At 43.3% G+C, this 245608-nt stretch overlaps 4 protein-coding genes and 1 pseudogene across 7 annotated transcripts; 2 read left to right on the plus strand and 3 right to left on the minus strand.

Annotated features, from left to right (window-relative positions):
• Positions 1-3677: 3677 nt before the first annotated feature.
• On the minus strand, positions 3678-98667 carry SMURF1 (SMAD specific E3 ubiquitin protein ligase 1; the record flags this gene model as incomplete). 3 transcript variants are annotated; one of them, XM_084249753.1, is made up of 19 exons in its annotated part: positions 3678-3777; positions 5267-5351; positions 8508-8709; positions 9633-9753; positions 10819-10956; positions 11945-12123; positions 13154-13268; positions 18377-18480; positions 20207-20405; positions 21418-21564; positions 22459-22536; positions 23118-23202; positions 23895-24136; positions 25497-25572; positions 26783-26848; positions 26995-27128; positions 28444-28552; positions 29731-29769; positions 98613-98667. In XM_084249753.1, 19 exons carry the CDS (start codon positions 98665-98667, stop codon positions 3678-3680), a joined length of 2274 nt encoding a protein of 757 aa, XP_084105879.1. The 3 variants fall into 3 exon arrangements, with proteins under 3 accessions (XP_084105879.1, XP_084105881.1, XP_084105880.1); XM_084249755.1 differs by lacking the exon at positions 22459-22536 and having other exon boundaries at positions 5267-5342; XM_084249754.1 differs by lacking the exon at positions 22459-22536.
• A 22959-nt stretch (positions 98668-121626) lies between these two features.
• On the minus strand, positions 121627-139546 carry KPNA7 (karyopherin subunit alpha 7; the record flags this gene model as incomplete). Its single annotated transcript, XM_084250182.1, has 10 exons — positions 121627-121743; positions 123916-124062; positions 127096-127278; positions 128680-128913; positions 130682-130945; positions 132846-132928; positions 134244-134512; positions 134944-135026; positions 136830-136958; positions 139481-139546. The coding sequence occupies 10 exons, from the start codon at positions 139544-139546 to the stop codon at positions 121627-121629; spliced, it is 1575 nt and encodes a 524-aa protein (XP_084106308.1).
• A 20248-nt stretch (positions 139547-159794) lies between these two features.
• On the plus strand, positions 159795-187372 carry MYH16 (myosin heavy chain 16; the record flags this gene model as incomplete). The annotated part of the gene is given in 28 exon segments (XM_084250183.1): positions 159795-159905; positions 163876-163944; positions 163948-163975; positions 163978-164000; positions 166869-167052; positions 168631-168650; positions 168654-168750; positions 170664-170707; positions 170711-170769; positions 171908-172007; positions 172011-172016; positions 172020-172028; positions 175379-175515; positions 177136-177178; positions 177182-177217; positions 177451-177612; positions 177618-177620; positions 179453-179535; positions 179537-179669; positions 180742-180786; positions 180790-180879; positions 182334-182420; positions 183443-183487; positions 183491-183538; positions 183542-183688; positions 184605-184688; positions 184982-185015; positions 187320-187372. Coding segments are annotated over 28 exon segments (1980 nt in total).
• Positions 187373-203681: 16309 nt separating this feature from the next.
• On the minus strand, positions 203682-204427 carry LOC311181748 (large ribosomal subunit protein eL8-like; annotated as a pseudogene). The gene has a single exon. The product of its transcript is annotated as a large ribosomal subunit protein eL8-like (transcript).
• A 4728-nt stretch (positions 204428-209155) lies between these two features.
• ARPC1A (actin related protein 2/3 complex subunit 1A) lies at positions 209156-236052 on the plus strand (the record flags this gene model as incomplete). The annotated part of the gene is made up of 9 exons (XM_084250893.1): positions 209156-209179; positions 217805-217907; positions 222201-222423; positions 225743-225850; positions 228272-228484; positions 230751-230826; positions 231046-231239; positions 234173-234263; positions 236014-236052. 9 exons carry the CDS (start codon positions 209156-209158, stop codon positions 236050-236052), a joined length of 1071 nt encoding a protein of 356 aa, XP_084107019.1.
• Positions 236053-245608: the final 9556 nt, after the last annotated feature.

Genomic DNA, 245608 nt, shown 5'->3' on the forward strand with positions numbered 1-245608 from the left:
ATCAGCAGTGTTTCCGCACACTAACAATAATCCAAAAAGAAAGTTAAAGCAATTCCATAAAATTAATATTAAAAAGAGCATAATGCTTAGGAACTTTAGCAGGGCGGCAATAAAACCCACTGAGACTAAGCGTGACGCTGCAGGAAGGCACAGCGTTAGCCGGCTGTCGTCCTGTCAAGTCAGCAATCACACCAAGTGTCCACCGGTGGTTTTGCTGTGGGGGTGGTCATGCAACATCGTGACCATATAATCTCAATGAACTGAACATTTAGCAGTGGTTAACTGATAAAATAGTATACTCTGTAAAAGATATAAAAACCAGCAAATTTGCCCAGTGTGAAGAATAGATTTGAGCTTTCTCGACTCCACAGCCTGTGTTTGCTAGAGACTCTGCCTGCCATGTTCCCATTTGTTTCTTCAATTCTCTCCCAAGCCTGTCTGCTCTCCTTCAAAGGCCTTGCCGGTAATTCTGACCACTGACTTCCTGTCTTGTGGGAAGGTAAAGAAACTGGAATCTCATTTCTACACCAAAATAACAGACACCAAAAATGTAAAGTTGTGAGTTTATTGCATATGTAACAAAATGAACCTGACCTCCCGGGTCCAGCCTGCTGTACAATCACTGTGTTTTGTGTTTCCAGCTGGTTCCATAACCACATTAAATAGAACTAGTATTTCTTTAAATACTTCTGATTTTGACATAAAACAGAACATTAGTGTACAACTTTCACAAAATAAATCAGCAATAAAAACAGTGGGAAGATAACAAGGATAGCAGCAACACTTAAAAACAAGACATTACAAAATAAATTAAAAAATACATTATAAAGTGGTTGAGAAACAAAAATAAACAAATCTTAAAAATTCATACTATGTTTCGGGAAGGCTGCCACATGGCACACGCCTGGCTGCAGATGGGGGAGGGGAGCATTTTCTCTGCAGAAGGCCACTCCTGACAGCTCAGATTTGAGGACCACCTAACCTGAATCGGGCCATGCAGCAGAGCAAGCTTCAGGGCCACAATTCCATCTAGCAAAGAGATTCTCTTTTCAGAAATCACAAGAGCTCGATTTAGTCACCCCGAGCTGCAGATTGGCAGAGCGGCGGCTTGCTGCATCCCTGAGGGTCGGCTGATGACCACTGAGTGAGGCTAGCCTGAACACCGGGCCCCTGAAGCATCTGGGCCGAGAGGTGAGGAGGGATGGGGGGGTGTTCTGGGATGGCTGCACAGGGCAATGGTTAGAACATGTGGACGAGGCGCACACAGACCCAAAGTGGAGCAATTGGAAGCTTTACCATTTGCTTTCCACACTCTGTTCTTTAGGGTGGCTTGTAAGGCCCAGCCACTGCTGATGTTAAGGTTCTAGAAGTGCAGTGCTTCTAGAAAGGGCTGTTTGATCACAGTAAACTGGAGCTCTGGAAAACTCTGCTTTCAGATGCCATGATAACACTCAACTAGTGAGGGGGCCCATGCGCCAGCACAAGTGGTAAAGCAGAGACCCAGGCCTGGAGGATCCGGGACACCACCACCTAGATCTTGCTGAGGTGACACCTGACACTCGAGAGCAGCAAGGGCTGGCAGCTGCCATTCCTAAGGCTCGTTCCCCCGACTCTTGACAGCAAAAAGGTAGTTTTAAAGGAACCAAATACATTTCTGCTTCAAAGTCTTTTAAACCCTTGTTTCTTTCCTAGTAACTGCAGGTTTGGGACAGCAGTACAGAAGTCAGGTGGTCCTTCTTATCTCCCTCTTGAGGTCCTTTCAGTTACCTGACCGATGTTTCCTCCTCCTAACACTGAGGTTCACGGTAGAGAGGAGAGGTAACCGGGGAGAGGTGGGTATTTTTCATTTCTTCACTCTACCAGGGAAGCCTGGAAGCAGTCATTCAGGAGCCAGTTTCTAGAATACCTTCAGAAAGCATCCTGGCAAGTGAGACACAGGATGAACCCAACTGGGGCAAGGCAGAATTTTCCAAAGACTAAGCCCACAACTTAGCCTAGACTTAAATCCATTCATAATTTTTCCTTCTGTAACAAATCCCCTTGACATCCCTTCTACGCTATAACCTGCTAAGTAGCCCAGAAACACGGCTCTTGAAGCTTTTGGAACCACAGTCAGCAATTCGGGGCCCAAACTGAGCAAACCTCTTGTCCAGGTGTTTTGTATCCGCTAAGAGGTCTGCGCACTACCCAACTGAAACCCAAAGTGATTCTGGGACAAGCAAAACAGGGGTGAGCGGCAGAAGGTAAGTATGTCTCCAAGCCCACCACAGCCAAAAGGTACTCGTAACAAAGAGAACAGTGAAACAACCAAAGCGTCTTCCAAACCCATCTCACCCCGTGGCCAGATCCCAACACTTAACTCGGAACTTGACCACCGGTGAAATGCCTTGCTAACATAGCACCCCCAAAACAACAACAAAGAAATCTTATGTTGCTGCTGCAGTTTGTCACTGAAATTTAGCCATCTGAAATCATGCCACTTTGTTAAAATACTGTTTGAACCTCTGTGCAAATTGGAAAATGGCATTAGAAATTTAGGGTCCAGTCTTGCTTTGGCCTCGCTCATCATACAAAGACATCTGGGCAGGTGAACAGAGTAGCAGCTGTTAGTGTCACCATCTGACGTGGCGACAAGCTGAATGAGCAGGGCTAGAACTGTCCCTCTGCTGTCACAGGGTTACAGCCACACTCTGCTTTCTGGAAAACAGTAACTGGGGCGGATTAGGTCACCGAGGTAATCCAGTCCCCTTCGCAGTCTCCCTTTTAAGCTAGTCTGCACCAAGCCAGCAGCCGTAGTCGGATTCTGTTTTGTTAGTTTAGCTCTTAGCAATCTCCACGCAATAGCTGGTTAGTATTCAAGTGGCCCACGTGACGCTCTCGTATGTCCGGTGCCAGAGCTTGCAAGCGCTGCTTGGATCCAAGGCTGGCTTTGGTCTGTTCTTTTGTAAGCTCCGTTACGTGGTGATTTCACTGGAAAAATATTTTGAACTGGATAGATAATGAGGCAAAGGGGATTCTTAAAAGGAAAGATTTTTCTCTATGCGAAACAAATTTTTCAGGACACCCTGAAAAGAAATACCCTGGGCTTCCAATGAAAGCTGCCCCCATTCCTTTACCTTTCCAAAACGGAAGCATGGTCTTTGACACCAGCCTCCAATAAGCATATCTTATACAGTTATTTCTTTCAGTTGGAAATTAATCTGCTACCCAGAGCAGGCTGCCAAAATAAGAAATTTAGAATTTGAGCTGCTGAACTCAAAAAAGGGGCCTTTGAGCTAGAATAGCTAGTGTAGCTACCAGTCACGGGCCCTCATCAAGCCACGCTCAGTTCCGTAACCGCGGCCGGTACCCCGGGGCAGCAGGCCTCTCACAATGTGTGGCACAACCGTAGTCATTTCCGGTGTGACCGAAGCCAAATGCTAAACCTGGCTGCATTTTATTGGATGGGTGATGGCAGGGGGTGGGGGCACTGTTATAAAAGAGGAAGATAAGGGTGGGAGCCACCAACCGAAGTCCCCCCACCCCCCTCGCTCCCCCAAGGAAAAGGAGGGGAGATAACCGCTTCTCTCGGGTTATCTAGGATTCCCACGCCTCAGCCAGTCTCGCGGGAGGCGCAGAAAGCTGTATGCTTTGGGTCTGGTGGTCATGAGCTAGACTCTGTTGCCTTTGGTTGCTCTTCACTCCACAGCAAACCCACAGGTCTCTTCCACCGCTGTCAGCAGCTTCTCGTAGAGCTTCTCGTACGACTCATAGGGTGGAATGTCAATCCTGTTAAAGCTGGGTCGGGACAGAAGAGTGACAGCATCAATGCAGGCGTTCTGGCCCTTGGACCTGCCAGGACAGGGAGGTGCAGATCACGGCCCCACAGCTGGCAGCAGCTGTGTCTACCAGGTGGGGACGGGAGCATCTCATCACTAAGCTTGGGGGGCTGGGGAGGAGAAGAGGTTCGATACTCCCTCTGATGCTTTTCTGCTTCTACTGCAAAGATTTTCCAGTCCACATAGCAAAACTGGATCTTTAAAACAAAATTATTATTTACTGGTTATATTAGGACAAAGCTCTTAACTTTTTTGTTCTTGTCTTTGGGAGAAATTACTTCTCCGTAGTAGGAATATCACCTTTGCGACCACCATAACCCAGGCTGGCTGGCCAGCAGTAACAATCTGTCGATGGCTGTTTGTTCCTCAGTGACTTGATCTAAGACCAAACTGGAGCTGTCTTGAAAACAGTTTGTTTTTGGAGGAAATTTTCCAAACTAGTGTCAAATCCCTGATAAATGAAATGAATACTAAATTTCTGACTCAACAGTTCCATGGGGAAGTTAATTTCCATTGTTTATGCAAAGAAAGACACCTTTAAGAAGCGATTATCTCAACAAATAAACACAAAATTGTGACCCAGAGGACACAGAGTAGTATGCTGACTGAGTTGGCTTTGAGCAATTAAGGTTGATTTTTGTAAAGAAAGAGTCAGACTAAATGGAGCAGCAGCCTATTTGGGGGGCTTTAGCATCACAAACCATTTTCTGTACCCATTTCACTGACAGCACTAAACTCTTCTAGGACAGTCTCATGAGAGGATATAGCTGCCAGGTGTCCACATGGCACCCTCCTGAATGGTTATGTGGGGGGCTCGGTGCCTCCCCACTGTCCTGTGAACAGCTTATTAGCCCATTTTAGAGATGTGGAAAACCCAGTCAGCATATCAGTTAACACTCCTGAAGTCACATAGGGAGGAGATCAGAGCCAGTTCCAACCCGGAACTTTTCCTTCACTGGGATGCATCTCAGCCACATTTAGAGCTGGTTCTGATCTGGAGGAGGCTGCTCTTCACAACAGACAGTTCCAGAACAAAGTGTACAGACATCTGATTTTCAAATCACAAAGGAAACAATACACTACATATATTTAAGTTAAAATGTTAGAGGATATATTTTTCTGCCGTAGGTAAGATTCTGAGGGAAAGCGGGGCACTGAGAATGTCAAAGCACAGATCAGCTCCACAGTAAATGCTCCAATCTGCTGGACTGATCAGTGCAGGTGTGCGCACCGTCCAGCAAGAGGCAGGCAGCCCCGGTTGCTGCTGAAATGCCAGCTCTAACCACATCTCGGTTTCACACAAGAGACTCTGACCACCTTACAGGTGACACTGCCAGTCACTATCTGGGTCTCTGTGTAGGGAGCTGCAGGGAATGTGCGCTACCGTAAGAAAATGAACTCAGAAAAGTCAAACCAGTGCCTGCACGCTGCACGGCACTTGTGCTTACCAGGTGTGGGCCTTGGGAAGGTTGTCTGTGTTTGCATCGATCAGGTGGATGGTGAACAGCCGGGGCCCTGCAGCGCCTGTAGAGCCTTACAGACAACATTCTAGTTAACGCACTTCAAAGGCAGAGCCTGGCCCCACTGCCAACCACACCCTCAGCCCAGTGTCCAGTGAGCTGCTCTGACAGAGAGCCATGCAGTTCACACGGCAGCACAACCCTCCCCGCACCCTTGGTGTGCTGCCTGCAGTGGCCACCAAGGACTAATACCAGATTATACAAAGTCACAGGAGCAGATGGAAGGGGCATCTCATGCTGCACCCTGACCAGTGCGGGGATTTCAAGGGTGAAAATCTGTTAAGTCACCAGTGGTGTGTTTTTGAACAGCAATGTTGAGCAGCTGGGCCCACTGCGGGCAGAGCACCGCAGTGTGGTAAGAAAGGCAGGAGATAGGAGCCTCCCCTGGTGGCACAGCGGTTGAGTGCTGGGCTGCAAAGCTGCCCACAGCATCTGTAGCGCCGGTTCGATCCCCGGCCGCCGGCAAGGGTCCCACATGACACACAGACCTCTCCTGCCGCACCTGCTGCTCCCCTCAGCAGTGTATTTCGTCAATCTGCCTGTTCTGTTCCCCATTCTGTCTCTGGTGAATTCTCTCACCCTCCTGTGCTTCTGAATGTACCCAGTGCTTATATAAATAAATAAATAAATCTTAAAAAAAAAAAAAAAGGGCAGGAGACAGGATGCTGACCCCTCTCCAGGCAGAGGCAGTGGGAAGGCACCTAGGCCAGCACCACAGCCCATGGAATGGAGTAGCTCCTCTCCCTCCAAGGGGTCCTTAAAACAAGGAATCATCTACAGGGAATGTCCTATACTGAAAATGTATCTGCCACCTATTAATGTGCAAAATTCAATTTATAAATAATCTTCGCCTTAACTCTTTTCAGGTACCATTGCTACCAACAAAAATCCAAAATTTTATAAATCATAGGGCCAGGAAGAAACCTATAAGGGCTTTCCAGTGGGCCGTGACTGACCATGAGCCCACCTCCATCTCTTCATGAGACCCAAAAGCTCCAGTGTCTACAGCTTTCTAGCTCCCCGCTCCAGCCCAACTCCAGACCTAAGTGAGCCAGGAACCAGCCAGAGCTGGCAGGGACGAGAGACAGAGAGAGGGACAAAGGGCCCAGGAGGGCCCTGAAGCTAGTGACCCACATGACAGCAGCAGACGGGCCTTCTGATACTAGAGCAGGCTCCTCTCGCCTCAGAGCCTTGGGACGACACTGAGAACTGTGTAGAAGATTAAGAAATGAATCCATGGTAACACTTTCAAAACCAACTCGTTCTGCTCTTTGAACTGCCACTTTGTCAACCAATTCTGAAGGGGAAGGTAGGGGAAGGCAGGGTCGGGTTGCACTGAAGCCTTCCTTGCTCAGGTCTTTCTAGACTTAGCCAGGGAGGGCACCAGGCTGGCCAGCACCTCCTCTGCTGCTGCGAAAGGCTCAGCCGACCCAGGTGACACCCTGCTGCCAAGACCCACCACTGACAGTTAATGGGAAAGGCGGATCTGAGAAATATTCTCTCCTACAGATTTACAGATACGTTCTTTCAACATGGGCAAAGGACGAGTAGCCAGTACCAGTTGACTGTGTACCCAGTTGGCTGTGGCCCTTGCTGGCCCCTGGGCAAGGAAATGGCTGCTCCTTTGACTGCTGCCTTCCACCTTCTAGATCCATCTCCAGGAAATCAAGGCTTCCCGAGTGCTGCTGAGGAGCATTCTTGCCGGGGGATGGGCCCTCAGAGCCCAGTGTGTCCCTGCCTGCCAGTGCTCGCGCTCCTCACCCACATCGCTGGTGCTTCCTGCACTGGGATAGCCTGTTTGGCATGTCCTGTTCACACTTTGCATGGGCTGACTCGCCTTCTGGATACTACAGTCACTGAACTAAAATTTATCTGATTATGGGGAATATTGGCTGATAAAATCCTTCTGACAGGTTTTTGTTGGTTCTCCCCGCACCCCCCCAAAAAAAAAAACCAGGAAAGTTTAGCAAGTGGGCCCAGCAAAGTGTTTCCCTGGCGGATGGGGCTTGGAAGCCCACAGTCAGGAGCCTCTTCCCTCCCAGGCCTGCAGGAATACACTCACTCACGCCCTGTGAGCCTTTGCTCCAGCTGAAAGAAACCCTGTGTAAATAATACATAGGAGAGAATATCAAAAGCAAGATGGGGAAATCACAAAATCTGAATTCTTGCTCCGCTTACTACTTAGCGATTCCTGTTTTTTTCCCCGGGGGATACATCAATCCCACGGCCTTCGGGAGTCCTGCTTTCTCCATCTGTGTCACGGGGATACGAATTCCCAGTCAGGCACTCGGATGGTCAGGAGGGCTGAAGTGCCCAGGAGCTATGGCACAGCTGTCGTGGCAATTCTACCGGCAGGTGACCTGGCCATGCATGAGGGCCCTCAGAACCCAAGCCAGGGAAATGGGATGAACCTTCACTCTCAGAGGCTCCCACAGGTTAATGTGGATATTGAGTCACAACATGTGATGTCTAGGCGCAGTGAGTTAAGTGCACTGTCTATGTGCAGTGAGTTAAGTAACAGTAACATCAGCAGCCTTCACCTTATCCCAGGTGTCAGCCACACTCTCCCCGAGCCCTAAGGGTAGGAGGTGACATAACAGGCTGCCTTGCCCACAGGCAATTTGGGGCCATTCCCTTGGAACTTTCCCCAGGAACACAAGGCATTTTCCAGGGGAAAGAATAAGGCCACAGGGCAGGTGAGTCTTCCCAACAGCAACAGTTCCAAGTAAAGCTGGAGTGTGAGCATGACCGCTGTCCTCAGAGCAGGCCCTCTGAGCCGCCAGTTGTGGGGCCAGAGACCAGGAGTAGCTCCCCACAACTGTCCAGCTGGTTTTGGGTAAGCCAGCCCCACGGAGATAGAAAAGGGTGAATGGGCCTGACCAGACAAACCCTCAGCTTTCTGAAAGCAGTGAAGGTGCCAGGATTCATGTGCCCTACAGAACACCATGACCTTGTGCTGTGCAGGGAACCTACACATGCTCCCCAGCAGCATCTGCCAGGTGAGCGCCTCTGCAGTGCCGAGCATCTGTGAGAAAAGATATGGGTCACATCATTTCCTACTGGCAATTTCAGGATAACATCCCCATCACACCGTCCTTCACACGGCCTTGTAGAGCGCACAACCCAGGTGGACGCATAGAGACACTAGCCTCGCCTCCACATCAGTCACCTTGCAAAGCCTTGAAGCCTTGGAGAGGGACTCGAGTGGATCCGGTCACGAACTGCAGGAGCCTGGCCCTCCGCTCTTCATCGAAGGTCTCCACTGCTTGCCAGAACCACCTGACGATGTTGCTGTCAGCCACACAGTGTTTCAGCCGAGTGTTGGACTTCCAGTCGTTCAAGTCTATCTTATCCAGACCGCCTATTATCAACTGTGAGGGTGTGGAAAGGCCAGTTATTTTAAAAATGTATAAACCAATGTCAAGACATGCCTCATAGGTTCCGAATATACAAAAGGAGCTAAAAACTGGGATCACAAAGCAAAGCAGTTATGCCTAAGTAGACTAGACACATATTTAGGTAAGATTAAAAAATCCTGCCACGACCGTGGTGCCCAGCCACTGTGTTAGGGGTTTGCTCTTCTGGTTGACAGGAGAACTGATTGACTTGCAAGATTGAACAGAGCGGACCATACCGAGGCCACATCACAGTGATTGCCAGGGATGCTTGGTTTTAAAGTCTGAAGAGAAGAGAACGCAGGAAGAGGCCTGTGCGCTTCTACAGCCCGCCTACAGATTCCCTCGGAGCTACTGCTCGCCCAAGGAGGCCCCTCTCAGCTCACATACTCCAGGAATCTCACTGTGGCGGAAGGACTGAACAGCTTTAAAGGCTTTGGCTATCTGATACCAAACAAGAGATGGTAAGGAATGAATCACTATGTTCAAGTCCATGGAGCATGACCAGAGAAGACAGACACTCTGTTCTGAATTTAAAAATAGCCAGAATAAAAACAAAAAGTTGATACTGTGGGAGAGTTTGGTTGTATATGAGATTTTCTCCATCCTGAAGTTGACTGCACAGGAGAAGGGTCAGGAACTCCAAGAAAAAATAGGGAAAGCCACAAAACACCTTGACCAACTTCCCGAGACGTATCTAGATTCAGTGCCACCAATGCCATAAATTCACCTTATCATGAACTGGCTCAAACACCCAACTCCCTGCTCACTCAGCACTCGCCGTGCTCTCGGAACCCAGCATCCTCCCAGGCGCAGCGCACGCCTCACTGTGCAGCAGGGAGCAGGACAGAACGCCTGTCGCGTCCGCCCCTCCCTGGCACAGCAGAGAAGGCACATACCTCCAGTTCCTTCTGGTCGAAGGGCTTCAATAAGTGTTGAGGGATGAGTTCGTTAAACCCTTTCTGAAGAGCTAAGAACTGGGCTTCTATTCCTCTCATAAACCTCCAATTTACATATAACCTGAAAGAAAAATTCACAGGTTGGAAGCAATACCAAGTGGTCTGTGGAAAAAAATGCTCTCAGCAGGTTTTGACATCTGCTGAGCCAAACGCATACCCTCCAGGCCTCCCCGCTAGAGGGCACAGCCCCACGAGGCGGCAGGGCCTAGCTTAAGGATCAAGTTCATAATAAATTCTGCTGCTTTGCTAGTAGTAACAGGATTTAACCTGACCTGTTATAGCAACTGCCATAGTTTAAAAGTATCTTTGAAAATACTGTACAGGCCAGTGTGAGAACTGCACTGCCTGACAATTTGCACACCCATGTGCCCATATGTTTTGAGTTTCCATGTAAGTAACTAATCATTTGCCTTGATTAAGAGGCAAGAACAGGGCCTCCCCGGTGGCGCAGCAGTTGAGCGCTGGGTTGCGAAGCTGCCTGCAGCCTCTGCGGCGCCAGTTCAATGCCCGGCTGCTCCCCGGCCACCGGAGGAGGGTCCCACATGGCGTGCAGACCTCTCCTGCCGCCCGCTGCTCCCCTCAGCAGTGTACCTTGGTCCTTCTGCCTGCTCTGCTCCCCGCTCTGACTCTGGTGAATTCTCTCACCCTCCCGCACTTCTGACTGTACCCAGTGCATATATGAACAAAAAAACAAACGAACAAACAAACAAATAAATAAAACATGCCTCTAAAAAAAAAAAAAAAAAAAGAGGCAAGAACACCGACTACAGTGGAGTAGACTTGAGATTAATCTCAAAGAAGCTTCTAGGCCTCCTCTCCTGTTCTCCTTTCATACCCAGAATCAAATGGTACCTTGAAAATCCTTCCCTTACTGGGCTCTGAAATCATTATTCTCCCTTCCACAGTCAGCCCTGGTTACATCTGGCTCCTCCAAGCATGGCTGCCACTGCTGAACCCAACAGTTTCTGGAAGTCCCTTCTGTTAACGTGAATTTGGTCACAAATGCTGGCAGGGACAGGTAAACATCACACAGCAGAGGAACCTCAGCAATCTAAACTTGATCTCAGCAGTGCCCAGCACTGTCCCAGAACGGCGCCGCCCCCTTGGTGACCACCACCACTATTACCGGACATATTCTTTCTTGTTCTCCTCTGTGACAGGAACATTTCTGCCATTGGGTTTCAATTCATGCTGAAGAATCCGCCCGAAAGCATTGTGTTCCACACAGAAGGTATGGTCCAACACGGGGGTGATATCGTTCTCTCTGTGAAGTTACAACAGAAGAGGGGGGTCAGAGCTTTGCCGCCACACAGCAGTGAACAGGAGAGAGAGGAAGACACTGAAAGGAAAGGAGAACCCTCAATAGCACAGAACTCAGGTCGGGGCAGGAGAGCGTGGCCCCATTTCCATGTATCCCTGCTCTTGGCTTTCTCATTCACACGAGGGTGACAGCAGCTCCCCCATTCTGTGATTTTATGAGAAACAGCAACCTGTTTGTGAACTAAGTCTACGGGCAGAAAGGCAGGACACACGCAGAGGTAACAGCCAAATGCAGTCAGCCCACAGGGAGTCACACCAAATGTATCAGTTCAAACAATAAAGGTAGTTGAAAGTTAACCCTTGGCTCCTTAATCGGCCATATTTCTGGAAAGAGAGTGGAAGACTTTCTATAGGCAGAATGCCCTCACCCCTGCAAAAGGCCACTTCAAGTTGGGACATGTGAAATGAGGGCCCACCAGAAGGCAGGACAGTCACAGCCTGAGCCTGGACAGTCAGCCAGCTTGTCCCGCCTTTGCTACAGCCTGGATCTCTCCTTTCTGTGGAACTGGCTCATTCACAGGGACCCACGACAGTTAGGGTTTACCATGGAATTGTGCCTGTGGCATTTAATATTTCTAGGACAATTCCAAACAAAGGTGACCAAACATTCACTGGAGATACACCAGAGTATCAAAAACTAACCAACTCCAGACCTGGGGGCCAACATTTGTGATCAGACACTAATAATTCAAGGGAACAACAGAAGAAACTGGCCAGACATCACGAGGAAAGTAAGCCGGTTAAGTACTTTTTAAAAATCTACTTTTAGGTTTCTGGTTGTAAGACATCTTTGTTCTTCAATTTCACATCTAGTCCCAAAATATATCCACATGCATCAGTACCCAGACACACCCCAAATGTATTTAGCAGACATACACTAAGACGCCGTATGTATGAATTTTCCACCAACCGAATGGTGAACTAATACTTACAGTATCCACACTAAGCTCTTATGTAGTTCTGGGTCCACGGACTCCAAATCCGAGAGCTGGATGGGTTTCCCCAGGAGCTGCTTATAGAAGGGAACCGTGAAGCCCCCGTTGATGTAGTGTCCGTGGAACACAGCCAGGCCCATGATCCGCCCCACGAAATGGAAATAGGACAGATGGTCCTGTAGGGGGCACCAGAGAACATGAATTCGTTAGGAAAATGACCCTCAGGGTGACAATCTCCAGCAGCCCAACAGGGACTCAGTGACTCACTCGTGACTACGTGAAAGGCGGCTGCTCAGTCGAGTTTTAGAGCATGTCTTCTGGATAGATCACCTGAATGACATTTTATAGGCTCTTAGTTCAAATACCTTCTCAGAATTGCTCTGTGATTTGCTGGGCTTAGTGCAAAATGAAAATGTAGAACCCTTCTACAAAAATTATTATTGGTGACAGCAGAGAAAACAAGTCTGGACCTGCACGGGTCACACATCTAGGAAGCTGCCTTCCCTTTGCTCTCAAAGGAAATAAAGAGCAATAGGCAAAAAGCGCCTTCCTAGTCTGCCCTCTCTCCCCTGAGCCCTCAAGAAAGGAGAGAAATCTAAAGAAGGAAAAAGCAAACACAGAGTAAAGTAAATGGTTTTTATTTGGATTGTTCATATTTAAAACCAGAGCCATTCTGGCTTTGAGCTATGGAACCTCACCTTTATGCTTTCAGGTCAGATTTATCATCAGAGGATTTCCAGATTGGTAAAAGACTGTAAAAGAGCTTGGCCCTGCCTCACCTCAAGGGCCATGTGCAAGGTACGAACCACAGGACATGGGCGCCTAGAAAGTCCCCCACTCACCTACTGCCCAATTTTGGGTGAGTCATTCAAAAACTGCTGCTTATTCCTCATTTCTACAGCAAGGAGCTAAGGAAGTACTGGGCCAATTATAGAATATTCCAATGTATTGGACAGAAGATGGGCTTTGTACCCTGCTTCTCAGAATAACATCAATAAATACAGTCATCATACACACATCCCCTCAAATTAGGTGCTTTGGGCATATAAGTAGCTCAATTTCACCCTTGTTCCCCCTGAAAGCAACACACCCAGCGATCCCAATCACTGAAAATACAGGATTGAAATCAACCATCTCAATCCAGTTCTCTGCCTTTCAGTAAGTCTACAAACTAACTTTCCTACCTCTTTTTTCATTAATACTTACAGGGTTGATTGAAGAGTCTGGGTTGATTTGCAACATGTAAATATTGTCCGTAGAATATTGGAAGAGTCCATAGTATGGATTCAACATTTCATGGCACAACAAATAAAGCCACTCCCTGGAAATAACAAAAAAAGCATTTTATATCTGTTAAAATATCTAGTTGTAGGTCTTAACAAAAGGATGAATTCACTATGCCCTAGAAGGGCAAAATAACAAAGTGAAATGAGCAACTGGTAAGGATACCTGGTTCTGAGAAACAGTGATTTTTCAGACTGGACAAATAAGCCTAATGAAGTAAAACTCACTTCCAGTGGGATCAGAAATGACTTCTCTGGCCAAAATGCCAACAACAACTCAAGTTGAGAAAGACTTTGTTTAACTAGAACTCCTGCCACCCCAGCAACTCGTTAGTCTTCTTACCTCTCAGCTAATATTCTCTACCACTTCACAAAGATCAAACTCTCAGGTGCTATTAGTGATGTGGAAATAACAGACAAAAGTGCCATAAAAAAACAGTAAGATCCCACTGGAATTAAAAAGTGTGTACACAGATACACAAATACATACTTACAGCACAGAAAAGATGGGAAGGATTTACACTAATAAGGTGACAGGAGTTAACTCCAGAATGATGAGCCATTTTTAGTTTTTTCTTTTGCTGATTCTAGTTTCTACTGTAACTTGTTATTAACATTTATAAAACAGGAGAAAGCATTTCACAGCGTAGGGAGGTCCCTGCTGGAGAATTTCCTATCCAGTTGAACTGGATAATAACAATAATAATAGATTATTCATCCTACTCAAAATTCCTTTCAAATGGATACATCTTAAGATAGCAACCACAATTTTTATTCTGGAATTTCTTTTTCAAATAGAAAATATACAATATTGAGAAAGGATAGGAAAAAGGACAAGCACAGATGCAAACAATCTGTCCACGAAAATTGTGAGAATATGCAAAACATAATCAGACCAAAACAAAGTGATGGAATCAAACTCAAAAGAACAGAAAGGAGCTGCCAAAGATGAGACTCCAGGTCTTAGAAAGCCTCTTTACTAGAGAGGCAACTCCCCGATTATAATCCTTTGATTCAACCCCAAGTTTTGGGGTTGGGATTTAAGAAGAATTGTTTTCATAAAAGTCAAGACCTGCAAATGTCTAGACAGGGTGTGATTAAAATACAAGCAAACACTCCGAGCTGTGGACAAGGTATATGACGTATGTTCTAGAAGCAGTAAGAGAAGAGCCAACTATACAGGCACAAGAGAGAAGTGGCTCAGCGTCAAACTCGGAAAATCGTGCAAATGGAGCGCCAGCAAGCAGACAAGGAGCCCGTACGCACGTGCACGAGCCTGAGTCTCTACCCCTCTCCCAGACAGTGAGACAGAGGAAGAATCTGAGCACCAAGAAACAATAAGAGCCCAGGCGAGATGGGAGAGCAGGATCTGCAGCTCCCACTACTGCATCCTGTTCAGCCAGGAGCACACGGACTATTTACATCCATCCATTCTTGTGCCTGTATAGTTGGCTCTTCTCTTACTGCTTCTAGAACATACGTCATATACCTTGTCCACAGCTCGGAGTGTTTGCTTGTATTTTAATCACACCCTGTCTAGACATTTGCAGGTCTTGACTTTTATGAAAACAATTCTTCTTAAATCCCAACCCCAAAACTTGGGGTTGAATCAAAGGATTATAATCGGGGAGTTGCCTCTCTAGTAAAGAGGCTTTCTAAGACCTGGAGTCTCATCTTTGGCAGCTCCTTTCTGTTCTTTTGAGTTTGATTCCATCACTTTGTTTTGGTCTGAAATTTATATGAACTAAAATCAATGTACTGTTTTTACAAGAATAAAGGCACTGCATCTGTGAAGAATCAGAACAAATGCAGTATTTTCTCAGTGAGATTTCAGTGCAGGAAACAAAACAGCCTAGGCACAAGGGGACTGAATTCAGGGAACTGAGCCTTACGGAATCGCTGCAAGGGCGGAGGAGTAAAGGTCAGAGCCCAGACTGGACTGCAGGTGTTGGGGGCCACCGGGGAGCAGGAGGCCGGCACTGGGTACCTCTGCCACCATCACGGGGGTCTCCCGCTGGCAAGTACTTGCAAGAAGGGCTTACCACGTGGAAGCTTGGCCTCCTTGGAAAATGCAGAAGGAGCAGAACTCCCACCAAGCCAACCCGCTGTGTGCCTGGGAACATACACACGACCCAGACATGCAGAGGAAAACGGGTCACTGAACAGTTTGAGAGATGAACACTTGAGAAAGCCCGAGATTACAAAGGAAAAGGCATGGAAGAGAAAATGGAAGCAGTTCAATGTGAACCATTAGGACAAATGAATGACTAAGTAGGAAGATCCTCATGGGAGAAGGGGACAGAAAACCTAGACCTCTTGCCAGGAAATGGAATTAGTGTTATGAAGGGCAAACGGAAGCTACACTGCCAAGAGAAAGATCATTTCTAGACTCAAGATCAAAAAGATCAAGAAAGAAACGTAAAAGGAAAATATTTCTTGTGGAGAAGCAGTTCCAAGGTGAGCGCCCTGTTAAGGAAAAGCACCTCCGCGCCCTCCCTAACCCAGATGTACCCAAGAGTGAGGGGGTGGGAGGAGACAAAGGAAAGGATGTGAATGGGAAGTTTGAAAAATGCTGCAGTTCTAAGGTCAAAGGGCAAGGGAGAGAGCACCACACACTGCTGGGGTGGGGCTACCCCCCCCCCCCCAGGGAGCCTGTGGGGACTGGCTCTGGAGGGAGACGACTTCACCGTCTGGGCCAGGGGAGCTGAGGGGCCATCTAGAGAGGAGGGAAGGGCTAGGGGAGCTAGGCCAGGGTGATCAAACAGTCAGGACTGGCTGGGCTAAGGAGCTTTAAAAATAAAGACGAGATGAGTGGCAGGTGGGTAAGCAAGTCTGGAGCGGAGGGCACAGGGGAAGGCAGAGGTATGCGGTTGAGAGTCAAGAGTCTCAGCACGGAGACAGCACTTCAGGCCACAGAGCTTGGAGAGTGGCCCGGGGAGCGCACATGGGAGGCACCAGGGTGCGCTCCAGGGCCCTCCTCCAGGGCCCTCCGATGTCCAGAGAAAGACGAGAAGGAAGCAGCGGCAGAGGGGCCTGGAGGTGAGGAAGCCGGGAGAGAGGGGTGTCCTTGGAACCAAGGGAGTGAGCAAGAACATCTGACAGACCCGGCGAGACAGACGGGAGCCTGCACTGGCTTTGGTGAGGTGAAGGCCACCGGAGGCCTGGTCACAGGGCAGAAAGATGGGCTGGAAATGGGCTCGAGAGCAAACGAGGCACATGGAAGGCAGCAGGACAAGGGACACACACACTCGCGCGGGGTTCTGCCATGAGGGAGAGGACAGGAGAAGCAGGATGACCAAGAACTAAGTACTCTTGAACAAATTTTTGTTTTCCCTGGAATTTCTTTTTTTCTTTTTCTTTTTTTTAATTTATACAAGCACTGGGCAGTCAGAAGTGCGGGAGGGTGAGAGAATTCACCAGAGCCAGAGCGGGGAGCAGAACAGACAGTCCGACGAAGTACACTGCTGAGGGGAGCAGCGGGCGGCAGGAGAGGTCTGTTGCGCCATGTGGGACCCTCGCTGGTGGCCGGGGATCGAACCGGCGCTGCAGAGGCTGCAGGCAGCTTTGCAGCCCAGCGCTCAACCGCTGCGCCACCAGGGGAGGCCTCCCTGGAATTTCTAATTGTTTTTCTTTGCTTGCCTTTACTGCCTCTGCAAAGCTTAGGCAGGAAGGGGATGTAGTGCAGGGAAGGCTGCGGGGGAGGAACGTTACTTTGCGAAGGGACTTGTTACAGCACATTTGGCCATGAGGTAACAGCAGAAGCAAAGGGGCTCTCCTACAGGAACAAGCGTGGACTCGGGGTCGCTGCAGGGAAGGCTGACCCTGGGGTCTGGCCAGGCAAGTACAGCAAACGGGAAGAGAAGGGAGCAAGCGCACGGCGGGTTGGGCTGAGGAGGATACGAGGGCCGCAGGGGTGCAGGACTGAAAAGAGGTGGCAGAATCTGTGGGCGGGTGGAGGTCCTAGAGGGGACAAAACTTCGGTGAAGAAGTGACTAAAATCAGGCTGTCGTCAGGTCACTCTGGCAGGTGTTACAGGTGACACCGGCCTTAAGAATTTTGAATTTAACAGGGCAATAAGGACAAAACCTGGTTTTTAACAAAGGAAAAACTCTGGGATAAACTAGAATGTATCCAAAGGGATAATTGTAGAATAGCAATTAGCCCTTTCGTGAACATTTACATCATCATCATATAAACTATGTAGGTACTGACTCTTATAGGCAACAGGTAGACAAGAAATGACTTATTTATTAGTAAATTCTGGTTCCAGACGAGACTATAAGTCTTCAACCTTGAAAACAATGTGAAAGTAACATTACAGATAGAATGTGAGAGGTTAAACATGAAAGGGATCAGAAGGGAAAGTCAGGAACATTAATATCCTTTTCTTATGAAAAAGAGGGGTTGAGAGAAAACTTCTCTGGTGGATAAACCAAAAAGTTGTGAAAACACATTCCATACAGTTATAAAGAAAATAACAGAATTAAAATTATTGATCCTACTTAACTGGGAAGGTAGAGTGTGAAATTACATTCCCCTCATCACCATTATCCAGTCCATCTGTGTCTATGACCACAAATCATGACATCAATCGTTAATACCTGAACCTGACAGATCCAGTAATATAAAGATATCTATTAGAAGAAAGAGCTGAAAGAGCAGATGAGCAGTTGTCTCAAAGATGCAAAGAGTAACTTTCCATTATTCTACTCTTAAAATCATTTCATAATGTTGGCCAAAATTTCATTTTCACAAAATTCCTTTGACACAAACGCAATTGACATACTTTTCTCTCACCCGTGGGATTCCTGTAGTGAGGAAAGCAAAGCTGCCTTCCATTTTAACTTCAGGAGCAGTTCATGGTTCGGGTTCATACAAGATAAGAAAGGGTTAAGTTTAGAAGTTTAATTCCAGCTTTACAAGAAGTAAATTAATGGTGAAGATCATGTGCGTCCTGATCAGCTACAATGCTAGCGAGCAGGTGCACGGCATTCTTAGTCTAAGAAACTCGCCAGAGGCCACTTCTGCAGTCCTGACTGCTCCGAGATCAACGCCAGCAAGGGGCCAACAGCATCTCTCTCAAGGTATTTTTTACGGTTTTGATGACCCCCACACCACAGCCCCAGGGAGTCAGCCAGCACCTCACCTTGCCACTCCGCCATAATCCAGACCTTCTTCTCCTCGAAATTTCACCATCAGCCGTTTCTTCAAGTCTTTGGGTCGCATCTTCATTATCTGGCGATAAGACTCCTACACAGCAATGTGACCATTTCAGAGAGAAGAACTGTACTTATTCTTAAAGTTATAAAAATGATAAAGAGTTATGCTATTTTAAAGAGTTACACAAAGGGGAGCCTCCCTGGTGGCACAGGGGTTAGAGACACAGTGCTACCAAGCTATCGCCGTGAGTTCAATCCCCGGCCAGGGAGCTGACCCACATGGCGCAGCAGACCTCTCCTGTCTCACCCGCTGCTCCCCTCAGCAGTGGATTTCAGTAGATCCACCTGTTCTGCTCCCCACTCTGTCTCTCACCCCCACACCTCTAGCCTATACCCCAGTTCTTGTATGCATAAATAAATCAATCTTAAAAAAAATAAAAGGTTACAAAAAGATGACAGCCCAGCTGATCAAGGAGCCTGGGCGAAAATTAGCTTTCCTTCAGAACTGAGGTTTCTCCTGTTCCTACTCAGTGTTTACTTGGCATCTAGTATATATATTGTTGCTTCCCCCATTTTCCCCCATTGTTTCTCCCTCAGAAACAGCAACAAAACCAACACAACACCAGGTAATATTGTCCCTAAAGGACAATATTACTAGAGCTGACCTCTCTACACGCGTGAATTTGATGTATCCTATAAACAATTCATATATTTTCACAAAAGGACACATCACTAGAGAATGGAGAATAAAAATTCTAAGCCTATTCTCATATCTGAAGTAAAAAATCATGATTCCTGCTGAGTCAAAAAGCAAAAAAGGTCAAAGACAGAAAGGAGTTCACAGAAAACATACAGTCAGTCTAACATGGCTTCAGAGTGAGCATTTTAAGTGGATGTAGCTAAATGTCTGCAGATATTTTCAGTGATAAGGCACTTAAGAATCTTTCCATGCTTTAAATTTAATGTAACTCAAGCTCTACTATCCCGAGAGGAAACGAGGACATTGACGGGAAATGATCTGCGGCAAAATGTCAATAATTCAGTTCTCCACCCTTGGCAACAATTTAAGATGCTCCATGGACACAATGGGACACTTGAGCTGACCCACACTTGCAGGGCCAGCTGCGTAGGCGCCAAGCACAATGCTGGCTGGTCTTCAGGGCAGCACTCTGTGGAGACGCGCCGGGCTCCCTCCCTGCAGCAGGGTCTCTTGCCCTCCACGCTGTAACTCCTAAGGACCTGGGTTCAGTCCTCAGGCAGTCACATTTGATCATTTCTGCCCCTGATTCCACAAAGGCAGGTAGGCCGTGGCCCCAACCTCATGATCATCTCTCCTGAGGAAAGGGTCCTATCCCTGCTTGTTCAGGACCCTGATCCCCCAGGGCAGCTGCATCAGGGAAAGAACCCCTCCCAGGAGCACTTGATCTTCCTATTTCCATAAGAGACAAGAAGGGTGGCCGCTTGGTCACTCAGCTTCTCTGAGCTGATGCCCCTGGATGAAAGCCTTTGGGAAGCAGCACTGGTTCTGAGGCCCCATGCAAGTGACAGAATAATCTGCGGAGTGCAGGTAAAGGGGTCTACCATACGGTTTAGCACTAGTTTCTATACAAATCTCTAGGTTTTCACCTCAGACGCTATCTAGCTTTTAAACTTTGACCATAGGAGGAAATCAATGCCCTCTCGGGGCCTCTGGTCCTAAGAAGCCCTTTCACCGAGTGATAAAGTCAATACCTGAAATACCAAACCGAAAGACCATACTTTTTATCCTCAGGGATGAACATTCTACACCTGACTGCTAGTTGCGCTAAATTCTATACCTCAAATATTTCTTCTCTGGACACTTCGATGCGGCAATGACCAGCTTGTGGTTGCTGAAGTGAAAGTTCATGTCTGAGGACCTTCAGCTTCTGGACTAAATCTCTTTCGTATCTCTGGGCAGGAAGCTCCTCGTCCTCCACAGAGCCCTCACTGGGCAGTGGCAGCGGCTGGCTGGGCTCCTTTAGTTGGCACTGGTGACTTGGAAACAGAAGCATCAACGTCATTCCAGGGGCAGCAAGTGGTCAAGAGGCTGCAGGCAATGCCCCCCACACCAAAGGAACTGAGAAGAGAGTTCATTACACACAACTTCAAGTAGAAACGGTTTCCCGTGACAGACAGAACGAGGTACAGAGATATTTAAAAACTGCTGGTGGCCACTATTAGTTTGAAGATAGGAGATACCCCAATTCTAAGCAATGACTTATCTCATACATAATCACTGCTAAAAATAAAAAGATATTGCAAATATTTATCGTATATCTATTAAGTTTCTATGACTAGATCAAGACACTATTAGATGTTTCCTGGTGGTCAGAATTAACTGGAGTTGATGTGAAAAACCTTCAGAGGGGAAGGTAGTGGAGGGGCAGCATGCTCCAGGGCAAACAACTCAAATGAAGTCTAATGTCACCAGTTCTCATTTTCAAAACCATGGGATTTCTAAGCCTGCTCTTTATGAGCAAAAAATCCAATAAAATCAAAGGACCAGGAGTAGTACAGGGACGAAGTAGCATTTATCCTGTTCAAGTTTTGCCACTACTGTCAACAATTAAAGGAGCTACTTGGGCTCTTATGTTCTGAGAACAGACTTGGAACACTGACTGCGGGGCCCAGGGTAATTCCAGTTCTAATTAACCAGGAACAATGGGACAGGAACCGGGCCAGACGGTGCAGCCTTGAGGGCACTGAGGAAAAGCTCATGTCCCTGCTTCTCACTGGAAGGGCCACCACTCCATCTGAGTGCCATTCGTGACGCTGCCCAACACGCCACCTCAGTGTCTACTTAGGCTGCAAGCAAGAAACTAGCAACATCACATGGCTTTGCTACTGCTCACAGTTAAGAATTTAAAACATGCAACTGTCCACCAAATAGGAATCACATTTTGCTTATGCTTATTCTCTACTAATAACGCAGTAGAAAAACTGAAAATTAGTGAAAACATTAAATTATAAACAGAAAAGGTCAACAAAGAGTTTGTAAAAGTCTTACTTCATGATGTGGTGTAACCTTGGGTCTGTAAACTGGGTTGTTCGGTTATTATGATCTACAAAATATATCCTCCCAGAAACTGTACTTCTGACTTCCCAACCTGGTGGCAGTGGTCCAAGTTCATCACAATTCACACTGTTAAGGTCTCTACCAAAACGGAAGATACAGAGAGGTTTTCCATCTGAGTAAGGAGGCATAAGACCAAAACTTCGTCGGAGAAGAACCACAGGGGTCCCTTATCAAGGCAGCCATGTCCCAGTTCGGCTAAGAGGGACAGTCATGGTGCTACTTACGCCAAACCCCCATTGAGTCCAGGCTTCTGGGCTACAATTGGCAGCAAAATCTAACAGATAAAACCAGAACTTTCAGAGCCTATAACCACAGTATGGAACATGGTCTGCCGGGGAAATAGTTTCTCATATGCAAGAGGGCCAGAATAGTAGGAAGTACTGAGTGCTGTTGGAGAACAGTCTGAATTCACAAACTCAATGTTCAAGGTGAGAAAGGTTTCCTCATTGAAAAGTTCCCAGATGCATAAGTTTTTCTTAAAGCTAAAGGGGATGTATTCACATGCATTTGAAATCTCACAACTCTGAACAGCTGCACTGGGAACAGGACTCCTCATGGTTGAGTTGGCTTCTCGTTAAGCAAGTGTTTCTAATTCTAACCTCTTAATAGGTATTTCAATACAACCACAGCCCTGTGGGAGCATAGCATTACTGACCAAGATGCTCTTCTGGTTAACACAAAAGTCTGGTATTTCTAAAAGTGGGTAAGAGACACCTCATTCATTTGCAGGTAATTCCATTCTAATTATAGATACTGAATTGTAAATTGAACATAGACTTGGAAAATCAAAGACAGGAAGCTTATTCTCAGATGAAACAAATCATGAACAAAAAGGAAATGAGCATTACTAAAAATGTTATTAGGTAGTAATGCTATCTAAAACAAACAAACAAAATTTTAAAGGAAAGCAAAGCAAAGCAAAAAAAAGAAACTTAACTCCATTATGGGGTGGGGGCGGGGGGTCTCTCTGACCTGGGCTCAGATGTATGGCCTTGCAGAAGGAATTCGTATAGAAAAGCTTCATCTCCCCCAGGAATGGTCCCCAAGGGACTGAGGCAATAGGGACAGTAAAGTAGAAGAGAAAAAGGGTAATAGCGTCTTTATATTTCTTTTTAACTTTTTTATTATGGAAAATTTTAAGCATATAAAAAAGTAGAGAGACCATAATGAATACCCAACTTAAACATTCTCATCATCAACCTGATTCAAATATTCCCCTACTCACTGCCCCCACCCCAATTATCTGAAGCAAATCCCAGCCAAGGTATCATTTCATCCCTCCACGTTTTTAGTTTAAAATGAGAGCAGCACATCTCAAAGGGCTTACTGGCTTTCCAAATAAGAGCACACTTGATGATCTAGGGGCTGGGATAGTCTTTCTTCATCATATGATCTGATTTCAAGATATAGGAAGAGTTTCTAAAGGCCCACTTAGTTCCAGCAGCTGCCACGGGACAGTCGAGCAGGGCCTCCCACCCAGCTCCAGAGCTGTGGCCCCGGTGATGACCTCGCTGTGCTGCCATCCTCCAAGTTTACACGGTCAAAGCTAAGGGGCGCTATATCCACAATCGGACGTGCAGGCAAGTGCTGGAGAAGCCTGCTGTGCCTCTGAAGGTTTTCAGAAAACCTACCTCGGTATCCTGGGGTCGTGCCACGTGCTAACTCCAGTCTGGGTGTGCAAAAAGTAAACCTGCCCCTGCACCGTTGTTCTCTGTTCTGCACAAGAAATTGGGGGACACAATTAGTGAGTTCAGTTCCAAGGAGAGTTTTCAACCAGCCCTCTAAGCACGGGGTCTAAGCGTCTTATGACATTCTTTACAATCACTGAGAAAAGGACGTGAAAGGGCAAAGGCGGGTTCCCGATCCGGGTCTGACTTTCTCCAGTTCTGCCCTGGGAGGCAGCCCCGCCTCCTGTGGCCACACCCCTGGGTGAGATGCTCCAAGTGTATCCGCCACCTCAGCATGAGTCTACGCTGACCTCTGTCATCTCCATATGCTCTTACTTCCGGAATGATCTGCGACATCTAATTCCACTCCTTCATTTCAGCTCCCTCCCTGCGATGATGATGATGATCCCTTCATTCTTACCCCCGCTGTCCTTTCCACATTCCAGCCACAGAGCACACAAAATCCCTCACAGAGCCCACGCATCATCTTGGTTGTCTTTGGTGTTAATTTGCCTAAAATTTTCACACAAGTGCTAAACTGGGAGATAGAGCGATTGCTGACAACTTCATGATGAGCAAGATTTAGCACCGTCTTTTTCTGGCTACTTGCCTTTCCACTGACATTACCACGGCACACAGCGGCTCTGCACTGCAGCTAAGGTCCGAGCTACTAAGAAAGGCCCACGAAGTGACAGCTCCTGCCCACTGCAGATGACAGCGGAGCAGCCGCTGAGTTCTCACCGTAGCCTTCGGGCAGTTCTGGTGACTGGTGGCCGTGGGGTCGGTTCTGAGGCGTCTGCAGTGACCCTCGAACCTCAGGGTTTCGCAGTCGCTGTGTCTGAAGTCTTTGATCTTGACTTGGGGACTCCACAAACCTGCAGTTCCCTCCACCAGCAGCAGCACCGGTACTGTCTGTGTAAGGGGCCGGCTCCTCCATGAAGCAGCTGAGGGGCCTCCCAGGCCCGGAGTCTTCATACACGGTTCTGCAGGAGGGAAACGCACACACGGGAACAAGGCTGAGCACACGTGCCTTACGTTTCAACTTGACAATGTCACATCCATTTATCTTGCTTTTCATGAAGAAGTCAGTGTCCCAAGTGCTTAGTTTTTAAAATTTGCCCTGTCCTAGTTAAATAGGCTCTTTCAGAGGAACACGCAGACAAAAGGAGCCACATCCACAGGCTATCAAGGCCGGCCATGGGAACTCATCCTCAGGGAAGAGCTGGATAACTGGGGGCGCCCAACAGTGCACTAAGGAGCTTGTGAAAGGAGATTTCACTGACTTCATTTTAAATAAAATCCATTTTTCTTGTTATTTTATTCGACCAAAGAACTCCTGGTAATACAAAAACCACAAGACTAAATATTTTTTAACATGAAATCTTTGCCCCTGAACAATTTTCTAGAAATTTACCTTAATGGGCTATTTTCCCTTATAAGCAAATGCATTTTACATTGAAAATTTTCAAATATACACAATTTAAGAGACTAATACAATCAGCCCTTCCTCCCCCAGACCCATCATCCAGCTACAACCACCACCACCGCGTGGCTACTCCTTCCCTCTACTGGCTTATTCTAAAACCATTTTGTCATTTCGTCCTTAAATATTTCAACATCTATCTCTGGAAGATAGAGACTTTCCCTATTATTATAACTTAAAAATGTACATTAATTTTTTAATATCATCAAATGCCAGTATTCAAATTTCTCCAGACAATTAACTCATTAATTAGGATCCAAATGAGGGCCACACATTGGATTTAGTAGGTATGGCTCTTAAGCCTCTCTTATTACTAACTTGTGGGTTCTCTTCATTGTTTTAAATTTTTCTTGCTATGTATTTATTGAAGACACTCTACAGAGCGGCCCCGTTCTGGGCTTACTGCACAGCCCTGGGGCTGTGCTGGATTTCTGAGAGGTACGTTAATCTCATCCTCTCTCCCGTGGCATGTGAGCAGCTACTAATGATTCCCCGGGTCCATCCATTCTCTGGGTGGGTCACAAAATTGTGACAGTGACCAAAGAAAGGTTTTGAGGTTTTTTGGGTATGTGTTTTGCTCCCTAGGTGTCATTATAAACTATGAATTGTTAACATATTTGTTGATGTGTTTCAATCCATTATAGTTATAATTCTTTGTGATGTTCGACCCCTCCCATGTTAGGCAGGTGGGCACCTCTTTAAGTTGGATCCTAAGTCTTTCGGGCACAACCCAGTAGTCTTTACAGCTTCCTTTACCAACAAGGAAACTGACCACAGTGGAGAAGGGATGAAGGATGCTTTCAAATAGGGTGAGAGCCTAAGGCAGCAGAGAGCTCAGCCCGCACGCCAGTCATACATACCCTTCATTTTCTAACAGTCCTCTGCAGTCTACCACAGACCCTCCAGTGCCTATTCTGTCTCGTGTCTGTAAACTGACTAAAACAGAAAAAAATGTCTTGCATTAAAATCCAGTGGTATTTTATACAATTGTAATACAGTGAACCATTGTGAATTTTTAATTTATGTACAACATTGTTTTTAAAAAGCAAAGCATATGTATATACACACAAATACACATTCTTATGCTCTTAAGCACAAAGCAGTTACTCCAGTAGCTGCATACCACTGCACACTGCTTGGAACATTCCTTGTAAATGTGGAGCAGAAAAAGAGACTGTGTTTTTCAAGCTCTCCATAAGAAGACAATAATCCTTTCTCTAAGTTACCTTTAAAGATGATTTTCACTTATATTTAATAAGTGCACAGAGAGTACTCTGAGCACCTGCAAGGTCTAGATGAGTCTCAGTATGTATTCTCTAGCCTTACTATGAACAAAGACATTTGTAAAGTTATTTCCAGTTATTCATTTTTCCTGGCACAACCCTCCAAAGAAAAGAAATCACAAACAGAAAAGCAGTAAATGAGAACTTTCTCATTATGATACTTTTCAGGATTTACACCCACTGTTTATTTATCTTGGGTCAAGAGTCAAATCCACAGAAAACAACACCTAAGAGGTATGGCGTCCTAAGCCACTCCAGGGTGCTGCTGAAACACTGTTTTCTTTCATTCCTTGCAAAGCAGTCAAATTGTGATTTACCAGAAAATGGGGTGGATGACAGGATGAGCTGCTTAACAGATAAATCACTTCCCATGGAACATCTCCATCTCCAGTCAACACTTAGCAACATTAGCACATTTTTAAAATTCTAAATAATTCAATCCTGAGTCTATAAAACCCTATTAGATGGATGCTGCCATGTTCATGTACGTGCCTTCTCAAAGAAACTATTTCTCAATGTTTGCATCTGTGGCCACCATCCCTGTCATCTGCACTGGAAGACAATGACAAATTAATGGCCCATTAATGCAATGATTAAAATTACATTTTAAATTATAACCCTCTACTTTTTTGTACTTAGTCACTATAATTCCCTTTGAATAACAAGATGAAGGGAACTAGATAAAATAATAAAACCGCACAGGATGAAACTTTTTAGTACAGAAGAGATGGCCCCTGTGTGTCACTTGTGCTTCCAAGTGCGTCACCACTGTCAGTGCCCGTGTGTTTCCTCCGTGCTGAAGAGCTGAATGTTTTGTTCTGTAAAAGCATCTCTTTATACAGATGAGATGAGAAAGTTCTTACCCACTATTTGGCCACGAACTGCATCAGTATCTGAGGGATTTAGTTTGCATAGATCCAAACGCTGGTCTGCAAACAAACAATTCAAAACTTAACCCAGGGAAATGTTAACTAGGGAGGAAGGCAGGAATTCTGTATTCAGTATTCAAAAAAAAAAGATGCCCCATAAGCCTTCTTCAGTTGCATTAAGAGGCAGAAAAGCTTCCGGTTCTTACATCCAGTATCTTTCAGTCTGCTGATGGCATTGGAGAGCAGCCGCACACAGCCCAGGAAGCCAGCTCCCTGCTTCTTGTGGATTTTCTTGTGGTTCCAGACGCTGATGGTGATAGAATCTGTTTTCCCAACATATCTGAAAACAACATGCAAACTTACTTTTAACTTTATTTCTGAATTATGAGAGTCCACTGAGATCTTACCTGATTGACTTATTAGTACAGAAGAATCCCATTTAAAATAATATTGTAACAAGCACTCGATAAATACAAGTCAATTAACCTCAATGTGTTGGGAAAAGAACTACACAATGGCTTATGTAAGAAGCAAATATAGACAGCCATACAATGACTGTAACCTCCTAACAGAGATTCCATAGGACAATGAAATGATTCATAAATTCCCATCAATTAGACTTAATCTGGAATACTAGTTTGTAACAAGGGACTGCTAGCAAACCTACAGATCCATTCACAGTAAACTAAAGACATTCAGTCTCCCCTTCTCAGTGCAAGTCAAACACACAGGGGAGCTTTCAGGACAACCACTTTCCAAGCCCCTTACTTTCCAAGCCTCAGTGTAATTGAAACAAAGCCTTAGAATTCAACTTCCAAAAATCCCACCCAAACATAGTATAATTTGTGTTAATAAGAAAACACTCAGTATTACTTTGATGAAAATTTCTTGTCTGCGACCTGAAAACATAGGTGCATATAAAGTAGTGGTTTCCAAACTGCAATCCGTTTTATGAATGAATTTAAGAAACTGCCTGATGGTACAGACAGAATGAATGTAGACAGAAGGAAGGAATGTATGGAATGAATGTACAGTCCATCATTCTCAACTATACTTTCTCCTACAGAAAATATATTTGCACTAAAAAGCAGAATTTTAAAAAATCAATAAATATATATATAACATATTTACATAATAAATATTATAATAATGCAAGGTGAAGGTAAAAATTCTCAACGCTACAAGGTTTTGGGTTTCACTGAAAAGGTAGCATATAGAGGACATGATCTATGGCCCTTTTTTCTGTTAGAATGGACAAGAGATTTAAAGTTTAAGGATCGGGCCTCCCTTGGTGGCGCAGCGGTTGAGCGCTGGGCTGTGAGGCTGCCCGCAGCCTCTGTAGCACCGGTTTGTTCCCCGGCCGCTGGCGAGGGTCCCACAAAAAAAAAAATTTAATTAAAAAAAAAAAAAGTTTAAGGATCACTATTACAGAAGCAAGCCAGAAAAAAACCTATGAAAATGTCAAATGCAAAGTCTTCCAAGAATATAAACTCTAAAATTAGGTAGTATGCATTCATTCAGCCATCCACTTTTGTTACCAAGAAGGTGACAATCTTTTTTCTTTTTTTTTTTTTTTTTAATTAAATGCTTCTCTTAATAGCTAGGTTCCTACTCTCCCACCTCTCCCAGAATGGCTTAGAGAAAGTTCAACTCACAGATCGTAGTGCTGGTTCCACTTTGGGTCCAACGTGTTTTTCACAGTGTCCGTTGAGTGGCACTGCCCAGATCCGTCCACAACAATCTTTGCAAAAGGATCAGGGAGCCCTAAGGGGGAGGGAGAGCCACTGCTGAGCGAGACTACACACCCGTCTGCACACCCCAGAACACAGTCCTGCAGGCCAAGGGCGCTTCAAGATCCCTTTGTAAAGAAAAGCACCCTTGTATTTGTCCTCTAATTTAGGGTTAGTTTCAATCAGTAACAGAAATAGTTATTTCTACTTAGCTTTCTAAGAAAATAATCCAGTATGGTGTTACCCTCAGGATGTTAGAGGCTAAAAAACGATAAAGTATGCTCAAATTCAAATTTCCTTTTCTGATGATCACTAAGTGGAACTAATTTAATGGAGAAAACTTGTCTATACTTAATTGTATTTATGCTTCTAAAAAATAGTAATGCCCAGATACTTTGTCCACTGACTTGGTCTATTCTGTCTACGGCAGTCAGTATCCAGCAGAAAGTAACATGAAAAGTCCCTAAATGCACAAGTATGACTCAGACAGGCTTATAAGATCAAGAGGGGAGAAGGTAAAGGCTGCAGAGACGGGCATGGGGTCACCACTCTGGAGCTTCCCAGCTGCTTGAACAGAGCCTGGGAGTCTAGTTCCTTCAGCTTCGAAGTGTCAACAGCGCCACTGCAGAGGTGAGCAGCGGTCTCATGAGGACCAGCAAGTATGTATGAAGAATTTCACACTGCATGCACCTACCTTATGGTAGGTGAAATTAAAGAATGATTCCTTCCTTTAGAAAAGGATCCTTTATGTTTTATATTTTCTTTAATTACAAGGCTTTAGAAATGTGATTTGATTTATAAAACCTAACAATTTTACCAAATCCAGCTATTTCCAGAAAAACATCTCATATGTATTTAAGCTCACAACATTTCACCTAGCACAAAGTAGTATATTAATGGGTGAGAAGACAAAATTTGGCGTGGCCAGAAAAGGGAATAAGAGTTTTTCTTTAATAACTTATAAACCGTGCCTTTGGGCTAAGGAGCCTTTTTGTTGTAGTCAACTCGGAATGAAGTGGGTCAAACCACAGATTTTTAAACTTTGGCGGGGTGGGGGAGGCCGCATTATCAGGTACCTGTAAAACCACGGATTTCTATTCAGTAAATTGCTGCACTTTTAGAAGAATATACACAGTATTGTTGCTTTTAAGTTTAAAATTTCAGAAACAAGTGAATAATAATATATGAGAGCAGAAATGGGTATTTACTTACTGAAGAAGTCTTTCTTTGCGAGGTTCTTGGCACACAATACTAAAAACAAACAAACAATGAAGGATTAACATTTTGCACAAGAACTAAATTATGGGTCCCCCCACCCCATATGTAGAAGTTCACACTCCCAGTGCGACTGCTTCGAGAATGGGGCCTTTGTGGGAGAGGTTAGGTTTAGATGAAGTCATGAGGGTGCGGTGCTGATGGGATCAGGGCCTCGGAAGGAGACCTCGGAGCTGGCTGGCTCCTGCTCTGCACAGCGCCCTCTGCAAGCCAAGGAGAGGCCCTCACCAAGAACTGAATCTACCACCCCTTGTTCCTAAGACTTTGCAGCCTCTCAAACTGAGAAATAAATATTTGTTGCTTAAGCCACCCAGTCCATGGTATTTTATTATAATCCAAACTGCCTGAGGCACTAGTCTGTAACTGCAATGGAAAAAAAAGAGCCTGAAAATTATCTTCTGATTATTTGTCTTTCAAATTTTGTTCCACATTAAATAAAAAACAAGTAATTAACAAGTCTTTTTTCTCCTCAAATTGGAAATCCACTATAACAAATGCAAACATTTTAGCTTAAACTTAAAATCTTAAACACAAACAAATGGACTAAGACCTGAAGCATTTGCCTTTATAGCTACTGTTAACAAAACATCAAAAGGAGCTGGGTGTTTTTGATATTCTGATAAATAATACAATTTTGTAAATGTAAACTGGTACACTGGAAACTAAAAGGAAAGGGAATGTGGCAGAAAATAGGGGGCCATCATCATGGTTTTATGAAAAACAAATGACAAAAATGCATGTTATTAATGTTGACATAAAGAAAGAGTGCAATAAGTGCTATTGCTGTTAATACCATGCATTAATGAGGTAGTATTAATTAATGTAAGGAATTTTGTCACCAGATCTATAACACGATTAAAACCACTCTATCAGAGGAAAATATAGCAACGCCTCTTTTCCAATGCTTCACAGTTTCACTAACTTCTAAGAATATATGTTTTCTAATACACTTATATATTTTACAAAAGCATATTCATGTAAGATAAACTGTTCTGTAAACTTTTTACTTAGTATATTTTATGTAACAGCTTTATTAAGATATAATTTAATTACCAGACAATTCATTCACCTAAAGTATATTATTCAATGGCTTTTAATATACTCAGGACAATACACCTATCACCACAATCCATTTCAGAACATTTTCATCACCCCCAAAAGAAATCACAGACCATGAGCAGTCCCTCTTCAACCTCAAACCTTGCCAGATTCCTATGTAACCGTTAATTCTACTTCATGTCTCTGTGGATCTAACTATTCTGCATTTTTATTATTGAGTTGTGAGAATTTTTTGTATATTCTAAATACCCACATCTATAGATACCTATATTTATATAGCTATATAAGATATCCTTATGACATACTGATATGCAAAGAGCTCCCATTTGTATGGGTTGTCCTTTCACTTTTTTGATGCTGCTCTTTGAAACACCAAAGCTTTTCATTTTAATGAAATCCAATTTATCTATTTTCTTTGGTTGCTTGTGCTTTGGGTATCATGTCTAAGTAAGGCTTTGCCTAACAAAGGTCTTAAAGATTTATTCCTGTATTTTCTTCTTGCGAGTTTTACAGTGTGTATTCTTTTTTAATACATTCAGCAGTTAAACAGAACTTCAAGTCTAGCACACAATTTGAGTTCAGTTTGGGTGGTGTGAAGAGGGTACAGCTTCAGGATTTAGCAGGCAGATATCCGGTTGACCAGCACCATTTGTTGAGAGGACTACTTCCTCCCCACTCACTGTCTTGACCATCTTGTTGAAAATCAACGCACTACACGCTGAGAACGCACTCAGGTCGCGAACTGTTAGTCTGCTCAAGCTGCTATCACCAAATACCCCAGACTGTGTAGCTTATAAACAACAACCAATTATTTTTCAGTTACAAAGGCTGAAGTCTGAGATCAGGGTGTCATGGTGGTCAGGTAGGGGTTCCCTTCCACGTGACAGCATGGAACACTCTGGAGTATCCCATCTATGAGGGTTCTACCTTCAAGACTTAAATACCTCCCAAAGGCTCTACCTACTACAGACGTCCTTGAATTACAATGGGGTTACTGCCTGACAAATCTATTAGTTGAAAACATCCTCAGTTGAAAATGCCTTTAATGCCCTAACCTACACATCATAGCCTTGCCTAGCCAACCTTAAACATGCTCAGAACACTTACATTACCTGCAGATAGGCAACATCATCTAATACAAAACCTTTTGTAATGAAGTGCTGATTATCTCACATAATTTATTAAATGCTGTAGTGAAAGTGAAAAACAGAATTTACTAATTCAAAGTATGGTTTCTACAGAGTGCCTATCACTTTCACATCATTGTAAAGTTGAAAAAAATCAGCCAAAGTATTATAAATTGGAGACCAGGGGCCTCCCTAGCGGCGCAAGGGGTTAAGCACAGCACTATGAAGCTATCCACAGCCACTGCAGCATAAATTCTATCCCTGGTCAGGGATGTGACCCACATGGCGGGGCAGACCTCTCCTGTCTCGCCCGCTGCTCCCCTCAGCAGTGGATTTCAGTCAATCTGCCTGTTCTGCTCCCCACTCTGTCTCTGGTGAATTCTCTCACCCTCCCGTGCCTCTGGCCTGTACCCCAGTGCTTGTATAAATAAATCTTAAAAAAAAAACTTATTCATAATATTTTTTATGTTATTGAAAATGGAATTATTTTAATTTCCCTCTCAGATTGTTCATTGCTAGTGTATAGAAAACCAGTTTCTTTATATAGAAAACTGGTTTTTGTATATTTAACTAGTATCTTACAACTTCATTAAATTTATTAGTTCACATTTTTGTGTCCTTTTGAATTTCCTATACTTAAAATCCCATCATCTGCAAGTAGAAACAGTTTTAGTTCTTCCTTTCTAATCTTGATGCCTTGTACTTCTTTTTCTTGCCTAACTACCCACTACCTCCAACACAATAATGAACAGAAAGGGCGGGCATCCTTTTCTTGTTCCTGACCTTAGAAGGCAGGCATTCACTCCTCCAGCCTCTGAATACGATAATAACTGTAGGCTTTTGTAGACGCCCTTTATTTACTTGACGTTTCCTCCTGCTTCCAGTTTCATGAGTGTTTTATCATGAAGGGGTGTTAGATTTTGTCAAATGCTTTTTTCTGCAACTATTAAGATGATCATTTAGTGTGTATCCTCTGTCTACTTATATGTGGTGCATTAACTGATTTTCAGATAGTAAAGCAAACTTGCACTCTAAAATAAAGTCCATTTAGTTACGGTGTAAATTCTCTTTTTATGCTGCAAATATACTGCTGAGAAATTTGTGCCTACATTTGTAAGGGATACTGGCTTTAGTTCTCATTTTCTGTATTGTCTTTGTCTAATTTTTGTATCAGGGTGATATTGACCCCATAAATGAGTTGTGAAGTGTCCCCTTCTGTTTTTTTTTTGGGGGGAGGGGAGAATTTGTAAAGAATTATTATTCATTTTTCTTTAATGTTTAAAAGAATTCACCAGTGAAGCCATCTAGGACCTGGGCTTTTCTCTGTAGGAAGTGTTTTTAATTACTAATGCAATCTCTAACTTTTTGTAGGTCTATTCAGTTTTTCCATTTCTTTTTTCATCAGTTTTGGTAGTTTGTGTCTTTCTAGAAATTTGTCGATTTCACATAAGTTGTTCATTTGCTGGCATACAGTTATTCACAGTATTCTTTCATAATCCTTTTTATTTCTTTATAGTCAGCAGTAATAGCTCCTCTCCAGTGCAATCTTTATTCCCTTCCCTCCCAATGGAACACACACACACACACACACACACACACACAGAGTCAGTCAGTCAGTCAGTCAGTCTCTTTTGTAGATAAATCATCATTTGATAGTTCCTGCTGGTATTTTTTTTATTTTGTTTCTCTAATTATGAAAGTAATACATACTTTAAAAAAGTAAAAAGTAAAAATAGAAAATGCACGCCTCTTAAGTCTCATCATCAAATCTAGCATTTTCCTAGCTAATCTCTCATACTTATTTTTCTGAGTGAACTCAGAATCATGTTGAGCAAGTTTTTTTAAAAAATTGCTTCATAAATAAATGTGAAAAGAATTTACCTCTTTGCAATCATTGAGTATTCACTTTTGTGAATGTAGCATATATATTCATTTATTAAATTCTTTACCATTCTGAAGCGAGGTTTGAAAGTTTTATAAAATTTTAATTTCTAATCAGGTTTAAAATAAGTGTGTCCTTTCTGTTGTTGTTGTCACTAATGTGCATGAGGATGTTCCTTTCATTGCATTTTCTAATTGTTATTTGGATATATGAAAGCAATTAATTTTAAATCAACCATCTTTTCGAACCTGCCTCAAACGGGCCCATGATGCCCTGCTCCTTCAACTTCCCATTTCTTTTCCACAACTCTGAATGCCTCAAAAGCTCTCACATCAAACACAAAAGCATCCAAAATGGAAGTTAAAAAATTCTCTCTCTGCCGAAACACCCAAAATCAGAAAATCCTTCCCCAAGATCTATGCTTTAGTGACCGCCAGCAGCACAGCTAAAATCAGCAACCTCCATGTGTCCATTTACCTCTCAAGCTCTCAAATGTGTCGATTTCACCTCTAACAGCGGTGAAGCTCCCATATCAACTATCACAAGTGATCTTTGCAAAATGTATCTATCTCCTAATGCCTTTCCTTAAAAAAAACTGCACAGTGATTCCTCCGCAGGAAAGAGACTGGTACAAGATTAAACACCTCTTGCTAAGAGAAACAGAAAGTGGGCATATCTGTGACAAACAAGATATAGTCTAGTTTTGTTTGGCTAGGAGATGGTCCATTTCAAAACAAATTATGATTTGTTAAGTGTTTTGGCCTAGGGTGGAAAAATAGGGTATTTGAGTAAAAAAACAAAAAATTCCACCGTGGCTTCCCAGAACAGCACTCCAGGGTTTTCACGCTGTGGCACCCACCCCCCTCACCTCTCCTGTCACAAGTATTAGCAGCAGCTCTGGGCCCTGCTCTTTCTGCGGAGCCGGATCATTTCTGACTGGAAGAATTCTGGTCACATCTCAAAAAGATTAATCTTTGTTCATATTTACAAGACTAGCAATGTTTTCATTTAAGGCTCATTCCAGTGGAATTTGGTTACATCATAGAGTGGAGAAGGTCTCAATATGTCAGCACAAAAAGAATTTTGTCTCAATTTTGTGCAAAGATCATTTAGGGTCATGCTGAATCTAGCTTAGTTAATGGCATATTATTTCTCCTACTAAAATAATTTTGTGACCTTGAGGTAGAATTCTCTTTGTCCACTCTAAGACATGTCATGAGAAAAGGTAATTTGTTACACAGCACAAATGACCACTCCATTTAGCACTCATTTTGAAATAAGTGCTGTCCACACTAATGATGAGAGAGGTTCTGAGTACAACAATGGACAAGTGAGTATTTTCTCTTCAAGAAAACATGGCTAATTTTTTCAGCATAGACGGTGCATCGTTGCTTCAGCTCCAGCTCTGAAGTGTCCCTCCATTGTGTCTCTTACATCCCATAATTTCCTAATCACATACCATGATTTCCTAATGCTGGAGACAAAGTGAGAGCAAATGACAATGTTCACTTAGCATCTAAAAATACACGGAGGGCAGCGCTTTGCCAACATGAGGTGCATTCAATTAGTGAGAAAAGCTCCTTACCGGGCCTGACAGAAGCACAGGGTCCCGAAGTACTATGGGCGGCTTCCCCTGATCCCAGGATGAGCTACAACCTAAAGTAGGTACCTGTTCAACTCAAGAAGTTTACTCATGTGTGTCACTACTTCCACCAGTTTTCTGTTCTCCAGGGTTAGAAACTTTCGTTGTACCTTTCATTCCTCCCTCCTCTCATATGTGTCACCAAGTCCAATCTCTTCTTTCCTCTAAATGTCTCTTGAATGTGTTATTTCCCTTACTTTTGTACCCACTCTCCTATTCTTAGCTTCACCTACTCACAGCCGAGTCTCAGAGGAACAGCACCCTCCCTAACTCAACCTCTCCAATTCACATTACATTTAGTCACCAGTTCCAGCTTTTAAACATCTTCATGTTGGACTCAAAAAAAAAAAAAAAAAAAAAACAAAAACAAACAAACAAACCAAAAACCCCTAATGGCTCCATATTATATTTTACTGCAATCTAAATCCTCCCCATTCTCTAGCATCATTTTTCTTTTATTTCCAAGCACAGCGCAGTTCATTACCCGGCCCTGCTCACCCAACCATTTACTACATCTGGATCTTACTCTTGCCACTCAATCCTCTTAACAACCCCTGTTTTTTGCTAGGCTCTATCTTCAAAGTCCAGGCAAGGCCCACGTTCTCAGAAGTTCTTTCAGGTCTGCATTTCCCAAAGGTAATTCTGTGACAACACTTGCAAGAGTGCCCAAATGAGAAAAAAATAAGGACAACAGTGTGGGGTTTTCCTAAAACCCCACCAATACATTTCAAGATGCCTGTCCTTTGTTCTGCATTATAACTTTTCTTTTTCTCGTGTTCAAATATCCTTTCTTTAATGGAATGAAGTAACAAAAAATGGTGATCCTTTAACAATGCTGCTGCAAAATAAAAAGTTGGCCATTTTTATTTCTATTGAATCCCCATTTACTTAAGTGACTGGACTGATCTGGGAGCCACTGCCCCAGCCATCAGTGATCTAGTCCCTCTCCATAACCTTATCTGCTCGATGAGCATTACACAGGGCACTCAACCACTTTTCATCAGACACAGACACAGACTATGGACAAGGAGCAAAAGGCAAGCCCGAGAGAACAGCAGTGATACCAAAACGGAAAATTAAGGTATTATTTCAACAATTAAAGACATCTACTAAGTAACATATTTTATTAGAACATTATGATTTACCACCTAGGGTGCTGCATATTGCAACATAATGTATCTCTTTTAAGTATAAAACTCATTTTTTTAAATCAACTTGTGGAAAAAAAATTCTTTACACTACACAAAGGAGTGAAAGCAGATGCCTTGCTGAAGGAGAGCGTGGTCAGCCGCCTCGCAGGCCGCTGTTCTCCAGGCCACGCCAACGCCCCCCCCCACAAAGTTAGGAGATGCTCAGTTGTGCTTTAAGGCCCGGGGTGGAGGGGGTGTGGGGAATCACATTTCAGTTAAGCCAAGACTTAAAGCACCAAAATCTTTAAAATCACACCAAAATGAACTCTATTCCATTTTTTGCTTAATGAAATAAACATTTCCCAACCCTTCTCAGTAAGTTTAAACATACACATATGTCCACTATTCGGACACCATCAGGTGATAAAATGATTTTTTCTTTGCAGGGGAAATTGTCCAAGTTTATAAGATACATTTCAGCAGTGACAGCTGTCCCTGCTGGCTTTGGAGACGGGGGTGACTCTGGCAAACCAACACTGTGTAGACGGGTTTCCAAATACCTCTTTGCTTAAAATATGAGTGTTAGAGCTTCATTTTCTATAAATGTATTCCATTCAAAAATAAATGAAAAAATCATGTGAATGATGTGATCTCAGAAGTTTGACAGTTAGCTCACACCCCCAAACCCAGAAGGGCCAGGTGGGGCCGCTCAGTCTGCCTCCCGCCTCCCTGCAGAGCTCAGCTCCAAGGAGAAGGGGTCACCCCCCAGGCCCCTGCAGCAGCAAATAGTGACACCAACCTTGTGACTTCAGAGTCTCAGGCTCTTTACACACAGTTCTCTACGGATTCTTACAGGATGAGGAGGGGGCACGAGGCAGACGTCCTATTTTCTACTTCCTTGGTGAAACTATTAAGATTCTGAAAGACTCGGTAGCCCTTCCTGCCCAGTCCCACGATCTCAGCAGCATCACAGCTGTTATCAGTCTGAACTTAAATCCTCTATGTGTGTGCTACTTCATGTCTGCCTCTCCCCCTACAAAAACTGCCTACTGGCATGAGGGTTGTGTCCTTTGTATTGGCCACTGTGTCCCAGAGCATGGGATGGTGCCCAGCACAGAGGTCAATTCTAAGATGTTTGCTGAAGAAATGAATTAGGTAATAGTCTTTTTTTCCTTTTTAGACTGCCTACTCCTCATTAGAACATAAGCACCACACAGGCAGAGACCATGCTTGCTTCTACATTCCATTCCTCACAGAGAACACAGGCCTGGCAGACATCAGAGTTCGACAAATGTTTGTTGAAGAAAATGAATAAGTGCTTGAATGAATGAATGGATGAATGAATAAGATAGTTTGACAAGTGCTCCTATTGTGGTATGTGTGACTGCAATCCCACACCTGCCAAGAGCCTGAGGCCTACAGATTTGCACACACTCTGCTACCTGACAGATCCTGTTCTCCAAGCAAGTTTATTCTAATTCTTAAAGTATCATTAGTGACATTTGGTTGGCACTAAGAAAAAAAGGTTCCCTTGCAGTTTCAGAGGTAATATTCCAATGACAGAGAAATAAAGTACCTGTCAAAAAACAAGTAATAAAGTTCAGAGGCATTTGGAACGTTTTATTTCAACAAAGGCTTTATTAATGAACAAAATCACTTTTATATGTTGAGGAGTACTTTCCAAGGATCAGTTAGGTCATTACATGTCAAGAAAACCTAGAATAAGGTTTCTTTCTATTAGTTCTTTCTATAGTGAGGAATGAAGACAGCCCTCACAGCAATTTCCAAAGCTACTTTTGCTTGATTTCTTCCCAAGTATTATAAATTAGACCGTTGCTTTGAAGATAAGAAAAGTAGCTCATTTAAAGTATCTCTCATGAGAACAACTTCTGTCTCCAAAGTATGTTTCTATCTTAAATAAACCAAATGGAATGTTTTTCAACCATATTAGAGTAAAACAAAGATATCAAGAGAAGGGCTGATTTTATAGGTGAAGCCATAATTCCCTGCCTGGAATAAATGAAAACCTGACTTTCCATATGAAAAGTTTTGTCTGAATGTTGAAGTTATATTCCAAAAGTGATCAGCTCCTAGACCAGTAAACAATCAACACCTTGTCCCTAAACATGTCTGTTTTTCCTTCTGAACGTCCTTATTCAAATGCCACAGGCAATGACAATGTTTATTAACTCCAGTACCTCAGTCCCCGATATCCATTCTTGTCCCCTGAGAAGGGCATGGTGATTTTACAACCAGGAACCAAGGCAGAGTTTGCACTTGAGTTTCTCAAATCATTCTGAAAAGCAGACCACCTCCCAGGCAACCAACTGATCTAATCATCTGCCAAAAACATTCAATAAAATCTATCAATGGAATCATAGTGGAGCGTCTAGAAGGCTGCAAAACATTAAAAATACTATCTAATTCCCTCCCACATATATAACAACACCAACTAAGATGCTTACAAGGTGGTTAGGCACGGTACTGGATACATGACATGCAAGATCGCTTTTACTCAACATCACAACTTCATGAGACTGTTACTATCTTATGAAAGTTATATTCATTTTTCTGATGAGAAAGTTAGCTTCAAAAGATCACATAACTTGACCAAAGTCACAGTCACAGCTGCTGCCTGAGTAGAGAATCCATGAATTCATTTGACAAACATCTGCTAATCACCTACTACACACCAAGTCCAGTTCTAAGCTCCATGAATCCCATGGAGAACAACACAAATGGGATTTGTCCAGCGATGCATTCCTCATTGGAGGGTTTGATTTTTTTTCAAGGAAATAAACCAAAATCATCTTTTTAAAAAAAATGCTTAAAAGTGGCTTCTAAAGCTAGCACTATCTTCCCAAGGTCATACAGCATAAAACAGACCTAAACTTTGTCAGGAAAAATTAATATTAATTTAAAAAGCTTGTTATTAAATAAACTGGACTTGTCACTTTATAAGGAAACTGAATTAACTCCATTAAGAGGAAATAATCCAGAGGCAGTAGGGAGGAGAATCTCACTTAATCCAAACATCCATACCTACTCAATTCCTAAGGATCTATTAATATAAAGTTGCCTTCTTCTTATGAAGCCATTTTAAACAAGATGATAACTGCTGAGGGGGAAGGGGAAATTGAGAGTGTCTGTGGGAAAAAGGCTAGAATTAAGCATCTAGTCTACAAAATGATAGATGAGAACAGTAGACAAAGGGGGAAAGTAGTGATAAATAATAGCAAAAGAAAGTTCTGTCAGCATTTTCTCTTTTAGTTACTAGAGATGACACAGGAGGCATTCGGTGCATATAGAGGTCTGCAGAGAACCCAAAGGCAAGAGCAACGCTTAGACAGGTGACACACTGCGAAAGTGCCCACCCACGGCTACAAGAAGCCCATGATATGCAACCTCCTATTCAGAACAAAGTCCCTTATAACTTCCTGCCTATATATCCTTTTATAGTGCTAGGTTCCATATACCTGAAGCACTTAAGTATTCGTTTGCATGGACTTATCATAAAATCTTTTATAATTATTTGGCTAATCATTATTCACATCAGGATATAAATCAAAGTAAATCATTATGCTCACTTTAGTGGAGAAAAAGGAGGTCACAGAGATTGAATGACTTGCTCAAGGTGACCCTGCAAAGTGAGCGCTGGTGGTGAGAACTTGACCCACCCATGAATGGAAACCATGTAGTTCAACAAACGACACTCCTTTACTAAGACAACTGATTAGGAATAAAACAATCTGTCACAACATTAAAATTTTCAAAGCAATATGGCCAATGTCATATTCATAAGATCACTTTTTTTTTTATTTTAAATCAATCACGACCCAGCAATTCCATCCCTAGGTGTATACAACAGAAACGCACACACGCACACGTTCCTGTGTGACAGATGAAAGAAGACGTCCAATGGCTAATATGCACAAGGACCCATGCTCAATGCCACTAATCACCAGTGAACTGCAAATGAAAACCACAAAATAAAACCACTCTCACACACCTGCTGAGAGTTCAAGTGAAAACCGCTGGGAAAACTGTGCAGGGGTATGTATGTGTGGGGGGGTGACATGGGGAGTCTCTTGACTATGTTCATGACTTGGTAAATCTAAAACTTTCCTGAAAAATAAGTCCATGACTAAAAAGAACTAAAATAAAAAACAAGACATAAAATAAGCAGCATGGACAGAATGACCCCGTTTTGGTAAAATCGTGTGTGTGTGTGTGTGTGTGTGTGTGTGAATGAGAACTGTACTTTTTCAATCTTTCTGTAAAGAATGACAGCATGGATAACATTTGTAAGGAAAAATAAAACCTTACATTTTAAATTAAAAACTAGTAACTGAAAAAGACAGCAAGGACTCTGCCCACTCCTCAGCACAGCATCAATACCATCCATTTTCTGTTCTTCTTTGGGTTATTAACGTGCCATTTGTACTTTGTACCATCAGGCAACTCAAAGCACCAAAGGATTTTTTCCAGGGTGGCACATCAATGTGTTAGAGGAGCAAATACAAAGAGGATATCATCGCTAAAGGCCTTAAGAGCACTAAAATATCAAACTCTGAAAACTGTCCTAAGGCTAAAATTTCCCAAAACTATTTAGTAAACAGAACAGTTTTCATAGAGTCCTCAAAGTGTTCATCCCAATACTCTGAGTCATTGCTTTCCTCTCTGAAATCATGGGGCTTTTCTATTTCTTTACTTTAAAAAATGGCAGGGCCACACTGCTCACACGGCCAGCATGAGTGAAAGGGGTAGGTTACTAGGTTTCTAGACTGACTGAAGGAATGCAAGCTGCTGCCCACCCTCCTCACAAAACCAATCAGAATGACAAAATAGATATTTAAGAGACAGCCACACAGCTCTGCTCACAGATGAGAGGACTCCGGGAGAAGATGGAGGCACACTAGAAGGGGCGTGGCACAGCCACATACAGGCATCTGCAACTACAAAAGCTGGCACCAGTGATGGTGGCCTCCAGTTGTACCAGGAAGCTGTCATCCAAGAGAGGTTAACTAGAGAGATGAGTCGGGCTGTTGAGCTGCCAATCTGTTCCTGTCACTTAGGCAGGCCCAGGGCCCCAGCACCAGGCTCTGCATCCACTTCAAGGTGAGTGCAGAGGTTGGCCCTGGACACAAGACCATGTTCCGGGCAAGGACCAGTGACAAAAGTACAAAAAGCCCCTTCCTGAGAAACTCCTTCCTCCTCCACATCCCTCCTGCCCCTGGGCTGAGACCTGGGAAATCCCAGGTGCAATAAAATGAGCAAATAATTAAGAATTACCAAGGTTTACAATCTACCCACAAAAACAAGTCACATCACAACAGAGAAGATAAATGCAGTAAGATGGCTTTCTTCCTAAAACAGAGAATGCAGTCTTTTCAAACACATGTGGATATGTACTAAGCTATAAAGAAAACTTAATTTTCCAAATTGATAAACAATCCACACTCATTCACCAAATGTAATTTAAAATAAAATCCACATCAAATACATGTCCTAAATAAATCCATGTGTTGAAACCTTAAAGTCTAATGTTAAATAACTTAGATTAATGAGAAAGTCAAAGTGGTGCTGAGGAATTATTCAAGAATAAAATGAAAGCAAAAAAAAAATCCTATATGTTAAAATGCACAGGCTCAATTTTATGGGGGGGGGGAAAAAACCCAAAAGACAGAAAATGCATGAACTAAGTTGCCAACTTAGTAAAGACAAAATAAATGCAGAAACTGGAAAAAAAATTAATAATGATAATAGCATACATTCATGAAAAAGAAGAGATAGTTGCCAATAAAATCAGAAGCCAGTTCTTTTGATTAGTTGGGTTTTTTTTTTTTGATTAGTTGTTTTTAAATGAGTAAGTCTTTGTAAGCAGGTTCAAAAGAAAATAGAAAAACCCACTTGAAGACAAAAGGAAAAGATTAAACCACAGGTATAAATTTTATAAATCCTAAGAGTGTACCACAGGCACAATTTATAACAATGGCTAAAATGAAAAATGTTCTAGAACACATAAATTACCAGAATTGACCTCCAAAAGTAGGAAAACCCTGACTAATCCCCACAGAAGTTGAAATAATCATTGACAATCTACCCACAAAAACAAGGCATCAAGCCCAGGAATTTTTACAAGAGAATTCTCTCAAGGTTCAAGGTACAGAATGAGTCTCACCTTAGAAAAAACAATAATAAGAGAAACCACTCCAATTGAGTTTAGGAAGTTGACATCAAAACTAGAAACTACAGGAAAAGAAAAGAAAGCCCTAGGCTGTGGTAGCTGGAAATCCCTGGTGCTCCCACAGCTAGTTCTCTTCTGGCAAAAGGGAGACACACTTCCCAGCTCCCTCGGGTTAGCGGGGACCACGTGACTGCAGTTCTTCTGGAAGAAGTGGTTTATGTCCCTTGTGGGTCAAAGTACTGGAGAACAGGTAAGAGAGCTCCGTGCTCTGGAAGCCTGGAGCCGCCACTTGAGGTGGTGGCGTGGCTGGGTCCCTATCAGCTCCGATAGCTGCGTGAGTGCAGAACAGCCGCACTGACGCACAAGGAACATGTGCAAGAATCAGATAAAGGTGACCTGGGGTGGGAGAGAGCAGCCGAAGGGGGATGCAAGGAGGAGACCAGACTTGGAACTGTGGACAAGGGCACTTAGCCTAACATTTCTGTTTTCCCTAAGGAGAATGTGTTTATTTATATATTTCTTCTCAATTAAAAAATAAATCTCATAGGTCCAAGAAAAAAGAAAAGTAAAAGAGAATGGACAGAGGAGAGGGAAGAAGGAAAACTTGAGAGAGTAAAGAAAGCTCAGGCAAGAAGGAGGGAAGAAAGTCTTTTAAAATGACTTTCCCATGCTATTTATAGAATCATGGATTGGAAGAGCCCTTGAAATCAGGGAAAATACACTTAATGGAATACTACTCAGCTATTAAAAAAAGATGAAATAGTACATTTCAGGACAAAATGAATCTTGAGGTGATGATGCTAAGGGAAATAAGTAAGTGAAAAATAGTTACTAAATGGTCTCAGTCACATGCAGAATATAAATAACCAAAGAAAACAAACTGGCAAAACAAGACTAATACTTAGATTCTATGAAAAATATACTGTTTACCAAAGGGAGTTGGGGGAAGGAGTATCAGGAGGGGTGGGAGAGGAGATGACAGGGTTGTGACACTGCAGCTCTGGCAGAGGGTGAGTGAGGCACATCCACATGTTGGAAAGTTGTAATCCAAAATTATATAGTTGTGTAAACTAGTGACAAATCAATAAATGCTTTAAAAAATTAAAAATGTAAAAAGAAGAGAAATTGCTATAGAAATGGAGAAAAGATAAAATTTAACATCTGGAGAAGAATATCAGTTTTTGTAGAATCACAGATTGGAAGAGTTCTTAAGACACCCTTACAACAAACTAAACTATTGGTGCATTTTTGCCTATTTGCCTTCTTTTTAAACCTGGGGGAGAATAATGCAGGGTGAGATTTATTTTGTGAAAAAGTGTCCAGCTCTGATTTTGCAGGAAGTAATGTCTCCATATGGACAGATATAGCTAGAGGTAAATTTAATAATTATTAACTGAAACTAACAATTGCTAATATTTACTGAGCTTATTCTGTGCCAGACACTACTAATAGCACTTCACAGATAATGTCTTACCTAGTACAACAGAAAAGGAAATCAAGGTTATGTGAGATTAAGATACTGGTCCAGGGCTTCCCTGGTGGCGCAGGGGTTAAAGTCAGCCCTCTCAAGCTATCCAGCAACCACTGCAGTATGAATTCGATCTGCAGCAGACCTCTCCTGTCTTACCTGCTGCTCCTCTCAGCAGTGTATTTCAGTAGATCTGCCTTTTCTGCTCCCCACTCTGTCTCTGGTGAATCCTCTCATCCTCCGCACCTCTGGCCTACATCCCAGTTCTTGTATGCATAAATAAAAATAAATCTATTTAAAAAAAAAAAGATACAGTCCAACACCACACAGCTGCAGAAGAAAACCTGAGACTGTCTGACTCCAGAATTGAGTTCTATGTTTTACGCTGCACACACACTGACACGGTGTTCTTTGAAAAGGTTTATTAAGGTGACAAATGGCAAACAACATAAGGGAGCCAGAATATTCCTCTTATGAAACAAGTATTTTTTAAAAGCCAAAATATGACATAAAAAATAAAAAGGTAATTCTGCTAGATCTTGCTTCTAATTAGAGAACACAAAAAGAATCACAGAGCAGTGGTAAGTCATTAAGTATACATTTTAATATACAACAACTTGCTAAGTTAAAACTCTCAAGCCATAACCATACACTTTTTTAAAGTATAAATACAATTCAGTGGTTTTGGATATATTCACAGCTGCGCAACCATCACCACCATTTTACCTCACATTTCCAACACTATCACTGACGACATCTCCAGGGTCTCCTCTGGCAACAAACTGCTTTCTCTGGAGTTCAAAGCACAAAATACAATTTCTCTTGATTACCAACTTTATTGCCCAAATACGGATAACTTAACAGTTCCTAGATCTCAACATAACACTTCTTCCCTCTGGGCGTTTCTCTGACACCTAGCCATATTTCTTAAGCAAAAACAGGGGTTCAACAAATAGCACATGGTGCATACTAGGCACTCGATTCACATTTGTTGAAGAGTTCTACTCCTTTTATGCTAGCCTCTGTGTCTGTCCCAAGCATTTCACCTAAATCATCCCCTGAAATTCTTCCACAAGCCCCATGAAGACTACAGGTGTGAGAGCTTACTTGCCGAAGGTCACACACACTGCCCTAAAAATCCTCTGCACTTGGTCTATTCATCATTTATTCCCCCCAACTTCTGGAAACCAGATTTTCCCCCCACTATCTATAGTTTCTTTTTCAGAATACCGTATGGTTGGAGTCACACAACATACAGCATCTTGAAAATGACTTCTTTGACTTAGTAACATGCATTTAAAATGCCTTCATGTCTTTTCATGACTTGATAGCTCATTTCTCTTTAGTGTTGAATAACATTCCATTGCCTGGATGTACCATGTTGCTTCCAAAGTTCTGACAATGATGAATAAAAACTGCTATAAACATTCATGTGCAGATTTCTATGTGGACAGAAGTTTTCAATTTGTTTGGTTAAACAACAAGGAACACAACTGCTATGTGATATGAGTATTTAGTGTTACAAGAATCTGCCAAACTATCTTCCAAAGTAGCTGTACCATTTTGCATTCCTACTCTCAATGAATGAGAGTTCCTACTGCTCCACATCTTTGCCAGCATTTGGTGGTGTCAGAGTTTTAGTTTTGTCACTCATAAGTATGTATTATTGTTTTAACTTGCATTTCCCTGTGACACACAAGTTTCTATTCATATGTTAATTTGCCATATGTACATCTTCTTTGGTGAGAGGTTTGTTCAGGTTTTTAATCCACTTTTTAAAATCACACAATTTTCTTGAATTTTAAGTTATTTCTGTGTTTTAAAAAACAGCCCTTTATCATATATACCCTCTGCAAATAGTTTACACCTAATTTTTTCCACATTTTTATGTCTGACAAAATTGGGCTCCAATATATTAAAGTCATATTGAGTGGCCATACTGCTTTCCTTGGGAAGTAACACCGCCTAATGGTCAAAGAAAATTTAATGAAAATTCTTATCATCCACATAAGACAATGGGTGACTTTTCTACTTAGTAGCCACCAACCATTAAGACAGATGGGTAACCCACAGAGCTGTGGGGGAGGAGGCTCATGTGCCGCACACCAGCTTCCAGACAGGTCCCCAGTCTCTCTAACCCTAGCTTATCCAATAAGCATGCAGCCTGGAGAAGAGGTTATGCCACTTATCAGATTTATGTCTGCTGTGGTGAGTGTAAGTGCCCTGTTCCTAAGGGGGCCAACCATTTGCAGTTTACATGGGGTCTGAACTGGACCCCACTGAGCCCTAAGAGTTCCCAACTCTCATACTGGGAGAAGATATTTATAAATAAGTATTTGAAAATTCTGGTAAAGGACTTGTATCCAAAATATATAAAGAATTCTTATAGGGCCTCCCTGGTGGCACAAGGGGTTAAGTCTCAGCACTACGAAGCAATCGCCAGCCACTGCGGGGGCCCGAGTTCAATGCCAGGCCAGGGAGTTAAGCCACATATGGCGCAGCAGACCTCTCCTGTTTCACCTGCTGCTCCCCTCACCAGTGTATTTCAGTAAATTCTCATGGTCTGCTCCCCACTCCGTCTTTGGTGAATCCTCTCACCCTCACACCTCTGCCTTACACTCCAGTTCTTGTATGCATAAGTAAATAAAAATAAATCTTTAAAAAAAAAGAATTCTTATAAACCAACAATAAAAAGACAAATAACTCAATTAAAGTAAGGGCTACAAATCTGAACAGACATTTCTCCAAAAATGTACAAATAACCACTTGAAGATATTTATCATTAACTATCAGGGAGATACATATAAAAACTACAAACAAATCTACTTCATACCTACTAGAATGGCTAAAATAAAAAGATGAACAAATGCAAGTGTTGATGAGGATGTGGCAAAATTAAAACAATCATAAATTGTTAGTGGAACCACAAAACATTGTAGCCACTTTGAAAATGGTTTGACACTTCCTCAAAATGTTAATTAAGCATGGAGTTGCCATATGAACTAGCAATTCCACTCCTAATTATAATCAAGGAAATTGAAAAGTCAACCAAATCTTGTACACAATTGTTTGTAACAGCATTATTCATAAAGTCCAAAAAGTAGAAACAACCAAATATTCATCAACTGATGAATGGAAAAATAAAATGTGGTGTATCCATACAATGAAATACTCAATTGTAAAGAGGAATGGAGTATTGATATGCTAGGAACTACAGCTTTGGATTCACCCTGCACATATTATGTTACGTGAAAGAAGGCAGACACAAAAGACAGCATTCTACATTTCCCTTTACACAAAATGTTCAGAATAGGCAAATCTACTGCTATAGAGTATGTGTTTGTGTTCCCTCATGTATCATATATTAAATCCCTAACACCCAACATAATGGTATTCGGAGGGAAAACCTTTGGAAAGTGATTGGTTAGGCCAGTGGTGGAGCCCTTATGATGGAATGAATTCCCTTATTAAAGGGACCTCTTGCTCCTTCAGCCGTGTCAGCACACAGCAAAATTACCATTGGTCCTCGCTAGGCAGTGAGGCATGATAAATTTAAAAAATGCAATAGTGATTTGAAGACAAATATAAGTGGTGTTGGTTTCTCATAACACAAACCCTTCAGTCTTAGCTTTGTCCTTTAGGCAATTGCAGGTCATTGTTCAAAAAGCCATGCTCTGTGGAACAAAAGTTGTTAAATAAATTCTTCAAACAGAAATAAAGAGACAATGAGCACCAGCTACAAAGGAGTATAAAATGCAATGTCTGTCCCCTAAGAGTTTACAGTTTGGCTCAACAGACAAAATGCATCAACAAGAAAATCAAACAATAGTGCAAAGCAGATCATTTTCACTAACCACATTCAATTACTCACCACGTCCTATCAATAAATCTTTTGTAGTATCTATTAAATCTATTCTTTCTAGTGCCACTACTATCAATCCAGGGAACTCTTGTCTTACATCTGGATTCTTATAATAGGCTCTGGTATCTCTAGTCTCTAATTCATTTTAACCATAAAATAATTACTTGTTGGATAAGTGAATAAAAGTCTTCATTATATAATTTCCCTACACATAAACTTCTGCGCTCAGCACCACTTGTGAAATGAAATAATTCTTTGCCCCTTCCGGGGGGGAGGGAGAGAGAGAGAGAGAGAGAGAGAGAGAGAGAGAGAGAGAGAGAGAGAGAGAGAGAGAGACTCCTAATAGCTAGTACTTAAACGTACCATAAATGTGTCCCACTCACTTTACTTTCTGGTCTTATCACCCACCATCCTTTCCTAGGGTCACACTCTGCACAGTCTCCTAGACCTCCCTCAAGCATTTTCCAGATACTCCTTTGCAGACCATTCCCAACACCTGCCTCCTTTCTACCCATACAGATCTCTGCGCTTCCAGGCCAAGCTCAAGTCTGCTTTCTCCATCACCTGTCCCCTATCTTTCACTACCCTATAAAGTTACTCACAACTTTTATTAGTTACTTATATAACTCTTACTCAAAGTAGGATCCACGACAGAGGTAAATCTAAAACTAACATCTCATTCAACAAGCACCGTCATATGGGATCAAAGTTCCAAATGAGCTGTACAGACAGATTACTCATGAATTCATTAAGACTGGCAACTACAGAAAAATATATTTTCATGAACATGAATCTGTAAAAGCCAGTTTGGAAAGGAAAGGTGGGGTGCAGTAGGTAACTGTTTATGCGTCTCAAATGTGCCTCGTTTTTCCCAACAGAAGCTTCACACAAACACTGAGACTCCCTGAGCCTGGAGCAGGTGGCATGAAGTTCTGGGTGTAATTTGAAGGGTTTTGAGAAGGGGCATTAAAACAAAGTCCTTTAGAAACAATCTTTCACTAACTGATCATGATTAAACAATCCAAAAAGCTGCTTATGGGTTGAGAGTTGTAAACTTGCCCTCCCCTTTTCCCACAGCTCACAGCTATCTCAGGGCCAGGGTGGGGCCATCTGGCTGACAGGACCCCCTTTTCTCTCCTGCCACATAAATCCATATCCCCTGACCATCAACTTGAACCCAATACATGGGGAAGAGAGAGACAGGGAAGGAAGGAAAGGGAGTGAAGGGAAGAGAGGAAATGCTGTCTTTACATTTTCTGTCCTGAAATATTAAGTATCCCCAAATTTATTATTAAATGCCCAAATTATTATTAAATAATAAATTTAATATTATTAAATTTATTTGCTTGCTCACTCAAAAACCAGTGAGCAAGCTAGCAGAGTTCCTGGCATTTGATTTCAACTTTCCTTTCCTACTGATAACAACAACAAAAAATGCTCAACGAACTTAATACCTTAGAATTATATTCTTTTTCTTAAACTGAAATTCCTCACAGATGACAAGTTTTCTAAATAAATTACATTCACTGCCCAAGGCTGTAATATGCAAACTTTAAAATGCTGCACACACAAAATTCTGCTAGGTTTTAATCCTACTGAGACAGGTTGTAAAAGTAACAGCTATATACTCAAGGTCAGAGGTTGGCAAATATGGCCTTGGGCCAAATTTTGTAAATAAGCCTACTACCTATTTTTGTAAATAAAGTTTTATTGGAACACATCCACGCTCATGTGTTTACCCAGTGTTTGTTGCTATAACAGCAGAACTGAGTAGTTACAACAGAGACCATATGGCCTAAAAAGTATAAAATATTTATTACCTGGGCCTTTCAGAAGAAAGTTGCCAGCCCCTGCTCCAAATGAGTAGTACTCACTGTATACACATAACTTCAGTAGATGAATTTTTTAGGGAATCATGAAGTAACAAAAACAAATCCTAATACTACTACCTTGGCTTCTGACTATTTATTTGACTATTCATTCGTGTATTTATATGGATGTTGAATACAAACACAATTTGGTGAAAATCATGTGATGCATATCCACCAAACTTGAACCAGATGTAAAAATAATCACTCCACAAAACACCATGAAGCATTTCTCTCAAAGTGCTCTGCTGCAATCTCCTGAAAAACATTTGCAAACTAACAAGTGGAAAATGATAGCAAATGTCCATGTGTCTCACTGAGGGCTGGGCATTCAAAGCCCTCTGCTCAGCCTGAGCTCAGAGAAATCTCTATGCCTTTGGAAGGAGGGTGGTGGGGTAGTGCCTTTGGGGGTCCTTTATTTACCAAAGGCTCCTCCCAAACCGGATGGTTCTCAATTCATTCCACCTACAAAAACTAGCTGTGTGACTACTCAAAGATCTTCTCCAAGCCATGAAAGAAAGGCTCCATCTCTGGAATAAGACTTTGAGGAAAATGACACTTGCAAATGACTCATTCGGAATACTTGAGAAACAGAGAGCTTTCACAAAATGCTAACCTTCCTACAGACAGAAGTGGGTAGAAACAGAAATACATAGAGGAAAAGAATTAAAAGTGGTATTCTTTTTTTTTAAGATTTATTTTTTATTTATACAATAGCTGGGATACAGGCCAGAGGCATGGGAGGGTGAGAGAATTCACCAGAGACAGAGTGGGGAGCAGAACAGGCAGATGGACTGAAAGCACTGCTGAGGGGAGCAGTGTGTGAGACAGGAGAGGTCTGCCGTGCCATGTGGGAATCTCCCTGGCCAGCCAGGAATCGAACCCACGCTGCAGAGGCTGCAGACAGCTTCACAACACAGCGCTCAACCCGCTGCACCACCGGGGAGGCCCAAAAGTGGTATTCTTTATAGTATAATTTTAGACAGGTAGGAAGAGGACAATAGAAGAATCTGATACCATTCCATATTCTGGCACCATAGCAGCAGCAATTCCTCACCTCCTTCAAATACAAAAATGTGCATTGCTCAGGTCCTCTTTCCAGCTGAAAGCTCTTTAAGGCCTCTACTCTGTCTTTGCACCCCAAAACTTGCTGCTTGGATCACACTGGGATCCACTTGTGCCCTATATTCTCTCATTTGAGGTAACAAGTATTACCTCCCTCCCTCTTCCTTAAGCACCTTCTTTCTGTCCTCACCTGGATATGCAGGTCCCAATAAGATCAAGAGGACCGAGAGCCATTTCTTCACTATCCCAGGCCAAAACATGCATGGATTTTGAAGTTCTCGAGTCCGGGTTCAAGTTGCAGCTCAGCTATTTACAGGTGGCTAATATGGAACAAGCTTCTCAAACTCTCTGGGCCATCTTTTATTTTCTCATTTGCACTATAGAGATAATGCTACTTTTCAGAGTCATCGTAAGCATCAAAATAAGTTAATAAGGTAGTTGCTGTTATTAACACTACCTTAATAGTAACTACCACCACCACCCATAGCAGGGACTTAACTTTAAGTACAGCAAACTAGTAGTAACTTCACTCATTTTAATTCATAAACTTCTGCTGTGTGAAATATTTATCCCTACTTTATAAACATGGAAATGGGTATAAAGAGGTTAAGTAATTTGCTTAAGATCTATTAATTGCTGGGGTTAGGACTCTAATCCTTGTCTTCCATGTACAATTGATTCTTATTTTTTGTGCATTCTGTACTTGAGAATTTGCCTACATGTTAAAATGTTCTTGTAACCCCAAATCAACACTCACAGCACTTTCCTGATGATTCACAGGCAAAAAAGTTCAGTGACCCATGGACACATTCCCAGTTGTGTCTGGATCTGATGACTTTCTGTCTTCTTAGTTCCGTTCTCATACTATAAGCAAACCTTTTTGCAGTCTATTAAGTGCCACCTTTTTCACATTTTTGTGGGTTTTGTTGGTGGCTTTGTTACTTAAAATAGCCCCAAGTGTAGTGTTGAGCTGTTACCTAAACTCAAATGCATGGAATCAATAAGCTTCATTCAGACACCCCTAACAGTGCTGTGAGCTCAGCGTTAATCAGCAATATATATATTAGATAAGATACCTTTAAACAGAAGCACACGTGAAACCAGCTTATGTGTTGATCAGTTGATGGAAACGCAAGCAGAGGCTCACAAAAACCAAATCCCGAATACCCTTAGAAGCAATGACTCAGTACTCACTCCTTCAGAGTCATGGCAGCTACAGACGTAACTACCAGAACAAGAATCAAGTGTACAGTTCTCTTCCTACTCTCAGGTCTGGCATTATCCACACCTCAGAGACCATACCCAGACTCGACGCACAAGTGTTCACTCCTAAAGTCAACACCACACCACCCACCATGCACGGTGATGAGGGCTGGCGAGAGTTATTAGCCTGAGAAAGAAGAGGAGTGAGATGGAGGAGGAAGAGATCAGGCATTCCAACAATCCTATACTGCTCAAAATGGGGGAATGCAAGCTACATGCTCTGTTCTTGCCTACTTCCAGAATTATAAGAAACATGTCAACTCTTAAATCCTTGTATTTAGAAAAGATTTGTAAAAATGAATTACAAATTTAATCAATCAAATTAAGAGCTGCCTTCAGTTGGGCATTTTTGATAGTTGTCAAATTTCCTTTTGTCTCATTTCAAAGACAAAAACATTCCTACTGTTTTCAGTTTTAGTGAGAGAAATCAGGTAAGAACATGAATGTCTTATCACCACATGGATTTATTATGTTTTGTCTTGGAAAATAAAAGATTTCCCAGAATTCACTGCCAAAATTCAATCAAATGCAACAAAACCACCACCCTATGTGGCATTAAATTATTACCAAACTGCCAGAAACATACAAAAATGGCATCCAAATCCTGAGATTTTGCAGTTTTGTTCCTAAAATCCTTACGCAAAAGTTAGTTTATGACAAGCCAAGTAGCGTTTATGATTTCTCCTCTAATAGAGGATTGCTCTTTAAGATATTTTCTTTATTTAGAAAAGGTAATATACTCCAAAGCAAATGCTGCATGACGTACACACTTCAGGATGTACATTTGTTTAAAGTCAAGTGTATGCCCAAGGTTGAAGTGAGATAAAGCAATTTGTCAATTACGAATTGATTGTAAGTAATTTGCTAAAATAAAAATGTTGCAATTATTGAAGCTTTGATAGCAGACTTTTTATGTTACAATGCATTAATCTGAATTTTCAAAAAATAACATAACAAAACTCAAGCTATAATTCTCATTCATAGTCAGTTGAAATTTATGCACAAGAGTAACAAAATTAAAAACAACTGAAAGGCATATTATTTGAAACCATTTATATAACATCTTAACATTAAATCCAATAACTGTTACCTGGTAGTAACCTTAAATATTTCAGAACAACAAACCAAAAATACTAGAAATACAGAAAGGATGAAACAAAAAATTTCATAAATCATCCCTTTTATTAGAAAGGAAATCAAAATGAACAATGAATAGCTTTATATATCACAAAGAAAGCCTGTATCAATTATTTAATCTCTATTAACTAAAAACACTAAAACTGAACAAGTTCAGAGCAACATGTATCCATGTAACTTTTAAATAATTCCACACAAGTAATTTTTAAAATACTTAGAAGTTTCACTAAATCAATGCCTTTTAAGTCACTTTAAATTTAAAGTAAGCAGCAGGACAAGAGATCAGCAGGTGAATTTGAAGAACACAAAAGAGAAGTCAATCCAATTCAAATACCATCTGTTCTGCTAAGAGTTTCGGTATTGGGGAAGAGCTCTGTCTGACTGGCACGTGGGGATGAATGACATCATGACAGCAAGCCACAGTGATTTGTTTGGGGGATTGAAATCTTAGGCAAGAAAGAAGAAAGCCCTCACCTGACCTGGCCTTAGCAAGAAGCTGTGTTTTAGAAAAAGTGTAAGAGAATCTGCAGGTGGGTCTCACTCCCCAAGGACACACCATAGTCAGGCGGGGTCTCAGCTAGGCGGCTGCAGGGCTCCTGGCTCAGAGCTTCACTTCTCTCTGCATTGTCTCAATACCCACTCTTCATATACCAATTCACACTTTGCTAAAATTTCCACTTTGCTGTTTTGTACATTTCTAGTGCTCACTTTAGGGTCCAGTCACACTGAGAAGTCTGCCCAGGCAGTCGAGCTAATCTCCAATTATGATTTTGCTAGTACTACAGACCAAGTCGCACAGGTTTGAGAGATCTGCCACAATCTTATTTTTCTCACAAGACATTATTTTTAGGGCATGATTTGCAGAACACAAGGTTCTTCAGGAACATAAAAACTCCATTATTGCCAAGAGAATACTCACATCTACACATCAATCTATATCTATCTATTTATATCTACATCTACACATCAGGTGCCTACCTACTGTTTACAAGCAATGGGCAAGGCACTCAGAAGTTAAACTTAAGGATTTAAAATCATTGTTTTCCTAAAGACCTCAACTTAGTCATGAGAAGAGATGACAGAAATAAATGCCTCATTAGTCTGCTGGGGCTGCCAAACAAGGAGCACATGCTGGGTGCCTGAGCAACAGAAATGTGCAGCCTCACCCATCTGGAGGCAGAAGTCCAAGATCCAGGCATCAGGGAGACTGGTTTCTTCTGAAGGCTATGAGAGTCTATTCTGCCTCTTTCTCAGCTGCTGGTGGTGTGCTGGCAGCCTCTGGTGTTCCTTAACTAACCTCTACTTTCAAGTTGACAAGGCAATCCCCCTGCATGCATGTCCAAATTTCCTCTTTTGGTAAGGATACCAGTCATACTGAACTAGGGCCCATCCTACTCCAGTGTGACCTCCTCTTAATGAATTACATCTACCAATTTCTACACATCCTGATTTTCGGGGGGTAGGGGAACAGAGTTAAGACTTCAACATGATTTTTAGAGGAAAGCAATGCAATCAATCTCTAATTCACAAACTGGAAAATTTTTAAAATCATCATCATTTTCAACTCCTGGTAATGGCAAATGAGGTCAGCCCTGAAAACAAGAACAGCTGAAGTAAGCACAAAAGGCATTTTCTAAAGCACCGAATAGTCAATAAGGTAGTGGAGATACACTGAGCCAGGTCCAGGGTAGTCTGCCTTGGAGTCATTTGCCCTCATCCTCCAAACCCTACAACGATATCTGTGAAGTGCCAAGGAGGGCTCCCAGTGCACTCTTAGCTAGGGATAGCACCTGAAGCGCCAGCATGCTGGGGTAGGAGCTGGGACAGAAAACCAGATTTATATTAACTGGGTAGCCAAGAAAACCTCAAGCCCTGATGTGGGATACTGTTTACCTAACTTCAAGTACAAATGTCCAGCATACCTGAACTGTGGGGTAAACCACCAACCAAGCTCAAGGTAACCACAGAGAGGTCAGACACAAATAGCACCACAAAGGTTTTCAGAACTAACACTGAAACCACAATCCACAGAAGGCTGCAGAAAATACATGCTCTGAACCCAACTAGGTCATTGCCTGCTAAAACAAACATGTCAACATTCAAAACAAGATGCAGTATCTCATAATATAAATATCCAGGATAAAACGCAAAATTACCCTGCATACAAAGAACCAGAAAAAACTGCAACTTGTATGCGGGGATGGGGGAACCATACCATGTAGACACTTATCCTAAGAAAGTTGGAGTAGCTACACTAGTATTAGACAAGGTGGACTTCAGAACAAATAAAATTCTAGGGGCTAAAGTAGGACAATCCATAATGATAATCGTATCACCATCCTAAATGACAGAGCTTCAACATACACAGGGCAAAAACTGACAGAATTCAAAAGAGAAATAGAAAATTCCAAAATTACAGCTGAAGACTTCAGCACTCCTCTCAGTGACTGACAAAACTCGTAGACAGAAAGTCAGTGATGATATAAAAGGACTGAATACCATCAACTAACTGGATTAAAATCACATCTGTAGAACACTCCACACAGCCAGAACAGTAAACCATTCTTTTCAATACATATGGAACATTCATAAAACAAATCATAAGCTTAAGAAAATTGAAATGGTACAATTATGTTCTCTGATCATAATGGAATTAAGATAAAAGGAAATACAAATAGGTTAAGAAGAAAATCACCAAATACATGAACAATTAATACCACACTTTCAAATAATCTAGTCTTAAGAGAATGAAATAATGAAAGAAAAATGTAAACATCAAAATCTGTGGAATTCAGTTAAACAGAAGTTAGAAGGAAATTTAGAAGATAAAAAATTTTACTGGAGAAGTTACAAATAAAAGGATCTAACTTTATACCTTAAGAAAGTAGAAAAAAGGAGCAAAACACTGTTCCAATGAGAAACTCTGGCTTCAGTCTAACTAGAGTCTCAAAAAGAGAAATGGGGAAAGAGATCCTGGGTGGGAATTTTCAGAAAGAGATGAAATGTATCAATTCATAAATTTAAAAAGTCCGACCAGAATAAATTAAAAGAAACACACACCTGGCAATCTCACAGTGGAACCGCAAATTATGTAAGAAAAAAAATCTCAAAAGCAGCCACAGGAAAAAAAAAAGAGAGAGAGAGAGAGATTATTTTCCAAGTACTAACAGCTGACTTCTCAAAAGCAAAGATGGAAGTCAGAAGCCAGGGGAATATTGGAAACAAAAGAACTGCTAATACAGAATTTTCTACCCAATAAAAATAGCTTTCAAAAATAAAGATGAAATAAAGATGGTTCTAAACCAAACCTGAGTTAGCCACCAGCACAGTTTTCATTATTACTACAGAAGATGCTCTTATTTAAAATACAAAAAGCAAACAAGTTCTCAGTGAAATTTTATAAAATAAGTATACACTTGAGCTAAATATGTAAGGAAAAAAATAGTCTAAAGAGTCAAATTTAAAATATAATAGATAATTACCTTATTTTTTGGCAAGATAACTGAGGTGGTAGGAGGGAGAGATAGTAATATTTTAATCCCAAAATGAGTATCTTCTGATGGATGTTGCAAAAGACAACTGAATTAGAATATCTCCTGTCTATAAACATGCTAATCAAAGAGAGAGGCAACTAGACAGTAACAAAATACAGAACCCCAGGTGGTCTCACAATACAGAGGAACATTTTTTAACCTGACAGGACTGAGCATTATAATGTACAACAGGCCTTCTTAGACCATCCTCTCTTCCATCACTAATGTGCTCTTACTTTTGCCCAGGCCATCACCCTCTTGCAGGTCTTCTACCTAGAATTTTTCTGAACAATGGGCAGCAACAGAGGAAAACAAAAACACTGCAGCACTGAGAAGTGCACAGAACATAAGCTGTGGGGTTGATTAAGACAAGGAAGATTTATATTTGCTCCATATCTGGTGGAGAGAAATTGCAGAATTTAGCTGAATAATGGACTGTTGTCCATGCAGGCGTCTGAACATTTCCCCTCCTGTTAGAGTATAAAGTCTCTAGGTACTCTACCTCAGTCATTTAAAATAACATTTAAGAACTATCTTTTGCTACTGAAGAAACAAATTATTTGAGTCTTTACCTTCTTTCATGATCAGCAGCAAAGACAAGGAAACTAATGATACGGATTGTGCGGTGGGAAAATGAGAAAGGGTGACAAGTCTCTGCCATAAAGTTGAGGCAGAGGAGTTCATTCTACAGAGAAGGAACCGGTATAAAGGTAGGCTTGATTGAGAGGTACAATGTGCTCAGGGGAAAGTGTCTGCTTCTGGGGATGTTTGGCTCAGGAGTAAGAGACCCTAGAGTTCAACTAGAAAAGGCCTTATTTGCAAAACTAAGAAATTTGGACTTTACCCTATAGGTGATCAGGAGCCAAAGAGTACCAGATTGGGGTTTTTAGGAAACAATGAACTCTACACAAGTAGAAAATGAGCAGGAATGGGGAGAGGCAGGAGACAGGAAGCCTGACCTATGGAGGTGGTTGGGTTTTTTTTTGTGTGTGTGGGGGACCCTCGCAGGCTGCCAGGAACGAACCCGCGCTGCAGAGGTTGCAGCCTCACAGCCCAGCACTCAACCGCTGCGCCACCAGGGGAGGCCCTGGAGGTTGTTTTAATAGTCTAAAAAATCTACTTTCTCCTCCCACTACAGCATCCAGCACAGTGCCTTGCCTTGCACATGGTAAGAGAATTGTAACGTTAAACTGAATTGACTTGAAAAGAAAAATACCTAAATTTCTTAGAAAGTGGTTTTCTGCTTTCTAAGGCAAGAAGAGGAGGAAGAAGAAAAGAAGCAACAGTTGAAGCAGCAGCCACACTATGCAGAGAGCCGAGCGGCCTCTCACACCATTCTAATATACAGCTAAGGCCCTAAGAACCCTAGCTCTCACACATTTTCCTTGTCTTCATGTCATCACATTTAGACTAATTTCAAAACCTGCAAAGCAAATACCCTTTGGTCTAGAGGATGCCTCACATATATTTTTAATAATGAAACCAAGGAAAGTCAATAAGTAGTTAGTGCCAGTTCAGTATTCCTTTAAATAATCTACTTTGGGATTTGCATTGACTTATCCAGCAAGATACAAAGTCTCTATGTGTAATTCCAACGACTGAGACCCATTCCAGAAGTCAAATGCATTCAATAGTAGAGATCTGGTAGACTCTCTAAAATAATATGGCATCAACCCAGTTCAATCCATATCAAAATTCCAGCTGTTTTTTTCCCCCAGAATTGACAAGCTAACCCAAAATTTACATGGACCCTCAATTTCAAAACGTAAAACTAAGCTATACCGATCAAAATGATGTGGTACCATATAGCTAAACATACAGATCTGTGGAATAAACTTGAGAGTCTACAAGTAAACTCTTAAATTTATGCTTATTTTTTGACAAGAGTGTCAACATAATTCAATGGGGGTAGAACAGTCTGTTCAATAAATGATACCGAGACAACATGCACATAAAAAAGAATGAAGTTGGAGTTTTACCTCATACCACACACAAAAATTAACTCCAAATGGATGACAGACTTAAAACTATAAACCTCTCAGAAAATACGAGAGCTAAACTGTACTTGATGAAAATTTAAAACCTTTGTGTTTCATGGAACACTATTAGGTAAAAACACAACCACAGAATACTTCAAAACTATTTGAAAATATCTCAGAAGGGATGTGTATACAGAATAAACTTATAAATCAGTAACAAAAAGAACCAATTTTAAAACTGCCAGACAGTCAAAAAGACATTTCTTCTCAACAGAAGATAAACAAATAGTCAATACATACATGAAAATATGCTCAGCAATCATCAGTCATCAGAGACCTGCACCTCAAAATGACAATAACAATAACAAGTATTGATGAGAACAGGCAGAAATTGGAACCTCTAGACACGACTGGTAAGGCTATAAAATGGTTCAGTGACTTTGGAAAAACAGCTTGGCTGTTCATCAAAATGTTGAACACAGAACTGCAACTTACCCAGCAATGCCCACTTAGGTATATACCCAAAGAGAACTGAAAACATGTCCACATAAAAACTAGTACATGACTTTCCACTAGCAGCATTGTTTTTAATAACGCAAAGTAGAAGAATGCAAATGTCCATCTATTGATGGATGAATTAATAAAATGACCCCTTGTATCTTTTATTTTAAATAATTGAATCCGGGATCATTATTCATAACTGAGACTTACAGATACTCAAATATCTATTTAAATACACTGAAGTTAATAATAGATCAGATGGCAAGTGATCCACAAATTTAGTATTGGAAACATGTACTTTAACATGGTGAGAGAGAGAGAGAGAGAGAGAGAGAGAGAGAACGCAACCTGAACAGTAATTTTAAAATGAGGTTGCTAGTTCGAAACCCAACGTTTTAGAAACATACAGCCAAGCCTTCCCAGGTGATGCCTATAAAGAAGTCTATTTAAGTTGCATCTTTGTTAGCACAGTGAACATAAACTCAGTCATAGCTTATAAATTAATACTAGAAATATTCTATCAATGATCAAACAGACTGAAAAAGACTAGGGAAGGAACATTTCATGATGTGAAGAAGAGATGAAATGTAGGCATATATGTGAAGCAACAAGAATATTCAGAGCTGGACTTCCCGGGTGGCGCAGCAGGTTGAGGGCAGCACTGTGAAGCTGTCTGCAGCCTCTGCAGCACAGGTTCGATTCCCAGCCAGCCAGGGAAGATACCCACATGGCGTGGCAGGCCTCTCCTGTCTCGTCCACTGCTCCCCTCAGCAGTGTATTTCAGTCATCTGCCTGTTCTGCTCCCTGCTCTGTCTCTGGTGAATCCTCTCACCCTCCCGTGTCTCTGGCCTGTACCTCAGCTCTTGTATAAAAGTAAATAAATCATAAAAAAAAAAATTCAGAGCCAAAGAGTTACACAAAATAATCCTCTAATCAGATTTTAAATCCAAATTCAAGAAACAGTGGCCAGGACCTCCTCAGTGGCGCAGCGGTTGAGTGCTGGGTTGCGAAGCTGCCCGCGGCCTCTGCGGCGCCGGTTCGATCCCCGCCTGCTCCCCGGCCACCAGAGGAGGGTCCCACATGGCGCGCAGACCTCTCCTACCGCCCGCTGCTCCCCTCAGCAGTGTCCTTCGGTCCTTCTGCCTGCTCTGCTCCCCGCTCTGGCTCTGGTGAATTCTCTCACCCTCCCGCGCTTCTGACTGTACCCAGTGCATGTATAAACAAAAACAAAACAAACAAATAAATAAATAAATAAACATGCCTCTATTAAAAAAAAAAAAAGAAAGAAAGAAACAGTGGCCAATGGTCTTAAAGTGACTACGAGAATTTTTTATTAAAGAGGTAAACACATTTTAATTATACTCAATAAATTTTTCATTAATTCATTTTAGAACTCAGTTCAAATTTCTGAAGTTACAATGAACTTGATTCTTGATAAAGAACAATACCATTATTGAGTTCTGAAGAAATCTGGAGGGGGTCGGGGGAAGGGAGTAGTAAGAATGTCCCATCGATGTAACATGAAGTTCCCATGAATGAGATACTATGTTCCTGGCCCATATTTGGAGATGTTTAGACATACAAATAACACACTACAGGAGACATGCACAATTAAATTTCAAACTTAAACACAATATAAATATTGCATTTCTTGTACAATGTGCAACCAATTTTTATAAATGGAGGTGGGAATTCCACATCTGAAGGTACAGACCTTTCAGTTTCACACCAAGGGGGAAATGACAAACACAACACAAAGGATCAGATAAAGACAAACTACAAGACAGACCCTTGAAAGCAGACTGTAGATCTAGGACACTCAGGAGCAGAGGGGAAGATGGAGGAGGGGGGAAGGGAAGAGTAGTGAGGTGGGGAGTAGAGAGTGGTAAGGGCTGTGGACACTTTCATGGTGGGAAAACTATGGTCATCTCACCTGAGGGGGAAAATCCTATATTGTAAAAAAAGAAAGATATTTTAAAAAATTTTTTAATTTAAAAAAATACACACTAATTTTTATTATTTTACTTTTCCATGTCTAGGCAAGACTATTTTAATTGATATTGTGGTGTGCATTTGAAATTTAAAAATAAAAGGCATAAGTTGACCACCTTTTAATAGGAGCATTCCAAGATTCTCAATTTTGATAACATTTGAATGCATACATGCACAAGAAATAGGCAAAATACATTCTTTCTATAAAGAGGAATTTGAAAGTTTTATTCTAAAATCTAACATTCTAATGGAATCGTGTGAACACTTTTCCCTGCTCTTCGTACAGACATATTATCTGTCTCTAAAAGAATTCAGGAAGAGCACTGATCTACTCAACAGTCTGTAACAAGGCACATTGCTCCACAGGACCAGGGGTGGGGGTGGGGGGGGGTGATGTTCCTTAGACTTGCAGGTTAAACAAACCTATTCTGTTGGACTAGGGAGGATAAGGTTTGGCAGAAATTCAGCAATGGAGTAGGAACTACACCTTGTCCAATGGGCAGATGCGATTCTTCTAAACAAAAGTGGCTGGAGGATGGGGGAGTGGTAAAGCTGAAAGGCTGAAACTACAGCTGCCAGCTATTTCCTCACAGAAACTATGCAAACCTGGAAGTTCTCTCAGCAGTTTCACTGTTCTGCAAAATTAAGTAAACATTTAGAAGTATGTTTGAATTATCTGGAATTACTAAAGGAAGTGAAAATAGAAACTCAGAAAGGAAGGGAAACATGGTGTCAATTCTTCAGTCTAATCTCTTCTGTACGGTTTTACTATTTACTACAACAAGCAGAACTTAAATTTTATAAACAAAAGTTTTAAAAATAAAAATGAAGATCTGCTTCCATATAGATTTCTTTCTAATTTGGAAAACAATGTTATTATGATCCCATGGGAATCGAATACAAAAACAATAAAATAAGAGCAATAAATGTTGACATAGGCATAGATCAAACTCTGTAGGCTCATATTCCTAACTCTGTAACCAAGTTACTTTATGGGATAATAGCAGGGGGAGGAGAAGGAAGGGATGGGACAAGCTGGCAGTTTTTACTGTCCATGGCAAAAACACACGTGTGGAAAAATAACTGAAAAAAATCAGAATAAAAGATTAATAGTAGCATTTCTGAGAGAGAATAGGCAGGTTACATATTTCTGGTCTTTCCCCAAAATATTGTACACAAAGAGGAGGTACTCCTTTATAATGGGAAGCTTATATTTTCTAAAGACGATTTTAAAAGAACACATTTGGATGAAAGTCTTCAAACATAGGCATGTTAACTCACCATATCCCTAGAGGTATTCAGTTTTATGCAATATCAAAATACAGTATTTCATCAAGTATAAAACCCTACACTTTAACATCTCTGAAACAAAGATGCATCTTACGATCAGCCAATGACAGTCGTGATATAGCTGTCACTGCCTGTGCATGTGTAGAGATCTAAAGCACTAGAACTCAGAGAACAAAGAGCTAAACACAGAATTATACACCACCTCTAAAGGAATTGAAAGCAGGGTCTCTGAACGATACTAGCATACCCAAGTTCACTGTACCATTATCCACAGTAGCCAAAAGGTGGAAATAGCCCATGTGTCAACAGATGAATAGGATAATAAATTACAGTATTTCCATTAATGAACTATTCACTCATAAAAAGGAAGGAAATCCTGACATAGGCTACAATAAATGAACCTTGAAAACATTATGTTAAGTGAATGAAAGACAAATATTGTATGCATGTATATGAAATATTGAACCCATTTATATGAAATAGATAGACTAGGAAATTCACAAAGATTAGAATGAGGTGACCAAAGGGTTGAGAAAGGGGGAAGTGGAGAGTTATTACTTCATGGTTACAGAGCTTCAGTTTGGGGGTGATTTTTTTTAAAAGTTTTGGCAATGGTGAAAATGGTTATATAACATTAATGTAATTAACGTCACTGAATTGTATATTTAAAACTGGTTAAGATAGAAAATTGTCATAAACATTTTACAATTTTAAAAACTAGAAACCCACTGAATTTTATACTTTAAGTGAATGAATTGTACAGTATATGAATTATACCCCAGTATTCTAAAATTTTTAAAGATAAGAATGCAGTACCTTTCTTAAAAAGATGTATTGCCAACAGTATGTAGAAATACACAAATACTGCTGATTCTGTATCAAACGATTGATTCAGAAGAGATGGACAATAAATATGAACACATTTTAGGAATTCTTTAAACTTTAAATGATCAATGCATAAGGATATTATAAGATAAAAATTTAAACAAGTCATTCTTTGAATTATACCAATGAAAACGACAGATATGAAAAAAATGACAGATAATGAGAAAGCATTCTCGCCATTTAACTCACGGCATTGTTTCTCTTTGAGTGGTGCCCATGACAGCACACATCTCACAATCATTGTGGTTTCAGACGGGCGTTAAGACTCAGTGAAAACGCTGAGGAAATGGAGACATGAGCTTTTCATTTCCGAACACCAATGCATACACCACGCACAGCAACACTTAATACACCTGTGTGCATACATGTGTGGACCCTTCTCCAAGGCTTCGTATGAAATTGAACAAATATTTTCAGTTCAATAAAGTCATTTCTGAAGAGTGGCAATATTGGGGAGAAATATTTTAAATGAATACCCCTTTTTTGCCAATTCAATGGGTTTGCTATCACAAATACTAAAATAAATGTACTTCCTTCATGTTCACTTATGACAAAGCAAAAATCTGTTCAAATATGTCTATTACTCATTTGAATCCATGACTCAGAGTATTTTAAATATACATATGGAAACCAGAGTCTTTTTATAACCAGACTTTACAAATGAGAAAAGCATGCCAAGACGTGACAAACCCAATCTTAAAAAGCTTCACAGATTTGTCTTCCATTTAAAACACCAGCTATTTTATCAATGCTTTGATGAAATCCTGAAAATGCAGCAACACTGAGTTTAAATCTCAATTCTATTTTCTGATTTTTAAAAATGATCATCGCTTGTCCCATTAATGGTAAACACACTGTAATGAAACGCAAATTCAAAGAGGAAAGTCATATTGCTGGAGACTACTGGGATTTCTTATAGATATAAAAATAAACTTTCAGTGGATATCTTTGGCCACAACTTTTCAACTGGGAGGAAAATATTCTAAAACTTAACTTTTACAATAACTTAACCAGTTTAGTCACTAAAGCAGTAGTAACACATGCTCATCCTAACACCAGAATAAATTTTTAAATAGAAGCACCCATAATATCCTACTCCTACTCCTGTTTTCAGATGCTCTATCTTTGTCAGAAGAATGTGCAAAGAAGTAGCAAAGTGCCTTTTCCACTTGAGCCACGTGACCTTGGGCAAACTAGTCAATAGCTCAATGCCTCATCTGTCAAAAGGAATAGGAAGAGGGCCTCCCCTGGTGGCGCAGAGGTTGAGCGCTGGCTTGCGAGGCTGCCCGCAGCCTCTGCAGCGCTGGTTCGATCCCTGGCCGCCGGGCGAGGGTTCCACATGTCACGCAGACCTCTCCTGCCGCCCGCTGCTCCCCTCAGCAGTGTACTTTGTCATTCTGCCTATTCTGTTCCCTGCTCTGGCTCTGGTGAATTCTCTCACCCTCGCGTGCTTCTGACTGTACCCAGTGCTTATATAAATAAATAAAATAAATCTTTAAAAAAAAAAAAAGGAATAGGAGGAGTGGCTACTTCATCAAAAGTTTTAAGGGCATTAACCTAGTCACACAGTTTTGCTATGTGCTGTTTTAACTTAATGCATGAGGTTTCCCTGTCATTAAATGTCCTTGTAGAAACTGTTGAAGAGCCATGATGTGCTCCACTACCTCCCTCTTCCATAACATACTGGCATTCTCATTTCCAGGCATTTAACTGTTTCCAGGTTGTTTCTATCCCACAATGGGACATTTACATAAGAGGACTAGAAATGGTTAGCCCATAATCTAAATTGCAGTGACAGTGACAAGGGCTCCACAAAGCCCAGGCTAACTGTTTGTGAGACAGATGCTGTGCTTCCTGGCTGCCTAAACAACCTTAGTTTTTGCCTCTTCTCAAGGTTGGTGTTCAGTCTTCTAGAGTTTCTAGGAGTCACAACAGCCTTACCAGTAAATTCTCTTATGCTTACGTTAGCCAGTCAGTTTCTGTTGCTTGTAACCAAAACACTTTACTGATACAAAAGATATATTATTCTTTCCACAATATACCATTTTATACACAAACACACACACACACACAAGCTTATCAACCTTCACAATCTGCTCTGTCCCAGGAAGCAGGCAGTTAATCTAGACAGCTGAAAAGCAAAACACACAGGCTCTAAGAAAGACATTTTTGAGAGTCTTCATGCAGACACAGGCCACGGATGCTACAACTTCACTAATGGAAAATTACACAGGATATGTAATCTACAGAAAAAGTAATCTTTTGCAGAGGGAAAAAGATAAAATTGCATATTATACCCCAAATGTTAATACTAGTAACCACTATGAACCACTACTACTACTTATTAAAACTTACATACCACTCCACTATATGCTAGACCTGTTGTAAACTGTTTGCATATTAACTATTTAATTCATATAATAAATCCTGTAAGTAGGTATATTACTATCCCCATGTGGCATCAGAGAGACTCAGTAACTTGCCCAAAGTCACACAGCTATTCAGGTCTGAACTTAGGCAATCCCGCTTCAGAATCTGTGTTCCTGATCTCTATATATACTGTTTCTTGATTTCTGTCTCATGACAGATTTTTAAATTTTGATGATATATTTAATTTTTGCTACTAGTTATCATAGCTGATGCCTAAATGGCAAGAGGATATTTACCATACAAATGAACTCCAATAAATACCTCATCTTCTACAATAGCTCTAAGACTATGACCCCAGTATATAGTATATAGTATATATACCATTCCCCTTCTCCACAAATGCCAAGTGCTAGACTACTTCTAAGCCTTTGCTCAAGCTATTTCCATATAAAATGCCCCCCGAACTCCATCATCCATCTGCCTATTTTTATTTGATGATGTAATGCCAAGTTCAAATGCCACATCCTCCACAAACGTTCCTTAACCCCATGCACAGAATCAATCTATACTCCTCTATACTCCTGTGTGTCCATTTACCTCCAGCTGAACATGTATTGCAAAAATTTGTTAGTTTTCCTCCCCACGCCTCCCTTCTCAGTGTAAGTTTCTAGAAACCAGGACTACATCTGAAAAATTCCCTTCATTTACTAGGTATAGAAGTAATTGCTCAATTAACTACTACTGAGATTAAGAAAATCAGTATTGGAGACTTCTCTATCGAGATGGACTATTCCAAGAAAGCAAACTGAAAAATACAAAGATGTAGAACAATTCAGCCTATCATTAAACTACTATAAACCCCTGTAAATCTACAGCTAAAAACCTGTCATTTACACACACTATCATTTGTGGAATTTTGACATTTATCTCAATAGGTCCTTTTATGGTCTGAATGTGCATACTGTGCAAAATGAAAAAGGAAATTTTTTGAAAACTATTTAAAATATTTGGTAAATACTGGGAATACAAGGTCACATGAACCACAAGGAAAAAGTGTAAACTCTGGCTGCTGTTATTGAAAGCAGTGAGGGTAAAAGCCTTAGACAGGTGGGCCAGCTCTTACTTCAGAATCCCATTCCTTCTGCCATCTCTTTTTCCTTTCAGTTGTTTTCTTTCAGTGATTAATGGATGAAATAAAAGGTAAGAGGCTTTTTGCATTTTTGAAGTTACGCCTGCTCATCAGTGCAGTGAAGATGAAATAGAAATATCCTCTGCAATTTTCCCAAATTAGATAAGTAAATGTAGAAAATAGTAAATTTATAATTATTAACCAAATGGGAATATACTGTAAATTCTGAGATATAGTTTTGGGAATCATAAATTCTTGTGTGACCAAAAGAAAACAATTTGACAACTCACAGTTCATACCCCCTGCAGATCAAGCATAGAAGGAACTCTCATACACCACCTGCTGGAAGGGGGTGGAAACAAAATCCACCCTCCTGTGCCATGATGACCTCTCACAAGTGGTAGCATTTTAAAAAAAAGCATTTTTTTTTCCCACAAAACTAAAGCTTCACTTAAAAAAATTTTTAATTACCCACATTGAAATATTTCTAATGGAACGTGGTTGATTCTTTATGATTCAGGATCATTAGGAGTTCCTGGAAATCCCTTGTGCCTACACAACTCACAGCAGAAAAACAATTATTCTTGGACACAGAGAAAGTTGGTCAACAACCTTCAACAGTCACCACTGGAAATTATTTTTCTGTCCTATTTGCAGGACTGCCCTTGTGCCAACGAGCACACAGTTACAGGAAGCAAGAGATACTAAGCTTGTCCCAGCCTTTCCAAAGTTAATTCCAAAGTGGCATCAAGTGGCATTCCAGGAGAAAAAAGGTTACTGTTAATAAAATCTCACTTGTTCTTTTGAGTATTAGTAACACCACCAGGATACTGAGATGCTTAGTGTTCACCTCAACAGCAAAGTTGTTCGCATTTATCCACACCTGTTCCAGAAAATATGTGACAAACACCCCCTAAGCATGAAAAGGATGAAAAGTAAGGTTGTTAACCTAAATTGCCTATGTGAGAACACTTTCAAATGTCATTCTTCTCTTAAAAATTCATTCATTACAGATGTCTCCAAAATCAGAAAGTTTAAGAAAATCCCTTGACAGTGTGTGAAAGACACTAATAAAACAGCCCCAATCAAACACAATGAGATTTACGCCCTGCTTCCAACCTAAAGAACACTTGGCCATTGTTGCTGTGTGGTGTCTTAACAACTGGGCTATACCAGGCATTCCCTGTTACACCCTTGCACTCAAAACTTCCAACTTAAAAGAGATTTGTCATCTTGAAAAGCATCACTCCTTTATAAAAGCATAACAATAAAGAGAAAAAATATCTTTAGAGATGTGTTTAAATATACAAGTGTACACCCTGCAAAAGTGTGTACACTAAAGATTCTATAAATGTTTTATATATATATATATAAAATACATGTTATATATGTAAAACTTTCGGTTATGAGCCCCTTTGTCAAGCCCAATCCCAGACTTTAGCCTTTCTCTGGATGACCCTCATATGATAACCTAAGACACAGCTAGGGCCTCGTTGGTGGCGCAAGGGGTTAAGACGCAACCTATGATGCTATCTGCAGCCTCTGTAGCACAAGTTCGATCCCCAGCGAGGGAGCTACCCACATGGCGCAGCAGACCCCTCCTGACTCACCCGCTGCTCCCCTCAGCAGTGTATTTCAGTCAGTCTGCCTGTTCTGTTCCCCACTGTCTCTGGAGAATTTTCTCACCCTCCCACACCTCTGGCCTGTACCCCAGCTTTTGTATGCATAAATAAATAAATCTTTAAAAAAAATAAAAAGGACACAGCTAAACATCCGAGGTTAAGTTTTAGAGTTTCTAAAAATAGAACTCAATCAGAGAAGATGACTTAAACACCAGATAGGTAAATTTCATGTGAAATAACCAGAGTACTTTTATTTTTTTTTTTTTTTGGGGGGGAGAGATGTAAATTATCACAGAAAAACAGATTTAAAACAGAATTATTTCAGGCACAAACAGAAAATATGGTCACTCTGGAATGTACCCAACAGATAAAACTTTTCCCCACTACTGAAAGATATTTCTACTCTTCCATTAATGTCAAAGCACACAATAAATTTCCTCCTGTTAGGCATGCTATTTGCTCAGGGCAGCTAATAGTGAGGGAAATTGAAGGTAAGATATGACAAAGACTTGAACTACTTGAAATATGTTGTTCAGCCAATAAGCTAATACAGGAAATGAGAGCATTCTTATTCATCCAAGATTTGGAAAGGACATGGTAGCTCTGTCCATTATATGTACAGCACTTTCCAGAGACATTTTTTAATCAGTCATTACTGACACAAATTCAAAACTAAAGTAATTTACTCATCTGAAATTCAGGAAGAAGGTTAGGATTCAGATTCTGCAAGATAAACAAATTCGTGATATTACCTGAATTTAGGAGATTGATTTCTCCAAACGTGATGTAAAGAAGTTAGTTTTTGTAGATTTTAAGAAGTTGAAAAATCAATCTGTACATATGGAAATAAGATGTTAAAGGAATATGAAGATTTTCTTATGTGTAATTATTTGCTTATGTTTTCTCCTCTTCAAGCCTATTCTGCTATCCTCTACTCTGTGATATTGGGGTTAGAGCACTACAAAACTACATTTACCAGACTCCATGCTGGCAGGCTCTCTGTTAAGTTCTGCCAATGCAAAGTTGTAGAGAGGCTGAAAGATGACAGGAGAAAAGGGGATTCCTTCCTGTTTTCCTATTTCTGTCAGCAGCAGCTAGATTTCCAAGTGTAGAAACTTAATATATTTACAGATGTGTAAAATGACACATATTCAAGGGTATTCACAGCAACACTGTGTTAAAAATACAAGACTAGACTCCCTGCATGTCCATCAAAGAGGACTAGTTAACACAAACAAGGCAGTAATCGAAGACCAGAGTAACAAAAAAGGACATAAAGACATATGGAAAACAAATATTAAAATAGCATGTCCTGGGCCTCCCCGGTGGCGCAGCGGTTGAGCACTGGGTTGCGAAGCTGCCTGCAGCCTCTGCAGCGCCAGTTTGGTCCCCGGCTGCTCCCGGGCCACCTGAGGAGGGTCCCACATGGCGCGCAGACCTCTCCTGCCACCCGCTGCTCCCCTCAGCAGTGTACTTCGGTCCTTCTGCCTGCTCTGCTCCTCGCTCTGGCTCTGGTGAATTCTCTCACCCTCCTGTGCTTCTGACTGTACTCAGTGCTTGTATAAATAAATAAATAAATAAATAAATAAATAAATAAATAAATAAATAAATAGCATGTCCTTTCTCATCAGCATTTACATAAACATAGATACATTAAACTCTTCAAGTAAAAGGTAGAATTTGACAGAATGGACAAAATATAATCCCTCTATATATTGTCTGTGAGAGAATCTTTTTAGATCCAAATACACAAATAGGTTGAACATGAAAGAATAGATATGTCATGCAAATAGTAACCAAAGACAGCTGGGATGGCTATATTAACATCAGACAAAATAGATTTTTAAGACAAAAAAAAGTGCTACAAGGGACAAAAAAAGAGCTTCTACAATGGTACAAGAGTCAATTAATCAAGGAGATAACAATTATATATGCATCTACCAAGGGAGTCTGAATATATGAAAGAAAAATGGACAGAATTGAAGAACAAAATATAAAGCCCTACACTAATAGCTGGAGACATCAACATCCCACTTTTAACAATGGACAGACCAACTAGACAGAAGCTCAACAAGGATACAGGTCTAACACCATAAATCAACCAGGCCTACTAGACATACAGAATATTCCATCCAATAGTAGCAGAAAACACATTCTTCTCAAGGGAATATAAGATGTTCTCCAGGACAGATATATATCAAGTCAAAAAACAAGTCTCAATAAATTTTTTTTAAAGATTGATTGATTGATTGATTGATTGATATAAGCACTGGGAACAGTCAGAAGCGCGGGAGGGTGAGAGAATTCACCAGAGCCAGAGCGGGGAACAGAACAGGCAGAGTGACAAAGAAATACACTGCTGAGGGGAGCAGCGGGTGGCAGGAGAGGTCTGTGCGCCATGTGGGACCCTCGCCGGCAGCCGGGGATCGAACCGGCGCTGCAGAGGCTGCGGGCAGCTTCACAGCCCAGCGCTCAACTACTGCGCCACTGGGGAGGCCCTCAATAAATATTAAAAGACTGAAATCATTCAAAGTATCTTCTCCAACCACAGGAGAGTGAAATTATAAATCAGTAACAGAAAGAAATCTAGAATTCAAAAATACGTTAAATGAAATTAAACATTTTTTTAAGTCAAGAAAAAATTACAAAGTAAATTAGAAAATACCTTGAGCTGAGTAACAATGAAAATACAAGTTGTCAAACTAGATAAGATGAAGCAAAAGCAGTGCATATAACCTTCCAGAAGTGTACTGCTACGTATGCCCACATTAAGATGAAGGAGGATCTCAAATTAATAATGTAAACTTCCATGTAAAGGAACTGGGGGAGGTGGTGAGCAACTTAAATGCAATGCAGACAAAAGGGAAGAATAAGGAATAGCGCACAGATAAGTCAAAGAGAATAAGGCAACAATAGAATCAACAAAATTAAATTTGGTTCTTTGAAAATTTCAGTAAACCTGACCAACCTCCAGTTAGGCTGACCAAGGAAAAAGAAAGAGAAAAATCATTAAGATAAGGAATGAAAGTAAGGTTATTCCTACCTATCATACAGAAATAAGGATTATAAGATAATACTATGAACAATTATATGTCAACAAATTAGTAAACCTAGATGAAATGGACAAATTCTTAAAAACCCATAAATAAAAACTGACTCAAAAAGAAAACAGCAATTAAAGAGACCTACAAGAGATGGATTCAGTCATTCAAAAAATTTCCAAAAAAGCAAAGTCCCAGGGCCAGATGGCTTCAAAGATGAGGTCTACCAAAAAATTTTAAGAAAAATTAACAACAGCCTCATAAATTCCTTCAAAAATTTAAGGGAACACTTCCTAACCCATTCTGTAAGACTAGTTATCACTCTGATAACAAAGTCACACAAAGACATCACAGACCAGTAACTCCTATGAAAATAAATGCAAATAATCCTCAATGTAATATATTAATATACTAGAAGACAAATGCAGTATCACCATTTCATGAAAAAAAAAAAAAATAAAACCACTCAACAACCTAGGAACAGAAGGGAACTCCCTCTACTGGATAAAGGGTATCTATGAAAAACCCATAGTTAACATCATACTTAATGATGAAAGACTGGATGATTTCCTCCTCCTAATAGGTACCTGTTCTTACCACATAAACAGAATCCAGATTGGAAAGGACAAAGTAAAATTGATCATCTCCCTACACAGAAAACTCTCAGAATCCACATAAATCCTATTAGAGCTAATATATGAGCTCTGCAAAGTTGCATAATACAAAATCAACATACTAAAAACAGTTGTATTTCTATACATTAATCATGAATACAAAAATGAAATTCAGACAATTCTACTTATATTCATATCAAAAATAAAATACCAGAAGTTAACCACAAAAGTACAAGACTTAAACACTGAAAACCACAATATATCATTATAAGAAATTTTAAGAGACCTAAATATTGTATAATATTACACCTCCCTCAAATCAATCTATAGATTCAGAGCAATTCCTATTAAAACCCCAACTGCCTTTTTTATAGAAATGGACAAATTCATCATAAGCTTCATATGGAACCACAAGGGATAGCCTAAACAATGTGAAAAAGAAAGACTTGCACTTGCTTATTACAAAGCAAAAGTAATCAAATGTGCAGTACATAAAATGTTATGGATCTACAGGACACAAATGAGAATTCAGAAATACAGCTACATATTTGTGGTCAACTGATTTTTGACAAGATAACAAGACCATTCAAGTGGGCAAAGTCTTTTTCCCAAATAGTCCTTTCAACAAATGGTGCTGGGACAACTGCACATCCACTTGCAAAAGACTACAATGGGACCCCCATACCTCACAACATCTACAAAAATCACTCCAAAGAGAAGATCTACATATATGAATGACTGTTAGAAAATGCTGAGGCAAACCTTCACTACTTTGGATTAAGCAATGCTTTCTTAAATATGACACCAAAAGCAAAAACAGCAAAATTTAAGAATAAAAGATTTATCAAAATTAAACACTTTTGTGCAGCAAAGGACACTATCAAGAAAATAACAAGATAACCTACAGAACAGGAGAAAAATATCTGGAACTCATGTATATCTGACTATAAAAAGAACTCTTATAATTCAATAACAAAAAGAAAACCCAATTAATAGACATTTCTCTAAAGAAGACCTCAAATAGTCAACAAGCACAAGGAAAAAATTCTCAACATCACTAGACATTAGGAAAATGCAAATCAAAAACCACAATAAGATACCACCTCATTCTCACCAAGATGGTTTTAATAGAAACTTTTAAAAAAAAAAGGAAAATACTATATGTGGGCAGGATGTGGTGAAAATGGAACCCTTGTGCACTGCTGATAGGAAGGTAAAATTTTATTTTATTTTATTTTATTTTTTAAAGATTTATTTATTTATACAGGTACTGGGTACAGTCACAAGCGCGGAAGGGTGAGAGAATTCACCAGAGCTAGAGTGAGGAGCAAAATGGGCAGAAGGACCAAAGTACACTGCTGAGGGGAGCAGCGGGCAGCAGGAGAGGTTTGCGCACCATGTGGGACCCTCCCCGATGGCCAGGGATCAAACCGGGGCTGCAGAGGCTGCAGGCAGCTTCGCAGCCCAGCGCTCAACTGCTGCGCCACAAGGGGAGGCCCAGAAAGGCAAAATTTTAAACACAACACAGAATTCACATGACCATCATTTTTACTCCTAGTTATATACCGAAGAGCATTGCAAATGTATGTGCACATGAAAACTTGCACATGAATGTTCATAGCAGTATTCATAACAAGAATTGGAAACCCAAATGTTCCTCAACTGATGAATGGATAAACAAAATGGGAATGGGAATGGGGTTTCTTTTTGAGGTGATGAAAATGTTCTGGAGTTAGGTGGTGGTGATAGTTACAAAACATCAGGAATATACTAAAAACCACTGTATTACACCTGATAAATTTACCTCGTTAAAAAAAAAAATGAGGTAGCTCTGTATGTGTTAATATGGGAAGAACTCTAAGAGATATTACTGATTAAAATAAGGCAAAGTCCAGGGCTGTGCATAATATGATCTCCTAAAATAAAAAAAAGTGGGGGGAAAGGTAAAAGAATAAACAAGCATCCTTATCCAAGTATCTCTGAGAAACTACACAAGAAATTGTTACCAGTGGACTGTCTCTGGGGAAGAGAACTTGAAGGCAAAAGGGTAGGTGTGAAGAGACTTCCTTTTCAAAATAAGCCATTTTGTACAGCCTACATGTTGCACTTTGCATTATTATATTCTCCCCCCGCCCCCCAAAAAATTAACCTTTTAAAGTGTATTTAAAGAAAGCAGTGGTTACATAATGGAAGTAAGCTCATGGGAAGGCTGTTAATCCACGAGGGGGAGGGGAGGTCGCAAAGAACCAGATCCTGTATGAGTTTATCTAACAGTGGCAGATATTGGAATACTTTTTAAGAATATAATTACTCACTTCCGAAACATAAGATTATATAAACAGTGTGGTGCTTACATAACAGAGATGGAAAGGCTATGTGAGTATGTGACAACAGGTCAGCCCAACTATAAACACCATCAAGCAAGCAGTCCAGTCCACAAGGCCCCTGACTTCCCAGGGACAGGAAAATCTGGGCTCCTTCCTCCTTCCATTGCCGATTGCTCCAGTCCATGGTATTTAGGTAGACAGGTAGGGAGGGAGCTCTCCAAATTGAAAGACAGCCTTTTCTCAGCATCGAGCGAGTAGACTGCATAAAGTACCCAAGAGAACAGTCCAATATGCCACAGTCAACTCTCTTGTCTCTGAAGATCTCCCAATAGTATTGCTATCTCCAAAAGTCAAATGTACTGGTTTAACTCATGGCTTGAGAAAGTCCCAGATACATTTACAGGTAACAAAAAAGAAGTCCTATCACTATCCATCAGTACCTACAATCTATAGAGTGATTTGTTTTACCCATACTCCCTCAGACTGGTTTTCTCCATTTCTGGTAGACCACCACATCTTCCCCCAATCTTTAAATTTATTACAGAATCTGCCAGTGATTCTGGCTACAAGAGGAGAACCTCCCAAAACAGCTGGAAGTGAGAATCATTCCTTCCTGCCCAGTCTTCCCTAATTCTAGAACAGGAAAAAAAAAAACAAAAAAAAAACTGGAAGCCCCACAGAGCAGCAGCTTTTGCAGTTTGTGACTTAATTTAAGGAAGCAGTCTATGAAACCTCTGAAAAGAATCTAAATTTAGATTGAGTCTTTCACCACAATGCCAGTCTTTGCAGCAAGGGCACCCACACGCACAGCAGTGTGGTGGGGGAAGAAACAACTTTAAAATACATATAAATGTGTCATCACTGAGAAAGGGAGCCAGCGCTATTCAGCCCAAGGAAATTTTCTTCTGGCTCCAACATCTTAATTCTCAATAAACCTATTAAAATATTTAGGGAAAGAAAACAGGGCGACAGGTTTTCTTATAGATTTCTAAGAGAGCAAAGAAGTACTCTCTACACCAGGATGTTTGTAATGATACACCAGGCATCTACACATACTATCTAAAAGAGAGTCTCTAACACTGATTCAGACACGAAGCAAAACCTATCTACTTATTTACCAATACTATCTCCCCAACAGCTTGCTCTTCCCAATGAGTCAATCTAGATCTTGAACTTTAAGATGAGAAATGACACAGTAAAAAAAGTAATTAACGACAACTAACAGAGAGCTAATGTTCTTTCCTATGCATTTTCTTTAACCTGGAAGAGTAAGTCCAATCCATTTAAAAGCTACTCTTAATGTTCCTTCTCAAAATAGAATTAAAATATTATATACAATTTTTTAATTAACAGGTAGCAGCCTTATCCTACACTTCATACACCCAAACTGGCTCCATTTTCTGCATACCCTATCTGTAGACAGATTTCAGCAGATAACTGTGTACAAGATAGAAAGAAAGATTTTCTCTGTTCTTTCAAACTCCAATCCTCCTCTTCTACCCACCCCCAATCAGCTGGGAAACATTCCCAGATTCTTCTAAAGCTTAGTTTGGAAGTCAAGCTCAGCCTTGACAAACACTCAGCCCAGGAAATGCTTTGGATCGTAGACCACTTAGAATACTTTGTCCTTTCCCAAGAGGTCTCTTTTCAAACTCAGTTTGATAGGCGTTTTGGCAGTTTTACACTTTCACTGAAACCTCCTGGAACATTGCTGAGAGATAAAATCATAGCAGTCTGGAAACTATACAAATGGTGAAGGGAAGCGCCACACCCAGGAACAAGCTCCTCAAACTTCAGGGGGAAACTATTGTTCAAATGAGCTCCAAGCAGTCCTACTCCCTTTGGGAATCAGGCAGCAGCCAGGGGAAGTCTCTTCTCTCAGTGCCACGGTGACTGCTGCTTCACAGTACCAGCTGAGGAGCTGCTAGATGCTGTTACGGACAAATAACACTGTAGGCAATGAAAACAATTCAAATGACCTGTTTTTAGTGTTTCTGAAATGTTAATGTTCTGGTCTCTGTAACTACTCACAGGCTGACACAATCACACTGACATCAGTAATACATCTTTTTACATAATATTTGGGTACCATTCAAAATATTTCCAAGACCCAACAACTATCTCACTAGCAAATGCTCTCCTAAATTTCATTCATGAGTTCAGAGGCTGATCAAATAGAACCACAAAATACTCTATTCAAAATGACAACCAGCTTCATGGAACTTCATGCAAATAAAATGCAGAGTTCTTTTACAGCGAGAGGGTGGAGGGTGGCGAGGGCCGAGGACCAAGCCAAATGGAAACAGCCCAGGCCTGCCTGAACCAAGAATTTTCAAATTTTTGGAAGTCAGTGAAATTTTATTATTTTTTAATGAAACCACGACTACAGAATAACATTTCAAAACATATACAACAAATAATGACATACTTTATTCTGGTTTTTAGTAAATAATCCATAGGGATATAGGCAAAGTGGTAAATAATAAAAAATAGGTTGGTAAGAGGTGGTGGAAATTTGGGGAGAATACTATTTATATTGTTACTCGTCTGTGGTGCCATTTTGCTCTCCGTATAACAACCCTTGAATTGATCATTTTCTAGAAGGTGAGCATGGGTGCTCCCAATGGAGTGATGTTTAATGAAAATTTAATTTGAAGACAAAAAAGAACTAGAATCAGAAACAGTGCTTACACCAACTTTTATAAAGAAAGAAGCCAAGTAAGTTCACAAAGTGGTTACACTTTAGTCCACTTACAAGACACTTTCAGTGATGCCTAAAGGAAGCTAGTCCCTGCCATCTGCTGGGCAAAAGCTGGCTGCCGAGTTAATTCATGTATTCCTTGCAACAACCTTATGAGGTAGGCACTGTCCAATCTGTTCAAGGCCATTGCCATGTGGTGGAACTGGGCCATCTGACTCCACCATCTCCAAAATGGAGGCAAGAATAGTCCCTAAGTTTATGGAGAGGAAGTGATACAATAACTCACAAAAGTGCTTACATAGAGCTTGCCTGGCATACAGCAGAAGCTTTTGTAATAAACATAGGGGTGCAGGTGCCCTTTTGTATTAATAATTATGTGTCCTATGGGTAAATACCTAGGAGTGGAATTGCTGGATCAGATGGAAGCGCCATCTTTAGCAGGTTGAGGAATCTCCACACAGCTTTCCATAGTGGTTGGACCAGTTTGCACTCCTACCAGCAGTGCAGGAGTGTTCGTTTTTCTCCACATCCTTGCCAACATTTGTTGCTAGTTTTTTTAGTATGTGCCATTCTCACTGGTGTAAGATGGTGTCCCATTGTAGTTTTGATTTGCATTTCCCTGATTACAAGTGATGCTGAATATTTTCTCATATGCCTGTTGGCCATTTGCATTTCCTCTTTGGAGAAGTTCCTTTTTACCTCTTCAGCCCATCTTTTGACTGGATTATTTACTTTGTTTTTGTTAAGACTCTACAGCTCTTTGTAGATTTTTGTGATCAGTCTTTTATCATTAGTGTTGTGTGCAAAAATTTTCTCCCAGTCAGTGTGCTGTTTGTTTTGGTTACTGTCTCTTTTGCTGTACAGAAGCTCTTTAATTTGATGTAGTCTCAGCTGTTTATCTTTGCTTTTGCTGTCACTTCTTTGGGTGATGAGTCTTTAAAGATGTTGCTGAGGTGTATGTCATGTAGTGTTTCGCCTATATTTCCTTCTATATATTTTATGGTTTCGTCTTATGTCTAGTTCTTTAATCCATTTTGAGTTGATTTTTGTGCATGGTGTGAGGTAGTAGTCAAGCTTCATTCTTTTGTATTAGCGACCTAGTTTTCCCAGCACCATTTATTGAACAAACTTTCTTTGCTCCATTGCATATTCTTTGCTCCTTTGTCAAAGATTAGCTGACTGTAAATATGTGGGTTTATTTCTGGATTTTCTATTTGGTTCCATTGATCTGTGTATCTGTTCTTGTTCCAATGCCATGCAGTTTTGATTATTAAGGGTTTGTAGTATAGTTTGAAGTCTGGGAGTGTGATGCCTCCATTCCCTTTTTTTTTTTTTTTAAGATTTTTATTTATTTATACAAGCACTGGGTACAGTCAGAAGCACAGGAGGGTGAGAGAATTCACCAGAGCCAGAGCGGGGAGCAGAGCAGGCAGAAGGACCGAAGTACACTGCTGAGGGGAGCAGCTGGTGGCAGGAGAGGTCTGCGTGTGGGACCCTCCTCCAGTGGCCCGGGAGCAGCCGGGGTGCTACAGAAGCTGCGAGCAGCTTCGCAACCCAGTGCTCAACCGCTGCGCCACCGGGGAGGCCCTCAATTCCCTTTTTTTTTCCAGGAGAGCTTTGGCTATTTGGGGCTTTTGGTGTCTCCATATGCATTTTATCAATATTTGTTCTATTTCTTTGAAGAATGTCATTGAAACTTTTATTGGAATAGCACTGAATCTGTAAATTGTTTTTGGTAGGATAGCCATTTTGATAATGTTAGTTCTTCCAATCCATGAGCAGGGGATGTCTTTCCATTTCTTTGTGTCTTCTTTAATTTCGTTTAAGTGTTTTATAGTTTTCTTTGTATAGGTCCTTTATCTCTTTTGTTAGGTTTATTCCCAAGTATTTGATTTATTTTGTTTCAATAATAAAAGGGATGGTTTTCTTGATTACTTCTTCTTCAGATTTATTGTTTGTGTATAGGAAGGCTACTGATTTTTTTGTGCTGATTTTGTATCCTGCCACTTTACTAAACTGATTGATTACTTTGATTAGTTTTTCTGTGGAGTTTTTGGGGTTCTCTATGTATATTGTCATATCATCTGTGAATAGTGATAGTCTGACTTCTTTCCCTTTTGGATTCCTTGTATGTCTTTCTCTTGTCTTATTGCTCTAGCTCGGACTTCCAGTATTATATTGAAAAGCAGTGGTGAGAGTGGATTCCTTGTCTTGTTCCAGACCTTAATGGAAATGCTTTCAACTTTTCACCATTGAGAATGATATTAGCTATGGGCCTGTCACATATGGCCTTTATGATATTGAGGTATGTTCCTTGTATCCCGAGAAGTTCAAGGGCATTTATCATAAATGGGTGTTGTACGTTGTCGAAAGCTTTCTCAGCATCTATTGATATTATCATATGGTTTTTATATTTCTTTTTGTTGATGTGTCGGATTACATAGATTGCTTTTCAGATGCTGAACCATCCTTGTGTCCCTGGAATAAATCCTACTTGGTCCTGGTGAATTATCGTATGGATTCATTGTTGGATTCTGACAGCTAAAATTTTATTGAGGATTTTTGCATCAGTGTTCATTAGAGAGACTGGCCTGTAGTTTTCTTTTTTTGTGTTGCCCTTGTTCGGTTTTGGTATTAGTGTAATGTTGGCTTCATAGAACATGTTTGGTATTATCCCTTCCTTCTCAATTTTTCAAACAAGTTTATGAAGGACAGGCACTAATTCATTTCTGAATATTTAGTAGAATTCATTTGTAAATCCATCTGGTCCTGGGCTTTTGTTTTGGGGAGGGTTTTGATAACCATTTTAATTTCACTGCTTGTAATTGGTCTGTTTAGGTGTTCTATTTTTTCTTTATCTAGCTTTGGATGATTGTAAAGTTGCAGGAATTTGTCCATCTCTTCTAAATTGTTCAGCTTGTTTGCATGTAACTGTTCATAGCAGTTTCTGATTATTCTTTTGGTTTCTGCGGTGTCTGTTGATTTCTCCTCTTTCCTTTGTGATCCTATTTATTTGTGCTTTCTCCTGTTTTTCCTTTGTGAGCCTGGCTAGAGGTTTGTCTATTTTTTATTTATTTTTTCACCAAAGAATCAACTTTTGGTATCATTGATCTTTTGGATTTTTTTTTTAAAGTTTCTATTTCATTTATTTCTGCTTTGATTTTTATTATTTCCTTTCTTCTACTGGTTTTAGGGTTTATTGTGGTTTTTTTTTTTTAACCAACACTGAAGTTTTAAGGCTAGTCCTCAGAAGGCTGTCATTCTAGAATATTTTAGGGTAGACTTCCACACTTCAGGTATGAAAGCAGCAGAGCCCCAGCATAACTGACCCTGGCAGAGCTCAGGATGGGGAAAGGAAATAGACCTTCCACAGGATCTGCCTCCCTGTGCACTTTAGGTGTCACCTAATTTGCCCACAAAACTATTGTAAATAGCGTCTGACTATAAATGGAAGCCCTGGGGGGTAGGGGTCGGGAGGGGAAAAAACCACTACACAAACACCAACTTCCCTTCAAAATGGGGGAACCACAGCAGGACTCCAAAGAGAACTTCTAAAAAGGTTTTAAGTATGTTGCAATAAACCAGAGATGAAGAGCTACTGAGGAAGGGTTGACTCAACTTGCCATGGGATGCCCACTGCATGTTATCCAGATCGCCAGCACGGTTTAGTATAGAGCTTAACCTGCTTATCTCCTCTGGTTTGGAATAGACCAAAATACTTTGTAGCAACACTAGACTGGGTAATATGTATTTCCTTACTGAGGTCTCTATCCCCTCCCTGATATCCAGAGCTACTTGCCAGACAACCTAGCCCATAGCAGTACTCAATAAATGTTTGTTAAAAGAAACTTTGTAGACTAGTCTAAACTTGGCCCCAACAGAAGATTCCTTGTAAAACACCCTAGAAAGACTATCACCCAGTATTTGAATAAACACAGTAACACAACATTTACTACTCTGTGAAGAGGCCTAATTTATTTCCTCATTAGATAGTTCTCATTGTTACCAAGTTCCTTTCCAAGTAGCAGCAGCAGAAGCAGCAGGCCTGACAATGAAAGGTCTCCCAGGGCTTCCTCTAAAGCACCCATCTCCCTTTCCACCACTAGAAAGTGGTCATGCCAGGTCTAGAACCCAGGCATCCAAATGCCCTGGCTCTTAGCTGCCACCTAGTCCACTCACTGGATCCTGTGCTGCTCTCTCAGCATGAAAGGTCTCCTTCTACACAGTTGGCCTCTACAATTAGAAGGTATCATCTTTTCTGAGCAAAGCTCTTCAGCTTCTCACCATTGCAACCCAGAGCCCTCATCTCAGACACCATCTAAGCCGGTACCCTCTCTTCCTTCCACTTGTCCGCATCTCTTATGTGGTTCTGTTCTTGTCTCACTCTGCATGTGCTACTGCTGCCCTTCCCTCTCCCACCCAGATCTTTCCAGAGCCACTTCAAATTTACCATATACCCCTACCACTGCCAGTTAGAATTCCCCACTCAGAGCTCTGCTTTCAATCTTTTCTTTTAATATTTACTGTTTTTAACAGATGTCTTTAAAGTTCTATGTAAAGTTCCTGGTAGATATTATCTATCTTTGCAATACTCCGCTCATCCTTAAGTACTAGCTCAACAATGTGATTGTGGTTAGTGTATATGACTTTGGGGATTAGGTCCTTTAGAAATAATCTGACTAAAGAAAAAAAAAATACATCAAATTTTAATGCAAAGGTTTTAAACTACAACGTTGGAAAAAAAAAGGCCTCACTGGAATAATAAAGTGCTTATTTCTCCTTTATATTTTTCAATAGATATATATTTCCTTAAAAAAAAATCTACAGAAAGATAAGCCCTATTCGTGTAGCAACACATTGCTGTGAAAAGTGTTTCACTAGTATTTATTTGAAATGATTATTCTTTAATTAGATGCCTTCTTGTTCTTTAACAAACTATCAGATAATCTAAACTGGGTTCATTCAAAGTGTTATGCATTTCATAGCTGTTAAGTAGAAACAGGCTACTTCAATCAGGAGACACAGAGATGATGTAAAACAAATTAACATAACAGGTTTAGTCCTTGCTATCACTACATGTCCAGCACAGGTTGGGCCTGGGTAGGAGCGGGGATTCTCTGCTCTACATACTCATTCAGGGACACAGGCTGATAGAGGTTCCAGGCATGACACCAGTGCAGGCTGTTCCATGACAAAGCAGCCCCCAAGCGGGACAAATCACCTCTCACAGTTCACAAGCCAGAACCAATCTTGAGGTCACACCTAATTTTGAGACAGCTGGAAAATGCTGAAGAGCACATGGACAGTGACTGAGTAGTGATGCTGACACCACAGAGACAGTTCTGGAGGTATGGAAATGGATAAACTCCTAATCTAGATCACGTGACAAAACAGTGCGGTGGGCAACAGTGCATACAGCAGGCAACCATCTGTGTTCAAGTGCAAGAGAGAGAGGGAGTAGGAAAAGGAATGGAACAGAAAATCTTTACAAGAATATAGCAGAAACTAGCAACACTATGGTAATAATAGTTACTTCTCCAGGGGCAAGCTGGTAGATGAGGGACAGGGAAGAAGGGAAATTTAATTTTAATGGATATCCTTTTATATCATATGCATACTTTATCTATTTTAAAACACTAAAATAATTTTTAGGCTGTGATGTATATACTTCAAATTAATTAGTAGAGTTTTTTTTTTTACCCTGAATTAAGTCCAATCTATTCTAAAATGAGAAACAACAAATCCCTGACTCCTATTGTCTGAAATTAAACACCTGGAGTAACACTGACATAATCATCTCCTTTTGTAAAAGCTGCTGAGACATCTTGGACTGGTTTGTGTCTATGCTCAATATACACATCACTACTACACAGGTGGTGGGAAAAGTACTTTAGTTGATTAACATGTAAAGGAAAAAGATTTTCAAAAACAAAAAGAAAAGTACTGAAGCTGATAAACTCTCCTTTGGAAATAGTTTTCCTGGTATTTCGTTGTTTTTTTTTTTTTTAAAGATTTATTTATTTATTTATACAAGAACCAGGGTACAGACCATATGCGCGGGAGGGTGAGAGGATTCACCAGAGACAGAGTGGGGAACAGAACAGGCAGACTGACGAAATACACTGCTGAGGGGAGCAGCTGGCGCAACAGGAGAGGTCTGCCGCAGCATGTGGGACCCTCGCCGGCCAGCTGAGATGGAACCAGCACTGCAGAGGCTGCAGACAGCTTCACAGCACTGCGCTCAACCGCCTGCGCCACTAGGAGAGGTCCTCAATTTTTTCTTTAGGATTTATTTATTTATACAAGAACTGGGGTACAGGTCAGAGGTGCAGGAGAGTGAGAGAATTCACCAGAGCAGAACAGGCAGACGGACCAAAGACACTGCTGAGGGGAGCAGCAGGCAGAGAAGGAGAGGTCTGCTGTGCCATGTCGGTTTCTCCCTGGCCAGCCGGGAATCGAAAGGAATCGAACGTGTGCTGCAGAGGCTGCGGACCATTTCACAGCACAGTGCTGAACCTGCTGCACCACTGGGAAAGTCCGCTATTTCGATTTAGGTGCCATTTTCTAAAGTAAAACTCCTTTTCTAAATATATAGAGAGAGTATGGCTGAGTTGAACCCAATATAACAAACAAATCCTCCTGGGCTTCCAAAAAGAAAACAACACTGCTGTTTCAGCATGCATAAAATGTGGGCTGCAATGGGGTACAATCTTTTCCAATATCATAATTGACCCCCTCAGATAATACTTAATACTTCACGTGCCAGGTATGCAGGGGACAAAGCAACCCAGCAGGGGATCCACTCCTTGGCATGTGGCTGTCTTAGACAAAAGCAGAATCCCTCTGACATTCAGCCGATGAAGTAAGCCATAAACAATGCAATAAGTAAACAGGTCGAGCCTCCAAAAAGACTGCCATAATTCATTTCAATTTTAGTTTCAAAAATAGACCTAAAAAAACGAGACATTTCTACCTTCCCAAGCACATATACTACCTGCCAGGTTTCATAAGGAAAGCACCTCGCACCACCACATGCTGGCCTTACAGGGTTTACTTCTAAATTTATGCAAAAAATATTATATTACACAACAACTTTCTACTACAAGTTGGCACTTAAATAACTTGTGACTATTTCACAAATCTACAACATAGTATCCACATTTAAACTTCAGTGGAAAATCAACTACCACACAAGCTTCCAGATATCAACATTATCCCTTCTAAATTGAGTGTGTTTGGGTGTATCAAAGGCATTTTCCCAAGTAGGCGCTCTGCCAACAACTTGTGCTATTCAAAAAAGTTCTGGGCACTAACCTGGGAAGCTAACCTGTATTTAACTTCCAAATAGATTTACTCAACCAATATTAACAATTTTCAAAAACATCTTAAATGTTTTCTTAATTGCTGAAGAAAAGCAAATAACCAAAGTTGCCAAGTCTATCTTGCATCTTGTAAAATCCATCATTAAACACAATGAATTAGAATTATTAAACTGCCAATCCTGCAACGTGAGATCAAATCCAATCTAAGTTTAGGACCAAAAAAATAGGAAAAGAAACTTAGATCACACTGTGTATGTTTAAACTGAAAACAGATGGCATTAATTTGTGGATATGCAAACAATTTCCAGGACTTTCAAGACAGAGGCAACCATATACCATATATCACTGATTCTAAGCTGCATTTGTTCGTATTATAACATCTCTGAAATTTTCAAATGAATCATATATTATGGTGTAATTACTAATATTTCATTTTTAGTGGTATATAATACAGTGGTGTGACCTTTAGTCAGTCTGTCATCTTACATTCTCTGCAATATGACAATGTTAATAACAACTAATACATATCGATCACTTAATACACATGTGGGTTATTTCATTTCATACCCACAACACTCTGAAGTCGCTCTACTCTTTCCCCATTACAGCTGAGGGAGGAATGTGTGAGATGAGGTCACTTGTATAAGGCACAGGCTGGCTTCTGCCCAGTTCTTAACCATCCCTCCTCATTGACACCACAGAGAGAAGAGTTTGGGGGTCTGAGAGAGCCAGCCATTCCTTGGTGCATGGGTTCAAAGATCAGCCACGAATCTTTTTTTTAAAGATTTATTTATGCATACAAGAACTGGGGTACACGGCCAGAGGTGCAGGAGGTGAGAGGATTCACCAGAGACAGAGTAGGGAGCAGAACAGGACTGACTGAAATATACTACTGAGGGGAGCAGCAAGCAAGTCAGGAGAGGTCTGCTACACCATGTGGGTAGCTCCCTAGTGGGGGATTGAACTGTGCTGCAGTGCTGCAGTGTCTGTGGATAGCTTCATAGGTTGCATCTTACCCCTCTCCACCACCAGGGAGGCCCCTCAGCCAAGCATCTTGTAAGACATTTTTTATGAATATAGGAATGAAAGTACAGAGCTCCAAATATGAAGAACAGGTATATTAATCCAAAATCTTTATAAGGAAAGCTCAATCATCATTTATCTTATAAAAATTATGTCATGGGGCCTCCCTGGTGGTGCAAGCAGTTAAACAACGCACTATGAAGCAATCTGCAGCCTATGCAGCAGGAGTTCGATCCCCGGCCGGCCAGGGAGCAACCCACATGGAGCAGCAGACCTCTCCTGTTGCGCCTGCTGCTCCCCTCAGCAGTGTATTTCAGTCAGTCTGCCTGTATGCATAAATAAATAAATCTTAAAAAAAAAAAATTATGTCATGTATAAATACCAAATTTTTCTTTCTATACAATCTGAATTCAATTTTTTTAAAGATTTATTTATTTATGCATATAAGAACTGGGGAACAGGCCAGAGGTGTGGAGGTTGGTGGTGAGAGGATTCACCAGAGACAGAGTTGGGGAACAGAACAGGTGGAATGACTGAAGCACACTGCTGAGGGGAGTAGGGGGCGAGTCAGGAGAGGTCTGCTGTGCCATGTGGGTAGCTCCCTGGCCGGGGATAGAAGTTGTGCTGCATGGCTGCAGTTAGCCTCACAGGCTGCGTCTTAACCCCCTGTGCCACCAGGGAGGCCCTGAATTCAATTTTAAATTACCATGTATTTCTTTTTTTTTAAATACCCTAGTATCTCTAAAGAAATGATGTATGAATGCATTCCTAGAATCTACAGCTGAATTTTATTTTAATATTAGTGTTGAAACAGTCCCAAATAAGACAACACTACACAATTCGGAAACATTCTGTAATATAAATCAACAAATTTGTTGGGTTAAGTTACCATTCCTAACTCTTGGTTAAAAACTTTCTATAAAAATCCATTTTCTAAAAAAAATAAATAAATAAATAAATATCCATTTTCTGCATCCCCCCCTACTACAAATAGGGCATACTGCTGGTTGTTTTTTTTTTTTTTTCCCCACACAAGCTTTAAATGGTAGTCTTACTACCCTTATGTTAGCATCCATAAAGCTAGTATTATGACTGTTTCAACGGTAAGGCTAAATATTTGGTTGCCTGTTCCCTCAAGTGCCCTACATATTGGGTGGAACTAACACCATTACTAGATTCCATGGTGAACCTTAACTGTCCAGCCAGCACACCCCATCAATGCAGCCAGAGGTTGGTGCAGAGATGCACACATGATTCAAATTAAGCCAATCAAACAGGATTCAACTCCAGGAAAGAGGTATTAGGAAAGTGGACTTTTAACTTTTCTGGTGGTTAAAGCTAGAAGTAAATAGCCACAAGAGCTGCCAGTAGTTTTGAACACATGGGAAAGAGACAGCCAAGAATGGCTCTGAAGTCAAGGGTTGAGAAATGGAAAGAATGTGGGTCCTTGTCATGCCACTGCAAAGGATTTTTGGACTTTTTAGTTAACTTATTGAATAACATGATTTCTATTGAGTCCATTTAAGTTAGGTGTTCTACTACTTACAATGAGAACATCCTGTTTTTAAAACTAATAAACATCAGTACTAGGGAATATGGTATTATAAACACAAGAAAGAAGTAAAACTGGGAGAGTCACTGGAGGAGGCAGGGTAAAATTCACGCCACACACCACTAACCGAGCCTGAGCAGTAACTATCTTTATTATCTAAGAAACAAACAAGCACACTGCAGCCTGATGTGCCCATCCAGCCTACAAGGAGCGTGAAGAGACTTGGTAGGAAAGATTCAAGATAAAGAAAGGCTCTATTTCTCACAGCATTTAGTAAGCACCTAAAAGGAGACAAGGGAAGAAGGAGGAAAATACACTTTTACTAAAAGAGGCCCTTTCTGCTACAAACTGAATGCCAAGGGAACCAAGAGGTTTGAAGAGAAAGAACAGGATTAAGAGAGGGAGGGAAGTGGTAGACTTGGCAGAAAATAGAGATAAGACTGTGGGGTAGGGTAGGTAAAAGAATCCTGACCACAGGCATCCCCCAAACACTCACATTAGGTAATCTCTCTGCGGAAAATGAGGAACATCATTCAGGATTACAACCACAAAGCATCCCATGGGCAAGGGATGAACTAAGGATGGCCCTCTACCCCAACCAGTTCTTTCCAACAGCCTTGAGGGAGAAAGTCCGGAGAACCAAAGGCTATGAAGATGGGCCAAATTCTAGACTTGAGACAATTCCAGGGTTTGGTTCAAGTCATTGGAATTGCCCAGAAGTGCAAGAGAAAGCAGACTAGGGTGTCTGCTTTAGGGTGTCTTATGGTCAAAGAAACCTTAAGCCTGACTGACAACAGTCTGTTAACTGCCCAATCCCCAGACTCTCTTACAACGTGATCAAAAAGAAGTGGCCTCCTTGGGGCCTCCCTGGTGGCGCAGCAGGTTGGGCGCCATGCTGTGAAGCTGTCTGCAGCCTCTGCAGCACAGGTTCAATTTCAGGCCAGCCAGGGAGAAACCCACATGGTGCAGCAGACCTCTCCTGTCCTGCCCTGCCCGCCGCTTCCCTCAGCAGTGTCTTCAGTTCATCTGCCTGTTCTGCTTCCCGCTCTCTCTTGTGAATTCTCACCCTCCCCTACCTCTGACCTGTACCCCAGTTCTTGTATAAATAAAATCTTAACCAAAAAAAAGTGGCCTCCTAATACACCACTGCCTCCTAATACACCACTTTCTCAGATGTGGCCAGGCACCCAGTCAAGGAGGGGATCAAGTCTTCCATTCCACAAGTGTGATACCACTCTGTGCCAAGCAACACTCAGTAGGAACACAGAAATAAACCAGACAGGCCCCTGGCTTCATGGAAAGTATATAGGAAGAGACAGAAAATATAGTTGATCAAACATCAGCTGCATGGACAGATCACGAACCCAACAAGAAAGTCATGACGTGATAGATACTGTGCAGATAGGTTATTGTGACAGCAGGTGAGGCAGCTACTATGATGGCTATCCAGTAGTTGCTAGTAATCCCACAAAACTGTGACAGTCAAAACTGTTTCCAGACATTGTCAAATGTTCTTTGGGGGGCAAAACTGTCCTTAGCTGGGACTAAAATGCTGGGCATATTTACTTTATAAAATATCAACGAACTATATACCACCTTCTTCTCTATATATATATTTCAATATAAAGAAAAAGGCCATTTAGGAGACTACTGAAGGCATCCAAATGAGTGGGAACAATGTAGAAAGAGTCAGGATACAGGGCCTCCCTGGTGGCACAAGGGGTTAAGCAATGCACTGTGGAAGCAATCTGCAGCCTCTGCAGCACGAGTTCCATCCCTGGCCGGCCAGGGAGATTCCCACATGGCAAGGCAGACCTCTCCTGACTCGCCTTCTGCTCCCCCTCAGCAGTGTACTTGGGTCAGTATGCCTGTTCTGTTCTCCACTCTGTCTCTGGTGAATCCTCTGGCCTGTACCCCAGCTTGTATGCATAAATAAATAAATCTTCAAAAAAAAAAAAGAAAAAGAAAGAGTCAGGATATGGTGTACAAGATAGAGCTGACAACTTCCAGAGGAATAGAAAGGAATCAAGGCAGACACCTCCGAGGTTTTTAGTATGAACAATCAACTAACTGGTGGTATCACTTAAGTAACATGGCACAGACCACAGTTGGCAGCTTAAAGAAAGCCAAAGAGGGGTGTGGAGGAGAGGGCAGGATAAAATCATGAGTTATCCAGAGGCAATCAACGTGCTGTTCCTGTGCAAAAACTAATGTAACATGCTCTGGACATGAAGACTGTATTTCCTATTCTTGACACTTTCTTTTTTTTTTTTAATGCTTTTATACCAAATTGAAATTTTATTTATTTATTTATTTATTTTGGTGGGACCCTCACCGGCGGCCGGGGAACGAACCGGCGCTGCAGAGGCTGCAGGCAGACCTCGCAGCCTCGCAGCCCAGCGCTCAACTGTTGCGCCACCAGGGGAGGCCCTCTTGACACTTTCAAGTCATGGTCAGTTTGGTTTCCTGATCTCTCTCCATCATTGTACTCGATGAAACTTGTCACTGACCATCCCCTAAGTCAGCAGAGAGTGAGAAGCTCAAGGCTGTGTGACAAAGAACGACTGGCCATCCCACTAGAGTTCCTGGAGCGAGCTGAGGCAGTGAACACAGAAGCAAAGAGGCAGATGCTGCCATAGCCAGAAGAAGGGCATTGTTAACAGCAAACTTCTTTCCACTTCAACTCTAAAATTAGCCAAAATGGGGACTTTTATCTGTTAACATGTTTGAAATAGGGAAATAATACTACTGTATGATTGTTTTCTTTTTTTTTTCCCCCAGGGTTTTCCCCCCCAATATTGTTAGGCACATCTTCACTTCACAATGTCCAAAAACTTAGTAATTCTCATAGTGTTATTTTTGTAAATTACAAACTTATAAGGTAGGTATTAAGTCTCTATATAGGTTTTGTTTATTGGGTGTTTATTGTATGATTGTTCTCTTTGCAAGAAACGTGTAAAAAGGGGCAAGCTGCAGCTGTCCGAGCAAGACGTGATCATGCCTGAAAGTAAGATGGGAGCTGACGAGAAGGTGCAGTGCAGGGAAAACAAGGACTGGAGGATAAATTAGATATGAAAAATAACAATGCATCTGAGCAACTGGGTAGACTTAATGAAATGGGGAAGACTGGAGTGCAGGGATTCTTGGGAGAGGGAATCAAGGAGACTGTTTCAGGCATGTTGTTTGGTTTTTTTGGGCAAGTTTTGGGCAGCTTAAGGTGTCTACAGGTTTCAAACCTTACATCGAGGAAAACAAACCTACCTTACAAAAAAAAAAAAAAGGTGCCTAATTTTGTAAGTATGAATTACCCTCAGTAAAGCCCACAAAGAAGTAAATCAATACCCCATGAGTAAATGTAAGCTTTCTCTAGCATATGACTATCGATTATTGTAAAGCATATGAATTTATTAGTTAGACTGTGTACTTCTGAGTGCTTTTGTATCTGCACATGAAATGGTTGTCCATTTAAGACAAGAGAAATCATGCTTAACTCCCATGTAAAATGTGTTTTTAAAGAACAAAGCACTGTATGCTGTTTTTGAAGCCAAGAAATTAAAACACATTAAAAAAAAAAAAACATTTCTGAAGTTGGATCAAAATCTTGGCTCTAGTGAGAAAATGTATAGGAGAACCCTTTGGGGTTTCACTGGGAAAATTAGTTTATTCAGCCTTACAAAGTATGCAAAGTATTTTATTCTCTGGGACCCAGGAATCTCCCTGGTAAGGAAATACACATAAAGATAGCACTATGTCCTTAGATGCTAATTTAGTCCTTTAAAATATATTTGGGGGCCTCCCTGGTGTTGAGCGCTGAGTTGCAAAGCTGCCCGCAGCCTCTGCAGTGCCAGTTCGATCCCCAGCTGCTCCCCGGCCACCTGAGGAGGGTCCCACATGGCGCGCAGACCTCTCCTGCCGCCCGCTGCTCCCCTCAGCAGTGTACTTCGGTCCTTCTGCCTGCTCTGCTCCCCGCTCTGGCTCTGGTGAATTCTCTCACCCTCCCACGCTTCTGACTGTACCCAGTGCTTGTATAAATAAATAAATCTTTAAAAAATAAAATAAAATATATTTGGAACAATTATTTTGAATTTTCAGAAACCTGACATTGGAAAACATTTACTACTGGCAACTAAAGTACAGTACTAGCTGCTCTATGAAGTTCTTTTCTCACATCCTGTAGATTCTTCATTTTTAATATTTTTTTAATTGTTGAAAAGCAATTTATGCTGGGAGTAGGGAGAGGAGGGGAAGTTAAACAGTACAAAAGGAGTACAATGAAAAAATGTCTCTCTCACTTGTGCCCTCAGGCCCCAAGTCTCCCTAAAAGAAATCCCAGCCAATATTTTCATCAGTACCCTTCCAGTGATAATGTGTATTATCAATAAATTTCCCCTTTTTTTTTGGCTTTTTAAAATGTATCACTCAAAGAGTACGTACAACACCTACTCTTTTGAATCATGCTTCCCCCCACATACACACTCAATAATGTATATTGGAGAATGGTTCATATCAGAATGAGAAGCACAATCTTACTCTTTTAAACAACTACATATCCCCATGGATATACTGGGGATAATTTAACTAGTACTCTATTAATGTACATTTAGATTTTCCCATTCTCTTATAATTTTAAAAAATGCTGCGATAGTTTTTGCACATAAAACTTTACATAAGTGTGTGATTATATCTGTCAGAAAACTTACTAAGGAAAGAACTGCTACGTTAAAGGGTGTATATATATTTATTATCTGATGGTACCAAACTACCCTCCTTACTCTTTTATAGCAATTTATATTCTCAGTCAACACAACAGCCCGAAAGAATTTCTGCTTTCCCACAACTTGTATGGTAACATTCTCAAACCCTTTGGTCTCTGCCAATCTGCTAGATGAAAAACTGTTTGACCTTAGTTTATTTACATTTTGTTTAGTATGAACAGGATTTGAGTATCCTCATTTTCTTTCCTGTGAATTGTCTATTCTTTTTACTGGCCTTTTTCTAATTGGTATTGAAAGTTCTTAATATATTAAGAAGACAGACTTTCATTTTCATATATATAGACTGCAGATGGTTTTTCCTAGCTTGTTTGCATACTGATTTTTATCCATTTTATTTTACCATGGAGAAATTTTCTAGTTATTTTACTAAAATTTCTTAAATTGTAATTGTTTTTCATCTGATTCTTTTGGATTTTTAAGAATATACAATTATATCATCTGAAAATAACAGCAATTTTGATTTCTACTTTCTGATCTCTTTCTCTAGTTAATAACAGCTGTATACACTCCTGTCCTGTCCTCATTTTAATGGGAAAGCTTCCGTGGTTTCACAATTAAAAATGATGGTGGCTTTGGCTTGTAACACTTTCTCTAATCAACTTTCTGCAAGCATAGAGAACCTGACAGTTTATTCTCTAGTATTTTTCCACATCATCAGTAGGTTCCATAGAATTTCTTCAGTGTCAAAGTATATTATTAGCTTGAGTAGTTACATGATTATTTAAGAATAAGTAAGATGAATCTATGCCTCTGTATTTACTTAGTGCTGCTCAATAAATAATTCATAACTACTCATCAACATATTTAATCCATCCTTACCCAGTCCTTATAAGATATAAAAAGGCAGGTATCTGCCATTGCAGATAGGAAAACCAAGGCATGAAAAGGTCATAATTCCACCCACCTGTCTTCACTGTAGCACTTTGGTGAAATCGAAATAAAATTCAGACCTTCTCACTTCCAACCTAGAGTTTAAGCAACAAGCAAACACCTTGGCCTTTAGGGAATTTAGCAAATGCCCAACACACAAAGAAGCAAGAAGGCTTCCTGCTACAACCCACAGCTTCACAGCGTTCTCCTCCAGACTGCAGAAAGCAACCTCCAAGTTGGAGTCAGGAGCTTAAAACATCTGAAATGCATCACCCAGCAGCCAGCATAATAGGTTCAGCTCGGTGATACATGATGTTGCTGACATTCCTCAGCCAATTAGAATTCCTTTCAGCTGCAATGGAGGTGAACACAGCTGGAATTACAGCATGGGGTGCATCACCAGATGCATTGATTGTACATTATTTAAGCCTTGTTTTAAAACAATAAGAGGGTCTTTTCCATCTAATCCAGAAATATGAAAACATTCTACTTAGTTTAAATATCTAAATGGATTAAATTGCATCTGTAGACACAACAGTAATCCTACATGTTAGAAAAAAGATATCCACACAGCTATGTGCTTTTGTTTTTCAAACATAGCTCTCTAGCTCTTCCAGAACAAGAATGGCCTTAGGGACTTCGGTCCCTTGGAGTGTGAGTGCCCCAGACAACAAGCCAATTTAATTTAGAGGCTTTTTCTCAGTAAGATTCACTTACCAAAAAAAACAAGCAAACCAGTCACTTAAAGTTACTCAGTCACACACATAACCCCCCCACGTACATATTTGTAGTCTGCATTTAAAAAATGTTTAACCTTTAAAATGGTTTTGGATTTACAAAACTTTAGTCCAAATAAGAATCCTAACAGTTAGGATTTCTCAAGCAGAAAATCAGAGCATTAAGGAAGATACCATATTATTTACCCATTTCAGAACTTCCCTTTCACTCTCACCGCTCAATAAAATGCAGAGTCAGCTATTTTAACTTCTAACCAGTGCCCACAGTTGTGTTACAAAACAACCAGTCTAGTTAACTGGCTCATTGAGCTGATGTGGAAATATAAGGATCAGTCTCTTTTGTCATTTCATTATTATTATTATTATTATTATTATTATTATTATTATTCATGAGCAAATACTTCTTCACAAGTGACTCAGCACCCAGAATTTCCCCTTTCACCCAATGTTCCACACTGGAATCTGACAAAGTGACCAGAGAAAATGAAACTTTGTAGATGAGGAAAGGGGGGGGGGTGGAGGAATCAAAGTTCAGACACATTTTCATGATTGCAAAAATAGGAGTTTTAAAATCTGACAGAGTTGAAGTAAAAGTTCTAGTCTGAGAAATCACAGCAAATGTAAAAAAAGACAGGAGTAAGGCATATGAATTGTCTCATTTCTATAGTCAGGGAGATCAATATACTAAAAAGGGAAAAAATGGATCCGAAAAACAGGTTTTTCTTAACACAAATGTGATCAAACCAGAAATAAAATCATTAATAGAACCTGTAGTTGGCAAAATGAGATTCCTCTTAAAGTATAACTGCAGTTTAAGTCTTGCAGGAGGAGTTGATCTTAGATAATTTAGCTCAAAGAAATAAACGCCTTGACTGTACCTTCTTAAACTTGAGGCCAACACTAAGGAAAATGGTAAGCAAACAGTGCAGAATGTGGCGAAAAACTGATGACTGGATCCATCTTATCAAAGTCACCTGTTGTTAAAACAAAACTTACCCCTGCCTTACACAAGTGACATTCTCTGCTGGTAACAACTCAACAAAGGCAGCACTCAACAGCTTTCTACAACTTTCTTAAGAAAAATTTTATTTCCGATCAGTTAAGACACCTATTATTGATCAATTAAAAGTTATTAACAGCTATTACACCAACTATTTTCTCCCAAGAGCATCATCTAGATGCCAAAACACAAGTCAGTTTTACATCACATGTGTTACAACTTTAAAAATAGCCTCCTCAAGGAAGGCCTCTTTCCCCTTTCGCTGCTTGCAATTAGAAATTTTCTCTTCACAATACAGTCATGATCCAAAAGACATAAGAGGTCTGAAAGTATCTCAAGGCATAAGAGCATAGAAAAATTTAGACATTTGGTATTTCAACCAACTGGCTAACATTAGAATACAATTTAATTTGCTTAAAGAGCATTATCGAACTCTGGGAGCTCAAAATTCCATTCTTTTACCCAAAGTGGCCTAAAACACGTATCTGGGATTCATTTGTGTAACACATAAGAACAAAGGTTTTGCAAGTCCTGCATGAATTTAAAATAAAAATGTTTCCAAAGTGAACTCTAAAATGTCACTTTAACAAATATCATTTGATTATGCTCCCAAAACTACTGAAAGCATCCAAAAACTATCTTCTTGCTAAAATACCACCAAGACATTCATTAAAATTATGTTCTTTTAAATAAAAACGCAAATACTCCCAAGCAGTTCAACATAGTAACCAACAGTTTTCCAAAAATAAAGAGTTCCAGCAAAGGGGCGGAATCATAAATGCAAACAATACACAAAATTAATATTTAACATAAATCAAACACAAATGTGTTATTTTAACACAAATTTCTGAATACCAGAATTGAGACTTAACAGAAAGTATAAATACCCAACCGTAATCTGGAATAAGCAGGTAGCCAAATCATTAAGAGAAACAGAACTTGTTAACAGAGTTAAAAGCTCAGCTTATATATGAGGCAAAAAGGTTAAACAATGTGTCCCATATCAGGCAGTGAATGGTGGAATATGACCAGAATCAAGAATCTTCCAAATCTAATGTTCTACGCACCGCCATACACAGTTGTGGATCCCAAAATTCTAAACGTTATTTTATAACTCCAATGTCTTCATGCTTTGCATTGAATTATGTTCTGTGTGGTAATCACTAATTAGAATATTCCTCATTTTTAAAAATCTTTTTCTTTTCCAAATAACACAAATACCACACATGGAAATAACTCCTGAAACCTGTAACAAAAAGCGCAGAACTTCTGAAACAGCTGCTAAGGGATTTCCAACTTCCCCAACAACCTTAAAGATGGAGCAGAAAACGACCCCCCCACACACATAAATTGATGTTACAGCAGACAGTGGCATCACATGCACACGCAATCACTACTAAACTTTAAATCCTGGGACGGGATGGCCACACCCCAATCCTCTTGGACCATTAATAACATCAAGGAAGGAAAGGGAAAAGGTGTTTCAGGAAAATACTGATTACCCACAACTTCCCTACCAAAGGTAATCCAAACACCTTTTAAAGCACTTCTGCACCTGTAACATCTAAGTTCTTAGATTTCAGAATAATTTTGGGAAGGAAACCCAAACCCTTCCTTTCACCAAGAAAATACCCAGACCAACTCTCCAACTAGATTTCAGTAACCCACAAACACCTGACAAAAACTGTAATTAAACCTATCCCTACTAAAACACCTATCACATTTCTACCAAAACTCACAAAATCAGTTACTTCTGCTTTTAATAAGAAAGCTGAAACCAATCTGATGTCAATTACAGATCACATTGTAAATAAGAACCAAATTAAAGTTGTCAGGAATTAAAGTTTTACAAGCATTACAAAGTCAAAAACGTGGATTTTATGTAACCATAAAAATAACAATGTATAGGGCCTCCCCGGTGGCGCAGCGGTGGAGCGCTGGGTTGCGAAGCTGCCCGCGGCCTCTGCGGCGCCGGTTCAATCCCCTGCTGCTCCCCGGCCACCGGAGGAGGGTCCTGCATGGCGCGCAGACCTCTCCTGCCGCCCGCTGCTCCCCTCAGCAGTGTACTTCGGTCCTTCTGCCTGCTCTGCTCCCCGCTCTGGCTCTGGTGAATTCTCTCACCCTCCCGCGCCTCTGACTGTACCCAGTGCATGTATAAACAAAACAAAAACAAACAAGCAAACAAATAAAGAAAAACATGCCTCTATTAAAAAAAATAATAATAACAATGTATATGTTATATCTACATAGTGAGAAGTGTTTCCTACCAGCCCTGGAAAATAGGATAGTCTTTCTCCAGGAGCAAAGATCCCTGGGATACACCTTACTTACAAAACCAGGGTCTGACTTCGGATCCAAATTGTTATCTGATCTGATCACATAATCTGATCATAACCTGATCTGGTATCTTTAATACACACACACACACCCCTCCTCTTGAAGAGAAGAAATTGAATCAGGCAATATATGGACCTTCCAAAAAAATTTTAGTTTGAAAACAATCACCCATTGTTTCTCCACGGACTTTACCGATGATTTGGAGCTATTCATCTACCACAGAGTCCAAAATGCTCTTTCTCTGACTGCAAGGAGCTGACCGGACTCTGCCTTTGGAGTCCTCGCCCACAGGCCACCTAACAAAAATCCAGGGGAAACCCTTGACAGGGATTAGCCGGCACTGATTTCCTTTCCGGAACTGAAAACACGCGGGAAGTCGCCCCGCAGAAGCGTATTCGCAGCCCGCGCCGGCCCGGCGGGCAGCACTGCGGGGCCGGGGAGGGGCGGGGCAGGCCCGGCAAGCAGCGGCCCAGGCCGGCTCGCCCGCGGGGGGCGCACAGCGGCACCCCCGCGCCCCCACGTCACGGGCCCACAGAGGCCGCGCGCTCGCCCTGGAAGGCGGCACAGAGCCCCTAGGACGGGCGTGCCGGGACGGCTCGCTGAGGGGGAGCCCGAGGCCGCGGCCGCCGCGCGGGCGGGGAAGGGGCCGCGGCCGGGCGGCGAGCGCGGGGGACGAGGCCGCGGGCCGGGGGGGGGCGGCCGGGAGGAGGAAGGAAGTGCCCGAGACGGAAGAGTCCGGGCCGGGGAAGCCGGGGCACCGGCCGGAGAAGCCACAGCCAGGACCGCGGGACTCGGGCTGCAGGGAAGGGTGGCGGCGCCAGCCAGAAGCCGGGGGCGGGGCTGGAGAGGCGCGGGCGGGGCCGGCGGAAAGTGAGGAGGGGGCGCGGGGAGGGGCGCGGAGGGGGCGCGGGGAGGGGCGCGGAGGGGCGGGGCGGGGGCGAGCAGGCCGCGGGCGGGGGGCGTGCAGGGGAGACAGGGGGAGCACCGGCGGGGGCGAGAAGTGGGTGGGGGCGAGGGCAGGCGGGCCGGAGGGGCAGGTGGGGAGGAGGCGGGGAGGCGAGCGCTCGGGAAGGTGGGGACAGCGAGGGGCGGGGCCGGAGGAAAAGCGGGGGGCAGGCGAGGGAGGGAAAGGGGGGCGGCGGGTGGGGGGCGCGAGGCGGCAGCGGGAGGGAGAAGCGGGGGGCGAGGCGGGGAGGAGCCGGGGGAGTGAGGGGCGGGTCCGGGACCCGCGGGGGGCCGCGGGCGGGGCGGGGGCCGGGGGCGGCGCGGAGGGAAGCGGGGGGCGGCGAGGCGGGGGTGCCGGCGCGAGGGGGCGGGGCCTGGGGAGAGCCGCGAGGGGGCGGGGCCGGGCCGAGGGGGCGGGGCCGGCGCGGCGAGGGGCGCTCGCCCAGGGGGGTGCCCGGGTCCCGGGACAACGGCCGGCGCGGGGGAGGGCGCCTCGGGCCGGGGGCGCCGCGGGGGCCCCGGGGCTGCCGGGGGCGGCGCGGCGGGGCGGGCGCCGGGGGGAGGTGGGCCTCCCGCCGCCGTACCTGTCAGACGGATCTTGATGCTGGAGCCGTTCCTGCGCGTCCCGGGGTTCGACATCTCCCGCCAACGATCGGGCCGCCGCGGATCCAGCGCCGCCGCCCCCCGGCCCGGCCCGGCCCGGCCCCGCCGCCGCCGCCTCAAGGTTACGGCTCCGGGCTGGGCGCCGGGGTCCGAGCCGGGACACGAACTCCGCGGCCCAGGCGTTCGGGCGGCGGGCGGACGGTCGAGCCCGGGGATCGGCGCTCGACCCGGCGCCCCCGACCCTCGCTCGCTCCCAGCAGAGCCCAGTCCGCAGCCGCAGCCGCCGCCGCCTCAGAGCCGGACGCCCGCCACCCTCGCCGCTTCCGCCGCCGCCGCCGCCGCCGCCTCCCGGAGCCGCGCGCGCCCCCGCCGCCGTGCCGGCCCGGCCCTGCGCGCGGCCGACCGTGCGCCCCCGCGCCTGCGTGCGTGCGCGCGCCCGTGGGGCACGGCGGGGCGGGGCGCCCGCGCGACGACGTCGCCCGCCGGCCTAGGGCGCGCGCGCTGTGGCGCGGCTGGCGGGGCTTCCCGCCGCCTGTGAGGGTTGTGGGGTTGGCTGCGGGGAGTCGGGCGGGAGACGGGGGTGCGTCCCCGCGCTCGCTCTGGCAGGGGACCGAGGTGCGGTTGTGGGCGTGAGCTTCAGAGAAGCGAGCTGACTTTCCCGGGCTCTGACTCGGGGCTCCAGCTCCGGAGAATGCCTCAAGCGGGGTCCTGAACCCGCGGCCTGTGGATGCACCAAGCACCCCACAGATATGTACGATACTGGTGTGTGCTTTTCTTTTCTTTTTTGAGCCAGCAGCTTAGATAGTGCAATTTCAAGGGAGCGACTTCTCAGACAAAATCGCCCCCTGGGTAGGCTTTGCCACTAGCGCGCTCCGATGACCCGAAACAAAGTTGCCGGAAGAGCCGGAAGCGCCATATATGGCCCAGGAGACGCGAGCGGGATGAAGTTGAGAGGTGGAGGTTTGTTAAGATCCAATCTGCATTAGGTGAAGCAAACAAAAAAAGCTTCCTAGGGCCTCCCCGGTGGCGCAGCGGTTGAGCGCTGGGTTGCGAAGCTGTCCTTTGCAGCGCTGGTTCGATCCCCGGCCACTGGGCGAGGGTCCTACATGGCGCGCTGACCTCCTGCCGCCCGCTGCTCCCCTCAGCAGTGTGCTTCGGTCCTTCTGCCTGCTCTGCTCCCTGCCCTTGCTCTGGTGATTTCTCTCACCCTCCCGCGTTTCTGACTGTACCCAGTGCTTGTATAAATAAATAAATAAATCTTTAAAAAAAAAAGCTTCCTAGCCTGTGTTTCCCTGCCTTCTGCTAACCTGTCCCCTCTTCCCAAAGTTGCTAGGTAGAGTTAAAGGCTCATGCTTTCTCCAGGAAAAACGACCCCTCTCTTAACCAGTTACAGAAAGGAAGTAATGTTATTAACATGTTAATAGAAAGGAAAGGCTGGGTTGGCTTATCGAACTTGTTTTTGACCAATCACCTAATTCTTTTAGTGCCTTTGTTTGCCATCCCCCAGAAGCCTTGGACCTTCCAGAAATCAGGATTCGGAATAGCCTTGTCCCCAGAGTCCCTTGGAATGTCTACCGTGCCTGGCTTAGCCCAGTGAAAGCAAAGTCTCTTCTAAAGGAGATTCTTGGATCCTCAATCCTTGAAATAAGAGAATGGGCCCAGATCGTTTCTCAGGCCCCTTGCAGCTCAGAGTTTCAATGATCTAGTCAAGTTTCCAAAAACACTAGCTGTGTTTCAACAACAGAGCAGTAGCTCTAGAATCCAGCTGTTTTGCTTTCTAGGTGGTTGTCATGGAGAGTGAGTACATGGGTCTAAATAAATCCATTCAGAGTGCCCCCCCCCAAGTAATCCCCATTCTTCTTTCAGTCCACTTCATTTCTCCCTCTTTTTTTTTTTTAAGATTTATTTATGCATACAAGAGCTGGGGTACAGGCCAGAGATGGGGGGGAAGGGTTGAGAGAGGATTCACCAGAGACAGAGTGGGGAACAGAGCAGGCAGACTGACTGAAACACACTGCTGAGGGGAGCAGCTGGAGAGAAAGGAGAGGTCTACTTCGCAGCCATGTGGGTTTCTCTCTGGCCAGCTGGAGAGGCTGCAGATTGCTTCATAGTATGGTGCTTAACCCCTTACACTACCAGGGATGTCCCCTTCTTTTTATTTTATATCCAATAAGCCTCCTCCCTAAACCAGACTAAACATCTCTCTGCTTACCTGAGTCCTGGCCCCTATTCTGATTCCCATCTGTTGCTGACCTAAAGACTTTTCATTTCTTAATCGCTTTGTTTTCTGGATTATCTCTACCCTTTCTTCGCTTGATTGTAACTTGGGGCAAGGAACATAAATAAATCACAGCTATAGATTTCAGGGACTTTGCTATTGGATGAAAGAGACATAAACAAGTGACAATGAACAGTGATGGAGATGTGTACAAAGGGCTAGATCGTGGATTCTGGACCATTGTGTTGGGAAGGAGAGAAATGGAGAGATCTCAAAGGAGTCACAGGAGACCTTGATGTAGGGCTTAAAGGTAGTGTTCAAGTTTTTTGGGCGAAGAGTTAGAGAAGGGCATTGTAGACAGAGGGAACAGCTTATGCAAAGGCATGACAGACTCAGCAAGGTTTACAGTTTGTGTGCAGCCAGTCACTTACAGTCATAGACATGGACGTCATAGCTGTTGTATCTTCTATTCTTGTGCCTTACTCCATTAAAAGCTAATAAAGATGATGAAAGATATTTGCCACTTAAAAATCATCAGCCACTATTTTGTGCTAAGGCTATGAGTCAGCCCTTATATTAAACTTAAGGTGTACCTGAATATCCTTTCACTGTGTATCAAATTTGTCCAAAAAAAAGACTGTCTTCTAAAGCCATCTGGAACAAATAGAGGGGAAATGTCACACAATTCCACCAAGACAGATATAAAATTTGGTGAGTCCCTTCAAGTATCTTCTTTGCAATGACTTTACAAGCAATTTGACCCTGCTTCCTATATAGGATCTGGCAGCTGATTTTATTTCCCCCAGATGTATCACTTTCCTGAGTCAGTGTTATTTGGCATTTGAAACATTTTTCCAGTGGGGGGGTGGGGGGGGAACCCTCTTTGGAAGTGACTGTGGCAGTTCTTAACTTATTTTTGAATCCTAAACTTCTTTAAGAATCTGATGGAAACAGTGAACCCTGGCCCCAGAAAATTCACATGTGTAAATACACATCACGGTTTGCAACCTATTTCAATAAATTCCCATACCCCCTAGATTGAGAACTCCTAATCTGAAGGAAATGATCCAGCAAATAACAATGGAGATATACCACACATGTTTGGAGCCAGCAAAGTAATAGTCCATTTTGAAGGCAACACATTGCTAAAGAGAGGGCAGTTATGGCCCACACTGACCCACACACTGTTCTAGCTCCACCACATTCCTAGCAGGTGCCCAAGCAAGTCTCACTTTGCTCATTGGTAAAATGGAGATAATAATGCCTCTTACCCAAATCTAAAATTAAATCATGGGGCCTCCCCAGTGGCGCAGCGGTTGAGCGCTGGGTTGCGAGGCTGCCCGCAGCCTCTGCAGCGCCGGTTCGATTCCCAGCTGCTCCCCGGCCACCAGAGGAGGGTCCCACATGGCACGCAGACCTTTCCTGCCGCCCGCTGCTCCCCTCAGCAGTGTACTTCGGTCCTTCTGCCTGCTCTGCTCCCCGCTCTAGCTCTGGTGAATCCTCTCACCCTCCCGCGCTTCTGACTGTACCCAATGCTTGTATAAATAAATAAATCTTTAAAAAAATAAATAAATAAATAAATAAATAAAGCTACCTTTAAAAAAATTAAATTAAATTATGGATTTAATGTAAATATTTTATTTACATAAAATTGTGGATTTAAGTTAAATCATAGATGTGGGTTTAGCTATCTAATGCAGCAGGCACCCCATAAATGGTAGTGCATGCCCTTTTCCAGGACATGCAAAATGTGAAAGCTTGTTTTTGCCCCCAAACCTACTAGCGCTATTACCATAAGGAAATCTGTTTGGGCGGTTGTGCAGATCTCTGGTGGGAGTGGGTAGCTGTGACAAATGCCTGTGGGAACACATTTCTATAACTGAGTTGGTACCCCTGAGGCCAGTGGCTGGAGCAGACTAGCCCTTTAAGGTTTTTTCTATATATAAGGTGCAGGCTTTTGCTTTTTACCTGAACATCAAGTTGTTGTTTTTAGTTAGATGTACAAAATTGTGATTATTAGCATGTTTATTTTTTTATGCCCAGAAACTTTTAAAATCTTCCCCTAAACTACAATGTAAGCTTAATATTACCAATATGCAAAACTTACTGATTATCATTGGTAAGTTTTATTACTTGTTTGTTTTATTGCAATTCTTTTTTTTTAAAGATTTTATTCATTTATACAAGAACTGGGGTATAGGCCAGAGGCTCGAGAGGCTGAGAGAATTCACCAGAGACAAAGCGGGGAGCAGAACAAGCAGACGAGCAGACGACCGGAGGCACTACTGAGGGGCGCAACAGGGAATGAGACAGGAGAGGTCTGCCACGCCATGTGGGATCTCCCTGGCCGGCTGGGAATCGTGGCCACAATGCAGAGGCGAACAGCCCCACAGCACTGTGCTCAACCCGCTGCGCCAATGGGGAGGCCCCTATTGCAATTCTGATTAACTGTAGATTCACATGGAATTGTAAGAAATAATACCAAGAGATCTTATATACTTTGCTTGGTGTAGCTTGTGAAACTATAATATATCACAACTAGGAGATTGACATTGATGCAATCCAATGATATTCAGATTTTCCCAATTTTGCTGACCTTGATGGGTGTGTATATTTATTATTTCAGGTCACCACCACCACAGTCAAGTCCTGACAATTCCAACACCACAGGGAATCCTCTTATACCACCCCTAACACCTAGTCATCACTAATCCATGTCCTGCATTTATCCTGTTATATAAATGGAATCATACAGAATGCTACCTTTGGGGAATTCATCCAAGTAATTACATGTCTCAATAGCTCCTTTTTTAACTTCTGATTTTTTTTTATTATGTTTTCTATGGGAGTAACATTGGTTTACAACACTGTATGTGATTTTGGGGTATAAACCCTTCCTCTTAAGATCTATGTTACCACACCACACCACACCCACCACCAATAGTTCCTTCCTTTCTATTGGCTGAATAGTACACTTCACATTATGTGTTACAGTTTAATCATTCACCGTTTAAAGGCCACCTGGGCTAACTCCAGTTTGTAGTTATTACAAATAAACTACCATGAACATTCATGTACAGGTATTTATGTGAACATAAGTTTCCATTTCTCTGGGATAAGTGCCTAAGAGCACAATTGCTGAGTCATGAAAATTACATGTTTCATTTTATAAGAAACTGCCAAACTGTTTGGATTCCAGAGTGTCTATGGCATTTAACTCTCCTGCCAGCGATGTTTCTCAGCATCCTTGCCAGCATGGGTCACTATTTTTTCCTTTTACCATCTTGGTAGATGTGTAGAGATTATGTCTTTAAATATATATGGCCAGAATCTCCCTAATGAACACTGATGCAAAAATCCTCAATAAAATTTTAGCTATCAGAATCCAACAATGTATCCATAAGATAATTCACCACGACCAAGTTGGATTCATTCCAGGGGCACAAGGATGGTTTAACATCCGAAAATCAATCAACGTTATCCAACACATCAACAAAAAGAAATATAAAAACCATATGATAATATCAATAGATGCTGAGAAAGCTTTCGACAAAGTGCAACACCCATTCATGATAAAAGCCCTTGAAATTCTTGGGATACAAGGAACATACCTCAACATCATAAAGGCCATCTATGACAAGCCAACAGCCAGTATCATTCTCAATGGTGAAAAGCTGAAAGCAATTCCATTAAGATCTGGAACAAGACAAGGATGTCCACTCTCACCATTGCTTTTCAATATAATACTGGAAGTCCTAGCCAGGGCAATAAGACAAGAGAAAGACATCCAAGGAATCCAAATAGGAAAAGAAGAAGTCAAACTATCACTATTTGCAGACGATATGATATTATACATAGAGAACCCCAAAAACTCCACAGAAAAGCTAATTCAACTCATCAATCAGTTCAGTAAAGTGGCAGGATACAAAATCAACACGCAAAAGTCAGTAGCCTTCCTATACACAAACAATAAATCTGAAGAAGAAGAAATCAAAAAGACCATCCCTTTTGTTATTGAAACAAAAAAAATCAAATATTTGGGAATAAATCTAACAAAAGAGGTAAAGGACCTATACAAAGAAAACTATAAAACACTGTTAAAAGAAATAGAAGAAGACACAAAGAAATGGAGAGACATCCCCTGCTCATGGATTGGAAGAATAAACATTATTAAAATGGCCATCCTTCCAAAAGCAATATACAGATTCAATGCTATTCCAATCAAAATTTCAATGTCATTCTTCAAAGAAATAGAACAATTATTGATGAAATTCATATGGAATCACAAAAAACCCCGAATAGCCAAAGCTCTCCTGAAAAAAAAAGAAGGGAATGGAGGCATCAGACTCCCAGACTTCAAACTATACTACAAAGCCATAATCATCAAAACCGCATGGTATTGGAACAAGAACAGACATACAGACCAATGGAATCGAATAGAAAATCCAGAAATAAACCCACAGGTTTATGGTCAACTAATCTTTGACAAAGGAGCAAAGACTATGCATTGGAGCAAAGAAAGTTTGTTCAATAAATGGTGCTGGGAAAACTGGGTCGCTACATGCAAAAGAATGAAGCTTGACCACCACCTCACACCATACACAAAAATCAACTCAAAATGGATTAAAGAACTAGACATAAGACCTGAAACCATAAAATATATAGAAGGAAATATAGGCGAAACACTACGTGATTTGCACATCAAAGACATCTTTACAGACACATCACCCAAAGCTGTGATAGTGAAGGCAAAGATAAACAGCTGGGACTATATCAAATTAAAGAGCTTTTGCACAGCAAAAGAGACAATAACAAAAACAAAGAGAAACCCCACCAACTGGGAGAACATTTTTGCACCCAACACTAATGATAAAGGACTGATCACAAAAATCTGCAAAGAGCTGATGAGACTCAACAACAACAAAGAAAATAATCCAGTCAAAAAATGGGCAGAAGAGCTTAAAAGAAACTTCTCTGAAGAGGAAATGCAAATGGCCAACAGGCATATGAAAAAATGTTCAACATCACTTGTCATCAGGGAAATGCAAATCAAAACTACCATGAGATACCATCTTACACCAGTGAGAATGGCACATATTAAAAAAACTAGCAACAACAAATGTTGGCGAGGGTGTGGAGAAAAAGGAACTCTTCTGCACTGTTGGTGGGAGTGCAAACTGGTCCAACCACTGTGGAAAGCTGTGTGGAGATTTCTGGACCTACTAAACATAGAGCTTCCATATGACCCAGCAATTCCACTCCTAGGTATTTACCCAAAGGACACAGAAACATCAATTCCAAAGAACACCTGCACCCCTATGTTTATAGCAGCACTGTTTACAATAGCTAAGCTTTGGAAACAACCCAAATGCCCAAAAATAGATGACTGGATCAAGAAGATGTGGTACATATATACCATGGAATATTACTCAGCATTCAAAAAAGATAAACACATGCAATTTGCTGCAACATGGATGGCGCTGGAAGGGATCATGCTCAGCGAAATAAGCCAAAAAGAAAAAGAAAAATACCGGATGGTCTCACTCATAGCAGGAATCTAGAAAACTTAAATAAGGGACCAGGAAAATGAATAACTATAAGAAAGTGAAAATCAAAATCAACAAAAAACTATGAACCAGAGACACTTTTAGGGGGGCGGGGGCGGGAGGGGAGGGATTGGGGTCAGAATGGGGGGCTGCAATTGTATGGGGAATATAACAATAAAATTTATAAAAAAAAAAAAAAAAAAAAAAAAGTAAATTAAGGGAATTAATTTTTACTTTATCCCCTTATACCCCTTAAAAGAGATTGCTTTGTTAATGTGGTTCTTCATGGTATTTTTCTTCTTTGCACTAAAAATAAATAAATAAAAAATGATATGTTAAATAAAAAAAAAAAAAAAAAAGAAAGAAAACACAAAGAAACAGGAAGATAGCACCTGTTCATGATTGGAAGAATTAACATTGATAAAAACACCATTTTCTCCAAAACCATCTACCTATAAATGTTTCAATGCCATTCTTCAAAGAAATGGAATAAACATTACTAAATTTATATGAAACTACTGAAGACCCTGAATAGTTAAAATGATACTGACAAAGTAAAGAAAGGAAGTGTCACACTGCCAGACTACAAGTGGTATTATAAAGCTATAGTAATCAAAATAGTAAAAAAAAAAATAAATAAATAAATAAATAAATAAATAAATAAATATATATGGCCAGGTAATTAGAAACAATTCTAGAAAAATAATTCTAAAGTCTTTCTTTAAAGACTCTACAATCTTTGTTCAAAAACAGCTGAAGTGATGAGTAAAAATGAGAATATTATTAAACTATTACTTGCTTAGAATATAATTTTGTTTAAAACAAATTGATGATCTAATAGAATTAGGACGCTTAAGATTATATGTAGTTTAATTTTAAAAATCAGACATGTAAGTTTTACTATAAATAAACAAAAAGAGATGTGCAGGTTTCTGGTCTCCTCCAAGACTTTTTTAGTTCAAAATAAGTAAGATAAAAAATTGTCCTCCGCATTTTTTCTATGCCATCTATAATAGGTAACAAACAATGACAAGGGAAATCAACAAACCAAAGGAAATTCCACATGAGACCCTGGATCATCGTTTATTGACTAAGTTTTTGGCTAGTTTTTGGCCACGGTTGGAGGAAACTCTTATATTCTAGGCCAATGGTTCTCAAAAGTGTGCTCACCAGAGTAGCAGCATCACTTCTTAGAAATGCAAGTTTCTAGGCATCACCCCAGGCTGAGTGCATCAGAAATTTGGGAGGTGACCCCAACAATCCCTGTTTGAACAAACCCTCCCAGTGATTCTGACACAGACTTGTGTTAAGAACCACTAGGAAAGGCACAGTTACCTTTCTGTCGTCCTAGCTACTGGAAGAAAGCAGTGATATACAAATCCACAACAAAGGTATTTTGCACAAAATGTGAAAAAAAATTCTAAGCCATTGAAGAGAAAATGGATATTAGAAGAAATTCAGAGGTCACAGAATCCTTGGGGAATCTGATGATAGACAATGGGTATGATCAACACATGAGAGCAGCCAAGGAGCAGAAGCTTTTACCACAAACAGTATGGCTAGGAGGACAACATCCCTACCCCTTTGGGGTTAATGCCATCTGTCCTTTCATTTATGGTCACTTTCTCAAGACTAAATTCCGAAGGAGTTGAGCCCAGTTGACTAACTCTAGAACAGACCCCGTGGCCCCTGCCTTTCTGGGGACAGAAGGACAGACGAACCCCCCTTTACTTTTGCAGTGGGAACCAGGGCCCTGGGTCCTGCCAAAACTACAATAGGGCTTTCTCCCAAATAGGAAGACCAACCAACTCCCAAAAGGCTAAAGTCTGCCTCAGGAACATGATGGGGGATGAAAGGCAGCAGATTAACATTTCCTATAACTTGATTAAACTGATTATCAAGGACCGAGAGTTCAGTTTTTGACTCTCAAACATACATTCATTCTAATATGAAGAAGGAGATTGCCTAACAAGAGGAAAGAAAGGCTGAAGGAAGTCTGATTAAAAACAAATTAGAAAATTCATGAATCACACACTCTTGCACTAATTATTTTTTTTTTAAAGGAGTTGTAGTATGTGCCATCTGTGGCAAATATTAACCACAGTTTCTGCTGGTAAGGAGGTGACCCCACCCCTCAATCCTACAGATGTGCTGACCCAGGAACCAAATCATTGCCCTATGCATTCTGTACCATGCTTAAGTCAAACTCATCTTTCTGCCCAGATCTGGGCAGCCCCTAATTGTGCAAAAATAGAAACAAGTGCAGATGAATGTGACAAAGATTCCCCTAGTACCAAGAAAGGGGTGGGCGCTGTACCTCATTATTTAAAGGCATTAATGTAAACAAATTAAGTTAATTTGGGGTTCTAGTTTGTGTGAGAGAGAGATGCTATATAATTATTAGCTTCTATTCCTGCTTAGCGAATGCAATGAAGATTTTCAAGGATAGCTGTTTCAAATCCACATTCATCCCTAATTTGGTGCCTGGCGTGGCACTATCATGCCCTGAAAGCTGACATTTGGTTCATCTGTCCATCTCACCAGCCTGCAATCAATCCTCGGTTCACCATCTCTCTGGCTGAATGGGGCTTAGGACACAAAATAGCTTTAAGAGCTTCATTTTTCCTTCTCAAGAACCACATTTTTGAAAACAGTTTTGTCATCTGTATGTATCTATTGGTAATATTAGCTCACTTTTCCTCTCTTTATTTTACTATAGAATATTGAGCAGACATCTTTGGTGTATCAGGCAATGAGATTATGTACAAGGAATTTTTTTGCTATTAAAAATATTTTATCAGGGCCTCCCCTGTGGCACAGCGGTTGAGCACTGGGTTGTGAAGCTGCCCGCAGCCTCTACAGTGCCGGTTCGATCCCCGGCTGCTCCCGGCCACCAGAGGAGGGTCCCACATGGTGCGCAGACCCCTCCTGCCGCCCGCTGCTCCCCTCAGCAGTGTACTTCGGTCCTTCTGCCTGCTCTGCTCCCCACTCTGGCTCTGGTGAATTATCTCACCCTCCCACGCTTCTGACTGTACCCAGTGCTTGTATAAATAAATAAATAAATCTTTAAAAAATATATATTTTATCATAAAATATGACAAACTTAGAGGAAAGCGAAACTTCTCCATAGTCCTCCCTAGGTTAAGGGAACAGAACATGGCCAGCACCCCAGGAGATACCTGCTTTCACCTTTCCTGTCACAAGCCCCTCCCCACCTAACCACTCCTAACTCTTACTTTTGAGATTTCATTGACCTAAAGCATTATAATAGTTTCTAACAGACAATATAACAACTCAATATTTATACAAGTTGCAAAGTGATCATAGAAAGTTAACCTCTTTAGAAATTTGCTGCTAAAGATATGTGGCAAAAATTCTCAGCAAGCAAGTTACCTTTCACATGCATCCAGGAGAAGTCCTTTGTCCCCTGAAACCATTGGCATATTGGTGTCCACAAGAAAGGGAAGTCTTCAGCCTTCCTCATCTGCCTCATTTATACATTGTTTTTATGGTTTGCGTATGTAAATGTCTTCATTACTAGAGGTGAGTCACAAAATGCAGGGACCATATCTTATTGACCTTTTAAAATGTTGCTTTCTTCATAATTTTTCAATGATTGCTAGGACTTACTTATTTTATAACTAGAAGTTTTTACTGTTAGGGGATGGAGGGAGTGTCCCACACCCAATCTGTGTTCTTCTGAGACAAGACCAAGGAACAAATTAACATCGGAGTAGGAGAAGAAAAGTCTAAATTGAATAAATGGAGAATTTACATGGCTATAAACTCTAAAGTAAAATAGGGTGAACCAGATATATACACCCTCTCTTAGGGACTTAGGGCCCCAAGAAGAGAGGAGTGGGAGACCACCTGACATGGAGGGGCTGACTTCATCTTTCACTCTCAGAGTAAGAAGATGAGTTTCTACCCCTGGATGATATCCCCCTCCCCAAGCTACATTCTTTTAGGTCAGAAAAGGGGTAGAAGTGATTTCTTCTTTGATTAGGAAAAGGGCAAAGAACTGAGATAAGAATAGGAGCTTTTCAGCCTCTAGGGTCTTCCTTGATCTTAACTCAAAATAATCTGCATTCTTTATATAATGGTAGCAGATTTCCACAGGTCTTGCAGTGACCTCAGTCTCCCATACCAACATGACACTTATTGAAAGAAGCCTATTCTGGACATATGGAGAAAAACCTTTCTGACCCTTTGGGGGGCACCAGTCCCTTTCACACACTTTGCCTTCCCTTCATACTCCCTAACTTCCAACTCTGACAACCACCAATCTATTGTTTCTACAAGCTCAGGTTCTTGCTGTTGTTTTTTAGATTCTACAGATAAGTGAGATCACATGATATTTATCTTTTTCTGTCTGGCTTATTTTTTCTTTCTTCATAATTTTATCAATTAAGTGCAAGTTCCTAAGCATATAGTTTTCTTTAGTCTATTTTTAAGCTTTCTCTATCAGTGGACCCATACAGTATATAACACTGTTTTGCATTTTTTTAACTCAACATTCTGTTTTGAGATTCATTACATTATTGTGTTGTGGCTATAATTAATTTATTTTTACTGTTTGTATAGTAGTCTATTGTATGACTATACTTCAATTTATTTGTTCATGAACTTTTGGATTATTCTAGTTTGAGGCTAGTATGAACATTATATTAAATTGCATTTCCTGATTACTTATAGGGAATTAGACAGGCTAGTTGAAATCTCTTTAGTAAAAGATTTTTGGGATTTTGTCCTCTTTTCTATGGGATTTTCTGTCTCTCCTTTATGTCATTTGGATATGCTCTCTCAGGTTTTGCCTCCAATTTTTGATGACAAAACAAAATTTAGCATCTTAACCATTTTTAAGTCATATCCATAATGCCACAGCATCCATAATGCTGTGCTACCATCACCACCACCCAGCCCAAGAACTCTTTCATCTCATAAAACTGAAATTCTGTCCCCATTAAAAAATAGCTCCCCAGTCCCCCTTCCCCCTGTCCCTGGAAACCACCATTCTACTTTGTCTCTGAATTTAACTACTCTAAGGACTTCTAATAAGTAGAATAGCACAATTTTTTTGGTGACTATTTTATTTCACTTAGCATTGTCCTCAGGGTTCACCCACGTTATAGCATGTGTCAGAATTTCCTTTCTTTTAAGGTTGACATTTTCCATGGTGTGAACAGGCCACATTTGTTCATCTATATCTGTGATGGACACTTGAATTGTTTCTACCTTTTAACCATTGTGAACAAGGCCTCTATGAACCCGGATGGACAAATATCTCTTTGAGACCCTACTTTCAATTCTTTTCATTACAAACCAGAAGTGGAATTGCTGAATCATAGGGTGCCTATTTTTAGTTTCTGAGGAACCATCATAGCTGCTACACCATTTTTCATTCCCATCCATCGTACATAGGGTTCTAATTTCTCCACAGCCTTGACAAGAGTTGCTATTTGGGGCTTTTTGATAGTAGTCATCCTAGTGGGTGTGAACTGGTATCTTGTTGTGGTTTTGATTTGCAGTTCCCTGGTGACTACTGACATCTGTGATCTTCTCATGTGCTTATTGCCATTTGTATATCTTCTTTGGAAAAATGTCTACTCAAATCCTTGGCCTATTTTTTAATTGGGCAATATAAAAGGCAATATAACATAAAAATAAATGAACTACAGCCACAATACAATAATGTGGGTGGATCGCAAAACATAATGTTGAGTTTATAAAAATGCAAAATAGTGTTACTTACTGTATGGTCCACTGATAGAGAAAGCTTAAAAACAGACCAAAGAAAACTAAATGCTTTAAAACTCCATAATTGAAAAAATTATGAAGAAAGCAACATTTTAAAGGTCAGTAAGATATGGTCCCTGCATTTTGTGACTCACCTCTAGTAATGAAGACATTTACATAAGCAAACCATAAAAACAATGTATAAATGGGGCAGATGAGGAAGGCTGAAGACTTCCCTTTCTTGTGGACACCAATATGCCAATGGTTTCAGGGGACAAAGGGCTTCCCCTGGATGCATGTGAAAGGTAACTTGCTTGCTGAGAATTTTTGCCACATATCTTTAGCAACAAATTTCTAAAGAGATTCAAATATTAGCAATGATTAATTCAGGAGCATCATCAATTTAAATATAGTTGGGACATAGGATTGGAAACTATTTCTTATTAGGCAGCTCCCAACCTTTGCTCTCTGAAAGGCTTCAGCACCTTTCTTGACAAGTCACATCTATTTCTGCTGTGAGTTTTCATCTTAGGCTGTCACTTACAGGTATAATCAAGTTAGACCTTGTAATTTGTTCAGGAAGCAAAAGCTGTGATGTCTTAACTAAGCACAGGATGGGCCTGCCATGCCTCTCTTTAATAAGTAGGAATTTTGGAACTCAAACGGGAAAGCAGTTTTTGGGGTTTTTTTTTTAAAGATTTATTTATACAAGCACTGGGTACAGTCAGAAGCGCGGGAGGGTAAGAGAATTCACCAGAGCCAGAGCGGGGAGCAAAGCAGGCCGAAGGACCGAAGTACACTGCTGAGGGGACCAGCGGGCAGCAGGAGAGGTCTGCGTGCCATGTGGGACCCTCCTCTGGTGGCCGGGGAGCAGCCGGGGATCGAACCAGTGCTGCAGAGGCTGAGGGCAGCTTCGCAACCCAGCGCTCAACCACTGCGCCACCAGGGAGCCCCAGGAAAGCAGTTTTAAGGAAAATGTGGCTGCAAAGAAGTTTACATCCTGCACTCTGAATTTATTGATTATGGTTGGATTCTGAATTCGTTGCAAAAAAAATATAGAAAAGACCTGAATACCAAATGGTATCCTAAATAAGTCATCATGCCTCTGAATGGAATATTTTGATAGTGAAGGGCTGTTCTTAGGAGAATGCTTCCCTTGGAAAGAGTGAAGGGCAAAATGCCATTAGAGATGTTTCATGGAACCCACACAACCATTCCCTGCAGAAGCACCCATTCCCTGAATGTGCGCCTTTGCAGAATAATTCCTATATAAGTGGGAGAAGACAGGGGATGCCAGGGATGGTAAGTAGGTCCTCAAATAACATGGCTCATCCAATGCTTAATTATAACATTGATAACAAAGAATAATCCCTGCTAACATTGAAAGAAATGATGTTATTTGAGGATGTGTTTTCATTATCATCATTTGGCTTAAAGTCACAGTTTCCAAGTACCTATTGAGTGAGAATTTACTGTATTTGGGTAGCACAGGTTATTTCACCAAAGTGCTATGTCTCTGCTTGCTGGGAAGAATTGGCTGCAACTTCAAAAAAAGAGTTGTTGCCTTGACCCTAGGTCACTCCAATAAGAAAATTCCTGGGTTTCGTTAGTAGAAGAGAACCATAGTTAGGAACCCAGGTTTATGGCTGTGGGCAAAGAGAAAGCCCAACTCTGCAGTAGACCAGGGTTATTAGGGTGGGTATACTCCTTAGAAATCAATCTAGAATTCCATAAAAATTGCTCTTTTGGATTCTGATTTACTTTGAGCCCAAATATTACTCTCGTCCAAACTAGAGGAATACCATGTTTTGTAAAAAGCCAGCAAATATCCAAGTTTCTTTTCCTCAAAACACATAGAGAACTAAAAACCTAAGGCATTTAAAAACCAGAGAAATCAATTACCTGGCAATTTCCCCTTTAAGGCTATAACCTGGAGTGGATCTGTCATCAGCTGAGTGGACTTCAATGCTCTCCTGTTTGCTGTGTGATCTTGAGTGACTCCTTTAACTCTCTGAGCTTCAATTTTTCTTATTTGTAAAATAAATATCTGTAAAGGTCAGGACCTGGACACAGTGCAGGTTTTCTGATCCCATGCAGACCGGGTAAAGGAGGAGTCAGAGTCCTCAGTAGTTTTGCAGGTTTTTTATTGGGGTTCACCAGGCATATAGCAGGCAGGGGTGCTGGCTGGGCCTCCCAGCCCCCAGCAAATCTTCACTCTATCTGGGCTCTCTGGCGTTCGTTCTGCTGCTTCTCAGCTTCTCTTTCAGCTTCTGCTTCTACTGCTGCTGCTGCTTCTGCTGCTGGCGTCCCCGTGACGCCGCCCTTAAAAAGCACAGTCTTAGCTCAGCTGAATCCCATCTACCTATGCCCACACCCTATTCCAGGTGCCCGCCATCAGGCATGCATTCAGGACAAGGATCCATCATCTATCCTGATGGCGGAAGGGCAGAAAAGCCTGATTTTCTTTACCCTACAATATCATACCAAAATTATATCATTATAAGCATGACTGCTAGAGAAGATGTTTGTGAAAATATTTTGTAAAAATGTCTTATAAATGACACTCCTTAATCTAGGGGTTTGTACTGAAACCTACAGTCTTCCAAGGGGAACTCTGGTTCCTTCACATCTTTAGTTAACTGAATATATACATAATAACCAAAACTTTACAAATAAAAGTTCCCATAATTTTTAATAATTGCTAAGTGCTGTGATTTTCCCTGCCCCCCCCCAAAAAAAACACTTTAAAGGTTTTCTAAGCAATCATTTCTTAAAGACAAGTAAATCATGGATATAGAATATTTGCCCATTTATGATTCACCCAAACAGTGAAATGGTATTTATTTTGGAAGCGAGTAGCTCACACACTGAAACTTAACTGCTGGCAACTCCCAAGTCATTTATCAGACTTTCATTGTATGTAGTTATGCCTCAGGAATTTAGGACTCACCCATATTCCTGTGATACATCATGAGGCTACATAATTCTAATATCTTGGAGGTTTTTTATTTTTAATTATTAATAAAAAACTAACCAACGACAAAAATGAAACTCCCATGTCTCTCTCTTTCACCCAAAATGCTCTTCTAGAACTTTTTTCTATACAAATACCACCAGATACATAACATTCTTTTTTTTTTTTATAAATTTTATTATTATATTCCTCATACAATTGCAGCCCCCCCATTCTGACCCCAATCCCTCCCCTCCCGCCCCCACCCCCCTAAAAGTGTATCTGGTTCATAGTTTTTTGTTGATTTTGATTTTCACTTTCTTATAGTTATTCATTTTCCTGGTCCCTTATTTAAGTTTTCTAGATTCCTGCTATGAGTGAGACCATCCGGTATTTTTCTTTTTCTTTTTGGCTTATTTCGCTGAGCATGATCCCTTCCAGCGCCATCCATGTTGCTGCAAATTGCATGTGTTTATCTTTTTTGAATGCTGAGTAATATTCCATGGTATATATGTACCACATCTTCTTGATCCAGTCATCTATTTTTGGGCATTTGGGTTGTTTCCAAAGCTTAGCTATTGTAAACAGTGCTGCTATAAACATAGGGGTGCAGGTGCTCTTTGGAATTGATGTTTCTGTGTCCTTTGGGTAAATACCTAGGAGTGGAGTTGCTGGATCATATGGAAGCTCTATGTTTAGTAGGTCCAGAAATCTCCACACAGCTCTCCACAGTGGTTGGACCAGTTTGCACTCCCACCAACAGTGCAGAAGAGTTCCTTTTTCTCCACACCCTCGCCAGCATTTGTTGTTGCTAGTTTTTTTAATATGTGCCATTCTCACTGGTGTAAGATGGTATCTCATGGTAGTTTTGATTTGCATTTCCCTGATGGCAAGTGATGTTGAACATTTTTTCATATGTCTGTTGGCCATTTGCATTTCCTCTTCAGAGAAGTTTCTTTTTAGCTCTTCTGCCCATTTTTTGACTGGATTATTTTCTTTGTTGTTGTTGAGTCTCATCAGCTCTTTGCAGATTTTTGTGATCAGTCCTTTATCATTAGTGTTGGGTGCAAAAATGTTCTCCCAGTTGGTGGGGTTTCTCTTTGTTTTTGTTATTGTCTCTTTTGCTGTGCAGAAGCTCTTTAATTTGATGTAGTCCCAGCTGTTTATCTTTGCCTTCACTATCAATCACTGCTTTGGGTGATGTGTCTGTAAAGATGTCTTTGATGTGCAAATCACGTAGTGTTTCGCCTATATTTCCTTGTATATATTTTATGGTTTCAGGTATTATGTCTAGTTCTTTAATCCATTTTGAGTTGATTTTTGTGTATGGTGTGAGGTAGTGGTCAAGCTTCATTCTTTTGCATGTAGCGACCCAGTTTTCCCAGCACCATTTATTGAACAAACTTTCTTTGCTCCAATGCATAGTCTTTGCTCCTTTGTCAAAGATTAGTTGACCATAAATCTGTGGGTTTATTTCTGGATTTTCTATTCGATTCCATTGGTCTGTATGTCTGTTCTTGTTCCAATACCATGCCGTTTTGATGATTATGGCTTTGTAGTATAGTTTGAAGTCTGGGAGTGTAATACCTCCATTCCCTTCTTTTTTTTTCAGGAGAGCTTTGGCTATTCGGGGTTTTTTGTGATTCCATATGAATTTCATCAATAATTGTTCTATTTCTTTGAAGAATGACATTGAAATTTTGATTGGAATAGCATTGAATCTGTATATTGCTTTTGGAAGGATGGCCATTTTAATAATGTTTATTCTTCCAATCCACGAGCAGGGGATGTCTCTCCATTTCTTTGTGTCTTCTTCTATTTCTTTTAACAGTGTTTTATAGTTTTCTTTGTATAGGTCCTTTACCTCTTTTGTTAGATTTATTCCCAAATATTTTATTTTTTTTGTTTCAATAACAAAAGGGATGGTTTTTTTGATTTCTTCTTCTTCAGATTTATTGTTTGTGAGATACATAACATTCTTACATGATATATATGTATAACTGTGTATATACATACATTACACACACACACAGTATTTCTTGATTCACTAATTTCCTACAGGCTTCCCATTATGAAAGATGAGGAGTAAGGAGCTAACACTTCCCTCCTAGTGCCTCCATTTTTGTAGTTATTATTTTCAGGTCTTCTATTTGCACTCTTAATTACTTTGAACCTTTGTTGCTCTTCTATCAGCCGTAACCCATGATCCCCTCTGAGTAAGATGAAGATATTGGTACTCCTACCTTCTGCTCCACCTCTCTACACTCCCACCTCCAACTTTGGACATCAGTACTTTGACAGTGTCAATGACAGCAGGGTCACATTCTCTTCTGCGTGTAGAGGTGACTTCCCTATTTTGTCGTTGGTTCCATGAGCTGATTGTTTCAGAACCAAGATTAAAATCATGCCATGTTTTGGTTTACTTCACCTTTGGCCATACATTCCTTACACAGTGTTTCCCCTGTCATTTCTAATTGCCCCACCTTCTTCTTGTGTCATTAATATTAATGCTGAAGACATATTTCCTAGGACTTCTTACCTTTCTGTTTAAAATGGGACAAACATGAGCCTCCCTGGTGGCTCAGCGGTTGAGCGCTGGCTTGCGAACTGCCCGCAGTCTCTGCAGTGCCAGTTCGATCCCCGGCTGCTCCCCGGCCACCAGAGGAGGGTCCCACATGGCGCGCAGACCTCTCCTGCCGCCCGCTGCTCCCCTCAGCAGTGTACTTCGGTCCTTCTGCCTGCTCTGCTCCCCGCTCTGGTGAATTCTCTCACCTTCCCGCACTTCTGACTGTACCCAGTGCTTGCATAAATAAATCTTTTTAAAAAAATAAATAAATAAAACAAAACAAAATGGGACAAACAGCCTTTCAAGTTTGCTGCATAACTTTCACCCTTGGATTGCTTTTCACTGGCCTTCTGGATTGGTTTCACCATTTCTTGTCTCTTTTCTTTTGGCAAGAGGTATATTGTTTTCATCTTTGTTGGAGTACTTTCTCAGGTAGCTTACTCAGAAAGTACTTGAAAGGTAGTCTGAGTCTATATTTTAAAATTTGATTATACCTTATATGGGGACAGAATTCTAGGTTCTAAATCATTTGCTCTCCAAACTTTCAAAGCATTATCCCGTTATCTTCTGGCATTCAGTGATGAACCCATCACCAGCCCCACCAGTCATCTGCACATGCTAATTCTACCCCATCTTTCTCTTTCTATTTCCTTTACACCAAATTACTTTGAAAAAAATTGCAAACATATCATTCCATCTGTAATCATCTAGTACATAGCTCTAAAATATAAGGACATTAGTCTAATCTTAATGATTATTAAACCTAAAAATACATAATTTTATCAATCCTCCATTCAGTGTTCAAGTTTCTGTCTCCTAAATTGTTTATTTTTACATGTTTGTTGCAATTAGAATATAAATAAGGTCCATACATTCTGGCATGTCAATATGTCTTTTAAGTCTTTAATGTATAGTTTCTCTTGTGCACAATTTTTTATGGGAAATTGCTAGATGAAGAAACGGGGTTGTTTTCCTGCAGCGTTTCTCAGTCTGGATTTTGCCAATTGCATCTCTAAAGTGTATTTTAACATTCTTTCTTCTGAATTTTCTGTAAATTGGTCATTGGATATAGATGTACAATTGCTTCTCATTGCTCTATCTTCAAGTTTACCAGTTCTTTCCTTTGTCTCCTCTATTCTACTGTTGAGCCCATCGAATGATGCTTAAATTTCAGCTAAAATTTCTACTAAGTTCTTCATTCTCTATTTCTTTGCTGAAACTTCACCAACCCATGCTATTATCTAAACAGTATCTTTAAAATGAGAACACACAGGGCTGTCAGCTTCCAATGTGGCTTCCAATGATCAGTGGATGACCAGGATCAGTGGCTGACCAGGATCAGTCTCCTGGTCTTCACCCCATTGTGTAACCATCACACAGGGCAGGAGTGACAGTCCACCCCCTCCAGATTAGGTTACAAAGAACTGTGGCTTCTGTCTAGGGCACCCCCTTCGCTCCCATGCACACACTCTCAGATCCCTTGCTCTGGGTGGAGTTGAGATGATCTGTGGTCAGGTTCCACTTGAGGACCTCTCTACCACTTACTAAAAGATGGAGAAACTGGGTAACCTTGTGATTTCTGTTTTCTTTATTTGGAAATTGATACCACTCTTGCCTTACCTGTTAGTATCACTTTAGAAAAATATTTGAAAACATTATACCACTATCTATTCCCACCCTATTTTATACACAGAAGCTTGAATTCCAGAGAAAAAGAATTGACAGGTGAGGTACTAAGAAACAGAGAAATGACATGCCTTGTTAAGGCTTAAACTATTTAGAAAAAGAGCCAGAACTGAAACCCAGAGCTTATGACTTCAAGTTCGATTAATTTCTCTATATACCTAAAGCATCAAGTGCTGTTATCATTAAATAACCCTCAATGCTTCAGGAAGGGCAGATAAGTGGATTGCGCATGAGAATTCCAAGAGAACTGCATTCCTTCTATGGTATATGACAAATTGGGGTAAATACAAAAGGGTCAGAGTTGTTCCAGGTCAGCTTTTATCCTGCAAAGCTGGCATAAGCCTGCTACTCCTTTCTTCTCTTTGTTGCTCTGTCTTCCCAACACAGGAGTTTAGGCACATGGACACCCAGCCAGAAGGTGACTAACACTATCTCCTTGCTCCCAAACCATGTAGAATAGGCCAAGAGCACCTTTAAAAAAAAAAAATCCCTATACAAGATGACATCCTATCCTTAAACTACAAATGTTCCTTTCTCACACAATTAAGTAAAGAACAATTGACAAAAAGGAGAGAAAAGAGGCTAACAGTATGTTGAGTGAACAAGGTCAGACTATTTGGGCAACAGTGACTAACTTCAACAATGTTTCAACCTTTTAATTAAAAATTTTCTCAGTGAAGTATTTTTGTAAACCACTTGAGACTGTCTTCCCCTCAACTTCAGTCTAGAGAAAAATGATGTTTTAAAACACTGAAAAAGAATCTCACCCCAATCAGATTAAAAAACATATGTCGACTCAATCTGGAAGGGAAGATGTAAACAATTTCATTGGCTAGGATAAATTTTTTCCGTTCTTAGTTTTGTTTTGAATTAAAAAAATCTCTTGTATGTGTACTATATCATAATATTTTATATGTAATGTTTTGTATTTTTACATTATTTTTTATTTTAAAATTCAAATTTTATACAACATCTATCTTGACAGAATGGGATTTAATATCTATTGTTGGATTTAAATAGCATTGTGATTTAGTTTTTTACTCTTCATGTGTACCCGTTAAGCTTCTTCAGTTGTAAGCAACAGAAACTAATGCTGGTTACTTACAAAGAGTGACTTATAAAAATCAAAATCAACAAGCAACTATAAACCAGAGACACACTAGGGTGCGGGGGCAGAGAAGGGGAGAGGAAGGACTAGGGTCAAAATAAGGGGGGGTGCAATTGTACGGGGAATATAACCAAAATGAAAATGCATACATTGTGCAAAAATGAAAAATGATGTAAGAATTATATAAAATAAAATATTAATTTAAAAAGTGACTTATTAGAAAAGTATGGAAGAGTGTGTAGAAAGCAGGTCCTTCCTAGATAATCAGGAAGCAGGAAGCCACCAAGGACATGCACTCTGCTGACATAAGGCCCTGCCACTGGACTAAACCAACATGACAACTATTTATTCCTTCTGTGCTCAGTCCCAGAGTTTAAGATTCAAAGCCCTCAGAGGATGACATTCTGCTTGACCAAATATGTGCCACATTAGAATGTCCTGAACTGATGAACAGAAGAGACTAGGAACAATCTCCCAGGTCCCCTCTTTTTCTGGGAGAACATGTTGAAGATTCCATCCCACCAACAGCCCTCAAGAGCTGAAAGATCTGGCCACTCCAAAAGGACATGAAGACATTGGTTGGAAGGCCTGATGTCTGCTCTGTCAGAGATTCGTTCGCACCACTGAATGAGACATTTATGAGTGTGTGAACTGTCTTCCAGCAGGATTTTTGATGGACACCCACTCACACACCCTTCCTCCTCACCTGGCAGCAAAGACTTCCTCTGGGCATGACATTTTGTTGTGCTGCTTTAGAACAAAAATATAACTAAGTTACACAAATAAAGTCCAATTCCCATATAAACTTATCCTACATCTGTTGTCACACTGCCTATACTGTGATTCTAGCTCCTTCCCATCCTGTCACTCTCATTTTGACCATGGCTGACACAGCTGTTCCTGAAGAATGTTGTTAATTGGCATTATGTGAAAGTGTGAACGGAAGGGGACTCCTGGTGCAATAAATGCTGAAGAAATATTGGTTAAACCAAGTCTACAAGTCAGTTTGTTGAAACAGCTACTGGCCATCCTACTCTATTTTCTTTAAGATACTTAATACTAACCCAGGCTTGAAGACACAAGTGGTATACCAACATTTTTGGCAGAGGCAAAAGTGTCAAACATTTTATTAATATTCAGATAAAAAGCATTACACCTGTGGTGCACTAAGATATTGGAGTGCTACTTCTTAAAGAAGCTTCCCTTAGAACCTGGTTGTTGGCTTAGAAGTTGTGGGCCTTTGGTATTGTTTAACAATTCATGGCCCTGGGCGGGATGATGTATGCCATTTTCTTCTTCCTTCAGGAAAAAGAGAGACCGTTATACCTCCCAGCACTCAGCACATTCACTGCCCATTTGACTCCTTAACTTCTGTGGATTAGAATTTGCTCTAAGTTAGCCTCGTGGCTTCCTCAAGTGAGATTAGAGACAGAGGCACTGAAATGTCTCTTAGGATAGACCTTAAAAGCAATTTTCATGTAAATGTGGTCAGATACGTGTTACCTAAAACTTATCACCTTAAATCATGAAGTGGACAGTTGAATGGCATTAAATTCATCCCCATTGCTGTGCAACCACCCCCACCATCTGTTTCCAGAACTTAAATCTTTCCAAACCAAAAATCTATCCATTAAACAACTTCCATTTCCTTCCCGCTGCCCTCAGCTCCTAGCATTCACCATTCTACTTTCTGTTCTTATAAGTCTGACAACTTTATGTAAATAGAGTCATACAGTCTTTGTCTTCTTGTGTCTAGCTTACTTTTAAATGCAGTTTTGAGACACAGAATACTACCCTTACAGTGAAGAAGAATACAGTGGGAGTAGCTGTTACTTTTAGATCAGATGTCTTTAATCTGGAACCCCTGATGAATCCTGTGGATTCACCTGCTTCCCACCTTTAATAGATGTGTCTCCAGAATTATGAAGTTTTTATGGGAGAAGCTAACCTAGAAAATGCTAATTGCCACTGTTTTTCCTCCGCTTTTAGAGCAATCTTTTGTTCCCAAAACAAGATTAGTTGCCTTCAGTTGGCAACAACCACAAACTTAAAATAAAACAACAACGGAAAAAGAATGGAAAAAAAAAAACCACCACCAACATGGTCATATTTATGGTAAGGCTCTACATTTTGCTGATGATTAAGTTTGATACCTACTAGGTCACTTAAAAACTTTGAGCTGACCTTCCACATATAAAAAATATCTAATGCAAGCCCATATCACATCATAGTGAGATACCATTGCCTGTCTATTAAGCTGTCTATGATAAAAAAAAAAAAACAGAATATAACAAATGTTGGCAAAAGGGCTGGGATTTAGGAACTGCTGTACATTGCTGGTGCACCCACCATGGATAGCAGCATGGTGATTCTATTAAAAATAGAATTACCAGGTCCTCCCCATAATACCATTATGGGTATTTTACCATTGCCCGCAGCCTCTGCAGCACCGGTTCGTTCCCCGGCCACCAGCAAGGGTCCCACAAAAAAAAAAAAAAAAAAAAAAAAAGAATTACCATATGATTCAGTAAGTCCCCCTCTGTGTATATGGCCAAAAGAATTGAAAGCGGGTACTCAAACAGACATATGTAGACCCTTGTTCATAACAGCACACCCACAGTGAACGGAGGGGTAAATAAAACGATCATTTCCACTGGATGGGGTTTTATTCAACCTTAAAAAGGGAAGAAATTCTGACATGTACAATGAACCATGAGGACACGATGCTAAGTGAAATAAGCCAGACACAAAAAGACAAATTCTGCCTGATTTCACTTACCTGAGGTACCGAGAGTGGTCAAATTCATAGAGACAGAAAGCAGAATTGTGGTTACCAGGGGCCAGGGAAAGAGGAGTGGGGTGCTCTTATTTAATGGGGACAGACTTTGGTTTGGGAAGATGAAAACATTCTGGAGAAGATGGTGTGATGTACTTAATGTACTTATTGCCCCCAAACTGCACACTTACATGGTAGAAATTTTACATTATGGGTATTTTACCAAAAAAAGGTTTTAAAACTTTCTAATGCTATCTGATCATCATTTCCACACCTGCAGAATACTTAGAAGCCTCTTGTAGTGTTCATCCCTAAACACCATATTCTGTAGAGAGAAATGGATTAAGTGGCAAAATGTTTTTTCCAAAAGCTAGGCCTGCCTTAGTTGTTTGCATTTCTTAATAAAAAGTTACTTTATTATCACATCTACTTCCTCCCCTTTCCCAATCCCCCCCAAAAAAGAGGTATGTAGGTAAAAAAAAAAAAAAAAAAAAAGTGAAATTATAAGCCAGACACAGCAGGACAAGCTATAGGACTAGAGTAGTTTCCAGAAGCCAGGAAGCTGCTGCTGCTCAGAGATGGCCCCAAAGCATGGATGGGGGCCACTCAGCTGAGTTACCTGCTGGCTGGGTGACAGCCTGCTGAGGTGATTCAGCAGGAGATCTGGCCTCCCCTGTCTCTCTGAAGTAACTTACCTCACAGAAGTGGTTCTCAATAATGTTTGAGGCAGTCAGGGCAACCTGGCGGTTCTCGTGAAGCTGCAAGGCCTCGATTCTAGCAATACCACCGACTTCTTCAATCAGGAGAAAGAGGTTTTCCTTCTCAGAAAGTCTCTCTGCAGCCTGTGGGTAGGACAAGAACTGAGGGTCTGGGCAGGGGCCTAATGGAGGTGGAGCTTTGGCTCAGAGGAATCCTAAGGCTCCCATTCTTCCCTCAACAGACTTAAAACACCATGGGCTTCCTCCCATTTGGGATAGTCCTCTGATTTGGGAGACACATATGCACACATATACAAATACACACACACATACAAACATGTACACATATACATACATACATTGGCTTACTTTCATGGCCCAAAATGCCTTATTTCTTTTACTGAATATGTTGCCATCCATACCATACATAGGCCACTATTTATAGACCCATCTAATGAATGGACTCATTTTAAACACAGTTTGAAAGAATGGTCAAATATTGCTGGGTAAGTGAAGATGCTCTGGCCCTGTGCTTCCTGGAAAGCCTGGCTAGAGAAGTCAGGAGACCCTAGTCACAGAAGTCACACCTAGGCAGAGAATGGTGTCCTCGGGCCAATTAATATGATTGGGTTTATTCCAATGCTGGTCCCTGGATTGCTCATCCAGGGCTATTTCATCACTCAAACATTTGTTCGTGTCCTGGGGGCAAGGCACACAAAACTAGAACTAAAGATGGAACTTAGAGAAGGTCCTTTCATAACTCATACTATTGCAGGACACGAGTAATTGTTACAGTAGAAAAAAACATAGTAAGCAGGTTTAAATTACAGAAGATGTGTAGGGAGCCTTGGAAAACAATACAAGTTCCTAATGAATTCTATAGGCCAGGGTCTGTCATAGGATAATGACGTTCCTCAAAGAAGGTCAGGCAGGGACAAAGATTTGAAGGTGTGAAAGTACTGTTTATGATGAGAAGGAGTAGTTCAGCTAAACAGCATATCTGCGGCAAATGGGAGAAAGATTAAGAAACACTTTGGGGTGGATGCTCATAGTATAGAAGATTAAATGAACTTTGAAATATATATTTTTATAAACTGAAAGAAAAACTTTGGCATCTAAATTTTTCCTCCTGAGGGGCTCTGCTCACCAGTTGTTGAACAGTAATAAGAAATCTCCTGTGAGTCAACTTAGCCATTATTCACTCCAGATTGCTGGCCTGATGAACTTTGGCACAGTATGTTTAAGCTCAGACACCCACCCGCCCAGTTACTCACGGGTTTTAAGTGGAGAAACTGAAACATGCACCAAACATTACATTAACCTCAGAGAGAAAAGCGGGAAGTGCGGAATGACCCAGTACAGCAGGAGCCCTGGAAGTGGATTTTGGATCTTAACCCAACAGGTAGCCCCAAAAGTTAGTTTACCTGCACTCTGCTGCCCCTTGAAATATTCTCCTATCCAATCTCAATCTTTCTAACCTACTGTGCCTGGTTCCTTGATCTGATACAGGGGCTTCACTGTCCATCAGGTGCGATTTGCCCAGGCACTCCTAAGACAAAACCCCTAGTGTCTACTTTAGATGAAGTTAAATTCAGATGAAGCAGATGAAGTTAAATTCAGATAGCCCACAAGGGTACTTCCACAAACTTATATCCAATTTTGTCTGCTGGTTGCCAAGGCTCTACTCTTGATCTGTGTGATCTGCTCAAAGTGTCAGTGTCTAATTGGACTGTGTTTCAAGTGTGATCTTGACTCAAGTCAGTTCTTTCTAAGACAGTTACATGAAAAGGATGCTTAAAGTGGGTTTTTAAAAGGAGTTACCTGGTGTTACTTTGAAACTTTTCAAATGGCTTGTGTTGCATATCAAAGGACATTAACCAAATTAATAGAGCCAGCCTCCAAGGTGACCCCAGTGATCCCTGCCTCCTGATATTCATGCCTTGTATAGTTCCCTCCCATGTTGAATAGGGACTAATCTGTGTAACCAATAGGATGCTGTTGCAATGATCTCTAAGACTAGGTCTTAAAAGACATCTGCATTTCTGCCTCTTGATCACTCACTCAAGAGGAAGCCAGCTGCTATGATGTGAGGACATTCAAGCAGTCCTATGGGGAAATCCACATGGCAAGAGTAACTTGCTAAGCATGTAAGTAAATCATCTTGGAAGGTGATCTTCCAACCTTTATCAAACTTTCTGATGAGACTGCAGCCCGCATTGACATTTTGATCCTCAAGAGAGACCCTGAGCCAGAATGATATAGCATGCCAGCCTGGATTCCTAATCCCCAAAGCTATGTGTGATAATAAAAGGTTGTTGTAAGCCTCTAATTGGGTAATCTGTTTTATAGCAATGTGGAATGGACACAAATAATATACAAATACTGGCTTAACTTAGCTTTTGTCCAGAAATAAGGCTTTTCTAGAACTCTAATTCAATGTTTTACATTTTCTCAAACAACTGAATTGAAAAGGACTTCATTATGTCCCAATGAGATCTACTCCTGCTAACTTCTTACTGTTCTATGTTTTGGCCTTTGAAGTGAGCCATCCACAAGACTCTTCCTGCTCTAAACCTTCAATCAATATTCTCACAAAATGTATGTGAGCTGATCCCTAGCTATCTTGAGTTTGGTCTTCTATCACTTTCCATCCCTTTGCTCTGCTCTGGCCACACTCCTCTCAGTCCCGGCCCTTCCTTTCACCTACAATGCTCTTCCCCAGATAGCCACAGGACTCACTTATCTTGGGCCTTTTCTCAGATGTTCTTCTTCAGAGTAGTTTCTCCTGATTACTGCATATAAGAGATCAACATTCCCTTTACCACCCCAAGCCATCATGACTATCACTTTACCAGATAATTTACCCACTACTTCCTAAGTGAAGAATCTGCCTACCTCCCCACCAGTACCTCCATTCTACTTGAGCAAGGACTTTGGTCCTTGGTTTGGTCATATCCTGAGCATCTAAAATAGTGCTGGATGCAAAGACACTCATTTGAGAAAATGAAAAAACTCTTCTTGAACAGCCTCTTGCTTTCCTTGTCCTTAGGATGTACAGACACAGAGAGAGGGTGGGGGAGTAGAGAGGAAAGAGAATCCTTGAGTTTTAAGAACCAAATTAAATGTCTTAAATTTTAAGACTGCTATTTAGAAACCAATCTGTTCAGAACTGTTTACCTGGAAGATATATGAGATGACATCAAGGATGATGAGAACAATCTTGGTGTCTTGGACAGTGAGCAGATTCACCAGTGGCTGCAAGACTCCAGAGTGGACAAGCTGGATTAACTGGTCCAAGGTGCCCCCCGTTGTGAAGTTAGCTACCGTCCAGACAGCTTCTTTCTGGACTTTAAATTCTCCCTGCAGAAAGAGAATGTTTACATTCATTACAGATCCTGAAACATTTAAATATAGTGATGCTAAATTGGTTCAATTTCTAGGAAGGCTGGTGACAGCCAGGACGCTATGTGCAATTTACATGGAATGCCTTGGCAACCTGCCTCTGATTTTGAGCAGATGAGAGCATCTTTAAGTAGACAAGAAGCAGGCGGGCAGGCTCATCAAGGGGTCCTAGAGGAAGGTTCTGAGGTCAAACAGACTCGTTTCCTTAAGTCAGGTTATGGGAAACATAAGCCAACATAAGCCAGTCCAGGTGTGTAGATTAGAAATCATGCTTGGAATTTTAGATTGTAGTGGCCTCTGTCTGCATTTCTAGTTATTCTGACCCAGGAAAACATTGGACAAGAAGCTTCATAGATATAAAGTTGAGCACACAGGTAAGATATCAGGGACTAAGCCAATATCAATGAATCCCTTGCATTTATAAAAAGCACTTTGCCCACAGATATGACTATTTTACCATGGCTCCTTCGATCCCTGAGCAGGAGTTATTCCTATTTTGCAGCTGAGGAGAACTGTGATGTTAATTTAAAACAAAAAACTCAAGCAATTTGTAGCTCTAATGGAGTTGAAAAGGTAGCATTTGAAACAATTACTTCTTGATTCATGACTGGGTGCCTATTAGACTCACAGAAGAATGCAAGACAGGAAGTATCTCATGGAGAGAAGATGCACACCTGGCCCAGCTGTTCATACCTAATGCACACCTGGAACCCGACATCTAACCTGAGAGCAGGAACTCCCTAGTAGATTCTCTTCCCACCCTACTCCACTAGCCTCCCTGCTCCCAACCCAGCTTGACTTGTTTACATGCCAATGGTTTCAACTAGTTGGTCCATTATAAAATGGCAAAAATCAAACAGCGACAATAATAGTTACCCAGGGAGAGGGAAATGGAAATCAGGAGGAATAAGGAAGCTTTATTGTATTCCTACTTTTATCTCTGGATTTTCTGTGTATATTACCACTCTAATCAATGTGATTTTTACACTGAAAAGGCCACCTTTCTTCAGTATATAATATCACCATAACCCGATACATTTTTCCTCCTAAAACAAAAACAAACCTCCTCCCTTGTTTGGCAAGTAGAGAGTAGGTGGCACGTTCTTTTAACACTGCATAGAGATAAGCCAATATTTACCAGTTCAAGATTTTATTTGAGCTGTGGGGCACCTTCTCATCAAGCAATTCTTAATGGGGTCTCCAGGAAGGGATGCCAGGAAGAGCTGGGAAATTAATGTTTCATAGCTTTGTTGTGATCTCAATTTGCCCCTTCACCAGGGTGTGAATTCCTGAAAGGAGCTCATCTCAAGGCCACTTGGAAAGTAGCCTCTCGCCCACGATGCTGGGTGTGCCACTTACATTTTTGAGCAGTGCCACCAAGAAAGGCAGTATGCCATAAGAAATCAGTTCCTGGATGTGCTGGCAGGGCCCTGCGGCCACGTTGCTCAGGGCCCACGCGGCCTCCTTCTGGATGGAGGACTTGGGGTGTATCAGGAGCTGTGGCAGCACGTGCAGCATGCCGGCGTCAATGGCCACCTGGGTCTGTCCATCTGTGCCCGTGACGATGTTCCCCACAGTGCGGAGAGAGGGGGTCTGCAAGAACAACAGTAGGTGTCTCACCAAGTATTGTGCATTTATCCCAATGGAAGGTTCTGTGCACTACCAAACATTAGATATGTTGTGCAGAAGGCTCTCTAGATGTTCAGGAACAATGACTAAAGCCACGATCCTTATTAATTCAGCTCATCCATGGACTTTTACATAGTTTATAGGTACCAGCTCGAGTGGGACAGAGGTCAAAGGTTACCTTTGTCAAGAAGTGATGCTGTCCCTTTTATGGCCTTCCACTGGGAAAGAGCTAAATTGACTCTAGTGTTTATAATGTAATCATTTCTGCTGAATCAATATTTAACACCAGTATCAAGCTTCTGTGGTAGACTTAATTGGAGCTCACAAAATCCCACTGGCAGTTTTGGTGCATTCAAATGAAGGTGCCAGGATGGGTGTACATCAGACTCTGTCTGAGGAGGGCTGATTGGATTCATTTTGGTTTCTCTGCACCATAGTAGCAGCCCCACACAATCAGCAGTTCTAGAGTCTTACTAGCCTATCAGGCCAGGTAACTGCTACTCAGGTGAGAGGTAGAAATAGAGCTATAGGCCAATCAAAGCCTTCCCAGGACAGCTCCCATCAGAACCCCGGCCCTCAGGATAAGAAGTTTCTGTAGCTACTGTCCTCATACACCACCCCCATCCCTGTCTCCAGCACTGTCCTCCAACTAACCCTGACATTTGAGGATGTGCCCTGAGATGATGCTAATCTCAAAAGAGAGGAACACAAGGATGCACAATGCAAAATATAGAGGCACAGAGATCAAAAGAGGCACCCATATTTTATGCCATTTTCAAAAGTATATGATGTAAGTGAAATGTTTCATAACATAGCAGAAAATTTGATGTTGGTCTTAATTTTTACCTGTACCTGAAATAGTCTAAGAGAACAAACTGGGGGAAAGATAAAGAGGAAATTTTCTTCTATATTTAAGAAATTCAAATGGGGCCTCCCCTGGTGGCGCAGCAGTTGAGCGCTGGGTTGCGAAGCTGCCCGCGGCCTCTGCGGCGCCGGTTCGATCCCCGGCTGCTCCCCAGCCACCAGAGGAGGGTCCCGCATGGCGCGCAGACCTCTCCTGCCACCCGCTGCTCCCCTCAGCAGTGTACTTCGGTCCTTCTGCCTGCTCTGCTCCCCGTTCTGGCTCTGGTGAATTCTCTCACCCTCCCGCGCTTCTGACTGTACCCAGTGCTTGCATAAATAAATAAATAAATAAATAAATAAAATCTTAAAAAAAAGAGAAATTCAAATGTTACCATTAGCATTATATCAATACAATATACATACAGGCTCTGTGTAGCTCTCTCCCCCCTCCCCCACAAAGCCCCTCCTCTTTTCTCCCCCTAACCCCCCCTCCTCCTTATCCATCCCTCACCCTCTCATCTTGATGTTTCCTATATGAATCTACTTGTCAAAGTCTACCTGCATAGACCACTAGAAGGAAAAGCCATGAAAGAATAATTTACTGGGTGGAGAATTATAAGCAATTTTAATTTGGTACCTTTCTAAATGATCTAGCTATCCGAAGAAAGAGTAAGTGTACTTACTACCCACTAGGACTTGAGATCAAAATAGATTCATGTTTGGCTCCAGAGTAGCAGAGATCAGGGCAACGCTGAAGACAAGCTTTGTTCTAGGTAAAGGATTAGAGCCATTGCTGGCCTCCCTGGGAAAAGAACTCGCTAAAGTGACCATGATTCATGGCCTCTAATCTGAAGCCCTTGCACAGACAGACAGGATTTGGGATGTTTACCAAGACGTTGAGCTCTGAGCTGGTCATGAGCTCCACCAGCCGGGGCAGGACCCCCGTGTCAACCACTTGGCCAATGCGCTTGTTGCAGCCGTCAGTGAGGTAGGACAGGGCCCAGCAGGTGTCCGAGAGGACCTCGCTGTCTTGGTGCTGTAGGAGGTGGAAGAGGGTGGGCAGCATTTGCTTCACTGCCTTTTCACAAGGGTACGGGTCCTTGTTTCGGCACAGGTTGGACAAGGTCCACGTGATGTTCCGCAGAAACGTGATCTGTAATGAGGAGACTGCTTCTAGCATCAGGGGTGAAGAGAAAACACAAACGGCAGTGCCCTAGCCCTCTTTGATCAATATTATCGACCAGCATGAACCAAAGCTTTTGAACTTCAAATAGGAACTTGTTCTAGGTAGTGATGTATACTCGGGTCACAGAACTTGAGCATTATGTTTCATATTCAAATGTTTGATGATGGTTTCCTTACATTCTTCAAAAGTCTTTCCTCACACTAGTCAGTGGATGACCTAATTTAATTTTTTCACTGGCAAATCAAAGATCAAGCAGGAATTACTTGATCTTCCCACCAGTCTGTAACTTGGCTGACATGTTCTGACCACACTTCTGATCTGGTGGAGGATCAGTGTTCCTATCTCAGGATCCCATCACTTTTGCCTTTAAAGATTCTGTTCCTGGGACCACCTCCCACCAATAGAGAAACACTTTGTGACCTTCCACCCTGCCTTGGCTCCTGGCCCTGGTTGAGCCATCATCTACTTTACTTTGCAAAGTCCATTCCCAAGGAGCATCTGCCTTCACTATCCACCTTGCAGCATCCCATTGGTCCTCCAGCCCCTCTAGCATGTTTTCTGCCCCTACTTCCTTATCAGTAGTGATGAAATCAGCTCCTTTCAAGTCACCAAATCCAACAGCTGCCTTCCAGTCCTCAAATTACTGTCTCTCTCAGCTATATTCAGTACCAGTCTATTCCTTTAAAAAAAAAAAAAAAAAAAAGGAATCTATGCTCAAACCTGGCTTTCTGTTGCCAAGTGGGCTGTTTCTTCCCAGTCTTCTGGGTGGGGTCTGCCAGACTTCTGAATGTCAGAGCCCCTAGGACTTGGTCTGAGACACCCCCGACACCCCCCACACTCTAAGTCAGGGATTGGTCATGTTCTTCAGTAAAGGGCCAGAGAGTAAACATGTCCAGCTTTGTGGACCAGATGGGCTCTGTTGCAATGAGTCAACTCTGCCCTTGTAACACTGCAAAAGCTATAGATAATATGAAAACAAAAATGAATAAGCATGGTGTGTGCCATTAAAACTTTACTTACAAAAGCAAGCTGGCCCCTGCTCTAGTTGATCTGGCCCTGTGGGATGACATATGTATAGGGAATCATCTAGACCTGCACATCCACCTACCTGACATTGCTTCAACACTGCCTCCCAGTCACTTCCACTTAACATCTACCACAAGGTCTGGTTCCCCTGTCCTCTCCACACAATGTCATCTGGATCTGTCTGCTTTACTGTCTCCCTTTGCTATAACCCTACAACATCAGCCAAAACGGTCTTTCTGAATTCAGCTCAGACCACCTCACTTCTTACCTTGAAATCCTCCCAAGGTTGTCCTTGCCTCCAGGGTGATGTCCCTTGGCCCACTTGCCATTTTATACTCCTCTCCTCAAAAATCCTCTGGTAATGCCAGCCCTTTTCTGGTTCAACCATGTCAGGTGTTCTTGCACCTGGAGGGCTAAGCATGTTTTACCTTTGGCTTTTGGAAGCCACCTTCTCTCTTCATTCTTGTTTGAAGCATATCTCTAACCTAAATTTAATTCCTAATCCAGGAAGTCCTCTATTGTTGCCACATTTGTCAACTGTGACTCTTAGCTTCAAGTCTAGACACTATCCAGGAACCAACTGGTGAGTTATTGATTCTGTCTGTGTCACTTGAATGGAAAGCCTGTCTTCTACTTTGGCTGGGTTGTAAAAGTTTTTCAAAGTTTTCATGAACCTCTTTCAGAAGAAAAATCAGAACTACTGACTAGGCCTACTCTATAACTCTGTCATAAGAGACTAGGCAGCATCGACTAATTGAGTATTGATTTGAAAGTTCCTCCCCAATTTCCCAACTTTGGAGACTGGTTCTCTCTCTAGGCTTTCTAATTTAAAATAACTCACTGGTATGGTTGATGAAACCAGGGCAAGCAAATGTGGGACAGCATTGCTGGAGATAATGATGTCTCTGAACTGTGGGCCATCCCCTGCAAATAGATACAAATATGACATTCAAAGAGAGAACAAAGCGAATCCTGAGGTGGATGACTAATTTTTAATGAGTCTGTGTAAAGGGTGAGAGGCCAAAAACTGTTTCTGGGTTTAGACAGCATAGCATATTAGATCCTGGGTCTCCAAGGTGACAGCTGGATGGCTGGGCCTGACATGAAAAGCAGGCACCACACAGCACACAACTGATATAAGCAGAGCCTGCAGACACAGGCAGTGAGCTCTACATGACAGAGGCATCTCACAACATGGTTCTCAGAAAGATGATGGCCACTGCAGACCAAACCATTTTCCCAGAAATCTTTGGCAGGGGCAGTAACTTCCAAATGCAACTCAGAACAAGGCTGGGAAACTGACAGGTACTAGCCACCAGCTGTCTGATGCTTCAGCTAGAATACCAGTTTTAGACCCTAGAAGTCTCAGATTATAACCACCCCATCCACCATCAGACAAGACATAGTTATGTTTTACCACCTAGTTTTGTCATTCCTTACTTATCCAAGCAAAATGAGAGACCAAGTCTCTGTAGTAGGTGCTTTATTTCTGCAAGCAGACTTATTTGTATTCTGTGTTTGCTAATCCTAGTATCTGAAGTCCTGAGAGGTCTAATCACATTGTTTGCTTCTGCTGACTCAGTCATGGAGGGTTGCTGAGTCTCTGGCCTTGAAGTTGCTAATATTTGTCTGATCTTAATTTGTCAAAATCCTGAAGGGCCCAATTGAGTTCATTTTCCCCAAAGAGCATTGCATTTACATTTAACCAGGAATCTGGGACCTTCCAATCCTGCAGCACCAACAACTCAGTTTGTACTTTTCCAGGCCATGCAAGAAACATTGCATTAAGTTCCCCTGGATTGAGCTTTAAGGGAAGACTTTTACCCCAAGTTAAGAAAACATTTTTTGTTGTATGTTCCTTTGGCAATTTTCACTGGAAACAGAGTTCTTCTAGGGTCCTGAGTTGTGTAAGGGCCACAAAACCCCACCTTGCATGGACCAAAGAGTTATCTTTTGTTCCTACAGCCATTAAAACCTGAGACTGTAGGACCCTGGCACCTGCTGATGTCCCTGGACAGCCTCTTGCTTCCGTGCATCATTTGCTTTCAGCTTCAACATTTGGCCTCTGACCTTGGTTGTGCATTTTTGAAAAGTCTGCTATACCTTTCCTATCATTTCCAGTTATTTCTACTTGGAGTGTTCCAGAATATCAAGTCTACAATACTAATCACAGAACTCCCATAACAAGCCACATGCCTAGCCCTCTGTCTTCTTAGCCCACTCAGGGGGAGCATCTCACCTGCTATATTACCGAGAGCCCACACTGCCTGTTCGCACACAGTCATATGGGGAGAAGACAGGAGCTTAATCAAGGGCTGGATGGCCCCCCCTTCCACAACAGCGCGGGTCTGTTCTGAAGTCCCTGAAGCAATGTTCGTCAAAGCCCAGGCTGCCTCAAACTGCAAGCATGGATGAAGGGAAGAGTTCAGGAACTCCACCAGTCTGGGAATGAGTCCTGCTTCTACAATCAGTTTTAGAGGAGGGTTCTTTTCCCGGGACAGCATTTTCCTTTGCAATGAAAGAAAGAGAAAACAAAAACAAATCATGGAGACTGGTATTAAAAACCTCCTTTATGGATGTTCTTGGCATTCCTAACTATCAAAGGAGACAAACAGCTGGAGCAGAGCTAGTTAATATCCTAGAGTTCAACCTACAGCATTTTGCAGTGATGAAGCAACATTTTCCCCTTCAGGTATTATCTATGAGCTAAGATTCCTATAGAGGCCAATTTAAACTAAGCAATTCATCTCTGACAACACATTGCATATCTTAAGTTGTTCTCAAGGACAACACAGAAGAGCAATTTGATCTCACTTTTGAAAGGACCAGCCTTTTCTTATATTTTGTGGGCATTTTGCCACTGCCAGGAATCCAAATAGACCATCAGAGCTCATCTCTAGCCACAAAATCACAAATAACAGAAGTCTATTTGGCAATACCTGGCTGCCTGGGTGGCCTGGAAACATAAGTCTGGATCAGAGGTATTTGCACCTTGGATTATTTCAAGTAGGGTGAGGTTGACCTGTAAGGATAGAGACATTCAGGTCAGACTCTGCTCAAGGGAACCATGAAGGTCATCTAGACTAACCACCTAATGATTAGAATAGGTTGGCATAATAGGATGGCGCATCCTGCATGTTGATCTATATTAGGGACAGGAGGAACATGTAGTGCTCCCACAGATCTGTGACATACTCCCTGTGCTCTGGGGGAGAGGTAATTCCTATCGCTCATTGGATCCCTAGTACCTTTTATCCCATGCAGTAAGAACATGCTAGTCAATGTAAAAATGTCAGAGTCAAGGATCTCCAAAAATTCCCTTCCATAAAGCAACAAGAAAACTAATGAAAATTATTAAACTTTCTCAGAACCCTAGAAATTAACCAAAGGCTTGTAGCAATTTGTGCTGTTCAAGTCAAAAAGAGATTAGCTGAGTCTCAATAAAGAATGCAAGGGTGGGGCATCCCCAGTGCTGCATCCCCAGCAGCAGTTAAGTGCTGGGCTGAGAAGCTGCCCACAGCCTCTGCAGTGCCGGTTCGATACCTGGCCACCAGCAAGAGTCCCACATGGTGCGCAAACCTCTCCTGCTGTGCCCACTGCTCCCCTCAGCAGTGTATTTCATCGGTCTGCCTGTTCTGTTCCCCGCTCTGGCTCTGGTGAATTCTCTCACCCTCCTACACTTCTGACTGTACCAGTGCTTGTATAAATAAATAAATAAATCTTTAAAAAAAAAAAAAAGAACAACAGAAGTCATCCAGATTGGAAAGAAAGTAAAATTTCTGATCATGGATGCACAAAGTGTTAAGAATACACGAATACACACACACACACACACTTAGAGCTAATAAACAAGGTTCATCTAGGTTGCAGGATTAACATGCAAAAAATCAAATATATTTCCATACACCAACAATGAACCATCCAAAACTGAAATTAAGAAAATAATTTTACTTACAATAGCATCAAGAAAAATAAAACATTTAGAAATGGATTTAACTCAAAAACTGTAACACTTATAAGCTGAAAACTATTTTTCAAAATGTAGGGAGGGCCAAAATAGACTATCCATGTTATTGGGAATTAGAAAAGTTATTATTTGTATGACCATGCTCCAAAAATTGAGCTACAGAGTCAGTGCAACCATCATCAAAATATGACTTTACTCTATTAAAGAAATAGACAGGTTGATTCTAAAATTCATGTAGAAATGCAAATTAAATAAAAAGGGCCATGTGGAAGACAGACACTTCCCAATTTCAATACCTACTACAAAGCTACAGCAATGAAGTCTGTGTTGTACTGACATCAGAAGTACCGTAGGTCAGTCAAAGAGAATCCAAATAAACCCTCATACTTATGACTAGTCAATGTTGAATCTATAAGAAAGGAAACCTCCCTATCAGGGCATTCTGGAAAGAATTCACAAAAACTGCATGAACCGGGAAGACAATCTAGGATTTGCACTTAGCAAAGCTGGGGTGGATGGAGAAGACAGAAGACAATTTCCAAGTCATAAACAAGACTTCACCTGTGAGTGACTAGATGTTTCTACTGAGAGATAACCTTCAAAACCACTCATCTCATGTTTCTGGCAGAGGGGAGCAAGTGAATACCTTCTCCAGTCCCCCCGAACACAGATTCCCCGACTCACAGCCCCGAAGTTAACAGCCCTTAGCTTTTTCTCACTGGTTATACTCTAACTCTACCCTGAAAGAACTTAACTAGAGCTTGGAAATTGAGTTTATTCAACATATTCAGGCCAGAGAAACTTAGCAAGGAGGTTGCACATACAACTTCATTTAGAGCAGCCCTATTCCTGATGTACCTCTCCGGCCAGCTGTCCAGAAGCTCTGTCTGAGCAGATGTGGGTGATGTTCCTTCTCTTTAAGGCCTGCTCATCTTTCTTGGCCTTCCGAAGCTCCAGGCTGATGGCCATCCGCTGTTGCCGCCGCATCTGGTGAGGAAAAGTAGAGGACTTAGACCTGGCAGAGGGGTGTGTGGGGGAGGGCAGGTTGTCACCACATCCAGCCTTCAGAACACATTTCGAAGTATATTTTACATGAAATGTATGTAACAGGCTGGAAAAGTTAAGATTGCATGGCTATTAAATAGTCTTAGCCAGGCTGACCTCCTTTATACCCACACCACATCTAGGAAAATGTTACTTCTCCAAAGTAAAGGGAGATCATGCATACCCTTGGCAGGCCAGGATCCTAGCTGTAGACACATCTGAGCAAAGCATGCCCCAGGCATGAGCACACGTTCACTGGTGTCAATTAGTGGCCTGGGCCTGGGGGCTAAGGACCATGAAGGGCCCTCCCACACTCAGATGTCCCTGATCATTTCCACTGTTAGGGAATCAGCCTGTAGGCCACTGAAGCTTTGATCCAGTCCCTAAAGTTTTACTTGGACACCAGACTAGAGGGATAAAAGTTCAAAAAAAAAAAAAAATCAACCACACCCTTTTCTTATATATGGTGAAATTTCACACTCTCTAGTATTGAGAGGCCTGGGAAATTAACCTTATGGATAGAAGAGCTTTAGGTTGAAGACTTTAAAATATTAATTATAAACATGTTGGTATGTATTAGATACTTCTGGTTCCTTAGAGTGACTGAATTCTTGTTGGAAAATAGGACCATTGTGGTGGTACTTGTCCAGTGAACTGGGACCCCTTTGGGTATCTTAGCCCCCATCACCAAGCGACCCCTTTCTGTGGAGGGTTATGTACCTTTGGCTTCTCCTTTTTCATCTCCTGTCCCTTCCTGCATAGAGGGTTGTATCCCTGGGCCTCCCAGCAGTTGAGCGCTGGGCTGCGAAGCTGCCCGTGGCCTCTGCAGTGCTGGTTCAATCCCCGGCCGCCGGGTGAGCGTCCCACATGGCGCGCAGACCTCTCCTGCCATTCCTGCTGCTCCCCTCAGCAGTGTACTTCTTCGTCAGTCTGCCTGTTCTGCTCCCCGCTCTGGCTCTGGTGAATTCGCTCACCCTCCCGCGCTTCTGACTGTACCCAGTGCTTGTATAAATAAATAAATATTAAAAAAAAAAAGGGTTTGTATCCCTCCCCAGAAAGTCTGGATTCCTTTCTTCTAATTGGTATCCTTTAATCAGTAATGGTCTTAGAAACCAGAAAGCCAAGCTCACTGGAATGTTTCAGCATAAGAGTGACTTGGCCCTGGGCAGTGTCCTAACTGGGCTGCTGTGGCCTTGTGCTTCCCTCATCCTTAGCTGCCTCTCAAATGCCTAAGGCATAGCCAACTTTGCATGATTTGTTGGTCAAGATAAATGCAGGACACAGAGCCAGAGCCAGAAAATGTTAAGACCAGAGAAGCTGGTTGAGTTAGAATCCATGCACAGCACAGGTTCCCTGCCCAGGATCCCCTCATGCTCACACCATCAGTAAGAAGCATATCTGGACTTCCCAGTTCCAAGTTCTATTTCTGAAAAGTATGCTGATTGACCATTCTTGCATCCCAAACACTTGAGCTCCTCAGTTAACCTTCTTGATATGAGTGACTACAGCCAAGCAGCAAAATACCAACTATCTGAAGCTGCTATCCAGCCCCTAAGAGGTGGATATCAGCCTTGTTTTAAAAATGAAGAAACCGGGCCTCCCCTGGTGGCGCAGCGGTTGAGCGCTGAGCTGCAAAGCTGCCCACAACCTCTGCAGTGCTGGTTCGATCCCCTGCCACCGGCGAGGGTCCCACATTGTGCACAGACCTCAACTGCCGCGCCCACTGCTCCCCTCAGCAGTGTATTTCATCAGTCTGCCTGTTCTGTTCCCCGCTCTGGCTCTGGTGAATTCTCTCACCCTCCCGCGCTTCTGACTGTACCCAATGCTTGTATAAATAAATCTTTTTAAAAAAATAAATAAAATGAAGAAACCAAAGCTCTCAAATTAATAGTTTCAAGATCAAGATAATAGTTTCTTTTTTTTTTTTAAAGATTTATTTATTTATACAAGAGCTGGGGTACAGGCCAGAGGTGGGGGTGTGTGAGAGGAGTCACCAGAGACAGAGAGGGAAACAGAACAGGCAGACTGACGAAATACACTGCTGAGAGGAGCATCAGGCGAGACAGGAGAGGTCTGCCATGCCATGTGGGACCCTCGCCGGCTGGCCGGCCGGGATCAAACCTGTGCTGCAGAGGCTGCAGGCAGCTTCACAGTGTGGCGCTCAACCGCCTGCACCACCAGGGGAGACCCAAGGTAATAGTTTCTTGATTTGAGGCCACAGCTGTCTGATTCCCAAGTCCAAGAGCTTGGACTTGGACTCAATATTTTATTGAGTCCCTCAATATTTTATTATGAACATTTCAGACAGTCTGAAAAGTTGAATTATTTGGCAAACCCTCACGTACCTCTCCATGATGAGCTCTTTGCCTTATTTGCATTGTCCCTGGCCCCCACTCTCCACTCCATTTTTGATGCCTTTCTGCCCCCTGGTCCTTGACAGAGACAGGCGGTCATTTTGTACTCACAAATGTATCTTTGCCATGGTACTTAAATTTTCTCAGCCTTTCTTCTGGAGCCTTGAAAGTTGGCATATTGACTGGAAGAAGCAAACCACCTGTAGGCAGGACAGGTGCAGAGATTTTTAGCGTCCAGTGTGTTTGTTACTATGTTAAATCCATCTAAGCTTAAACCTTTAAAGGGGTCTCAGTGGAACAGAGAGCAGACTCAGACACCCACACCAGCTGAGCAGGAGATGAGCACCTAGTGAGGTGTTCCATTCCATAAGTGGGTTCCAGCCCTGGGTTGCAGGAGTAAGGGAAATTTTTAGAGTCAGTTTTGGAGAACTGGCCCTTTGATGGCTAGGGTGTGCTGGGAGCAGAATAGTGTCCAAGGAATTTTGGAGGGCACAGTGATGCAGGATGGGGAGGAGCCCCACCATGGTGCTATAGGAAGATGGCTCCATTCCATTGGCACATTGGCTCAGGCTGATCTCAAATGGGACCCACTCTTCTAATTTCTTGGCAAACTGTCTCCACTCCCGACACAGCTACCATCATATTTCAACCACACTATAGCAATTACCTCCCAACTGTTCTCGCTGCTTTGACCACCATCTTATGCCAATGTGTTCCTTATGCAGAAGTATGTATATGATCTTTCAAAGAAAAGAATCTGATCATGTAATTTCCCCTGCTTAAAAACCCTTTATTGGCTTCCCAGTGATTTTAAAACTCAACTCCCTGTTTTGCCCCTCCTGCATGGGTGGGTCCTAACCCACTGCATCTCCAACAACTCTATCCTATTTAAGAATTCTAGTACCTTCCCAGTCAGTCTGCTGTATTTTCTCTTACCAGTATTTTCGTATCTGTCATCTTCCTCTCCCTACTCCCAATGACAATGGGACCCTCTGTGCCTTAAGGACCATTCCAAAACCCCTCACAACATGTGGAAATATAGTCAGTACGTACTTGTATTCATTGGGTGGTAAGTTCACAAAGGGTATTGGCCCTCAATGAGGTTATTCAAATTAGGCCAAGTCTGAATATATTAGGGAAAAACATTTCTTACAAGTGTGCAATGACTATCATCTGTTTCCATGTATACAGGATGGGCCATGACTGAAAAGAGACATAATGGAAGAGAGAAAACTGCATAAAGACAACCAGCAGCTGGGAATAATTTTGGTAGTGAAGACTAATTTAGACATATCAATTTGGATGGGACAGTGTAGACAACTTGGAGAATTCCATAAATGAGCTGAGAGCCAAGGCTCTGTCTTATGAAGAGAGATGAATTATGTGTGAGACCAAAATAAGAATTGAGTTTTGGAGACATATTAGGGCCCAAGAAAATGAAAACTAGTAAGGGACCAGGAAAAAGGGGATGTGAGACACAGGAGAAAGAGAATCTGAGACAGAGTAACGGAATAATAGTGTCAGCGGCACTACCAATAACCAATACTAATCCCAGGCTAGGCATAAACCCCTAAGCCAAAGTGCCACCAGGGAGCCACAGCAAGACAGGAAAGTAAGTCAGTGGAGCCTCAGAGCAGAGCCTTCATTCTGGGGACTTTGCCTGCTTTAAACATCAGTGTCCTTAGAGATGTGGGCGAGAATAGCCAACTCTGGAATGTGAGAATGGGAAATTCAAACCACTTCCTGGAATTGACCAATCACCACCCCACCCCCAGCACAACCCACTCAGAAGAATTAGAGACTGATCAGTTCAAGGGCTCTTTAAAGATGCTCTCAGCCATTCTGTTAACAAAGTTAAGTTGGCCACCTCCCCACTGGGGGATTTAAGGGGTGGTGTCCAGTCCTTCAATAACACCCACAGTTTTAATTGCAGTGTATTTATTAGGAAGGGCAGCTCACAGAAGTTGGCTTAAAATAACCTCAGACTTTAGATTAGTTTAAAAATTCCAACTGGCAGTAGCTTCACCCCCAGCAACACATCAGAAGCCAGCACACTAGACAGAAGACTGTCTTGCAAGACAAAGTCAGCACCAGAAGAAAGCCAGAGAGTAGCCATGTCCTAGCATTTCATCTACTTTTCAAGTAATCTCAAACTCTGCCCCCTCTGGAAGAAAACAGTTTTTATGACCAAAAAGCAGATGATTGCTATTAATCATGACACCATTTAAAACACCACCTCAAAGGGCTTTTTTAGTTGCTGTAATAACCAGAGTTAAAAGGATTATGAGTTGGGATCAGAGTTTGGGTTTAATTGAGAAGCTATACCCTAGATCTCCCAAGAGCTAAGATGTAACATTTTTTAAGTCTGTGCTAGACCAGACTCATGGGCCTATTTCAGGCAACAATGGCAAAACATGTTTGTTACCTGCCAGGAACACTTAAGATTAAATGAGGCAATGTTAATACTAAGGTAGCAACGGTCCCATTTTCCTGGTGGGAAAACCATCTCAGATATCATCTCCTGGAGTTCCCACAGCTTTTAAGCATCAGGCCCAGGACTTCAGCCTCCATCTGACTCCTATAGCCATGATTTGCCTCAATAAGCTCTCCAGCCAACAAACTATAACAGGGTCTGATTAGGGAAGCATGAAGTCACCTCCTCGAATGGCATTTAACACTCAGGGTGAGATGCTGGAGTACAGAAAGGCCCCTGTTTTAGGCAATGGAAACAAGAGGCCCAAGACAATGCTGAGTTTGGCCACCTCATGCCATGTCTCACCCACCAAAGTGGCCCAAACAGCTCAGTGAATGGGACTGAGTGTGCATAAATGAGAAACTGCTTTGGTACAAAGGGAGGCCATGCTTTCACTGCTCAATTCTAGGACTAATGCCGTAGGAAACACTCATCCTTCTGCCACATCCTAGAAGCTGGCCATAAGGAAATTTGGAAGTGGGTCCAGGAGTTCAGATAGTCACCACCTTCCTTCAAATCAGGTACCAAGTGGAAAGCCAGCCTGCAGTGGCATAAGAAGAGAAAACCCAACTTCGGATGGAATGGCTCCTTCCTTCCCTCTCCCTGAAACATCTTGAAGGAGTAGTTTGAAAGTCACAGATTTGGCCAAACCACTCAATTTGGGGACAGTCTGTAAAACCAGCTGCAAAGCAAATCCTTTGGATTCACAAGTTTCTCTAGTCACAGCTCAAAATGTGCTTCCTTCCCCTCACGTTGCTATTTGTAGCATCTAGGAGGGCCAGCTACGCTGTCATCCTTTACCAGTGCTATGAAAGTGCCGAGCTGCAGACTTTGATTTATGCACAAAATCAAAGTCAGTGCCTTTTTTCATCGGTTCTCTAAATTTGAGATCCAGAGAAAGTCAAACTCATCATTTAGGCAACCATCACCGACTCAGGGAATTTACCCACACTCAGGTCAGCTCTGCTGCTCCCATACGCTGTCCTTGCCCTGCCCTGGGTGACAGAGACCCCACCAAGGCCCCCGGCAGTGCTCACAGTCATCCGGGCTCCGGAGCTGCTCTTGTCCTTCCATCCGTTTGGGGAAAGAGAAATCTGGGGGCTTGCAGGTCCTGTTAATGGCTGAGTCATTTTCTCCATTTTTGCTTTGTCTAGACTTTCCTAGATCTAGCCAAATGTTGACAGTGAACATCTTTCAAGAACTGAGAACTGTTTTAAAGTAAGGAATATCTCATCATTCAAGAGTTGACATCTAAAATAGCATTTTTCTGATTTTCATTGAACACATATGGCTGTAGGAATGGAATCACTTCAGAAGTGGATTGAGCATTAACTCCTGTAACCTCACGCTTCCTCCTAGGTAACCTGTGAAACCTCACACCACCCCGTGCCTGGCGTTCACCAACATGGTCAAGACATGCCCAACACCAGTTTGATGCAGGGAGACACACAGCCAGGTGTCCCCCAGGGCATGTGCTGGCCCTGAGGGGAGGCAGATGTTACAGCGAGGAAGGCGGCAGGAAACTTCCTGCCAGGCCCCATTCCTGGTGAGCCTCCCACCCCAACCTCAGGCTTGGGAAGGCTCTGGTGAAGGGACAGGATCAGACAGACGATTCCCACAGACAAAAACATTCAGGTGCTGGAACATGAGCAGACAGGTCTACAGGCAGCTCTGTGCCTCGACACAGCTCCCTACACATTGCAGGCCCATGTCTCTGCTCTGCAAACACCCCAAAGCTGCCACATCTCCTTACCCACACGGGAACCAGCCAAGCGCTGCGTAGCACGGATTCTGCACAAACCAAGGCTGAGTTCAACAAAGAGAGACCCAGCCCAGGCCTCTGGAGTCACCTCCAGGGAGCCCACCAGCTTTGGGGAGGACAAGACCACAGCCGCCTCACCACCCACTCAGCACTCACCTGGCTGGGAGCCGCACCCAGGCCCGCAGGCAGCCTTAAATGCCCTCAGCAGGCAGCAGGTGTTCCAGGGCTTTTGGCCCTTCCTCAGAGGCTGGTTCTGACCCAAATAAAGTCAATGGTTCTTATCACTGATTAAACATTGCAATCACATGGGTGCCCCTGAATGCCCTGCCACTTGGGCTCCGACTCACAGGCAGACTAAGCTGGTCTAGGGGTTAGCCTGGTCTCCAGGTGATTCTCATGTCCAGAAGAAGTACAATTGGAGCCTCAGTAGCACCATGGACTTTCAGTGTCAACAGATGTAGCCCTTTGAAGCTCTCAGATGATCTCAAAAGGGAGGGGCGGGAAGCATCTTCCTCCAGGAAAGGGTTTGCATTCTGGGTATTAAGGCTTCCAGGATCTGGCAAGATTGGCCTCTTCCTAAAATTGCAATACTGGGTTTAAAGCTGCTGTTGGATAGTTAATAAGTGTTTATTCCCAAGAGAGGTAAGGAGAGCAGAGGGTGCTAAGAAAAGGTCTGCACTGTATTAAAACGGAAATAGGGATAAAACTGAGTCCCCACCACATGCCCTGCCCTGACATGTAACAGTGGAGGAGGTGACCTGATCCTGCCCTCCCACTAGTTGCAGAGACAGGCCCTCCTAGCAGAGTGGGAGCAGGACAGCAATTGAAACAACACAAGGCAGGGGAGGGCAGGGGAGGGCAGGGAGGGCGTCCTGGAGGAGATGTTACAGGAGCCAAATCCTCAAGGAAAGCATGAGTTAGCAAATGAAAAACTACGACAGATGCACTAGGCAGAGGGAACAGCATAGAAAAAACACCGAGGCAAGAAAAATGAGCCTAGTTCTGCTGGGAACAGAGAACATTCAGGATTTAGAGGACATTTTACAGGGACGGGGGATCAGGTGGCAAGGCAAAGGTAGCCTGGTGCACAGGCAGAGTTGTCCACCTTGTCCAGCCAGTAAAGGGCTGCACTGCTGGGGACTTCGAGCCCATGACAAAACCAACTACAAGTCTGTTAGCTTTTTACTGTCCTCATGAATCGGGTATTCAGAGCAGCACTACGTCAGTGAGCTGCAGGGCGGGCGTTCCACGAGGCACCCCTTCTTGTCAGCCTCTGAAAGTGTTTGGACCTTGTCTGAGAGCAGCAGGGCGTCCCAGAAGGCTCCAGCAGGGTTGTGCCTCTATTTGCATTGATTTTATTTTTTATTATGGAAAATTCCAAATCCATAAAAGTAGAGAGAACAGCATGACCCAGCCCTCCAGTGCTGTCAGCCAGGCCACTCACTGACCAACATACACATGGCCTGTCTGCTTTCTCCTCCCCCCCACCTTAAACCTCAGCCATGGTGTCATTTCACACTCTTGAATGATGATCAAGGGTGTCACTTTAGAATATTTGGGCTAGCCTTGGAGAGGTAAGAGGATTCTTTGGGGAAGGGGTTGAGGGAGGAGAAACAGAGAGAAGGTGACTGGTGTTCCCGCAGTGACAGGGAGGGGGACCCTCCTACCGCTGCTTACAGGAGAGGGAAGGTGGGTGGAGGCCTGGGCACTGAGTGGGTGGAGTGTGGAGTTCAGGGTACCTTCACACCCAGGGGCCAGGAGGAAAGGAGCCAGGGGTGCAACAAAGGTCAGCTGCGTCATCACTGGGGCAGGACATGGTGACCCACTGCAGGTGGTGGTGGGTGACAATGACAGACACATAAGCTGATGCTCTGCTTTCAAGTAAAGGTTTCTAGTTAGAGGGGGTGGCAGAAGAAGTAGCACATGACAATGCTTAAGAGGTCCAGCCCCCGCTGGATCCGAGGCTGCAGAAGGCTCAACGGAGGCCTCCCCATTCTGCCTACAGCATTTGACACGATTCACCTAGGACCCAGGCCTGTGACCCTTCAGTCATTCCCTACGGCCAGCCAGAGGAGTAAACATTTAAGTCAGATTAGGCGATCTCAACCTCCCAACAATGGCCTCCAGACCCTTCCAGGTCTGCCTACCCCACCCCCACCATCAAGTTCCTCTGACCTCACTTCAGCAGTCCCAGCCCCAGACATGGGCCTGCTCACTGTCCCTCAAACACCTCAGGCCAATGCCAGCCTTAGGGCCTTTGCACTGCTGTTACCCGTGCTTCCCTGGCTTCCTTTGGGTCTCTGTTTAAATTTAAAGACCATTCCTGGTCATCCTATCCAACCGCACCCCAACTTGCATTCCCATCAGACTTACTTCTCACTAGCAGCACTTGCTAGCACTTGATGCAATATTACTCTCTCACTTATTACCGTCCAGCTCCTCACAAAAGGCAAGGTCCATGAGGGCACTTTACCCCCACTGCCAGGGGCAGCCTTCATTGTATTTGCTGAATACATAAATGGGAGTGCCGGTCCCAAGGCCAGGCTCTCCCACCACCCCCAATGTGTTAGGGCACCCCCCTCCATCACCCAGAATGTGCAGGATGTACCATGGCAGCGCTCATACCCTTCTCAAGGCAGTCATTATATTATTAATATAAAAAGCCTTTTATAAAAATACCCAGAAGTGAATAGCTGACTCAGTTCCTCAGGGGATTCAGGCACGGTTTTGTGCTTGGGCTCAGTCTTTGGGATTCACAGGTTCCTGACAAACACAACTGTCAACACCCTCAGCCTCTACATGTGCCAGCTTGTGTGCATGTCTGTGTGTGCGTGACTGTGCGTGTGTGTCTGTCTGTGTATATACACGTGTGTCAGAAAGTCCCCAGGGCCTGGCGGGAGGACTTCAGTTTTCTAGGATGCTGACTCTTAAGGAGCAATTTTAGACTCTTGGTAGAAGCTTTGCCCAGAACCAGGGAGGAAGAAGAAAGGGAATCTTAAGGAAAAGAAGAGAGGGAGTCGGAGGGCAGCCAAAGGAAACCAATGGTTCATTACTTATCGGGTGCAGGAGCTCTCTGGTAAAATCAAAACCAAATCCCTCCACACGGTAGTTATTTGCTGAAAGTGTATCTTGTCTAATGGGCTGCTTCATTTCCATCACCCCTAAGTTTTCTCATCCACCTGACTCCTCAGCATTTTCTTTTCTGGGGTTCTGGAGGCAGTCTACAGGACCAGAGTCCAGGGTTACATGTGGCTGCCTCCCGATACCACGTGACCTCAGGAGCTGGGCCACGGACCAGGCTCCATCAGAGAGCCACCCCCAGGGTGCCTGCCTAATCTAGGCCCGGCTCTAACAGTCAGGAGTGAACCAGACAGAGTCCCTGCTGCTGAGGAACTCACTTCACTCTTAATCTCTAATAATTATTGTTACCTCACCGGTGTAACAACCTGGTGCAATAGATATTATCGTCACCTAGGGTAAGGAAGTGAGGTAGGTATTCAAAGTCTAGTATGATGCTCTTATTCTCTGTGTTGGCTCCATGGGGAACATGGTGTCCTCGCAAGGTACAGGAACATAAGAAGGAGGGTAGAACCAAGATTCATTCCTGCCTGGTCCCTGGCCCCAGAGAGAGCACCATAAACACATGCTGGATGGATGATGGATGGATGGATAATGGGTGACGGATGATGGCTGAATGGATGAACGGGTGGATGATGAATGGATTGATGGATGACAAATTACCTACCTGAGTGGAGGTTCAAATCCATCTGAATTTTTTTCAGGCATCAGGCTTTATTTGACTTGGGGAAATTCACAGAAAGTCGAGACTCTTCTTTGGAAAAAGAGGAGATGTCAAGGATGACGATAAGTTGGAAAGATTTTTGAGATAGTAAAACGAAAATGGCATTTTAGTGCCAAACAGAATCAAATTGAGATATAAATATATGTCTAAATGCAGAAAGAGGAGCAGCTGGAGAAATCCATCTCCAGCAGCCTCGACCACCACATTTCCGAGATCCCAAGGAATTCTCCAGTTGGCTTGGAATCAAAGACTCATCAAGCTGGGCTGGCTTTGGAGAACTCCTTGCCCAGGGTTCAGCTTGTTTCTGCCCAAAACCTGGGCACTGTGTTCAGAGGAGCCTGTCCTGGACCCCATCTTCCATTTTAGATGGGGTGTTTCTGGCCGTGACCTCCTCAGGCTTTCCCTTCCCTGAGATGACCCTGCAGAATTCCAAGGGTCTCTGGGGCAATGGGCTATTTCTGGGCCCAGGCTCAGTGTCCATGTTTGGCCTTCAAGAAGCACACCGTGAACTTTCCTCAACCTGCCAAGGCTTCATCCCAAAGCCCTCCTGGGAAGGCAGTGATCCCCTCCTGCCAAGGCAGCAAACAACAGCTGGGAATGTGGCTTCCGGAGCCGGAGCTGGCCAGGAAGTACCCTCCTCCCACTACCCTGGGGCAAAACCAAAGGGAGACTTGTGAGACACAACTGCTAACATTTGTTTTCTTTTTTCCCAAAAAATAATTTCAGATCCTAAAAATTAGTCCTTCTCAATGAAAAAAAACTTTGGGCAACACTGTTTAAAGAAGCTTTAACCAAAAAATGTCACCTGGCATCCCCACCACCAAGCCCTGGGCATGATCACCTGGCTGAGCATCCTTTCCAATAAGCTCTGGCACATCTGCTCATGCAGATGTCATTTTGCAAAAATGGGTTTGAGCTGTTCTAGAAACTTTTATTTTAATCCAAAAGTATGCTGCAGGTGTTGGTTTCTGCTAATGAATATGAATTTACATCATCTGCTTAAAAAAATATGCACTCTTTTTATTTAATATTATTTGTATTTCACTTTATTGACTAACCTCTAAATGGATTTAGTTAGGATGTTTCCAAGCTTTCATTCTCACAATTTGTTGGATCACCCCAAATAATAGTTTCCTACAGAATTTCCCCTGCTGCTCCCTCTATGGAAAGTCAGCTCAGAGCTGCCTGAAAGAAAGAGAAAGAGAGGAGGAGGAAGGAAGGAGGGGGAAAGAATGGAAGACAGTAGGAAGGAGGAGGAAGGGAAGGGGGGAGGGAAGAAGGATAGACTTTGGGGGTTGCTAAAGAGATCTCCCAAGGAGCTGAGTCAGAAGTCTGAGGTGGGCAGCACCTAATGAGGGACGGATCATGGGTGAAGGCAGGGTCAGGACCAGCAGCATGGATTTGTCTCCACTGCCTTTCTCCAGTTCAGAGGGTTCCAGAACAGGAACACCCTAGAGCCCAACAGCCTAACAATAACCTGCACACCCAAGCTATGTGGAATGCGGAGCTAAGATGGGCAGAGGGGCCACGAGATGCCCCCTGGAGAGGCAGGGATCAGGTTGCTGTGGACAACACATAAACCAACAAGGCATTATAAATATATTGCCATTCTGTTCCCTCCCCTCCCACCACCAGGCAGAGTCAAATGATCACAGCTCCAATCCTTGACCTTGTTCACAGGACCCCACCATGCTCCAGGGAGGCAGCCTGGGAGATAAGCAGCAAAATGGAGGTAGAATTTCTTGGGGGTCTCCATTTGGAGTCATTTGGGGAGACTCTTAATAGGTAGGAAATAATATTACAACTTAAGCATTTTCAAGACAAGTCACAGATCAGGAGAAAAATATTTACAAAGCATATATCCACTATGGCCTTATATCTAGAATATATAACGAACTCTCACAACTCAATAATAGGGAAACAAACTACCTGATAATTTTTTTTATATTTGATTTTTTTTAAATGAACAAAAAATCTGTATGGACACAAAGAAGATATGTGGGTGGCAACTGAACATAGGAAAAGATCATTAGATCAACATCAGTAGTTGACAATGATTAGTTAAATATTTCTTTAAGTATTTCTAGTCCATGATCTCAATTGATCATTTCATTTATTCTGTGAGGTTAATTATCATTGTTATTATTATTCCCACTATGGTAATAAAATGGAGGCTCATAGAGATTTTCTGCCTAAGATCAGAAGTAAGGCTCAAAGCTAAGGAACTCTTTTCACTTGGGAGGTTTCTGCATTCTAAGAATGTTCTAGAAGCCAACATTAGCATGTATTTGGACAGGACCACATTCTCATTTTAAGCAGAGAGGGAAAACCATGTCCCACCCACATGCACCCTACCATGAATGGATGGTCTAGTCTTATAAGCAGGGGGACGTCACACAGTCTTGGCCCTTTCAGTGCCCAATAAATGTGTGGCGTGAGTGACCTTTGAGTATCCATCACCAAGGGTTCTCACAGGCTGGACAAGGCCTGCACTGTGGGACCTTTGCTTCATAGAAAGGAAATGTGTTCCAGGAGAGCTGGTTCCCAGCCCAGGGCCTGGTACACAGCAAGAAATCTCATAGCTTTGGCTTCCAGCTCTGGACCTGACAATGACCTGATTATTTTGATATGCCTTCACTGAGAACTTGGTTCCACCCAGGGTTCAGGGCCCTACTCCTGGCACTGGGAGCCTTGAAGGGTTTTGGGTCCTCAGGCTGGCAGGAGGGACAGAGGGTACAGGATGGGTCATGGCGTCCCTCCTCCACCTTTACCTTGCCTGTCTCCTCTTCCCTCCCCGCCCCTCTCCCACTGCTGTGCTCACCACCAGAGGTCAGAGGTGTTTCCCTACCAGAGGTCAAGATGCAACAATGCAAACTCCTGGAAGGCAAAGAAAATGACTAGTTAATGTTGTATCATTGCTAGGGTCTAGCAAAGAACTTGGCACAGAGCTGAGCAAGGAAATAAGAGAAGGAAGGAAGGAAGGAAGGAAGGAAGGGGAAAGGTTGACATATAAGGGCTAGCAGCCCTTGTCCTAAGCCTGGCTGTCTAGAGACAGGACCCTGCCTTTCATCATTGTCAAGTCCAGGGTTTCTAGAGGTGGAGCTCCAGAATAATTCCAAGCTTGACTACCACCTGGACAGAGCACTGTGCCTGGGGTCACTGCTCCCATCATACGGCACATTATATGTGTGAACTCATTCTCATAGCAAGCCTATTTGAAAGTACCACTGTTATCCCTCTTTTACAGAAAAGGAAAGTGACACATGGAGAGGTCACAGAGCCAGTAAGGGGCAAACTGAGAGAATCCTGTTGCAGAGTCCAAGTTCTTGACCAACCCACTCTACTGCATCCTGATAAAGAGACTGGGCTAAGCCCTTGTCCTAATCACGCTGACATTCTATGAGGGAAAGAGCGCAGAAATCAGAGAGTAGACACAATGCATTCTTGGACAGTGATAAGAGCTCGAAAGAAAAACAGAGCCATGTCTTAGATGCTGACTCACTGTGTGTCTTTGGGCAAATTGCTTCACCCCTCTGAGCCTGTTTTCACATCTGCTAGAAGCAGGTGGTTACTCACTTGCCCCACCCACCTGCCCCAACTGTCAGAAGGATTGAAATGAGCTAATGGACAGGGGAGTCCATTGTTTTTAATTGTTGTACCAATACCAACCCATGACCCCAGGGAATGTTCTCCCTTAGATGGCTGAAGTCAACTTGCCTACTTTAGAAAGTCTGCACTAACTTCCCCCACATCTCTTTATGAGTCAGATGATTCCAAGTCTGGTGTGATTCTTACTGTATTTTGAAAGAGCATTGCATGCATCAACTTACTTTTGGGAGGTAGAAGTCAGCATACAATTAACTTGAGGGCCTTCCCTAGACCAAGCACACTTCCTGAAGTGGAACTTTCTAGAATAACAACCATTAAAAACTCCCTTGTCAAAGGTGGGCAGAGGAGACTAAGGGGGCTCCCGATCCATTTGCTGCCCTTGGCCTCCCTGTCCTGGTCCCAACAGGGTGAACTCCAACCTGCTGCTTCCTCAGGGCCCTGCTTCCGGGCCTCCAGTTAGATTTGGCCAAAGGAGATCCATGAATAGGTGTGGAGAAAGTGAGCCCTGGCCCTGCTGGGTCTGGTTGAGTAGTAGCTGTTTCCTCCCTCTAAGGGCCATGCTGTTTCTACAATATTCAAGTCATGGTGACTTTCTCATCACTTGTGTGTGTGTGTGGAAGAAGGAGGGTGGTTCCCATAACTCTCCCCACCATTGTTACCCATTCCTTCATTGGACATGGTAGCCTCGTTGGGCTGTGCTCTTTCCTGCTGGGGCCTGGATGGAAAACCTGCATTCAGAGAAGATCCCTTCCAGAGTCACAGAGCAGAGCCCCCTTTATTCTCACTGGTCCCTGCTTTCACTAGCCAATGAAGAACATGTGGGAATAAGCCAGAAGCATCTCAGGGCCCAGGCTGTTTTATCTCTGGGGAAACTAAGGCCCAGCACAGGAGAAATGAGGTTCATCTCAGGTCTGAGGTATCCAGGAAGATGTGCGTTCTGTGAATTCAGAGTCGTGGTTTCTTATTAGCCATTGGTCGAGGCTAAAAAAAAATTGTTTTCAATTTAAAATAAATAAATAAATACAGCTTTGCAACACCTTTTCTAAAAAAAAAATATGGAAAAATATTTACAGGTGCTAAATACAAGTTTCTTTGGGTTTAAAGTTGGTTTCCCAGGTAACCAGAGGTACACAAGAGATACACAAAAAAGAAATCAGTTTATGCTTAGGTGGGTTCCTTTTTCCTTCAAGAGTGAAACTGAAGCATCAATGACCTAAATATAAAAGCTAAAACCATACAACTCTGAGAGGAAAACACAGGGTCAAGTCTTCATGACCTGAACTCAGCTGTGACTTTTTAAATATGACACCAAAAGCACAAGCGACATGAAAAAAAGATAAACTGAGCTTCATTAAAATTAAAGTTTGTGCATCAAAGGACATCATCAAGAAAATGAAAAGGCTTACAGGATGGGAGAAAATATTTGCAAATCATACATTTGATAAGGGTCTAGTATCCAAAATGTATAAAAACTCCTACAATTCAACAACAGAAAGACAAAAAACCTGACTGAGAAATGGCAAAGGACTTGAACAGATATGCAAATGGCCCACAAGCACACGAACAGATGCTCGACATCATCAGCCATTAGGGAAGTGTGATAAGAGCCACGAGACACCACTTCACACATGCTAGGATGGTCATAACTCAAAAAAAAAAAAAACAGAAAATAATGCATGGAAGAGGATATGGAAGAATTGGAACCCGTGTGAATTTCTGGTTAGAATGTAAAATGACTGAACCACTGTGGAAAATGTTGGTGGTTCCTAAAACAGCTGAATATAGAGTTACCAATTGATTCAGCAATTCCATATTTCCAATAAGTAAATATACAAAAGAATTGAAGACATATGCTCAAGTTATTTGTACACGTATGTTTGTGGCAGCCCTATTCACAAAAGCCCAAAGGTGACAACTGCCCAAATGTTCATCCACAGACGAATGGATAAAGAGGTCGTGGAGTATACCTACAAAGGATATTGTTCAGCTTTAACACAGAACGAAGTGCTACACATGCCACAACAGAGACAGACTTTGAAAACAAGCTAAATAAAAGAAACCAGACACAAAAGTCATCTACTGTATGAGCCTCTCCATATGAAATGCCTAGAACAGCACAGAGACAGAAAGCAGGTGGATGGTTACTGAGGCTCAGGAAGAAACAGTTTAATGGGTTTCTTTTTCAGCTGATAAAATGTTTTGAAATTAGAAGTGGTATGTGCACAACACTGTGAATACACTAAACACCATTGATTTATTCACCTAAAATGGTTAATTTTGTGTTATATTAATTTCATCTCAATTAAAACAATAGTGAATTAGTGACATAGGGGATGGAGGTGGCTTGATGGCAGATGCCAAGAAAGTCCCCCAGGGAAGAGTCTCCCCAACCCCAGACCCAGAGACCATCCCCCAGCTTTAGAAAAGCACAGAGGACAACAAGGCTTAGTGTCCACCCATTTACAGATGACAAAGGCAAGTCCAGAGAGAACAAGGATTTGCTCAAGACCTTGCTGCACATGGGAAGCCATGAAGCAACAAGAGGCTGGCCTTGGAACTCAAAGTTGCCCGCCACACCACAGTGCCTCAGGTCCTCTGCAGCACTGACATGCCAGAGAAGTTCCATGGTCATGACCACCTGCGAGAAGTCCAAGCAACACTGGCCTTTCTGCCTGAGCCTATAAAGTCACCGACCAATTGGTTATTCAGGCTTACCCATGCCAAAGACCTTGAATGAGTCAACTCAGGTCTTCTTCCTTGAGGGCCAGACCCCCTCCATAAGTAGAGCAGTTAAAGCTTTAGGAGGAAAACTCATTAGCCAGCTGTTCCATTTCTGCTCACAGCCTGAACCCCTGGGCTGAGGGCATCTGTTTCCCCACAAAGGCAATGGGAGGAAGGCAAATGTCCTAGAAGCAGGGCATTCACTGATCTCCCCTACGGGACCCAAAAGCAGACAGGCAGGTCCTGGAAGGCGAGGCCAGCTAAGCTGCTGGAGCCCTTAGGGGTTCTTTTCTTTTTTAAGGTTTTGCTGGCTGAGACCTGTTGGGCAAGTATGAAAGGGAAGAGCCAGCCTCTGCTGGGCACCCAGTCTCTTCCAGTGTGGTCTCAGGTGGGTACCATAGGGGATACTGGGGGAAAAGGGTGGGGGGTCCCATGGAGGACTGGTAGGATCCTCCTAAGAAAAATGGATGAAACCATGAGAGATAAGCAGCGTGATTTAGGAAATGAGCTTCTGAGGGGTACCTGCCTGCCTCAGGGGCTGCTGAGTGGTGGGGGCTCATTCAAAGCTCTAAGGGACCTGGACCTATGAGGGAGGGAAGGAGATTACTCTTGGGATTCACACAGCTTTTCACAGTGAGCCAGAAGCAGCCCATATCTGAACCCCAGTGAACCCCATTTCACTGCATCCTCTGTTTCCCCTTGTTAATTTCTCATCATTTCAGCTTTGCTTAGGAGGGTCCAAGGGGATGGAAGGGCACGGGATCACACCGCTTCAGCGGCACTCCTGCCCTTCCTGCACTTTTAGCTTTTGTATTTTGTGAGCTGAATTGTTTTTGTGGTTTGTGTGGATTTAGATTATCAAAAATGCTTGGGAAGAGCTATTTTCTGGGGAGACAGGAGTGGTTTGGATGCAGGGGTGTCTGGGAGGTAGGGACGTGACTGAGCAGGAGGCTGGTGGCCACTGAGAAAGGCAGAACTGTTGTCAGAGGCAGTGCCTGGCCCTGGGGTTGGTGCACGTGCCACCAGTCCAGGCCATCATTAGCCCTCTTAGTTTGTGGTTCTCAGGCCAACCCACAATTAAAACAAACAAACAAACAGCCAGACTGGAATAAACAAAGGAGAATTTCTCACCCTTCCTCCCCCACTAAAACAATTTAAAAGGCACCCAGCCCCCAGCAGCTGTTTTGTTTTAAATGACAAGTCTAATGTATTTTAATCTGCATTGCTGATACTTGCATTTCTTTTTCTTGTGGATTTTGGTCTCCTCTCCCTGGTTGTGTTAAATGCAACCGATGATAATGCAGTTGAGCCATCGGGGGCAACAAATGACATAAGGAAGTTTATGTTGAGCAAGTGTACCTTCCAGAAAGGGGGCAGGAGGTGGAGGGAGCCTAACAAGGATACCAGCTGCCAACGTGACTCGAGGCAGAGCTGAGTGCTGGACGGAGTAGACACTCATGGCAAAAGCCAAGGACTCCCTGTCCAGTGCTCCCCAGGAAAGGGACTCGGGAGGCATTAGGCACAGTTCTTAACCTGAGCTGGGGGATTGTCATGGGAAAACATGTAATACATGTAATACAGGCAGCAAATCACAGGTTAGCAGTGCCGGTGACTTTGTAAGCAATGGAAGTCATCAACATTTTCATACCATGTTACAATCTGCAGATGACTCCAAAGATTGTTAATTCTCATCATTGCTTCAAATTATGGTGGTTATTAGATCTGTTGTAAGATCATGTTATTTGATAGACTAATAAAGAAGCACATTTATTACTGTATCTTTCATGTTTAATATTCTGTTAAATCTATTTTAATGTCATTTGTTCCCTTCGTCATCCTATATACTACTATACCTGAATTTAAAATATTTTGTCCAATGGGCCACAGGTATTACCACATGGCTAAAGAGGACTGTGTCCTATGAGGGGACAGGATTCCCGCCCTCTGCCTCTCTGCCCTACTTTCTTTGCAATGGACCAGCTTTAATCAGAGTTAGTCAGACTCTACAGGTTACTGAGAACACTTGATTTTGCCTGTCCTGGCTCAGCCTCCTTGGAAGCACAGGCGCCCCTCAAAGGAAGAGCTGGAGCTCATATATAGCAGGGCAGGGGCGAGGGTGGGGGGTGGCATGCAATCTTGCAAGCTCTATGTTCACCTGGCTTATTTAAAGCTGGAGGCTGGGCCTCCCCGGTGGCGCAGTGGTTGAGCACTGGGTTGCGAGGCTGCTCACAGCCTCTGTAGCGCCGGTTCGATCCCCGGCTGCTCCCCGGCCACCAGAGGAGGGCCCCACATGGCGCGCAGACCTCCCCTGCCGCCCGCTGCTCCCCTCAGCAGTGTACTTCGGTCCTTCTGCCTGCTCTGCCCCCCGCTCTGGCTCTGGTGAATTCTCTCACCCTCCCGCGCTTCTGACTGTACCCAGTGCATGTATAAACAAATAAATAAATAAAAATAAATAAAGCTGGAGGCTGTACTTTGCCTTGAAAATAGCACCACTGGCAAAGGGGCTCAGAAACATACCCTCCAGAACCTTCGTTCTCCACTCCCTCAAGACAAGCTGGGAGCCCTGACTTAACTGCTCCAGTGAGTCCCCAGTTTCCCTCCTTACTGGTGTTTCAGTGAAATTGTCTGGGTTTGAAGCCAAGACTTAATTCCATCCTAGCAGAGAGATGCACTGAACTCAGATGACCATGCTGTACCAGCACCCACTTGGCATCCACAGAAGTCTGAGGACCCTGCTCAGCTGAGTGTTTTTTAAATGCATAAAATAAACTCTGTAAGGTTACAAAAGAAACCAACAGTATTAAAATGCAGTTATCAAATGTTAAAAAAACAACTGTGATAGAGTAATAAGTGCACTTCTTTTTTAACAGACTTAAATGACAACATTTAACGGTAAGCCTAATAAGACCATAATTTCCAAGTTGAGATGAGGGTAAATATTTTGAGATGTATGTAACTATGCTAAAATGAAAGGAGAATAGTTGTAATTTTATTGGAGACAAGCCACAGCTGTGTTGGGATTACTGTAGTTTGTGGCCTCTGTTCACACCTGGAGGAAAGTAAAAAAAACAAGTGGTAATTGTTTTCTTGTCCCATTTCATGGTTGAAAGTTCTTTTTTGTTTTTTATTTTTTAACTGCCCCCCCAACTCCCTGAAAGTTCTTGTTTTAACCTCTTCTGGATTTCATCTTCTCCTCCACCAAAGCAGCTTCCTGATCCTCACAGCCTCAGCACAAGGAGCACATGAAACGGCAGATGCGGAAGCATTTTGTGATTAGCGTGGGATACACAACTCTGAGGCGCTATTTCTTATTCTTGGTTATTAAGACCTAATGGCACCAAGACATGCAAAGTGATATGAGAGAAGCAAACGCTGTCTCTCAGGGTTTTCATTCCAGCCTGTATCAGTCTTGGCAAGCTGTCCTTTCTTTCCCCTGCAACACCCCGGGAAGTCCTGGTTCCCACACTCAGTTCCTTCCTGCTCCTCCCTCAGCCAAGCCAAGATGCCCAGTTGGTACAAAGGCAAATGGGGGGACGATGTGGACCCAATGCCCTTCCTGGCTCCTCCTGATAAGGAGAGGCTGGAAGCCATGAACAAGTCCTGTGATAGCAAGAAGTCCTGCTGATTCAAAGACAAGAAGGAGGGCTTCATTATTGGGGAGATCTAGTATGAACAGGGTGATCAGGTTACCGTGAAGACAGTCACCAACCAGGTGAGTGGGGACTAATCTCTAGGGTGAAATTGAACAGACAGCCTGGCTCTGCTGTGCACACACACTTCTGCTCAGGAGGCAGGATGGCAAGAAGAACAGATGCCTCTGAGTCCCCAGTGCTAGGTTCAAATTCAGACTCAGCTACACTCATGCTGTGTGGCCCTGGGCAAAACATTTGCCCTCTCTGAGCTTTGGGTTCATCACAATGGAGAGTGAAACGAGTTAGGGCACATGAAAGCACTTTATACACTCTGTAACAGATGCAGGCAAGAGATTATGGTGAGAGTTACTTATCTTTAAAGTCCCAGACAGCTCCCAGGTGGAACACATTTTCTGAGAGTGAGAGGGAGCATCCTTTCCACCGCAGCTCCCCTATGTACCCACAAGGGCCTGAGCAATGTAAGACAGGGCCTGAAACATCCTAGCCAACTGGGGTGAGCTCTTCAGCTGCTTGAATTATAGGCCCTTGCTGCTGTGTGGTGCACTGGAGCTGGCTTGTGAGGACTCTGGGCTTGTGAGGACTCCAAACATTCAGGGGCTCTTCAGCCAGTCGCTAAACCATTGGCAGCTTGGCATCAGCCACAATGGAAGCATTTACACCCTGGGAATTGGCAAATGAAACAAATCAGGGATTCCTCCCCCTTGCCCCCTAAACAGCTGCTTTACCAGCACACCACTCTCTCTCTCCTAGTCTGCATTGTCTGACTGTGAGGGATCGCTTGAGAGAGCAGATAGAAAATTTGGTTTATTAACTTCCCACCCTGTGACTGACTCCTGGTGAGGCACAGGACATTTTGTTTATTCCTTTCAATAACCTCATGTAATAGGATTTATTGACTCTACTTTGCAGAGGAGGGAAAATAAGGATCAAGGTTATTTTAGGTAACTTGCCTGAGATCACAAAAATAGTAATTGATGAACTCAGAATCCAACTCAGAATCCAACCCAGCAGCATTTGGCTCAAACACCCTCTACAGGGCAGGCTATCCCAATGTGGGGCTGCAAGCGGGGAATGGGAGGTCACTCCTTGGTTAGTTTTTTTAATAAAAGAAGCCAAGGACCTTCCATGATTTCAGAATTTGCAAACGCTCAGCTTTTTTTTTTTTCTTTGTGCCACAACTCCCATTCTTTTTTTTTTTTTTATAGAGGCATGTTTTATTTATTTATTTGTTTGTTTGTTTGTTTGTTTATACAAGCACTGGGTACAGTCAGAAGCGTGGGAGGGTGAGAGAATTCACCAGAGCCAGAGCGGGGAGCAGAGCAGGCAGAAGGACCGAAGTACACTGCTGAGGGGAGCAGCGGGCGGCAGGAGAGGTCTGCGCGCCATGTGGGACCCTCCTCAGGTGGCCGGGGAGCAGCCAGGTATCGAACCGGTGCCGCAGAGGCTGCGGGCAGCTTCGCAACCCAGCGCTCAACCGCTGCGCCACCGGGGAGGCCCCACAACTCCCATTCTGGGGAGTGGCAGGACGGAGGAGAGGCAATGGCTGGGTTCAAGTGAGTTTGAACATGAAAGTCAAGCTTAATCCTCAGTGAGCAGGGCATTGCAGTGTTGCAAGGAGTGGTGGGGATGAAAGCAGAGTCTAGAAGTCCCAGTTTGGATGCAAATTTAAGGACTCTTCAGTTCCACGAGCATCCATAGTGGACAAGCCAGCAAAGTTTGGGGCAGAAAAGACTGACTCACCTGCCTCCTAAGATAAAGGCAAAGGCCACCATCCCTCAGCTAGAGCTGAAAGAGAAGTGTTTGCATGTGGGCGAGGCCCAAAGATCTGGAAACTACTGGAAATAGACTATGAATAAAGCCATCTTGATTTATTAGTGATGTGGTAACCATTACTGGGTGGATTTTCCAGAACGGTCAAGATTTCAAATGATCTGCTTATTAGACTCATAAATGATTGAAGGTGCCAGAAAGCCCACTATGTGGTCAAGCCTCACATCCAGGTTGCAGGCAGCTCAAGATATTTGTTTTCTTGATCATACATTTTGAGGCTTGGTCCCAGATGCTGGAACTTAAGATCTGGTGCTAGTTTTCACTAGTAGTTGAAGAAACTGGGGGGGTAGAGACAGGGCAGAATTTACCCACCTTGCACAGGAGCTCTGGACTCTAAATGCTGTGTGATTTTCACCCTAACACACCTACTCTTTGACATTCATTATTTTCTTTGTTTGCTTACAGGTTTATCTCTCAAGGTGGTTTAGCAGGAGCAGGGGATCTATTTTTATTGGAAAAGTGCATTGCTATTTAGAAACTACACAGACACTGCTGTGGCTGTGACAGTAATATTTCTTTACTGCTGCTGTTTGCCTCCACCCCCACCCTAGACTGTCACAGTGAAGGATCCGCAGATGAACCCACCCAAATTCTACCAGGCCAACGATATGGCAGACACGACCTTCTTGAACAAGGCCAGCGTCCTGGACAGTCTGCACCAACACTATAGCAACATGAGGAACTATGTGAGTGCCTGAGGGGGGGTGAGGAGGTAGGGTGACTGCAGACCTTCTGCCCCTCCTGATGAGGAGAGGGCATCCACTCCACCTGCCCCAGCAACCAGTACATATTACAGCTCAGGCAAGGGCATGGGGTCATGAATTTCCATCCCAAGTCTCCAGCATCTCAGTGATGGTACCATCTCCACAGTGGGTGAGGCTATTAGCTAGAGTCCTCTTCCTGGAAATTCCAATCAAAACATCATTTCTCCCCTAGTGACTTCGTATAACCTACTAAAAGCACTGCCCTGTCCATCCATCCACGCTCCATCCACTATTGTCAGTCCTTCCATCCTTTTGCCCTACCTTCTATCCATCTAGCCATTCATTCATTCAGCAAACATTAAGCACTGTGCTAGAATAAGCAAAGTGGATTATCCTCAGGTCTGCTGACCATCTTGGAAATCCCAAGACAGAGTGTGATTTCCTGGAGGAGTTGGTGGCTAGACAACATGGGATGTAAGGAAGTTTTGGTTTTTCCTCTCTAGATGTTTTTACTAAAAAGGAAAGATGCTTACATGGTAGGAATAGGTGCGGTGGGCTGCTTTCAGGGCCAGTAGCCACTGGGGATTTCCTTCCTCGGGTTAACGGTGACAGCTGCAGCTTCCTCTCTTTATCCTACTTAAGTGCCACTTTCATTCCAGATTCAGGCCCCCAGCAGCACCATGGCCTCAGGGGGTGCTGGGAAGGTCTCTAGAAACTCTTGGGGATATTTTCTGGGCCTACAAGCTAGTGAGGGCATCACCAGACCTCAATCTTGGAAGAATCACCTCTACCCGTGGCTGCACCTGGAGCGTGGGCTGAGTGTGCTCCATGAGCAAGCTCAGGGCTGGCATTGGCTCAAGGTCCCTCTGCAGCCCAGCCCATCCTCTCAGGGGTGGCCACACCATGTCTTTAGCCAAGTGACTGAGGCTCTGTGGAGTGTGGCATAGGAAGTCCCCTCTTATAGCAGATGAACCACCAATTGAACCCCTCTGATGGGCTGGGACTGCTCCACAACCCACTGCTTCCCTCTACGATCCCTTCTGCAAGGGCGGTGGCCTGGGGGCCCTTTCTTTTTCATTCTGACCAAAATAGGGACAACTGGCTTCTGGGCATTTGTCTGCCCCACACCAAGGCCTACCGACAGGCTAAAAGGAAAGGGTGACTCAGTGGCTGGCATCCCAGGATGAAACACTGTGCATCACGCTCTCAGCTCTTCCAGTGGGTTCTCTTTATCTTCTCTTTGCTTCTCATTTTTTGGATTGCTTTCTAGCTAATCAGGTTCCTTTTAAAAATTCAACATATTGCAGGGCCTCCCCGGTAGCGCAGCGGCTGAGCACTGGGTTGCGAAGCTGCCCGCAGCCTCTGCAGCGCCGGTTCAATCCCGGCCACCAGGTGAGGGTCCCACATGGCGCTCAGACCTCTCCTGCCGCCCGCTGCTCCCCTCAGCAGTGTACTTCGGTCCTTCTGCCTGTTCTGCTCCCCGCTCTGGCTCTGGTGAATTCTCTCACCCTCCCGCGCTTCTGACTGTACCCAGTGCTTGTATAAATAAATAAATAAATCTTTAAAAAAAAATTTCAACATATTGCAGGTCTGCTAAGAGAAGCAGGGGTTTGGGGGTGAGCAGAGTGTTTATTCCCACTTGGACCAAAGCAGAAGTTTTAAAATTGAACTGAAAAGTGGTACACAGTGGGGTCATCAGAGGTCAACATGAGTGTCCAGCAAGGACAAAGAAAACTTTAGACCCATGGCTGGGGACCCATCGATTTGGCCATTTCTGCTCCCATGCACTCTTCTCAGATAACTTTCTTTTACTTCCCCATTGATTTTTCTGATTTTTTAATGGGCCCATTTCGTCATAAACTTACCTTGGAGTAAAAAGAGAAGCTGGAGTCTTAAGAGATCAATTGAACCCAGCTGCCACCAGTAGGGGGTTGTGTGTGGCCACAGAGGAAGGACTCTGCAGCTGTAAAACACCCCAGAAATCTCTGTGAATGCTCATGGAAAATCCCTCAGATATATTAAGTGCAAAAAGCGAGGTATTAAACAGTATTAGTGAATACTATATTTTGTTTTAAAACCAAGGCAGGTGGGTGAGGACATAAGAACATGTCTCTGGATTTGTTTATACATGCCTCAGTGACCATGGGAGGAGGCACAGGAAACCAGGTGTTACCTGCGGGAAGAGGGGCAGGGCGGGCACTTGGTTGGGGGCGGGGGGCATTTTGCTGCGTATTTGCCATACAGTGACTGTGTTATCTATTCAAATAACTAAACCAAAAGTCAGTGAAACAAATACATATTAAAGAGAAGACTGGTCTTGTTTACCGAGTAGAGACTCAGATTCTACCCCCTTCACCTCCAGTCAGGCTGCCCTGTGACAGGCTGGGGCTAGAAGGGCCACCTAAACCATCTTCCTTCCCTCCCTTGGTCTTGTTCTGTGTGACCGTCAACCCTTATAGGTGGCTGCCCATCTACAGGGCCTGAGTGGCCAACATGTACAAGGGCAAAAAGCTCCTGGAGATGCCGCCCCACCTCTTCTCCATCTTGGACAAAGCTAAGCACGACATGTTCATGGCTACGTGGGACTGAGATGCTGGGCCACAGAAGTTCCTTTGCCCTTGTTGCTCCAAAGGCATTAGAACCACATGGTACCCAATCCCGACCCTGACACCTCCCCCATCCCCTCCCCACCGCCAGTTGAAGTTCTTAGCTAAATATTGATTGAGTGCAAGTCCCAGCCTTACCTCACACTCTGTGTCACAAAAACATGGGAGGTCAAGTGAAGTAACTCAGGTTAACAATGCACTCTTCCCTGAATGATTTCTGTCACAGAGCAGAGTCCTATGACATGATTTTATTACCATTTCTCTTCGTGTTATAATACTTAGGAGTGGTGGTAACAGTCAGGGTGGGGCGGGTAGGAACAGAGATGGTGGCAAATTCTTGGCCTTTTCATTGATAGTGTCGCTTGCAGGCAGCCATGGACCCTGCAGGACCCTTGGGTTCTCGACCTCCAATGGCTGTTATGGCCACTCTTTTTTTTTTTTTTTTAAAGTCTCTCTTTTTTTAAAAAAGATTTATTTATTTATATAAGCACTGGGTACAGTCAGGAGCGAGGGAATGTGACAGAATTCACCAGAGCCAGAGCGGGGAGCAGAGCAGGCAGAAGGACCGAAGTACACTGCTGAGGGGAGCAGCGGGCAGCAGGAGAGGTCTGCGCGCCATGTGGGACCCTCCTCCGGTGGCCGGGGAGCAGCCAGGGATTGAACCGGCGCTGCAGAAGCTGTGGGCAGCTTTGCAACCCAGCGCTCAACTACTGCGCCACAGGGGAGGCCCTGTTATGGCCACTCTTCAGGTTGGGTGGGATAAGGGAGCTGTGGACTGTTTGGCAGGGTGATGTCAAACATCTAGTTTCTAAGGTTTTCTAATTACAGCTTCCTGTTGCTGTTTTCTTCCCTGCAGATCGTGAAAACCAGTCTATGCTAATCACGTTAAGTGTCCCTTCTGTCTCTCAGTCTATACACATGTAATCAGCCCTGTGCCGTACACCTATAATTAAGCCTTCTTAGAATTTTGGTGGGACTTTGTATGGAAATCTGCAGGCAGCAAGTGGGATGAGCAGGATGTGCTGGGCTTCAGTCCTGAGGGGAAGACCAGAGTGCACAAGCTGACTGGGGGCATCATGCACTTTGGCAACATGAAGTTCAAGCAGAAGCCCAGAGAGGAGCAAGCTGAGGTGGACACCGAGGAGTGTAGGTGTTAGATCAGGGCCATTCTGGAGGAGGCAGCTGGTGTCCAGGGTTTACTGCTCTCCAGGGCTTCTTGCACATTTCAGACATACCAGGCTCAATGGAGGCTGCAAACCAGAAATGCCCCTTGCATGCCCAGACTTCCATATCCTCCAGAGACAAGCCAGGAGTCAGAGCCACGCTTTTGGTGTCACATTCTGCAGCAATTCTTCATGTTCTTCAACCACCACATGTTTGTGCTGGCGCAGGAGTACAAGAGGAAGGGCATAGACTGACTCTTCATTGACTTCAATCTTGACCTGCAGCCTGCATCGACCTTCTGAAAAAGGTGAACTGCTTCCCTAAGGAGGGGTATGAGGCGGGCTGGGGACTCCACAGGGGCCTACAGGGAGATGGTGCCTGGATGTGGGGAAGTCAGCAGTACCATTGATGTGGCGTGACCTCTAGCTTCCTCTATGCAAAATCGTGTCAATAGCAACCTCAGTGGCCATGGCTAATTGGGCTGCTATGTGCCTTAGCTCGCTGGATCATTACAAGTGACCACAGTGGGGGATGATTTATTATAACCATTTCACAGATGGGGACACTGACACACAGAGAAGGGAGGTCACTGATCCAAGGTCATGCAACCTGTGAGTGACAGAATGAGATTCTAATACCAATCTAATAGTCTCCCCTATAGCCACACCATAAAAAATGCATTAACAAATGGCCTAGAATATATATTGTTGATTAAATGAAGAAAAGGAATAGAAAAATGCACTGATGAGACAGATGACCAAATTTAAAGAAAGTGTGTTTGCAGCATTGCCTCAATGTTAATTTCCCAGTTTTCATTATTGTACAGTGTTTCTGTTAACATTTGGAGATGTTAGATGAAGGGTACATAGAATACTTTGCACTGTATGTGCAGTATTTTTGCAAACCCGAAATTATTTCAAAGTGAAAATTTAAAAAGTAAAAGAACAAAAGAACCTATTTTGTCCCTGAGGCTCGTCTCTGGGCAGCCATAGATAATCTATCTTGGAGGCAGCCACGGGTCCCTGAGGCTCCCAGGAAAACAGGGTGTCCAAACACAGGCTGTGTACACAGACCCCCGTATCCCCCAACACCAACAATTACCTCTCTGTCCAGCTGTCACAGAGCCTGAAATGTCCTCCTGCTTGAGCTTTGAGGTTAAGGATTACCCTCTTCCAGATGTCTTTTTTTTTTTTAAGATTTATTTATTTATACAAGAACTGGGGTATAGGCCAGATCCACGGGAGGGTGAGAGGATTCACCAGAGACAGAGTGAAGAGCAGAATAGGCAGACAGACCGAAGGCACTGCTGAGGGGAGCAGCGGGCGAGACAGGAGAGGTCTGCCGGACCATGTGGGTATCTCCCTGGCCGGCCGGGATGGAACCCACACTGCAGAGGCTGTGGACAGCTTCACAACGCTGCGCTCAACCTGCTGCACCACTGGGGAGGCCCACAGATGTCTTCTTCTTTTTTTTTTTAATTTTATTTTTATATTCCCCATACTATTACAACCCCCTTATTTTGACCCCAAGCCCTCCTTTCCCCGCCCCCACCCCCCATAAAGTGTCTCAGGTTCATAGTTGTTTGTTGATTTTGATATTTTCTTTCTTATAGTTATTCTTTTTCCTGGTCCCTTATTTAAGTTTTCTAGATTCCTGCTATGAGTGAGACCATCCGGTATTTTTCTTTTTCTTTCTGGCTTATTTCGCTGAGCATGATCCCTTCCAGCTCCATCCATGTTGCTGCAAATTGCATGTGTTTATCTTTTTTAAATGCTGAGTAAGATTCCATGGTGTATATGTACCACCTCTTCTTGATCCAGGCATCTATTTTTGGGCATTTGGGTTGTTTCCAAAGCTTAGCTATTGTAAATAGTGCTGCTATAAACATAGGGGTGCAGGTGCTCTTTGGAATTGATGTTTCTGTGTCCTTTGGGTAAATACCTAGGAGTGCAATTGCTGGATCATATGGAAGCTCTATGTTTAATAGGTCAAGAAATCTCCACACAGCTCTCCATAGTGGTTGCACTAGTTTGCACTCCCACCAACAGTGCAGAAGAGTTCCTATTTCTCCACAACCTCACCAATATTTGTTGTTGCTTGTTTTTTTTATATGTGCCATTCTCACTGGTGTAAGATGGTATCTCATGGTAGTTTTGATTTGCATTTCCCTGATGACAAGTGATGTTGAACATTTTTTCATATGCCTCTTGGCCATTTGCATTTCCTCTTCAGAGAAGTTTCATTTTAGCTCTTCTGCCCATTTTTTGACTGGATTATTTTCTTTGTTTTTGTTGAGTCTCATCAGCTCTTTGTAGATTTTTGTGACCAGTCCTTTATCATTAGTGTTGTGTGCAAAATGTTCTCCCAGTCGGTGGGGTTTCTCTTTGTTTTTGTTATTGTCTCTTTTGCTGTGCAGAAGCTCTTTAATTTGATGTAGTCCCAGCTGTTTATCTTTGCCTTCACTATCACTGCTTTGGGTGATGTGTCTGTAAAGATGTCTTTGAGGTGCATGTCATGTAGTGTTTCGCCTATATTTCCTTCTATGTATTTTATGGTTTCAGGTCTTATGTCTAGTTCTTTAACCCATTTTGAGTTGGTTTTTGTGCATGGTGTGAGGTAGTGGTCAAGCTTCATTCTTTTGCTTGTAGCGACCCAGTTTTCCCAGCACCATTTATTGAACAAACTTTCTTTGCTCCAATGCATATTCTTTGCTCCTTTGTCAAAGATTAGTTGACCATAAATCCCCATAGATATCCTCTTTAATACCCTTGACCTTCCTCCAATGGAGACATATTAAGTCATGAACAGCATTTCTGAGCTCACTTTTTTGTAAGAAAAGCTGCATAAAGCCCCTGGGTGGTCAGAAATGTCACTGTGGAGAAGCAAATAAAGAGAATTAACAGCAGAGAGGATAGGTATCATTGACTTCTCAGTTTTTCTGAGAGCTATTGTTTAGCTTTAGATTAGCATTTGGGACTCTATGGCCCCTTCAGAAGTCTGCCTTCCCTTCCATTGGACATGATGAATTCTGGCCTCTTTGATGCCCAAATGGCCACGACTTTCTGCTTCCTGGTTGGCCGCATGCGTGGGGCATTCTGCCCCCAGAACAATGCCATAGTGACCTTGTTGGGATGCTTGGCCTCCCTTAATGCTACCCACTCCTCTTTCCTTCTAGTCCACGGGCATCTTCTCCATCTTGGAGGAAAAGTGTGTCTTCCCCAAAGCCGCCAATGCCACATTCAAGGCAGTCCTGTATGACAACCACCTGGACAAGTCCAACAACTTCCTCAAGCCCAAGGGGGACAAGGGCAAGGGGCATGAGGCCCATTTAGAGCTCGTCCACTATGCCAGCACTGTGAGTACTGCTTTAGCACCCCCACCCCTGTAGCCACCTGCCGGCTGCGGTCCACTCCTGATACACCCTTCCCGAGCCCCTTGCCTCCAACTAGCACAGTCATGGCGTGATCAGCTCATTGAAATACTTCCTCATCACTTCTCCCACTGAAAACTCCAAAGCAGTTCAGCGAAGGATGCCCCCTAGAGAGCAGCCAGCAGTTTGTGCCCTCAGACCTGCCAGGTCCACACCATCCTCTAACGGCCCATGGTTTGATGGCTGAACTTTGGTCATGGTCAGAAGTGGCATTTGCATAAATAAATAAATAAATGATTCTATGAGCCCATTAATTATTTCCCAATTGATTAAGTCATCTCTCTGATAGCTTGTAGCTGCCAGCCCAAGGTGACATCTACAGAGTGACTTTATCACTCATGACAAACTTAGTCCTTAGGGAAGAGGGAAATTAAGTGCAGTCAGGACTCTCGAGTTCTATTTGAATAATTGATAATGGAGACAACACTCATTCAAAAAGCTTGTAAAATCTGTTTACTTTCCCTGGAATTTCAAAATTGTCATACATGCCAAAGTCCCTGTTACCGCCAAAATTTGTTGAGTTTTTATGGGTTAAGAGCAGGAAAACAGCAGCCTCAGGATAGAGCTGTCAGGAAAGATTGGGCATCTGGGCCAGAAGGTTATGATCTCATCAACCATAACAATGCCAATTACTGCAAAGTGGATGGTGCTGATGTGCTGGAGAACAGCTGGCTGGGGCTGAATTGCAGTGTTACCCTCGCCTCCCACTAGAGTCAGAAGAGATCCGAATTTATAGCAATAGAATATTCAAAGTCAAATGGGCCTATGCACTCCCAAGAAGGCTCTAAAATGAGGCCCAGAGATGACAAATGACACTTTATAGGAGATGAACAAGCCAAAGGTTTGGGCTTCTCTCGTCTGCTTCCCTCAATGGAAGGATCTGAGAGGCACCTTCCTCTTTGCATCTCCAGCTGGGGCCACAGCATCAATGGGAAACAGAAATTAGTAGCTGTCTAATTACCTAGACAGATGGAGCCCCTAGTTCTGAATGGATGGAGCCTCACTTCCACCAGGCAGTGGCTCAGGGGTTGTGTACTTCTCGGCAAGGAGAGACCAGATGACCTTGTAGAGAGCTTGTTGTGCAGCTGGTCAAGGCCAGTCACTGACAGTAAGGGCTGAACATGAAAAAATCAATCCAATTACGTGCAAGAAAATCCAGGGGTCAGGGAAGTAATTATTGTTGGAAAAGCAAGACATAGACAAGAAGGTCACAGCCTAGCAGATAATAGTGGGGAGTCCCGGTTTGTCAGCAACGCTGTGACAAGGTGTTCTATATAGGCAAACTGCAAATACGTGAGAAAGCAATTGATAAAGTCTCCACCTCAGGTTGGGGGTTCATGAACATCTCAGGACCCCAGGCAAGTCACAGGACAAGGACTGAGCCAGGGCTTCAAGGTGGATCCTGGGGTCCCAGTGGGTCAGAGCTGTGGGCAGAGGTTCTGGCTATGGGACCTGAAAGGAAAAGACTGGGCCTGAAAGAAACCACTGGCATTTACCCCCTTCTAAGTGGGTTACAATATCACGGGCTGACTGGAGAAGAAGACTCCCAGAATGATAGTGGTGGGCTCATTCCAGAACTCAACCCTGGGGATTCTGGCCTTTCACTTCAAGGAAGAGGAGGCTCCTGGTACGGCTGATACCATATTGTGTCCAGTCTTTCTATGCTAATGCCCTTCGGTGGCCAAATAGAATATAAAACTCTCTTACTCAACTTTTGATGAATGAATAAATGACAAGTGCTTGAGTTAGGCCATGGATGATGCTGCAAAAAGGGGATGCAGATGCAACCTGGGAGTTTCCATTAACTGAGCTGATCACTGGGTCCACTCTGTGTTTATTTTCTGCTTCATGCTCTTCTGTCTGAGGTGAATGCAAAGCCAGCTCTGCTTCCCTCCTCAATGGAAGCTGCCCAGTGGAGCTGCCACTCAGCAGGGCAAGAACTGCAGATCTCCTGGGGCTGACATCCTTTCTCTAGGTGTTCTGTGGCTCTTCCTCCTCCCCAAGCAATGGGAGCATTTTGTCATCTTGAGCCCTAAGTCAAAGGTCACACATTCTCCAGGGAGCACAACACTCCTTTTGACAACTAGGCCATAGTCCGTTCATTCTCCCACTCCCCATTACATCTCATTAGGAGGGCCCTACCTCATCTAGTCCCTCCCCAAAAGTCTTTTTTACAAGTCAGAGAATGCATGTCCTTTGACACAAAGCAATTAATGGGACTGCTGCCCCATTGCTGGGTATTGGGTACTGATGTGAACTGTGCTTTTTTCTCTTCTCCAACCAGAAGCAAGAAGCAGAAAAGAGGGTCCTCTTTCATGGCAGTCTCCAACTTCCACAGGATGAGTAGGGGCTGCCCCAGAGGCCACCCTGTGTCCAGTGATTCAAACCCTACCTTTCCATGGTGTGGTGGTCTGGCTGCCACTTCAAAGTCATGGACAGGAAGATTTCACTTCTAAGCCTATGGTTGCTTCTGTCATTCAAGAAGCCTGTTTCCCTCTGAAGGATTCACAGAACCACAGGACCATGGAGCAGAAAGAAAGACCCTTATAGATGGTCCAGTTCAATTATATCATCTTCACACTGAAACCAAGAGAGTGATGGGACTTGCCCAACATGACAAAGCAAGGTATCAGTGCCTAAGGCTTTACGTCCTAAAGTTGGCTGGCAGGTCTTCTAGACAATGTTTGGGCATTAGTATAAGCAGTTTCCAAAGTGACGAAGGGCAGCCAATGGGGAAATGTTGCGTGAAGAAGAATTTTATTACTTCCCTAGAATTCTAAGTCAAAGGGAGCCAGCTCATTGGAGGCATCATAGCAGAGGAGCAGCAACCTTCCAGTAGGGAGATTAGCCATGGGCAGGCACAATGGTTCTTTCTACCACCAAGATTCTACAAAAAGCCAGCACTGAATCAGTAGGGTCCCACTTATTGTAAAACATATCAAACCGAGCAAGTCACTGGACTTCTAAGAGCAGTGTTACCCAATGAACTTTTAGAGATGATGGGGAAGATCTCTTCTGTCCAATATGGCAGCCACTGCTCAATAGAATAGCCAACAGCCAACCATGGTTATTGAGAACATAAAAAGTAGCTGGTATGGGCCTCCCCTGGTGGTGCAGGTGGTTGAGCACCACGCTGTGAAGCTGTCTGCAGCTTCTGCAGTGCTGGTTCTATCCCGGCTGGCTGGCGGGTGTCTCCCTGCTGGAAGTGTTCAGGATCTGTGAAGTTCATGTTCCCACCAACTTAAGTCCATTTTTAACCATCAGGGATGATGGGGGCAAAACGGTGCAATGAAAGAATCCCCAACAAGGGGTCATCCAGAAATCATGTTCTGGCTGCTATGTAAAGCAGAGTGGTGCTCACCCAGCCAGAACTCACACTTAGGAGAGCCTCTGGGTCCTGGCTCACTGGTGGGGACTTGGGACCCCCTAGGTCTTGGTGAGAGGAGATTGCAGTGGATGACATGGATGCCCAGTTCAGCCTCCTTGAATGGCAAGGAGAGACCTGTCTCACCCTAACGAGTGACTCCTACCCTGGGCCAGGTGTGGTGGTTGTCCACCTGATCATGCACCAGTTGGCTTGCAACTGAGTCCTGGAAGGCATCCATATTTGCAGGAAGGGCTTCCCAAACAGGTTGCAGTACCCAGAGTGAGAGGTGTCTTCTTGCTACCTAGAGTACAGTTCTCCATTTCCAGGGATTGACTGTTGTAGAATTAGTCCCACTGCAGCAGACACTGTGGGTGTGATGATGGACACTGCTTTGCTTTCACTATTTTAGTACATGCTGGCACAATCCTCAACTGCCAGCACCTCTATTTCTTTGCCTGGGGGCTTTCCCTAGATGCTGGAGCCTGCCTTGCTACCAGGCAAGCTGAAAATATCAGGCATGACTTGGTGGCGCAGGCTTCTACCAGTGACAAAGGACGGTTAGTGCATAAACACTTCAGTCCCTCAGTCTTCTGGGGGCTAACTCAGAGGCATGTTCTGTATCGGCTTTCAGATACAGTGTGCTGGTAAAAGGCTCTACAGGTTTAATAAAAATGGTTTGCAGGGCTGCCCATTTTCATGATATAAACGTTCCTACCAAGACTGATTTCAAGCTACCAACATGACATCCCTGAATGTGGGGCTGGGAAGAGATATTCACAGTTGGCTGTTACAACCTGGTGGGTGCTGGTTATAGCACACCACAATTCTCAGGGTCCCCCAGCAAGCTTAAATTGGGGTCCCAGTTGCCCATTGTGATAACTGGCTGGATAACATGTCTTTTATTGGCTTCCCTGCCCACTTCTTAATGCTGCCACCTCCCAAATACACAAATTGCACGTGTCTACTTCTGGGGCAACTCAAAATTAAGACCCTCACCTTAAGATGATTTTACTTCTCTATATCTACTTGCTAATACATATGGCTACAGAGTGATGGAGCAAGAAGGGTCAGTAGCACGCTCTGAAATCTGTGATTGGGGAGGGATGTGCCCAACTTCACAAAGGGGCTGCTGGCAGGTCAGGAAGAGAGGTGCATCTCCTTTTCCGGGACCAATGCTCCCTTTTCTCCTCTCAGTTCTATCAGAAAATAATTATTTTGTGTCTTCATTTTTAGGAAAACCTCCTCCCTAAACCCCAACACCCACAAACATTCACCCCCCCCCCAAGCCTCCCATCAGTCCCACCTGTCTGCATGTGTGGGCACCTGTAACACAGGTCTAACCCTGGCACCCAGGCTCTTTGACAGACCACAGGCTGCCAGCTTAGAAAGGATAACAGTGTTATTTCTCTCCTAACAGGTATCAAGTCCTGAATCCCAACATCATTCCTCAGGGTTTTGTGGACAACAAGAAGGCCTCAGAGTTGCTAACTGGTTCCATCAACCTGGATGTGAATGAATAAAAAATCTGACATACCAAGGTAGGGGCCTCTAATGGTGCTCCCTCTCTGCCCCCTTTTAGCTTTGTCCCAAGAAGATGGGCTTCCAGGTGTGAGTACCAGCTCTCAGCAGTGGACCAGTTGCATGCCTTAGGCAAGCCTCTCAGCTGCTGAGAGCCTCAGTGTCCTTCTTGGAAAAAATCAGGACTGATAAAGTCAATCTCATGAGGCTTGGGGGTGATTAGCAGCAATGTGCATGAAAACTCAGCTCATACAGAGTGGTATTCAATAAATGGTAGAATATTCTTAGTACTGCATGAGTCCCAGACTTCTAAGAATAAAAAGAGTCAATCAGAATCAAGTGCCTGGATTTAACCAGCAGGATGTGTGTGGGTGGGGTTGGGGGTGAAGCACCATAATCTCAGCCTACCCACACAGACAGCCCTGGGCCCTGAGCTGGCAGGTGAGTCAGAGTTGACTTAGGCAGCAGCCTCCTGGTCCTGACTCATGGTGCCTGGGTCACCCTGTGTCTGTCCCACTTCCTGGCCCTGCAGAGTCCTGTTGGGATTGTAAGCATCAGCCAGGCAAATGATGTGAGATGTCCGTCTACTCCAGACTGTACCCCAATATGACAGCTTACTTAAAAACCCAGATTTAATGTTTGTATCTCTTTCCTCTCCTTCCTCATACCCCCAGGAGTAGCCCTTGACCTGAATCTTTTTTTTTTTAAAGATTTATTTTATTTATACAAAAGCTGGGGTACAGGGCAGATTTGCGGGAGGGTGAGAGGATTCACCAGAGACAGAGCAGGGAGCAGAACAGGCAGATGGACCGAAAGCACTGCTGAGGGGAGCAGCGGGCGAGTCAGGAGAGGTGACTCCATGTGGGACTCTCCCTGGCCGGATGGGAATCGAACTGGCGCTGTGGAGGCTGCGAACAGCTTCACAGCATTGCGCTCAACCCGCTACGCCACCAGGGAGGCCCTGTCCTGAATCTTTATGTTAACCATTCCCTTACCTTTAAAAAAAATAGTTTTATATACACATATGGCCCAGGTTTTGCCTGGTTTTAAACTTGGTGAAAGTCTCATACTTCATACTTGATACATTCTTCTGTGACATGCTTTTGTCACTTGTCATCACGTTTCTAAGCTTCATCCTTGTTGGCCATATCACTTATTCTTTTTCTTCTCCTTGGATATTGGGTTGTTCCTTCTCCCTTTTTTGCAGTTACCAGCAATGCTGCTATGAACATCTTGCACACAGTCCTAATAGGTGCTTCTCTAGACCTAAGCTCTCATCCTTGGCTGTATATTAGGATCATCTGAGCTGCGCAGGAAATTGAAATCACTATGCCCAGGCACCACCATTGTTCCAAAGCCCTCCACGTGGGGCCACTAGGATAGAGAGATACACCGAGAAGGACAGTTTCCTGCTGCAGGGTATACTAACACTGAATTTGACAAGGGAATGTCAAGCCATTTTTCAGAACTGATGTACCAATTCATCTTCCCCTTGATCCTCATCCTTGCCTCCACTTCTTTTACCTTATATGTCACAGGTGGAAGAAGGGTGAAAGGTATCTTATAACTGAAAATTTGCATTTCTCCAAGGTTGGGTGTCTCCAGCTCCTTCTAACACACATTGCAATGCTAGCCTTGTTTTCCTGGCATGAGTCCCAATCACACGAGAGCTGGATGCCTGAAATTGTGTAGCACTGGTAAAATTCTCCCTCCTTTTTATAAAGTCAACTCCCTCTCCCCTCATGATCACTTTCCCTCTTTCTTCTCCCAGATCCCATGTGACCATGATTAACAACTGTCCCGAGGTGGCCTGGAAAGGAGGCCCCTTGGCTCTCTGCCTACTGGGCACTAGCCAAAGCAGTGGGGATGATGACGGCTCATCACACTTGGAGCTTCCCAGTTAACAGAAGTTCTTTTCCATTCTTTCCACTTGTTACCTCATTTCATCCTTACAGCCACCCTCTGAGGACGGGGCCAGCTCTCCATTTCACAGATGAGGACTAAGGTCCTGAGGTGTGAGGAGGTATGTCCAAGTTCCTCTGGCTAGCAAGTGCAAGGCCAGAGCTAGAGCCCAGAGGAGACTCCAAGAGCAAGAGGAACGGGAGGCTGAGGCTGCAGCTGAGGCTGGCAGTGGTCTGTCCCCTGGAGGTGTCCAGGGGGAGTCAGCTATTTCTGAGAGGCTCACACATCAATCAGCTCCAGACTGGCTCTTTTGATTCTTAAGAACTCTTCTGAACTTCAGAACTTTAGAAATGTCATTGTGTTATAGGACAGGGAGAGGGGCAGCCCAAACCCCGCAAACCTGCCTATTCTAAATGGGTTCTGCCATCCGCCGCATCAACACAAAACACATGAGACTAATGGGAAGGATCTTTAATAAAACTAGGAAACAATACAGGTAAGGCAGAGTCTAGTTTCTAAATGAAGCACCCAAAGTTACCCGTCCCCTCGTGGGTAAAAGTCCATCCATATGGGATTGGTCCAGAGCAAGTCCCCAAAGCCTGCCACGAGTCTAAAGCACCTTCCAGTGGGGACCCACAGAAAAGGGTCACAAACAACCGGACAAGCCCGGAAGGAAAAGAGCAAAATCAACATCAAGATAAAAGCTGCCATTGTCACCTCCCCACGGGTCTCACCCACATCTGTGTCACCCCGTCCACGACCGAAAGACAAGCGCAGTTTCTTCACGTGTCTCTAGGCTCCATGCGCCTCCTCCAGGTCTCCTTCTGGCTCCATCCTGCTTCCTTCCTCAGTCTCTTCTGCCGCTTCTCCTCTTCCTGCTCAGCTCCACCCTCCCTTGGGTGGGGCAGGGAACCTCCCCCTTTCCTGGGGACCACCCTGTTACAATCCCCCTTTTAATTTTTATTCCACCATATCTATGGTGGCACAGATCTCATGGTGTAATATTAGGAGACAGTTTTTTTTTTCAGGGTTACAATGTGTGTAAGAGAAGCAACAATTAGTCAGCAGCATTGTCCATGAATGTCCAGTATGACAGTTTTACATTACTTGAAAATAGTCCATTATCCAAGCCAAAAGAAAAAAATCTGGAGCATTGGCTAAAACAAGACAGCAAATATATCAAAATCACAGGGAAAAAAATTTTAAAATAGGTTCAACTTATGCAAAAACGAATTCTCTCAACCTTGATCCCAAACTTTTTAACAGCATAGCAAAAGTTTGCAAATTAAATTTACTTTTAAACCATTTTTCCTATTTTTGCATAAAATCACAGGGCAGAAAATAACTAACAAATTTTTTAGCTGGCTTTTGGGTGGGGCAGGGAACCTCCCCCTTTCCTGGGGACCACGCTGTTACAATTGGTGGCAGCTGGGCCGTTTTCAGACATGTGTCTCTTCACTTCACCCAGTTATTCTTTCGAGCAGGTATCCTGGTCAAGCTTGAAGACATGTGGGACCAGCATCTGGCCAAGATCATGACAGTGTTGCAGTGTCAGCTTTGGGGTTTCCTTATGAGGACTGAATTCAAGAAGAAGCTGGATGGAAGGTAATGCTCACAAACATCAATGAAAGGTTCGGCGCGGTAAAGACAAGGAGAGCCAGGCTACATTTCTCAAAGGGAGGGAAAGTTTATTGCGCCCGGGCGGACCTCACAGACCCAAGGCGGGGGTCAGTGGAGTCGCGCGCGTTGTTAGGGGGAAGCAGGGTTTTATAGGGCGAGGCGAGGTCAGGTGGGTAGTTGGGCTCCTAGGGCGGGAAAAGTTTGTAGGGCAGGTAGAGGTTCTTTGTCTGAGATGAGACTCGTAGTGGGAGGGGGAAGGCTCATTGTCTGAGTCCTCCAGGTAGGTATCCGCATTCCTGCCCCCCAGGTGGGCTTCCGGGTAGGCTTTTGCATTCCGGCCTGCTGCATGGACCTTTCAATCAACAGGGCAGGACCACTGAAGCCACGTTTATACCCACAGAATGACCAGGGATCCCACCCACACAGTGATCAGTTCATTAGTGACAAGAGGCAAGGAGGGGACGGGAGGGTGCCTGTGTCTTTGTCTCCTAGAGACGCTTCAACAAAGCATCACATACTGTGCCTGAAAACAGAGAAGTGTATATTCTCACGGACCTGAAGGTTTGCAGTCTGAAAGCAATGGGTTTGAAGAGTCACGCTCCCTCTGAAGCCTCTAGCAGAGGCTACTTTCTTGCCTCTTCCATCCTTATGGCCTCAGCCATTCTTTGGCTGTGGCCACATCACTCCAGTCTCTGCCTCTGTCTTCATAAGGCCTTCTCTCTGTGTCCAGGACACCTGTCAGTTAGGATCAGGGGCCTACCCTACTCCAATATGGCCTCGTCTTAACCTAACTACATCTGCAAAGATTTATTTCCAAACAAAGTCACATTTACAAGTGACATTCACTTGTGGTTAGGACTTCAGCATATCTTTTGGGGGTGAACACAATTCAACTCATAACAGAGACCACCTAATATAACCTTCTCTCAACAGTGTTGAAGCCATGTTCCCAACCTTCCCCTCTCTTGATCTGGATGGTGGTGATGTGAGAGGGATGTGCCAGGGGCAGCCGCCATTTTACAGAAGTAGAAACTGAGGTCAGAAGGGCTAAGGAATTGGGCCAGGTTCATGCAGAGATTGAATGAGGGCCCAGGAAACCTCATTTCAAACCCCACCTCACAATCATGTTTATCAGCTATTTCCTTAATGTAGCCATTAGAAAATAGCTTGGACTTCCATGACTGACCGGCTCTTTATGGTTATAATATTAGTAATAGTAACAGTGATGGGTAAATAATAACAGTCATGAAGCCCTGAGGCCCACCAACAGGTTCTCCGTGAATGCCATGTCCAACAGGTTCCCCGTGAAGGCAGGCACACCTGTTGGAGTTGAAGGGTGGGACAGCAGCCCCGACCCAGCCCAGGGACTTGGAGGTTCTCAGTATGTGACAGATGAATGAAGTTCAGGGTACAAGGAGGGGTGGATTCCAGAGACTTAGCAGATCATGGGATTCAGAGACTATTGGATGATTTGGGGAAGGACGCAGAGGAGAGGAAATACAGGAAGAAATGGGTGGTGTGTCTTGGTCTCCTGCTCTCTGCCATCAAAGAGGCCAGACCCTGATACCTGCATGTTGAGCCCTGTAACTCTGGGTTCCTTTGCAGAATCGGCCTGAAAGTCCTCAAGCGGAACATGCGGAAGTTCCTGTAGCTGCGTTTCTGGGGCTGGTGGAACCTCTACAACAAGGTGGGTGCTGGGAGGCCATGCCGGCCGGGACTGCCATTGCCGGTGGGCTGGGGTCCTCGGTCCTGTGTGGGGGTATCTCTTGGGAGTGGGATGTTTCAGGATGCTGCAAAGATGTCTGAAAATGAAGCACTTTAGAGATGAAGGAAGAGAGGAAGGTCCAGTCTGAGGCACAGACCTTCCCCTGGGACCCTGGCCAAGCCTACCCAACATTCTATGATACTGCTTAGGTCCAGGTCAAGCCGCTCCTGAACACGGCACGTCAAGAGGAAGAGATGAAGGCCAAGGAGGAGGAGCTGAGAAATGCCATGTCCAAAACACAGGAGCTGGTGAACAAGATCAAAGAACTGGAGGAGAAGATTGCCGTGCTCAGCCAAGAGAACAACCCACCATCCAGCTGTAGGCTGTACGCGAAGCCCTGAGGGGGAGGGGAGCGGAAGGCTTGGCAACTGCCCAAGAGGCAGACCCAGGAAGGAGAGAAGCCATGTCCCTCCAGACCACCAGGGATTCCCAGTTCTTACTTTCCCTTCATTGCAATGTCATTGCAATGTGCCCTTCACCTAACTATCAAAAAGTCTCCATCATATCCTTATTGTCCCACAAGAGCAGCCTGGGAATGCATAGGGCTGCTGGGATTGTCCAGACATGGCAGCCACAAGATGAGGTGAAGCAGCACTCCTGGGGGGAGCCGAGCTCTGCCTGGGACCCTCAGTGACTGGTCCTCTTTTCTTTGTCTCCTTTGCCTGGCCGGTCAAGTGCAGTACTGCCCTCCTGGGAAGGACAAATGGCCTGGTTTCCATGGGGAGCCCCTGCATTCCCCACTGGGACTGTGTTCACTACCAAGACCCTCCTTGTTTACCAAGGGGATTTCTCTGATCTGACCTCCCACAACCTCAAAATGCCTGATTTTCATATGCATCATATAGGGTAGAAAACTCCACTTGGGGAAACCTAGTGGCGCAAGGGTTAAAGTCAGTGCTATCAAGCTACCGCCAGCCACTGCAGCACAAGTTCAATCCCCAGCCAGGGAGCTACCCACGTGGCACAGCAGACCTCTCCTGTCTCGCCCACTGCTCCCCTCAGCAGTGTATTTCAGTTCATCTGCCTGTTTTGTTCCCCACTCTGTCTCTGGGGAATCCTCTCACCTCCCGCATCTCTGGCCTACACCCCAGTTCTTGTATGCAAAAATAAAAATAAATCTTAAAAAAGAAAACTCCACTTGACAGACATTTAAGGTCCAAGCCCATCCATGGAAACCCCACGACTGGAAGGCGTCCCAAGTGTCCATATGCCTCCGAGGCCAGGAGGGCGTTAGAGCTTACATCATCCTTGTTTCCCCCAGGGCTATCTTTAACATCGTTCTCCATATGCTCTTGATACCCCCAGAAGATGCTCAAGTTGAGCCTCCTATTTTACATTTGGGGAGACTGAGGCCAAGTGAGGACCACAGTGAAGTGCCTTCATGCCCCCCATCCCCTTAACTTCACAATGACTTCCTTTATTTTGTAAAGAACTAAATTTCAGCAGTTATGTCATGTGCTAGAAGTCACCAGCTGGCCCCACCTTCTGACTCTGTAGCCAGTTGTAGTCTTATACCACTGACCCCACCTCAGGGAGACCCCAGTGGACACCCAGGGCACCAGGTTGCTGCCCATATCCTTTCAGCAATTCCACCTTCCTCTGAGTATTGGTTCTCTCATCTCTAAACTGTAGCTTGTAGTTACAGTAACACCTGCCTTACTTGCTTCTCAGGGTTGTTATAATGAGGAATGTGGATAGAAAGTAATTTGCTAACACGGGAGTGCTAAATCAACACTAGGAGTCATTTGGGTGAGCAACCTCTCCCCGCTGACAGATGAATTCATCAGCACCCCAGGGTCAGCAAATGAGATGCAGAGCCTGGGCTAACAGTGGTGTGTTGTGCCTCAGTGCCCTTGACTTCTGGACCATTGATGCTAAAACCTGAAGGTGCATCTGACCATCTGGAATCTCATTAAAAGGCAGATTTGATGCTACAGTTCTTGGGAGGGGCCTGAGATTTTCCCTCCTAACCAGCTCCCAGGAGAGACCACACTTTGTCACATACCACAGGGGCTGGGAGCTAGCCCAGTCCATGTGCTCTCGGGACACATTAGTTTTGGACCTGTCAGGCTAGCCTGCCTTCTTGGTAATGGTCTTTGGGGTCCCTACAGTTGCCTGGACCCCTGCCTCTGACTGGGGCTTTCTTTCTTTCCTCAGGAGCAAGAGAACCTGAGTGATGCAGAGGAGCGCCTGACCCAGATGATGAAAACCAAAATGGAGCTGGAGAGCTGGATCTCGGACAAGGGAGCGGCTGGAGGAAGGAGGGCACTCGCTGAGAGCCACCAAGTGCCGGCTGAAGGGGGAGGTGAGCGACCTGAAGCGGGACCTGGAGGGCCTGGAGCCCACTCTGGCTAAGACAGAGAAGGGAAAGCAGGTAAGGGGGCTGTTGGGTCTGCTATGTTCCTCTCAGGGCCAGGGATCCCCAGGACACCAGGCCTGATCATGGGGGCTATTTTTACCTTAATTTAACATGTGCTTCCTTCCTCAGTCCATTTGCAGCATTTCCAGTGCTCAGTGGCCACACAGATGAGTGCTGTTGTGGTGGACAGAACAGAGGCCATGTCTGTCATTGCAGAAAGTTCTGTTGGACTGAGCAGCTAAGGAGATTAAGCACTGTTCTCACCATGGTGACATGTAGGCTCAGGCCTCCTTGTGCCTGGATTCCCAGACATCTGGGCCAGCTGCCCATCCAGCCTCAGCTTTTCTGGGCCTCTCACAGAATGTTCTTTATCAGCACCATGTCCACACTTTCCCCTTGGATTCCAGGCAATCCAAACATTATGGTGGATTTCTGCCCAAACAAACCATTGTTGCCCATTCGGCAGCTCCAGGAAGAGCCCTGGATCCTGATTTCATCCTGCCCCTTGCTGCCTTTGCAGGAGGGTGGGGGCCACAAGCAGGAAAAGTAGCCACAGTCCAAACCTGTGCCCCTCTAGCTTTGCCACTGCTGACCTCCAAGGATCAGGCTTTGAGTAGCAAAGGCTTTCACTGGGGTCCTTGCAGTTCCCCTGCGCCAAGATTCTGGTTTTGTTGGTACATGCCCTAGACATTGGCACTTCTTACCACATGGGTAACTCTAGAGTGAAGCCAACCTGAGGACCCTCTCCTAGAGCAAGTGCTTCCTCCTTCTCTCCTCCCCATGGAGGGGGGTGTTCCCAGCCTTAGGAGTCCATCTGTCGGTCCTCCCTGGTGCCCACAGCCTCTGCAGCGCCGGTTTGATCCCTGACCACCGGCGAGGGTCCCACATGGCACGCAGACCTCTCCGGCCGCGCCGGCTGCTCCCCTCAGCAGTGTACTTCATCGTTCTGCCTGTTCTGCTCCCCACTCTGGCTCTGGTGAATTCTCTCACCCTCCCGTGCATCTGACTGTACTCAGTGCTTATATAAATAAATAAATAAAATCTTAAAAAAAAAAAGAGTCCATCTGTCTCCTCCCCCAATTTACAGGCCCTGGATCATAAGGTCCGCACCCTGACCAGGGACCTCTCGCTCTGAGAAGACTCCATTGCCGAGCTCCAGAAAGAGAAGAAGGCCCTGGAGGAACTGCACCAGGCAGGCACCGCAGGCTTCTCCCCAGTGGAGTGGGTGGAGACTAGAGACTGGAGGCCCCAGGTTTAAATGCTGGCTTTGCTATCCCTTAGCAAAGGGATAGCTGGGGCCCTTAGGAAAGTCAAGGGGCCTTCCTAAATCTCATCAGTGAAATGGTTATGGTCATATCTTGTTACCCACCTTCCAGGTTTCTTAAAGTGGGGTGACCATTTAATTTATCACCCAAACTAGGACAGTTTTCAGAGTCAAAGGGGGCAGCAGGCATGAATCAGAGTGGTCCTGGGCACACTGGGAGGTATAGCCCCAGAGTGTTAAGGCTGAGTGGGGTATATGGAAGTGCCCTGCGACCTCTAAAGACAAGGAAACCCTGATCCACAGAGGCAACAACAAGCAAGAGCTTTTGGGATCATAGGGAGACCACCTACTTTCCAAGGGCTACTTTTACAGGCTCAGGCTCTGGCATGCAGAGTCAGCTCTGATTGGTCACTGGTGCTAACCATGGCATGGTGCACACGGTGCAAAAGAGAAAGCTGACAGCCAAAACCAAACAATGGAGCCTCATCCCCATGTCTGCCAACACCAGGAATCTAAAACAAGTCCCCTGAATGTTTCCCTCTTCTGCCTCTGGAAATACACTCCTTAGACTGTGATTTTCAAGCTTTTCACTGTGTCCATCCTATACTTACTTCTCACCCATCATTTCTATTCTAAATGGCCAAATAGGTAAGTTTCTATACCTCACAAAGGAGAGAAACCCCCCCTTATCTACTTATCTGTCGACCAGGCCTGAGTTGAGGGGCGGGAGGAAGAACTGGCAGTTGAGAGCCCAGGTAAGGAAATACCTCTGCCCTGTCTTGAATCAAAGGCCCAATTGCCACCACAGTCCAACCATAAGCAGAAGTTCCCACCCAATAGAGAGTAGGACAGGTTTCCAGCTGAAGAAGTCTACTGGTTTCTTGAGCACCAACTGTGTGCAAACACTGTGCTAAATATGCACACCGATTATGATGTGAGATGCAAAGATGCTAGGTGGTGTTAACCCAGGGAAAGGCCAGTTCTGGGCAGGTGGAGGAGGCAGCATTTGCCTGGGTACTAGAAGACTGGATTTGATAGGCTGATGCAGGAAGGAATTTCTAGGCAAGGAATTTCTAGGGAATAAAACAGCCCCTACCTGCACAGGTAAAAAGACATAAAAGTACGCATGTATTAGGAGTGGGGGGAGGCTTGAGGGCAGGGATCCCCCAGCGGGGTGAGGCCAGAGGCTGGTGGGAGATGAACCATAACTTGCCTAAACTCCAAAACCGTTACTGGGCTGGGGCAGGATGGCACTAAGGTCCACCATGTGCAGGGAGGGCAGAGCAACCTGTACTGAGCGAGGAGCCACCCAGTACAGGCCTCTGGCCTCACAGACAGGATGTGGTCAGCACAGTCTTCTCCTTGGAAAGAGGAGCTCGCAGACAGCCTCATTAATGCCACTAACTGTCACCCAGGTGGAGAAACAACCAAATAACCTGTCCTGGGACCTCGAAGACCTCAGTGACAGGCTAGAGCAGGCTGGGGAAATCATATCTGCTCAGGTACTATCTTCAGGTGACTAGGGAACCCCAATCCCTGCCTACATTTAGAGGAAAAAATTATTAGACGGTGAGCCATGGAATAAAGACAAGTTAGTTCTTGCTGAATTTCTGGGGCTAACTTGAGGATACCCTGGAGTTATCAGTGAAGCTAGGCCCAGAGTGCGGGCCCCACAGAAGAGGGATTTGGGGGTGTAGGCTCTAGACTGGTTGGTTTGATTTGAAATCCAGTAGTTTTCTATCTCTTGGAATTATCTATCTGTGGAGGAAGGGGGGTGTCTTTCCAGCATCTGCAAAACCCCAATGTCAATGCATGAGAATACAGAAAATAAAGACACGGCACTCCAAGGGTATGTGGAATGGAGATAATGTGGAAGTTAGTAAGGGTACAGAAGAGACATATACAAATCAAGAGTTTCTCATATGCATTATGTTCCTAGGGTTACTGGAATAAACTACCCTAAACTTAAAACAATGCACATTTAATTTCTCAGAAGTCAGAAATCACAGTGTTGACAGGATTGGTTCCTCCTCGAGCCTCTGAGGAACAATCTGTCCCACACCTGTCTCCTGGTTTCTGGCTATTGGCTGGGCATCTTTTGTGTTCCCCACCTAAAGCTAAACCATGCCCATCTCTGCCTGCATGCCACCAGGCCTTCTTGTCTCTCTGGGTCCAAATTTCCCTCTTCTAATAAGGACATCAGTCATTGGTAGGGTCCTACCCTGATCCAGTATGACATTTGATTTGTTTACACTTGAATAAACCCTATTTCCAAATAAGATCACATTCACAGGTATGAAGGTTAAGATTTGAACATATATTTTGGTGGGGCACAGTTCAACAAACTATCAAACTATCTAATAAATCCTCTGGGTAACCCAGCAGAGGCTAAGGATGGATGTTTCAATCAGGACACCCCTTTAGTAGGGTGCAAAGATATCAGAGGATCTTGAGCAGGTGGGCAGTGTCCATCTCAGGGAGGGTGCACAGGCCCGTTCTGCTAAGCCCTGCTTCTTTACCCCAGATTGAACAGAACTGCAAGAGGCAGGCTGAGCTGCTGAAGCTGTGGTGAAGGCTGGAGCAGAGGGCCCTGCAGAGCAAGGCCACAGCCTCCATGCTGTGAAAAAAGCACATGGATTCCATGGCCAAGCTGAAAGAGCACGTGGATAACCTGCAGAGGCTCAAGTCCAAGCTAGAGAAGGACAAGCAGGTGCTGAAGGCTGAGATTGATGACCTCAATGCCAGCACAGAGACTGTGCAGAAATCCAAGGTGAGGGAGGACCTCAGAGAGGAACGACAGGGGAAACCACAGCATCCAGACACTTCCCAAATAGTCCCTGAGCCCCCAGCAGGCCTAGGGCATGTTTTTTGATATTGTGAGGAGAACCAAGGTGAATCCATCACAGACTCCTCTGACTGGGTATATAACCTTGGCCGGGATTCATAACCTAATTGTGCCTCAATTTTCTCATCTGTAAAGCAGGAGTAATAATGATCCCTGCCTCACAGTACTGTCTGTCGTGAGGGCTACAACAGTCCTTGGCACATACGAAAAGCTTAATGAAAGTGAGTCATTATAATTAGCATTATGTCAGTATGATTATATCCTCAAGGGGCTGGAGACTAGGAGTGACAAGATAAATGCAAACACTGTCATGATGAAAAAGCAATATATGGTGAGAAGGAAAATTAAGAAAGCTATTTAACATGCATTTACCAAGCACCTGGCACCTAAAGAACTTTCTTATAACACAAGCGAATAAGGGAGGCGGGTTCCAAAGGAGAACAGGGACGGTGCTTTGAGGATCTCTGTCCCAGCCAATTCATGTCTCCAAACTTCACAGTCAGAAGACATCTTCATGGTTCTTATTTTATCTATAGACCCCTGCTCTAATGCTAACACTTTTCCTTAAATTGCCCCACTGCACTTTCTTTTTGGGTGAGGTCTATAGAGACCTTTGAAAGGTTATGGAAGGACAACAGACCAGAGAGTGAGGCTATGTACCAACTCAAAGGCTCTGGGTTTATGTTGGTAGATGGGTAAGCTTTTGGGGATTTTGGAGACAGGGACATTCTAGAAGGAGTAGACAGGTAAACTGGGAGGCAGTACTAGGAATAGCCAAGTGCAAGCAAGAGGACCATCCCTGGACCTTTCCATTTCCACTGGATTCATTCTTCCTGAGCAGTGGAATGCCGAGGCCCATATCCGAAAGCTGGAAGAGAGTTTAGCAAAAGCCAATGCCAAGATGGCTGGGCTGGAACAAAACCAGGCAGAAGTGGGCCTCCCTAGTGGTGTGAGGGCTTAAGACACAGCACCGTGAAGCTAACCGCAGCCACTGCAGCACGAGTTTGATCCCCGGCCAGAGAGCTGACCCACATGGTGCAGCAGACCTCTCCTGTCTCGCCCGCTGCTCCCCTCAGCAGTGTATTTCAGTCAATCCGCCTGCTCTGCTCCCCACTCTGTCTCTGGTGAGTCCTCTCACCCCCCCACACACACACCTCTGGCCTGTACCCCAGTTCTTGTATGCATAAAATAAACAAATCTTAAAAAAAAAAAAAACAGGCAGAAGTTAATGACATCAGGACCCGCCTCCAGGGTGACCCCATTCCTCCCTACAGCTGTCTAAGGAACAGTGGGGATGGAACAGAAATCCTCAAGAAAACTGAAAGTGTTTTCTTAGCCTTGAAAAATTCACCTTCCCTGTGATGAGACAAAGAGATTGTATTCCACCCACCGAGTGTTCCAAGTAATATGGTTACAGTGCAAAGCTGGGAACAAAGCATTTTTATATCAGATCTCTATGATCCCACCCACCTTGTGAGATCAACAGGAGAGGCAGAATACCAACAAAATACAATTTTCAAACACTTAGAAACACAACCCACATACTAACAGAAATCAAACATGTGCCACTAATGAAGGAAGCAGAAAAATTATACAGCTGCATTCTGAGAGCATTTAAGGGGCAGAGATTTATATAGTCAGGAAAGGAATGCTTTAAACTTTGCTCAGTTAGGTGCAAAACTGGTTAATATCCTACAGGACAATAATACCGTAACCACTGGGTTGTGTGTTTGTTTTTTCTATCAAAAGAAATCCTTTGCATCTCTAGGACAAAAATAATTTGCAACTGATATACTAGTGAACATCTAAGTTTGCCAAGACTGGGCTCTAACCAGGAATAAATAGTGCATTTCCTGAGGGGAGAAAAACTCCAGTTAGAATACCTCCAGTGTAGGGCCTCCCTGGTGGCATAGCGGGTTAAGCGCAGCCGGTTTGATTCCTGGTCAGGGAGATTCCCACATGGCGCGGCAGACCTCTCCTATCTCACCCACTGCTCCCCTCAGCAGTGTATTTCAGTCCTTGTGCCTGTTCTGCTCCCTGCTCTGTCTCTGGTGAATTCTCTCACCCTCCTGTGACTCTGGCCTGTACCCCAGTGCTTGTATAAATAAATAAATCTTTTAAAAAATAGAATAACTCCATTGTGAAAGTGCAGCACCCATTGGCCTTATTTTCCTCATCCTGAATATTTTTTAAAATCAATACGCCCATTTGACGGATAGGAGAAGCAAAGTTCAGTGAGGATGTGACTTGCCTGTGGCCAAAAAACTAATGACTTTCAGAGCAGAACCAGAAAAACCTGCTCCATCTCTCTGGATCAGGCACCTCTTCCTGGCCTCTGGCCCCAACAAACCATCTGGGAATGACAGAAGTGTAGGTTCTGAGGTTTCAGTTTACACAGTAACCACTCACTGCCCACTGTTTTCTCCAAATTTCTTTGCCATATCTCCTGCTAGGGGCTTGGTTATGTCAAACCCTTTACCCCATGCACGCCATCTGGATTTGGCAGCTAGTGGACACTACAGTTACCTCTGGCTCCTCCTGTCTTGACCACAAATATTCCTCAATGATTCTTATGTCTATTTTATGGGAAGCAGGCTTCCTCCTCTGCAGGCTTCCTTTTACACACTGCAGTGCTATCTTTATCCTTAAAAAAAAAAAAATTAACACTAACCTCTTGGGGGATTTGCAGGAAGCCATTTAACCCCCATGAGCAACAGGCAGGTCCTCGTTTTCTTAAGCTTATTATTTAAAAAAAAAAAAAAAAAACTCAGAGTCAGTGTCACTGTGCTACCTCTGAGATAAACACAACTTAAGGTCTTTTTTTGGTCCCGGGTTCTACACAAAATTTTGAAATGTCTTTCAACTGGAATTATTTTTTAACTCATTGGGGAGAATCTTGTTTTAACCTGTTCTACACTTGTATTTTCATCTTAGAAGGACAAGTATTGGACAGTGATGGGTTCCTGCTCTGCAGCATTGAACATATAATTCATTCATGTTTGTCATAAATAAGGTTGGGTTTTTTAAAGGAAACGAGGGCTCAGCTAGATGGTTGATAAAAGTTGAAAATCATGTATGACTGTACAGGGCAAGGAGGTATCCTGGATTAGCTTAATTTGGATGACTGATGTGTAGGTCACTATACTCCCCATTCCTTCCAGCTTGGGTGGCCTGGCTGCCATATTTATGGGGGACTTTGTAGTGCCCTGGGGAACTTAGAATCTAACTGGGGAGCCAATTCTTCATCCAAAATTTCTCTCGGGCCTCCCTGGTGGTGCAAGGGGTTAAGCACCGCACTACAAAGCAATCCACAGCCTCTGCAGCACGAGTTCAATCCCCTGGTTGGCCAGGGAACAACCCATATGGTGTAGCAGACCTCTCCTGTCTCACCCACTGCTCCCCTCAGCAGTGTATCTCAGTAGATCTGCCTGTTCTGCTCCCCACTCTATCTCTGGTGAATCCTCTCACCCTCCGCACATTGGGCCTGTACCCCAGTTCTTGTATGCATAAATAAATAAATCTTTCAAAAAAATTCTCTCATTCCCTTCTCACCCAGTGGAAAACAGTAAACTGAGCCAGGAATATGAAGAATCCCAGGGTCTGACATAACTCTATTTGAAGCTCTTTACATTGACTTTAAACCTGCCTTCCTATACCTTCTACCTCTTGCCCTCCAGCCCCTTTCTCTCTTCTGTGAAGCTATCAGGAGCTGCCTGGTCCCATACGAGGGCTGTCACTTCCAGGCTAAACCAAAATCTTAATCTCTTACTTCTCTGCCTGGAACCTCTCCCCACACCCCCAAACGGCCTTGTCCTCCACCCTCAGACCTTCACTCATGAGTTTACTTGCTTCCCCTTCTCCAGGGCTGCTATCTGTGTATTGTATAGTGTCTGTTGCCCCCACCTCAGAAGAGAAGTTTCCTGAGGGCAGGCATCTTAATCTGGTTTTTTTACTGCAGTTTCCCAATGTCTGAGACAATATTTGGCACAGAGAATAATAAATATACGCTGAATGAATAATTGGACAGTGCTTGCTTCCAACACTCCATTTTGTCTGCATCTTTTCCATTGTGACACCAGAGCTCCGCGCCATACACTGGACCCGCTCCCATGCATCTTTAATGGTACCTCTTGCCTTCATCCACAGGAGGAAACTGGCTGCCAGGCTTCAGGAAGGAGAAGAGGCAGCTGAAGCTGCCCAGACCTGGGCTGCCACCCTCGAAAAAAATAAACAGAGATTCCAAGCTATAGTGAAGGATCTCACCATCAACTTGAAGAAGGTTAGGGGGACTAATGCTCAAAGGCTGCCTGTCTACCGAGTCCCTGGGCCCACAGAAGCTGATCACATGTGTGGGGCTAGCAGGCAGAAGCAGGGGGCCCTGGTGGGTGGAGAGCAGCCTTCACATTCAGGCCGACTGGACACAGACTCCTGCTTGAACGTGTGTTTGTACGTGCTAGCACATACCTCCCTGCTCTTCAGAGGACAGAAGCTTCATGGTGGCTGTGAGGGGCACCTAGTCATGTCAAATCCATGAGTGGCTTCAGAAAAAAAAACTCCTTAAGACCCTGAAGTTTTGTTCTCCATAAATTAATTAAAAATCTAATATTTTAGGGCCTCCCCGGTGGCGCAGCGGTTGAGTGCTGGGTTGCGAAGCTGCCTGCGGCCTCTTCAGCGCTGGTTCAATCCCCGGCTGCTCCCCGGCCACCGGAGGAGGGTCCCACATGGCGCGCAGACCTCTCCTGCCGCCCGCTGCTCCCCTCAGCAGTGTACTTCGGTCCTTCTGCCTGCTCTGCTCCCCGCTCTGGCTCTGGTGAATTCTCTCACCCTCCCGCGCTTCTGACTGTACCTAGTGCATGTATAAATAAATAAATAAATCTTTTAAAAAAAAAAAAATCTAATATTTTAAAGAGCTAATTTTTTTTAATTTAAATCTAATATTTAAAAAAATCTAATGTTTACATAACATCGAATACACAGTTGCCAGGGAATTATGAAAAAAATGAAAGATCAATGAAAAATGTCTAAAAATAATCATCTTTGAATTAGAAGAAATAAGAAGAAAAATTATGAATTAGAAGAAAAATAATGCCAAGCTCATCTCTGTGTTAGACAACAACATATAGTGTATATCATAGAGAGGCACATTATGGGGATTAGGCTGGATGTCATAAATCTGGGAAGGCCAATGTGGCCAGATCCCTCAGTTCTCAACTGAGAAAATTCTAGCCTGGGAAGAAAGGTCACACATCCAGTAGTAGACATTTTAGTACTGGAACATAACCATTTCCCAATTCCCTGTTCTGCATTTGTGCCATAAATGTTGAATTATATCCCAATTCCCAAGAAGTCTGTGGTCACCAGTTACTGGTGAGGGGGCAGGAGGAGGGGGAAGAGGTAGGAAAGTCAGGAGTCCATCCCCACCTTGCCATAGGCCATTGCTGCAGCTGCTGCCTTGGACAAGAAGCAGCCAGTTTTTGACAGATACCGGCCCAGTGGCAGCAGAAGTGTGAGGAGCTGCAGGTGGGGGCGGACAGCTCGCAGGAGTGCCGCATGTACATGACTGAGAGCTTCAAAATCAAGACCACCTATGAGGAGTCCCTGGAGCATCTCAAGTCAGTGAAGAAGGAGAACAAGACCCAACAGGGTGAGTCTGAGGATGAGAGTGCAGGCGGGGAGGGGAGAGGGGATATAGGGATCAAGGCAAATGTGTATTCGGTGTTATGTAAACCCCAGGCACATAGTAGGTGCTCAGGAAATATTGGTAGACTGGGGAGCACTTTGTGGGAGCACTTGGGCACTCAGCAATCTAACTTCTAACGTAGGGATCTAACTTCTAAGATGAGTTACTTAACCTTTTTGTGACTTATCTGTACAGTTTCTGTAAATTTCATCTGTAAAATGTGCAAATAATACAGCCTTCCTTGTGGGATTGCAGTGACAATGAAATAAGATGAAATGTGTAAAATGTTTACTCAGCAGAGTAGCCAGCACAAATAAAGGCTCAACAGATTTTATGTAGAGAGCCTCACATTATCATATGTTAACAATATACATGCATGTTTCTTAAATATAGGAGTCTCGGACTGGAACTTCATTGTGTTGACTATCTTAGTTTTAAGATCATTTGGCTGCATTTTGATTGGTTTAATTGCATTATTTGTTTTGGTGATAGACACACATGTCTAACCACAAACTCTATGTCAATTTTTTTTTAATTTTGAAGAACTCTTTTGGGATCCCTGAGCAACAGAAACAAAATCTCAGTCAATACAGGGTTTCCTTGATCTGGATTACTATGGCCTGTTTTCTCCCCTGGGTTGTAAAAGTCCTAGGGTGGCTAATATAGGATCACTACAATGGAGGATAGAGGCAGAGGGTCCTGACTGTCCTCATACCTGCTCAAGGTCCTCCAAGTCCTTCCCAGGGAAACTGCTTAAAGCAGATGATCTTGAGAGTCAAATGTCTGAGGTGTGAGGATTCTGCTTTCTTTTTTTTTAAAGTCTTTTTTATTTTATGCATACAAGAGCTGGGGTGTAGGCTAGAGGTGTGGCGGGGTGAGAGGATTCTCCAGCGGTAGAAGAGGGAACAGAACAGGCAGATCAACCGAAGCACACTGCTTAGGGGAGCAGCAGGTGAGTCAGGAGAGGTCTGCTGCGCCATGTAGGTTGCTCCATGGCTGGCCAGGGATTGAACCCACGCTGCAGAGGCTGCGGACAGCTTCACAGGTTGTGTCTTAATCCCTTGCGCCACCAGAGAGGCCCGATTCTGCTTTCTTAATCTCAAAAGCATAAGTATCGATGGACTTGATCATAAAGTAAACACATGAGTTAAAGATTGAGGAAGGGGACCTCCCTGATAAGACGCAGTACTATGAAGCAATCCGCAGCCACTGCAGCACAAGTTTGATCCCAAGCCAAGGAGGTGACCCACATGGTACAGCAGATCTCTCCTGTCTTGCTCGCTGCTCCCTTCAGCAGTGTATTTCAGTATATCTGCCTGTTCTGTTCCCTCCTCTACCTCTGGTAGAGGAGTGAATCCTCTCACCCCCCACATCTCTGGCCTGTACCCCAGTTCTTGTATGCATAAATAAATCTTTAAAAAAAAAAAAAAGATTGAGGAGGAATAGCTGAAGCAGCTGGAGGTTGCCTAGACTAGAAGAGGAAGAAAAATAGGAGCATGATGATCAGACAAAGCTGAGGGTCCCTGCCAACTGTAATGGGCCCTGCTTCCTGCCAGTCCCCCACCAGCTCCTGGTGCACATGAAAAAACTCCCAAGTATGACCAGGGGTTAAGAGCAGAGGTATGTGCACCTCACCTGGCAGGTGAAGCCCAAGTAAGAAGAAACCTTATAAAGTAGCTCCCACCTGGTAGGGGCTCTGGATCATGACTGAGCAGCCTGACTGGGCTGAGCCAATGAGAGGTAACATGAGCATTCCTCATGGTCCCAGAGCAGTAGAGAATGTTCTAGAAACAGTCACTATGTCCAGGGACAGATAATGAGAAGCCATAAAGGCCATTGTGTGCCACTGATGCCAGCACAGGTGTACACTAACAGCTGAGACTTAGATGATGCCTCCACAATGCTCTCCAAAAACCCTCTGTAGCTTGACCCCCACCCCCAAGGCAGAAAGTCCCTGACTTCCTTAACTTCCTGGATTTACCATTATTTAAGAAATAGAGAATTAAGACACTTAGCACACTGACTCTAAAGAAGGTATCTCTAAACCCTCACAAACTCACACAGAACAAGTTAGGTATGACCCAGTGGTATTATAAGAAAGCCTGTTCAGAAGCAGCCCAAATACCTTAGAGCACTGTCTTTCTAGCAAGAAGGGGGCAAAGATATCAGAACTCTTAGTTCTGGCCCACAGGGATTTTTCATATTCTCGCTTTTCTTTCAGGGTGACACATTTCTCAACAGCAGATCACTGAGAGGAAGACTATATGAAAGAGAAAACTGTGTCTATCTTGAAAATGTTTGCTTATGCAAAGGAAAGTGCATGCCAGAAAAAGAAAAGTGTTGAAGAATTAAGATAACTATGGGGAAGAGGGGTTTGGAAGGTAAATATCCAATGATCAGAGGAGTTAAAATTAGCATGGCTGCATCAAGCTGGGTAAGCATTTGGGGAACAGTGACAGTGGCTCTGCTTTCAGTTAAGATCCTACATATTCAAGTCAAAGACAGAATATGTAATGTCTGTGTGCCCTGGTTGTTCTCTGAAAGTAACTCATGTGGACAATTTTAATGTCTTGTCCCAATGAAGCTTAAATAAAAGAAATATGAAAAATAAACTGACTGGAGATTGTTTCTCAGTGAAGAAATTTTACTTTACTAAGACTTCTGAATGCAAAGAAAAATTTTACAACTACAGTTGTGGTTGTAGTTTGCTGTGTCCCTATATCCTAACATATAACCTTGTTTCTACTGGAAACCATGAAAGCAAGGTAGTCTTGGGGAGATCCTCTGCAAATTTTGAGAGTGTATCAGAGATGTGACGACAAACTAGGTTTCATACAGCTGAGAAAGTTAGGGGACCCCTTGAAGGGATGTTAAGATGCCAACATCCCATGTGGCCTCTGTGTGCTCCACCTCAGCAACTCAGGAAGTGCAGACACAGGCACAGGCGTGGTCAGGTCTTTGAAGTGGGTGATCTTATGTGTTTTATTCACTGCTCTATCATATAAAAAGGACTATAACTAGAAATGCCAGGCCTGAAGTGGGCATGTGTAGTGTGAATAAATGGTGGAGAATGAGTTGCCTCCCAAGGTAGTCATTCCTGATGCTACCAGAAAGTTCTTCTTAAATCAAGCTGTGACCTGTCCCTTGGTGATGTTCACTTGCTGATCCTGGTTTTGATATCCCGAGTCCTTATGGAAGATAGTTCTCATGGCCCCTCCAAGTTTTTTCTCCAGGTCAAATATTCCTGGGGTCCTTCTCTGGTGTGGCAGGTTTCTGTTGTCACTTTCTAACACTCCTCTACCCTGTTTCGCTCCTCACTTATCTAGTTTTCAGAGTGTAGGGGCAGCAGGGGCAGTGCCATTAGGGCTCCTCGCCAGTGCAGCCCTCAGAACACAACCTTTCCCAGTGCTCTGGAAATGGTGTCTTCCTTTGACTTTCAGCACTCTGACCTTTCTTGTATCCATTAGCAGACAGAAATCACTGTTTGGACTGGAGTAGGGAGGGGTACTAATATTCCGTTGGTGGATCCTTCTCCATCTACACACAGGGTCATATCACCCTTGTGATGGTTACAAACGTGCTCTCTGGGCAGCTGCGGAGGGAACCACGCTTGGTTCTTTCTGTACAAATGAACCAATGTGAAGACACTGACCTCTGGCGGTGGGGTCTCCAACTGCTGTGTATGAATTCCTGGGAGACATTAAGTCACAGAATCTTAGAATCTTAGAATTATATTCAAATTTTAGGGCTTAAAGGGACAATCATAGGGTGCCTAGTCTAACTAGCTGGCCGTTCTCCTCCCATAACATCCCTGAAAAGTGGTAATACAACGAGTACCTGAAAACTTCTAGTGAAAAAAACAGCCCACTGCAGTTTGACCATGATAATCATGGTCAAAAAGTGCCACCTAACATGGAACCAGACTATATATCCCTATTGTTGGCCTGATTTTACTCTAGTCTTCAACCCTGTAACTACATAAAGTCAGTCTAGTTCTTAAATATGGAAGTCAGACAGATATGGCTTCCACTGTCTCAGCAGTGTGATCTTGGGCAACCTGACCGATCTGCCCTCCTGCTTTCTCAACTGTTAAATGAGGAATATAACAGCATGTGCCTCACAGGAATGTGAAGTTTAAACAAGATAATTTGGCACAGAGCAAATTATTCATGATACTTAGATTCTTATCAAGTTTTTTTCTAGCATCCTGTAGGACTTCAACACTTGACTTTCCAAGGGAAGTTCTACAGGGCCTGTCAGGATAGTTGCTGACCCAGAAGGCCTCTTGCTGGAGAAATTTAAGGCGTATCCCATGAGGCTTTAAGACCCTATCATTGTTTCCTGTGGACTCTCCACACTCAAGAGAATTCCAAGTGGCTCCTCACTTTGCCAAGCGGTAGGAGTATGTCAAGAAGTAGACAGGCTGATTGACTTGCTCAAGATTGTTCAGCTAATGTCAGAGCTACAAATTCTTTGTAGCATGAGATGAAGTTTCTGGCTTAGTATTTATAAGACTTCACTTAGCAACATATCCTCTTTTTACCTAAGGACATGTAATTTCAGAGTGGCTTAAAGGTCTAAGAGGATATAAACTATGACCTTGGAAAATAGTAACATTAATTGGCATCCATGATAACTGAAGCGGGGCACTGGTACCATGTTCTACAGAGTAAATGGAATAAAGACAATTTGAATGGTTTTGCTAAATGTTCTTGGCTAGCTTTCAAGGCTGCTAAATATGCATCACTGATAAACTGTTTTCTTAAACATACTACCAATTTTTCTTATTTTCTGGATTCTTGACGATCTGACATCTCTAAGAAGATACTGTCCCTCCCAGGGTTAGCAAATGGTATTTACCGCCTATCCAAGAAGCCCAAATAATTTCTCTAAATTTATTAAAAGCCTCTTAAACACCTATAAAAACAATCCCCTCGGCCTTCCTGGTGGCGCAAGAGATTAAGCACAGCACTATGAAGCAATCCGCAGCCTCTGCAGCACGAGTTCAATCCCGACCAGCCAGGGAACAACCCACATGGTGCAGCAGACCTCTCCTGTCTCACCCACTGCTCCCATCAGCAGTGTATTTCAGTAGATCTGCCTGTTCTGCTCCCCACTCTCTCTGGTGAATCCTCTCACTCCGTGCACCTCTGGCTCACACCCCAGTTCTTGTATAAATAAATAAATCTTTTTAAAAATCCCCCAAACATTTCCACCTAATATAAAAAATTTAAGCACTAATTACCAAATTATTTAATTCTTAATGAATACCACAGTACCATTTGCAAGCCATACACAATAGTACACACTATTTTGGATAAGAATTAAAGATTCCTTCTAACCTGGAGCAAATATGCACTATAGAGCAAGGAAACAATGTAAAAATATGTTAGTGATATAAAACATTAAACCAAAAAGCACTATTAGAAAGGAACATTTTAAATGAAATATTCAGTTCATCAGAAAATGTAGTTCTATAACACAGGCATCTCTAATACAGCCTCAAAACACAGAAAGAAAAAATGACAAAATCCGAGTTAGAAATAGGCAAATCCACAAACGTTGGGGAGATATTAACACCGTTTTCTTAGTAACCGAACGAATACTTTCAAAGTACCAAGAAACGTCAAGCACTTCAGTCTATTTTAATCCTTAGAACAACCATAAGAGGTGGGAACTATTATCCTCATTTTAAGATAAACTTTGAGAAGTTGATTGACTTGCTCGAAGTTGCAGAGCCAGAATTTGAACTTAATTCTATTTCCAAAGTCAAGGAACTCTTTTAAGCACTCCATCATATTATCTTTTTATTAAAATAATCTAGGAATGCATAAAATGGGAAAATATGTTAGGAAAAAATGTGTAAGAAGTGGTGCTAGCCCTTAAATGATTTACAGGTTAGTGGGCTACAGATTTCACTTATCAAATTGGGACAATACCTTGTATTCATAAATATGTTCATATGCTTGTATTGTAAGTATGATATTTACATATTTACATACCACCTTAGACTACCTTATCTCCCTAGATACCCCATAAACCTGTCCCATCCTCATACTATGGAAATGAGCTAGTTGACCAAACTAGAAAAGTCTGCTAACATTGTTCAGTCCCTCTGCAATGAATTGTATAAGATCCTGTCTAAGAAAATTCTCCCTCTTGGGATCATACCCAGAATTAGGGCACTATCTAAAATATAAAGATTAGTAGTGAAACAGGGCCTCCCTGGTGGTGCAGCGGTTGAGCGCTGGGTTGCGAAGCTGCCCGCAGCCTCTGCAGCGCCGGTTCAATCCCTGGCCACCGAGCGAGGGTCCCACATGGTCTGGCTCTGGTGAATTCTCTCACCCTCCCACGCTTCTGATCGTACCCAGTGCTTGTATTAATAAATAAACAAATCTTTTAAAAAAAATTAGTAGTGAAACAGAGCAAACCCTGAGGAACCAGGTTGACTTGGTTGATGGGGTTCTCATCTGCACACTTAAGAACACAGCACACAGCAGACACATGATGAGAAACAACAATGTGTTCTATTCACAGGGGAGTGGGAAAAGGCAGAGCAAAAGAAAAGAGAGAAAATTTATAGGCTGGCATGAGGCCAAATGCCATCTGTAGTAGCCCAGATAGCAGCCACTGAGCAGAGACTGAGATCCAAGTGAAAGCCATACCTGGCAAGGTGGTGGTTTCTCCACAGAAACTCCTCTCTACTAGCAGTCTAACTGCCAAAGCATCAGCAGCTTAACTGCCCAAATGTCCCAGCTTCACCCCTATTTCCCATCAGCACCCTATCAGGGGGTGGAATCTGGAAAGTTCTACCTTCTATCAAGTTAATTATAAACCCTATCCACTGGCTCAGATATTATCCCTCACTGTTCCTCTTACAGTGGTGTTACCTGAATAAGCACTTTTGTTCATCCTTTTGTTTACTTACAGCTTTTATAGGCATTAACTCAATATTTCCAACAGTCTTTGTGGTGAGTAGGTGGCATGTATTAGCCCACGCAAAAGACAGAAATAGGGGCCTTCCTGGTGCTTGGGGTTAACTCTCAGTGCTACCACCGTGATGGCCCTCCGTGACAGCCTGAGTTCAATCCCCGGCCACAGATTTAACCCACAAGGCACAGCAGACCTCTCCTGTCTCGCCCACTGCTCCCCTCAGCAGTGTATTTCAGTAGATCTGCCTGTTCAGCTCCCCAATCTGTCTCTGGTGAATCTGCTCATCCACACCTCTGACCTATACCACAGTTCTTCTACACAAAAATAAATAAATAAATAAATAACTTCTAAAATTAGACAGAAATAGAGGCGAATTGACAGTATGTATTCACTGTTGGTGGAACAAAAGCAAGAATCAAGTTTCCAACTCTCCAAACCTACATTCCAGATTCTAAATCAAAGCTCTCCTGAGGAGGGAATCCTCAGGTTTCTGCAAACATGTAATCTTTCCCACATACGATTGGTAATGTTCCTGATGTGTCTATAAAAGCCACACCTCAACTGGTGGGAATCTCTGCACCCTTTGAAATTCCATTTTCTTTCATTCATTCATATTTCATTCCACAAACATTAACTTCCAGGTTCAAGGCACCGTGCATTTCCTTCTACTTAAAATTAATTGTGAAAATAGCAAAACACAGCAGCAAAAATCTTAGACTTCTGTTTGGAGAAGAGGAGACAAATTGATAGGGGATTGGCACTGGATCTTTGGTAGAGGGTGAATGACGCATGTGTACGTATGGAGGTATGAAGTTGTACTCCCAAAAATTATAGCTATGTCAACAATTGGCATATTAATAAAATTTGAGAAAATAAAATAATTTGTAAACTGGTCCATGAGGAGAGGGGAGGGGAATCTTACCCCACGCTCCAGTACACTGCACAAAATGTTTAACACAATACTTGGCACTTGGTGAGTTCTCATTAAATATTTGCTGGCTTTAAGTTTGACCAAATTCCAACTCAATCCTATTCCAATTCCAATTGACAATAAATAAGCAATCACCCCATGGCACTGTTCAAATGCTCTCTTTTTTCCTTTTCCCATTTTAAAGTACCATTTTTCCCTGGTAATTTTTCAAAAAGCAGAGCTTTCATTTTGGATACTAGATCATTGTCATTAGACAAGTTAAAAAACAATCACAAAAAATCACTCACCCTGGGCCTCCCCTGGTGGCACAGGTGGTTGAGCGCAGCGCTGTGAGGCTGTCCACAGCCTCTGCAGTGTGGGTTTGATCCTGGCCTGCCCGCGAGGGTCCCACATGGTGCAGCAGACCTCTCATGTCTCGCCCGCTGCTCCCCTCACCAGTGTATTTCGTCCATCTGCCTCTTCTTTTCCCCACTCTGTCTCTGGTGAATCCTCTCACCTTCCCGTGCATTGGCCTGTGCCCTGGTTCTTGTATAAATAAGTAAATAAATAAATAAATATCTAAATATCTAAAAAAAAAAAAAAATCACTCACCCTCCTTGGACTTTCAATGGCTTATGCCAGGGCATCATGGTATAATGGAAAATGTTCTGGACTGTCATCAGGAGGCCAGCCCTGCCATTAACTTGTATCGAAACGCTCAAGTCTTGAGGTTGGTCCTGTTTTCTGTTACAGAATAAAATGATTTCACTTAATCCCTTTGGAGCTAAGAGTCTATCATCTGGAATGACTCATAAAATAGGAAATGAAATTTATCAAATGATAAGCTCTGCTTAGGCTAAAATGCAAGATTCTAACATAAAAGAGAACAGATATTAATATTAATATTTATAATAATATTTATAACAATAATTACTATTTACCGCTACTTTTCTGAGGCTGATTTCTTTCCTTTCTTGTCATTTACCTACAGAGTCTGGTATTCTTATGTGTTAATCTCCTCTACCAAGATTACACACTTCCGGACCTCCCTGGTGGCGCAGCGGTTGAGCGCTGGGTTGCGAAGCTGCCCGCAGCCTCTGCAGCGCTGGTTCAATCCCCAGCTGCTCCTGGCCACCGGGTGAGGGTCCCACATGGCGCGCAGACCTCTCCTGCCACCCGCTACTCCCCTCAGCAGTGTACTTCGGTCCTTCTGCCTGCTCTGCTCCCCGCTCTGGCTCTGGTGAATTTTCTCACCCTCCCGCGCTTCTGACTGTACAAATAAATAAATAAATCTTTAAAAAAAAAAAAAAGATTACACACTTCTTCCAAGAAAGAACTGTCCTTTGTAAAGAGGTGGGATCTCTATAAAACTCTTGGAATTGAAATGGAGGCTAAATGGTTCAAGTGGCCTCACCCCTAAGAGTAGGAGAGGGAAAAAAAAAAACTTGTCCAAACTTTTCCTTGAGACTTGCTTCTGCAGACACAGCAGAACCTCCAGGTTTATCAACTAATTGGGCACAGAGCTCCAAGGTTGGCAAGAGCAATAGCACTGCAAATAGAGAAGGGGTAGGCTACCTGCTGGCAGAAATCCAAAAGTCCACCTATCTGAGGAAAAGCCTCTTCATACTTTCCAATGTATGAACTGCTCTATAACTAGCCAATGAACTTCAGCCCCGTCCATATTTCTTTGCCCCAATCTGCTTTTTGGTCAGTAAGATTTAACTCCTTCCTTCTCAACCCTGGTCCCCCAAATCTATACAACCTCATTGTCTATTTTAACCTAAGAGGCAGATTTGAGCTTAGCCTGTCTCCTTGCCAATTACTTTGAAATAAAGCTGATTTCTCCTCTCAAAACCTGCTGTCATAATTTGATCTATGCACATGGGTGACCCCATTGCTCCGTAATAGAATCTTGACCGCGGTTACCAACTTGGGATTGGTTCATAACACCTGCAGACACTGGAGGTACCCGTTTCCATGAAGTGCTGTATGCTTCATTTGCCAAGTCTCCAAGAGAAGGTAATTAATTTCAAAAGGTTATTTTTGCTCTCTCGATCTGTCCTCCATCTCCCTATCACCAAAAACTTTGTGGCCATGGGACAGATTGAAACCAATTACTTCCAGTGCATTTGCACCCAGTGAACTGCAGCATTAACTAACCTGAGGAACATGGGTCTCTGAGATCGGGAATCTGACAGGTGTACCTCTGTGAACATCTGACAACCAAGCCTTGGGGTCAAACCTGTAATACCTGCAGTGACATGTCAGAGAAGTATGGCTCCAACCTTCCTATGAGTTCTCAGCACAAGTCTAGCTGGAAATGGGGGTTCAGAGCATTTCGTGGAAGCGGCATCTGTACAGCAAGCACAATCTCCTCGTATTTTGGGGGAAGTTGCTGAGGAGTTCCCCCAACACCTCAGTCCTGTGGCGTCATCTTGGGAGCAGGGAAGAAGAGGTTCCGGGCCTCCCTGGTGGCACAAGGGGTTAAGCACCGCACTATGAAGCAATCCGCAGCCTCTGCAGCACGAGTTCGATTCCCTGCCGGCCAGGGAGTAACCCATGTGGCGCGGCAGACCTCTCCTGTCTCGCCTGCTGCTCCCCTCAGCAGTGTCTTTCAGTCAGTCTGCCTGTTCTATTCCCCACTCTGGCTCTGTGAATCCTCTCACCTCACACATCTCTGGCCTGTACCCCAGCTCTTGTATGCATAAACAAATAAATCTTAAAAAAAAAAAGTTTGTACATTAATTAAAAAAAGAAGAAGAAGAGGTTCCGACCCAAGAAGGGTCAAGGCGTTTCTCACGAAAGGACCTCAGAGTTTTCCCACAGAGGCAGAATGGCTCTGACGGGGGTACCCCGATACGAAAACTTGGTCATTCGTTGAGTCCAAGTGGTTGGAAACCCCCCAACTCTCAACAATTCATCTCCTGACAAACACCTGTGAAGCTGCCCAGGCTCCACACCTCCGCCCGAGAGTTATTAGATAAGTTTTCAAGGAAAAGAGCAAAACATCCCCGCTGCCTCATCATTTTCTAGCCGTTTTAAGACGCCTTTTCCGAGAGGCCGCGACCTCAGACGCGCGGCGTTTAGAGGGGCAGCCGCGGCCGCCCGCCACGCGAACCCTAACTGGGCCACAGGTGCCCCGGGCGCAGCGGCGCGCCCGAGCCCTGCGCCTGCGCGGACCGCACGCGACCGCGCTGCGCTGCGCAGGCGCCGTGTCCATTTCCGGGATCTGTCAGCCGCTCCCTCTGGGCCTCAGTCCTCCGCCCGCGCCCGTCGGAGCCTGTTCGCGTCGACTGACCAGAGTCCGCGAATTTTCCGCTCCGACCCGGTCCGGACTTCCCCCACCCCAGGTAAGGGGCCGCTGAGGCGAGCGTCTGACCCCGCCGGCCTCCTCTGTCTGGGTCTCGCACCGGACTTGAACCTGTGGGGTCGGTGAGGCGGGGGCTTAGGCCGCAGGGCGCGGAGGCTTCGGGGTGGGCCGAGGCTCCCCGTCGGCCTCGGGAGGGGGCGGGGATCCGAGGTCTCCCCGGGTCTCGCCAAAGCACGCAGGTCCCTGCTGCCTTGATTTTTGAGCTTCAAGCGTCCTCCAGTATCAGAATTAACGGCTCCTTCTCCTGTGCTTCCATGGCCTACTTTGCCCCTCTTTTGTGGGCTTTTATCCCAGGCTGTAAATCTGGCAAATGGTGTCTCCCCCTAGTCGGGCGCCGCCAGGGACCGCTCATTTCTTTCTTTAGCATCTAAGTAGGTCCCTGCTCCCCGTAGGCGCCTGGAATGTTGGCTCCGGCCGGGGCAACCCTCATTTCTTCAGCTATCGAGGGACCCTCCATAACTCGAAATCTTCCCCCGAGTGTTTTCAGGAATCCTGGCTTCCAGTGCCGCCCGAAGTCACATTTGCTCCTCTTCACTCCTCGATTTTCCGTAGTGCCTTTCACCTCCCAACCCTCCAGTCGGATTGTCGAAATTCTAACCCTCGTTCCAACCACCACCTCGTTCAGTGACCCAGGGAAGATTGCTTCTCGGAGTCCTGTCTGCAGTGAGAACATTCTTTTAGTGAGTTCAGTTCTGTAAATTACTTAGAATAGTTCCTGACCCAGACTAGGTGGTCAGATGTTAGCTGTTATTGCTGCTTCGGGGTTTTCTGTGTGTATGCGTCTTCCTCTTCTAAACCCCCGTCCCCAAACTGGAGGACCCAAAAAAGTATCAGATTTGTTTCGGGCCCCAACCCCGTACTCTGTGTACTGCTGGGAACATGGTAGGTAGGCGCTTAATAAATGTAGTTTAGAATCTGTGCTTTTAAAGCCATCTGTTCTCATACTGTGGCTTGGGAATGTCAACGTGTTCTCTAAATCAGCTAAATTATCCTGGTTCTACCTTTTATCAATTTTATCCAACCTTCTGGTTTCACTGGGCCTGGGTTTTTCAGGTATCTGAAAAAAGAATATCAGTCAGTAGGGTGTGTTTGCCCTGTCTGGGAGTGGGTGTGACCGTGGCTGCTTCCTATCAGAGTATTCTGAGATGTTCCAATGTTCATTTATCTATTTATCACAACTAAAGGAGGGGAGCCTCTTGGAAAGTCCAAACCCCTGCTTGGAAGGAGAATAGCAGTATTTTGATGTAGTTAGTTTATCCTATGCTGAAACAAATTTTGTGGGTAGAAGTTTTAAATGGTCTGATGAGGCTGGTGCCTTGTATTGAAACCTGGAGAGGGTGTGGTGAACTTGTTGGAATACCTGATATTGCTGGGCTGGGTAATGAGAACAATTAGAAGCTGGATGAATCACAGTCTTGAAAACTGACCCTAAACAGGAAGTTGAAATTCCCACTTGTGTAAATACTTTCAAGCTCCAGGGCCAAGAATTTAAAGAATATGTAGACGTTCCAAGTTCACAGGCTATAACTGGGGAATATTTCTAGGAATGATTCAAAAACTTTGGATCAAGGGAAAAAGGGAACTAACTTATTGAGCATCTATTTTGGTCCAGAATTTCACATTTAATCTCATTTCATCCTTCTACCAACAGCCTTGGGATGTCAGTGGTATATATTCATTTTATAGATGAGTAAAATGAGATTTAGAGATATTGAGTGACTTGTCAAAGCCATGATTCAAACTCAGTTTCCCCTTGGCTAACACACCTCAGAATGACTCTACTCAGTGATAGGGAAAGAAAGGAGGTGCGGGTGAAGGGAGTCTCTGGAATCGCAATATACTGTAAATCATCATCTCACTCATTGCAGTGAATGACAATAATAGAGCATCAGTAGAAACTTGTTAACTTTGATATCACCACCTTTTTTGACAAAAGGTATCTTTTTCTTGGTGCAAATTCACACTCTTACTCTGGTGAATACAAGTTGTGTTTGCAAGTGCATTATAAATTTTGACAGACATGAATGTCTTCACCTAAAGACTTAAAGTAGCCACATGATAATAAAAGAAGTACAGATGGGAATGTGTGTCCAAATATGGAAACTGAATGATATAACAAAATTATAAATGCAATTTTAGAAGTATTTATGCCAATGTGTGAATATTTGTCTCTTTTGAAGACTTTGCTACTTTGCTTATAAAACTGAGTTGAAGAATGCGAAAGCCTGTCTGCAGCTGTTCCTTATTAACTGTACATGAAATATGAGCTTTTATTCATGTACATATTCACATTAAATTATTAATTTGCAGTCCAAATTTGTTTAACAAATGAGCCTATAAAATGTAGCATTTGAACTAAATTGCCTTTAATTAAGGAGATATTTGTGACAGCATGTTTTTTTGAGTAACCATGAGTAAAACCTGTTATGATGGATAAGCATCTGATACCAGAGATAAGAGATTTATATAGCAATATCATCTGGAAGTTTACTTTTTTTTTTAAAGATTTATTTATTTATGCATATAAGAACTGTGGTGTGGGCCAGAGGTGTGGGAGGTGAGAGGATTCACCAGAGACAGAGTGGGGAACAGAACAGACAAATCTACTGAAATACACTGCTGAGGGGAGCAGCGGGTGAGCCAGGAGAGGTCTGCTGTGCCATGTGGGTCAGCTCCCTGGCTGGAGATCAAACTCATGTTGCTGTGGCTCGCCGTAGCTTGATAGCACTATGTCTTTAACTCCTGTGCCACAAGGGAGGCCCTGGAAGTTTACTTTAAAAAAAAAAAATTAAGCAGTCTCATTTGAATTCATTAAAAAAAATTAATTTCCAATTAGAGGCTTTTCCCTTATTTGTGAGTTGGAATTTGTTTTCTAGAGCAAGTGAAGAGAAAAAAAAATAGCCTAAATAACTTCACTCTTAAACTAGAATGTGAAACACATTTCTCTGCCAGTTCAAAATGTCAGTTTTTTTTTTTTAGGAGGATGTTTATTATTTTCATGTACAGAAGACACAACAGCATACACTCAGCCCAGTTTAGTGGCAAGTTCTTTAGCCTTTACATTCTCCAGCTTGGTGATGCAAGCTACAGATTTGGGATCCTCCCCAATGATGACAGATCTCTTAGTATCTGTCATTGTAATTGATCCAGACAGCTTCCATCAGCTTAGCCAAGGTTCCTTTGTCTTCCAAATTAACCTGTGTGAAAACAATGATGGTATAAGTCTTCCTGTAGACTAGGCTCCCCAGCCTGCCCTCACCTTGATAATGCAGGGGGGAACCCCCATTTTCCCACACAGGGCAGGCAGGAAGATGACTGGCTTGATGGAGTCCCTATCATGTGCATTACCACCACCTGAGCCTTCTTGTTTTCCACCAGGGTGGTGACGGCATTAACCCCTCCTTGAAGGACAGGTGGTCTCTTAGTAGAGACATCCCCTTTGCTAGCAGCTTTCTTCTCAGCCCGGGTCAACAAGCTCTGCTGCTACTCTTGCTTGATGTCTGGTCTGTATTTGGGGGCCAGCTTAAGCTGTTGAGTAGCTGTTTGGTGGTCCAGCACCTGGGTGAATTGTTTGATGACAGGAGACACTTTCAGCTGCTTATAGAAAATTGCCCTTTGCCTCTCCAGCCTGATGTGGGGGGCTTTTTGACAGAGTGAGTGAGGTCCCTTTTGGGCTGCATGCCCTGTCCAATGCAAAAATTCTTGGGCCTTTTCTCTAATGGAATTTACCACCTTCTTGGCCTCCTGCTTATTCACTATGACCAGAACCATCTTCTCCTTGGCCTTCTGTCCTTTTGGCACCTTGAGTGCTTGCAGGAGGGTCTCAGATGTTTAGGGTACACTTAATCTCTTTTTGACCTTTGTGTTCCTTTTCAACAGTTAGTAGACTGATTTCTTCTTTCCAATGAGATTAATTTCTTTGTTGAACTGTAATTGTTCACAACTTTCCTACTTGCATCAAGAATTCCTATATCACAGTTGTCTCTACCCTAAATTGACTTGTGCTTAGTGTATTGAAATTTCAGTGATAAGAATAGGGGTAGGGCCGGCTGCTTTTTAGAAAAATTTTCCCCAATTTCAGGTAATGGTTGCTACTTCAGTGGGTCTAGATTTGGGTTCCAAAGAAATAGAGTTTATTTTGTTTTTAATTTAATAATGTTTCACAGCTTCCTGCTTTTCATTCATTCATTTAAGGAGTCTAAAGCCATGGGTGTAAGGATTGTTAGGGTACAGGATATTCACTCAGTCTCAGATTATCATCCCATGGATTGCTTACTAATCACAAAAGAGAAAATGTGCTTTAAAATAAAAGATAAGCAGGCCTCCCCGGTGGTGCAGCTGGTTGAACGCAGTGCTGTGAAGCTGTTCGCAGCACCGGTTCAACTCCTGGCCGGCCAGGGAGAATCTCACATGGTGAGCAGACCTCTCCTGTCTTGCCCGCTGCTCCCCTCAGCAGTGCTTTCGGTCCGTCTGCCTGTTCTGCTCCCTGCTCTGTCTCTGGTGAATCCTCTCACCCTCCCGCGACTCTGGCCTGTACCCCAGCTCTTATATAAATAAAAACAATAAAAAAAGAAAAAAGAATAGAAAAATAAAAGATAAGCAATAAAAAATTTAAAAGTAGGGGCCTCCCCGGTGGCGCAGCGGTTGAGCGCTGGGTTGCGAAGCTGCCAGCAGCTTCTGCAGTGCCGGTTCGATCCCCAGCTGCTCCCCGGACACCAGAGGAGGGTCCCACATGGCGCGCAGACCTCTCCTGCTGCCCGCCGCTCCCCTCAGCAGTGTACTTCGGTCTTTCTGCCTGCTCTGCTCCCTGCTCTGGCTCTGGTGAATTCTCTCACCCTCCCGCGCTTCTGTCTGTACCCAGTGCTTGTATAAATAAATCTTTAAAAAATAAAAATAAAAATAAAATAAAAATACAGAATCTTAAAAAAAAAAATTTAAAAGTAATATAGCAAACACCTGTGTACTCTGTGTAGATGGTCAGTTAACATTTTACCGCATTTCCTCTCTTTATTTGTACTTGTCCTGAAGAAATGAAGCTTATAGGGGCCTCCCTGGTGGTGCAAGGGGTTAAGCACCGCACTATGAAGCAATCCACAGCCTCTGCAGCACGAGTTCGATCCCCTGCCGGCCAGGGAGCAACCCACATGGTGCAGCAGACCTCTCCTGTCACGCCCGCTGCTCCCCTCAGCAGTGTACTTCAGTCAGTCTGCCTGTTCTGTTCCCCATTCTGTCTCTGGTGAGTCCTCTCACCCCCTGCATCTCTGGCCTGTACCCTAGCTCTTGTATGCATAAATAAATACATCTTTAAAAAAAAAAAGAATTGAGTGAGTTATAGAAGCCATCATCACACTTCACTCGTAAACACGTCATCAAAGAGCAAGAACATTCTCCTACCTAGTGGCAATATCGTTACTATAAATAGCTATGAAAATAAATCCATATCGTTAGATAATGTATCATCCAAATTCAAACTTTCCCTGTTGTACAAAACGTCTTAGCTTTTTAAAAAATGTAGGTTACAATCACCTTTTGTTATATTTGGTGTTCATAATTCTTTTTAATCTAAAATAGTTCTCCCCTCACCTACCCTACCTTTTTTAAATGGTAAAGACCAATTGTTTGATAGAATAGCACACATTCTGGCTTTATTTTCCTTTTGTATTATTTAATCTCATTTACCTTTATTTCCTATAAACTGGAAACAATGTCTGAATCTTGATTGGATTTAGAGTAAATATGTTTGGCATAAATATTTCATAGGTAGGTTCAGAGGTAAGTTGGCTGTATTACCTACCGGGTTTTGTTTTCTGAAAAGTGTTGTAGTCTGGATAATAAGCAGTCACTGTTCATAAGTGATGATGTGAGCTTATGTTGCCTTCCATGAGGAGACCCATTAGTTTAGATTGTTCCACTATTTATGATGCTAAGTTTGTTGACTTGGTTAAGGTGGTGACTGCCACATTCTTCTATTTTTAAAGGCAGGCTTTTCCACTTGTAATTAGTAACTAAGCTCTGGGATGTCACTGAATATCTCATATTCAAACAATCTTTGACCCATGGTTTCAGAATATTTTAATGACTCTTGACAGAATAAATTACACGTTGGTGGTTACAATGCTAATTCTATGTAATTGATTGTTTGATAATTGACTTTTTTTCCACTTTCATCTTTTTTCAGGTAACATTAGTTTATAAGATATATGTATAGGTTCCACGATTACATTTTCTTACTACACCATCCACTACAACCAGTTTACCCCTCTACCTGTCCTTTCCTCCCCACCACCCCCTTTTCCTTCTGGTAACCACCACCACAAATCTAAAGATTTGTTTTTATTATATCCCACAAATGACTGAACTCATATACAGTATTTGTCTTTCTTTTTCTGACTTGTTTGACTTTGCATAAACCCCTAAAAATCCATCCCAAATGGCAAGATTTCATCTCTCTCTCTCTCTTTTTAAATATCTGAGTAGTATTGCATTATGTATATTACCACATCGTTTTTATCCATTCCACTGTATTTGGGCACTTGGGTTCTTTTCATATCTTGGCTATTGTGAACAGTGTGGCAGTGAACATAGCAGTACATAAATAAAGGTAGTGTTTTCTTATTCTTTGGGTAAATGCCCAGAAGTGGGATCACTGGATCATATAGTAGCTCTATTTTTAATTTTTTAAGGAATCTCCATACTATTTTCCATAATAGCTGTACTAGTTTACATTCCCACCAACAGTAAATGTTCCTTTTCTTTCACATCCGTACCGACATCTATTACTTAACTTCTAGATAATAGCCGTTCTAACCAGTGTGAGATGAAATTTCATTGTGGTTTTACTTTGCATTTCTCTAATGATTTAAAGTCTGTAGAGCATCTTTTCATGTGTCTCTTGGCAATCTTTATGTCTTTTTGGTAAAATGTCTGTTTAATCTCAAACAGTTAGAATTTTTTGTTTTTGAATTGCATAAGTTTATATATTTTGACTATGAAACCCTTGTCTAATATATGGTTTACAGATATCTTCTCTCATTCACAGGCTGCCTCTGTTTTATCTGTGATTTCTTTGTGCATAGCTTTTTGGTTTGATGTAGTCCCATTTGTTTATTTTCTCTTTTGTTTTTCTTGTTGGAGATGAATCCCCAAAGACCCACATCAAAGAACTTTTTGCCTATCTTTTTGTGTATGTATTTTATGGTTTCACATCTTACATTCAATCTTTGATCCATTTTGAGTTGACTTAATTATATATTGTAAGATAGTGTTCCAGTTTCATTCTTTTTTTTTTTTAAGATTTATTTATGCATACAAAAACAGAGGTACAGGCCAGAGGTGGCAGGGGGTTAGGGGGAGAGGATTCACCAGAAACAGTGGGGATCAGAACAAGAGAATTGACTGAAATACTCTGCTGAGGGGAGCAGTGGGTGAGTCAGGAGAGGTCTGCTGTGCCATGTGCGTCACCTCCCTGGCCGGGGATCAAACTCACGCTGCAGTGGCTGCAGGTAGTTTCATAGTGCTGCGTCTTAACTCCTTGCGCCACCAGGGAGGCTCTCTAATTTCATTCTTTTACATGTGACTGCTCAGTTTTCCCAGCACTCTTATTAAAGAGACTTTCTCCATTGTATGCTCTTGACTCCTTTGTCATAAATTAGTTGCTCATATATGTATAGTTTTATTTCAGGGCTCTGAATTCTATTCCATTGGTCATTATGCTTATTATTAATTCCTTTGCCATGCTGTTTTTGATTACTATTGTTTTGTAGTATAGTTGGAAACTAGGGAGCATACCTCCATTTTGGGTGTTTTGTTTTTTCTTTCAGTGTTGCTTTGGCTAGTCAAGGTCTTTTATGGTTCCATACAAATTTTAGAATTTATTGTTCTTGTTCTGTGAAAAGTGACATTGGGAGCACAATAGGGGTTGTGTTGAATTTGTTGTTTTAAGTAGAATAGCCTTATTCATGAGCATGATGTCTTTCCACTTCTTTATAACAGTACTCCTTTTTATTTTTTTTAATATTTTTTAAAAAGATTTATTTATTTATTTAGTTTGTTTGTTTGTTTATACAAGCACTGGGTACAGTCAGAAGCACGGGAGGGTGAGAGAATTCACCAGAGTGGGGAGCAGAGCAGGCAGAAGGACCAAAGTACACTGCTGAGGAGAGCAGCGGGCAGCAGGAGAGGTCTGCGCACCATGTGGGGTCCTCCTCTGGTGGCCGGGGAGCAGCCGGGGATCGAATTGGCACTACAGAGGCTGCGGGCAGCTTCGCAACCCAGCGCTCAACCACTGCGCCACCAGGGAGGCCCAACAGTATTCCTTTTTAATGAGAGATTAGTGTTTTATTTATCCCCAAACTTTTCCATCCCCAGACATTTTACAAATTGGTTGCTTGCATTTTAAATGCTTTTTTTTTTTTCTGTTGCTCGTTGCAGCTTTCCATTCTTTGAAAACACTAAGAGGAATGTCTCTGCATCAGTTTTTACTAGAGCCAATCACCTGTCATGCCTGGAACAGGGATCGCACTCGTAAGTATGCTATTAACTTTGCTCTTTAGGCACTTTTAGTGATCGTATATTTCATTGTTATATGTAAAAAGGACATAGACAGAGAATCAGAAGGAAACTTGTCAGCTCTTTAGTTCATACATAGAGAAATCAAGGCCTAGACTGTTGGGAGGACTTTGCAGTGACCAAGTTAATGTCAGAGCCATTGCTAGCTCCTAAGCCTTCTGGATCTTTTTTTTTTTTTTTTAATTAGATTTATTTATTTATTTATTTATACAAGCACTGGGCACAATCGGAAGCGCGGGAGGGTGAGGGAATTCACCAGAGCCAGAGCGGGAAACAGAACAGGCAGACTGACGAAGTACACTGCTGAGGGGAGCAGCAGGCGGCAGGAGAGGTCTGCATGCCATGTGGGACCCTCCGCCGGCAGCCAGGGAGCAGCCGGGGATCGAACTGGCGCTGCAGAGGCTGCGGGCAGCTTCGCAACCCAGCGCTCAACCGCTGCGCCACTGGAGATGCCCAGCCTTCTGGATCTTTATCTCCTTTTTTCTATAATACTACTTGGAGAACACTTTATATCAGAGACATCATTCATTGATCTAATGGTCATGGAATGGATATGTAGTATCAGCACACTCATGCAGCATTTATTTAGTCAGAATGTTAGAAACTAGAAATAAACTGTTTCAGAGACATGCTTTGCTCCTGAGGTACTGAGAGCAATATTAAATTGCATTCACTGTGTTATTTGTAATAATTTTGCATTTCTAGTTTTTTAGCTCAGATGGAGAAAATTCTTAGAAATAGGCACTGTACAGCAAACAAAGTGACAGGTAATCTGATGAGTCAAAAAAAAAAAAATCAGGGCCTCCCCGGTGGCGCAGCGGTTGAGCGCTGGGTTGCGAAGCTGCCCGCGGCCTCTGCAGCGCCGGTTCGATCCCCGGCTGCTCCCTGGCCACCACAGGAGGGTCCCACATGGCGCGCAGACCTCTCCTGCCGCCCGCTGCTCCCCTCAGCAGTGTACTTCGGTCCTTCTGCCTGCCCTGCTCCCCGCTCTGGCTCTGGTGAATTCTCTCACCCTCCCGCGTGCGCTTCTGACTGTACCCAGTGCATGTATAAACAAAACAAACAAACAAACAAATAAATAAATAAATAAAGAATGCCTCTATTAAAAAAAAAAAAATCAAACATCTACAAAAGGCAACAGAAGTGTCTATGTCTATGTTAAAATATATTCACTGTCTTTTCTTAAACAGCAGCTTTGTTGAGGCACAAGTCAATAACATAAAATTTAACCATTTTAAAGTGTACAATTTGTTGGCTTTATTCAGAATTATGTAATAGTCATCTAATTACAGAATATTTCATTACTCCAAAATGAAACTCTATACCCATAAGCAGTCATTCTCATTTTTCCTCAAAACTTCAGTCCTAGACAACCATCAGTCTACTGTCTGTCTCCATGGATTTGCCTAGTCTGGCCTTTGTGTATAATTATTATATTTTTTTTTTTTTAGTACTCTTTTTTTTTTTTTTTTTTAAGATTTATTTATTTATTTATACAAGCACTGGGTACAGTCAGAAGCACGGGAGGGTGAGAGAATTCACCAGAGCCAGAGCAGGGAACAGAACAGGCAGACTGGAAATACACTGCTGAGGGGAGCAGCCAGCGTAGCAGGAGAGGTCTGTCACGCCATTTGGGACCCTCACTGGTGGCCAGGGATCGAACTGGCACTGCAGAGGCTGTGGGCAGCTTCACAGCCCAGTGCTCAACTGCTGCGCCACCAGGGGAGGCCCTGGCCTTTGTGTATAAATGGAATCATACATTATGAGGTTTTTTGCCTCTGGCTTCTTTCCCTGAGTATAAATGTTTTCAGGGTTTATCAATGTTATAGCATATATCAGTACAGTACTTCATTGCTTTTTATGACTAAATAATGTTATACAGACATACCACATTTTGTTTATTCATCAGCCAATGGACTTTTGGGTTGTTTTGATTTTTGGCTGTTATGAATAATAATGCTGTGAACATTCATACACAAGTTTTTATATGGACATGTTTTCCATTCTCCTGAGTATATTCCTTGGAATTGAAGTTGGGTCATATAACTGGTGAACATTTTGAAGAACTGCCAGACTGTTTTCCAAACTGGCTGCAATATTTTACATTCTCACTAGTAGTGTATGAGAGTTCCAGTTTCCCCACATCTTCATCAAAACTTGTTATTGGGGGGCCTCCCTCATGGCCTAGGGGTTAAGTCTCAGCACTATCACCCGCGATGGCCTGAATTTGATCCCTGGCCAGGGAGCTGACCCACATTGCACAGCAGACCTCTCCTCTCTCACCCGCTGCTCCCCTCAGCAGTGTATTTCAGTAGATCCACCTGTTCTGCTCCCCACTCTGTCTCTGGTGAACCCTCTCATCCCCACACCTCTGGCCTACACCCCAGTTCTTTCATGCAAAAATGAAAATTAAAAAAAAAAATTGTTATTGTATGTCTTTCTGATTATAGCCATCCTAATGATTTTATAAAGTAGAAGTAGCTTCTAGTTTTGATTTGAATTTCCCTGATGACTAATGATGATGAGCATTTTATCACATGCTTATTAGTTAGTTGTGTATCTTCTTTTGAAAAATGTCTATTCAGATCCTTCACCCATTTTTTTAAATTGGGTTGTCTTTATACTGTTGAGTTGCAAGAATATTTAATATATTTTTAGATAGTCCTTTATCAGATGTTAGATGTACAAATATGTTCTATTCAGTGGGTTGTCTTTCACATTCTTAATGTTCTCCTTTGACACACAAATATTTTTAATGTTGTGTAAGTCCAATTTATTTTTCCTTTGTTGGTGATTCTAAGACGCTGTTACTTATTTCAAGGTCATATAGATGTATATTTTTGTTTCCCTTTGAGAGTCTTAACAGTTTCAGCTTTTATGTTTAGGTCTTGGATCCATTTTGAGTTAGTTTTTATATGTGGTGTAAGGTAAGGGGCTCAACTTCACCCTTTTGCGTGTCATTATCCAAATCATGGAAGACTATTCTTTCCCAACCCCCACTGATCTTGGCACTTTTTTGTCAATAATCAGTTAACTGTAAATGTGAAGATTTATTGGACTGTCTTTATTTTAGTTTAAAGCCAGGACCACATTTTCTTGGTTACTATAGCTTTATAATAAGTTTTGAAATTGGGAAGTATATTTCCAGTTTTCTTCTTTCTCAGTTGTTTTGGCTCTCTTGGGTCCTTTTTATTCCTGTATGAATTTTAGGTTGACATTATTTCTGCAAAGAAACCAGCTAGAATTATTTTGAACCTAAATAGCCACTATTTTTTTTAAAAAGCAACTTTTAGTTTCAAGTAAATCCTTGGTACATAAATGGTATACTCCAAGTAAAAATCTAGAAATGAGCCTCTGTATAAGATATTTGAAAATGTGAAATATAGCAGCATAGTGACTCTAGAGCTTCTGTTTTGTGATCATCTCAGAAAGCTTCCAAGTTAAGTTTCCTCTGTATTCTGTCTTCACTTTTCCGTTTATTTATTTATTTATATATTTATTTATTTATTTATTTATTTATTTAAATTATTTATTTATTTATTTATACAAGCACTGGGTACAGCCAGAAGCGCGGGAGGGTGAGAGAATTCACCAGAGCCAGAGCAGGGAACAGAACAGGCAGACTGATGAAATACATGGCTGGGGGGAGCAGCGGGAGCGGCAAGAGAGGTCTGTAGCGACATGTGGGACCCTCGCCTGTGGCCGGGGATCGAATGGGCATTGCAGAAGCTGGGGGCAGCTTCGCAGCCCAGCCCTCAACCGCTGCGCCCCCAGGGGAGGCCCTTCACTTTTCCATTTAAAAATAGGTTTTTGGAGTAGTTCCAATTATTTTTAATGGAAATGCAAGTTATTGTTCTCATTTAAACTCCTTGGTAGAGGGCCTCCCCGGTGGCGCAGAGGTTGAGCGCTGGGTTGCAAAGCTGCCCGCAGCCTCTGCAGCGCCGGTTCGATCCCCGGCTGCTCCTCGGCCACTGGAGGAGGGTCCCACATGGCGCGCAGACCTCTCCCGCCGCCCGCTGCTCCCCTCAGCAGTGTACTTCGGTCCTTCTGCCTGCTCTGCTCCCCGCTCTGGCTCTGGTGAATTCTCTCACCCTCCCGCGCTTCTGACTGTACCCAGTGCTTGTATAAATAAATAAATAAATAAATAAATAAATAAATAAATAAATAAATAAATAAATAAATAAATAAAATCTTTAAAAAAATAAAATAAAATAAACTCCTTGGTAGATTAAGTATACTAAGTCAAATTTTTTATGTCGCATTATAATTTGAAGTTTATAATGTTTTCCAGGTTTAAATTTGGATTTGACTTTTGAAATCCCTATATGCATCCTAGAAATTGAGAGAATTATGTAACTTGTTTCCAGAAAGCACTTAAAACCTTAGGAATTTCAAGCTAGATATTTATTCAGTTCTGCAGTTTCATTTATAAAAACAGGTGTAATTTTCCTAAGGAGGGGTATAGTAGGTGGGGAAACTGTTAAATGATTGACCTTAAATGTGACTCCTAATTAAAATTAAATCCTAATTTTAAGAAAATATATTTTTTAATAGATGTTTTAGAATAGATGAACTAGAAAGGAAAAAATATCAATACAAGTCTAAAACTCCATGATACGTAACACACACACACTCAGTATTTCAGATTGGTCCAAGAGATTTCTCTTAAAAATATTTTCATTTTGGGGCCTCCCTGGTGGCGCAATGGATTAAGCACCGCACTATGAAGCAATCGCAGCCTCTGCAGCACGAGAACAGGCAGACTGACTGAAATACACTGCTGAGGGGAGCAGCAGGCGAGACAGGAGACGTCTGCTTCGCCATGTGGGTCATTCTGCCTGTTCTGTTCCCCACTCTGTCTCTTGTGAATCCTCTCACCCCCTCACACATCTGGCCTGTACCCCAGTTCTTGTATGCATAAATAAATCTTTAAAAAAAAAAAAACTGTCTACAGAAAAAAGTGATGCTCTTAATGGCTGATAAAATTACTATGTGAAAGATTTATTAGGAACTTTATAATGGGTGGATCATGCTAATAATACACCATTATTACTCACTAGTAAATCTTTGTCACTAAAATTGGGATAACCAGATAGTATATACCTCCTCATGTGATAAGCACTTAGCTCTATTATAAAACATTCTTACCAAAAAATATCAGTCGACTAAATTTTTAAAGTCAAGGTTCTAAATCTAACTACTGGTTTACAGAAAACATGAAGGACAGAAACACAGATTAAAAGATATCACAAGAGGGGGCCTCCCTGGTGACTCAGCGGTTGAGCGCTTGGTTGCGAAGCTGCCCACAGCCTCTGCAGCGCCGGTTCAATCCGCAGCTGCTCCTGGCCACCGGAGGAGGGTCCCACTTGGCGCGCAGACCTCTCCTGCCGCCTGCTGCTCTCCTCAGCAGTGTGCTTCGGTCTTTCTGCCTGCTCTGCTCCCCGCTCTGGCTCTGGTGAATTCTCTCACCCTCCCAGGCTTCTGACTGTACCCAGTGCTTGTATAAATAAATAAATAAATAAATAAATAAATAAATAAATAAATAAATCTTTTTTAGAAAAAAAGATATAACAAGGGGGCCTCCCCAGTGGCACAATGGTTGAGCGCTAAGTTGCAAAGCTGCCCACAGCCTCTGCAGCACCAGTTCAATCCCCGGCCGCCGAGCAAGGGTTCCACATGGCACGCAAACCTCTCCTGCCGCCTGCTGCTCCCCTCAGCAGTGTACTTGGTCAGTCTGCCTGTTCTGCTCTCCGCTCTGGCTCTGGTGAATTCTCTCACCCTCCCGCGCTTCTGACTGTACCCAGTGCTTATATGAATAAATACATAAATCTTTTAAAAATAAATAAATAAAAGATATCACAAGGATACAGTCAGCTAAACCCAGAATGTGGAAAATTCTATAAAACATACCTACTTTCTTGAACAAAAGGCATGGAGGAAAAAGAAATAGGGGCTACTTTAAAAGAAATTTAAGATCCAGAATCAAATGCAATATACCAACTTTGGATTCTGATTCAAGTAGACAAACTTAAAATTTAGAACACAGGAAAACTGAACATGGACAGAATACCACATAATACTCAGGAATTAGTATTACCTTTGTTGAATGAAATGGTATGAAGGTAATATGCAAATTCTTCTGTTAGAAAAACATTAAAGTATTTATGGATGAAATGAAAAATGCCTGGTATTTACTTTTAAAATGCTTTTTTAAAAAAGAAGGGAATGGAGGCATCACACTCCCAGACTTCAAACTATACTACAAAGCCATAATCATCAAAACTGCATGGTATTGGAACAAGAACAGACACACAGACCAATGGAATCGAATAAAAAATCCAGAAATAAACCCACAGATTTATGGTCAACTAATCTTTGACAAAGGAGCAAAGAATATGCATTGGAGCAAAGAAAGTTTGCTCAATAAATGGTGCTGGGAAAACTGGGTCGCTACATGCAAAAGAGTGAAGCTTGACCACTACCTCACACCATACACAAAAATCAACTCAAAATGGATTAAAGAACTAGACATAAGACCTGAAACCATAAAATACACAGAAGGAAATATAGGCAAAACACTTCGTGATATGCACATCAAAGACATCTTTACAGACACATCACCCAAAGCAGTGATAGTGAAGGCAAAGATAAACAGCTGGGACTACATCAAATTAAAGAGCTTCTGCACAGCAAAAGAGACAATAACAAAAACAAAGAGAAACCCCACCGACTGGGAGAACATTTTTGCACACAACACTAATGATAAAAGACTGATCACAAAAATCTGCAAAGAGCTGATGAGACTCAACAACAACAAAGAAAATAATCCAGTCAAAAAATGGGCAGAAGAGCTAAAAAGAAACTTCTCTGAAGAGGAAATGCAAATGGCCAACAGGCATATGAAAAAATGTTCAACATCACTTGTAATCAGGGAAATGCAAATCAAAACTACCATGAGATACTATCTTACACCAGTGAGAATGGCACATATTAAAAAAACTAGCAACAACAAATATTGGCGAGGATGTGGAGAAAAAAGGAACTCTCCTGCACTGTTGGTGGGAGTGCAAACTGGTGCAACCACTATGGAGAGCTGTGTGGAGATTTCTGGACCGACTAAACATAGAGCTTCCATATGATCCAGCAATTGCACTCCTAGGTATTTACCCAAAGGACACAGAAACATCAATTCCAAAGAGCACCTGCACCCCTATGTTTATAGCAGCACTGTTTACAATAGCTAAGCTTTGGAAACAACCCAAATGCCCAAAAATAGATGACTGGATCAAGAAGAGGTGGTACATATACACCATGGAATATTACTCAGCATTCAAAAAAGATAGACACATGCAATTTGCATCAACATGGATAGCACTGGAAGGGATCATGCTCAGCGAAATAAGCCAGAAAGAAAAAGAAAAATACCGGATGGTCTCATAGCAGGAATCTAGAAAACTTAAATAAGGGACCAGGAAAATGAATAACCATAAGAAAGTGAAAATCAAAATCAACAAAAAACTATGAACCAGAGACACTCTATGGGGAGTGGGGGGCGGGGAGGGGAGGGATTGGGGTCAAAATAAGGGGATTGCAATTGTATGGGGAATATAAAAATAAAATTTATTTTAGGGCTTCCCCGGTGGCGCAGTGGTTGAGCGCTGGGTTGCAAAGCTGCCCGCGGCCTCTGCGGCGCCGGTTCGATCCCCGCTGCTCCCCGGCCACCAGAGGAGGTTCCCACATGGCGCGCAGACCTCTCCTGCCGCCCGCTGCTCCCCTCAGCAGTGTACTTCGGTCCTTCTGCCTGCTCTGCTCCCCGCTCTGGCTCTGGTGAATTCGCTCACCCTCCCACGCTTCTGACTGTACCCAGTGCATGTATAAACAAACAAACAAACAAACCAGCAAACAAATAAATAAAGCATGCCTCTATAAAAAAAAAAAGAAGAAAAAAAATAATAAAATTTATTTTAAAAAAAAGAAAACAAAAAAATAAATAAAATACTTTTTAAATACTTATTAAATGAGGGCTAAATGAAGAACAATAAAGTGTTGATAACTTAAAAATATTTTTTAATTTTTACAAGTTTAATTGGCTTTATTGTAAAGGAAATTTTCAATATTATTAATGAGAAGCAAGTTTTTGTGATAAACTAGTGGTTCCATCCTGGGTCCATGATAGCAGCAACAAGAGTCTATCAGCTATTTCAGAAAGACTAACAGAAAGTAAATATTTATTTCTAATAATGTTATACAAGAGAATTAAAATTTTAATGTGGGCTAAAATTTTATCAACTAAGTAGAGTAATATTGTTTATTTCTTACAGGTTAGAATCTTTGATAGTTGTATATATCTTTGGTAAAATAATTTGTTTTAATTTCATTTTTTTGCAAAGCATTTTAAGTATCAGTTCCAAGTAGACATAAAAATACTAAAAGGAATTCTTCAGGGGTGACTTTTAGAAATCATTTTTTTTAAACAGCTTTCCTATTTCTTTAATCTGTTTTTAAAATACCAGATGTAACATTTCTTTTTTGTGTGTGTGACAGTTTTGAGTGTTAACTATTTGACTTTTTTCTCCAGAGATTGCCCTTAGCCCCAACAATCATGAAGTCCACATATATAAGAAGAATGGGAGCCAGTGGGTGAAAGCTCATGAACTCAAGGAGCATAATGGACACATCACAGGTAGATACCCATGAGCTAATTATTAGGATATTTTCTAAATTTTTTTTTAAAGATTTATTTATTTATACAAGCACTGGGTACAGTCAGAAGCGCGAGAGGGTAAGAGAATTCACCAGAGTCAGAGCAGGGAACAGAACAGGCAGACTGACGAAGTACACTGCTGAGGGGAGCAGCAGGCAGCAGGAGAGGTCTGTGTGCCATGTGGGACCCTTGCCGGCGGCTGGGGATCGAACCAGCGCTGCAGAGGCTGCAGGCAGCTTCGCAACCCAGTGTTCAACCGCTGCGCCACCGGGGAGGCCCAGATGTTTTCAAATTTAGTGCTGTTTAATTAAACAACCTAGTAAAGTAGGTTTGCTATAATTTTTAAAGACATTTGTTGACTGCAGCATTTGCTGAGTTTTATTTACAAAACTTGAGAAAATACAATAGTGATCTCATTTTTTAAGCACTTCTTTTAGCTTAGCTAAATTGCAGTGCTCTACTGGTGTTATGGAAAGCACGGAACCTATTCTAAGGACTAAAAATTTGTGAGTAGGAGATAAGATGTTGAAAGTGAAAACTAGTCAGCATGTCAGCTGTGTCATTGTAAGCCAAACTGTGTTCCCAACTGATGAGGGAACACAGTGTCTTCCAAAAGTTTCCTGCATGTTGTTTTTGGGCGTAGTAAGACATTCCAGACTCTTGAAAAAGACAGTGACATAATGAGCACCCATATTCCTACAACCCAGAATTAACTATCCTTTTTCTGTGCCAAAATACTTAGGAAATGAAGATACAATAAGAAATATTATTTCAGAAAATGGTAGTCTCTTCACCACCGTCCTATTCCTCTCCTCCAGAATGCAGTTTGTAATTTGGTAATTGTAATTGGTATGCATTGTCCCAGTCCGTTTTTCATTCTTAAACATACATGTATTTCTATCTGTAAGCAATCTATAGTACTGTTGGCTAATATTTTTAAATGCTGTCTAAATGGCATCATATAAATCAGTTCCTACAGCTTGCTTTTGCATTCCACAATTGTTTCTGAGCTCTATGTATGTTGCTATGTCCAGATCAAGTTTTTTTCCTTTTAACTATTGTTTAGCATTTCATACCTCTTTTATTTACGCTTTCCTTCATTTTGGGTGTATTAGGTGGTTTCCATTTTTTGGCTTTTGTGTTGAAGTGCTAAATCAAGCATCCCTATGCAGATGTTTTTGGAATGTGTATGACCATTAGTCACCACAGGTGTATGCATATCTTCAGCTTAGCTTGGCACCATCAGATTGACTTTATCCCCACACCCTGTTTGAAGGTACTAATTTTCCTAGTTCTACACATATTTGATCATGGCCAGACTGTCTGATGAGTGAAAGGTAATGTCTCTATAAGTTGTATTTTCCTGATTAACAGCTTCAGCATATTTTCTAATGTTTATTAGCCATTTTGGGTTTCCTTTTTCATGACTTCACTTTTCTTAACTCCTAACCCTTTCCATTTTGTTTTTTTCTTACTGATTTGTAGAAGACAGGAATGTACATTCCTGAATGTACATTAACTTTTGTCTTTGACAGAAAGTATCAATGAATAAATGGATGGAAATGACAAGCATAGCACTACTGAGTTCCATTAAACAAGTATTATATAAAGAAGGAGGAATAAGAGGTTAAAATGGAGAAATTTTACAATGGTTTTCAGAATTTAGTGAACCAAATCCTGGTGCCAGATTTCATGAGAGTGTTGCTTTATGGTTAAGTCATATCTGGCTATTTTTTAAGAATATATATTCACTTAAATTGTTCTATTCAGAAAGCACTCTTGTTCTTTAATCATTACTTCTATCGTTTCTGCTTTATTCTATTTTCTGGCAGAGTTGACTCAAACTCTTGCTTTAAATAGTTTGGCTAAGCACATCAAAACTTACTCTCCACTCACCTGCTGCTCCCCTCAGCAGTGTATGTCAGAAGATCTCCCTGTTCTGCTCCCACTCTGACTCTGGCGAATCCTCTCACCCCTACATCTCTGACCTACACCCCTAGCTCTTGTATGCATAAATAAATAAAATAAATCTTTAAAGAAAAAACCTCACTCTCCATAACTTTTTGGTTACAAATTTCTCACTGCATTGTTGGGGTTTTCCTCTCCTCAGTGACTTGACTGGGCAGCAGATGCACCAATAGTGAAATTTTTTTTGACCCTGAAATTTTACCTCTAATCCCCTAATACATTGATTAACATTAAAATATCCTTTTTCTAAATCAGAGAAAAATATAGCTTAGTTTGACCTCCTGCACCCTTTACATTGTATTCCCCAGCAAAAACTTGTCACCATCCTTTCTTGCTTTTGCCATTGATTGTATGGGGTATTAGTGAGCACTGGGAACCAACTAACTAACTTATGGAACTAGTACCAAAGAACTATTTCTATTTTTGTTTCTGTACTTTCCCACGGCCTTGTTTCTATTAGATTTGGCCTATTTTAAGCCCTTTGCAAGTGACCTTACAACCTAAAAATAAGAACACATATTTAAAATGGGTATTTTAGCATTAGGAAATACTTTTAATGAGAAAGAGCTCAGATGAAAGACCAGAAAAAGAGTCCCAAACATCATGATATGTTGTGCCCTTTTGCTCCCCTCTTCCCTTTTGGAATCATTTGATCTTGGGCCTGTTTTCTGTCCAAATGTTCAAAAGACATTTTTTTTTTTTTGATCTGAAAAAATGTTATTGGAAAAATCTAAATATAACTCTGTGACAGACCAGGATAGAACTTATTTTCTCAGAAAGGTGGTAACTGCAGGAAAAAAAGTATCTTCTGAAGCTTTCTAGAAGAAAAGACTTGTCAGTACTGCAGAGAAAAAAATATGGCAAATATCAAAGGGATATCAGAGTTCTGTTGTTTTTTTCCTCTGTGAGTCTTCTTTTGTATTAAATGTTAATCACTGTCTCCTTTGAAAAGATATTTTAGTGTGGACAGGTTAAACAGGCAAGAAAAATAAAATAGCGTAATGTGCCCCTATATAATCCCCCACCCCTATTCAACATTACAAACTTACAGCCAGTCTTGTTCTCAACTCCCTTTTCCTTTTCCTGTGCTATTTTGAAGTACATCCCAGACATTGTCATTTCATATTTTAGTTTATCTCCAAAATATAAGGACTTTTCTTTTCAATAATTAATACAATAGTCTTTTTTAAATGTCATTCATTGTTGTTATCTTTTAAAGATTTATTTTTTTATTTATTAATGCATCCAAGAACTGGGGTGTAGGCCAGAGGTGCGGGACTTAGAGGATTCACCAGAGACAGAGCGGGGAGCAGAACAGGCACATCCACCAAAATATCTGCCAAGGGGAGTAGTGGGTGAAGAAACAGAAGAGGTCTGCTGCACCATGTGGTCCAGCTCCCTGGCCAGGATTGACCCCATGCCACAGTAGCCTGGTGATTGCTTGATAGCACTGAGACTTCAATTCCTGCATCCCCAGGAGACCTTATAATAGTCTGTTTTATACACATGACCAGTTTCTATGTCTTTTTAAGTCTTTTTGTTTCATTTTGATTATCGGGTTCCTTCTGTTTTCCTTTATAAACTGTTAGGATATTTAAGAAATCGGGTTGTTTGTGCCATATTGTTTCCCACAGCCTGGATTTGGGTGATTCCAAAATCCCATTGTGTTGTACATATTCCTCTGTTCTTTGTATTTCCTGTAAATTGCTAGTTGCGGGCCTCCCTGGTGGTGCAAGGGGTTAAGTCTCAGCATTATGAAGCTATCAGCAATCGGCAGCCATTGCAGCACGAGTTCAATCCCTGCCCACGGAGCTAATCCACATGGTGCAGCAGAACTCTCCTGTCTTGCCTGCTGCTCCCCTCAGCAGTGTATTTCAGTCAGTCTGCCCGTTCTCCCTGCTTTGTCTCTGGTGAATCCTCTCATCAGCCCTGCCCACACCTCTGGCCTGTACCTCAGTTCTTGTATGCACAAATAAATAAAGGATAAATTAAAAAAAATAAGAATAATTTAAAATCTAGTAAAGAAGACTGCAAATCTGTCTTACAATGAATGGATTTAAAATAAAAATACACATCACTAAAATATACTCCCCTGTATTTTTTCCCTTTAATGGTACAAATAATTTAGCTGACTATTCATGTAAGTGAATGAGTGAATAGTCTTTGTGCTTCATAGTCACTAGGATCTATGACTAATGGAGATGTTGACTTATAGTCTTTGTTTTAGGTGCAGTGCCCACTGCCTGCACCATGGCATTTGTCACTGGCTGTGCAAAGCAGATGACAACCTCATCTTATTTGCAGGTATCGACTGGGCTCCCAAGAGCGACCGCATCGTTACTTGTGGGGCAGACCGCAATGCCTATGTCTGGAGTCAGAAAGATGGTGTCTGGAAGCCAACCCTGGTGATTCTGAGAATTAATCGTGCAGCGACTTTTGTCAAGTGGTCCCCACTAGAGAACAAATTTGCCGTGGGAAGTGGAGCACGACTCATTTCTGTTTGTTACTTCGAGTCTGAAAATGACTGGTAAGCAACTTCTGAAGACTTTTTATTTCTCTAGAGCTACGCATTTGCATTGCAGTGTTTCTGGTGACATCTTGAGGTACTGGTTGAATACTTAACTATAACTTAGTTTTTCCTTATCTGGATAGCCTAGCTTGTTTGTTCTGTAAGATGCATTGCTTACTCCATACTGTCTTCTTACTTGGGATAGAAATTATAAACTTGAAAGATTCTCAGTGCCCTCAGAATGATTTTTTTACTCACCATCCACTAAAAATATCTAGAATTCTCACAGATAACATCTTGCTTTCTTTAAAGTTTATTTGCTGATCAGATCTGTGTCTTGGTGCAGCAGTTATTTGTTTAAAGTATTGGAATAAAATTTGATAAGAATCTAGGAAATATAGTCAGGTGGTTGTGCATTTTTTGAAGTAAATCACTTGTAGTTGAACCAATCAAAATACAGAGGTTTGTTTTATGATTAACTTTTTTTTCTTGCATAGAAAAACTGGGGTATATCCCAGAGGTGTAGGGTGAGAGGATGCACCAGAGATAGAGTGGGGAGCAAAACAGGCATATTTACTGAAATACACTCTTAAGGGGAGCAGCGTGCGAGACAGGAGAGGTCTGCTGACCCACTGTGTGTGGGTCAGCTCCCTGGCTGGGGGTAGAACTGGGGCTGTAGCAGTGATAGTGCTGAGACTTAACCCCTGTGCCACCAGGGAGACCAGTAAGTAACTCATTTTAACTTCTTCCTGCTTACTTTGATAAGAATACAATGTTGCTCTAGCTGGCATGCTCTGGGGTGGTGTGGTACCCTCATACCCTTCACCAGGGAATTGTCCCTTAGTACTAAACTGGCAGTGTTTGTGTCTGTACTAAAAATAGCAGAGTACACTTTAATCTTTGTATTAGTGTTACTATTTGCTTTCTGCTGAAACAAAAAGGAAGGGATTATCATAATTGTAATTTAGTAAAATCCTAGGAATTTTGATTCTTTAAAAAGAGAGTCTGGATTTGCAACAAGATTGAATTATGAATTCAAGAGATACATTTTTCTTTGAAGCCTATGTAAAGGCTAATGAAATGTTGCCTGCTAAAAATCGGAATGCAGGCTTACTTTAATGAACAGATAAGAAATTACTTTTCTTCCTAGGTAACTTTAACATCAGTGATTGTTCGCATTGTTATTCATTGAAAAATATTCTTCGACGGCACCGGTTCGCTCCCCGGCCACCGGAGGAGGGTCCCACATGGTGTGCAGACCTCTCCTGCTGCCCGCTGCTCCCCTCAGCAGTGTACTTCGGTCCTTCTGCCTGCTCTGCTCCCCGCTCTGGCTCTGGTGAATTCTCTCACCCTCCCACGCTTCTGACTGTACCCAGTGCATGTATAAACCAAACAAACAAACAAAATAATAAATAAAAATAAATAAATAAGACATGCCTCTAGAAAATTAAAAAAAAAAAAAAAGAAAAATATTCTTCGATATAGATAATTGGGGTTTACTGTATAGTACGATATAGATAATTGGGGTTTACTGTATAGTACAACATTGTTATTTGAACAGACTGCATGTTCAGGGGAGCATCGCAGCCAGTGAACATCATTTCATCGGTAGAACAGAAGTGCTTTAAAACAACCCATAGAAGCTTTGAATTTAAATACATTATAAAACAAGTCAGAAAATTGTCTTTTCAGAATGAAATTTTAAAGATAAGTTCCTAAGAAAAAGATTCTATACAACAGTAATTTAACATTCAAGGAATGGATTTCATACAGTATGAAGTCTGTCAGCTGTTAGAAACCAGAGCATGAGGGCCTCCCTGGTGGTGCAAGGGGTTAAGCACAGCATTGTGAAGCTACCCACAGCCTCTACAGCACAAGATCGATCCCCGGCTGGCCAGGGAGCTACCCACATGGTGCAGCAGACCTCTCCTGTCTTTCCCGGTGTTCCCCTCAGCAGTGTGTTTCAGTACATTTGCCTGTTGTGCTCCCCACTCTTGCTGGTGAATCCTTTCACCCCCTCACCTCTGGCCTGTATCCCAGTTCTTGTATACATAAAATAAATAAATCTTTAAAAAAGAAACAGAACACAATTGGTTTTTAAACAGCAGTTTGCAAGCAGAAATTGAATTTCTTAAGCCAAAATAGTGACTGATCTTAGAAATAAATAAAATTTCTGAGTAGAGCTAGAGAATTAAGAACTAATTCCCTATAAGAGGCTTTGCTAATTTCTTGGTTGTAATTTCTTTATGAAAAAAATAAAAAATAATTTGTAGCTTCTTTCCCTCAGAAAGGAAATTGAGCTTATGACCCAAACTTAACCCAAAATGAAATAACAAGTAACTGAATGTAATAAAAGTCCAGTTTTTTATTTTTTTTATTTTTTTTTTAAATAGAGGCATTTTTTTTTTTTGTTTTTTTTTTATTTGTTTGTTTGTTTGTTTTGTTTATACAAGCACTGGGTACAGTCAGAAGCGTGGGAGGGTGAGAGAATTCACCAGAGCCAGAGCGGGGAGCAGAGCAGGCAGAAGGACCGAAGTACACTGCTGAGGGGAGCAGCGGGCGGCAGGAGAGGTCTGCGCGCCATGTGGGACCCTCCTCCAGTGGCCAGGGAGCAGCCGAGGATCGAACCGGCACTGCAGAGGCCGCGGACAGCTTCGCAACCCAGCGCTCAACCGCTGCGTCACCGGGGAGGCCCAAAGTCCAGTTTTTTAATCTCAATTTTTATTCTACAGGTTAAAAGTCACCCATAATCCTAAACTCTATGGGACAGTACCAGAGTTAATCCTTAAGTGTACTTGCTAATGAGGGTCCCTGGTAACCGGAAAAATGCAGAACCAGCTGCTCTAACAGAATGTCAAAGACTAAAAAGCAAGGAATGGAAGGAAGGCATAGGTTATGGGTCTTCTTCCTCTCTGACTTTTTTTTTTTTTAAAGATTTATTTATGCATACAAGAACTGGGGTCAGGCCAGAGGTGCAGGGGATGAAAGACAGACAGAGTGGGGCACAGAACAGGCAGACTGACTGAAATACACTGCTGAGGGGAGCAGTGGGCGAGGCAGGAGAGGTCTGCTGCACCATGTGGCTATCTCCCTGGCCGGGGATCAAACTCGTGCTGCAGTGGCTGGGGACAGCTTCATAGGTTGCATCTTAACCCCTTGCGCCATCAGGGAGGCCTTTCCTCTCTGACTTTAAAAATGAGCCTTTTCTCTGGAGACCTATAGCTCTATAGCTGCGTGAGAGCCGTGCTTGGGCATTTTCTCCTGGCATATTTGTAGGTCATTTGGGGACTATTGCTTGATGTACAGATGAGCTAAAATGAACTTTCTCCTTTTGTAGGTGGGTAAGCAAGCACATAAAAAAGCCAATTCGCTCCACGGTGCTCAGCTTGGATTGGCACCCTAACAATGTTTTGCTGGCAGCAGGATCATGCGATTTCAAATGCAGGTGGGAACAAATGAGAATTGGTAGACAGATTTGAGCTTTTCCCTGTTCATTTTTCAACAGATACTTATTTATAAGTAAGCTCCTTTTCTTTGTAAGGCACCAGGCTAGGCACCATGGGGGGCTCAGATGTGAAGGGAATTTGTGATTTAGAAAAGGAGCTACCAAAGCAATAACATAAATTGCTAAAGTAGACAGCCTTGCACTTGGAAGTACAGAGGAGGCATATGCAGGGTGGGGGCCAGGGTGTTCTTCCTTAGAACATCCATGGTGTGGATGGAGGTGCAGAGTCCCCATGCCCTTGACCACACTGTTATTTCTCATTTCATAACTGATGCAGCAAACTCAGCAAATTCTAGCATGAAACCAAGATTAACAAAACAGAACTGAACAGTGTACTGCTGAGCTATTATTGTGCTGTTCCTTTTCATTTAAAGCTTTTGATTTTTCTTTAGCATGAGACTAAAAGAAACACAGCCACTTTGCTAAGAGTTTTAAGGACCATGCCATGTAATTGCTTTTTTTTTAATATTCCCCATACAATTACAACCCCCTTATTTTGACCCCAAGCCCTCTTTTCCCCGCCCATGTAATTGCTTTTTAAAGTTGTTTTTTATCGAGAAGATTTTTTTTTTCCTTAGACAAAAGAAAAGCAAATAAATGCTTTTTTTTTTCATGTTGACACTGGTAGGCTGGAGGATAGGATGCATCCTTCTTCAGTAGGCTGTGTACAGAGTTTCCAGAAAACATGGCTCATGCTAACTAGGGATTTATATCCAATACCCAAGAGTTTTTTTTATTTTGTTTTGTTTTTTGGAAGATGGGGGAGGTGCTTAGGGAATGGGGTACAGAAGTATCAGTGCACTCTTTAATAAAAGATTGGTGATTCTGCTTAAGAACCAGTGTAATGGTGAAGAGACACAGGCATTCTGTAGATTTTTTTTTTTATATATATATTTGGAGTATTGTTGCTTGTGATTTGTTATCCAGGGTCATTCTAGCTTCCTTAGATAAGATGGAAGTAAGTACTACTTAAACACTCCATCTGACTTACCAGCCTGTCTAAAAATCTGGTTTGTTAACAGTGTTTCCAGAAATAAACTTCACCTTGACTTGTGGTCCTGTGGGTAGGAGTCTGTTCCATTCACACTCTCAAGTCCACAGCTGAGAACCAATTCTTTCCTGGCCTTTCATGACTAAAGTGTGGCCACCAGGATGCTGATTTAAAGCAGAATGTTTCAAAGGTCACACCATCTAACTGATAGATAAGTGATTGTGCCCTTCACCTCATGAGTGCCCTGCCAGCAGAGTTGCCACTACTGTTGTCATTTTGAGGAGAAGTACCCCAGGTTGTTTAGGGAGTTTTAGGTTCAGACAGTTTTGATGAGAAGACGTACAAAGTAGAAATCATATTGGAGGGCCAAAGGGAAACTAAAAGCATAGATTCCGGCTGTTCTTTATCCTATCTCCCTACTTTGAGTCAAAACATCCTCATGCACAGTTCATGGAATTCAAGAAAGATACTGATGACACCAGCATGTACAGGACTGACCTTCATCCCATACTGTATCTGACACAGAGGTGGGACAGTGGGCCTGAGGGCTAAGTGAACCCAGGCCTCTACCTGACAGCACAGGGAGAACCTGCCCACTTTTTCTCATTGACCTCCCTTGGCTTTCTCATTGAATGTCCCTCTTTCTTTAACTGGGTTAATAGCACTGGTTTGTTGCAGAGGGGCAAACAATTAAACAGGAAAGAATGTAGTGCTGCCTAGCACGGTTCTGCGTGAGCAAGGGAGTGAAGGGACAGCAGATCCTCCCCCAAAATGTGCTCTCGTTTTGGGGAGGACTTTTTGTGTTCCCTCTGGAACTCTGGTCCCAGAGTAGTACCTGACACAGCGTGGGTGCTCCATGAATATCTGTCTCTGTAAATGAGTAGGATTTACCAAATCTGGACTGGCCTGTAGGCAGCCATTAGAACCATTCCCTGTCTTTTTTTTTTTTTTTTTTTAAAGATTGATTTATTTATGCATACAAGCGCTGGGGTACAGGCCAGAGGTGCAGGGGGTAAGAGGATTCGCCAGAGACAGAGTGGGGCACAGAACAGGCAGACTGACTGAAATATACTGCTGAGGGGAGCAGCGGGCGAGGCAGGAGAGGTCTGCTGCACCATGTGGGTTGCTCCCTGGCTGGAGATTGAACTTGTGCTGCAGTGGCTGCGGATAGCTTCATAGGCTGCATCTTAACCTCTTGCGCCACCAGGGAGGCCCAAGAATCACTCCCTGTCTTAAAAGCTTTGTGTATCTGAATTTGTCCATTGTGTTTGTATTTATGAATCAATCTCTGGGGCACTTTACAGTAGCCGCCTGTGTACAAATAACATGCATATTTTTTCATTTTTCTCTCCCTGCTCCTTAAACTACAGAGTATTTTCTGCCTACATTAAAGAAGTTGATGAAAAACCAGCCAGTACCCCCTGGGGCAGCAAGATGCCTTTTGGTCAGCTGATGTCAGAGTTCGGTGGCAGTGGCACTGGTGGTTGGGTGCATGGGGTTAGCTTCTCTGCCAGTGGCAGCCGCCTGGCCTGGGTCAGCCACGACAGCACTGTGTCTGTTGCTGATGCCTCAAAAAGTGTGCAGTAAGTATTTGCCTTTTTGTTCGGAGTTACGGAGTGGAGTAGTATCTTTCACAAGTTGAACTAAGTCTGCCTTTCCTGGGGTTTAAGTGCAGGATGCAAGTGTAAAATCCCCACTCAGAACTGCAAGGCGGCCTTTCTAGCTACAAACATTTAGATTGTCCATTTGGGAAAACTTTAAAGAGATTTCATTTCCAGAAACAATTTTTTTTAAAACATTTATTTTTTTAATTTATGCAGACAAGAGGGTGTAGGCCAGAAGTAAGGAGTGGGGGAGGTGAGGGATTCACCAGAGACAGTGGGGAGCAGAACAGGCTGACCCACTGAAATAAACTGCTGAGGGGAGCAGTGGGCAAGATAGGAGAGATCTGCTGCACCATGTGGGTTTGCTCCCTGGCCGGGGATCGAACTCCTGTTGCAGTTTCATTGTGCTTAGACTTAACCCCTTGCACCACTAGGGAGGCCCCTTCAGAAGCAATGCTTAGTGGAAGTTCTGATAGTGATTCCTTTGAAGAATCTTTGTAGTTGCTACTGATAAGAGTTGCTTTAAATAGCCGCTTTAGTCTGTTATTTTGAATTCTTTACAATATAAATGTCTTCTACCAGCCTGAAGCTAAGTAGGGGATGTGGCCTGCCCTGTGTAGGCGGTAAATAATGACTCCATTAATTTGGGACTTCATTCAGTAATGCTTAAAACCCTTGTCACCACTTTTTCTGGTGTGTGCTGAAACTTGAGATTCCATGACTCATTTGTGACGGAGGTACCATTCAGCCTCAAAGGGGAGCATTGGGACTCTTGACAGATGTCAAAATGCGGACTTGCTTGTTGCACATTAAAGAAGAGAGAAGGATTAGAATCCTTCTCTTACGAATCTTGGTTCCTGATGAATCTTTCCTGTAGCAGCTAAAAGTAACCTACCTTTAAAGTAAAACTGACTTAACGTCTGTGTGCCAAGAATCCATCACATCAGGTGACTGATGCCCTTTATTGCACAGTGGCAGCAAAGTGCCATTTCAGAGAGAAAATTACTTTCCTTGCTAGATTGAATTGTTTTCAAATTTTTAATGCTTTTTTAAACCTCTCCCCATTATAAATGATACAGTCTTTTTAGATTTCTCTCTATATAAATATACATAAATCTTTTTCATTTTCAATAATATTTTACAGTCATTTGCCTTTTGTCATTCAGTAATATTTTAATGTCATATTTATTTGATGTGTGCATGGTTCTACTATAATGCATAATAAGCTTTTAATGTGTCTACCCTCATACTGATTTGTATTGGGCTTTTCCAGTCCTGCAGGTCAGATTATGTCCTCCATCCTTATCCTCAAACCAATATTTCACATAAGAGCCAGGTGTGCCACAGTAAGGCCTTAAGAGGAGGTGTTAGGCCTTTAACCCAGTACCAACAGTATTGGGGGAAAGAAAGGGGTATCCTAAAACACAGTTAATTTTCAAAATGCATCATCATCTTTTACATGAAATTATGGGCTCGAAATTCATCACTCAGTGTGTTTGCCTGCCATATCTTTGTGACCTTTTGTTCAGGTGCTGGGGCAGATAACTACTAAGCATACATGTGCGCGCGTGCACAGCCCATTAGAGTGTGAGTGCCTGATTGGCTAAGATTGTCTTGTTCATCATGATGGCCCTAACTCCTAATACAGTACAAATACCTGGCAGAGGGAAGAGAATAGGTTGTATTCTGTTAATAAATGTGGTATTCCACTCTGCTACTACAAGCCCTCAGTGAGCACAGGTGAGGAGAGACATTCAGTCATCAGTGACAGTGACTATAAGAACTGTAGTTGATCAGAGAAATGAGGAGCCCTTTAAGCTGAAGTGATTCAGGATACCTTCATGGAGTGATCAAATTTGAGCTAAACTTCAAAGATGGGGTAGACTTTGGAGAAGCAAGAGGACTAGAGATGACGAGTGAGCGAAGGGGCATGGAGCAAGGATAGAAATGGGAAAGAATAGAGGCTCACTGGGGCCCAAACTGCAAACCACTTTGTCAGAAGTTGGCAGCCTCAGGTGGGTGGGGCACAGGCTCCAGGGAGCCAGAGGCCTTTGATTTTACAGGTTGCCTCAGGGTTGTTGCATGCCTGAGATTCCTGAAAATATAGGTCATGGGGCTGCTTTTATCATAGTATTGGTTTATACTGCCAGAGTCTCTATGAGAATGGGACCTTTGTCATCTGCTGTGCCTAGTAAGAAGCTTCATGGTCATGTCATCTCTGTTAAACAAGCGTTCTTGTGTTCAGGGTCTCAACTCTGAAAACAGAGTTCCTGCCCCTCCTGAGCGTATCATTTGTCTCGGAGAACAGTGTTGTGGCTGCTGTAAGTATTTCTCTTCATCTTTCCTTGCAGTAGACTGTATTTAATTCTCTAGAGCAGGAACCATGTGTGCTTTATGACTTTATGCCCTGGCACAAAGTAGAACAGCCTTTGAAAAGAAACAGCCTTTAAGAGTAAGAGACACCTGTGGTGGGGGCAGTCTGCTAAGGGGTTGGTGGGCCAGCAGATACCCTTCAGGGGCTGACTGATATCTTATTTCAGGGCCATGATTGCTGCCCAATGCTCTTTAATTATGATGACCGTGGCTGCTTGACCTTCGTCTCCAAGCTCGACATTCCGAAACAGAGCATCCAACGTAACATGTCTGCCATGGAACGCTTCCGCAACATGGACAAGAGGGCCACCACTGAGGACCGCAATACAGCCTTGGAGACGCTGCACCAGAATAGCATCACGTAGGTGCCCACCCTGTACTAGGATCTGACTCCCTAGATTCCACCTGATACTGTAATTGCCAGGCCTAGTCTCCCAGCCAGGAACTGATTCCAGGCTGCAGGACAGCTCTGAGCCCCAGCCGCTAGACCCCCCACGGTTGGTGTCTCACGAAGCCACAGCAGGAACTTCGCAGACGCTCAGGCAAGCAAGCGAGCAAAGGCAGGTTTGTTTAGAATAAAAAGTTTATTGAGGAGAAAAAGAACAGAAATAAAGTGGGACTCCCAGGCCAGGGAACCAGGCCTGGGAGGGGCAAGGAAGCCAAAGTGGAATTGTGTTTCAGGGAATATATACCTTTTTTCCCTCATTATTCTAAAACTTCACCAGTCTCTTTGTGATTGGTTAGTTCTCGGCTGTCTTACTTAATTTGCTACTGAGTGCGGGATCTTCACATTCCTTATCTAACAGCTTTCTCTTTCCCCATTAGTTGCATCTTTAAATTTATGGCCCAGTCCTCTGGATGGGCATCCCTGCATTGAAGTTAAACAGCTGCCCTTCTAATGTGTCCATAAATTAAACCACTCTCCATTTCTCCAGTCTCCACCTCCCTTTATCACCTGAAGAAAACCAGGACCATCATTAACAGTATTAATATTATTCGTGGTCCTGGGGTGTTTGTTTTCCTAATGGAATTGGTTATATTTCTTTGGTTGTCCTTATCTCTGAAGCCTCCCTAAATTCTTCAGAGGTCCCCTCCTGCACTGTCCCTAAAACTGCCTAATAACCCTTGCTTGCCCTGTCTCACACCTATAGCCAGGACCCTGATCATTGGTAGAGAAGTGGCCAAGAAGCCCTTCTTCTGTCATTGTTTCCTCTTGGGTCCCTGTGAAAGTTCTGTATACTATGGGCCCAGATGTCCCTTCAGGAACCAGAGCAGCGAAAAATATATAGATTGCCAACCGTGGGCTCTGCTTTCCAGCTGATAATAATGTGTGAAGCACCCTACCTAGTCATTCCATCTTTGGGGTGCAGATAATATAATGCTTCACATAGAAGGAGTACAGATCTCCTGTGGACTTGGGAGCTGGTGGGGTCTCAGTGCAACCTCTTCCTGGGGCTTGCATCCGCAGAAACCTGATGGAGAACTAAAGGAAACCTTTCCAAGGTCATATTCCTCTGGTAATGGACACATGGCAAGAAGTATAGTTAAATCCTGTTTGAAAAGGTAATTCTAGCAATCGTTTCAACATGGATTTCAAGTAACATATACAAGTAAGAATCTCATTTAATTAGAGAAACAGAATTTCTTGGCATCGTTATGACAAAGTTGAGAAGTTTCTTGACTTAACTTTTCATCAGGCACGAGTGATTATATAAGACAGTAAAACTTTTGTTCCAAAAGCTTGATTTTTTTTTTTTAATCTAGAGGAGAAATGCAACATATTCTTGACGTTCTAAGTCATTGTGTTCAGGATTTTCCATTGTGTAGGATTTTCTGCTTGACCTTTTGTGATGAGATACCGTCACTGTGGTGATGTGATAGCAGGAATGAAAGAAACCTCTCAACTTTCTCTTTGAGCGAATTATTAAATGCAGGCTGTGCTTTTCCTCATGTTCAGTGGAAAGGGCTGCTGGACATAAAGTAGGTTGAAAATGTTTGTGCTCAACTGAAAAGTAATAATTTGAAGGCATAGCAGAACTGCTTCCTATCTATGTTCCACGTTTCAGTCTTGAATGACTTTGAAAATTCTTCTGACTTTTCTTCAGTTTCTCTGCAGATTCTGTATCAGGAAGGAAATGGCTCTTTTGCCTTTTTGAGGTTTTTAGGTTAAAAATAAAATGACAGACCCTTGCAGATTGGCATGTTTACTTTTATTTGCAGACATTAAGTTCTCATTGCTCTAGAGCTAAGAGTCAGCCAACTTTTTTCCTCCTCCTTGGCTTATCCAGTTTATTTATTTATTTTTCTTTATTAAAGTCTCAGCCAGCTTTTTCCTGCAAGGGACCAGATAGTAAATAATTTAGGCTCTGAGGGGCTGCGCACTCTTTATCACAACTACTCAGCTCAGCTCTTGTAGCACAAAAGCAGCCATAGACTTTATGTACATAAATGACTGTGGACTAATTTCAGTAAAGCTTTGTGGACTCTGAGATTTGATTTTCACATGTCATGAAATAATAATCTTTGAAATGTTTTCCACCCATTTAAAATTGAAAAAGCCATTCTTAGCTCACAGGCTATAGAGAAACAGGCAACTGTGCTACAGTTTGCCATCACTTCCCCAGAGGGATAAATTGCAGATATTTCAAAGGAGAAAGAAATATTGTCTGAGCTATGGAATTGATTTTCTTCAAAGTTTTTCAGATACACTAAGACGAGTTGTTTCATTATCTATTCCTCTCTTTGCTTAGGGGGACTCTTATGGCATGTCTTGACTGTTGCTAACGTTTATAATGTTGGCTCAGTGCAGACAGCACGCTTGGCTGTATGCCTTGACTGTTCTTAGAGGGTGATTTGGGGATTTTTTTGTTTGTTTGTTTGTTTTGTTTTGAGCCACTTGGATCTCAGTCATGTTTTATCATGCCTTTAGTTTAAAAAAAAAAAAAATGTTTCCATTTCAGTCATGACTGTGGTGCTGCCTGCACTCTGCTGCCCAGTTTGCTTGCTGTGTGGCCTGGCTGGTCCTGCTTTTCCACACCACTCTCACTAATACAGGTTCTTAGCATTTGCCTTTTGTCAGTCTTACCTTTTCTGGATATCCATTAATAAAATTCATTTGTGTATTTCCTGAGTCAGATTGCCATGGCCTAATATTGAAGGGCAACTTAATATTTGAGAGTCGATGGACAATTCATTTCCTTGCACTATTCAACATGAAGGTTGGGGCTCACTTCTACCGCTTACCTTATAGTCACTGGTTTTTGCTGTTTTGTTTTTTGTGTTTTTTTTTTTCAGTCAAGTGTCTATTTATGAAGTGGACAAACAAGACTGTCGCAAATTTTGCACTACTGGCATCGATGGAGCCATGACAATTTGGGATTTTAAGGTATTTTCTACCTTTTAGAATAAATCTTGGTATCAAAACTCCCCCCATGAGAATAGTGTTTCTCATTTCTCAGAACAAAGTGTCAAGCCCAGTACACATCAGAAACATAGGCCATCAAAGTAGTTGTCTTTATTTATTTATTTTTTAAAAGATTTATTTATTTATTATTCATACAAGCACTGGTACAGTCAGAAGCGCAGGAGGGTGAGAGAATTCACCAGAGCCAGAGCGGGGAGCAGAGCAGGCAGAAGGACCGAAGTACACTGCTGAGGGGAGCAGCGGGCGGCGGGAGAGGTCTGCGCGCCATGTGGGACCCTCCTCCAGTGGCCAGGGAGCAGCCGGGGATCGAACCGGCGCTGCAGAGGCTGCGGGCAGCTTTGCAACCCAGCGCTCAACCACTGTGCCACCAGGGAGGCTCAAAGTAGTTGTCTTTAAAACCTAAAATCAAGCTATCGCCAGGCACTGCAGTGTGAGTTCGATCCCGGCCTGTCTTGCCTGCTGCTCCCCTCAGCAGTGTGTATTTGCCTGTTCTGCGCCCTCCCCCCATCCCTAGTGAATCCTTTGATCCCCCATACCTCTGGCTTGGTCCCCAGTTCTTGTACACATAAATAAATAATAAATAAATCTGGGGGAAAAAAAGGAAAGAAACCCAAAATCATTAACAGAAGAAATCGCACTTTCTTAATGAGTTTGAATAAATACTTCTAGATGCCCATTTACTCCTTTTTTTTTAAACAATTAGTAATAATGCTTTTTCTTTTCTTTTCTTTTTTTTTTAAGATTCATTTATTTATTTATTTATTTATTTATACAAGCACTGGGTACAGTCAGAAGCGCGGGAGGGTGAGAGAATTCACCAGAGCCAGAGCAGGGAGCAGAACAGGCAGAAGGACCGAAGTACACTGCTGAGGGGAGCAGCGGGCGGCAGGAGAGGTCTGCACGCCATGTGGGACCCTCCTCCGGTGGCCGGGGAGCAGCTGGGGATCGAACCGGTGCTGCAGAGGCTGCGGGCAGCCTCGCAACCCAGCGCTCAACCACTGTGCCACCGGGGAGGCCCAGATGCCCATTTACTCTTGAAGAAAACTTGACTACTGTTTTTGTAGCAGACTGTGTTGGACACCAGTCTAGGTTTAACTCTTTGGAAAACATTCTTCCTTGATGTGTCTCCCCTTTCTCTCTTCACATGCTTTATGTCCTGTGTCATTGCCCCACCAGCTGCTAGAACTCCCCTCTCATTTGTTGCTCCTTCAGATCAAGTCCCTTTCTCCCTTTCTGTGAGTGTACAGACTTGAAAGTCCCCTTTCTGTGAGTGTACAGACTTGAAAGTCCCAGTGCCTTTTTCTCTAATCCATACCCTTTTGAGCACCTGTTTTGTGTTCTGTACTAGGCTGACTGCTATGTGGCCTCAAAAAAAAAAGAGTGCCTGCCGTCAGGACATGTAGGGGCAAGGGACATGCACACAGATGGCTCTCATCAGTAAGGGCAAGGAACACAGTTTGGAAGAATGTGCCCCAAGAATAGGAGTGTGGGCTGGGAACAAGGGAGCACAGCCCTGCAGGGCCCAGCTGTTCTGGGTAGTCTGCAGGCCAGTGTCCTGGGAGAGCAAGTCTCAGGGAAGGGAGGAGAGCCAGATCTGGGGGCCGTTGGGTCTGCACTTAAGCCCAGGAGGAGGGAGCAAAGTGTAGTGATGGGGAAACCCTAGGATGAACGGTCCTCAGTAATGATGGGTATTCTTCCTGCCATTTTCAAGACCTTAGAGTCTTCCATCCAGGGCCTTCGGATAATGTGAAGCTGAGTGAGCCTCGGGATCAGCATAACAAACTGACAGATGTCACTGACGGCGGCCCACCATGTGCATGATGGTGAGCAGACCAGCCGCAAGGAAACACTGAAGACATATCTCGCAAATGTTTGTGTGTTTTGTTTGAATATAATTGGTGAAAGTGTTGGTTTGTTAAAAGCAGCAGTGATTTGAATTTTGTTTTGTTTTTTTGTTTGTGCTATTTCATTCCATTTTTGACCAAAGCTTCTCTTTAAGTAGTTAATTATGGAAAATTGTCACACTAACTTAAAGGAAAGGGTGGGAAGATAATGTAAATTGCTAAAAAATTAAATAAAAATACTGAATGTGATTTTGGAATTGTTTCCTTGTGTCGTTTCTGATTTTAGTAGAAAAATATGGGTGGAAGACTAGTTTTTTGGTAATGACTAGTTTTTTGGTAATGTTTAACCAAAGAACTGTTTGCTGAATGTTATCTGTTAATATTGCAATATTTCTGCAAAGTAGGCATGCTGTTCCCATTTGCATGCAAAGCAGCAGAGAAACCCTGCTCCACCGAGTAGGAAGTCCATGAGGGGCCTGTTCAGAGACCCGAAGTCTGGCCCCTACACCCTGTGTCCACAGCAAGGGCAGCCCGCCGACTCCAGTGTACCCGCAAATGGTGTGCGTGAGGGAGTGTGCAATAAGAAAAGGAGCATGTTATAATTTTGGTTTAGTAATTATTGTACCCAAACTTAGTTACTTTCATCATAATCAGGCACAAAGTTTGATGCTCTGGGACTGAGAATCTTAAGAGTTGCAAATATAAATGAATACCAAAGTCAGTAAGTATGGAGCAGCCTTGAGTATGGCCGTGTTCTGGTCTCACTGGCGCAGAAGTACTCGAGCAGTGATTCAAACACAGCTGTGGTCATGGACACTAGTAACTGCTTCTCCAAGGACACCATATCCTCAATGTCAAGGAAAGCATTACTACCCTCCGGGAGAGAATACTCGCTGCTGGGTTGCAGGCTGGGGGCCTGTCTGCTGGAGTGTCCTCTCGGACCCCAGTGGAGAAGCTCCTTTGTGTATATTTGTTTGATCAGTGCATCAGCAAGGCTGTCATCCCAGGATAGACAAAAGCAGGCCAAAAATAGGAATTAACTAAAAGTTTCTTTCTGGTTTCATTAAATCGTGGTTTGGCCAGTAAGCCCAAAGGTTTTTAGAAAAACGATACTTCATGAGAGAAACAACAAAAACCAAAATTGACTTACTTTGCCTCTAAGAATTTAATAGCCACAGAATTGTGGGTTTGTTTGTTTTTTTCTTTTTTTATCTTGGCTATTTCTTACCTATGGAAAAAGGCCCATCCCAGTTATGACAGCTGGAAACTCTGAATGCATTGCTGGATCTGGGAGTTGGTGCCCCACCCCACCTTTGAGACACAGATCAGGTCTGGGTCCACCATAACGCCTGATCGGAAGGGGTTCTGGTTGACTGCTGAATATGCCATGACCACTGGCCAAAACCCTTTAATTTGATGCTTTAGTGTCAGGTTATAGTTCTGCCAAGTTGTATGACCTTGAGCAATGTAGTTAATGTCTCTGAGCCTCATTGTACTCACCTGCACAATGAAGTATTCTTATTTCCTGTTTAGGTAACTGAGGAAAGCCACAGTTTGCTTTCAGGTATGGCAGTGGCCCTATTGTAGGTCCTTAACAGACTGAAGTAGGGTGGGAAGTAGTGTGTAAAGGATTTTGCTAACCAAGAATAAAATTAGTTCTTTCCACAACACTATGCTGAGAAAACGGGGAGTGGTTTCAGAATCAGAAATGCTTAGGCGTGATCTTCAGCCTGACCCAACAACCACACAGGTGGTTTAATTCCTGTGAGTCCCCAACTCTGGGGGCAACAATGTGAGGGCCCAGCATCCCCCCAGGTGCCTACAATGTAGATGAGGCAAAAAAGCCTCCCTGTGGGGAGTAGTCAGATCAATATATACACTATAGGGCCTCCCCGGTGGCGCAGCGGCCTGAGCACCACGCTGTGAAGCTGTCCTCTGCCTCTGCAGCACGGCTTCGGTTCCTGGCTGGCCAGGGAGAAACCCACATGGCATGGCACACCTCTCCTGTCTTGCCCGCTGCTCCCCTCAACATTATCTTTGGTCCGTCTGTCTGTTCTGCTCCCTGCTCTGTCTCGAGTGAATTCTCTCACCCTCCCACACCTCTGACCTGTACCCTGGTTATTGTATAAATAAATAAATCTTAAATACATATATATATATAAAAACTATAAGAATATGTTACTTAAGTTCTGTGTGTGTACTTAAGTACCAGATGTGGTGGGTGGAGTATTAGCTTCCCAAAGACGTCCATGTCCTAATCCCCAGAACCCACGAGGTTTGCAGATGTCATTCAAGATTCTGAGATGGGGATGGGAGCCTCGCTTATCCAGGTGGGCCCAGTGTAATCACAAGCCTCCTCCTTAAGAGGAAGGCAGAGAGGGTAAGGGGGGAGACATGACTCTGGAAGTGCAGATTGCAGCATTGCAAGGCCAAGGGACGCTTGGCTGCCTTTCAGAGCTGGACAAGGCAGGGAGAGAGCCTTCAGAAGGAACACCGCCCTGCCAACTCCAAGGAAGCCCGCTGAGACTGCAGACTGCTGCCCTCCAGAACCGTAAGAATAAGAGCACTTGTGTTGCTTTAAGCCACTAAGTTTGTGGTAAGCTGCAGTAGCAGCAGGAAACTGATACTCCAGGTCAGTTTAGAAAAGGGAAGAAAGGACAGTCTGAAGCTGAGTTCCCCAAATTGAGGGTCAGAATCCATGGTGGACTGTAAAAATCAACCTAGTAGGTCATGCCTGGCATTTAATAAAATGAACCTAGTCAACCAATTCTGCTTTACAAGTTTTGAGTATTATTTCATGGTACTTATGTTTTAGACAGACATGGTGTGTAGAAGGTGATAAATATCACTGTGGTCATGACAAAAGTTCAGAAGCCACTGGCAGAGTCTGGCTTGAGACGGTTCATGAGGAAGGTGTTTTAGCCCTAGAAAGAGTGAGCCACACACCACAGGGGGTCACCGACAGACACTTACTGCTCCTCACAACAACCCTATAGGGCTGGAACTGTTTTAAAAATAACAAAGCCAACAAACAACTATAAACCAGAGACAAACCACGGGGGGCAGGGGTGGGGGGGAAGGACTAGGGTCAAAATAAGAGGTGATGGGGTGCAATTGTACAGGGAATATAACCAAAATGATAATGCATACATTGTGCAAAAATGAAAAAAATGATGTAAGAATTATATAAAATAGAATATTTAAAAAAATAAAAACAACAAAGCTCAAGTCCAGAGAGGGAAGCACAGCTACCCTAGCTTGGGACCATGGCCCTAGAGTAAGCACTGACATGGTCCCTATTGGACAAGGGCAGAATGGAGACGCCATCGTCCAGTCACCCAAGGCAGGAACGGGGTGATGTCAGTGGAATTGATGGGATGGCAACCTCTGGCACCTTTCTTTGTAGACCTGAATGTCTCAGCTGAACTGACACAAAGCTGTGCGGCTTGGAAGGGGATGCCAAGTGAGCATGTCCCAACTCCATGTGGTGGACCTACCTCTGTCCTGCAGACTTTGGCCACTTCACTTGTATGTGTGGCTGTGGAAGGAGGCATAGGTTTCCCTGGTGTAGGCGTGCCTGACAGACATCAGGTGCACTCCCTTGATCTCAGGGAGAGACTGAAGGCCCCAATCTGGGGTGGGCATGTGCTAAAACAGAAGGGAGATCAAGCTGGGTGCTTCTGGAAAAGTTTTCCTGCTTTGCATCCCACCACTTCCTTAGTCCAGATGCCTGGAGCTTGGCTGCCATCTTGTGACCAGGACGCAGTAAGGCCAAGGCTGTCAGGAGGAAGGAGCCAGAAGAAGCTTGATGACCTAGAGCCATCTTTCCTCCAAGTCCGCCAGCCCGGAAGAGTCAAGACTGCAGTTTTTGGAAACCTGAGAAAGCAGAAAAGGAAGGAGATTGCATCCTCTTCATCCCAGGACATGGGGTGGGGGGCAGTGGAGGTGCATGTGGTGGGGAGGCCAATACTAGGAAGAAACAAAGCCCTGCAAGTTCTCAGAACTCCAAGTGAAATTCTCCACCCGCCCTACCCGCCCCCCCCAGCTCCCCTCAGCTAAAGAGTTGCTTTGCTTAAGGTTCAGAAAACTTAGTCCCCCAAGGGAGGCATTTCAAATAGCACTCCCCACCCCGGACCCCCATGGTTTCCCAGTATGAGGTATGCCTTCCCATCCACTGGGTCTTCCCACATCACCACAGGCCCAGGAGGCAGCACTGCTGCTCCCCACGGGAGGGGGGTGGCCAGTATAGTCCATTTGAAACTAGTTATGACTAGACTCTGTCACCTGGATTTGCCAAGGCTGGAAGGGGACCCTGATAACAGCCCCTCGGTGTCTCCTTGGACCAGGAAGTTGCAGTGTCACACAGATAGTAGCTAAAGCTATTTGCTCACCATGGTTGGCCACTTTTAATCCTTCCAACCACCTCGTGGGTACAGAACTCAGGGTAATCAGAGCTGGGACTTGTGAGCACATGATCCTGTTGGGAATCCAGGGGACAGGAGCCTGTACCAGAGCGAGGGCTGAAGAAAAGTGTCCTAAGAAACAGTGACATCCTGCAAGATAAACCTGCTGGCCACGGAGGGGCAGGGTGGGGAAAGTGTTTAGCCAGAAGAAACAGCAGGTATTCAAGCCCCCAGACCTGACAGGGTGGGGAGTCTGGAGTGGGACCTCCTGTCACCACGCAGCCCCCACCCCCATTAGCTGCTGCGGGTGTCGGGTTTTCTGCCAGGCAGGGGCCACGTTCGCACAGACGGGCAGAGGGCAGGAATGGGAAGACCCCTGAGGACCACCTGACTCAAGACCCACAAGAGGAGTGGAGGGGGCTAAGGGAATAGGGGGGCGAGCGGTCACACGGAGTGCTGGCGCCGGCGCCCGGGTTTTAGGTGAGGCACGGACAGCACAGAGGTGTGGGAGGTAGGACGGGGCTGGCTGCCAGGCCTGGTCTCGCCTGCCCCGCCCCGCCCCGCCCCGGCCCGCCCGGCCCACACTGCCCGCGCTGGGCGGGAACGCCACTGCCAGTGATGTTCCGGGCGGCCGGGCCGGGTGACCCACCCGTGGGAGCGCGAGCCCAGGTCCCCACGACCCCCCGCGCCCCCGGACACCCGCGCCGCACCCGGGCTTTCCCGAGCCTCCGTCTCCCCATCCATGAAGTGGAGAGGGGCCGTCGCGAGCCGGTTCTGAGCGTCCGGGCTCCGAGGCCCCGCGCCCCGGGAGCCCCCACGGGCCGCGGGGTGGGCGGGGCCCGGCCGGGCCGTCGGGCTCCGCCCCCGCCCCGGGCCGAGGCTGGAGGCCCCGCCCCCCGCCCACGAGGAAGTGGCGGCCGCTCGCGCGGGGGCCCAGAGCCGGTTCGGCGCGTCGACTGCCCAGAGTCCGCGACCGGGGCGCCCCGAGGTGAGGGGGCAGGAGGGGCCGGGAGGTGGGGAGCCGGAGGGGGACCTCTTAGAGGTGAGGGGGCGTAGGAAAGGGGATAAGGGGCGCGGGGAGGGGGCGCCTGAAGGTGAGGTGACATTGGGGGGCTGCATGCAGGTGGGGAGGACGCGGGGTTCCTGACCGGAGATGGGGCGTCACGGGGAGGAGGTGCCCGGCGGTGAAGGGGCGCCCAGAGTTGAGGGGTGCCGGGTGGTGCGGGGGCAGAGCCGGGGAGCGCGCGTGCGAGTGGGGCAGAGGTCCCGCCGGGAGAAGAGGGGGCCCGGGAGGGGACGCCCTAAGGTGAAGCCCAAAGGGTGATGCGGAGATTGGGGGTGCGGGTGGAGGGCCGGGCTGAGGGTGGGTGCTGCCTCCGGGCGAGGGAAACAGGACTGGACTCCCTATCTCGACCCGCGTGTCTCCTCCCCTAGCCTCTCGCCTCCCCGCTCTGTCCCATGGTCTGTGCCCCCCGTTATTTCGGGCCGGTGGCCCCCGTTATTTCGGACCGGGAGGGCTCCACGCCCAGTCACTTCCCCCCCCCCCCATCCCCCAGGCTTCCGGGTTGCTGGGACCGGGAAATGAGCTGGCGCCCCCGCCCCGCCGTGACTGGAGTGGGGGGCCCATCCCCGCTGGGGCCGGATCCCAAAGGGCTGGTACCGGGAGGTTGTGGGCGGGGGACCCGCTGGCCCTTCGGAGCTCGGAGCCGGACTCCAGCAGATCCTCGTAGTCCCTGCCCTGCCAGCAGCGAGGGGAGTGCAGCCCGGACAACCGCCCCGGGTGGAGCAGGGCCGTGAAACAGTAGTAATTAGCATAAAACTTTGGGAGCCTGCCTAGCGCCATCCCGATGCTGAGCTGGAGGCCCTCCTGGGTCATTCCAGGCTGCCCAGGGCCCTTGTGCTTGGCCAGCAGTGCAGCCCCTTAGTTAAAAGCACCCGTCACCTTTGAGTTCTCAGGGATGTAGGCAAGAGCGCCAGCCTCTTGTTTCCGGAATGCCTAAGCTTAGCAAGCCACCTAACCCCAGGTCTCAACTTTGCTTATCTGGAAAATGGGAGCCTGTCAGGCTGAAGCTAACTGGTGATAAAGTGTAATACACCTGGGGGTGTGCCAGGCACACAGCACATATGTGTGCTGGTCTTACTGTCTTGGCCATTGTATGGCCTGCCCACAGTTATCATCGTGTCTGCCCAGCCTGACCTCTGGGATTTGGGTACAGAACCCCAAACTGTGTAGTTTAGAAACTGATTTTGGAGCAAATCACAGCTTAATGTATGAGCCTGTTCCCTCCTGTACAAAATGAAGGTTAATAAAGAAACCCCCAAAGTAAAAAAAACTTCTTAGGGTTGCTTTAGGGCATAAAGAGTGTACAGCCAGAGGCCTGGGTGGATCCTGAGCATTTAAAGATGTCAGTATGATAGCGCACCCCAAACATAGATTGAAAAATTAAAAAAATAAAGATGCCACTTAGAGTTGATTATGTATATCTTTATACATGATCTAATGGTTAAGTAGGTCTTTTCTAATAGTTAAATAGCACTCTGGTGTGTGAATATCACTAGGTACAGTTCCGTATTTGTAGTCATCTGGATTTTCCCACTCTGTCATCATCACAAAGAGGGTTATTATGAGCATGTGTGCTTTAAAAAAGAAAAAGTCAATGGCTGTTTTCTTACCACCAAAATGAATTTACACAACCAGTGTTAACAATTTTCAAGTCCTTGTTCATTCTGTCCAGTTTGTTCCTACCCCGTTGTTGAATTGACTGTTAAAGCATTGCTCCTCAGAAAGTCTGGACAAATGAGTGACAAATGAGGATTTCTCTGCAGCCCTGCCAGCATTGAGTTTTCTGTGTTTGGGGGGCTTTGCTTGCTTTGGGTCCCTTTAACTGCAGTTTTATGGTGCTTGTGATTGTTTTGGTTTGTGCCTTGACTATGTGTGGTCAGTCAAGAGCAGTGTGGGGGAGGAGGTGGCAAGAACTGCTCAGCACACAACAGGAAGTTGAGTAACTGCTTAGGACCCGTGCAAAATGGCTTGCTGGCAGCTCCCTCAAGCCTCTGAGCTGGGTGGGGACTTCCCTGAGTGCCTGCAGAACCAAGATTCTTGCTCCAGGCAGCTCCTGCTTGGTTTAGTCTTAAACACAGCCAAACCTCAGAGCACAGCTTCTCTGAAAGCAAAAAAGAACTCCTTCTGTGCCTGTCTCAGCTCAGCCTTTTCTAGTTAAGAGTTGTGACGGAAGCCCTGGCTGAGGGTACCCAGCCTGGAGGGAAAGGATCACAGTTTGAACCCAGCACTGTAAGGAAGGAGCACTGAGACCTGAGACCCCAGCAGCCCAAGGCTGGGGTGATGGGGGGCAAAGACGGCTGGACATGGATTCCTCCTTTCAATGCCTGCTGTTCCCAGAACCCCCCTCCTTTTCCTCTATAGTCAAATAGTCCCTGGTGCTTGCGCACAGGACCATGGTTGTTATAGAGCAGCCCCTATATTGAACGGGTTCCTGGCTGTGGGTCCTCACCCGTGCTTCCCCCTAACATGGTGACCAGGGGTTGGGGGTGGGGGGTGGATACCAGAGGCCCCAACCTCCCTCGGGCAGGAGCCTGAGGCAAAGCAGCTGCGCTTAGCAGGGTGGCTGGGGCACTTCCCACCCCCACTTGGTAGGGTAGAGGTTTCCCTGGGAATGATTAAGAGTTCTCCTAGCTGGGAAGGTTGCTTCCCTGGTCTGACCACACAGAATAATCCAGAGATTCCTGAGTTAGGAGGCTGGAGCCCCAGGCCACAGGGTCTAGAGAAACCAAACCCTCTGGCCTCCCACTTCCTTGTGTGGGGGTTGGGGCGACATCCCTCAGACCTGACTGGTTTTAGCTTATTTGCAGAAGTTGTAAAAAAGGAGAAATGTATATTCCTCTCTCCCACTCTCTACACCCCTCCCTCTCCCTTTTAAGGTTTAGGTTCAGTGAACTATCAATAGAACTATCTGTCTAAATCTGCGAAAGTATGGTTGGCTGATAGATGTGGTCTGATCATCCTCCCCTGGCGGTCACACTATGCCTGACCATCTTTACGAGCCATTTCCTCCCCATTCCTTGAGAACTTATGGGTCCCAGGAAACAATGGTCAGGTCCCCCCAGCTGCATTACTTGCTAGTATGGGTTTGCCATTCTTGACTTAGTCGGCCTCTCCATCTCTAGAGCCAGACAGGGTTTTCATGCCTGGGCCCCATATTTGGACACTTACCAAGACCCCAAAGGTACAAATGTGTCTGACCACATGATGCATCTTTAACACTGGAGCTAGGAAGTTGGGTTCTGCTGACCAGTTCTGGGCTCAGGGAACCCCAGGAGCTGCAGCTTCTTCCTTCTGGGCCACCTGAGCTACTGGGGGGAGAAGGGGCTGGCCTCAACTGCAGTCCAGCAATCAACAATAGGAATTTGGCTACTGGCCTGAGGCCTGCTCCTGCCCCTGCTGTGACCTTGGGAAATGTGGGAGAGCAGATGAGTGTCAGACACTCATCAGGCCTGACACTCCTCCCGAGTCTTGTCCTCTGCAATGTGGACAGTGATGACCTTCTGCCCAGCCAAACCGGACACCAGTGCAAGATGCACTGGGGAACTCCCCTGCAGGCCTGCTGACCTAGTTATGGGCTCTGAGGTGCCACTTCCGGGGCCTTTGCTGTACACAAAGAGGCCTTATAAGGCGAGAGGCTGGAGAGGCAGCCGTGGTGGGAGAGTGTGAGGCTGAACATGCATGAGTGTGTGGAAGCAGTGTGCAAGCATGTGTGAGGCTAGACATGTACAAACAAGTTTGTGAGGGTGTGTGCAAGACTGAATGCCCGAGTGTGGGAATAGTGTGCTGGGCTGAACAAACATGGGCGTGTGATTGTGTGTACAGGGATGAATACACAGCAGTGTGTCACCTGAGCGTGGCCTTCCAAGTGTGTGCACCTCAGCTAATGTTGGCTGAGGACCCCCTCAGGTGCATGACTCTAGAAATATGGAGCAGGTGCGGTCTCTGTACAGGTGTGTGTGCTCCTGTTTCACCCTAGAAACTTTCCAGGACTTCCTG

Source organism: Talpa europaea (genome assembly GCF_964194135.1).
Source record: "Talpa europaea genome assembly, chromosome: 12".
NCBI lineage: Eukaryota > Metazoa > Chordata > Mammalia > Eulipotyphla > Talpidae > Talpa > Talpa europaea.